At 47.6% G+C, this 236,455-nt stretch overlaps 24 protein-coding genes and 1 long non-coding RNA gene across 38 annotated transcripts; 11 read left to right on the top strand and 14 right to left on the bottom strand.

The window, feature by feature from the left end:
- The first annotated feature begins 1,820 nt into the window (after positions 1-1,820).
- LOC6730541 lies at positions 1,821-5,495 on the top strand. The gene is made up of 5 exons (XM_016179217.3): positions 1,821-1,976; positions 2,598-2,747; positions 3,646-3,865; positions 3,923-4,502; positions 4,573-5,495. Exons 2-5 carry the CDS (start codon positions 2,659-2,661, stop codon positions 5,346-5,348), a joined length of 1,665 nt encoding a protein of 554 aa, XP_016022994.1. The 5' UTR covers positions 1,821-1,976; positions 2,598-2,658; the 3' UTR covers positions 5,349-5,495.
- A 79-nt stretch (positions 5,496-5,574) lies between these two features.
- Positions 5,575-7,198, bottom strand: LOC6730540 (dehydrodolichyl diphosphate synthase complex subunit NUS1). 4 transcript variants are annotated; one of them, XM_016179355.3, is made up of 3 exons: positions 7,026-7,198; positions 6,369-6,969; positions 5,575-6,041 (listed from the first exon to the last, which is right to left on the bottom strand). In XM_016179355.3, the coding sequence occupies exons 2-3, from the start codon at positions 6,858-6,860 to the stop codon at positions 5,697-5,699; spliced, it is 837 nt and encodes a 278-aa protein (XP_016022991.1). In that variant the 5' UTR covers positions 6,861-6,969; positions 7,026-7,198; the 3' UTR covers positions 5,575-5,696. The 4 variants fall into 4 exon arrangements, with proteins under 4 accessions (XP_016022991.1, XP_016022993.1, XP_016022992.1 ...); XM_016179357.3 differs by having other exon boundaries at positions 7,030-7,198; XM_016179356.3 differs by having other exon boundaries at positions 7,054-7,198.
- Positions 7,199-7,588: 390 nt separating this feature from the next.
- On the top strand, positions 7,589-14,112 carry LOC6730539 (adenylyl cyclase-associated protein 1). Of its 3 annotated transcripts, XM_039294774.2 has the most exons (7): positions 9,415-10,018; positions 10,773-11,274; positions 11,420-11,544; positions 12,057-12,414; positions 12,482-13,029; positions 13,100-13,623; positions 13,682-14,112. In XM_039294774.2, the coding sequence occupies exons 1-7, from the start codon at positions 9,799-9,801 to the stop codon at positions 13,763-13,765; spliced, it is 2,361 nt and encodes a 786-aa protein (XP_039150708.1). In that variant the 5' UTR covers positions 9,415-9,798; the 3' UTR covers positions 13,766-14,112. The 3 variants fall into 3 exon arrangements, with proteins under 3 accessions (XP_039150712.1, XP_039150708.1, XP_039150709.1); XM_039294778.2 differs by lacking the exons at positions 9,415-10,018; positions 10,773-11,274; positions 11,420-11,544 and adding an exon at positions 7,589-7,754; XM_039294775.2 differs by lacking the exons at positions 10,773-11,274; positions 11,420-11,544 and having other exon boundaries at positions 9,443-10,018.
- Positions 14,113-14,195: 83 nt separating this feature from the next.
- Positions 14,196-15,047, bottom strand: LOC6730538 (vacuolar protein sorting-associated protein 29). Its single transcript, XM_002077681.4, has one exon. It carries the CDS (start codon positions 14,924-14,926, stop codon positions 14,378-14,380), a length of 549 nt encoding a protein of 182 aa, XP_002077717.1. The 5' UTR covers positions 14,927-15,047; the 3' UTR covers positions 14,196-14,377.
- On the top strand, positions 15,034-16,338 carry LOC6730537 (general transcription factor IIH subunit 3). Its single transcript, XM_002077680.4, has 5 exons — positions 15,034-15,165; positions 15,223-15,403; positions 15,456-15,651; positions 15,714-16,132; positions 16,196-16,338. Exons 1-5 carry the CDS (start codon positions 15,135-15,137, stop codon positions 16,266-16,268), a joined length of 900 nt encoding a protein of 299 aa, XP_002077716.1. The 5' UTR covers positions 15,034-15,134; the 3' UTR covers positions 16,269-16,338.
- Positions 16,328-17,982, bottom strand: LOC6730536 (5-methylcytosine rRNA methyltransferase NSUN4). Its single transcript, XM_016179354.3, has one exon. The coding sequence runs from the start codon at positions 17,954-17,956 to the stop codon at positions 16,394-16,396; it is 1,563 nt and encodes a 520-aa protein (XP_016022990.1). The 5' UTR covers positions 17,957-17,982; the 3' UTR covers positions 16,328-16,393.
- Positions 17,983-18,361: 379 nt separating this feature from the next.
- Positions 18,362-22,512, bottom strand: LOC6730534 (sialin). Its single transcript, XM_016179353.3, has 4 exons — positions 22,277-22,512; positions 19,274-20,302; positions 18,921-19,207; positions 18,362-18,853 (listed from the first exon to the last, which is right to left on the bottom strand). The coding sequence occupies exons 1-4, from the start codon at positions 22,314-22,316 to the stop codon at positions 18,671-18,673; spliced, it is 1,539 nt and encodes a 512-aa protein (XP_016022989.1). The 5' UTR covers positions 22,317-22,512; the 3' UTR covers positions 18,362-18,670.
- A 2,111-nt stretch (positions 22,513-24,623) lies between these two features.
- Positions 24,624-30,859, bottom strand: LOC6730533. The gene is made up of 5 exons (XM_002077676.4): positions 30,527-30,859; positions 26,728-27,168; positions 26,393-26,654; positions 26,021-26,301; positions 24,624-25,959 (listed from the first exon to the last, which is right to left on the bottom strand). Exons 1-5 carry the CDS (start codon positions 30,693-30,695, stop codon positions 25,835-25,837), a joined length of 1,278 nt encoding a protein of 425 aa, XP_002077712.3. The 5' UTR covers positions 30,696-30,859; the 3' UTR covers positions 24,624-25,834.
- A 568-nt stretch (positions 30,860-31,427) lies between these two features.
- Positions 31,428-33,225, top strand: LOC6730532. The gene has a single exon (XM_002077675.4). It carries the CDS (start codon positions 31,483-31,485, stop codon positions 33,067-33,069), a length of 1,587 nt encoding a protein of 528 aa, XP_002077711.1. The 5' UTR covers positions 31,428-31,482; the 3' UTR covers positions 33,070-33,225.
- LOC6730531 (TBC1 domain family member 23) lies at positions 33,164-36,267 on the bottom strand. The gene is made up of 3 exons (XM_002077674.4): positions 36,052-36,267; positions 34,383-35,745; positions 33,164-34,293 (listed from the first exon to the last, which is right to left on the bottom strand). Exons 1-3 carry the CDS (start codon positions 36,066-36,068, stop codon positions 33,604-33,606), a joined length of 2,070 nt encoding a protein of 689 aa, XP_002077710.1. The 5' UTR covers positions 36,069-36,267; the 3' UTR covers positions 33,164-33,603.
- A 241-nt stretch (positions 36,268-36,508) lies between these two features.
- On the top strand, positions 36,509-50,566 carry LOC6730530 (protein pinocchio). Of its 4 annotated transcripts, XM_016179218.3 has the most exons (5): positions 36,574-36,738; positions 37,218-37,431; positions 47,695-47,767; positions 48,520-48,769; positions 49,266-50,566. In XM_016179218.3, exons 2-5 carry the CDS (start codon positions 37,218-37,220, stop codon positions 49,473-49,475), a joined length of 747 nt encoding a protein of 248 aa, XP_016022985.1. In that variant the 5' UTR covers positions 36,574-36,738; the 3' UTR covers positions 49,476-50,566. The 4 variants fall into 4 exon arrangements, with proteins under 4 accessions (XP_016022986.1, XP_016022985.1, XP_039147280.1 ...); XM_039291346.2 differs by lacking the exon at positions 36,574-36,738 and having other exon boundaries at positions 37,203-37,431; XM_016179220.3 differs by lacking the exons at positions 36,574-36,738; positions 37,218-37,431 and adding an exon at positions 46,184-46,678.
- A 469-nt stretch (positions 50,567-51,035) lies between these two features.
- Positions 51,036-52,243, bottom strand: LOC6730529. The gene is made up of 4 exons (XM_016179352.3): positions 52,042-52,243; positions 51,693-51,990; positions 51,429-51,635; positions 51,036-51,367 (listed from the first exon to the last, which is right to left on the bottom strand). The coding sequence occupies exons 1-4, from the start codon at positions 52,204-52,206 to the stop codon at positions 51,243-51,245; spliced, it is 795 nt and encodes a 264-aa protein (XP_016022984.1). The 5' UTR covers positions 52,207-52,243; the 3' UTR covers positions 51,036-51,242.
- Positions 52,244-52,468: 225 nt separating this feature from the next.
- Positions 52,469-56,611, bottom strand: LOC6730528. 2 transcript variants are annotated; one of them, XM_016179350.3, is made up of 7 exons: positions 55,227-56,604; positions 54,706-55,166; positions 54,455-54,649; positions 53,775-53,908; positions 53,208-53,721; positions 52,731-53,147; positions 52,469-52,669 (listed from the first exon to the last, which is right to left on the bottom strand). In XM_016179350.3, exons 1-7 carry the CDS (start codon positions 56,419-56,421, stop codon positions 52,532-52,534), a joined length of 3,054 nt encoding a protein of 1,017 aa, XP_016022982.1. In that variant the 5' UTR covers positions 56,422-56,604; the 3' UTR covers positions 52,469-52,531. The 2 variants fall into 2 exon arrangements, 1 of the variants encoding a protein (XP_016022982.1); XR_005543524.2 differs by lacking the exons at positions 52,469-52,669; positions 52,731-53,147 and having other exon boundaries at positions 53,581-53,721; positions 54,556-54,649; positions 55,227-56,611.
- A 121-nt stretch (positions 56,612-56,732) lies between these two features.
- On the top strand, positions 56,733-61,632 carry LOC6730527 (DNA-directed RNA polymerase, mitochondrial). Its single transcript, XM_002077670.4, has 8 exons — positions 56,733-57,110; positions 57,173-57,310; positions 57,365-57,749; positions 57,811-57,966; positions 58,016-58,766; positions 58,820-59,959; positions 60,017-61,239; positions 61,299-61,632. The coding sequence occupies exons 1-8, from the start codon at positions 56,924-56,926 to the stop codon at positions 61,426-61,428; spliced, it is 4,110 nt and encodes a 1,369-aa protein (XP_002077706.2). The 5' UTR covers positions 56,733-56,923; the 3' UTR covers positions 61,429-61,632.
- A 987-nt stretch (positions 61,633-62,619) lies between these two features.
- On the top strand, positions 62,620-76,882 carry LOC120284335. Its single transcript, XR_005543529.1, has 3 exons — positions 62,620-62,827; positions 63,163-63,213; positions 76,727-76,882. It is a non-coding gene; the product is annotated as an uncharacterized LOC120284335 (long non-coding RNA).
- A 37-nt stretch (positions 76,883-76,919) lies between these two features.
- On the top strand, positions 76,920-81,715 carry LOC6730526 (CBL-interacting protein kinase 15). Its single transcript, XM_016179223.3, has 7 exons — positions 76,920-77,133; positions 78,787-78,886; positions 78,952-79,069; positions 79,128-79,284; positions 79,478-79,586; positions 79,648-79,890; positions 79,945-81,715. The coding sequence occupies exons 3-7, from the start codon at positions 79,014-79,016 to the stop codon at positions 80,757-80,759; spliced, it is 1,380 nt and encodes a 459-aa protein (XP_016022981.1). The 5' UTR covers positions 76,920-77,133; positions 78,787-78,886; positions 78,952-79,013; the 3' UTR covers positions 80,760-81,715.
- LOC6730525 (cysteine protease ATG4B) lies at positions 81,578-83,920 on the bottom strand. The gene is made up of 5 exons (XM_002077668.4): positions 83,401-83,920; positions 82,892-83,234; positions 82,750-82,829; positions 82,141-82,686; positions 81,578-82,025 (listed from the first exon to the last, which is right to left on the bottom strand). The coding sequence occupies exons 1-5, from the start codon at positions 83,582-83,584 to the stop codon at positions 81,943-81,945; spliced, it is 1,236 nt and encodes a 411-aa protein (XP_002077704.1). The 5' UTR covers positions 83,585-83,920; the 3' UTR covers positions 81,578-81,942.
- A 93-nt stretch (positions 83,921-84,013) lies between these two features.
- On the bottom strand, positions 84,014-86,950 carry LOC6730524 (protein asteroid). The gene is made up of 3 exons (XM_016179349.3): positions 86,283-86,950; positions 85,786-86,226; positions 84,014-85,730 (listed from the first exon to the last, which is right to left on the bottom strand). The coding sequence occupies exons 1-3, from the start codon at positions 86,814-86,816 to the stop codon at positions 84,120-84,122; spliced, it is 2,586 nt and encodes an 861-aa protein (XP_016022979.1). The 5' UTR covers positions 86,817-86,950; the 3' UTR covers positions 84,014-84,119.
- Positions 86,951-87,058: 108 nt separating this feature from the next.
- On the top strand, positions 87,059-114,684 carry LOC6730523 (protein Star). Of its 2 annotated transcripts, none has more exons than XM_016179224.3 (5): positions 87,059-87,196; positions 102,595-103,571; positions 111,714-112,201; positions 112,272-112,436; positions 112,501-114,684. In XM_016179224.3, exons 2-5 carry the CDS (start codon positions 102,662-102,664, stop codon positions 112,726-112,728), a joined length of 1,791 nt encoding a protein of 596 aa, XP_016022977.1. In that variant the 5' UTR covers positions 87,059-87,196; positions 102,595-102,661; the 3' UTR covers positions 112,729-114,684. The 2 variants fall into 2 exon arrangements, with proteins under 2 accessions (XP_016022977.1, XP_016022978.1); XM_016179225.3 differs by having other exon boundaries at positions 87,080-88,007.
- A 1,945-nt stretch (positions 114,685-116,629) lies between these two features.
- Positions 116,630-155,693, top strand: LOC6730520 (receptor-type tyrosine-protein phosphatase N2). Of its 2 annotated transcripts, XM_039291317.2 has the most exons (12): positions 116,630-116,784; positions 117,752-117,955; positions 130,800-131,303; positions 146,126-146,179; positions 147,677-147,734; positions 147,804-149,306; positions 149,369-149,452; positions 149,518-150,130; positions 150,192-150,413; positions 150,473-150,670; positions 150,729-150,895; positions 150,964-155,693. In XM_039291317.2, the coding sequence occupies exons 3-12, from the start codon at positions 130,814-130,816 to the stop codon at positions 151,496-151,498; spliced, it is 3,924 nt and encodes a 1,307-aa protein (XP_039147251.1). In that variant the 5' UTR covers positions 116,630-116,784; positions 117,752-117,955; positions 130,800-130,813; the 3' UTR covers positions 151,499-155,693. The 2 variants fall into 2 exon arrangements, with proteins under 2 accessions (XP_039147251.1, XP_039147245.1); XM_039291311.2 differs by lacking the exons at positions 116,630-116,784; positions 117,752-117,955 and adding an exon at positions 121,612-121,870.
- Positions 126,337-127,685, bottom strand: LOC6730521 (nascent polypeptide-associated complex subunit alpha). The gene has a single exon (XM_016179348.3). The coding sequence runs from the start codon at positions 127,501-127,503 to the stop codon at positions 126,487-126,489; it is 1,017 nt and encodes a 338-aa protein (XP_016022976.1). The 5' UTR covers positions 127,504-127,685; the 3' UTR covers positions 126,337-126,486.
- On the top strand, positions 138,144-138,984 carry LOC6730519 (clumping factor B). Its single transcript, XM_002077662.4, has one exon. The coding sequence runs from the start codon at positions 138,273-138,275 to the stop codon at positions 138,819-138,821; it is 549 nt and encodes a 182-aa protein (XP_002077698.1). The 5' UTR covers positions 138,144-138,272; the 3' UTR covers positions 138,822-138,984.
- On the bottom strand, positions 140,461-146,175 carry LOC123327046 (gametocyte-specific factor 1 homolog). Its single transcript, XM_044922353.1, has 2 exons — positions 146,034-146,175; positions 140,461-141,860 (listed from the first exon to the last, which is right to left on the bottom strand). Exon 2 carries the CDS (start codon positions 141,047-141,049, stop codon positions 140,615-140,617), a length of 435 nt encoding a protein of 144 aa, XP_044778288.1. The 5' UTR covers positions 141,050-141,860; positions 146,034-146,175; the 3' UTR covers positions 140,461-140,614.
- Positions 155,694-190,427: 34,734 nt separating the features above from the next.
- LOC6730516 (protein O-mannosyl-transferase TMTC2) lies at positions 190,428-218,203 on the bottom strand. 3 transcript variants are annotated; one of them, XM_039292484.2, is made up of 10 exons: positions 217,853-218,203; positions 197,939-198,025; positions 196,398-196,953; positions 195,209-196,289; positions 195,032-195,146; positions 192,182-192,267; positions 191,727-192,115; positions 191,575-191,659; positions 191,311-191,468; positions 190,428-191,242 (listed from the first exon to the last, which is right to left on the bottom strand). In XM_039292484.2, the coding sequence occupies exons 1-10, from the start codon at positions 217,939-217,941 to the stop codon at positions 191,069-191,071; spliced, it is 2,820 nt and encodes a 939-aa protein (XP_039148418.1). In that variant the 5' UTR covers positions 217,942-218,203; the 3' UTR covers positions 190,428-191,068. The 3 variants fall into 3 exon arrangements, with proteins under 3 accessions (XP_039148418.1, XP_039148422.1, XP_039148426.1); XM_039292488.2 differs by lacking the exon at positions 217,853-218,203 and adding an exon at positions 213,095-213,949; XM_039292492.1 differs by lacking the exon at positions 190,428-191,242 and having other exon boundaries at positions 191,347-191,468; positions 191,575-191,654.
- Positions 218,204-230,381: 12,178 nt separating this feature from the next.
- LOC6730515 (glutamate receptor ionotropic, kainate 3) lies at positions 230,382-235,714 on the bottom strand. The gene is made up of 11 exons (XM_002077658.4): positions 233,899-235,714; positions 233,685-233,840; positions 233,561-233,623; positions 233,179-233,382; positions 232,907-233,118; positions 232,729-232,851; positions 232,430-232,672; positions 231,949-232,365; positions 231,527-231,898; positions 230,793-231,473; positions 230,382-230,725 (listed from the first exon to the last, which is right to left on the bottom strand). Exons 1-11 carry the CDS (start codon positions 234,008-234,010, stop codon positions 230,456-230,458), a joined length of 2,853 nt encoding a protein of 950 aa, XP_002077694.2. The 5' UTR covers positions 234,011-235,714; the 3' UTR covers positions 230,382-230,455.
- Positions 235,715-236,455: the final 741 nt, after the last annotated feature.

Here is a 236,455-nt window from a genome sequence, read left to right as displayed (position 1 = left end):
ACTTCTCGATAGGGCCATCTATGAATATAACTACACTGTCCATTCTGTCACAAAAAAACGACCTCTAGAGGTGTTCTTCGGCAGGATAGCTACCGTAGCTCCAGAAAAATATGAACAAGCTAGACTGGACAATATAGACCGACTTAGGCAAAAACAGGAAACCGACATAGAATACCACAACCGGACAAGAAAGCCCATAAAGACCTATATCAAAGGGCAAGAAATTTTCGTTAGGGTTAATACAAGATTAGGTTCTAAGTTATCAAGTAGATTTAGGAAGGAACTAGTTAAGGAAGACCGAAGTACCACAATATTAACAGAATCAGGGAAATTAGTACATAAAAGTAACATAAGATCATGATTGCTTCAGAATAATTACTGTGGCCACATCGATAGACAAGTAGAACATAGAAACATTAAACATACTGATTAACGTAACCACGAGAATTAAATTTGAAACGATTCGACTTTGACAGACGAGTTGGCCATAGGTTTGCAGAATTAGATTGGGCTCGTGAAAGAAGAGATTGCGTTGTGAATGCGTTTCTGCGGAGCGAGTTTAAATTGAATGAGACCAGTAGCCTACTTGAAAACAATATACCGATTTCTGCCTTGACGGTCAAATAAATGTTAAAACTTTCACACGTTCTCGCTTTACACAACGGAACTACAATTTGAATGCCATTGAAATCTCCATATTGAATCAGTTAATTCCTTATTTCTTATATTTTAAAACATGATCAGTAAAGGAAACTAATAATAATAAATAAATAATAATTTAATTTGAATAATAATAAAATTTACCAATTAAAGACGAAATGTACGGAATCAATGCCTTCTGCAAAGGTTCCAATGGTCTAAAAATATGTAGATATAAATTCATTAGTAATTTAGTAAAAACCAGAATTTTAATAGAAGCAATCAAGTTGTCAATGCAGAACACATCCGAGTTGCACAAACCTCGAACGCACGCAACAATAAACACCTGGCATTCAAACCATTAATGCTGTGCCCAAACTACCACGAATCACCCCACCAACGATGCGACTCAAAAACATCCCATCCTTATGATGACCGCTCGAGGACAAGCGTCAATTAAGAGGGGAGGAGTTATTGCCCTGCAATTGATTCTCTAACATCTTGTGGTTCCACATAGTCTCCGCTGCCATCAACGCCAACGAACGGTTAAGCGCGACATCGACACTTCTGCGCTGCGCCGCGGCCGACGCCTGCTGCGCCGCTGCCGACGACTTCACTTGATTGCTAGGGACTTAGGGAAACATTTTGTACGCTAGATTTAGTTTCAAATGATAAATTGCAATAAACGGTCGCTTGCGATCTTCAAAATCAAATCGATAACTGTAATTATTAACTTATACAATCTTGATGGTTATGAAAACGAATTACTTATTAATTGAGCTTATAAAACTTTCTTTTCCAAAAGTAAACAAAACGCCAAATAGACTTATTTACCCATTTTTGAATAAAATTTCCGGGAATCGCCTCCAGCGGAATTAGATTATATTGGGACAAATAAATAAGTAACTCAACCAATCGATTTGGGATGCTAGCTTTTAATTGGCTTTGATTTCGCCGCCCATATCATTTGTCTGCATTGCGCTCGATGATTTTGTATTAGAATAAATTGAATTTTGATTCGTCGGCACCCCCGACTGGACTCCATGCGGGAACTCATCGCATCAACTCATCCACTCATCATCTCCCATTTTAATTGCCGAACGCATGAGCGACTGAGAGCGGAGAGAGAGGATCCACTATCGGGGAGGAGCACGGATCCACAGCTGCTCCGGAAAAGTCGGCTGGCCCAGCATCATTCCTCGTTCGCAACTCGAGCTGTTAGGACGTCCAGTTCGATTGGTGGAGCACCACCACCAAGTTTTCGACCCAAGTGATCCAAGTGTTTGTGCAAGACAGAGGCTACTCTTCGAACTTGAACCATTCAATTTTCGCCACGGGTGAGTTTTTCCGTATCTACCTGGTTCAATGTGCGATTAGTGAGCGAGGCCAGAACTTTTCGTGCACCCCTCTCAATTCGTCAACCTCTAACCCAATCCTTATCGCCGCGAATATGTTCAACCTACAGCAATCTCCGGGGAAATTGCGATGGCTACTACTGGTCTTATTGTAATTTCGATTCGCCCTCGCGAATTTCACTCGCTCATTCTGACCCAATTTCCCGAATGCTCCACTTCCTCCCCGTCTTCCCGCGAGGAGGAGATTGCATCTGGCACATGCAGTGTCCAGCGGATAATTCGCGTCATTTGTTTATCGCCACAAGAACAATATCGCATCCACATATGTGCACACACATATATATTTTTAGCGAGGTCCATCCGGACAAGGAACCAATCCGCTTTGTTCCACTGGCATTTCTTTATTGCTCGCCTGCACCGCCGCAAATATTGCACATAAATTAGCCTACATTTGTTTACCCCATTGTCGCTGGCGATAAACAGTCGCCGACGCAGCTCCAGAGGAAGTATCCGCATCCACTGGCGGCGAACGGAGGCGCCATCGCTACCCATCCTCAATCCCCCGTTTCCGCTCGATATCGATTTCGTTTTCGTTTTCCACAGGTCACCAACACGCAGTGGACTCGCAACCAATTTAAGATCGCATCGACGCACCAAACCCACGATGTCCGGAGGAAGTCGCCCTCTCCAATTAGTGCTCCTGGCGCTAGTTGCGCTCGCCCAATGGCAACCCATCGCCGCTGGACCAGTCTCGTGAGTAGATTGCATCCACTCTCGGGGAAAAGCTTGAATAAGTAGACCTTTGGTCCAATGACATAGTGGAACTCTTTCCTTAAACCATTTAATACCAACACTCCGGGTATTCCATACACATTATTGATTGCCCAACTCCATCGGAAATTTCCATTAGCGTCGTAAAATCACTCAGATCTTCAGTTTCTAGACCCAATTGATCCAATGCCACTTCAAGTTCTGCGTTTGAATCTCTTGGAGGGGCGGTAATTGGGTGCTTAAACTATCTATGCCCATGGTGGATTCGAGGAACCACAACTGCAGCCCTCCGGTTTTATGGTCTTGACACATGTCACACATCGCGGAGTGGTGCTGGTTCCCGGGCCATCCCACAACCGCTCATAATGCCCTCCACTGTGCCCAGACTTCAAACTAAGTGCAGTTGTTGGCGCCTGGGGCCGTCGCATGTGTGCATCATGGTTGTGGGACGTGGAGTATGGATGCAACCCATGCACAGCCACTCCCACTCCCCAGTAGTGAGTGCTGCCTTCAAAGGGAGCCAAGATGTTGGCGCTGCGCCTATTTGTTTGTTTATTTTGGGACTTTGGCTGGGAATGGGGGAGTGCTCCCAGAGCTCCCAGTGCTCGCCCATGCAAATGGGCATGTGTTCCGTGTTCCCCCTCCACGGCCACACATAGGCATGCCACATCCATCGGCATCAATGCAGTTCACACAAACAGCGTGCAGAGTGGAGGGCTCCTGACCCTGAGATCCCAGCCCTCAATATTTATAGACGCGCCATCATGGTGGTGGTCCCGCTGCCATCTGCCCTCTCCCACTCCGATGATTAATGGTCCGCAGCGAGGCTAATTTTAAGCCACTAACCCTAACCCCTCCCCACCACCATTGCCCTTTGCAGCAACGAGGAGCTGCGCGGAACGATCCAGTCGCTGATCTACTCCTACAACCAGCTGGACAATAAGCTGGAGCGGCACGAGCATCGCGAGCGTGCGTTGGGCGAGCTGCTCAAGAAGGCGCTGCAGTCGCTCCAGAAGGGCCAGAAGAGCCTGGAGCCCATCAATGGGATCTTCGGGCGCCTGGACGAGCGCGTCAGCCAGATAGAGACCATGCTGATCACGGTAAGTCAGCCATAAAGGGGGATTAGATGTTATCATCCAAACTGATCCGATCCCCAGCAAGAGGAGAAGTACAACTCGCAGTCGGACCGCTTCAACCAGGCCACGGAGCACATGTTCAAATGGATGCGCGAGAACGACGAGTGCTTCAAGAGGCCGCCGGTCAGCGCCAACCTGATCGCTCCCCCAGCCGCGCCCGCCCCACCCGCCATTCCCAAGGAGTTCCTGGAGGATCAGAAGCGCCTCAACGCCAAGCTGCTCGAGGAGATCCAGAAGTTGTCGGCCAGCGTCGCCGCCCTCAAGGAGAGCAGCCAGAAGGCGGCCGACCAGACACAGAAGCGCCTCGAGGGTCTGCCCAAGGCACCGGAGCTGCTGTCCCAGATCGAGGCCAAGCTGCAGGAGCACGCGGCCAGCGTGACCACCGCCGCTCCTCCGAAGAACGCTGAGTTCGAGGCCCAACTCCTGGAGCGTCTCACCTCGCTGGGCGGCAAGGTAAGCGCGCTAAGCGAGACTGTGCAGCGTCCAGCTGCTCCGCTTGACCTGAGCGAGAAGGATCGCGCCTACATCCAGGAACTGAACAACGATACCCTGAATGCGCTGGCGCAGCTGAAGAGCGAGTCCTCGGTGGTTCAGAAGTCAGGTGAGTGTAGAAGTTTTCGCAGCTGGGGGTCAATCCACATCCACTTCCTCTTTCCCTATTATGCACACAGCTGCGACGGAGGCCACGGAGCGACTGCAGCAGGCGGAGGCCAACATCCAGGCGGACGTTCGCCAGCTGTCCGCGGACGTGGGCATCCTCAACAAGCACTTCGCCTCGACGAACGAGAGCAACGCCAAGCTGAACGAGGGACTGGAGGCGCTCGGCAAGTTCAACAACATCATGATGACCAACTCGGAGGTCGTGCTGGACACGCAGCGCAAGGTGGACTTCGGCACACTGAACGTTGTGCAGCGGGTGGGCAAGCTGCTGGCGGATGAAATGGCCACGCTGAGCGGGCTGCTGAAGGAGCGCTTCTCGTCGCTGGACGGCGCGGTGGTGAGCATCCAGCAGGAGGCGAACAAGAACATCAGCGGACTGCTGGAAACGGAGCTGAACCAGGTGTGGCACCGCATCGAGATCATGGCCGGCGAGATCAGCCAGAGCCGGCTGATGCTCGGAGATATCCAGTCCGCTTCCGATGGCTACAACAACAGCACTCTCATCACCATGATGGGCCTCGGCAGCCGCGTGGAGGAGACCAAGAAGCACATGATCGACATGGACGAGAACCTCAACTATCTGCTGGGCAAGCTGTCGCTCATGTCCACCGAGTTCGCCAGCATCAAGAAGGGCCTGGCCGACTCCCTCGAGGATCTGCGCAACTCCTTCCACGGCCTCCACGAGCGGATGCCCACGGGTCCCGGCCCGCACAACATCGACAAGAACACGTATCTGACCGACGTCAATCTCCTCTCCAAGCGCCACGCTGAGGCCGGCCAGGAGTAGAGCTGCGGACCGTCGGAGATGGAACTTGAACGGAAAGCAATACAATACTTCTAACCATAGCGCTTAAGTCTGCCCACTTACATATACTCATCTAGTTGCGCCTTGCAAAACGTCACTCAATAAAGATCGATTATTATGTACAAGATACGAGCTGCTGCGTTGCTCCGCCATTAGGTATTAGATCCGATTCGAAACGCACGATCCTGTCCAGCAAAAGACACTTTCATATGAACAATACACTTTTGCGGTTTACTCTTACGAACTAAAAGGAATTCCTGGCGATAATTTACATAATGTTAAGGTAACTAGTTAATATAAGGGTGTCGCTCCCGAACGCGAACGAAGTGCCTACGTGCCCCACCGCTGCTCGCACCGCGAGTACTTGCACAGGATGCTGGCGAACGCCTCCACGTCGAAGAGGCGTCCGCTGGGGTGCGTGTGGAACTCGGTGAAGCGCGCGTGCCAGGGAAGCAGGCCGTAGGTGCACGTCTGCCGGGCGAACACGATGCCCAGCTCCGGCTCCGGGGCCTCGAACCCGAGTCGCTTGCTCAGCATGTCGCTGATCTGCTCCGTCAGCGCTTCGCGCTTCTGCTTAAGTAAACTCTGCACCAAGTCCGTCTCCCTGCCTTCGTACAACTCGCGGCAGACGTCGGCGATCAGGGCATGGCCGTCGGAGGCGCTGATTTGATGGAGCTGAAAGACGCGGAAGCCGAAAAGTCAATTAGAAACTGATAAGGCAACGACTAGTTCCGGGAATCGATTACGTTGCTATACCCTTACAAAGGTTTTAATAGATACAAAGTTGAAACTGGTTCTCAGCACGAAGAATGTGTATTTAAAACAAATGTTTGGCTTGTGAAATAATCATCTGAATGGTGAAACCAAATTGTATCTTCCGCTCATTACTTCTATCATTCAGCAAATGAAACAAAAAGTGTAGTGCAGACCACTTGTAAGGGAATTTTCGACATCGTTCTAAAGTCCATTACTAATCACGGCTTATCAGACGCCGCCACTCACCTGCAGTTGAGGGGAATGTGAACCGTTCACATAACCATTTGTCTTTTGTCCGTTTTTGGGCTGGTTCTCCAGCTTGCTGGGACCGGCTACGGGTGGCCACTTTAAGCAGCTGCCCGTGTCCGCGCTGGTGGACCGACAGAGATCGGCCATGTCCACGTAGCCCCTGCCTTTCGTCCGCCTGTCGTACAGGCTGACGTGTTTGATGCCCACGTCCAGGGCAAAGTCGAAGATCCTGCTAAGGAGCACCGCATCCACGCCGGCATCCACAGGGGAGATAACCAGGACCAGATGCTGCGGCGTCTTGGTCAACTGGGAGCGGCAGTCGGCGAGCACGCGCCGCTCGTGCGCCTCACGTGCCGCTCTGCTGCGCCAAAGGTCATATGACCGGACGACCAGTGCATTCAGTCGCTCTCGGAGCCGCCACATCAGTTCGTAGCCGCCGACCAGAAGCAGCAGGATCCTGCCCAGCAGCAGGCACAGCACCTCGATCATGTTGCGCAGGTCAGGGGCGGTTTCTCGTCCAGCGGTTGTCTCTTCTGCCAGGAATCCGCTCCTGTTGCTTCTTCGGTTCCCCGTCGCAGTGTACACAAGCGGACATAACCTGCAAACGGGTGGCGGACCTGGGATTAGGGCTTTCCAGAGGTGCCGGCTGCCTACCCACGCTCATCCAGGGTCACTTCGCTACCTGTTCAGTCACTTGGGACGCGGGTGCATCTTGTTATCCGAGCGTAATCAAGTTTTAAGCGATGCGCTTCGCAAGAATATGAAAATACGTGTTCCTCAGTGTGACCAGGCGCCGGATTCCGCCAAATATCAAGGGGACACATGCAAATTCAGGAGCAACTTTATAATTAAAAAGGAATTTAAAGAATAAAACATGCGCCTTGATTATTTAATGAATATGTTAGACTAAGTAAGAAGGGAATAACATTCTATTGGATTAAACACACAATATAAACGATTCAAAAAAAAAAGTTTGCAGAACGAGAAATATCGTCAATTTCTTAAGATGAATTCTAGTAGAAATGTACCGTGTACAATCAAAATATAGTTTGTTGACATGTATGTCGAAAAGTGTTTAATGCATTGCAAATAATTATAGAATTAGCTTATAAGCTTAGTTATTGCACTTACATTACATTTTATGCATTAAAACCAACCTTTTCTTAAGTCTAAAATTTGTTGTTTCATATACTTTTAGTATTCTTGCCACACACATAAGGGTTAAATCGTTTGACTATTTCCACGAATGTACGCCTGGTCCCACCAAAGGCCACGCCAAGTTATTATTTTCGCCATTTCGCCGGTGTTCGCTACTCAGCTTCTCGTCAGTTCTAATTGGAATACAACTGCAGATCCTTGCAAATTCATCAGCAACAAAAGAAGGTGAGTAACGCCTGATTTTTGCTCAAAGCGTTCATTTAAGCGGGGCTTTGCTATTTTTCGCAATTTCTCTTCTCCCATTCGCCGGCTGAAAGTGTCTGCGGAATTAACGGTTATCGGGGAGGGGTGGGTGGTGCTGTCACGAATTTGAGCGTGTGTGTGTGATGCAGGCTGTGGGTGTTTGTACACACACAACAACAACAACGGCGAAGAGAGCCAAAAAGACAAGAGACAGCTGTGTGATGGCTATTTTTGTGTGATTCATGTTGTTTGTAAAATTAAATCTACATGGTGTATTTTTAACGATGATTTCATATCCGATTCCATGGCATAAAAACACAACTAATTCATTGCTAGCAAGTGTATGCAAATTAACCCTTAGCAGCTGCCATTGCGATTGTTAACCCCCGATAAGAAAAGTAACTACTCAGCTGTTGTGGCCATTTTTTGTTTTTGTTTCGCTGACTCACAGACACATAGTTGATATATGCATGCATGTATGTATGTAGTTTACGCAAGAGCAAACACGTTTGCTTGTGTTTGTGCGCGAATGAGTCAAAAAGTTGGCCAAAACGCTTTTATCAGCGAATCGCGATTGAAAATCGGCAGAGATTACCACTCACTCGATTTCGGTGGAAGAAAATAACACCTCGCCTTATAAGGTGGGCGATTTTCCTTCTACCATTACCGAAACCCCCCCTCCCCCTTGGTAATTCGAGCTCACACACACTCTTGCAGCGGGAATAACGGTTCCTCAGCTGCAGACATTTAATCTTCTTGGTTTTCTAGTTTTTTCCCCATTTCTCCTTTGCTTTCTGCACGCAACAAACGCATCTGCCGCAGAAAACGCATCAAGACTGCAAGGAGAACTAGTATCGCCAGGCGAAAGTTGAATCTCGGCTTACTTCCCCTCAGCCCCTCCCTCCAATCCACCGGCTACTGATGCATTTCCCACTCTAATTGCCAGCCATTGGTTTTAAGCTACTTAAAGACAAAAACAACGTCGCCGGTGCAATAAACCCATTGCACTAAGGCCAAAACAAAAACTGCAAGTTTGAGCTATGTCGACGTCTTTATACCCTCCTGCTTCACAAATAACTCAACTCTTTTATATGATCATTTCGTCTCTCTATTATAAAGCTTTCAAAGCTATGTTCATGCTCAAAATGGAAACATAGTTTCATTCTCGATCATTCCTGGAAACTTTCCAAATAGTAAAGATAACTTGGGGTTGTCACAACTAATTGATAGGCAAACCCTGCCATGCCTTACATGATAAAACTATGGGATCGGCGTGGTGTTCCTTCACTTAAGTCGCGCCACCCGTGGCAAGGAGGGTATCACGAAATCAGTGGTGTCTGCGCAACTCTCTCGGAGAGTTTTCCATTTTCCGCCTGGACCGTAAGCTTTCTCTGCTGCAAAAGTGCAAGACATCGCCGGAGCTGGCACAAAATCCTGCATGCCAGGCCAAAAGCGGTTATTAATGAAACACATTTCATTGCCAGTCGGTGGCTGGCCCCAAATGGTCAAAAGCAGCGCGGAGTAGCCCAACAAGGCGGCGAAACTCAACAGTTAACAGCGGAGCTCTCCTAACAGAGTCCTGTTGAGTCCTTCGAGTTCGAGTTCGAAATCGAATCGAATCCGAGTGTGTGGGCGTGCGCTTCGTTTAGGGTGTGTTCTGTTCTCCGTGTGTAATCGCATTTGTGTGTCATTTGGTTCTGTGCTTGGGCGGCAGTCACTTGACCCAGTTGGAGGCGCGGACAACTCGGAGGACCTTTTTAATGTGCCAATACATTCGGGCCACACACTGGATATATGTACACAGTGAGCAAGGAGTGGCCGCGTCCTTTGGAAACCCGTTGAGTGTCTTGTATGGCTGCTGCTGTTGCTGCTTCTACTGATTCGATTTGGCTTGGTGTGCCGTCAGTGTTGTGACCGCCGCTTGAGCTTCACGGGCATCCGCAGTCCAGCCACGGAACTTACATAATGTGCTTGATTCGTATCTAGAGTGTAGAGCACCGGAAAAGCCCAGCCAAACGCCTGCAAAATGTTCTCCTGCTGCCGATCGAACCCCAAGGCGGGCAAGAAGGAGAAGGAAAAGCGGAGTGCGGAGGAGGAGAACGGAGGACAGGCCACCGAAAAGGAGGAACCCCAGCTGAACGGCAAGCCAGGAACTCCGAAGGAGGAGCCAGAGCCTGTGAAACCAGAAAAGGAGCCCTTGGAAGCGCATAATCCCGAGGATGAGCCCAGCACCCAGCCAAACACTGGTACTGACGCAACCCTAAGTATTTACCCACCACCCCATCTATTCGCGTTCTCCGGCCTTCGAGCTCAACAGCTGTCTCGGCTTTTGTCTGCTCTCCGGAACGGAGAGCCGTATCCGGCCGGCTCTCACTCACTGCACTGCCACTGCAGCTGACCACCACTTCTGATTCCTTTCATTTCAAACCAGGCACTCCGGCTGCCTGGAGTGTCCTTTTCTGTTTACTTTTGAGTTGTCTTCCCTGTGCTTTCTCTTCGGTTTATTTTTGTGAATTTTATACCTAAGAATATCAAGGAATTGCGCCGATTCTCAGTTGATTAATGAGGAATAGCTAATGACATTGCATACATATTTTTGTTGAGCACTTAGATCGTGCTCATCCATCAAAGTGAACGTAAAGTATATACTTTTATATACATAGTGACTTAAAGCTTACGTGACGAATATAGAAACTAAAACGAAGGTTAATCTTCTACCGTTTTAGGTAATATTTAGAAAGAAAATTCATGATTTTATAGAATCTATAATCAAAGGTGAGCAGTAAAAACTAACTACTCAATCTATCAGTGACCATGACATCATGGTAAACCATGGTAAATGCTGCCTTTTAAATGCGATAAATGAAAATAATGAACCCAGGAAGCCAGGTGAACAGAGAGTGAAGTGAAGTAATCAACTTAAGTATCGGCGCTTTCCTTGATGACCGTCTCTGTAATTCGTCGCTTCATGTAGAGTAATCTTAAGCAACACTTCCACAGCCCAACCAACTCAGGCTGAAGCGGCTAGCAAAGCACCACCAGCAAATCCAGCACCAGCACCCAAAGAACCGGAGCCACTGGCCCGCTCCACGCACTCTTCCACATCCACGGCACCACCTGCTTCGATGACCAGCGGCGACGCGGAGGAGGCGGACGAAGTGGTGGTGGTGGCGACGGTCACGCCGACCACACCGCCTCCGCAGCCGCCGCCCACCAAGAGCTGCCTGTCCAGGCACAACTCCACGCATCAGTCGATCAAGAAGAAGGTGAACATCAGCAACCGGGCGGAGATCATCGAGCCGGATCCACTGCCACTGCTCCTGCTGGCCAGCCAGAATCAGGGCTCCCTGCTGGACGACGACGAGGTGTTCTCCGACTCACTGCCGCCACCCAAGCGGGAGAGCATGTGTGCACCCTACATCGAGGGGGATGTCGTCTCGGAAACACTCTTCTTTGCCCACGGATTGCCCTCGTGGTTCGACGACGAGCGCCTGAACGACATGTATGCTTAGCCAAGATCCTGTTCTGGTTTCACGCCCAAGATATCAATCTAGTTAAGCTGAAACCAGAACAGATCGATCCTTGCATTCCCAGCCCCGCTTTGAATTGCTAGTACATCGTCTCCTCTGACCTCGTTCCATGTCCAGCGGCTGCATCGAGCCCCCGGTCACGCCGGTGGGACGCGACGAGCTGGAGTTGAAGCGCCAGCGTCTCTACACGGAGCTCCTGCGGGCCGCCCATGCGGCTGTGGAGCATAGCGTGGCCGTGCGGGGTATGCGAGCTTCGATAGAGTCCGATTCTTTTGTTTTTCGATCTCAGCAGTTATTTAAGCGGATACTTGACTTTCGAAGAAGTTTTGAGAGTCTAGCGATTCACTCAACTTCCCGATGGCCAAAAGGTTCGCAAGTCAAGTGTTTCCGCTTAAAGGTTCAACTTAGTTCTTCTCTCTTTTGATTTTTCGTTGTCTTGTGCCGTTTTTGCATGTGGTTTATTACTTTCACTCGTTGGGATTAGCTCTTTTTGCATATTGAACTTTATAAGTATTAAGCGCACCAGTTCATCATCATCCACAAGCTCGTGACGAGGTATTCCTCTCGAGACGCCTTAGTTTATATCGCCTTTTTGTCAGATATTGTGAGTGCACGATTCACTGGGGTTTATCACGCTGAAGCATCATCTCACTCAAGTTACTTTCTTTATAAACTCAGTGTTATTTGAATAATTGGAGATAATTGCCAAACGAACTAACCATTTGCCGTTCTCCTCCACGTCATTCTGGTTCAGATAACGAGCCGGAAGCCAAGCCCTCGGCCGCCGTCGACCACTTGGAGAGCATTTGCGAGCGACTGGAGACCCTCGTCGACCGATTGGAACGGACTCTAACAGCGCCACAGCCGATAGAACTGCCCACGCCCACACTCCCGCCCCCGCCAGCCGAAGAAGAAGCAGAAGTTGAGGAAGCTCTTCCAGTTTTTGAAAAAGCAGAGACACCACCTCCACCCCCCTCGCCGCCCAGCAGCAACATGAGTGTCGCCGGATTCGAGGACATTGTGACGGGTCCGCTGAGCCAATACCTAACCCTCTCCGTCAAAATTGGCGGCGATGTGGCGCAGCATGCGGAGCTCGTGAGGAGCGCCTTTGGGTGAGTCATTTTGGATGAGTCATCTATGGGTAAAGTGTAATAATGCCATCGTTGAACTCCGCAACAGCTCCCAACTGCAGTACGTGACGCTGGCCACCCAGATTGCCCAGCCGGCGCAGCCCAAGCAGGCGGAGCTCCTGAAGCCAACCTCGACGCAGATCAGCGCCATCCAGGACTTCCGCGAGAAGCACCGCTCCTCGCCCTTCTTCAACCACCTGTCGGCCATCAGCGAAAGCATTCCCGCCTTGGGCTGGGTGTGCGTGGAGAAGACCCCGGGTCCCTATGTCAAGGAGATGAACGACGCCGGCCAGTTCTACACGAACCGCGTGCTCAAGGAGTGGAAGGAGAAGGATGTCACGCATGTGGAGTGGGCCCGCGCCTGGGTGCAGACGCTCACCGAACTGCAGGCCTACATCCGGCAGTACCACACCACGGGCCTGGTGTGGTCCGGCAAGGGAGCGGCCCCCGCCGGAGGTGCCCCGCCACCACCGCCACCCGGTGGTCTGCCCCCACCGCCGCCCATGCTGGATCTGAGTGCCCTCAAGCTGGACAGCGCCGGAGATGATCGCAGCGCCCTCTTCGCCCAGATCAACCAGGGTGCCGACATCACCAAGGGTGAGCAGCCACCGAAAATATGGTTTAGTGCTCCTATAGTAAGAAAATGTATGTTTCGATGAACCCACAGGCTTGAAGAAGGTCACTGGAGACATGCAGACCCACAAAAATCCATCTCTGCGCACTGGACCGGCTCCGTTCAAATCGCCAGCCCAGTCGGGCGGCAGCAAGGCCGTTGCTGCTCCACCTGCTGCGCAAGCCAAGGCGCCCGTTTTCGAGCGCGACGGAAAGAAGTGGATCATCGAGTACCAGAAGAACAACACCGGGCTGCTGGTAGAGAACGCCGAGATGAACAACGTGGTGTATGTGTTCAGGTGCGAGGGATCCACTCTGACCGTCAAGGGCAAGGTGAACAACATCGTCTTCGACTCCTGCAAGAAGTGCTCCCTGCTGTTCGACTCCGTGGTGGCCTCCGTGGAGTTCGTCAACTGCCAGAGCGTGCAGATGCAGGTGCTCGGCTCGGTGCCGACGGTATCGATCGACAAGACCGACGGCTGCCAGATGTATCTGTCCAAGGACTCGCTGGGCGTGGAGATCGTCAACTCCAAGTCCTCGGAGATGAACATCCTGTTGCCCGACGACAGCGGCGATTATGTGAGTTCAAAAGGTTTTCTCTTGTCTTTAAGTCATCTATATATTTTGTGATTTCCAGACCGAGTTGGCTTTACCGGAGCAGTATAAGACCACGATTGCCGGCAAGACCCTGAAGACTGTGTGCGTGGACAGCCTCGGCTAAGGCGGTTCCCTCCTCGGGAATCCAGTTCGTTGCTTTTCCAACTGTCGTCAGCAGCAATCATAATTGTATTTAATCTAAGTGCAGTTTTCGTAATTCAGAGATTTTTAGATCAAACTTTTCGTATTGAAGATGTTGCCAAACAAACATTGCTGTCCTGGCTCGTGGAAAGTATTTATATAATTTATTTCGATGGAAAAGCGATGGCCACAAACCGAACCCAATGTATTTATATCGAGAATGTGTGTTGAAATGAGAAACTCCGCACTTTTAAGCAGACTCTTTACTCGATCATCAGATGTAACTCCTTTTTATATTCTATTTAATAAAATTTATACTTTTTTATCAGATTATTGTGGGAGTAACCCAATTTATGGGGTTGTTTTTCCTTACTTTGTATTCGTTTATTATTGCATTAAATCTAAAACTTCACTTTCGTCCGTTCGCACTTTTATTCTCTATTTAAACAAGGTGCTAGCATTTTTTATCAGATAAAAAAATGAGAACTTGATTTATTGCTACGTACATTTACAATTTCTTTAATGAAGCCGAGCTCAGAATGCGTGGGTCAGGGATTGGATGGGAGGGGAATGGCTGGTGGCTAATACTAGGACCCTAGATCTTCTTGTACTCGATGCGCTCCACTTTGACCTCGTCGCCGATCAGCTGGTACACGTACGTGACCACCGTGGTGCTCTGGATGTCCATCAGCACGAACGAGGGCACCACATTGGTGTCCAGTGGGTTGAAGGCGCCCGTGGCCGAGCCCGGATTGATGTAGAACTTGTTGCCGTGCTCGTAGGCCTCGAACTTGTACGTGTGCCCCGTGATCAGGATGTCCACGTCCAGTTGCCGCTGAATGAGGGCCAGCGCCTCGGGGTCTCCGCGGGGAACCACCTGGTGGCCGTGGCACAGGCCGATCCGGAACTGCCCCACCGTGACCACCTTCTGCTCCGGATACGTCAGGTTCTCGTCGAAGTCGCCCCGCACTATGTGCACATCATTGGCCAGGGACTTCAGGTAGTCGTAGGACTCCTTGGTGCAGATGTTTCCGGTGGCCAGGATGTGATGGATGCGGCCCGGCACCAGCAGCTTCTTGAACTTGGCCGGCAGGCTGCTGCACCGGTGCGGGATGTGCAGGTCGCCGAGTACCAGAACGAGCATCGTGTCCTTTGTGGAGCTTTGTTGTGATTCGCAAAAAAAATTGTGAAACGCCCAGCGAATCAAACGATAGGTGGCTGCGATAACGATAGCAGCTCGATCGAAGGCGGCTGGTGGTGACACCGCCAATAAACCAAACGTAAGTTTATTGTGCCACCCTACTGCAAACATCGATTGGTGCGCATCTCTAGCGATAACATTGCCGGCGAAAATGGAAGCGGATCAATCAGCAAGCAAGGAAGGTATTTGTTTTAAGCTAGAATCGGATGAAAACAATGCTTTATGAACGCAATTTGCAGCCGAATCATGCATCGACCTCTTGGTAATCGTGCTGGACACGAACCCCTCCCAGCACTTCGTGCGCCAGAACCCACAGAACCTCACGCAAATCCTGGAGGCGGTGATTGCCTTCGGGAATGCTCACCTGATGCAGAAGGCCCAGAACAAACTGGCTGTGGTATCCTGCTCCCACCATGCCACGTGAGTAGACGCTGCCACACATGAGCACCAGCTAATGGCTGTTCTATTACAGAAACTTCCTGTATCCGCTGCCCAGGAGACAAGTGGAGCTGCGCCAAATGGATGGGCAGTACGAGGCGTTTAATCTGGTAGAGAAGACGGTGAAGCAGCAGCTGGGCAGCATACTGATGAACGCACCACGGCTCAGTGCTCCTTGTGAGAGTCTCCTGGCCGGCAGCATGTCCATGGCGCTGTGCTACATATCCAGGGTAGAGAATAGCTAGGGATAGCCTTGGGGAAACCAAATCTAAAACAAAATACTCCCGTACAGCTCCAGAGGAATCTGGCGCCTGGCGTCAAGATGCATTCCCGCATCCTGGTCCTCACCGGCAGCAACGAGTGCGCCTCGCAGTACATGACGTTCATGAACGTCTTCTTCACCGCCCAGAAACTGGGCATTACGATCGATACCTGCGCCCTGGACAAGACCCTCAGCTTGCTCCAGCAAGGCTGTGACATTACCTCCGGACAGTTCCTCAAGGTCACCCAGCTGGACGGCCTGCTGCAGTACCTCCTGTGGGTCTTCCTGCCCGCCCCGCAGATCCGTCACAAGTTGGTCCTGCCGCCACCGCCCAAGGTGGACTACCGCGCCTCCTGCTTCTGCCATCGCGAGCTCATCGACATTGGCTACGTCTGCTCGGTTTGCCTGTCGGTCTTCTGCAAATATAGTCCCATATGCACCACTTGCCAGTGAGTATAATTGAACTTCAACTAACTAGAACTATACTTAATTACCTTGATTATACTTTGCAGCACCATTTTCAAGAATCCCGGTCCTCTGCCCATCAAGGGAAAAAAGAAAAAGAAGACCGACAAGCAAATGTAATTCCAGCAGTAGAAAATACTGGTTACCAAAGGAAGCAGTATGTTAAATATAAAGGTACCTTTTTAGTTTACAACTCTAATGATTTATTGGGGCAACAGGTATATAGTCTTGTTACTTTCATTTCATCACACATTTCTGGTTATTTTACTAAAGTACATGGGTCCGAAGTTGGCCGGCAGGTAGGGCACCACCATTTGTCCGTACTTGAGTCCCTTTGGGTGCTCGAACTTGAAGACATCGCTGAAGAGCGCCGTGTGGCGGCTCAGATCCTTGATGGTAGTTGTGATGCCGTACTCCGTGAAGACCTTTTGCAGCGCCATGTGCACGACACCATCGTTCTGGATGGGCGACAGCGAGCAGGTGGAGTAGACCAGGCTGCCGCCCGGTCGCAGGAGCCGCAAGCAGTTGGCCAGGATGCCTGCCTGGAGCTCTGGTATCCGCAGGCGCTCCTTTACGCGCGTCGGCTTGAAGATATTGTTGTCCTGCTCGTTGAGCACATGGCGATCCGTGGTGCAGGGCACGTCGACCAGGATCTTGTCGAACTGCTCGTACTGGTCCAGATTGCGGGCATCACTATGGCTGAAGATGAGGCGCTTGCCCGCCCAGCGCTCCTTGTAGTCGAACAGGTACTCCTGCATCACTTTGCGCAGCTTGTTTAGGCGGGATTCTTGGATGTCGTTGCAGACCAGGTGGTCCAAGTGCAGCGTCTGCAGCATAAGCAGCGATTTGCCACCGGGAGAGGCACAGGCATCGAGCACGCGCTCGCCAGGCTTCACCTGCAGGAAGAGAGGCGGCAAAGTCGAGGCACCATCCATCATGAAGTGGGAGAGTACACCGGTCATGCACTTCTTGGGTCCCTGGAAGTCCGAGCAGTTGCCCATTTCATAGGTGTACAGGGACAGATGCTCGGGGTAGTGAAATGAAGGCTCCGGCTCAATGGCGAGCGGGAAGTCGGCGCTGGTTTGGTAGTACTTGTAGTGCTCCGACTCTGCCACCCAGTCCTCCATGCCCTTGATGCTGTGGGCAGGCATGTATTCGTACAGTCCGCCTGTGCCGAACTGGGGATCCACCAGCCGATGTTCGTCCAGCTTCACATCCTCCTCCAAAGCCTTCGTCAGGCTCTGCTTGAAGGGATTATTCACTTGCTCTGGCTGCTCTTCCTCTACGTTGTCAAACTTCAGTTCCGGCGGCAGTGGCGCGGATGAACCATCTTCCGGCGAGCTCGGGTATATGGAGGCCACCTCGCGCTCCTGCTGTTTCCGCAGCAGTGCATCCAGTTTGCCCTCGATTTCATGGCGGGATTTGCCTTGTTCCGGCACCGTCTCCGTGCTGTCGTTGGCCCGTTCCTGTGCCAGGTTGATCAGGAACTTCATGTTGATGGCTCCATCCGACTCCAGCATGCCGCACGTCTGCTCCGTGTCCCCGAAATTGTTGACCAGGGCGACGTACTTGTGCCTCGTGAGGAGCGCCGCCCGCATGTTCTTCCACCGGGTGCCGTAGACACTCCCGTAGAAATCATCGAAGTTCTCCAGCGCCCGGTCGCAGTTGTTCTTCTTGTTCTGCAGGACATTCCATCGCTTCTTGGCGCCGCTCTTCCACCTCCTGGACAGCAAACAAACGCTCCGTACTTTCAGCATTTTCCGCAATCCGTTGAAACCGGCAAAGGCAAACTGATTACATGAAATCATATGTTTGTGCCGTAATATCGATAGCTGATTCTGTCGTTTGGCGCCTCTTGTTATCGGAGTTTAAATTGTGATAAGGATGCAAAGAATGTTGGTTCTTAGATGTAACAATCAATTTCACAACTTAATCTCTGCATTATTGAGTTTGGATCACGCTATTGAGCTACATCATGCAATTGTTCATATCTTCAACCATATTTTCATCCATATAGAACAGATCTCCAGTTTATATGTATATTATATACATACAGAGCTGTAACTAAATGCTCTGAGATTCTGTGGAATGGCTTATTGCTAGCGCTAAATATAAACAGGAAAATGGGGTCAATCACCCAGAATTTCCATCGAAATTGAGGGTGAGACCCATTCTCCCTTCCCCGCCAGAATTTGTTTAAAAACCCCCATGCATCCACTAAGACGTCGCTTTATTTGTAGACAACTTTTGAAATCAAGAGTGTTAAGTACATTAGGCGGGCTGAAGTGTTTATCCGTAATGGATACGGCTACTAACTATTGGTTTACAGCGATCTAAAAACTACAGTGCACACCCTAAATAGCGAACGCTCCCTATTCAGGGTGGGCATTGTACACTTGTAATTGGTATTTACAGTCCAGCATTGACCATTCCACTTGGAACTGGCTTCATCCAAGAGGTATCCGAATAAGCAGCAGTTCGTCGAGTAATTGAGGCAGAGGATTCGGGGCGAGATTGTGGGCTTAGGGCTTAGTTGGCAGCTCCTTCAACGGGGTCTTTTCGTCCTTGGCCTCGGGATCCTTGGGAGTTCCGGCCTTGTTCCACGGCTGCTCGCTGCCAGATCCCAAGAAGACGAATACCAAGAATTCCAGGGCGAACAGCACGATGGTCACTCCGAAGATGATGCGCCAAGCGCCAATGTTTTGCTGAAAGAATGAATGGAAGAAGCCCATTGAAGATATTATCGAGAATATCCAGATGCATTTAACTTACATTTCCCTTGGTGACGAATCCCACGAAGAGGGGCACAACAATACCAGGTAGCGTAGCCGCCGTGTTGGTCAGAGCCACCAGGGTGCCGGCGAAGTTCGGAGCGATGTCGATGTGGTTGGACAGGAAGCCGGAGAACATGGAGCCCATGGCCACTATGCCCACGGACATGACAGACACCGCCTCATAGTGACGGCATCCGATGTAGCAGAGAACCAGTAGACAAACTCCAGGGATCAGGGTGCAGATGGAGGTGGCCGTCTTGCGGGCAAAGGTGGTGGTGATCTTACCTGGAAAGCACATTAAGGTATTTATACCACTCACCCTTCAAAGATTCAATAATGTGTCCGACTTACCCTTGGCCTGCAGACTGTCGAGGAGCTTGCCCAGGCAGATGCTGAAGATGATCATGGGGAAGTAGGGCAGAGCACTGAGAGCCGCATTGCTGGCCACGTTGAACTTGAGCACCTGCTTCATGTAGAAGGGAATCTCGATGAGGAACATGTACCAGCCGAAGTTGCTGCAGGTGTGGGCGATGAGGATGGCCCAGAAGGGCACGGAGGTGAAGACCTTGCCCCATGGAACAGCCGGGTGGTGCTCCGTCTTCTGTTCGGTGCCCAGCGAGCTGGTGATCATTTGGCGCTCCTCCAGACTGATGAAGCGCTGCTTGTTGGGGTTGTCCTGGACCAGGATGACCCACAGTAGCATCCAGATGCAGCTTAGTGTGCCCATGACATAGAACACCGACTCCCAGCCCCATTGGGCGGAGCACACGCCGGCCAGGAGTATGGAAAGAGCCGTACCCGCAGACGTGCCCACGTAGATGATGGTGGACATGACCATGCGCTCGGTGGGCGGGGCCCACGAGGCGATCATCACGTGCATGGCCGGGAAGGAGGCTCCTCCGCCGACACCCTCGAGCACTCGCATCAGAATCAGACCACCGTAATGCAGTTCGGTAAAGACGGGAGTTAGCAGAGTGCACACCACGTTGATGGCCACCGAGAAGAGCATCACCCACTTGGCGGAGAAGTTCTCGGCCACGTGAGCCAGCGGAATCTGCGAGACCAAGTAGCCCCAGAAGTAACAGCTCAGCAGGGTTCCCTGCAGGGGCTCGCTCCAGTCGAAGGGTCCGTCCTCCACCTTGGCCGTCACATTGGAGGCTCCTCCCGGCGGGTTGCACTCCTCCACCAGGGACACTTGGGAGGCGTTCGAGAGGATGACGCTGCCGTGTCCCCCATGTCCACCGCCGTCTCCGTGGGCCTTAATGGCTGTGTGGTTCACCATGGCCACCATGGCCACGCTGAGATTCACCTTCAGGCCGTACACAATGGCCATGCCGATGGACCCCAGGAGGGCCAGCACATAGCGGGCGGGCACGAGTTCTGGAAAGTAGATGGTAAGGGTTTTGTAAATCTTCATCTTTACTTGATTTGTCCATTTTGGATCGATGGAAAATGCAACTCCATAACTAAGCCATTCTGTTGGTTTGCTTGACAAGTCAATTTGATTAATGCCAATGATATTCGTACTGGACATGGTGCGCCAAATGACTCCATTTAGCAAGTTAAGGAATTAGTTGTACCCCTTACTCGAAGATCTAAAGGGTATACCAGACTCGTGTGAAATGTGTGTATGTGACGTGATCAGAAACACGTCGAATCCAACTGACAATGTCCGTCTGTTTGTCTTTCTGAGTAAAGGGTATCCAATAGTCGCAACGACACCGCTCTCGTTTGTTTTTTTAATTGAAAGGAAGGAAGGGCAAACATCTGAAGACATTAGGGATAGTCCTTACATACTACCATTAAGGTATTTATAGGGACATGACACCACTCGGCTGCTCCGAACCCAATCACCTGGTGACCCACGAGTTCCACATGGAGCAGCCACGGATTACCGCCAGTTGGGTAGGGTCAGTAGAGGGAGCCGCCGCACGCGCATTGATATAATCCACCCCCTTTTGGAATCGGCGGGGGAGGCAATCATGTCCAGCAATTATGAGTGCGTTGCGTTGCGATAACAAGGGGTATAAATTCGTCGTCTGTGTTTTCAATTTCACTTTCATGGCTGTCACAGTAAGCTTTTCCAGCTGGCAAACCGATTATTTATATCTGCTAATTGTGCCTTCGATACTGGGGAAGTACATCCTCAATGTCTTAAGATATACCCTTTCGTTTTATATATTTTAATAATTTTATATTTCGACTAACTAGCTAGTTGATGGTAGAAAAGAGGATGTGATTTCGAAGGACATTACCATCCCTATAAATGGATTTGTGTAAGAGTATCCCTACTTCGTTGGTACTTTCTTCTTTGTGCTGCAGACCACCAATACATTTCAGATGTTCTATATGCATAAATTCTCCAAGACTTCCAGACCAATTTGATTGTTTGATTAGGTGGTGCTCAAGTGCTTGGGCTAATCTATAGAGAGCTAAAATAAGATCGTTCCTAACAATGCTTTCATTTAACGTGGTCATAAGAAATATTCCTGTTTATAATTCTTGGCATTCTAAAGGTATTTCTTTGTGGGAAAAAAGCGAAGGTTTTACATATTTTACGACTCCCCAAATGATTCAATCATTACTATGCTAGTCATACAATAATATTAGTATATAAACAATAAATAATTCAGCAAATGTGATATAAAATATTTCATATTTATGATGCAATATAAACATTGCACAGTGATGAAATGTAATTGGTAAATAGTTAACTTTGTGGAATTGTGTAATTACTTTCTTATAACTTTAGTACTGCGGATCGTTAAGATCAACTTTTAAATGTAACATCTTTGGTGACATATATTAAAAAAATTAAACTTATTTGAAAACGGCGCGTGAGAATTTCGCGTGCATTGATTAAAGTAAACACTATTATTTACCCCATTCAAAAGATTGGCAAACTTTCGCCGTTTTTGTTGGGATAGGTAGACGAATTTCAAGAATGTCGCGTTTGTTTGGGATACGCATACAAATTGGCTATATATTCGCCTGCCAATATTGTTTATATCTATGACTTCCATTTGACCTTGTCCGGACAGTAGTACCCGGGCATAAAAACGCCAAAAACAAATCAAATATGCCGCGTGGCGTGGGCGGCGTCTAAAAAAAGCCACAGCAACCTAAAAACCTAAAGGATGTGGCACACACACACACACATACGCACTGGGAACAAGGAAGATTTCTGGAACTCACGCACACGAACGACCTTTGGAGGTCAAACTTGTATCTTGGCCCAGAGAGCCTTCAGCCCACCCACTTGTTGCACTGCTGCACCACCGCCGCATGATGCATGATGCACTCCAGTGGTGCAATCTCGAAACAGATGGTTCGGATGTCCAAGCCCCAACTTACTGCCCAATATGCTGCCTCTGGCGGGCACTTCGTCCGTCATCTTGGGGCTTCCGGGGATATATAGGCCTTACTGCGGCTGGCGAATGCTAATATCTTCTTTAAACAGATTGAGATATATTCTCAGGCGGCGAAACCGTACCGATGCGAAACGAAACGAACCGAATCCGAAATCGAAGTCCACGTGCGATTGCCTCGAAAGTTGCTCACCAACTGAAGCGGCTAGCTGGAATACTCTTTGATTTTGTGCGTCGTCCCCAAAAAACGAAATTCTCGTTTCGCGTCGGTGTGCGTGTGTATCTGTGTCTCTGTGTTTCTGGGCTTCCGACCCGGTACTTGTGGTGGTGGGTCCCGAGTTTTGGGATCTTGTTCTCCGCTGCCGAAACGCCGAGTAACTTGGCCTGCCTGTCGTTTGGCGCGTATCTGTATCTTGGTGGCTTCGTTTCTGGGGGTTCGGAAATGGTTTGTCACAAACCCGAAACCCGATGATGATATTCCCCCATCCAGACCGCAAAGTCAAATGCCTCGTTCAACACGCGCCACACCCGTCGTTCAATTTCATGTGCCCCGCATTCAATTGCATCGTATCCCTCAGATACACTGGGTTCGTGTCCCCGCTGGGTTGCTGTCCTGGGCAAGTTGGCTTTTTCGAATGCGCTCACGCATTTGACTTGGCCAGCATACCAATGGCATATTCGCGTGTTTGAGCCAATTTCGAAAGACTCTCGAATGGAGGGGAAACGGCCATTCAAGCGGCTAATTTATGAGCCATCTCGTTCGAATTTTAATTCAATCCTGATCGGTTTTTTGGGTCTCTTTTGTAATTGTAATAACAAATCCGAAATGAAGTACTTTAAATATGAAGTTACTTTCTGCCTGCAATTCATTTGAATGCATTATACAATCTTATATAATCTTACTCAACAAAAAAACAAAATCCATAAGATACAATTCCCTCTACAGGTGGACAAAACGAAGCAAATAAAGCGGTTATTAAACATGCAAAACGCGTGCATGAAATTAGTATAAATTTCGGAAGACGATCCAGACCCAATGGCCCATCAAATGTATCAAATATATATATATATATGAAATGTGTAGTTTTCATGAATCGAAGTGAATTCCCCATTTGGCTGTCTAATTAACGCCAATCTCCAAACTCCTGCAGCAGATTGATCTCATGATGAGAGGTGCGAAATCGTGCTGCCCGTGGGGGAATCTCTTAAACAAATGCTTCCTATTCCCGTGAGCAGTAAACATTAGTTATATTCAAATTCATGGGGTGAGAAATTAACTTTAAACGTATTCATTAAAGACTGCTCCCGGCCTCGTTGCCCAGCTTGTTTGTCTTCCTGGTCATTTGCTGATGAGATATGCAAATGCCCGCCCCGAATCCCTGCCAGAATCTTCAGGCTCCAATGCTCCTGCACACACTCCATGCATATTTTGTGCTTATTTAGATTCCCCGCCATATGGCAACAATTTGGCATACAAAAGGCATTACATTTTGCACACTTTGCAACCCAGTCTAAATTTATTTTAGTTTAGAACTTACATAAAGTGTCCGTGCAACTTGCATCCAATGCAGGTTAGATTGCATCATATTGATAACTACTATGAAGGGCATTCCGTAGTCATTATAATAATAATATAAAAAGCAGAGCCCCTAGTGTCAAAGGCATTTGAGTATCTGGAGCCCAGCGATGTTTTGTTTATTTGGCTTACTGTTTATGGCCATTCTATTCAATTGTTTGTGGCCATTTCGAGCTCTGTTTGCACAAAGTTGGACCTCATCTGGCGTCCGGAGCAGAACGTGGTTCCCCATTTGCAGTGGCCACAATGGCGGCTTCACGGCTATCTAGTTTTCCACTCATTTTCCGGACATGCAGCACTTGAATGGGGCTTCGCATGGAACATTGATGATGACACCCATCCGAATGGCGATGGATGTCAACGCGTGTGCGAAGGCCAATTGCTTTTTATTTAATTTTTGGCACACACTTCGTTCGAGAGGCCCCAAAAGTCTAGTGATTGTTAATTGGTCTTCATTGAATTGTCTCCCAATTTCCCATTAGTTAACTTTCCTTTCAAACTTTCGCCTTCAATTCGGCGGCTGGCAACCAAACGAATGTAGATGTGGAAAATGATTTTTATGACTTTTTCATTGAGCGGCGGTTACTGCGCAGCTGAAAAAACAAATTCCCCTAATTGTAACTGATGGCGATGGCTGTAAGCGTCGAATTGACACATTTCTAAGATTCGAAATGGGTGGGAAAACCCCTCACTTTCATTGAATTTTCTGCCATTGAGCACCGCCAATTGGTTTTCAGTTCAAAAAACTCCCCGTTCATCAAATTTTGGTTGGTTTTCAAACCAAAGACGTATTTATTAATCGTAAATCAGTTGCGTGTAAATAAATGTATCTTCAAACTAAGCTCGCGCCAAGAACTTAAGGCGCAAATCAAAGGCCAAATATTCAGAGTGAAAGTATATATAATATTAAGGTTACTTGAGTGTTCATTTACATACGTTTATATATATCGTCATATATATATAATCTGCATTGTATTGTATACACACACACACATATATATATACGCTATTTTATTTAAGTCTGTATAATATAGTTTATTTTACCATATTCATAGTACACATATGTATGTATATTTGATTATTACCGAAAACAGTCAGACAATTTTATTCAAATTAAAGATACGCCTATCCGTCGTCGGCATAGAATATTTAAAATATTTATGCCCTGAGCCATTTCTTAACAAAATTTTCGACAAATTGTTTGCATATTGTATACGTATAGTTATATATATATAATTTACCAACATGTTAGCTGCGATACTCGCTAAATACGATTAAAATTCTCATCAATTGTCAGATCGTTTGTCCCCAAGTCGGCGGGGATCCATAAAAAGTGTAGTTCGTATTGTGATGGCATTCAAAATACTTGGCTTTGGCTTTAGCTTTAGTTAGTACAAGTTTAGATTAAATTTAGATTAAAGCGGTTAGAGGAGCTCTAGTTGCTTCTGAGCTCGATTAGGATTGATATAGGTATATAGGTGTATTCATATATATTCATATTCATAGTTGACGTTCTCCTCTCGTTTTGTACTAGTCGGGAAGCCTCTAGTTCGATAAGTATTACACAAGTAGATACAGATACAAGTTGCGTTCCGCTGGATTCCAGATTGCAGTAGTTGTACATAGACACCGATTTCTTACAGGGATTAGGTGGCGCAGATATAGATTCGGTTTAGTTCGGTGCGGATTCCGTGGGACAAAATCATAGACACTGATTGATTATGTTCCTGAAGCACCACATTAGTTTAATTCTCGCCAGTGGCTTCTAAAAGTGAAGTTCTACACAAAAATTGCACACGAGTTGACCTAGCTCTTTACCATAATTGAATTGGAAATTGAATTTGGATTTTGGTTTTTGCTTTCTTGGATTATGTTCAATATGTTCAATGCTCAAAAAAACGAGAAATACTCTCCGTGGGGCCTGTGGCTATCATTAGGTGCTACGTAGACTATCTCCGCGCGGGATCCTTAGAAGTACTTCTCGCCATTGTAGCCGGATCCGCGCTCCGCCACCGGCTCGTTCATGAATTGGCTCTGGCTCACCGAGCGCTTCTTCTTGGCCACCATGTAGCGCTGCTTCGAGGAGCCGAATCCTGCAGGATTATTGAGATCAGATTAGCACACGAACCTGCTGCCCACCCAATCCGGACTCACGGCTATTGACTCCGCTGTACTTGTGCTGACGCGGCACGTACTCGTACTTGGGCATCGCCTGGTTCTGGTTGTCCAGCGGCACTCCGGCGCCGTAGTAGTCCGCCTGCACGGGCACGTCGAACCAGCTGCCGGCGGGCGCGTAGTCCAGGTCATCGGAGGCGATCATGGGCACCGGTCCGGAGCTCTCCGCATCGCCCTCCTTGCGCGCCCGTTCTCCGGCCTCCACCAGGGCAACCAGGGCCAGCATGTCGGCGGGGTTCAGCTGAGTGTCGCGTTTCAGTCTGGGATTGGAGCAAAGAATACATAAGGTTATATATATATATGAAATATCACGCATACGCCGTGTTGCTTTGAATAGGCAAACCAACTCACCGCATGTCGTTGAATCGTCGGTATTTGTTGAGGTTGATACCCTCGCCGTTGTAGCCACTTCCACTGCCCAGGCTGCTCGCCCCATTGCCGCCGGGAGTGGCCAGGTTGTAGTAGATGCCCCGCTTGTTGCGGTCATCCAGGTTGTAGTTCCGGTTGGCATAGGTCAGCGGCACCGAGAGGGGAATGCTCTCCAGGTAGGCCTCGGCGTTCAGGAGATTCTGCAGATTGTCGTAGGCCTTGTTCCGCGCACTCGAGCCACTCACTGGAAATTCAGTTTGCAAGGAAATATATATTCATGTTAGTTAGCAATAGATGTGCCACGCTCTTGGACGCACCTCTTCGCTCTGGCACGTAGTCATCGATCTCCTGGAGATCCCGCTCGCCATAGCTGACGGGCACGGCGGCCTCGTAGTCGTCGGCCCAGACGCCACTGGGCACATCGCTGCCGTAGTCGCTGGAGGCCACGGAGTACGGGTTGTACTCGTAGTTGATGCCCCGCTTGCGCATCGTGGAGCTGGCCACCGCCTCCTCCAGGGCGGAGGGCTCCTCCTGCAGCTGCTGCTGGCTGTTCTGGGCGGCGGCCGCCACGGCGGCCAGGATCTCCTCGTTGGAGGGCAGGGCGTAGACTCCGGACGGCACCTGCTGCTGCTGCTGGCTGGAGACCGGAACTGGGCTGTTCCGGGCCGACGGAGCGTTGCTGAAGGAAGCGGGCACAATTTCCGGACTCGACTTCTTGTCCGCCGTGGGCACGGCACTCGCCTCCTCGGAGCGTTTGGCTGGTGAACGAGATGGGGAATGGGTAACGCCGGCTGCTGCTGTCCGGGCCACTCGAACTTTCCATTTCCCACTTGCCATTTACCATTTACCCGGGGCTGATTCAATAAATTCGCATCCCCGCAGCCGAGAAGTGACCGCAAAACCAATTAGCCGCCGTCCGCAGAACGAGTACCATAATTGTTTTATACGCCCGAGCATATTTCTCGGTCTGGGCTAATTGCTTTTAGCGCCCTGACAGCCGGCTTTATGTCCACTTAATCCCCGATGTAATCCCCAGAGGAGGAGGACTGACCTTATTTATCCTAATCGCATTGCCGCCGCCCCACTGGCATCCAATCGAAAAGGGGTCTTTGCGCAACAGTTGGTCCGCTAATTGGACGGGCTTTAATATCTCGGATCGGTTGATATCTTTAATCGAGCGCTGGCCGCCGCCCATTAGGATTCAGTTAGCACCTGCCACGCGTCCTCCTCGTGGGCATGGCGATATGCCAACTGCCATCCAATCCCGAGTTCAGATGGACCAGCCAAACTCGTTCCACTCCCCTGCAGTGGACTTGGATGAGGTATTTCGCAGGTCTCTGCGAATATCTATACCAGTATCTACAGCTTATCTCCATGATTATTGGAACTGAGATATCGCATATAGAGTGGAGTGGATGGAGTGGAGTAGATACCCGAATAGCCATGATTTATACGACCCCAATGATTAATGTGTTATTAGGCTGTCAGGAAATGGGGTCCCATAAAATGACTAGCGGTTCGCATCGAATGGGAAATGAATGTTGCGAAGTTTGTACTTACTAACTTTACTATCGTAACTAAAAACGAGTTATTTAGATAACTTTGAAAGCTATTTCAATATGATTATTTTCAAAGGGATGACTCTATCAGGTTGCGTGGAAACATAAGTTTCTTCTGAGAAACACTACGTTCCCTGGTGCAACTCTAGTCGGGCTGTAAAATTCCACATTCTCTGAATGTGGACACACTTTATGGATTGCCCGTAACCCAGTTCGCGATTCCCCGGAGTCCTTGGCCAGCCGCCAGTTCCTGAAACCCGCTGGCTAAACGCTTCTCCGTATTCGCAGTCATTTAATGCCCACAATGCGCTCGTGTTTCGCCACCATGACGCCACCCACGCCCCCGCCTCGAATATGTTTATGTGTGGCAAATGTCCTGCTCTCGGATGTCCATCAGCGAGTGGCAGTGGGTGCTCCCGGGTGGGGTACTTGAATAAATAAATGAGTAAAAAGCTGGCAGGCTCTGACGTTGGCTGACGTCGTCCTCGGGCTCTGCTCCTCCCTTCCCAGCGCCTCCATTCCCTTCCCTTCGCTTAGCCAGGCTGTTCACTGAACTGCGAAAGTATCAACAAGTTGTTTGCTCCCCACACACACACATGCGCAGAGATTGGGGGCTGGTGGGTGGCTCTTGGCCAGCAGCAGCTGTTCGAAAAGTCGGGCTACCACAGACAGCGCGACATGAACATGGACATGGACACAATTAACGTCACGGCCAAGTCCTTGGGCGTTTCTTTTGGCCCCGCACAGAAATAACTTAATAGCCGCGGCATATGGAAAAATTTGTCAAGCGCAGGGAGCCTGTGGTTTCGGGATTGGGTGTGCCAACTGGGATGCTCCCCCCTGGCCACCTGACAACATCATCGCCAGGCGAAGGAAGGAAAAGGGCAGGCACTGCTCTCATAAATATTTAATGCGCCCACTTGACTGCTGCTGCGTGGATTAATCGCTGGGGTGGACCCTGTTCTCACTTTGCATTTGGAGGAGTGAAGAGCACTCCCGACAGCTGGACACTCGGCGGCGACAGCCTGTTTGCCTTTGTCATTAGGTTGCCATATGTGGCTCTGTAAACACGTCGGGGGGCCGCCATTCCGCCCACTCTGGAGCTTAATAAATCTATTTAGGGCGAACTGTGCTGGGGCAAAAATCTGTTAGTGCTGCCCCGAAGTGCAGAAAAATGCGATGGAGAGCTTATCGCTCTCGAAAACGTCCCTGAAGTTTTCTGAATACTGAAGTCGTGTATTCTAATCCCCAGAGATTTGTTCCTAGCCCAAAGGCATATTTAGCATTTATAAACTTACATTAGAAAAATGCAAGATTGGAAATTAAATTTAAATTTTAATTTGTCCACCCCAATCACAGGCTGATTCCCTTTTCTGGGAATCTGCCCTTTACATTTTGATGTGGCTGCCGCTGGCGACTGACATCTGACCAAAGCGCCGCTCCTTTTGGCCATATTTGCTGCGGTTTGGGCCGCTAACGAACGTGTTGCACACACGGACGCGTATTTACACTCGGAATGGATCGGAAAGGCTTAACAGCTTGAGCTGGCTGCCTACTCAAGGGCTCAATGCTGCGGTGAAAGTGGGCGGCGCTGGGCGGCACTTGCTCCAAGATGTGGTGGATGGCGATGGCGAGAGGCGATGCTAGGCGAACGGCGCCAGGCGAGCAGAAAGCGCAGGAGGCGCTGGGGGAGCAGAAGGGGCTGAAAACTTTCGCCTAACTCGCTTTCTAAAAATAGAAATGAAATCGCGCGCACGTACGCACACTTTAACAGCGTGAAGGCCCCTCACTCACACACACACACGAACTCACGCACACACGCTCGCAAAGGAGGCTGGCCGCCATTTTGTGTGGCGAACGCCTACGCGATGTTTAACTGCGCTGTAGGTTCCCATGTGCCTGTGTTGGTAAGCGCTGAGCTACATGTATGAGCAGTGTAACTGCACTGCGAGAAATCGTGGAGTTGTATATTCAGTATACCATATGTTTCTTTCGAGGTGTTGAAAAAAAGGCAACATTGTGCTTTAAGTTGCTTTGATTATCATATATATATGTATGCATATAATATAATATAATTTATATAATTTATTTGTTGAAACTTAAATTTGAAGACTTGATACTTATTTTATTATTTAGCGACACAGTTTGGTTGTTTTCTCGCTGTGCAGGCACAGTAATGATTCACTAAGCCAGTGCAAGAAAAACAACCGCAGGATGGAAATTTGTAAATCGCTCAAGGAGCGGGGCATTCAAAAGGACGACAGCTGTCGTCCTGGCGCAAAACACCTACGCAATTTCCTGGCAGAAACAGCGAACGACGAGCGGCAAATGGGAAATGGAAAATGCTAAGCGAGATGAGCTCCGAATGGAGCCACTCGAGCGGATGCCCGACCCCAGAAAGCCAGCAACCCACCCACGCAGACGACGAGCTGGCTGGAGGCACAGCCTCCTCGGGCCGGGCACTTTTCAAAAACTCGCATTTTCCCAGTGACCTTTAGCCTTAAGAATGGGCGTGGGCGGAGCTGCTGCTCCACCTGGACTGAACTTTGGCACTCACCTGCGGCCGGCTGTTGCTGCTGCTGCTGGAGCTTGTGGTTGGCGCTGGTGGAGAGCTCCGTGTCCTGGGCGAGCACGGAGGCGGGCACCGCCCGGCTTGGAGGGCTGAGGCACAGGATCAGTGCCAGGACTACCAGCAGGCTGCTGCCGGGCAACGGGATGCGTGGCATGTTTACGGCGAGCGGCACTTCACTTGCACTGGCTGGTGGTGTCCCAAATAGGATTCGGATCTGGCTGGAGGTGGGAGGTCGACTTCGACTCCTGGCCTGGTTTCTCCCGGTGTTTCGCTCCCAGTGGTCTGCGCACTTCGACTGTTCTGAATGAACTGACGTCCCAGCGACGCAGTGCAACAGTTTTTAACGTATTGCCCCGATTCCGTGCCGTTGGCCGTTGGCTTGCAGACCACATTGAAGTGCCACCCACCTGCTCCACCCGCCGACCGAATCCCGTCCGGTCTGCACACAACCTACGTCACTCTCATTGATAAAGACCGCGGAGCTCGGAGGAGCCTGCTTACGTACTTCCCTGGCGGGGCAGCGAGCCAATCCTCCACTGCGCCGGCGCCGGATCTGCACAGAGCTGCGTTACTGCCAGGTCGCATCGGTGGGCCTCTGGTGCTGGGGGTATGCCGCTATGACACTGGTTGTTATGTAAATTCAATATATTGGTACTCAATGCACTCGACTAGTGTAAAATGTATAATAATTGTGGAGCTTATGTTTCATGTACAACTCCAAGTGACTGAGTTAACCCATGACATGAAAGCCATTCTGGCTAACTGCTGGACTTGCAAAAATGTCAAAACTGATATTGCGCACATTGATCCGATCATTTTGCTATATCAGCCATTATACATACATATGGACATGCACTACCACCGCTTGCTACTCGACTCTCAGGAGCTCACCTTCAGTTTAGCGCGGAACTCTGGGCAACGAGCACCTGTAGAAGCGAAAGATGAAAGCGATTGGTTTGGGATTCATCGTCGTCCCCTTGCTGGTAGCGCTCTCCCATGGAAGCCCAGTTGGTCGGGAGGCGATCGGAGGTCCGATGGCGATGCGGGGATTCAACAACAGTCTGGGCACCTTCGTGGAGTACAGCGGTCAGGCGTCGCTAGCCTCCAAAGATTGGGAGTTGTGTGCCAGCTTCAACTTGGAGTCCCTTTATCCGGCAATAATTGCATTCAATGGTGTCTACAAGGATGTGGTCGATGAGTGCGAAAGGCAAAGCAATAGTTGTCCAGAAATTATGACCATTACACAGTTCGCGGATAGTATTCTTCACGATGGACTAATGGACTTGGAGAACGCGTTGCACTGGAGGGCCGGACGACTTCCTTCGGCAGAAGCCGACGACGTGGGTAACGAGCTTAGGATGGCAACATCCTGCATTGACAGCTCCATTAATGTTATAAATATAAGCCTTGAACAACCCGTTCACGAGGCTTATGTACTTGGAAACCTCGGTATGATGAAGCCGTATCTATACCTTATAGGCAACAGACTAAAAAGTGCCCAGAATGCCATAACTGAAGCCATAATCTCTGCCCACCGGGGAAAGCTTAGTCCTCTTGTCCTTTCAATCAAACAATTGCAAGCGAAGATACCGCCAACTGTGGGTGATCTTTCACGGAGTGGAATCCGGAATATTTACCTCGTCGCCTCCGTTGTTCCTCGGCAGCGGGGCAACCAATGGGAGTTCCAAATCACAGTGCCCATGCTCGATGCGGAGAAGTTTAATATCTACCGATTGACGCCCATTCCACGATTAAACAATGGCGTAATCCAACTGGTGGAAACCGAAACACCTTATCTGGGCATCAACGATCACCTGGACAGCTATTTTCCGCTGCAGAACTTGGACGACTGCATCAAGTTGGGCGAAGAAAGGTTCGTTTGCAGGCACAACCACATTATCTACGGGACTGGGGATGACAGTCTTGCCTGCTCCCTGGCGGCCATACGGAACCAGTCTTCCGCAGTCTGCACCTTGCGTCAAGTGGAGGAGAAGAGTCTGTGGACACAGATGGTGGCACCGAACTCCTGGATGGTGGCCCTTACCAAGGAGCTAACTCTCATAGGAGTGTGCTCTGGTGAGAGGCAGGAGCTCCAGATAAATGGCAGTGGAATCCTGAGCATTCAAAGCGACTGTGCCGTGCGCAGTCCAGCTGTCACCCTCCATGGACAACCCCGGAAAACAGTTCCTTCGAAAAGGGGTTACGCAGCGCTGCAGAAGGACTCAAAATCTTCACGGGAATCCGTGAGCTTGGAATCATTTAATCAACTCCTGGCGATCGTGGGCCAACTGGAGCTGAATCAGAAAAAGCCGGAAGCTGTCCGAGATTTTCCAATGGTGGTCATAGCTGTGTGCCCAGCCATATTGCTGGTCGCCTTACTGGCTTCGGCGACCTGGTTATATCGCACCCATCGGAGCAAACAACTGGCGCAGGCTGAAAGTCCAGTCAACGAAGTCAATGGTCTCCAGGATCCACAGAATCGCCCCAGAACCTGCAATCTTCCCCTGCTGGAAAAACAGGAAACCTAGAAAATCCGGAGAGGCGGCTGCGTGGGCATAGGTTCATCTGTTACGTTCCGAGGAAATTGCAAAGAGAGCTAAGTTTTGTTAACAAGTTCTTGTGTCGATTATAATACAGTTTTATTTGTTTGGTTTGATTGCAATAAATATTAGTTACTCTCTTCATGTACACGTTGTAAGTCTCAGGGCTTCGGTAAGGGTTCCTTCTTCGCACTTAGAAATTTAGAAAATCGGGGCGGGGGCGTGGCATGCTGGGGATGGGCGTGTGATCTGCGACTACGTTCGCCTCTTTTCTGGTTCCTCAAATCCATTCTCTGCACCGAGTGCACTATGTTACAATTGCAGCCAGGGCTTCGTTTACAATAAGAACTATACTATTTCAGCTAATACAAGGAAAACAATGCCAATTACAAACTATTACACCGCTCGCAGCGGCGCATTGCACTTTGTGTCTCTGATTTTTCATCAGTGGCCGTTCATGAAATAAAGCTTGATGCGGGAAGGCGGAAACAAGGAAAGCATGCGGAGGATGTCCGGTTTAGCCTACTTGGCGTCGTCCAGCACCTGCACGATGAGCCTTGAAATCAGTGCCGTAACCTCGGCCGCATTTGGGATGAGGAAGCGGTCCATGTCGGTTATGAGCAGGCCGTCGCCATCGGGGAATCCGTACTTGAACGTGATGAGGTCGCGGTGTCGCTTCTTGGCCGTGATCTTCACGATGCTGGCCAGCGGGCGACGCACCATTATCTGCGCCTGGCCGCGTCCCAGTTCCCGCAGCACCACCAGTTGCCCGGGCGTGATGATCAAGTGACTGTCGTACATGTAGCCGCTCATGTGCACCTCCTGGCACTTGAAGGCGTTGATGATGTCCGCCGTCTTGAAGTACTGGTTCAGATTCACGATCTCCTTGCCGTCGCCGGTCAGCGGTGGCTCATCCCGCTCCCCAGCCCCGTCCAAGGCATCCTCGTTCTCATCGTCGATGCTGAACACAGGTGCCACGTTGCGGTAGCGCTTGCCGTTCCGCTCCTTCGCACTAACATGGCGCTCTTGCACTGGCGCCGATGGCACACCATTGGAGCCGCTGGCCGTGGCTCCGCCGTTTGCACTGGGATTCACGATGATGTCCAGTAGTTTGCCCTTGACCTCGGCAGACTTTGACTTCATGGCGGCGGAGAACTTGCTGAATAGGTCGGTAGAGGATGGCGTTGAAGTCTTAAGCGGCGTTGATTTGGTCTGCAGGAGTGGAATTGAGAGATTATAAGTAAGTTCATTCGATTCAAAGTATCAAGAGTTGTACATTTCCGGAGTTATCGATGTCTTACCTGCTGCACGTTGTGCTGCTGGCAGACGAGGCACTTGCGCACATTGTGATCCTCCAGGCAATCGGCCATGTGATCGCCGAAGTAGTCGTGGATGGAGGCGTAGCCACCGGTCAGCAGCGACACGTAGTGGGTGTTCTTCTGCAGGAACGAGGCCACCACCATGTGTGTGTACTGGTCCTCTTCGACACGACCGCTGCCCATGAAGCACAGATGCTCGCCGCCGGCGTTCGAGTTGGCCTCGATGGCCTGCCGCTGGGCGGTCAGGAGGCCCTGGACGGCGGTGGCAAAGGCGACAGGTTCCTGGAGCATAAGGTTGCAGTCCAGGTGGAATGCCGTGGACAGGTGGCCGGCGTTGTATTGCTCGGCCGGGCGGCAGTCAACGAGAAAGAAACGCACTGCATCCGGCACAGGGAACTCCGTGGCCGAGTTCTCTACCAGCTCGTAAACGGAGACGGGCAGGCACAGGGCCTGTGATACCTTGTTTGCCTCCTCCTGGCTGCGCGGTGTGTCATTCTGCTTGCCGTATAGCGCCTTCAGATAGTCCGTCTTGAAGGAAGTTGGTGTCTTGAGCGCATAGTACTGCGCCAGGGAGCAAAAGTCGGGGACGTCGTCGAACTCCAGGGCGCACGGCATAAGGCCCAGGAACTTGATGATCTCCTCCTTGGACGAGCTCCTCATCTGCAGGATCTGCTCCCTGCCGTTGATCAAGATTATTAGCGCCAGGAAGAAGACCATGAAGGGATCGGCGTTCTGGAAGTACAGGTCCCACATGGCAATGATCACCGACAGACTGCTGCAGGAGGCGAAAAGCGACTGGAACCAGGTCAGCGAGTACAAGTCGGGCGTGATCTTCTTGGTGTCCAGCAGCGTGCACAGCTCCGGATCGTGGTAAAGCAGGAGCAGTCGGAAGACATGAAAGACATTGCCCTTGGGCCGGCAGCCCTTGGGTATGTACGTGTCCCGTATGGACTCGAACAGGTTGAATGTGTCGGAGCGATTCAGCTTCAGGGCGAACAGCGGGAGCAGCAGTTCAATCCATCCGTTGTCCGGCTCGTACTGAAGGTTTCTGTTCTTGCAGTAGAAGGTGATGATGGACTCGAGGTCGGATACCACCGAGACCTTGTCCTCCTCGTCGTTACCCATGCGATCGACGTGCCGCTGGCAATCCTCGCGCAGCTGGCTCTGGAAGGGCAGGTCGTAGATCTCGTTGAAGAGCGACATTTGATCCGATTTGTGGCGCACATCCAGGCACACTTGCCACACGTCCGGACGCAGTGCCTCCGGCAGAGCCTTGCCCTGGCATATGCCGTAGATGTCGTTGACATTGCAGTCGTCCAGCAGTGCCGACTCCAGCTCGATGATCCTGCATACAAGAGAGAGATGTCCATCACAATCAGTTGCTTGTTCTGTTCATGCTACGGGTGCAGGGGAAGTCAACGTGTCTAAATAACCAGCTGCTGATAAGGCGGAGCACCCACACCCCCAGGTGCTCCGCGTCCCGCTGGCCAAGCACCGGGCTGCTGACTCAATCAGCGAAACAAATGGTGGTCTGTTCGAGAAAGCCAAAGGCGATGGATGCCAAAGAAAATGAGATGCTGGAGCTGAAGCTCTAGATTCTCTGACTAATCTTAGTTGTTGACGTAGCCCCAACCCAATGTTTATTATTTACCACATATTCTCCTCCATGATTTCGCTGAGGGCTAGTTCCTACGTTTCGGATTCGAAATGCTGCCTTAGTGCAATCTATTCAGCTGCAGAAGGCCAGGCTGGTGCATTTTCTTTCTGTTCCAGGTGCGAATAATGATTTTTGTGATATTCCAAATTTATTTTGATCGAATTTTGGTTACGTTATGATGGTTACGTTTATAGCGATGGGAGGTGCTTACGTTTGCCACGGCGCACGTTAGAGATGGCAGTGTGCATATGAACGTACAATACAATTGAATTGATATTTATAATAAATCGTTCAAAATGCTTACAAATTTATAATAATTGATTCTTGTCAGCATGTTAAAATTTGAAATAACAAATTAGAAAATTAATTTAAGATATATTGTTATATATAATCTAAGCAAACTATCTATATTACTTTCAAATTACAGGTATCAAAAGGAAACAGAATATTTTAAGTTGTTTATTTTAACAGATTTGAAATGCATAACGCTTTCTGTCCTATCGATTAGTGTTGCCAACTACAATAATCGACAGCGGGCCACCTCCAGTTGCCAGCAATTTTGCAAGCAAAGTTTTGTTTTGCAGGAATTTTATCCAAATTTAACTTAAAATTCGGTTGCGTGGGCCTAAATTTGGATACTTAACGTTAAGCTGGTCGACTGAGCGTGCGGCAAGTATAAAGGTGAGTGAGTTTAAAGGCCAGCACAGGTAACACAGATTGTAAGCCTTCACCATGCAAACACACATGTATGGGGGCCAAACAAAATTTGCAAAGCCAAATGCAAATGCAATAATAGCAACAAACACACGAAGCGAATGCAATTGCTCACTCATGCATGCAAACACACACTCACACACATGTAGCCTTCACCCAAATAAAATTTAGCTTGCATCTATTGATTTGCATGTTGCACTTGTGCAAAGAAGAGTTGCAAGAAGTGCGGGGAGGGGTAAGCGCGTGTAAGTGTGTGCAACAGCTGTGTGCCTGCCCCCTCCTCCCTTACTGAGTTATCACCACCCCCCTACCCTTCCACCCAACCACTTGGCCAATCAACCAAAGCTGCGCTTTAAGCCACGTGTGTACTTTTTGCTGTTTGCATGCCAGCACGTATCTGCTTAGCCAAGGAATCCTCTAATTGCGTTTCTCTTACCCTTATGGAGATGAAAACGGGCAGCAACAACAACCACATCTCCGCCAGCAGCAGCAGCAGCAACAACAACAACAGCTCCTTGGCGCAACAGCAGCATCAACGCTCCTCCACGTCCGTTTCCGTCTCCTCGTCGCACATTGTCACCGAGTGGGAGGATGGCATCATCTTCGATGTGGACGATCCCGACTTTTGCAATCTGGCCACCGACAAGCTGAACTTCATAGGTGAGTGCGCCGTAGCGAGTTCGTACATATAATTAGCCATCCGATTATATTTATAGTCTAGACATCGGAGTAATCTATGTTATTTACGATTAGCCGTAGCGAAGCCCACTAATTGAGCAGCGGAAAAGGCTAGTCGCACCTTTTATACCAGCTGCAGCGGCTTATCGCCCAGTGGTTTTCCCGACTCTTGGAGTCCCGGCTTTTGTCTGATCGGGCGGAAACTGCCGTACACTTTTATTAATGCCCATACACTCCGGCTTTATCTTCGAGTGGCATTGATAGTGGGTCGGTCGCCTATAAGCAGGGGCCATCAATTATACAATCCAGGAATAGCCAACACTCTGTCTTCCCCAAAGAGTTCCATTTAAAATTAGTGCCATTCCGTGCTGTTTTTAGCATGTACCCGTGCGCATCCCACGGAAATTGGGCGATCCATCAATTACCATTCGAAATGGATGAGAGAGTGGGCTCCCCGGTGTGGCTAATTGTTTTGCCCGTCCGTTTATCTGCCATCTGATTAGCCGTACAACCGAGTCGTGCGACTAGCCTATTCACACGTTTCGCCTGTCACCCAGAACTCAGCCGCCCAAATTCACGCGTTTGTCATGTGACTGCGGATCGGATCGGGGCGAAGCGGACAGGCCTCTTCAGCCGATCATGCCTCTCCTTCGCTTCATCGGCTGCGGAATGGGTGCCAAAAGAGTGAGCAAACATTTCCAATGGCCCGGCAGTTCAAGTGGAATTTTTCCCCAATTTTGGTAAACAATAACATTGCCGGCTTATGCGTGCTAGCGTGAGCTGTTTTTTGCCTGCATATTGCCCAACCGACAACCGGCACGTGTCGCCCATAAAAGGCTTCTGTGGAGCAGGGCTTGTGGAGCCAAAGTTGCGTGTGAGCCCACCATGAGTGTTGCAAATGATGTCCCTTATCCGGACCGGTCTTAAGTGGGCCAGTTAATAAAAGTAAACTTCTAGGAATGATTTATTCCATATTAAGACTGATTGGTTTATTGCTCCAAATCTTGGTACTTTAGTTCCCACATTTTTCGTTGCTCAACCCAAAAGGAAGCGAAAGTTGGCCAGTTGCAAACTATTGCGCTTAGCTCGCACATTTGCGAATGATTAGCATATTGCATCAGACGATTTGCAATCAGCTTCGTCTGCCAGCTCACGTTGATGTTGTAAGGTTTTAAATGAATCGTAGAATCGCGGTCGATCAAAGCTGAGAAGCGATTTATCCGAACTATTTATAGGACTGTAAGTCAGCTTTATCGGCGTGACTCACGCACATTAGATCTGATCTTTCTCCTGAACTCACAGGCCGTACCTTTGCCACTTATCATGATGGATGTAGTGGAACGGACACGGGAGCTTGCATAAGCGTTTTGCATGCATAAAATGCTTATTAAAACGACAAACGTAACGACAGTTTTTAAAAATAAAACCGTTTTCGGTTTCGCAATGCCCCCTCAACCCACTGTCTGCGTTTTGCGTTCCCATGCTCATTATAGAACGGACCGCCACGCGCAGTCCGTTCACGATTTTGTTTAATTTGTCGACTCGAGCGTCCGTACATGATAAGTCCCATTGACTGACCCCGCCGACGTCTCCGGAATGGCGCAGCAGCCCCGACGTCTCAGGTTCTCCCATCTCCGGCGAAAGCCGATAGCCCTCCGCAACGCAGTGGACGTGTGCTGGGTGCACAGGTGCGGACATGTGTCTAACTCTGCGGCGATGGCGTGATGGAAAGTGCCCAAATGCAATCCGATCCGCCAGCTTCGACTTCTGATCGGGACCCGGCGCCGGGCTTTGTGGTCTGGGCACCAGTTAGAGGCGGCTCCAGATGGGTGCAACCGATTCGCTTTGGTCTCAACCGGTTCGGTGCTAAGTAGCCCCGTTTGGCGGATATAATCCAAGACACGGCGAGAAAAGATCACCAGAGTGTCAACCAATAGGCGCTTACTACCGAACCACAATAATCATTTTTGATATTGTTAAACTTTTTCATTCAGCTCCTCCGTTCGAGGAGTTTCGATTTAGAACGAGGTGATGGGACCAAAAGCATTTCTATATTTACTTGGCAACAGAGCGCAGCTAATCTATAGTTACAAGTATTTTCGTGTTCTGTAAAGTTAAAGCCCCACTCGACTTGGAGAGGCCCGGCCGATGCGATTGCTGGGTGTGTCCGTGTGCTGCGGATTGATTTCAATTCGAATTGCGCCCGTTCACTCGCTCACTCATTCATTCATTTGTTCTTTTATTAATTTACAATTTTAGCACACACACAATCGAGCAGATGAATGTAGATAGGAGCCATTGCCGGCCACTACGGCGGTCGAAATCGGTTCAAACCGGCACCGGTTGTGTGTATGTTTACACTGGGCAAATGTTCCGTGCGACGCAAATCTAACAGCGAGCCCAACCATGATGTGGATGCGGCGCCGCAGTGCCTCCATATAGTATTCTGGTATTCCAACGGCTCGGCGAGATGCTGATGACGACGTTCTCACTTCTGACGACGTCAGTTAGTCGCTCGCGCCACTTTATTGACTAAATATACCCCCTCGAACTTGTCGTAAATTCCCGCCATTTGCATCTCACACGGTAGTCGTCATAGAGATGGGGATCTGAAGGGCTAGGAGACGCCACCTGGGACCTGGGACAAAGCTGTGAGATTCCACATTTCCATTGTTTATTTCGTAATTGGCGAACTCCAAGTTGTGCGCAATTTACACAAAACATAGTTCAAATAGGAATCCAATTTTCTGGGAACATAAACAGTTGGGGCCCACAGATAAGAATCCAGCCGCAATCTTCTTGGGAAAGCACTAATCTAGTGTTCAGTAGAATCGCGATGTTTAATCTGGAGTTACTGGAAAACCTTTAAGATCTTAGTGAGTTACTAGAAAAGTTCCTTATGCTCAGCACGCTTTTCATTGTTCTGCCATATAATGTAGCTCACATCAAACTAGTTTCTTAATTGACAGTTTATTAATTAGGCTTCTCATTCTCCAGCTCGCAATTCGAAATGATTAGACTGGGAAATTAAACAAGCAAACCAGATTAAACCGCATTGTTCTCCGGTTGATTTGCAAGTTCGAGAAAATTGTCAGTTCGGGGAACCAGTTTGTTTGTTAGCCGTGTGCCTGCTAAAAACTAATTAAATATTGTCCAAGGGAAAGCCTAAAACCCGAAACTCGAATAGATTCATTGAGCAAACGGAGAGTGAAACCAGATCGAACCGAACCCAATCTTCACGGGGCTGAACACCTTTCCCGTGGAAATCAACCTGGGTCACGTGTAATTAACAAACTGTTGCATTATGCAAATTGCTAATTAAGTGTTCTCCAGACTTCCACAAGTGTTAATTGTCGCACGCCAAGCGAAACCGCAGCCCCAACCCAACCCATCCCATCCCCTTGGCCATGTGGAGTGTTCTAGTTTCCCGACTGGGGATTTCGCACTTTGCCTGAGGTTGGGAATTTTGCAAATCGCGATTTTGCGTTGCAAGTAGTACCTTAAACTAGCGTTCAATGAGCCGCCCTGTGTTTTCGCGATTTAATTCAATTGCGTAACAATCAGGGCATTGTTTTGCCATATAATCCAGGAATCGAAATAGAAACACAACAAAGTGTTTCTGGGCCGTTCTATCGAATCTAATTTTCTGTTTTCGCACGGAAAGATATATGTAATCCGTGGATAATAGAATGGCAACTGTTTTCTGTACATTTTATATCGCTTCCTAGGAATTTAGCTGGACATAAACATATGTTTGTGTTTCCAGTGGGATGATGCATGAGTAGGGTTTTCTTTTATTGAATAAACATTGAGGAGTATTAATTACAGTGGATTTTACAAGTAATCCTATTTTAACTAGCGTTTAATGCTATGGCGAAGTAAATCCTTTTAAGTTCACGTTAATTCTTCTAATCAGTCAATACTCGACGGCAATTAACTTCTGCAAATTTCTGGGATTACCGGCTTTCATATTTGTCAGCAATTATTGTTATTATATTGCTTTATATGTTTTATTGCTCCATGCAGTACTGTTTCATTATATTCGATTAAAAGATCTTAGTTAGACTTTGTTCCCAGAACCTGCCCTATTATTCTTACGTACTTTCCCTGTGATCTTATCGCTTTGTGGTTTTATCACCCATCATTGCAGTTGAGTTTACCGAAGGTTACGTATGAATCGTATGTGTATATAATGGTGAGACGATCAGACAAAATAAACGAGATCTATAAATATTGAAGAGGCGTCATTAAACCTGAATAGAACACGTTCTATTTTTAAGTTTGTTTATAGGAAATAGGTTTACCCAATATAAATAACATATATGTATGTACCGCATGCGGCAGAGGCCCTTAGAATATTATTATTTATTTAGTTATAAGTAAACATGCATGTTATTTAAGATGAAACCCCGCTTTGTTTGTGACTTTCGAAGATGATAACCCTTTCATTTCTGCTTACTGATGATATATGCGCTCTTTCAGCAACTCATCGTCGCATTCGGTGGGGAGGCAGCTCCAGTTCTTGGACGAATTACACATATCCAGGGCCAGGGTCGCGTAAACCTGAGCCCACCTTCTTGGCGCTTCCAGTCATGGACATGGTCGCGACCAGTGTCAGTCAGTTGGTCGATCCAGAGCAACGCGATCTATTTGTATATATTCGCAAACATGCAATGGCGCCGTGAGATAACATGTCATGGACCTATTTATGGGAGCTTTTCCCATTTCCCAATGACGAGATCGCTTCATCTGGCACGCTATGCAAATTAATTACGTTGAAGTCTTACAAAACCCGTGGAATTAGCATGCCCACGGGGCCAAGGGTCAGGGTCGTCCGTCGGCTTTCTAATTGCCCTTGTCAACAGTTTCGTCTGGCGGCCGTAAATCTTTCCGATCGACGTCGGATCGAATTGCCGGTTGGGGCGGGAGGGTATGGGGTCGAGTACTAAGTGCGCCTGTGGTTATAGAACCGATAGCCACTTTCGTTGGATTGCTGCGCCCAGACGGAGTCACGCCCCGTTTTGGCAGTTTACCCCGAGATTCGTGGGTACTTTTCCCCCATTAATTAAGTAAACGGTTTCCATAGTACAGCCGCAGGTTGGAATTCTGATTTCGGTTTGTTTACACTCGCATCTCGGGGCGAGGGAATCCCGTGGAACGGGTTTGTCGCATTCGAGCTAACTCATTAGCATCAGCATGTGATGATGGAACACCGGAGCCCCGATCAAAGACCAGTTTTACGATCTAAGTGTGGCGCTGACTGGCCAAAAGTGGCGTAGTTTCCCGCCCAGTCCAGTGAATCAGCCTCCCACGAACCCCAGCTCGTCGCCGTCTTTTGGGCATCGAAGGCGAAACAAAGCCGCGCTTCTGCCCTGCATGGTCGTTGTCTTTCGGGGCTGGGTTCCCGATTTCCATCGCCATTGACGTCAAGCCATCGCCTTTGTTTTTGCATTTGGCTGTGACGGATCCATCCGCATGTGAGCTGTGTATTTACACACCAGCCACAACAGCCACCCATAACAATAATTAACAGCTACTTTCAGGAGCAGCTTTGTTTGCTTAGCTGCGGAGCAAGTTGCTCGCAACAGAGCTGCAGGCGGAGCAAGGCAAGGCCTCCCGTGCTGGCCAAATCCGAAGAGGAAGCGCATGTCTTCGAGCAGCACTTGAGCACTATGGGTTCGCATGGTTCCAAATGGGCTATCTCGGCTCACACGGTTTTGTAGCTGCGGCATAGGTGAAACTGCAATACCCTGCACCTGCTGGACAAATAGTTCGTTTTGGGTTCCTTTTTATAGATCATAAATGAACAAAATACTGTTTAATTTGCTCACAACGAATAGGAATGATTTATTTGTTTTTGAATCCGCAATTAACTTTATTTGATTTAGTCACACTAAATTGCTTTTTGCGGAATGCAAGTAAAACGTATATAGAAAATGATCTTAAATTTCAAAGATTTATTTCCGTAAGGTAGCTCAGCCGGTAGCTAAGTGTGCAATTAAGTCGAGCTTCTGATTTATACATTCTAAATCAATTTAGCCGGCTAAAATAATCGCCACAAGCCCTTGGAGAGCTGAAAAAACGTACTTAAGCGTAAATCACTTAGATTGCAGTTTTCCCGATGGAAATCTCCGGGAATTCTAAGCACGCTTTGGAAAATAATAAACAGCTTTTCGTTTTCTAATAAACAGATGTATACCCTGAAAGGGTTTCTATATACCTCGTAGAATATTTGTATATATTAATGGAAGGCCCCCTATAAACAAATACATACTTATGGTTTTCGATCCATTGATAGCACCTTCCCGGTGTATAAATCAAGCGATAAGATTGAAATAAATAATTCTGTTCAATTGCAAGCCTAATTCGTCCGGTGGCGAAATATATTTGTTATTATTTTCGTGCCAAAGTGCCAGTGAAAAATTGGTGGATATATAGTAATCAGGAAAGGAAGGGTATTTATATACACACGCGTGAGTGCGCAGGCACTTAATAAGTTTTTAAAAGGCTTGCAAAATATTGTTTAAATATTGTTATTTTCGGACTAATATCCTCACGTTGACTGACGCAATTTCCGCTGAGGTGGGACTGTCTCTTTTGTGTGAGCATCTCGGGCAATTGCCGTGTGACCTTCCCCCTCCCACTGTCATGGTAGCCCCGCTTGCTCCACTTCCCCCACCCACCATCGCCAAATCCAAAGTGCCGCGAAATGATCGCGGTCATTATGCAATTACCCAAAACGATGGCTGTCATCTAAGGTAATATGTTTGTTACGCATGAAGTGTGGCTGTCCATCGAACGGATTTCCAGCAAAATCCGCCGGAATGGATCCGATTCCGTTTCTCTCCGTGCAGCGAAGCTCGAAACTGCGTCGCGACATCAGTTGAAAAGCGTGCTGGATGGCGAGGGTTTCGTTCTTGCTTTCTAAATAAACATTAATTGTTTATACTATGCATGCTGGCCCGAGTTTATGTAGTTATGTATGTATCTGGTTCTGTGTGTAGTTGACCGTCGCCCGCGACGCTGAATTGCATTAATTTGGCGAGGGTCGCTCGGATTGGCTTTGGTTCGTCTCTGGTTTTGGGTTTTGAATTTTCGGCTGCGGCTTTGGCCGGAGTGCTGTGCTCCCTTTTCGTTGGGCTGGCGTAATTGGAGACACCTTTGGAGCGACGCGCGCCTTGGAAGCCGGCTCATGTGCATAAGTTGGGCCCGGTCTAGCTGCAGTTTGGCAAGTTTTTTTGTCCATTAACATGCCTGCGCTAGCGAAAATTTCCATTCCGGCGGGATGACAGCCGCGGGAGTCACCCCGTCTTCATATTATACATACCGAGTGGGTTTCACCATTACACTTTTTTTACAATTTGCCGCAGAGACACGCGCATTTCAAAAAAAGGGGACAAATGAGGGGGTGGGAGGCGGACTTTGCTGATAAGATTATGAGCAGATTGATAAGCGAAAAATGGTGGATGTGCGGCGTTTATGTATATTTATGGTGGGGAAATAACCGCAGAGAAGGAATAATACTATCAGCATGATATTGTCATCTTTCGCTGATTAAATGCCTTTTTGAGCTAACTAAATATACATTTCTGGCTCCCATGGTCTGAAAAGAGGTCTTTTGACAATGGTGCATGGTTCGAAAAATCCTAAGATTTTCCGAATAACATTTATTAGACATAATGATTATGGGAAAACACCCCCGGATGGAATTTTCCGTTCAGGCCATTGCGGATCTAGTGATTAGGGATGCGCTCTACCTGCGCCGCTTCGAGGATCCCATCTTCCGGCTACCTCGCTCTGTCCTTCCTGCGGCTTTCCACCTGCGCTGTTGTCACGGACGCGAACCCGAATTCGAGCCCGTAACCGTCCCTGTCCTTGCCCGGCGCTCTACCTGTCATAGCGCGAAGTGATTTGTTATTCAAATGAAGCAACGTCCGTCGGTTCCTCTGACGGTTGCCAGGGGGCATCTTGTTTGCCGTCTTCTTGGACATGCGTCAATAACCAGCGGGCGATTACACCTAGTCGATGTACTAGTGTCCGTCCGGTCAATGTGTCGTATACGTACCGTCCGGCCGACGGGGCGTATGGAGGAGATATCGGTGTGGGTATCTGCTTATCGGTATGGGTGTAAGGGTGCTCGCCTGCTGTGCTTGACCGTTAAATGTGCTCGCCCTCTCGCCATCTGTGCTGGTACCCGCTACTCGTAGGGTATAAAGGGTATAACGTGTTTGAGGAGCGATATGTGTAGCATGTTCTATACCTTGAATATGATTCGAGTGTTGGGAGTAGATAAGTTCAGGCACCTTGAACTTAATAGCTGCAATTATCTAATATTTATCTAAGACCGAGAGAGTTTAACGATGCCACATAATTGGTGTCACCAGCGAGTAACAGGTATCCTCGGGTCGGGACACTCGCTGGTTATCGCTTTGTTTTGGTTTCTTATCTCTGCTCTCGCTGAGAGCCTCTCCTGTTGCCAACTACCGCTAATTTGGGCAGCATCAGACTTTGTTTTGGCATTTTGCTTGTGTTTTGATCTTTATTACGTGTTTTGCACGGCACTTGGGTGATTTTTTTAATTCGTGCGTGTGCTTGTGTTTTGGCAAGTTCAGTTCGTTAGCTTTGCTTTGTCATGCGATTCGGATTCGGGTTCGGGTCCGAGCAATATCACTCGCTCGTCTCTGGCACTCGCTCTCCGCGCTGACTAACGGCTCTCCGCTCTCGCCAGTCGGATCGGCTATAAAAGCGGTGCGATCTCGGCGAGCGCCGTTCATTTGAGTTTCGCGGTTCGAGGTGCTTTGCTTGCCCACTTGGTCTTTCGGCTCTGGAGAAAACTACTCGCATCGAATCGAATTGAATCTGGGGAAATCAGTCCGAGTCCCAGCTACACAGTTCAGTTTCGCTTCCCAGTCCAACTATAAAAGTGCGCTGCAGTCCCAGTCAAACAACTGCATTCAGATACAAACAATTGCCAATTGCATTTTCATGAGCTAACTGTCTCGCATCGCGTGTGAAAAGTTACAAGCAACACAGAAACAATTGCCAACGGTTAATGTTAATGTCCAGGCAATTATAAAAAGCAATTCGATTGTCTGGCTTACGCAAGGCCAACTACAATTACCAATAAATACGGCGAATAAAGCAGCACAGAAATCCCAATTTGGATTTATTAATAGCGCTGTATAAAAAACATAAAACAACAACCGTTGCTGTAAATAACCCAACAAATGTAAGTATTTCCGTGCCAAAAATAACTCAAAAAAATGAAGCGCCCGTCTGTGTCCCCCCAATTCGTGTGCCATTGTGTGTGTGCCCTTCTATAAATAAGTAAAATCAAATCAAATTAAATGCAACTAGTTGTGTGTGCGGCACACAATATGCTCGGATCGGATAAATTACAGCAATTTCGCTTTTGCGCCGTTGCCGTTTCAGCAACTGAAAATTGCCTCCCAGCCGAGGCTCAAACCGAACTGCAGCCGAGCAGGGGCGCAAACCAATGCCCAGACTATCCCATGCTGTTTGGTTTATTTCGGTCACGTCCCGCGATTATACATACTTTCTCAATTCGATCCAGCTAAATATAGAACGTCCAACGGATGGCCGCATAACAACGCAGAAAATGTACTTATTTATTTATTTATTATGATGCCAGGCCAGCAGACGCCACGGCAGTCATGTGCCTCGGCTCGCCATAAAGATTTTTGCAACTTTGCCAAAATCGTGTGGACAATGTAGACGGCCAGCCTCGTTGTATTGGTCACATATACCTATAAGCAGTATTCCCCCATTTGAGACACAGGCGCGGGCCATTAACGTTCCGCTTCCAATTCCGAATAATTCGCACATTAAAGTTTCTTAATTGTCCGAGCTCCAAACAATTGAAACTACACGAGATGACGCACTGATCAACGGCCTCGCAGTGTGTTTATGGTGCTTTCAACCGGATTTCAGCGGTTGTGGTCTTGGACCGCACTCCACCTTCAGTTTCCCCACGAATAGTTGTTAATTTTAGCCAAGAATGTCGTCCGAGTTGCTGCGGAAAATGATACATATAGCCATTTGAATGATCTGAAGCTCAGCTTGGTACGGTGTACAGTCGAGCTCTCCGACATTTGAGTCACGCACCTGTACAACAAGCTCGCTTACCTTCGCCGTCGATCGTTTACCTACCAACCAGCATTGAACTCACCTTGTTACATTTGATGAACTTTAACTGACTTCTGCTTTCTGTTTCCCTCTTTGCAGTGCCATCAGCAGCCAATATGTCGATCGCCAGTGTTCACGGTCCCCAAATCGCCGACATCTGCAGTCCCCTGTCGTAAGTATTTCCATTTGGATGCCCATCTTTAGATCTGTAGACGTACATTCATGATTCATTTAGCTGGAAGCAGCGATTCGATTTAATTCGCCTCCATTTCCGTTTTCGCATTTGCTAAATATCGATGTAAACAATGTCAGGGCTGATTTGTGGGGGATACGAAGGGGCGTGAGTAGGTGGCTCATTCATGATTTTAGCAATCTTATCGGGCGGGGAATGGCGACTGGGCCAGGGTGCAGAGTACACAGCCACAATACCACTCAATACAACACAGTGTCGCAGTAGAAACCACACCTGCAATTTGGCCACGACTTTGGCCCATTAATGAAGGGGGCCAGCACCTTCAGAGCTCAACAGTTCGGCGTCCGTCTGTGTTTGTATACAGCCATAAACATATACATATATACATATATATACATTTGTACAAGTTCGCAGTCGTATCATTATCATTTCGCATTTTGGGGCCGCACAAAAGCAACAAAAGCCCGTCGCCATCGCTCACATGATCGGGCGAAAGTCGCGCCGTAGAGTCGGGTACAGTTGCCAATCATTGCCCTCGTCCCCAACCCCGCATCCCACTCGGGCCATCCCAATCCCACTCCACCACTCTGCCCACCGGCACGCAGCTCATTATCATAATCACGCCAGCGCACGCCGCCACCCACTTGGCAAGGTCACGGTTGCCCGACGCCAGCCGCAATTGGTCACGATTACTAATCAAGAATTCCCCGCTTCGGTCTAATCTCTTCCAGGCATCACAATCTCGGTCTGTCTGCCTCGCTGCCAGATCTGGTGGGCAGTCCCCTGGAGATCAGCATGGACAACGTGCTGACCATCGAGGAGCTGCGCCAGCACATGGGCTCCTGCTTCACCTGCGGCGTCTCCTGGACGGACGACCATGTGTCCCTCGACTGCAGCGAGTGCGGTGGCTACAGCCTGGAGCGTCCCTGTCCCCTGTGCGACGGCCAGTGCGGTGTCCAATGGAAACGTGATTTCGCCATGGTGAGTTGCAGTTAACGAGTGGAATCTCCCACTGTCGAATTTTGCGTAACTCGAACCAAAGCCAAAATTTCCTGGATTCACTGCTCGTCATAACTGAAATTTCTTTATCTCAAGCCGTTTGTTTGCTGTGTTGAGCCCTTCTGCTAGTCCCATTTTGATGGATACTAATTATTTGGGAGTACGAAAAATGAAACCGATAATAATTGAGAAAAGTTAATATGCATAACAGCTCCGCTTGACACCTCCACATTTTTTCGATAAGTCAACACCGAAAAGCATTCAAAGCCGGGAATTAGCATTGAGGTTTTCTAGATTATACGCGCATATACTTTTCGTAGATTGTTTAAACAAATGTTCCAAGCTTCTTGGCGAACAATAGAAAATATTACGACTTAAGTTTCTCATAAAAGTGAAACATATTCGAGTTATACAAATTCAGCTGAACGTGTTTGTGTTTGCTTACCAAACTAACCATTTCCTCCTCTTTTCCTTACAGTCCCATGCCTGCAGTCAAGCTCGCTGGGTGGGCGTGTGCATCAGCTACCCGGAAGTCGTGGCCGGAGTCCAGTTGCCCGTGGGAGCAGCCGCTGGAGCCGCCACCTCGTGTGCCGCCGCCGCTGCGAATCAACTGCGCCTGGCCCAGGAGCTGCGCTCCCGCCTGGAACAGCTGTCCATGTCGACGGCGAGCAAAAGCGGTCGCATCTAGAGCGGAGTCCCCGCCCAGTTCCTTCGACAGCTAGACTGCAAACACGCCTCCACATCAGCCACACCCCCGCACACAGCCATTCATCCGGAAAGCAGAAGCAGATAGCTGAAGCAGAAGCAGAAAGCTGGAGCGGAATCACCTCCACCTGCACACCCAAACACACAGTCTCTCACCCGTAATTTAGGGCCTAATTACTAAGCTTCTTATCTGTAAGTTATTATTGTTGTGCAGCGTTGAGTCTTTAGTTCTTTGTTTAGCACACACAATCTTTTGTTTTATGATTTCACCGGTATCGTTTTCGTTCCGATTCGTTGTGTGACAGTGCAAATGTTTAGCCACTAAGTTAGTTCCTTTGTTTACCTTCCAATGGCACCATTTGGTTTGCGCACATTACCTGTTCTATCCAGGAGAAGACTTCTTTCTGCCTAGACTTAAGCAGAGTTTAGGCAATGCAGTGATAACGGTGATATTAGCCAGAAAGAATCGTGAGCAAATAGTGAATTTACATGATGTAGCAAATGTCTAACGATAGCTAAGCGACATGAGATGATCATTTTTGTATAGCCCACACGCACACAAACACATCAAACAACCCGTGTAATCGCGTAGAGATTGTTGTTAACAATTAGTTAGTTGTTGCTTTCTGCCTTGTGTCAAAGCTTGTTCCAAGCGAGGAGCTCCGCGGGCACAGATCAAATCTAGCTGCGATGGTGCCGGCGGAGGGCTCAGTGAGCGAAGAAAGAAGAATCTTCCAGATTGCCTAATGCATAGAGCTCAACAAAGTAACTACAGGATTGAGCAGTCTCTCCAAGGAAAGGAGAAAGTGAAAGCGCGAGAAATGAGCAATTAAGGATGTGAGATCACGCACAAGGAAACAATTGAAAAGCATTACTCAAAGTTGAAGATTTTCTGTGAAAATCCATATGACATGTAGAAGTTTATACCTAATATATACACCTATATATTATATACCACATAAATCTGCATACAATATACATAAATAAATATATATATTTTTAATGTAGAGATATGTTTTGTAAAAGACAAAGGCATATTTTTAAAATTAAATACCTAAACTATGCAAAAACCAAGCCAGCCAATGAATTCTAATTAATGCGAGATCTCTGTTGCCAAGCATCTCTATCAGCAGTCGCGGATCGCGATCCCCCCAACCTGCTTGTCGTGTAAGCCGGAATCTAATCTAATTTACGGTTGCCAGGTGGGCGACATCACCTGCTCCGCTAAGTAGTCTGTAAACAAGTGGGTGCTTCTGGGATTCTCGCCCATAAATGTGACATCTTTCTCGGGGGTCGTAAAGCGGGATTTCACCAGCTCATCGTGAATTTATGTCGCTTTGTCCGCGTGATGGGCACAGACTTCGGATTTCATCATTCTGCTCGAGATTCCCCGAATCGAGAAAACACCAATACTCGGTTTGTAATCGCTTTCGTTACGATTATTGCCTTGGATCTCTTTGAGGTGCCACTTTGCAGGTATAACTGGCGTTTTTTATCAGTTCTGGGAATACGTTTTATCGCTTCCAAAATTGGCACGTTATCATTGAACAGTGCTACATTTACAGATTTATTGACTTATTAATGGGCGTAAAATCACTAGTTCCTAGTTGATAGTTGGCTTCTATCTTGGACAGGTTTTCATTTCCTTTACATGACATTTAACACGAAGCTTATAGGAAACTATGACTATATAACATTGAAAACTATGTATCTAGCTGATTGGGAATAAGTATCCTAGAGGGAACTCCTTCTAAAAGGGTTTGGCTGACTTCCTGGCCAGGCAGCAACAAAGACTACGACTCCGGCTTTTGCAACTCTTCCTGCGCTGCCGGGCATACCAATCCGGAGTGTTGAGGGAAACAAGGCTACTTTCAGCTGGAAAACAGAATGAAGATTTAACGATTGGGGGTATAAAAGCCCTAAAAAACTGACTCACATTTCTGTGCTGGATCCAGGTCGGATTCCGGAGATGCCTCGGTCAAGGGCATGTGGGCCTGCAGCTCCTCCAAGAGCTCGCTGAGCTCGTGCGAGTCCTTGGCAATGCTGCACAGCTCCTCCTGCTGGAAATCGGGATTTATCTGCTTGCACAGCAAGAATTGGCTGATAACATTTCCCAGATTGGATGGAGCGGTGCGTGAAGGAGCTGGAAGAGAGCATAGAAGCTTAGCCATCAGCTCACCCAGTATATCGGATCCCTAACCATAGTACTCCGTCATGTCCAGCGGCACCAGTTGGATCAAGCGATGGCTCTTGATCAACTCGTGCTGAAACTGCAGCGTGAGGTGGTAGAGCAGGGTCAAGTGCATCCTCTCACTGGGGCTGCCCAGGCAGTGACGCGGCTGGGGAGTGATTAGGTGGGCGGTGTGCTTGCAGGCATCCACACAGCTGCGCCTCAGCTTCCTGATCTTCTCGCGCAGCTCTGGGGAATCGCGGGCCTGGCCAATAAAGATGAGCAGCTCCCGAAACTGGGCCACGTAGCAGTTGATTTCGGTAATGAGCTGGAAGGGATTCAATTAAAATTCGAATGGCTGTGGAGTGGCATGCCCTGCCTTCTGGGGATCCCGCGAGGGCAGCAGCAGCTGGGGCAGGTAAATGGACAGCCGGTGGGCGATTATGGTCGAGTTCCTAATGGCCAAGGCCGTGCTGCTGGCCACACAGGCCGCTGGCTTCTCCTCCAGCCCGGCCAACGAGCTGATGCCTCCTCCGTGGGCCATGTTTGGATGCAGACTGCAGCAGCGGAGCTCAAGCCACGAATGGGTTCTATAAAAAGCCAGGATATATATGTACACATGTCCGTGCGCCGGCTGGGTGGACTGTCTTATGCAAGCAATTTGCTGCTGCCCCGTCTCATTACCTTGTGTCAACAAGTCACGCCAGCTAAACAGCAACAAATGAGCCTCGTGGAAAAAGTAGCCCACCGCAAACCCCCATCCGTTCACCCCATTTGGATGCAGGCCCAGATGAAGCCATTATGAACACAGCCATTTTATCAGAGCAGCCAGAATGTTGGTCTTTATGGGTTCACACAAAATATACAAGTTATGAGTCCGATTGCGAGTCCCTGAAGATGTCGTCCACCATTTGACTGGGTGCATCTATGTACAGGTCAACGGAGTCATAGTCGATGGCGTCCAGTTCCTCATAGATCATCATGTCGTCAATGGGATAGTTGGGCTCCTGCGGCAGGATTATTAGTAACGATGACATATAGGAGCTGCAAAGGAACAGCTCAACTTACTATTTTGGCATACTTCCAGCACTCGATGGCCTTGTAGTTCTCGCCCAGCCTCAGGTTAATCAGCGCCAGGAAACCCCAAACGTTGGGCACATGAGTGTCCATGTGGGTGGCGTTGGCGAAGGCCTCAAGAGCCTGGTCCAAGAGGTCCAGTTTGTAGTAGGACTTGCCTATCATATAGTTGGCCACAATGGAGAGTAGTTGACCAGCGAATGGAAAGGATAATGCTTCGATGCACTTGTTGTAGTTGCCCAGCTCGTAGGATATGTAGCCCAGGCGCAGTCTGCTAACCTCGAAGAAGTCGCGGTCGTTCACCTCGGGAGGCGGCAGGGTCAGGGCGCTCTCGTAGTACAAGGCCGCCTCCTCCAGGTTCCCGCGCTGGAACTCCACATTGCCGTTGATCTGGGCATTCATGGCGGCCTGCAAAGGAGTGAATCGGACTCAAATCAAAGATCCTCCAATGGAGTGTGAGCAACCCACCGAATAGTCACCTTCCTCGCCCTCCTCAAACTCAAAGCTCTGGGGTACAAAGTCCTCGTCCAGTTGGTTGAGCATCATGTCCAGCTGGGTCTGCAGCATATACCTATCCGCATCGCTGGCCAGATGCAACACGGCGGCGATGACCACCTGGGCGAACTCATAGAGGCCCAGCCGCGCGAAGGTCCTAAAGACCTCCAGGAACATGGTGCCCCGACTCGTTGGAATGGTGATGTTTAGGTTCACATACAGTCCCCACAGGCTGTGCGGTGCATTGGAGGAGGAGCTGAGCCGGCAGTGTCCATGCTGATCTCCGAATCTCCAGAGGGCGAAGGCGCAGCCCGGCTCGTAGTTGAAGCGCTTGTAGTAGCAGTAGAGCAGGATCCAGGCGTCCTGCTGGCGGGGATACCGCTCGGCGTAGTTGGTGATGCTCTTCAGGAGGCACTCCGTGCAGTCGGGCGCGGTATCCGGGTTGTTTCGCGTGTCCACATAGTTGATGTACAGCTTAATCCAGCCCCTGTGATATCATATCGCTATTCACTTCATTTTGTGGAATATCAAGAGGCTTACGCGAAGTAGTCGTGGGTGTCCGCCAGGTGATTCTTTTCGAAGTACACTTTCGCCTTCTCCAGCTCGCCGCGTTCCATGTACGCGATTACCATGTAGAACAAGAAGCGCTCGTTACTTGGATACTCCGTGATGGCCTGTGAATGGAAAGTAGTTAAAGGAAATTGGCAACAGAACTGCCAAAATATTCCATCATCAGGGTTTTTCCACACTCATTGAATTACTTTTAAACATATTGCAATGATTGATAATGATTGATAAATAATGATTAATTGTTTACTTCCGAATTTTGTTCATTCATAACTGATACACTACCGTTATTCATTATACACAATCTAATCATATTAGCGTACAATTTATGTGAATCACTTACAGGTTTTGCTGAAGCTTTTTCATTTCCGGTTATATCATATCGAAAGTTAATCGGAATTTGAAATCTGTTGTTAATTTAATCTTACATGACTCAGATCAATGCTAATTCAATAATTTTAAAGCAATTTAAGCAACTGTCGATGGTCATTTGTTTTATGGCAAGAATATAGTTAAGTAGCTAGAACTTCATTACTAAGCTTACGAATTTATAAAGAAAGTTCTTAATGACGGGATTGGGGATTACAAGCACCCAAAACCCATCAATGATTCACTTTTCCAGCGACAGCCAACGAATGAATCAATCAACTGACCTTCTCCATCAACAGGTGAGCATGGTTTTCATCATTCACCATGAGGAGCAGCTTGATGGTGTTCAAGTAGTCGATGATTCGCTCATTCTGGACCTGCTTACTGATCGTGTAGCTATCGAAGCCCTCGTTCTCGATCTGCTCCACCACTGTGTGGACCCTGGGCTCCAACTCGTTGTAGGCAAATGCACAGAGATTCTGGGGATGGGAGAAGCAACGAAACATAACATTCGATATTCCAGAGGACTACGCACCGCAAAGTCCACGCTCGTATTCGTGGGCGTCCTGGTATTGTAGACACTACCCACCACCTTCATGAGGATGTTGGTCAAGTTTTGCACAGCACAGCAAAAGTGCTGCTTCTTGTCCTCCAGCTTCATCACCTTCTTGTCGATGATGAAGGATATGCAGTCGCGGATGAACTTGTCGAAGCGAGCGTAGCACTCCATTTGGATTTCGGCCAGGGACACCACATTGATGGCACCGTAAGGACGATCGCAGAAGAGCAGCCGGTTCTGTCGGATGAAGCTTTCCCGGAACACCTTCAGCTCCTTGTAGATCTCTCCAATCGGGGCCAGGAGGCACAGTTTGATGATGGCAAATGTGGGAAGGGTTTTCGCACGCTCCATAGCCTTCAAATTGAACGTGCTCATTACTTTCTTGGGCTTAAGTTTTCCGAGGTAGTCCAGCTGGACAGCGAATCTCATGTTCTGCACTGCTCAGAATAAAGGTAAAATGATATAGAACCGGATTCTCCAGATAGTGGTATATTCACCCCCAGGATAAACCATGATGGACGGGTCCATGACTCCTTGGAAAACCTTCTGCGGCTTGGCGCCCCCGAACGTTTGGAACACCTCCACGGCGAGGACATACTGCTGGCAGGTTATGGCGAACGAGAGGATATCGGCCATACTCTGAGTCAGGATGAACCGGTGGAAGGAGTTGCAGACGAGAGCCTCGTCCAGGGCCGGGTCGATCTCCTCGAAGTCCGGCGTCATGTTCTCGGAGTAGAAGAGCTCCGAGAAGAGTCGGTGCCTTTGGACCTCCATGGCGGACTTCAGCCCGGTCACATTCCAGGGCCTCACGCTGCGCCGGAAGGACTCGAACACGTGGTGGTTGTCCTGCATGCATATGACCTTCCGCTCCAGGTTCCCGAACTCGCAGAGCGGAATGAGGGCTTCGTTTCGGTCGCCAGGCAGCCGGGAACGGAAGCTCACTCGCACCCACAGGGTCTCCAGGTCCAGAACGTACTCGTCCTTTAGGCAGTAGATGCTCTCAAAGGTCACGAACGCCATGTTGGTAAAGGTCAGCTTCTTGGCAATGGGCAGCAGGGTGTAGAGGTGCCACTCCGTGTGGATGGTAGAGCGCATCTCGTTGGGCACATCCGGCATGGGATAGAGGTAGAGCTCCTCGCAGATCATGCTGCGCCGGTGGCCGAACAACTTGATCACGTCCAGATAGCCCACGCAAAGGAGCACCAGCTTGTCCGTCTCCCTGGCCTCGAACGCGTCATCGTCCAGCATTGTCGTCGCTATAGTCGTCGACATAGTCACATCCGAGTCGGAATCCGCCTCCAGGTCCCCCTCCTGCTCCTCTTCAAGCATCTCGTACTCCACTTGGACAATCCTTCTCGGCGGGAAGACGCGCATATACAGCTGGACGAGGAGGGGATTGTCGGCGGCATGGTTGATCCGGTCCACATTGTCCTGCTGGAAAATCAGCGTGAACGTGGGCTTCGAGTGGAACTCCTCCTGCACTATGATGCCATCGGTGTTGTAGTGTTCATCGCACTTGACCAGCAAACTGTCGCCCTGGCTGATGTGAATCTCCAGCGGATGCTGCGACTCGGGCACGTTGACGATGTCCGCCAGCTGGATGTACAGGAACACATTCGGCGGCTGTGGGCGGTTTTCCAGATCGTCGTCCTTCTTCGGCCCCGCCCCCTTCTTTGCCTTCTTGGGCGGCATTTTCGCTTCGAACTTTTGAATTGTGTTTACTTTTAACGGAAAAGTCGTTGACAACGGTACAGCTAGTCGGAAAATGAATACCAGAAAAATACCAAAATCGCTAACTCTTTCGCAATGCTTTAAAAGGTTGAAAGGGTTTGTCCTACATGAAATTTGACTTTTTGTTCGCTGTTATTTAGATTTGCCATACAAGAGTAGCCATACAAGTATAAGTAAATTCGAACTTTTGTAGTAACTGGCAAATAAATGAATACTTTTGTAATTTGCAGTATGTTATGCAGTATTTTTCTCTCGCCAGCCCTGGCATCGCAGTCAGCTGTTCTGCCCAGCAAGCAGTGCTGCCAACTGCTTGCGCCGCCACACGTGAAGTGCGGGAATAAACAACCAATTGCTCGGAATCGGTGTGTAATTATGCAACAAATGCTGTGTGAAAACTACCAAAATCTGCGTTAATTTGCCGTCGCTTGCGTGGAACGTGTGCCTCTAGCTGCAGTTCATCGGAATGTATCGCTTGCTGAGTGCAAATCGGGCGGCGGCCGTGCAAAAAGCACTGCGAGTGCCACCCACTGCTCACCCAACAACAACAGCAGCTACAACAACAACAGTGTGCTGCGGCTGCGGAATTGCGCCTTCAAATTTCGTGCACTATCAGCAGTATTATCAAATGCTCTACCGCCAAATGCCGCCAGGTGAGTAACGATATTAGGTGGAGTGGTATGGATCTCATGCAACATGTGCTTTTCCATTGCAGGGGCAATTACAGCAACAACAATGACGACAACCACTCGCACACAAACAACAACACCCACACAAACAGATGCAGCGGCCCAGGTGAAAAAGAAGCGATTGCGCAAGCCGCGCTACGCCAAATACGTGGAGCTCCTCGAGGGTAAGTGCCTCCTCGTCCTGGCAGTTCGACCCGGTATAACCCCATCCCTTGCAGTCACCGAACAAGCCATCAGCGAGCGAAGGTCGCGGGTGAAGCGGCTGAAGTCCAAGAAGCTGGCCGACTTCATACATAAGGCTCAGCAGCAAATCCTCGAGAGACGCGCCCGCGAAGATCGCAAGGATAAGAAAACCAAAGGCGTACTCGACCTGGCGCAGCGTCAGCCTGTGGAGTATCAGAAAATCGATATGGAGGCTTTGGATGGATCAATTCTAGAGTCTGGCATATACGACGATCGGCCTATGCTCTTCTTTGGCAAGGATGAGTACACCAAACAGGTGATAGCGAATCCCGAGGAGGTGCAAAACATCCTTAAAAGCTTCCAAAACTTTCGGGACATCATCGAGAGCATGGAAAATGATCAGCACGAAGCGGATTTTGGGTAACAACATCAAATACTTAGCTATATGTAACTGTCTAAAGCATGTGCTGTCATCTTCTAGTCTGAGCACCACAAAAATGCTTCCTGAAGAACACGAAACGCTGGATCCGTTCGAGGCCATTGAGCCGTACATCAGTCCCCTAGACAAGAGCAAACGTTCAGCAACTGCTGTGGCCGTGCCCAACTCCAGTGCAGTCACAACCAAGTCGAAGAAACGGTGAGCAGTTTAATCGAAATAATAACATTCCTTAACCAAATCCTTTTAGTTTCAAGTCAAAGGTTCACGTGAACGAGGAGCAAGAGCGTCTGGCCAAGCAGCGGGCACTGCACATGAACCTGATCACATATCTTAATGTGTGTGTCTCGGCCAACATGCTGAATCGCGCCCTGTCCACCATCATTGCCTATCGCGGCAAGGTGAGGAAGAGTTCTTTGCCGCACATGTCCGAAGGCCTCATCACCATCGACCTGTACAACATCCTTCTGCACGGCTATGCGGGCAAGGGATCCTTCGATCGATCCCAGGAGGTGTTCAAGCTCATCGAAGAGGACGGACTGTCGTTCAACGAGCAAACGTACGCAGCCATCTTCGAGTGCTTGGGTCGCCTGGAACCGGACGAGAAGAACCACCAATTCATATCCGAATACGTTTCCCAAGCTGAAAAGAAAGGATTCAGTTTGAATCAAATTATGGACAAGTCAAAGTTTGTAGCTGACCAGCGGGACATTGCTTTGGATGCGATAAGACGGCTTCGACCGGACTTTAAGCCGGTCTATGTGCCACCGCAACTCGGATACGACAACGAACTGCTGGATCACCTCAACGAGCACATACTACCTGTTGGAGCTAAGGAAGAACCGGGAAAAGCTGACTACGCCATAATGAACTCCAAGCGAGGCTATACCACGGCTCAATTGGAACAGCTAGCTCGGGAGCAACTGAGAATTGAGTTGGACGGCAGCATTACCATCAAGTCCATCGAGAAATCCAAGGAGTTCGCCAACTCCGAGAAATGCGTATGCTAGAACCTAAATTTACTATTCTTATATCTAAACATGACTACTTGCAGCGCGAACGTCTGAGGGAACTGGAGGACACGTGGCGCAAACAAATTTTGGCAGCCATTGTGCGCGATCTCAACACGCTGCGTGCACAAGTGCGCTTCAAGCCACACGGCTTCATGAACTACTACACGTATCTAAAGACCCTCGACGCCTCGCACTTTGCGGACATCCTGATTAAGGAGCTCTACAAGCTGGCTGAGGGCTCAGAGACCTTCAGTCCAACAGTGGGTCAGCTGTACAAGGAGCTCGGGCAAAAGGTGCAGCAACGATACCAAATTGAGCAGAAGAAACACAACGGCACACTGGAGAAGATCGGTGAGATATACAGCTCGTATTGTGAGCTGTGGGACAGCGGAATGTCGCAGGATAACACGCGCCAGGCTTGGCAGCGTCTCGTGCACGAGCAGCGGGAGAGTGGACCCAGCATGGATCTGCCGGAGGTGCCGTGGCCGTCTAATGTCCTGACCGGCGTGGGTCGATTTTTGTACAACATTCTGATGCGGGACATCAAGATCGACGCCCATATAATGAGGCAGAAGAGCAAAAGCAAAGCGGCCGCTCAGCCACAAAATCTGTTGCCCGCCTTTTACACTCTGTTCCGGAATCAAGGACGCTTTGTTAAAGAGGAAGTCAAGCCGCATCCGGTGCTCTCGAGATTATTCCGAGCGTCCCGCCAACAGACGCTTACGTTCGACTCCAACCTGGTGCCCATGCTGTGTCCCCCGCAGCCGTGGAGCACTCCCCACAATGGTGGCTACCTGCTGAACAAGTCGGAGCTCATTCGCCTGCCTCACCAAGCCATCCAGCAGTGGGACCGCATTATGGCTTCCAACCCGCAGCAGCTTTATCCCGCCCTAGATTCTCTGAATCAGTTGGCCAGTGTGCCTTGGCGGGTGAACACCCAGTTGTTGGATGTGATTATAAAGGTGTTCCAGAACGGAGGCGATGCGAAATTGGACGTTCCTCAGCCGCCCAGTTCCCTGCCGCCGCTTCCCACGTTGCCAGCTAAGGACGCGGAAGGCAATGCCACCTCCAGTGCGGATCGAGCTAAGCAATTCCGGGACAAGCTCGGACATCGAAGAAAGCAGGCCGAGATGTACAGCTTGTGGTGCGATGCTCTCTATAGGTTGTCGCTGGCACAGCATGTAAGTTGTCCTTGGGAATCTTTTATGAACTTCCATTAAAACTGCATTCGTTTTTAGTACCGTGATAAGGTCTTCTGGCTGCCACACAACATGGACTTCCGTGGACGTGTCTATCCCGTGCCGCCGCATCTCAATCACCTGGGTTCGGACCTGGCTCGTTCGATGCTCATCTTCGATCAGGCGCAGCCTCTGGGAGTCGATGGATTCAGTTGGCTTAAGCTGCACTGCATCAATCTGACTGGTCTGAAGAAGCGGGACTCGGTGAGGGAACGTCTTTTGTACGCGGAAGAGATCATGCCAGATATCCTGGACTCTGCGGACAATCCACTCACAGGGCGCATGTGGTGGTCCAAATCGGATGAGCCATGGCAAACGCTGGCGTGCTGCATGGAAATAGCCAATGTGCATCGCTGTCCCGATCCCGCTGCCTATCTTAGTCGCTTCCCCATTCACCAAGACGGTTCCTGCAATGGATTGCAGCATTACGCTGCCTTGGGCAGAGATGAAGCTGGTGCTCGCAGTGTCAACCTGGCACCGTCGGCCATTCCGCAGGACGTTTACAGTGCGGTAGCCGCTTTGGTGGAGAAGAGCAGGAAGGCGGATGCCCAGAACGGTCTGCATGTGGCGGAAGCACTGGCCGGATTCGTTCGCCGCAAGGTGATCAAGCAAACAGTGATGACAACGGTCTACGGAGTGACTCGCTACGGAGCCAGACTGCAGATAGCGCGCCAGCTAAAAGACATCGACGACTTCCCCAAGGACTGGGTGTGGCCTGCGTCCACATACTTGACCACCAAGACATTCGAAAGCCTGCGGGAAATGTTCACATCGACGAGAGAAATTCAGGATTGGTTCACAGAGTGCGCCCGCTTGATTTCCGGCGTGTGCAGCCAGAACGTGGAGTGGGTCACGCCACTCGGCCTGCCGGTGGTGCAGCCCTACAACCGCCAGGAGATGAAGCACTCGCCTCGCAGCGGCTTCAAGGTCTCCGCCAACATGCCCATGGACATGTACGAGCGGCCAAACATCCTCAAACAGAAGAACGCCTTCCCGCCGAACTTCATCCACTCGCTGGACTCCTCGCACATGATGCTCACCTCGCTGCACTGCGAGCGGCAGGGCATCACGTTCGTTTCGGTGCACGACTGCTTCTGGACGCACGCCAACAGCGTGCCCGAGCTCAACCGGATGTGCCGGGAGCAGTTTGTGGCCTTGCACTCGCAGCCCATTTTGGAGCAGCTCTCCGAGTTCATGCGACACACCTACAGCTTTAAGGACAGGTGAGTAATGCCTTTTCCGACTTAAGTGCATCAACTATTCACACATTGATTCCCTCCAGCGACTTCATCAACGATGGTTCCGTGGAGGATCTGTCCAAGCGCCAGCTCAACCGCACTCTGAAGCAGCTGCCCCAGAAGGGAGACTTTGACCTGCGCAACGTGCTCGACTCAGTGTACTTCTTCAGCTAGATGCGACTTAAACGGCAGTGCCTAGGCTTAATCGTAGTCATTAGTTTTAGTTAGCATACCAGTTAAATTTGTTGAACAATTCGACTTTCGATACCAAAAACACGAAGGAAGACAGAAGCTACACGAGGCGCCAAGTGGATCGACGCCAGATGTGATTTTGTAACGATAAATTGATTAAATTGATTAAAAAACGCTTTTAAAGGACATGCTGTCATCAATTTTTATGCTGAGTTGGAGGAAGTAGGCACATCTAATGCATATACGGAAAACCTTTGCTTTCATTTAATGATCCATTTTGTTTTCCATTTAATTTAAATTTTATTTGTATGCTACCTCAAGGTTTTTCATTGCTACTTGAACGCGTGGATCTGCGCCACAAAGCGATTGTTTAGTTAAATTTGGCCACCACATCGTGGATTCCACCTGCTTTCTGTGTATGCGAGTTTATCTTGTGCTCATTGCTATTTAAGTTTAAATATTTTTTGAGTGGAAGACCCATATTGTGGCACACTGTGTTTATAAATATTTTATTTAAGTGTACCTTTAACTCTTGTGCGGAAAGTGTTTGTTTCTTTTCCTTTGAATTTCAATTAACTTGTGGCAATTACATTTGATTGGTTTTAATTTTTAGGCATATTGCTTGGCATGGAGGGTATGGTATCCATTGATTTATGGCCACATCCCGATTTATGCGGTTCCGACCGCTTTGTGCTGCTGTTTATGAAAGTTTATGTTCTGGGAAAGTGCATCATTTTGCTTGTTTAAATAATATTTATATTTGGAACAATATAACTCAACATTATCTAATGATTTTGAAATATATATGGTCATACTCAGAAGTTAGCTCTATAATATTCACTTAGAAATCGAAAGTGGTTTTCAAACCTTCGACTTTCGACCTCATCCCGATTTGGCCAGTGGCGACCGCCTTGCTCCGCTTTCGTTTTCACTCACTCACTCGGATTCCGAGTCCGAGTGCGAATCCAATTCCGATTCCGAGTGGATGTTCATGGGAGCACGCCCACGTTGTTCGGGTCCACTCCCCCTTTTTACATGCGCCCACTTTGGCTACTGGTACTATCTCTGCTGCTGCTGCCGCTGCTGCTGCCTCTGCCACCGGCGACCGGCGGCGTTGGCGTCGGCGTCGCCTTTCTTTGGCCGCTCCGCTCTCGTATGTTTTTTTCGGCTCGGCTGGCCGCTCGCTTCCGAGTTGCCGCTCAGTCTGAAAAGTTCATGTGACGCGTCGAGAACGTTGCGATTCGAGTCCGCTGCCCGACTTCTGATTGCCGAGGCAACAGCGACGGAATTCCGCATCTGGCATCTGCATCTGCATCGGCACTCTCGCCACTCGCAGCTCGCATCTGCTGCACCTGCTCCGCCGCACAGGTGGATCGCCCAGGTAACGGGAGCAGCGCGGCGGCTGATTAGCGTTTTATCACCGCATGTCACAGAAATCCATCGGATTGCAATCCATCGGGATGAGCGGCAACCGCAGAGTGCAGTGCAAATTAATTTCAGCAAAGTGAATGTGTGCTGAAAGACACTAAGCAGCCGCCAAACAAATACACTGAAAAGAAAAAATAATGCTTTAAATATTCAATGAAATGTATACGAGGCAGTTGTTCTCTTAAGTAATCTGGTGAACACAGATGAACTTGTATTCCCTCCTCGTAGTTTCTGCTCCTCCCCGTGGTTTTCCGCTAATGCGACTCTCTGGTTTTCTTGTTTTCCCAGCGCTAAATCTTTCGGGTTTTCGCGTGCCTTGTTGTGGTGCCTTTTGTTTGGGTAAGTGCAAGTGAATCGTGCGAGTTGCAGTTGATAAATGGCCACTCATAAGCGAATAAAGACGCTATCTGGGTGTCGCCTTATCGCCCGAATATCGCATTAAAACTAATTCAATTACGGCCATGTGAGCAGGGGCATGCAAATTGCAAGGAACGCTCCCAATAACACATCAGTAGCATATATAGATAAACCCACTTTGTAATTGGGTGCACTCGCAAGTTGGAACTTAGTTGTCTGCTCGTGATAATGTCATAATTGACGGCCTGTGGACGAGTTTGATTCAATTTGCGGGGGAAATTGAAATTGAGTTGCAAATGAGTTGGCAGCAAGTGACGAAATTATCGCAACGCGTTTGATAAAAAATTGATAAGGCCTCGACACGGTGGCAATTGAAAACATTTAAAATGGAAATTAACCCTTTTGTGAGTGGCAGAAACAAGCTGCAGCTTGGAAAATAAGTACACATGTGCACACGAGGCGTATACGTAACATGCACATTAGTTGCAAAAAGAAAAAAGCTCTCTTGCAGACTTTGTTAGCGATACCAAACAATGTTTCAATTAAAAAGGACTTGGAAATAGTTATCTAAAGTTTATAATTCCTCAACTAGTTTTCATTTTCGTTTCAAGCTCCACTGGGCGTATACGTAATATGGGAGCAAATCCATTAGCAAGGAACACAAGAAGGACTCCTGGGCGGAAACATGGCTTGATTTCAATTAAAAACAGTTAACAATCGCCATGAATAGTGAAATGATTTTTATGGGCCAATCGTGCGTATGCGTAATATGTGAGTGCCACAAGCGCCGCCCCGTTTAATTCCGCCCCCTTTTACGCCACGCCTCTTTGGGCCGTATTTTGCCGGTGAGCGAGCATCGCTTTGTATTTTGGCCTTAATGGAAAAAGTGTGTCCGTACATCAAATGGGTTATTATCCGTTTTGCCACGCTGGAAATGGCCATTTAAATTTATTGTCCTGGCCTGCCATGTGGCGTGCGGCACGACGTCGGAGGATGAGGTGCCTAAATCATCGTGCGACGGCGATGGTGATGCATATGGGGTGCCAACTGGTGGGGCTAAGTTTTATTTTATTTGGCTAGAGTTATTGCTTTGTGGGCCCTAGAATTACCGCACCCGAAGTGGTAAAATCCGATAGCAGTGAGATAAATGCGATGCGTATTTTCCCTTCATATGCTGACGCAAGCGCAAGCATCTTGAAATTCCGGCCAAATAGTTGGTCGAATATTTTCGAGGGATATATGACTTTAATCCGCGCTATTGAGCAATATTTTTGCCAATTTCTGCGCTGTCAATATCACTTTCCCTGCGCCTCCAAAAGGTTGAGTCATTCTTAATGCCTTCCCGGACAACTGAATTTATGCTGTGACTCAGCACGGGAAACTTATTGCATATTTAATTTACAACAATATCCATTCCAAGCCAGCGATGTCAGGAGAGGATGATGCCTGATTCCTGGTTCGCAAATCCAGCAACAGATAAGAAGCTAGTCAGCTGCAAGCCGGCTGTCAACCTAACCACTCACCGCTTACCGCCAGTCACTGCCCCAATCCCACTCGAAGTCCACCCACTCCCAACCACCCACTCCTCGCGTGAGCTGTGGCCATTAGGGGCGGGGGAGTCAAATCAAGTCAAGTGCGAGTGCAGGCAGAGATTACGCTTTTTGGCAGCTCACTTTTCGGCCGCCCGGAGGCACTAACAGAAATATGGCGACACTGGTGGTAATTTATGGGGAAGGCTATTGAGAAAACATTGGAAACTGAGATTAAATATGAAAATATTCAAGCACATTGTTAGTAAGTGCTTTAAGTAGAGAAGCTATAGAAGTACGTTCCCTTGATTTATTTATGCATTTATTTTCCCATTTAGTGGGAAAATCATCCTTACCTGCGTGTTTTTATACATGCGTTTATAATGCCCATTATGTTTCCCTGCTTTTCCGACTGCTGCCATTTGTCATCTGGTCGCCTGGCGTGAGAGCAATTAGACCAGCTCTGAAAAAACCCAAATCAGACAATCTGACCACTCTTGTTTCCCCATCTTATCCAACTGCTCCATTTTGGACTGCATTGATTTCCACTTTGGGAAAGCCAGGCGACCGGCTTCCTTTCGCTTTCGTTGGTGTTATTTATGAGTGCGAATTAATGTACCGCTGGCATGCACAACAACACTTTGGCCCAAAGGCGAAGGGACATGGCCAATGCCAAGGTGGCTTCACTTCACTTTGTTTGCCTAAATGCGGCGCTGTCGTCCATTTCGTCTGGGTGCCATTATTACGAGCGTTTCCGTTCGGAGATTTCCGGTGATTATTTCGCTGCTGGCCGGGAACAGTCATGATCCTGGGTGGTTCATTCCAAGCCGAAGCATGGAATGGACTCCTGATTGAATTAAGCCAAGCGATCCTGGCCAGCAATGCATAATGACACGCAGCTTAATTATGCGCACCCCACCCCTCCCTGGCCCACTTACCCTAATTGAAATTGATTGCGCAGGCTACCAGATACAGATACTAGTTACCAGATACCAGATACAATTTGTAACCGTTCGAGAATCAAAATTCCACCTGCCGAACAATCGGTCTGAATGCAGTTGTACTGATATTTCGTATCGATTAAAAGTGCCACACACAATAGTGCCAAAATGTATATTGCCACCAAAAAAACTCGTCGCTTTTTATCGTTTTCTGAAATATTAAAGTCATGTCAAACAATGCGCCAAAGGCGGCTCAATACACGGTTCTCTTTCTCTTCACTGATATAGAGGATTGTTTGTGAGGTGGGGGAACTGGCAGGGTGGGGCAATTGGGGGCACGAACGTACTATATACATACGTACCTATGAGATACTTTGAAGGCAGAAGCTAATGCAAAAGCCACAGCAAAGCCAAGTGGCGGAAATACTAGTAGAAAACAAATAAAAGAACAGGAAAGAGACGAATTAAATTCGAGCAAAGCGAACATGCTATACACTTGTTACGCAAATAATTGAGTTGAGTCTATCTGGAAAATTTAGTTATACAAAATGATAAGCTTACTTTCAGATTCAATTCAATACTCTATTGACTTCTGATTGAGCTTTTCAAACTGTCATGCTGATTAACACACCTTGCAAAAGGTGTTATCTGGCATTTAAACACATTTTCCGACTTTTCTCCATGGCCGATTGGCTTTACACATGCTTACAGCCAAGCTGACATGGCCAGTGACTTCGGCGGGCCAAGGTCATCCGGAGGTTGGCACACATGAATATGAATATGAATCTGATTCTGAATCTGAATATGAATATGCATGTGCGACAAAAATACACCTTCGATAAAAATCTTTAATCGCCGAGCCAAGCAACTTTTTTTTAAGAGTATGAAAAAAGCGATGAAAGAGGGAATGAAATTGTGGCAAGTTGAACGTGCTGCTGAGCTGGGCATTAATAGGTTTTTGACTTGCCATAAAACCGGCAGAGCGACAGCAACCCGAAAACAGAACAGAAGCCACAGCCAAAGAGAGTTGTCCATGTTGTCAGCGGTGGAATGAGCATGACATGGCCAAGATGGCCAAGAAAATCCCCTCCTGAGCCGGAGAGCTGGATCTTAAATTGCTCGTTGGCCTTTAAAAATGATTTTGGCCAAAATCAAAAGGGGCAGCGCTGTTCACGTAACTTTGCTTCAGTTCAAGCTGAACATTTTGGCAGCTCTTTTCGGGCCTTGATTAGGTTCGCCCTCGTAATTGGCCAGTTGCGGGTCTGTGGCTAATAGCATTTGACCGGTAATTGGCCACGTTGGGTTGGGAAATTAATGCGATTCTCCTGCACCGACGACTCGTCGTTGCCATGGCACTCAATAATTACCATGGGACTCCATCTGCTCCATCCACCACTCCGCACACCTCAAAGATTGACAAAAAACTAGAGAATCAACGCAATTAGGCTGGTTCACATCATTTTCGGCCCGGCCAACAACGCACAGCATTTGAGACATTTTTCGGGGAAGTTGGCAAGAGGTGAAGCCCGCATAACGAACTCTTTTCTTGTCATTTTGTTGCCTTCCGCTCGATTTTCAATTTGTCAACGGTTTTGTGTTACGAGTGCCCAAGTCTAGACGACAACTTAATCAGTGGAAGAGCTGTGGGCCAATGAATTGAATTGCCAGCCGGTAAATAAATGCTTGGTGGGAAATACAAGCTGGTTGTGAAACACTATCACTGAATCAATCTATACAAAATTAAGTGGCATCGAAGGGGTTAAATGAATGAATTTAACACTTTGCTTCGCCAGTTCGTCGGCTTTTGTTGTGTGTTTACAAATGTTGTAGAATTTCCTTCAATTGATTAAAAATTTCGATATGTGGCAAGTCCTTCGTCCCACCTGCCTCAAAGCCAGCGACTTGTTGGCAGCCTTGAACTCGGCGGGTAAACAAATTTGTTATCAGCTTAGTTGCATTTTTCCATTTCGTTCGATTCGAATCCATTATATTCATGTCTATTCATTTGTTCTCCCTCGCTTCGAACACACACACACAAACAGGTTCGCATTGTGTTATTCAATAGAGAAGCCCATCAATTTTCAGTGCTTTTCCGTCCTTCACTTATCTATTCAATCAGAAAGTCAAGTCCGTCGGAAAAGCAGAGCTCCTTGCCAAAAAATTCAACATTTTAAGACGGTCGAGGCTCCGCTGAACGTAGAAGCTTAACTTGTTCAAAAATTCATTTTGCCCAGCTTGCTTTTTCATTTTTCTGTTTACTCAGTTGCACTGCTGCTTTCCATCTCCGAGTTTTCCGCATTTTCCCCCTGCTTTTGCTCCCTACTCAGTCACCTATCTCCTCGGCTCCATCTCACTCCCACACACCGTCCGCTTGCTGTTTTATTTGCCGATTTAATCGCGTCTTGAAGCTTCCTTCCTGTACTTGCAGTGCTTGTGGGAAATGGCCGGGAAATGAGCGGGGAAATGGGCGAAAATGCTAGGCAGAGGGCAGTGGCATTTGCGAGGCGTAGTTGCGCCGACACGCGCACACAGACTCATAATCAAACGTAATGTGCTGTGAGGCAATCTATAACCACCGGCCATGCAACAGCTGGGCCTCCGTGGAGGGGGGTGATCCGGAAAAGGGGTTAGGGAAAGCAGCGAAAGATGAGAAAATGATTGCGAAGCCAGCAGGTCTTCAAGTTGTCTTCGCTCCATTTGAGTTTTGAGAACTTTATACGCTCGCGTATTAAATTCGATGAGGCTGCCAATGGATTCCGGGAACTTCGATTCCACTGCTTGTAATTGGTGTCCATATACTGCTCCGTCGAATAATTACATAATTAATTACAACGTTGTTCCGTCACTTAGCAGAGTGCGCTAATCATTGGATCAATTGTCTAACCGGCAAAGTTTGCCTTCGTGTGTTTGTTTTATGGCCCACGACGATTCACCCAATTAGCCATTGCAAGTCTTTGGGCATTTCCTCGAGGAAAGCGACTCATTAATTGAATTAAGCAGATCGATGGCATTGGAATCGAGCTTGCGAGCTGACAATGTCGAAGTTGGAACATCTTAATCTCGGCCTGCAAGTTCTGTAGACCAGACTGCTGGTCAATGACAGAAGACAGTAGAGTGTCTTTGACTTGTACTTGTGCTTCTGCTCGTCTGTTTGTTTGTTTGTTTCCACTTTTCACGTTTTCCACTCAGCCATTCGTTTGCCTATGCCACAGACACATGGCTGCCACTCTGTTTGCTCAATAAGTCAGCCGGCGGGGGCGTCCACGGGGCGTATGCTCAATGTGCCAGTCGAGCTAGATGTGCACACCGCTGACGTACGTAGTGGCTGTGGATGTGCTCCTCCTCCAGTCAGCCGAATGTGTCAAACGGCAATAATCAGTCCCAAGGCGAAACCAGTTGACAATGCTCGCACATCCTCGCTAACAGGCAAGTAAAGCCATTAGAAGCGCCAGCATCGCCGAGGAAGTGGGTTTACGTATTTTTTGGCATTGCGACATTATTGTCCCACGTGGCGTATGCGTAACATTCACAGCATTCAGAGCCGTCGGCAGTTCGCCCGCTCCGGCTGAGATGGGTTAAGGGTTCGACGTTGAGCCCCAAGGAGATGAGCTGAGGATGACCTCGGGGCCCGTCCGAGCGTTAACATACGCCAGACCCCTTGTCGCTGTCGCTCGGATCGTCTTATCAGGCGAATTGAGCTCTCATTCGCACGCAGCAAATGAATTCGCAAAAAAGAGAAGTCAGCGAGGGAAAGGAGGAGGAAAAGCGGGAAAAGCCAGTCGAAGTGGAAAATACTCTAGGAAATGCTGTGTGCCACAGATACATTGATGCCTTTGATACCTTTCCTATTGAAATCAAACTGTTTTACCAACCGGCCACATAATCGGTCAGAGGTTGTTTTAGGGGCAGGACACTCGCAAGGACACGTAGACAAATTGACAGGATCATGCATCTATAAATAGGGGGAGCCAAAAACAGGGACAGAAAAACGAGGAGATTGATTGAATTTCCGGCGCAGCAGGGGAATGGGAAACGAGAAGCTCCGAAATGTGAGGTTTCCACCTTAGTGACCAGGGTGTGGGACTCTTCTTTGGAAGAGTATGAATCCAAGGCGGTGCCATGTACATACACAGACACAAGTTTGGTGATGCGGGGTCTTTTCTACATAGGATCTCAGCAGCACACAGAGCCAGAGGTTGATGGAGTCGACTAAATTGACTTTATTGTTGTGCAAATAGGCATTGCTCTGCTCGTTAAGTAGGTATTATAATAATATATTTACATGGGTGGGGAAGGGGGGAGGGGTTGGAACAGTGCAAACAGTGCGTGCGTCTGCTCGTCACACTTAAATGTTATAAATAAATAAAACATGGGCATGCTGCGACACCCAGCAGCGCTATAAATATTTCATGGGCCCCAACGCACAAAGGCGCTGTGTCATTTGAATAAATAATTTTCAATAAGGTTTAAACAAATTAAGTGTAAATTGAATTAAATGCCCGCCTGCAGTGGCCGAAGCTGCGAACAAAACGAAATTATTTGCCTTTCAGAGCTTCAGAGTTTCCCCTTTTCCCGTTTATTAAACGAATGAAAAACCACTGACTCGTTTTAAATGAAAACCACCGCAGTTCATGAATTTTCAATTGTTGTTTTCCCCCCTCCGACCCACTATTTAATAATATAAATATTGTGTTTCGAAACAATAGCGATGCCTTGAAAGAATCATGTGCATAATGTGGCTCTTGTTTAAAAAAAAAAACAATGCAACGAAAGGCATATTGTAAATGCCAAATAAATTTTAATTACACCTGTCGCTGGCAAAAAGGGCATAAAAAATATTAAATGGAATTTGTTTCATAAAATATGCTAATATGGTTTAGTTAGAGAGTTCTTCTGATAAAACAAAAATTAAGCATGCGTATAAATAGTACGAATTTACACAATGAGCAGCTAAAAAAACCCACTTTTGCCAGCAAATATGGTGACATTTGCGATGTGTGTTTTTCCAGGAAATTCTAAAAATATTTTCCGCTCTTATCAGCCATGAAACGCTAATCACTCGCACCAGATTTAGCTCATCTGTTGCCATTGACACTCGACTATAATGCCCAAAATGTATTTTGGCCACATATTTCAGAGATAGCTCGCATTTAGCTACACAGCTTATCTGGTCATAATAATAATGAGAATGGAATGGCGCTTTATGAATGAACCTCTTTGGTCCCAGAGGGCAGATTAGTCGCTCATTGCTCTGGAAATTGTCAATAAAATAACAATTGGCAATCCAGTTCATTTGCGGAATATTGGCTATCATTGCAGCCAGGCTTCTTCGGGTGAAATGATATGTGTGAAATTAATCTTTTGCACATAAACAAAGTAATGCTGAATCCTGTTTATGCTTCCACTTGATTAATTTCGTGCAAAACCCGCCCAGCAGTTTGAAATGTTTGATTAAACGGCCAAGCGTAAATTTCATTTTATGAGCATTACAGCGAATTTGTTAACGGGTAAGCTCACCCATGGCCGGTCATTAATCTTCGGCGTTTTAGCTGAGTTTTCACGCATTTGCACCCAGACATCGGACCCACATCAGGCACATAATCCAGGCACTGCCCAAATACCCAAATACCCAAATACCCAGTTACCCAGATGTATAGATACGCACATACCCCGCGCGGTTGAAACAGTTTCGACTCAGCTGCCAGCGCGTTTAATTAATATTAATTTGCATTCCATGGCTCTGAAACTGAAGCTGCGACGACGTGTGATTCCCGGGGGTCTGGGAGGAAGAGCAGGCCAATCCATTCGGGGGCCAACAAAGTGATCAATGGACCCAATCAATGGCAGTGGCACGCCAGAAAAGCGTGGAAGCATGGAAATGTATCTGTATTTTGGTCGAGTCTGATGCTTGAAATATATCATAAACTTATTAAAGAACATAAGTTATTAAAGCACTGAAGTATCTGTAATCCACTATTATTCCAATAATATTTGCCAGTCCAGGGTATCTGGTAGTCGGCACACCACATATTTGTGGCTCTGCACAATTTTTGATTGCTTTCAATGGCGCTTAAGCTGCCGCTCCCCGGCGACTGTATCTGTATCTATACACATGTATCTGTATCTATATATGTATATGTATCTGTGTGTGTTTTGGGCTCACTCGGGCATTTCGGCGTGGGTGTGCGCCTTTTAATCGCCTCAATAGATTTGACATTCAGTTAACAGCACACTTTATTTCGCTCACTGTCTGGGGCAACCAGACTTTTTTTTTGGATACCACTTGACGGCGCTTAGCGGTGCGTGGCTCATAATTCAACTTCTCAGCGGAAGTTCCCACAAGGTGCTCCCACTCCCACTCCCAATCTCCAATCCCATTCCCAGTGGCCCCAACTCGTATGCCAAAAAAAAGGTACAAAACGAAACCAAGGAAAGCAATTTGAAAATGTACGACATTCCACACTCATTACACCTTATGGGTTTTCACGTTTTTCTATATCAGTTTTGGCCCTCCATTCCTTCTTGGTTTTTGGCCAAAACGGCGGTCTGCCGCTGCCACGCCCCCTGCGTCTAGGTGCGCCCATGCGAAATTCGCGTACAACTTCCGCGCGACTTTTGGGTTTTTGTATGCAAATTTCCATTTCTTGTTCCGACTCTTTTCTTTAGCTCATCTGTTTTTTTTTTCGCCTTGGCGCTGGGAAAATTTCGCTGTTGTCGTCGTCGTTTATTCTCGACTCCAGTGGACTTGGGCTTGGCTTGGAGCTGTCCGATGAGAAAAACATATAACAGCACAGTGGCGGAAATTTTCCAGTCTTATCGGTAGTTGCTGTTCGAAAAGTGTGTGGGGCACAGGTGCCACCCCCTGGGTTTTCCACCCCTCTGGTTCCACGGACCAAAGTCCAAGTATTTGCATTATTGCTGGCTCTTTGCTGCTCCGGCATCGGGGAATTACCTATAATGATGGTCGGTCGGTCGGTGGATTTCGCCTGCTGATGAATGGCTTCCTCTCGGTGGAAATTCACGATCATTAGGCACCGAAGTTCTGCCTAAATGGGAAAATTAAAATCGACGTTGGCGGGGAAATTGGTGGGAAAACATCGGGAAAATGCTTTGTATTTCTCTCTATCTGCTTGACCTCCCCATGTTTGGATTTTCACAAAAAAATATCGAGACGGAATTATAATAAAATAAGTTGGAATTTTGTGTTTAACTTGGCTTGAATATGCATTCCTTTGTCCGCTACTTTTGCTTCTTTGATTCCCATTATTTGCTTATTCAACTTTTTTATTACACTCGGCGAAAGTTGGGCAAGTTCCACAACTTATTCGGTTTATTGTTATCACTTCCCTTATGGAATTTGTGCAGATTTGGCAGCAGTGGTTACATGATTGGCTTCAAAAGTAGAAGTGCACCCCCTTTTCTCCCCGTGCACTCATTCATCCACTTTAGTGCCTTCGAGTCTTGTTCTCATTGTCGTCGTTATTTGTTGCTGGACTTGTAAGTAGCTCAAATGGGGAAAGTGGGGAAAGTGGGCCGGGTATAACGACATCGTTCAAGTTGAAGGACTTGACTGAAATTCGGTCGCCGTTGTTTTTGCTCCTGCTTTATGAAATTCAAATTGCAAATGGAGAATGGAAAATAGAGAGGTGAATGGCGTAATGAATTCTCTGGCTCTGCTTTACGGAGCGTAAAAACTAATTAATTACATGTGCAGATTGTGATAAGTTCCCTACACTCCTTTCATTCGCTCTAATTATTCATTTTTATTGCATCTACCATTACCATACTGCGCCATGGGTTGTGGCAGCCTCTGGTGCTCCACGATCGATTTCTTGGGCGGCTGTGGATGACACACTGGTGACCACAACAAGTGTCCTTGCGCCACTTTTTCTGCCACCCACAGTCGACGGCCGACAGCCTCTGTACTCTGCACATCTGCTCATCGCATTTTGGAGCATTTTCTATTTATATTCATCGGCCCCCAGGGGTCCTCCCCCTCCCCCCACTGCCCCTTTTCCAACCCATCTGCAGCATGCACTCTATAAACAAATAGAATTATGCGCTGTTTGTTATTTTTAATCACACGACATTCACGCACTTTTCTGGCGCCAAGTGCTGCATTGCAAAATATGTATAATATATTTAAATAAATAACGCTACTTAGTTGGTTATCCATTACCATGCATCCTTTGCCATCTCCAGCGGATGATGAAGACATCGTTGCACTCACTTTGATCTCATCCCCTGGATGCGAATTCACTTGAACTCGAGGGCGAACAGGAGAGTGCCAAGTCCTTATAATTAATGCCTGCAATTGAACTTGACCCAAAAATGAGTGTAAATTATTTTCAGAGGAAAATTTCTGTGTGGGAGACTGCCAAGGGGAGTTACTTCACGGGAAATTGCTGAGAGCTGACAAGTCTTAAATTGCGAAGGAACTTCGAGCCGTTTGTCTGCGAGATTTATAGGATGGACAGGAGGGTCTAAGTGGGTCAATTGGTATTTCTGTGAATATGGCAAGAATTTATGAGCTTCAGGAATTAAGAGGATGTTGCCATTTGCAGAGGTGAATGTGCGAGGATAAAAGGATTACAATGCAGGGATTTATTACGAACGTAAACAGTTTAAATCAGGAAATATTTCAGCTCATAGTTGGGCAATTTTTCATTCTCCCATTAAAATAAGTTGATTTGAAATGATGTGTAAGCAAACACAATTGTAAACTCAATTTTCCTCTGATCAATCAATACAATTGGATTTCCCAAGAGTTCCTGGAAATGTACTTATGTTTTTCTATCACTTGTAAGTAAATTCGATTGCTTTCTCCGCTTACCTGGAAATTCTCATTTCTATTGAATTTTATCAAAGAGCAGTTACTTGAACTTCCATAAGAACTTGTGTGATTTCTATATCCCATATGAGCTCAGCTTCTCAAAGTGCTTCTTATTCTCATTAATGCAAACACTTTTGACCCAGTTGCGCGAATGCTTTCACTTTTCGCCAGCTGAAAGTTCCATCTGGCTGATATAAACTATCCTTTCCTAAGCGAATCTTCGCTTTCCTTCCCATCATTCATTTTTCAACTACTCAAAGTTTTTGAGCTGCGAGTCGCTTCTGTTTTGCTTTGATATCAAATGCATTCACGCTTAGTTTTGTAATTAAAACTGTAATTCCGCACAGATACTCGTTTGGGTGAGGGGAGCGGGGGTTGTCATTAGCATGTAAATGTATGCGTGACGGGGGGAAACCCCATTCAAGATGGCCCAACTCCTCACACACACACACCATCGCAAAGGAGCCTGCCTGCTGCCGTTTGATAAGTGGGAAAAGTGTAAAAATTTCGTTGCATACTTGCGAGCGCTGAAATGAAATTGCGGCTGCGACAGCTGGCACGAAAATGAAACCGAAAACTCTGCGCTTGTATGCGTTCGTGCGAGTGTAGATGTGAATTTAATTGTGACACCCACACAATCGCACACGCACACAGACACCATAGACGTGGCCATGGTTACAGTGGTTTAAACTTCATTTAAATAAAAAGATGAGAATACGACCATGTGCCAATTATTCATTTTTAACTCAAAGAAAGGGACAGATTTGAATGCTGAAAAAAGGAAAATATATGTTCATGTCATGGATTATTGCTTATGCAAGCGAAATATCAACCATAGCGTGCTTAAAGTGCCAAAATGCTTTTTTTGTGGCATTGCATGAACTTCACTCATCCGAAGTGAAATGAATAAATTCTACAATTTTTGCATTAGTCTCACGTAAGTCTAATACTATTATTTGGTCCTTCGCTGTAGTTTCACTCACATCCTTTGTGGCCGTCAGTCAATCAGAAGATGGCATCGCCCGTCGCCAACTTGGCAAGAAAGTTGGGCCAGTCCTGCGGCTTTTATAATAATAATTTCAAGTGCTTACGGCTGAGAAGTATGTACAATGTGTGTATGTGCGTGGCATGCGGGCCCACCGTATCTGTATATAAATCGTTATCCTTGTAACGCCTTGTCGCCTGCCGGTCGAGTTTCGCATTCGGGCTTAAACGCTGCGCCTTCGCTCGCTTCCTTCCTGGCCGACTTCCTGTCATGGTTGAAGGGGTGGGTGTGGGTGTGGGATTGGTCCTGCCGATTGCTATATAAACATTATGGCCCGATCCCTCGATCCCTGCACAGTGTTTGCCATTGCCGTACTTTATTCGAGACGACGTGCAGGAAATTTGAGCAGAAAATGAAAAGGGAAGAAAATCCATTTACGTAATTACTTCCAGTTAACTTTTGCCTCGCTGCTCCTGCTGCAAAAGGATGCGCGCCCAGTTCCTTATTGAATTATTGAAGAATTGCTTGCTCGCTCATTGGAAATCTGTTTCCGCCGCCGCACTGCCACCAGTTGAGTTACAGCAGCCACCATATTTCGATGGAGTACAGTCCGTATCGATTACATTTCGGCCAAAAGTTTCCCATTTCCGTGGCCCTCCGACAAACGTTAATTATATTTGGCCAGCAACATTTTTTTACGAGGGTTTCATAAGCGCAAAGCGAAGTTGCATTTAATTATTCTAATTTATGGTTCACGGAATATCCATCATCGAAGTTGGTTGTAACCAAGACCCCGCGAATCTGTGTTCATGAACAATCTTTTTGGTGATGATGGAAATGGGAAATTAATGACCCACTGGCGTTTCCTCTGAGCGAAACTCATTAAGGCCACCTATAAATACCGCACATGCCTTTCAAATTACCAGGAAAATATAGCTATAATTTGTGTTAGTTTGAGCTAAGTATGGGGATTGTTTTTCGAAATGAATTGGCTTAAGTGTTGCCTACTTTTTTGCAACTCCAGCTAAATCCTCTTAAAATCTCAACACATTAGGGCCAATCTCTACAAGTACATGTAGTTAATAGCGAAGTGAACTATGGGAACCTAAAACAATCAACTCACGCTGCCATCAAATAGAATAAGACTCTTACGGAGCTGAAGAAATCAACTTGGCTTAACTCTTCTCCTTCACTTACCAACTTTCAGTGGCCCCCTTGTCGGAAAAGTCGGAAAAGTGTTTGCAGACACAGCATTTAATAATGTAAGACTGCCCTAAGACCTGCCGTTCTGTAATTACACGCGAGTTGCGGAGCAACCGAGGCAGCCACGCCACTCGACAGCGCCAGGACGCCAAGGAAAGGACGAAGCCGAGGACCAACAAGTTGCCAGCCCAGTGAGGAACCCCAGGACTCCCAGGAAGCGAAAGCAGCAAAACGGCAGCCGTGGATACCAAGGCGCTGCGCAGCTCAGCCACTGTGAAGGTGACGTCGGCGGCCACGCCCCCGCTGACAACGACGACGACGCCCCTGACAATTTGTCAGCCGCCCCCGCCCACTCCGCCCTACCAGCGGCTCACCAAGGCGCTGCAATGCGATCCGCGCTGCGGCCACGAGGTGAGTGCAAATTGAAATGCCTGCGGCGGCGATACCCAAATCAAGGGGTCCGTCTCCAGCTGGGCGCCTGGTGGGCCACTCACCTGTGAGTTTGTAGGTGCTCCCTTTCGCCGCGTGGCCGCAATGGCTCGGTGGATGTCAATTACCCCGCCATTAGTCATGCCACTCGCTGGCAGACCAACTTTTTATATAAATTTCGAGTTAATTGGCAGCGGAGGTGCGGAATCTTGGGGAAACAGTTTAAGGAAATGCAACTTTGTGGTTTGATTCAAAGTCAGGCAGGGTCAACATGTCGTATACGTGATATGCTTCGCACTATGAAGTTGGCCACACAGCGCAAATTTGTATGCCATACTTTAAATCAAATAGATAGACAGTATTCCCATTTTTATGTTATAGCCCACTCAAAATTACTGCCAATAAATGAAGAAACTGGAAGATTTTTCACACCCAACATGAAATGGCCACTTAGATAATTTTCGCATCCCAAACAGCCGTGCCGTAAAAAACAAATATCCTGCGCATCCTGGTGGTGCCGCATCCGCGAGAGCTGCAAATTGTTATGGCAGAATTCATCTTCGCATTGTGTCGTGAACTTATTGTGCCAGATTCGCGTGTCCTTGTGCATGATGAATTGTGTTTCATAAACAAGTGCGTTTCGAATGCAACCTGTTTAGTAGCGCGGAAAAAGCGGGGGTTACCCCAACACACGGCGCTGACGTCACGGCGAAAGCCAGGTTATTGTCGCTTGTTGTTTTTGGGCCATGTTCCGTGTACTCGTGTCGGTGTGAGCCCCGCCCTTGCGCGTGTGTGGGTGTGTTAGCTAATACACAAACCCTCTGCTGCAGCGCTGCAATTATGCATGGGTTCAAGGCTAATTTGCAGTGGCGATGTGTTGGTACACTTGAAGAAAATTAGCATACCTTTGGGTTTTTAGAACTCATTGTTAAATTAGTTATCTAATAAGAAAGTCAAGGCTGCTTGTTATTAAAGACTTAAGTTTTTTAGAAAAATATTAATGCAGCTTTCAATAAGAGCCCTTAGATTTTTGGCCAGTGAACTTGCGGATTTGCTGTCTTTGTGTGAGCTCGTTCGCCGCCTATTTGGGGCTTGCGATGCAGAATGCGCGTGTGACCGAACGCCAGCTATCCGCATTACGTATACGCCGCGTTGCGTTCCTTAATTAGCGCCCGCCCGCCCCTCTCGATGGCTTAAAGGTGGATTAACGAGCAAAAAACAGAGCGAGCGAAAGCCAAGCGGTGAAAGGAACGGCGAGCAACAAGCCAAAAGCGGCAACGTCAACGTCAAGTGCAGCGCGCAGTTCAAATTACATTAACAAAAAAGAGTGCCGCACTTGACCTTGGCTAATTGCAATACCAAGAATTCTTGAACGGAAGGCTTCGGGGGCATAAATTACGGGAGCGGTCAATGTTAATTGCTGGAACATGTGTACTTTCGAGTATCAAGTAATCGCTGCCTCGGATTACTTAACCTTAAGACGAGCCTTGTCCCTGGCGCAAGTGTTCCGGAAATGCCGCGACTTTTGCCACAACTTTGATGAAAGCGCAACTAGAATGTGTATTAATTTCTCTCGTGGGTTGCAAGGACAAAAAAAAGGAATGCACTGAAACCATATTAACTTTTCCGGAACAGGTAACCATCGGCCGTCGCATTGGCCTCTACAGATTCTGTGGCGACATCGGACGCGGCAACTTCTCGAAAGTGAAGCTCGCTGTCCACCAACTGACGCGTGGTAAGGAACAGATCAGAAGGCTACCAATCAGATTAGGGATTAACCAAAATCTTACCGGCTTACAGACAAAGTGGCCATTAAGGTGGTGGACCTGGATCGGGCCGGACTGGATGCCAAGGCACTGCGAATGCTGTCCAGCGAGATAGCCACTCTCGAGTGTGTGCATCATCCCAATATACTGAGGTGCAAACGAATGCCATATGTGCCAGAGTTGGACCTTTATCTTCCCTATGTTTTGCAGGCTTTTCGAGGTGGTCGAAACTCTGGGCCGCGTCTACCTGGTCACTGAGTGGATTCGTGGTGGCGAGCTGTACAACCACATCACCCAAGGCGGTCCGCTGCGCGAGATTCATGCGGCTCCGTTGCTGAAACAGCTCCTCCTGGCAGTCAAACATATGGTAAGCTGACTCCTATCTATAGAAATTTAATTTAATTGTATCTCAGCCAAAAATCAATATTGTCAACTGGGAATCATGCATTTTAAATCTTTCACACAGAGATTTATGGCCCATTTAATATTAATTTGCCTGCGTGTTTCCATTATTCAATTATTCCATCTGTGCAATTAATTGAACTCAATCGCACTTGCAGCACAGTCTGGGCTACGTGCATCGGGACATCAAGGCGGAAAATGTCCTGCTCCTCTCCGAGGATCGCCTCAAGCTGGCCGACTTCGGTTTCAGCACCCAACTCATCAATGGTGCGGGTGAACAGCCAAGCCAGTCCGCCGGCAATCTAATCAACTTCATTCCCTTTGACAGGTGCCAATCAAAAGCTCGACACGTTCTGCGGATCCCCTCCGTATGCGGCGCCCGAGCTCTTCTCCGATGACCACTACATAGGGGCGCCCGTGGATGTGTGGGCCCTGGGCATCCTGCTCTACTTCATGGTGGTCGGAAACATGCCCTTCCGGGCACCCACGATTCCCGGCCTGAAAGCAGCCATCCTGAAGGGTGACTATCTGCTGCCCGGCCAGCTCAGCTTGCCCTGCATAAGACTTATACGTGAGTGGTTATATATTAATTAAAGATAATGCTTTAACTTGATATCTTCTTCAGAACGCATCTTGATCCACATACCCGCCCAGCGGCCAACCATCGACGACATGCTGAACAGCCAGTTCGTGACCTGTCCCAAGCTCAGTGCCGATCTGATGCAGTGGGAGATCAACCAGCACACCAAGCCGGTCAAGAGGTCCATCTTCTGGGTGCGCAGCAAGTCGCATCGGTTGCGGAAATCTGCCTCACTACGGGATCGGTATGCTGAGGTGGTCAAGAAGCCGGCCATTAGCATGAACACCAGGCAGCAGGACGAGATGTTTGTGCAGAATTTCCTGCAACCAATCGAGATGGGACACGAACTGTTGGTCCCGGTGTCAAGTCAGCTGAAGGAGCCGCAGTCCACCGAGCAGGCGAAACGTCCAACCAGGAGGTACATGTTCTGCGGCAGCCTCAAGAAGAAGGTCACTCCTATGGAAACGGAACCGGAGAAGCAGCTGGCCAACGGTGGACAGTGCGGTTCGGCCAAGATCAATCCGTGGAATGTGGAAGTGGCCGAGGATTGTCCCCTGTTCAAGAACTATGACGCGGAGACGGGCAGCTGCGTCATGCTGCCCACGAACACCGAGGATCTGAGCCAGCTAGGAGCCCTGGAGTTCGAGGCACGCCAGATCCTGGCCGAGCTGGGCCTCACCTCCGAGATGCTGATCAACGCCAGGCAGAGTGGCCCGCGCTCCGACATCATTGGCGCCTACAGGATCGTGGTCAATCGGCTGCAGAAGCAGTCCTGGCTGGCTCGGAAGCACGTGGAGATGGCGCTGCACAGCGAGCCCAAGGCGGAGAAGCGGATTGAGAGATCGTGCTGCATACTCTAAGACATCCGAAAATAGTTGTTGAATGTTCATATTACTCTCCTGGTTCCGCTGGGTCCTTGAATTCCCCGAGAGGAAAGGCAAACTGGGTTTCTCAGCCACTGTGCGCTTTTGAAAGGAATCTGAGGTTCAAAGAACTCAAAAAGTAGCTCAAAAACCTTTCCTACTAGAGGCTAGTCCGCCTTGATCAGCTTTGAATATCCAATATTCTACTGTTAACTCCCAGTGCTTGATTTTGAACCAACAAATTGAGATTAGAAAATTTTATAGCGAATACAATATAGAATTTACCCAGAATATCCAGAAATGGGATGTATGAAGTGCTAAACTTAAATTCATTCAAAGATCAAGAATCAGAAGTCCCTTGAATATGATTAGCAAGGAATCTTCTGACTTGGTACGCTAGGAGACAGTTGGATACTCTGATCTGCAAATCCCAGTTTGCCTTTCTGCGGGAATCAGCCCGGAAGACCAGAGGTCAAGCCCAATTAGTGTCAATTCGCCAGCTGCGTAGCCGCGTGTTTGTTGTTAACGTAGATTCCTGCATCCTCATCCTGGTTACTCATTCGAGAAAGTTCCTTGGTTCGTGTAGCTTCAGTTTGTCCAGACGTTGAGCCCAGAGGCGGATGGCAAAGTTGATATATACATGCGTACATATATATAGATATATACATATAGTCCAAGTATTATGTATTTAGTTGTTGGTCCATTTTTGAGCATATACAGACGAATATACGAAAGGAAAATGAATATTACGAATACAAACATATAATTATACACCGGGCTAAGGCGATTGCCTCGATCTCATCGAGTCTTCAATGTACAACGTTGCATAAAAATGTTTAATTGATCATCAAAAAGCGGTGTGTGTCCGTAAGTGTCGCTCTGTGTGTGTGTTTTGCCAAATTGTCTCCCGTGGAGTCAATCGCGTACAATAAAGCAGCATTATGAATCGCTAAGAACCGCATTCGTACAAATCGTAAACATACTAAAATCTAAATCTCAACCACTCGTCTAATTATGCACTCCAGCCTTAGTTTATTGCATTCGCAGCATCCGCAGGGGCTCGACCTCCCGGCCCACTCGTTTCCTCCTCTCCTCGTCCACCTCCTCATTGGGTGCTCCACTTTCGCCTGGCTGGGCTTTATCTGCTCTGGTGCGGCGCAGGCGCTCCGCCGGCGACCTCTCAAATGACGGCGCTCTCACTGGGCTTTTTGCCGCTGCCACTGGCGCCGCTACAGCCGGCGTCGCTGTCCCTGCCGCTCTCTTCTGGAAAATGGAGTGATTTTATTGAGTGAAACCGGAGTGGAATTGCGGACTGTTGATTCAGACTGCGAGCTGTGAAGCTCGAAGTGGTCTTAGACAACAGAAAGAATCAACTTACCAACTATGGCAAAAGAGTCCGAATCCGAGGTGCCCGCGGGCCAATCGATGTCCGGCATGGTGGGCCAGTCGATGTCCTCCGTGGTGTCCCAATCGACCGCGCGGGTTTGACTGATCTCGAAGAGCGCAGGCGAGCAGAGGCTGAGCACCTCCTCCTTGAACTTGGTTAACAGGGATTCGAAACTATCACTGGTCTTGCAGAGGAAACAAACCGCCAGCGAGGGGTCCATGGCGGAGAAGTTCAGGCGAGCTGCATGCTTTTGATGGTAGGTCTCGTCGTAGTCCTGTTCTGCCGCAGCAGTTTTCTGTGCCACGGCGCCCGTTCTCTGCGTGGTATGGGGATCCAAGTAGAGAACCTCATCGTCCACATAGCCCAGGAAGTACAGAGCCTGGTTTGGCCGACCTCCGATCATGCCACAACTGCTGTCTAGTTCAAGGCAGCGCTTTAAGGCAGGCACGTAAAGTGGGTTAATGTCTGTGATGCCCAGGCGCAGGGGGATTATGAGCAGCAGTGGCTTCCACGAGCCTCCTTCGCGGCACGACGCATCTACAAAGTGGCCAAAGTTGTTAGGGAAATAGTCGGGCTATTCAGACCATTTTTCACACTTACATACGTCATCCAATACCACTGTGCTATCCATGGCCACGTGAATCGCCAGAGAGCTCCAGTCATCGAAGCGCACTAGCTTTCTGAAATCAGCAATTGATCATCCCACTTCTTCACCATGTTAAGCTCAATGATTTGGTCTTACTTGAGAATCTGGGCTACTGTATTCGGTCCCAGCCACTCGCCGACCGCTTTGTTCTGGGACTCTCCCATCTGGGCAATCTGGTGTATGGAGTAGAAGCTATTCCTCACGTCTTCAAAACGGTTCACAATCTTGAGGTAGGTGGCATCACGGCAGTCCGGCGTCCAGAACCAGTCGCGTCCCAAATGTAAGTCGATCAGGGCCTGGGCGAGAACCATCTGACCACAGCGCAGCATGCAGCCCCAACCCTTGTCCGTGGTGAGCTGGACTTCTCCCAACGGCGAAAACCCATGGCGGTATGTGCACCACAGCCGAGACTGAATGTCGCGTCGGATGAGCTCGAGCTCTGAAAAGGAAAAGGGTGTTTTGATTATAGATTACAGTTTGGTATCCATCTGTGATGGTCATATCGATGTCTATCGAAAAAGGTTGGGGAAACCCCTTATGACTCATCCTGACCAATGTGCTAGATTAGTACGCAAATGTCACGAGTCCAGAAGGCCTCGGCTTACCCTGTATGGCGTTGTACTTCTTTCCCAGGACCCAGACGTCGGTGTTTCTCCGGGGAATGTCCTCCGGCTCTCCGCTGCCCACCGCCTGACCAACTGCGCTGGCGAGGACGCTGTCTGGGCCCAAGTACGCCTCGAAGACGCTCTCCATGATCCGCGCTAGCTGGTCGCTGAGCCCAACCAGCATCTACTGCCAAGTGCGCTGGCAGAAGGAGAAGGGGGTGGACACCAGGGCCTCCGCTGCTCGACTACGGGCTAATTGCCTTCGAATGACGTTCTGTTTTTCGGGTGGGCCTTTGTTTTGGCCTTTGTTTTCGCTGGCAGCAACGGCAATGCTCCTGCTTCTGGCCCGAGGTCACAGGGGTTTCATTTGTTGTTGGCAGTGACGGGCGCTGATTACAAACTATGCGATAACCAGCATTTGATCAGTCTGCGGCTCGTTTAGTTTGCTTTATTTTTCTTTTTTGTTGATTACAACGCAGTGACGTAGCTGTTAGTATGACCGCAACTGATGAGGTATTTTACTTCGGCAAAATACCAAACGTTGCACTTAACATGGCCATAACATAGGAAATAACAGTATTTTCTTAAACTGTTAATAAAATGCATTCGAAAATGAAGTTTTTTACAAAATATTTAATTGTTTTTATTATTTAAAGCAAATTATAGTTTAGTAACAATGTAAAAAACTTCGAAATTGCACTTGCGAGACTTCGAACTAGCTACGCTACCTTGAGCGCGCAGAATTTGTTGTTCAGATCGAAGAAGTCGTTTTCGGGATCTGCATCCTGGACCATTTCCGCATTGGGATCCGCGTTGGCCTCCTTTAGCTCCAGTTTCCTGGCCGCCTGACGCTGCTTCTTCAATCTCTTCTTCTGCAGGGCCTTCGCCGCCGTCGGATCCACCTCCAATCGCTTCCAAGTTGGTATAAACTCCGCGCACCAGTCGTACAAGTAGCAATAGAAATCGAACATCAACTTGGAGTCGGGCAGCAGGAAGTTCTCTACATGGTAGCGGACATCGGCACGATTCCTCAGCAAATCGTATATGTTGTAGAGAAAGGCACCGCAGTAAAGCTGGTTCATCCTTGGACTCAGTAGCGGAAGATCCAAAAGGGAGTTGAGCCCATTGAGTTGATAGACCACAGCCTGAAATTCAGCAAATGCGTGGATAACCGTGGTGGAGTACAAGTCGAACTTCTTCTTGAAGATCTCCTGCATATGGAAGTGCGGCAGTAGGCGCTGCTGCGTTAAATAGCAGTCCGATTTGGGTACATGAGCCATCCGATCTGGAACAGAAAGCTCTAGAAGAGCAGGTTTGATGCCGCGCTTGATTCCCTCGGCAGCTTCCTTATCCCTTACTGCTCGCTCTGCCTTCAATGTCTTGCCAAATCTCTTGAGGAAGGTTTTAACCTCTCGTTCAGCAGGGATTGTAACGTCTATGGTTCGTAGGACAACCAAACTGAGGATCAGCGAGTGAAGATGCAGCAAATCACAGTGCTCAGAGCGATGTAACCAGTAGATAATGGCCAGAAAGTACAGCCTCAGATCCTCCGGCAACTGGTCGAGCTTGCTGAACAACTTCTCCGTATCCGCATTGGGAACATTGTCTTCGAATACAGCTCTTAGATGCCTGGCATCCGGCGAAAGAGGATCAAACGCATAGGCAGGCGTCTTTTCAATGGGCATCTTGATATACCTCACGTTCGTCACTCGCAGAGCTCTGGTGAGGTAGGTGAGATAGGGGACTGTCAAACCATCCATATCCATATCCACTTCCAATGGTGGCTCCATTTTCTCACCCTCTACGTGATGGAGAAGAGCGAACACGTAGTTCAGGATGGGTAAGGCCACTTCATTGGAGTCGTGGAAGGGAAAGTGTTCGATCTGTGGGTTGTTGATGTACTTGCGCAGGTGCATAAGGTCCACGAAGCTGCGGGGCAGGTGCGCGGGATATAGTTTGTCCAGAAACCATTTTGGGAAGAGTAGCGTTTTGTCTTCTACTTCCAACTCGAGACCTTCATCCGTCTCCTCTTCTTCCTCCACATCATCACCCGAATCAGCCTCTGGATTTTCGCCTTGCTTCTCTTCCTCCTCCTGCTCCTCATCTTGGTTCTCAGCTTCCTCCTGATCCTCGCCTTCTTCGACATCTGATAATTTTTCATCGGGGCTAGCCGAATATTCATCGTCACTGCATTCCTCTTCACTGACGGGTTCTATATACGGAAAAGCATTCTCGTAGTGCTCCTCGAAGTAATCGTAGGCGTGGCACAACTCGTTGGAGTAACCAGAGATGGCTGCATTCACTTGGGAGACCAGGGAATCACGCTGGTTCTGCAATAATATAATTTTAGGCATGAGTCGGACATAGATATCTCAAGCCACGAACCTTTTTCAGTCTCGACAGCACTTTCGCCAGAGCAGACTCCGCCGTTTCCTCCTTCAGCCATGTGAGAATGACCTGTATGCGCTTCTGCTGAAGCTTTAGCTTGCGACTTCGTCCTGCTTTGCCCATTCCCGCGGCAAAAAAGTTCTTGAAGGCACTGCGTGCAATATAGTCATTGCCCAGGAGGGCGGCAAAAAGGGGTAGCTTCTCGGGACTCAGAGTTCCTCGTCCGCAGAGATGGGACACCCGGTAGATGCAGCAGTCGAGGTACTTGTAGGTCTTGGAATTCCCTTTTGGGCTAGCTGTCTGCTCTGCGGTTTGAATGCCAGCCACAATCTTGTTGGCCCGGGTGCGCTTCTTCACATTCTTGGCCTCGCAGTGGCGTAGATCCCGGCTGTCCTTCTGGTTGCTGCTGTTCTTGTTCTTCACCTGCTTGGTGAGCACCTGTTGCCGACGGAATCGCTTAGTATATGATGGAATCCAAATAACTTATGCCTTACCTTAACAGTCAGGGTGATCAGCGGGATGTACTTGACGTTGTGGATGTAGAAATCCGAGTCGTAGGAGAGCACTGGGCAATTGAGTTTCCTGGCCAGAGCAGCCAACTCGTCGTCCGCCTCAAAGACGCACCTCATCACCGGGACTCCGCAGTCGCGCACAGCATCCACGAAAACCTCCTTGAGGTGCAGCGGGAACAGCGTGATGGAGGCATTGGGGTTTATCTTCTTGATCACGGAAATCTTGTTGCGCAGCCGGGTGCTCACGGTCCGCAGCTTGCGCTCCTCGTACCCGCCGTCCATGAGCACGTAGGGCCGAATGTTGCACTCGGCCAGGACCTGGAAGAACTGCACCACGGCGCGGTAGAAGTCGTCGTAGTCGCCGCCGAAGGCGGAGTAGCTCCCGGTGACATCCTTGTACAGATTGCAGCTCAGGTTGTCGCCGTCGATGACCAGCGCCGTGGAGTGCAGCTCGTGCGGCTTCAGGTAGATCTCCGCGCGCTGCGCTATGTAACTGGTCAGGCCGCGGACTCCCATTTTCCCGGCGCTTGCCTATATTCCCAATTTCCTATTTACCTATTTTCCGCAAACTTTAAAAGCGTGCTAATAGTGATGTCAGTTTGCAGTGCGATACTATCGATGTGCATATCGATGCTTCAGCGTGACCGTTCGCTGCCGTTTGGTATATCTGAGCGATTAGCTTGGTATCTAAGGTATTTTCCGCAGCCGGACGGTATATCGCGGCGATGGCGCCGCGGTCACACTCTGTCCCGACAATTCCAACCCGACGCTTGTCTGCTCTCCGCCCGCGCATCAAACGTCGAAAAATCGTAACGTCGCGAGTGCTACGGAGGCCAGGAGGAAATTCGCCAGCAATAGCTACACTTGGACCAAAAAACAAGAGGAAACTGGGAAATGTACGAGCACAAACACAGCGAGTGCAGTGGAAACCGAAATCGCCATTGAATCGAAGAGCGCGTGCATATATACGGGTTCCGTTGGTTCCGTTCCGTTTCTTGTCGCTTTTCTTGCACACACTTTACCACTTTACCTTTGCGTCTCTCGTTTCGTGCGTGCGTGAGTGTGTGTGTGCGCGGAGTGTGGTGTGCGTGCGTGCGTGTGTGTTGTTTTTGTGTGTTCGTTTAACTAAAGCACAGGTAGAAGGAAAAGCAGCGGAGAAAAGAAAACCATGGGCGAAATATGCATATGAAATTAAGTAAATACACGGCGACAGCAGCAGAAAACATCCAGTAGCAACGAGAAACAACAACAACAATAACAACACACGTTAATAACTCAGTTTTGTGCGTCTTTCGTCTGCGCTTCACATAGTATTATTTTTCTCTTGGATTTTCGACACAAAAACACCATGAGTGAGCGAGCGAGAGCGAAGATCGTGATCACCGTGTCGTGAATGAATTTTTGTCAGTGTGTGCGAGGCGTGCTCTACGCACACACACGTACGTAAACAACACAACCACACACGGCCCATCATCGATCACCAATCACCTGTGTGTGTGTGAGTGCGGCATTTAATAAATAATTGTGTGCAAATAAATGTTCCAAAAAGAAATTGTTAAGCCCAACCAGCAAAAAACGTAAATCAACGTAAATAAAAAAAAAAAGACGGTTGAAAAGCAAGTGCGTGTGTGCAGAATTCTTCTGGTGTCTTGGGAGCTTCGTTTTACGGATACGAAACATATATAACTTCCCTCTTTGCCGAAAAAGGTGAGTTCAAAATCAAAATCAGGAAAATCCATTTCCCATTGGCCAAGGCCGTTCCGGGAAATCTGCGAGTGGTCTTGGCCCACGTTTCCTGTCTTCCGCACATTTTCACACGTCCTGCAATTGCAATTTTCCCGATTTCCCAACTCTGCACCTCCTGTATGTTCGGCGATTCCCACGCCTCTTTTTTTCGGGGCAGGTATTCGCAGGTAGCCGCCGAGGAAAAACCCTCGGGAAAGCCGATAAACTGGAGAAAACCTCTGTTGGTGGGCCGAGAAAACCAGAAAAAAAACAGAAGAATTGAAATGTTTTCCCTGGCTGCTGAAACAGAGAAAATCGGGCGAAATTAGCCACCCGCTGATTCCAGAAAATTGCTCGTATAATAGGAACATCTCACTGGGGGAGAAATAAATCATCGTTATTATCATCTGCAGTTGCAATTTGGCACAATTTCGATATGACTGTGCTCCCATTTGCCCGGCGATTATGTAATTTTCGCCGCTGTGCTCGAGAATCAGGTTGATTTTCCATATGAAAAAGGGGGGCTTTGCTGCAGACATTATATGCCGACGATCTGGCGACCGCCGACAGTTGCCAGCAATTTCCGGCGCTTTTTGGCAACTGGAAATCGAGCACAAAAGTTCATCCCAGGGCTTGGAGAGCCGCAAAAGGCGTAGCCATCCATATTCACCCCATCCCAAACGCATTTCCCAAAGTGGTTTATAGTTTTCCTACAGCTGTTGCGACTGCGATTTTAACGATTTTTACTGGTAATCCGGGGAGGAAGTGAAGTAAATGCGGGTTCGACTAATTGATACCTCTTAGAGAACTGGTTGTAGGGCACTTCTGTAAAGGAAATATTCCAATGCGAGATTTGGTTAGACTCAATCCTTAGAACAGCTCTGCTCTCTTCCTTGCTCAAGTGCATACTACCCTCGCGTACCCTGTAATCAGTGGGCACCATAAAAAGAGTTTGAATTTCAAATAAAATCCACTCTCCGGCACACACACACAAGTCCACTGGGGAGCAGCTGCTGTGTGTCTCTTTGTGCTGGTCTCAAATGACACTTGCCAGCGCTGCTGCTGCACATAATTCCGAGTTCTGGGGAATTTCCTAGTAGGAAGTGCAGGGGCCACAGCGAAAACACCAGCAAGAGTCGCACTTGATGACTGTCTTGCCACGGCTATTGCCGTCCCACTCGGGAAACGTAAATAGAGAGGCCCGATAAAGAGCGGTCTCGCACTTCCCCCAGTTGAGTTGCCTCTAACCCAACTGAAACTGAGTGGAATCGAGGTTTTCAGACGGAATAGAATTTGATAGCAATTAAGACATGTGTTAGAACTGTTTCTAATGTCACATGTGCGGCGTGTAGGAGTCTCATCCTGCGCTATCTTGGTTTTCGCACTTGCCCCGTTCCCATTTTCCGGCTCGCACTCCAGTTACTCGCCGCACCAATTGACCAATTAAACAATTGTCTTTGATTAAATGTGCAAATTTGTCTAATGTTCTGCACTGCGCGTATGTGCAAAGCGGATGTGCCCGCTTAAAGCTGCGCTCAAATTGCCCGCGTAATTTGTCACTGATCTCACTTTCTCAATTGGCGATCTCTGATTTCTGAGATTCCTGATCTCTGTCTGGCCAATTAGGCGTCATTATGCGGCAGGCAAGGAGGCACCGTTAGATGGAGCCATTGCAACAGTGGCCAGAATAATAACAGCGACTAGGAAATAATGGCTAATGGCCAATACCTTTGCCCATCTAATGCTTCTTGACCTACAAGCCTCCACAGGCCTCTCGCGTTTCCTGCCCGTTTTCATTTACTGTTAATTATTGTTTAGAAAAGCGCGGTGGCGGGGGCCAATAATAAGAAGAAGCAGCAGCAGCAGCAGCATTGGCCAATAAAAGCTTGCAAACAATTTCGAATTTCCAAATGGTTTGAAATGCAGCCCAGCTGGCAACAGAGGAAAAGAGGCAGCCAAATCAACCGAAAGCCAACACGGCCATAACAACAATCTTGCTCGCACATTCATAATAGGCGAAACAGAGGCGGCCAAAAAAGTAGGGCTGTTTTGAACAAAATCATCATATAGTAGGATCTTAATGAAATGTAGTTTTCATAGGATCAAATGATAATATACTGTATTTATTCGTAACTGAAAAATACTAAATATTTTTAGATAATAACTGTATTTGTAACTCCTCTATTATTCCGAACCCTACTGTACGCACACACACACACACAGAATCAACAAATAAAGTAATTATTTCCTTTCACATGGCGAGCTACCTCCAAAATCGGAAAGACATAAAGAAGAATATAAAAAGCGGAGAAGCCCCAAGACCCAAAAATAAAATCCAACAAAATCCGCTGTCGGCGTCGATTCCTTTGTTGTTGTTTTGCTGCAGCGGCCCCAACACGTGCAATTGGGAGCGAGCGAGCGAAAGAGCGAGAGGGGGAGAGTAGGAGCGAGAGGAAAGTAATAGACCAGTAGTACGAATCGCTGAGGAGTGAGCAGTGCAGTGGCAATTTTGCATCGATCTCCCACTCAATGGGCAAAAAGTGAGTGACATGTGTGAGTAAGGCTCGAAGTGAATGAATGGCACAATCTGTGATTGATTCATGCTCAACTAGATGACTAAATTCGCTTTCGGCCCATTCTTTCATATCCGTTAGCTGGCCACTCCTTTTGTCCAAGTTTGGTCAACCAAGTTGGCTCGTTCTTTGCCATTTAATTGATTCATCCACACCAGCAGATATCTGAAATCTGAATCGATCCCCAAAAATGACACCCAATTTCACTGCTCTGTGAATGAATACGGTTTTTTTTATCACGTGTATGTGGGTGCGAGTGCGCCATCGTCTTACGTTGTAATTTCGCGACTCTATGTCCGTCCTTGTCTACTGCTAATAAATCAAGACCCATGTTCATTTTGCACGGCTTTGGATACCCTACAGTGGGCTGCTTCGTCTTGTCAGACTCAACAATCATTGCAAATGGCTTTCTGCGGTTAGTTGTATTTTGTATTGTAGCATTCATCACAATCATGGCTATAAACCTCATTAAAAGTCTTGAAAGCTTCTTAAATTGATAACCACAGTTCCAAGGAAGTAATCACTCATACTTGGTCATATTCCTTGTATCATCATTTGCAAACACCACAGTCATTGCAAACACATCGGTCATATCAGTGTCGAGGGTAATCCGCATTCGATGCAACGCTTGTGCCTCTTGTGTTCGCTAGTTTTTGCCATTTATGCAGCTACCGTGGGGCGCTTACGTCATGGGCCGGCTTGGTACATATTTGGCCATGTTTTACTGTTGTCAATTGGCTGCTATTTGTGGGCTAAATTTCTCGCTGGCGTCAACACAAAATATTGAAAGTAGGCAGCTCGGATTGAGTTGAGTCATTATCTTTTCTTTTCTCGAGTTGTGAAATTTGCTCCCGAATACCTCGGATGCGCAAGTACATATGTATGTACATATGTGCCGACTGCTCTACACATTTTCTCAATTAATAATTTCGAGCAGTCAGTTGGAGGGATACATACATATCTACATATATAGCCCATATATCATTGCCAAGATCATCTATTGGCCTCTCTATAGCTGCGTCTCTATAGCGACACAATGTGTCTGAGCGAAATCCGTTTGGCATTTATTTACTTGTCTGCCTGTCTGTTTGGCCAGTTTCATTGGAAAATTCACTGTTCGCTAAACAATTTCCATAAATGCAATAAATTTATACAAATTGCCCTGTTAATGGATCGCATCGATCTGCTTTACAGAGGTATTCGGAGCATTGTTTTGATTTGCCTACGCCAATGCAGGCAATTCGAAATAAATCGAGCTACATTCATGAATGAAATAATGAATGGGAATAATGGTGTTATGAACTTAAGATCGAATGCGGTCTGCTTTTTCGCCTTTTTGCGGTTTTGGTCTTGTGGTCTGTGACGTCAGGTGATAATAGAGTGATAATCAGTGAATCTTTTTGAAGGGCTGTTACCTCATTAAATTTTAGTGGCAAAATTGCTTTATGGATTATGTGATTCTTGGTACGATTAACGGCTCGTAATGCTTTTCATCATCGAGCTGGAAAATTGCCAGAACTTAAGGTCTGGAATCTGTTGAATGGGAAATGATCAATGCTTACAAACCTTACGCATTCTATGAAATATTTATAAATATTTATAATTCCCCCTAAAAGAGAGCTGAGCTGGCATTATTAACCTGCGGAATCCACACTCAGCGGAATAGATCCCACTCATCATATCGTTATCCAGCGCAAACAGCTGACTAACCCGGCGATCGCCGAGGTGCCCCAGCTACATGGACGTGGATCCCGACCGAATGCCTGTGGGTGGTGCAGCTTTTCATAGCCACCTACACTAACTCACTGCGCCAATATTTACACAACATTGATGGACATATACAGTGTGTTTACCTACCTTGTAGGTGCTTCGGTTTCGGTGCCCCTTGTTATGCGTACAAACATACCCTTAGCCAGTCCTATGAACCATAGATCGGGCTATTTACTTGCGTATTATTCTGCCGCTATTTATAACTGGCGTACTAATTTGTAATTTGTTTAATGATTCACTTAGTGAACTTTATGAAGTGTGGGAACTGGAGTTGTGAGCCCCATATCTACGGGCACTGCAGACCACTTGGCTTGTTGGCCCAACTCGTTAGTCGCGATAAGGTTGTTTCCGAGAAGTCCATAAAGAATATTAGCTTTGATTTGTGTTTAGCATTGCCCCGATCAATCAGCGTTACCTGTTGTGGGGGCACATAACACAAACCATTTCCATCTATTTTGGCTCTTCATCCTCCGCGAGGTGTAAACAACTTCTGGCCGGGATCTTCGCCGCCTTAAATAAACAACTCATTTCAATGGGCTATACACAAATTAATTCGCAATTTGCCGATGAGCATCTCTGTCCGACTTCTGGAATTGTCTCGGCATTTTCGGGCAAAGAGATAAAAGCAGACAGTACAGCCTTTGGATTCCCAGACACTTTTCTTATCGATTACATCAAAGTGCTGGTTCTTCTCGGGGCTTTAAAAAACCAGTTCTCATTTCTCAGTTCTCAGTTCCCTCTTTGAAAAAGGTAAAGCCGAGTGAAAACCACAATAATAATTCCCATAATTATAACAATGAACCGCACAGATACAGAAATCCGACCAAAAAAGAGATATCCAAGTGTCGCCGTCCCCAAAACAACAACAAATAAAGCGACCAAGAGCCAGAAGAAGAGTAAGAAGAAGAGTAAGAGGTGGACGGAGAAGAATCACAGTGTGGTTGCTTTGAAATACAAACTTTTGTGGTTACAAGTTTTTTCTAGACCACAGCAAAGGCTGTTTCTTCTGTCTTTCGTTCAATGGCAAAGCCAAAGAAGTTGTGGCTGCCAAAACAAAAACAAAACAGAAAACGGAAAACGGAAAAAATAACCAAGAAGAACCAGAGATGGATGGTATATGGATGGATGGTTGGTTGGTTGGTTGGATGGATGGATGTACGGCGAAGGTGTGTTGTGTAGGAAATGATACGGATACCGGGCGAAATACAGTCGGAAGAAGTCTTCAGCACAACGAAAATAAAAGCTGGGAACAGTGGCGTAGGCGGTGGGGTAAAATCAGGGGTAAAGATAAACAAAATGCTCTGCTATTTTCACAGTACTATATCCAGGTTTTGTACTCCCGCTGGAGATGTAGGAACACCCCTAGATCCAAATGTACAGAAGCCACTGTTCGCGACAAAAGTTTCAAAGTTTTCCCAGTTTTGTCATGGTTGTTATTATACTCTTCTTTCCCCGCTTTTCTCGGTTGGCGGTGGTAAAACTTTAACAACTTCTTAAGAGCTGGGGAGGGGCCCCCAAAATCAAGTTCCAGGCGAGATAACCGAACAGAACTCGCCTCCAATCACATAAATACGACAATGACGCGGCACAAACGACATTTAAATGTGCCCAAAGTTAGTTGGAAAAGTGTTTTGGGCTGGGAAATGTGCCGTTAGTACAGTTTAAGTTCAATTAAAAGCGTCGTCGCCATTTTGCTGCCTCAACTTCAATTTCAATTATGCACCACGGGCGAAAGAGCCGAGGCAGTCAGTCAGTTTCGCTCCAGAAAGGCCCGTAAAAATGTGTCATGGCTGGCAGTTGAACTAAATTACCGCCAACCGCAGCTAACTCGTCTCTTAGTTTTGTTCTGCTCGCTAGTGCACTGAGAAAAATCTGGAGTGATTTGTAAAGTTATAGATACGAGGTTAATGCAATAGGTTGCATCCGAGGTTGCAATACAAGTTGTTCAATCATGAAAGCCTAGCAAATCTAATTTCTTTTCAAATAAATTTTATTGTTATTTTAAAATATTTGAAATATGTAATTTCTTTTTTTTCTGTGCACTCAATCACTCGACGTGTCGCACCACCTGATGATGAGTGGCTCGGCCGTAATTTGTTGGCTTCCTGCTGCCGCCTGCAACAAGCCGCTGCACATGCACCGCTTGGCTACACTCCGCTCCAGTGCCCCTTCCCCGGAACCCAGTTCCTCCCTTTTTTGTCCACGCCCCACCGTCTGGGTTCAATGCGCCACAGGCTCGGACCCACATCAACCATTATCCTGCCACGTCTCTCACACACGAGCCCAGCATTGATAAGGCAAATCCATCATTTTTGGCGAATTAAGGTGCCACCCGGTGGCAGACACCGCCCGAGGCACCACTCCGTCGCTTGACCAAAGTTGAACGCCTTGAACGCACGTGCCCCTGCCGATTTCCCACTATATACATATGTATATTACTTTATGTATATGGATTACGAGCGGGTTGCGAAAATGGAGTTTTGTTTTATTTGATTTTGCCCGGCTTATTTAGCTTCGCTTTCCGTCCGCCCAGCCATCGCTCTTTTGTAATCCGCACGTAAACCGTTTTACTTTTCCCAGACTTTTATGCGAATTTCATAGTCGCTTTGTTGTTGCTGCTTTTACTTAATGCTTCGCACACGTCAACCTAAAAAACTGAAAACGACGAAGAAAAGCGGAGTTACAGCAACGCCAAAAGCGCGGAAAAAGGTCACACACCTCGTTTTTGGCGCACAGTGGTGCTGAATTTGAATCTTGCTGCAAATGATAATTTAAATCAAGTTTCCAATGTTATTTTGGACCTAATTTAAAGCATTACTTAACATTTAAACCAATGCGGTCTACCAATCAAATTGATAAATCTCAAAGATGGTGCAGCAGGAATCACTGTCCCATCACCTTTGGCTTATTCTTAACTCGTTTCCCCCTCGAGCTGTTTTGATTTTGGCTCAGCCAGGGAAGAGGATGAACCCGTCCCAAGTCCAGAACCAGGACAACATGCGCAGGTGCGCCGCTCCCTGTTGGAATCGCATTGCGTTTAACCCTCTGCGTGCGGCCCGCTTCAATTTCAATTTTGTAAATTGAGTTTACATTTCGATTTATTGACACGAACCGACTTCGATTGCGACTTCTTTGTGCTGCTCCCTGATCCTTGGGCTCTCCGCTGGCCCATTCCCTGCACTTTGACTGACATTTATTACCATTTGTGTGCCGGCTTCGGTTTCCTGGCGCTTTTGCGATTTATGCAATCGATGGAAGGAACTTTCATTTCGCAGGGAAAATGGCGACCGAAAAGTTAGGGGAGGTTTTAAGAAACGCTGGATTGAATCGGTGGATATGACCATGCGACTGTTGTAAGCACACACATTACATATATAATCGAAATCTTCCAAATTGTATATTCAATAGTGTGTTGTTTTCCCTTTTTGTATACTCTTTCGTATACTTGAGCAGCTGCCTTCTTTTCTTGGTCATGTTAAAAAGATGCTCATTATATGACGGGCGCTACTTCCTGGTAAATCCCTGCATTATCTGTTATTTTTTGAGCCAAGCTTAGGCTGCAATTTGAGCAATTCCATTTAAAATCGGAATTTCCATCCAGAAATGTGAAATGTCATGCCATTTGAATGTGAAGTCAGGCAACGTGGCATGCAGTGAACGTGTTGCAAACAAAAACAGAAACCGAAATGCACATGCAAACACACAAAACCCTGCCTTTCGGATCTCTCTCATCTCTCGGCCACGCATCCTAGTGAAAATTTTCCACTTGAGTTTTCTTGCTTTTCCCCACTTCGTCTTGTTTCTTCTTGTTTTTCTGCCCATTCATGCATGCCAAAGACTTCTTCCGTTTTGCCCAAAAGGAAAATAAGAGCGACATGTGTTTGAGATGGAGTGTACTTTTCCTGGTGGTTGGGAAACGCATGGAGTGAGGCGAGGATTCCTCTTAAACATAATCTCAATTTCCATTTTTCACCTGCCTAAACGGACCCGCATCATCCACTTAGCCATCTCTCCCCTGATTTTCCCGGATTTTCCTGTTGCCTGCTTTTGCTGCCGCTTATCAGCAGCAATTTGTCTACTATCTGCTGGTCTGGTCTCGGCCAATTTTGCTGCCTTCTTTTCGGCATTTTCGTGTCTTTCACCGTGATAAATGTGCCGAGTTGGTAAATCCGCTCAAGCCTGATTAAGTGAATTATTATGCCAGGCTCTCTGCCTCGATCGCCGTTCCCCGGCGTTCTACGCATTCGTCATGCATGTGTAGATACAGATACACAAGAAGCAGCCACCACCGTCGACGCATCATCATCATCATCAACAGCACCATTGTGGGCATAGTCACTATTGTAGTTGGAAAAGTCGGAGCACAGCCATCAAATATTGTTTATGTTTCCAACAAATATAGTGCCCGCTCTTTCTAATCAGCCGAGCGAACGCTTGTTGCATTTGTACCTGCTTGACCTGTGTGGTGTATCTGCATCTGCCGCCCCTCTATGTGCAGTTGTATCCGCATCTGATGTATCTGTTGCTCTTGATCCATTTCCATTTCTATGCATTTTGTGCGTGCTGCTCATTACACGATGCTTGCCCCTTTTGCCTTTAGAGTGCAGTGAAGCTTCGATAACTAAATCTGTGGCATTTCTGTTCGGTATTAAGTTCCTTTACCTTTACAGATGCCTTAAAATAGTCGTGTTCTTCGGAGCTCACTGTACCTTTCGGCGTTTTCTGCACTTTCGAGCTGCTGCTTCATTGAGCTTTGGTTGGCTGCAGTCACGTTAGCATAACATTAAACATCTCGTGGATGCGAGGGGTTCAAATTAATATAACGTTCTGATTCCCTGGAAATGTGAGTACGCGCTGGCAATTGACTGCGATCATGTGGGATAGATTATGGACTTCAATTTAATTGCGAAATTATGCCGAGATGAACATTGCATAATTACGCAGCTGACCGCGGGCCAGTGTAATTCGCAGTTAAGTTAGTTAATTGAGGAAATTTAATCACACATGGGAAGTGCGTTCCGAACTAAAAATAAACCAGCGACTTAAATAGTTATGCAATGGATGTAAGAGACCCAGCAGACATCCGTAGTTCGTAAACTGGGAGGTTAATGGATATTCTATCGAAATTTTCACTCTAAACAAATGTCATGGGATATCAACAAACCATAGGCAGCGAAAAATATGGTTATAGTTGGAGTCAACCCAAGAGAATCTCATCATTAATGGGTGGAATTTATGGCCTCCGCGCCTACGGAGAGCAACTAAAGTAAACAATCAATGGCCCAAGTTATGGTGTAATTGGACAAGTAACTCCCACAATTTTATTGAGGCGCATAAATATTATTTTTTGGGCATCTGCCGGCACATTAAGGCAATTTTCATGCCCCAACCGAGTTGGTATTGTGGTGGCATGCAGGCACGTCAACTTCTCATTAAGATAAGCGCTTTTGGCTTCCTGGCTTCCTGGGCTTTCAGACTGCTCCTGTCGTGGGCCACCTTCTCCTGATGGATCTGCTTAAGGGGCGAAATCAAAGTGTCCCGCCAATTCTCGCATGCGATGCGATGAATTGCATTTGCATGGAGTCCTGCAGGGCACCTCCTTAGTCCTGGCACACGCCAGCTGTCCGGGAAGCGAAGCAACTGCCAACGAGCCCTGCTTCTGGCCCCCTGCCGCCTTTTTGGTAATAAATTCCCGACATGCAAGGCGAGTGCAATAAAATAGCAGCGGCTGCAATGGAACCCATTTGCCATTCGCGACTTACCCTAGATTCCTCAACTGCCACAACTGCCACTGCCGCATTTTATTTGGCAACTTTCCAGCCGCATTTTTATGTGCTAATTTACTAGAACGACTTGCTGAACAACCGTTGTAGCTGCTGTCGGCCAACTTTTGGGCTGGCCAACTCCTACAAACCGACGCCTTGGGCACAAACAATTAAAACGACGACGCCGACGACGCTGGCCGATAAACAAGCCAAGATAAGTCAACGCCGCCCCGACGACCACACAGGTCCGAGATGCAAGTGGCAAGGCCCTGTAGTCCCTGTTGCCGGTTGCCTCTTACCAAGTGTGCAGCATATGCCACACATTTCGTATTTTTTCACGTTTCTGTGTGCTACCAATAAATTTCCGAAATACCTTCTTGCCTTACCTGGCGAGAGCAATTTTTTCATTAGCGCGTTCAGCGTGGCGGAGCTGAGCTCTTGTCCAGCGGGGTAGCTCATTTCCAAGTAGTCATCAGGGAGAAAATTAAGTAAGGGGAGGATCCTGCTAAGGGCGAGCACTCGAAACAATTGCAGCAATTGGAGAATTTCAACAACTTTTTAGGGAACCTAGAGGGTCGCTCACTGGAGGCGATTGTGAGTTTATCTGACAGCCAAGGTGTAGTTATTTATGTGGGTCCTTAGGGACACAAGTGGGAGTGTGCCTGCTTAGGGTGTATAGTATTTAGGAAAAATTAAGGCAAAAGATATCGTGCACTGCAACGATATAAAATGATAAGACATGAAGTGCTTTCACGTTGTGTCCTTAAGATACATAATCGTTACTTTGCAGCTCGATCTCCTTTCTCCTTGCATAACCTCTTGCTTTTCGAAAGGAATCCCGCCTCGATTGACTTTCGTATCCACCAGATCGCTTGGCCAGCTCGTTTGCCTGGAACTTCCCAGGTTGCAGTGCCAAGTGTTCTGCAGAAGACGAGGAATGCCTATGTGCAACAATCGCCAAGCTGTTGTTATTGCTGGCCTTTTAGAATTGCATTTTTATTGTCTGCCACTTTGTTGTTACCAATGTTGGCGAGTGGCCTGGCCTGCCACTTCTTGATCTTCTTGTTCCTCCGGTGCGGTGCTGTTGGTGTTTTTGTATAAATAAACCATATGGTTAAAAGCGTAGCAGAATAATTCTACGAGCTGCCTGCCTTTTTCTTACTTGGCTGCCCATCGTCAACGCTTCTTGTCTCTCCTGCTCTGGGTTTTTTGTTTGTGGAACTCGGCCCGGTGGTTATACCTTGCTCTAACTGTGCTGGCCGGGATGATGGAGTTCTGCTTGAGTGCGTTTGTAAATGTTTTATCAAAATGTCTTGTGCCGTTCGCCCTCTCTTTCTGGCTCTGTGTTACATTTATACGAACCTCGCATCGCACGATCATTAACCGCAAAACATTATTGTGGCATGTTCGCTCGCTGGTTCTTCCTCTGCTGCTGCTCCTTCGTACACACAGAAAAATAAATCAGCGGTCCAAAATATCTTAAAGTATGCAAAGGTCACGATTCATCCAACTACACACTTAATGCTCAGGATTCTGGTTGGCAATCTATGTACATATGCGAATACAGAAACCGCACCAAAGTAGGTTCTGGTTTCTCTCCGTGCTTATGCCACCCTGTCCCACCTTGGCTCACCTTTCCATTCCTTTCCCCCCCTCGATTTTGTTGTTTGTTCAGCTTGGCTTGGCGATTCTCGGAACTGGGGCCGCAAAATATGTTGCACCACGCCAAACGTTGAAATTGCAGAGCCTAAATCGCCTTGGTCGCCTAAATCTCTTCGCCCCATTCCACCTAAATCTGGTGGTGACCCCTCCAGTGGCGCCAACTGGGAGGTGTCAGTGTCACAGAATATATAGACGGCTATATAGATGTTGTTGCCAAGTCGACGACTTGCCAGACAGCCAGCAGACACAAAAAAGGGCAGCATCAATGAAAGCGACGCCGGCAAAAGCGCGCACACAGCTATTGATAGCTGTTCGGATACAGATACATCCATAGATACACACATACAGGGCTATAGATGCATAGATATATCCGTGTGCTGTCGGCTCCCTCTGATTTCCCATTTTGTTGTTTTTCTCCAAGCGCTCTTTCAAATCGATCGATTTCATGCGCTGCGACAAGCCGTAAATCACACGCCACACCGACCGCCTGCAGATACAGATGCGATGTATCTGAGGGCCTTCTTCTATCCGACTTCAAAGTTTTTCGCTTCGTTTCAATTCGATTTCAGGGCGCTTTATTTACGCACTGCAAATCAAAGACGATGGCAACTAATTACTGAATTAAAAGCCCATTAAACGCGTCCATAAACTTGAAGTTTCTTTCAGAGCTGTGAAAATGCATCTTAATTGTTCGAAATCATGAAAATCATTTGGCAGAAAGTGTGTAGAATAGGATTAAAAGCCGATAGATGTGGGAAAAACCCAAGTAATCAAGCTCTTAGACGAGAAACCGAATTCTTTTAGTAATGGAATTATTTTACACTCGCTAGTGGTTTTATAAACAACTTTAAGTGGCTAATAACACGCTCCGTATCGATTAAATGGGCTGATCTCTTAGCGATTTAATGGCTCTCAGTCTGCAAACTTGCAATTGCAACCTGCAGATGCGCGACCTATCTCCCAGATGGACCCATTTAAGCCTGGCGCATTCCAGGAACTATATCCTTTAAAGAACGACGGCTGGGAAGAGTATCATTAAATGCGAGCAACCAACGGCAGGCCATTTAATCACGGGCCTCGAAGTCGCGTCTTCGCTGGGATATGTTTCAATAAATTCCAGCAAATCAAAACACACAAAACATATTCCGCTCCCGAGGGGGAATCGCGGGGCAGTCGAGTCAAGAATGGGGATCCCAGGAACCGAGAGCCGGGCACACGCGTAATGGATAATGAATGCGCGAATGCCTCGCGGCGGCATCCACATAAGTCAATGCAACCTCGACTCTGCTCCTGCTGGTCAGCGAGTCGATCCGATTCAGACTCTCATTCTTATTCCGAATCTGCTGGATGGATGGCAGCCTTGCCCTTAGCACAGAGGAGCTTTACGAACCAGAGCAAAAAGTACTACAACTTGAAAAGCAGGAGAGCAAAAACTCAGGGAAGGGAATCAAGTCTGAATCTCGCTTATATGGAGATCATATAGGACACATGGTTCATTTTCAAATGGAATGATACCAATAATATCAAAAAGACATGTTATGGTTTGGATATTATCTAAGATATACCTTTAGGATCCACTCTATGGCCAGGAATATACCACACTGCAATCCCTGCCTGTTGCCTGCTCCATTACAAATCTCTCGTTAATTTGTGCATACCTTTTTTTGGGGGGCAGGGCAAGGGAAGAATGAATAAGAGCCGGAGCAGCAACAGCCGCCGAGCATTGAAAAACATCTGCTGTTTCCACTGCCAGTTGATGAACTCGATTCCACTCGCACAGCTTGCCGTTTCACTCGCTCCCGCTTGAGCCGAGCATGGCTTCTCTCGTTCGCGCGTCTGTTGCGCAGGCGCACAAGTACACGGCACTACACCCATACACCCGAGGTCACAATATTAGGAACAAGTATGGAGAGTATAAGTATGGAGTATTACAATTTCTAGATAAAAAACTAAAGAACTAATATTCGGAGTTTCAATATAGTTTAAATTGAGATCTTTCCCAAGACTCTTCTAGCAATGACTGATTTTTTTGATTTGACTAAATCCATTTCGGGTTAGTTATTGTTTAACGCACAATTGTTCCTACCATGCTGTAGGTAGTGCCCACTTCGGTACACAAAACGGCTGGTACTTCCACAGTGGCCTCCGCCTCCTTGGAGGCCCTCCTGCTCCGCTCGATCGCCGCTCTTCTCCTCGTCTTCAATGCTTTTCCATTTATAATTCTCATGCCTCGCTGCAATGCATTTTCACCCCTCCGGAGCCACAGTTCTTCGGCTCGCCTGCTCTCGTTCTGTGTCTTTTTTAATTTGGTTCACAAAATACCTCGCGTTGTTGTTGAAATTCTTTGGCAATCAACCGCTCTCGCTCCCTCTCGCTCTGCGCCGTCCCTTTCGCACCCGGCTTTGTCTGGCAGTCGCTCGATTTTTGACAGGTGGTGGAGTTTTGTATTCAATTTCTTCGGGCCTCCGTCTTGGAGCGACTTTTGCTCTTGGGTTCGGTCTGGGTTCGGGTTTGAATTTGAGTTCGTCGAGTCTGGGTATGTCTGGGTTCGTTTTAGTTTTTGGTTCTTTTTCGGACTGTATTTTTGCCTATTCATAAAAATGGGAATAAGTTCAGACGGCAGCAGGAGCAAAGGAGCAGACAAAAGATTGCCAGACATATGGAGAGCTGGCTGTAAGGATGCTGGAATGGGGGTGGGGATGCTGATGATGATGATGATGCCTCAGTTCAATGCACCTTATGAAATTAGTTTTCGATTTGGCACTAATTGGATTCTTCTCTTTGGCTCTTCTCTTCCAGGATGCGGCTGTAGAAGAGGACTCTCAACCAGGAGGCACACGAGATCGAAGGAACCCACACAGGAGTCATGTCGCAGCAAGTGTTCTCGGCGCATCCAGCGCTGGCGGTGGACCAGCTGCAGCAGGCGGAGCAGGAGGAGCACAATACCAGTAGTAATCATCACCAGCAGCGATCGGCGACACAGAGCCGCCGGCATACCAAGGCCGCGCCCAAGAAGTTCACCCTGAGCAGAAGCTGCGCCGGCGGAGGATCGGGAACCATGAGCGGAGTCCACCAGCAAGTCGCGCCCAGTCCTTCAAACCCCGCCATCAGTCCGGAGTCCAGGAAAACCCTGCCCGTGCGAACGAACTACGCGGCGGTGGACGACGACGATGACATCGAGTGCGAGGACGTGGACGAGGTGAACTTTGGCCAGCAGGAGAAGGAGCGGGAGCGGGAGACACGGCAACCAACCAAAGACTGTGGCACCGATGAGACGGATCATGTGCAGCAGCGCCACAAAAACACATCGACGACCTCGGCGACGGCGGCGAGCAGGCACCACCACCAGGACGGCGGAGGAGGTGACCAGAGCGATCTGAGCAGCGTGATCAGTTCGCCGTCGGTCAGCACAGTGTCCTCGCCCCTCTCCACGCCCACCAGGTTGCCACAGGCGCTGCAGCAGCAGCTACACTGCTGCCAGAAGTCCACGGGCATGGAGTCCCGGGCGAGAACATCTCCGCAACAGATCCAGCATCCGCACAGACAGCACCACCAGCAGCAGCACCATCATCACCACCACCATCACCACCTCACGGCAGCGGGTTGTGCGGGCGGAGGAGGAGGCGGTGGCTCTGGAGGATCGGGATCCTGCAAGGCGAAGAAGCTCGATCCCCGACTGAATCCATCGCCCTATCGCCAGCTATTGCCCATCGCCCTGTGCCTGCTCTCCTTCGCGGCAGTCTTCGCCACATTAATAGTTTACATGGACACGACAGGTGAGTCCTCTTCTATATCCTCCATATCCTCTATCCTGTCCAGTGTTTACTTATTAAAATTTGATATCTCTGGCATATGTCATCTGTTTTTTGAGCTCGTTCGGTTCGGTTCCTTGCCCGCAACGCAAACACAATTTTTTCCACCGGATGTAGGCTGTGTTTGCCTTTGCTGCAGATCCGTTCCCTTTCTTTTTTTTCTTCTTTTGTGTTCCTGAAAGGTTGTCCTTTCCCGGTAATGGGCACACTTTCGAGATTAGTTTACGCGTCATCTAAACTGGCCAGCAGCGCATCTTTTGTCATAGATCGCTGCTCCTGCTCCTGCTCCTCCTTCCCCCGGAGTTTATATAAGTCTGCATTTTTTCGCTTGCCAATATCTTTTTGGCGTGGGCGTGTTTGCTGCGTTGGCTGGCGCAGTGGCGCTTCCTGTCAGCAATCGCTTGGCAACAGGCAACATCGCAGCTGTCGCTGCTGTTTGCGTTGCGCTGTGCTGTGTTTGTCATTGCCCCAAAACGTTGCCATCGATGAGGCAGCCAGACACGTGCTGGAAGCACCGATAGCTCCATCGTTTCAAAGGCAGCCGCCCCAACGCCAGAGGAATATCTAATAGTCTTGCATGGAAGCAATACGAAGCCATTGTGGCTGATTGACTAACTAGAAGAGTTTAAAAAGCTGTTTAGCAACAAGAGGCGATTTATGGTGGGCCCTCTCTTAGAATTGTAATGAAACTAACACTCAAGAGTGTGTATTCATAACGAAGATATATCTTCATCCCAATAAACTGATCAAATAAGAAACCCAATCTTATCAAGTTTCTTGGAAGTTGACTATGTCTGCCTGCATGGAAATGCACATTCCTCAGGTATTAATACACTTGGATAAGGCAATGGTCTTGCAAATATTTAGCTACGATAAGCAGCAGTTGATTGCGAGAACCAAGGGGGTAGCCTTCCCTTGAATGATCCGCATCGTGAACCTTGTGACCCATCTAGATCCGGAGATGACGCATCCCCAACTAGCTTAGTTAGCTTGGCCATCTATCTGCATTATTCCACGGATCGCGGACGGCAGTCGGATGGGGCAATTTCTTTTAATTCGCTGAAATATTTTGTTGTCGCCGAGACCGAATTACAGCCCGTCGAGCGGAGAATGCGATCTCGTCTCTAGACTAGACTAGTACTTGGAGTGCGGAATAAATTTGCTTAATTTGGATTGACTTTTTCGTTGCGACTGGCCTGGCGCTCAATGAAAGCGGAAAGCATTTTACAAGCGAAATTGTTTTGCATATGATGTGGGCCCGCCGTCGGCGGATCGCCGGCGCTGGCGCCGCCGGAGTATTATTGAGTGATTCATGTGGCCCGCGAGTGACTAAGGGCTACTAAGTGTAAACACCCAGGCCAGACCCAAAAAATCAATGTCAGTCCATTGTTGTTGCAGCTGGGGAAGACGACAGCCATCCACACTTCTTTGGAGACATTTTAAAATTCCACTCGGGTGTTGGCAATTTTCGCTTTGACGTTGACGTTCTGCCTCCTCGATTCGCTTCCTTTGGGCCAAAGACTTCTTCCGCAGCGCCAACTTCTTCCCATCTTCCGTTTATTCGCTTTAAGTGTGCAAATGTTATGCAAATACTGTGTGAAGTTAACTTTATAAAGCGGTTATTTCCAGCTGATCGCTCATATTTGCATTTGTGCTAATGGAAATGGAATAACCAAAGTTCTTAGGATTAGTCATTAGTTTTGCTTGCCAGTTGTAAACGCTGATTCAATTTGGAGATTTAACTAAATACACTCTTGCATTGATTCTTCGAGTTGGTGAATGGTTAAATGGTTTCTTAAATATAAAAATTGATATGGAGTCCATGGCTTGACTGCTTTACTTCTTCCCTTTTGGTTTATTGCCATTAAAAACTGTATAAAATCGAAACGATGATTGCAGCTGATTTTTTGCTATAAATTCGTAATTTCATGCACTCGGTTAAGTGCCCAAGGGGTTATAATTCAACAACTTATTGACTGTAATATCCGACTCTTTTGTTTTTCGTCGCCACGTCGACTAGACTGAATGGGCTGGGTCTCTTTTGATTTGGATGGGATGCCACTGGGTTCGGCGGGGACGAAGGTCCGATATCTCCGAGTTTCCACTTGGGCGTGTCACTTGTCGACTGACGTTGCTGCTGGACAGCCCCATTTTTATGGCTCATTGATGGCTCTATTAGGTTTATACGAGCGAATGGATTCATAAACAGAAATAAACATAAATTAGGCATTCCTTTCTCGGTCCATTCTGCTCCCCGAACTTCTTATTCCCCTTTACAAAAGCGGACGGGATATAAATTTAACACGTTCCGTGCGGAGCGACAAAGGTTGAGGTTGAAAAGTGGAAGCTTTGTGCCGCTCCAATCGAAATTTCCCCGAATCATGCACTTGACAGACACAGACCAAAGCGAACCGAAATGCGCTTATTAGAGTGACAAATTTTGGATTGGAATGCGAGCGGGGAGAGTCACCCCGGCATTCCCGAGCTGGTAAACCTCTGGCCATGACTTTCCAGAACCTAAACTCCAAATACCAAATGCCAACTCTCACAGTCATTTTTTCTGCTTGCCTACGCTCTTCTTGTTACAAATTCAACCTCGGCCGCATTTTGTTTCCATTTCGATTCCACTTCTTCGGTTCTTCCGTACTTCCCATGACCACAATATAATGGTGGCGATGATGATGGTCCCCCACAATCCAATCCCTAGACGCGTTGTGGCAGTCACGTTCCAGTCTTGATTGTTGCAATGACCGAAGCACTTCTCGGTTTATTCTCTGGGAAGAGATTCGGAATCGAAAATTGCATTTGAAGTTTGGCGGCATTTTGTAATCGGAGTATGTTGATCCTTTCCAGGGATACTATGGTTTTGAGAAGGTAATGAAACTATCAGGAGAAAGGAATGTATATACAACTATTATAGGTAGTGATGGAACAACTATAATTAGCAGGGCATTAGAATGCTTATCCACTCGGAAAGTTGGTCAATAGAAACAAACCATTAGTTATATAGTAAATTAATAAAATCGGCTTGCAATCATCTTCGATATTATTTGAAAGCTCTGTTAATTAAGGGTTTATATGATGGCCAACTATAAATTATTACCATATTTATAGAGCGATCTATCTTTTACGATACTTTGCTACTTGCCAAATCGGATTTAATAGCTGTTTCGCTTTCAGAACTGGTTTCACTAAAGTATAAGCAACTTGCCACCATTTGTAGTCACTGCCGCATACATGGCTAAGTCCAATATTGAATGTGTTCCCCTAATATCTGCCACCCAATTTCGTTAGCTTCATCCTCGGATTGCATTGACTTGTGCCATAATCCGAACATAGCCTACTTATCGACGCCGTGTGATTACTCAGTCATCGATTAGCTGGCTTTCACTGTTCCGCCCGCCGCTCACTTTCGACTGATTGGCAACTGTTGACTACCGAAGCCATCTTCACACGCCATGCCGCGCCCCTGCGACGTTGCCGCACTTCACTTGTTGTTGACATGGCTCGTGACTCCCAAAAGGGGGAGTGCGCAGGTGGCCAGGTGCAGTGTCATTAGCCTCACCTTTGACAGCAGTCGGTAGCCGAAAAAGAGAAGACGACCCTACCTCAAGTACCTCAAAGCGTATTAGCCCATTTGTGGCAAGTATGTTAATGGCTCGATAACGCGGAAGTAGAATTGTGAATTGGGTAACAACACATTATACCAATAACAATAGTTTTTTTTTACCGTGCATTCCAAGCGCTGGCGAACACGCCCCCAAAGGTCAGGGCATTAATCATGTTAGGACGGCATTATCTTCACACTTGCGGTGATTACACGATGTCGTCGTCACTGTCGTCTGGCCTTCACTGGTGACAATTTGCAAATTGCAACTTTAATTGAAATTTACAACTTGAACTCCATTGCACACATACTACACACACACACACCAACCACTAATGACTTAATTTCCGTTAGGCACGCAGCGGGTTCGTAGGGAATTCAAAGTAGAGGGAGGGGTCACGACAAATCCTCTATTAGTCTGGCAGTTCCTAACCAGTCTTAAGTACTTAGGAGAATATTAAGACTGATCCTACATCTGAAATAAAATCATAGAGCTTTAAACGATTTGATGGCTAAATTGGATGATTCACTCCATTAATATTACATCGTATTTAAAATGATACTTTATTCAGCTGCCATTTATAAAAAAGTCTCACATTATCAACTGATATCCTTTGACTGTTAACTAGATTTGTGCTCTGGTTTCTTCGTGTGTACTAGTAACCTCCCCTGCTAGCCACCGGATGTCATTCTGGGCACTCCTCCCACCGACTTAGTTTGCCTCGTGATTCATAATTTTCGTGTGCAGTTGCCAACATTGTTGCATGGTCCCCAGCCCGGGGGGCGGGAAAAGCCACCCCCGCAGAGGCGTCGCTGTCGTCGTCTGGACTGCGCGGTGGTGCAAGTGGTTCGCTCGGTTCGTGAGCCTCCGGCGGAGATGATCAGCTCCGTGAAAAGCGCAGCGAGTGCTCAATTTGAAAAGCAAAGCTCAAACGGCATTATCACAGCATGCGCCACGGCGACCCACGATGACTGGAGGAACCACTTCTTATGAGGTACTTACTCCGCCCCCTGCCTTCTTTCCGCAGAGCCACCACCCGCATGTGGGTCTCGGGTTTTGCAACCCTCCTTGCGGCATTGCAATTGCGCCGTTTCTTAGGCGTCGTGTGGGTTCTCCTTGGGAAAGTGCCCACTGCGATAAGGTTAATAAGGAAAACAACAACAGCGGGGGCTGAACAACTGGCCTCGTGTCTGCTTTATCGGGATTTCGCTGGGAGATATTTCAATCGGGGTTGATTAATGGCTAAAGGGAACGTTTAACGCATTGAAACGGGGTCATTTACCATGCCAAAGGTTTCTTGACACGTCTCAATGGGTCATATATCATCATACGCAGAGTGCCACGCTGCATTGGTAATGTTTAATAAAATATTTCACTTAATTTTAGTTGGATGTCTGCGCCTAGTAGTTGGTGCTCTTTTCGATTCAACCTTTTAAATCGCACTTTTCCCTTGGTTTTCCACCCACTTAATGCATTTCACACCTGATCACGTGACGTACAAGTTTGCCCTGCATTGGCCTTTTCCATTTCGCCACAGCTAAATGCGCTTTGCAGGCGGTGATTAAGATCCGACCCACATAGATTAGGCCCACTTGGGCCTATTTGCTAAATAAATCAGCGCTTGCGTTGCCTGTTCTGTTACCACATGCAAGACTCGTACATGGATGGGAACATTCCACGTTATCAACATGGAAACAGGCCATTTTGAATGGCGGCGAACGAGCTTGTAATTACAAGCCAGACAAGAAGCACAAATCAATAGACGAACCGAGCCGAACTACTAGGCAATGGCAATAGGACATGCGGATCCAGGGCGGGCACGCCATTCCAGATCCCGGATTCAGGCCGTGGATGTATTACACAACAAGGGTAACGTTGCCCGACGACAGCCACGTCGCAGTGCCCTCAAAAACAAACTACAACGATAAAGTTTTCGGTCCTTCTACGGACATACATACACTTTGAACAAATATGGATGGGTTTTATTAGGCATTCATCTCCACTATAAAGTTGAATAGTAAAAACCAAATACCTCATGTTTTAAATGTGGCGAGTAAACTCTTGTTGTTGAAACTATCAGTGAGTTATTGCCTATAAAATATTAAGTTCTTCCGATAAGTGTATATTGTTTGTAATAAACTTTTACCCGCAATTGAAAATGCACAAAAGTTGTGGGTTTCACCTGGGCCTTTCTCCCCGCCTTCCTGCCTTATTTGCCTTCCCCCTTGCCGCCTTTGTTGAATTATTGAATAGGGCGTGCACTACTGCCATCCAGCCAGTCCGTCTTGCACTACCCCTGAATGCGAACGAGTGCCCCTGTGAACCCCTGAATAATCTGAATAAGCCGCCGCCGGCTCAGGACGACCAGGGAACTTAAAGTTTGCCGCCGCTTAACCGCAATTAAACGTTGCTCCTCTCGGCCCGGCTCCTGGACTCCACTCCGCCTGGGCAATGTTGTCCCGTCCGCCGCCATTGAATATAATTTTCGGGACCGGCCTGCCCCGTCATTTGTCTTGCCACTGCCACCCTTGTGCAAATTAGAAATGTCAGCTTTTGACACCGAAATTGCTGCGCCCGAGGGCAGATTTCATTCCATTCCTTCGGTCGCTTGAATTTTCGGCCTTCATGTGTACATCGGATTTACATGTGTTCGCATTTAACGGTTCCAGCGGCTTTTATTGCACATCTGTCGGTGGGATGGGATGGGATGGGATCATAATGGGATGTGTGTTGTATGCTGGTAGACAAACGATCGGCCAATTCATTTGACTTCTAATCGTTTGGGGTAATGCGAGACCTTGCATCAATCCGCTATCAGATTTCCACGCCTAATGGCCGCATAAATTTCCCCCGCTGAACGGAGCACTTTCCCTACGAAGATCGGCTTTTGGTGTTAATTAGTGCAAGTTTTCACTTGGCCTTCGGGCCCTCGTCTGGGAAATTACAGAGAAATGTCCCCTCCTCGGTTTGGCTAAATTATAGTGGCTTGTCTAAATGGCCGGCAACTGTTTTTGTTTGGTCTCTGGCTCACTTTTGCTGGCCGTCTATCTGCTGCTGGTATATGCATTATAATAAACTTTATGGCCATTTTGCGACCGAAACATAAAAGTTTTCGCCTCAAAATTTGCATGGCACATTTGCGCTGAATGGGCACCAAACGACCAAAAAAATTATATATAAAAGTATATATATTTGTATAACGACTTGGCTATAACGATGCGAATTCGTCTGGCGAACCGGAGCGAGAAATAATGACGTACAAGTAGCCCAAATGGAAGATCGATTGACAAGATGTTTGCCACGCTTTCCGCCCACGGCGCATTTCTCTTTGTCAGATTTATTTAAATCAACTTGCTCATAATTTAAATTTGTAAGGGTTCTGGGAAATTTATTCGGAGCAAGAGTGGCATGATTTTCATATTGACTTGGCATTTGCACACACTTCCGTTCTGCCTAAATGATGTGTTCCCGCATTTAATCTTACTACATTGTGAGTGGAGTGACTAAAGGGAAATCATCTGTTTGTAATTAGTTGGTTACTTCACATTCTATCAATATCAATGCCCAAATATAAGGCCTTGGCCTTTTACGTTCATGTGGGAGGACTGAAAGCGCTCTTAAGCTGCCACAAACTGCTGCAAGCACATTTGATATATTTTAATTCCTTTGGCTTTTACGATTTGTTTCGCCGGAGGCCAGTTAAAACGAAACAAAAAGTGGAAATTGGCACAAGGAAAGTGTGAAAAGCAAATAAAACCCAAGTGTGTCTGAATGTACCTGTACATACATACATATATGTATATGACTGTGCGGAGTGTGGCAACTGAAGCCGAAGTACGGCAAATCGCTGGCTTTTTGTTGCTAAGGTTTATGGACAGGTTGGGCCGGCTCTTACACGAGTCAAATGGTCGGCGGTGCCCGGGGGAAAATCGGATGCGGGTGGGGTGGGGATGTGGATGATGGGGTCATGTGCTAAATATCAGAGGCCGTGCGCTCATTATACTTTATGAGCCGGCACACCGGCCAAAAGTCGATGCCGAGTCGAGCCGTTTTCAAGGCGAGGTCATCGGCGCTGCCAAGTGGCTGTTTCCTTCTCCCGACCTTCAGTGGGGTCTCCTGCTCCTCCAGTTTACCACCTTTGCGAACACAATTAATGCCCAACTAACATGGCATTTTACCAAAAATTCAATCCATTTAAAGTACTAAGTTCCATGTCGTAATCTAAGGTTCTGCTGACCAAGGCGTCCTTTAATTAGGTTTCTTAGCCGTGTAGTGTATATGCAAGAATGGTGGCTACCTGAGATGCCCTTCTTTTGCAGCGCACCCATTCGCCAATGCAAATGTGGTCAATGCGCTCCAATTGGCAGCGAAGCGTGGCAGAGTTTGAGCCACACACGCCATGCGTCCAGTGGTGCAACAACTTTTAATTAAATCCAATTACCGCCACTGCTCTAAACCAACTCGCAACTGATCTTTGGATTCGATTTTCCTCCCGCAGAGATTCGCCATCAGCAGTTTCGGCTGAACATGTCGCGCGACTACGAGCTGAATGGGGTTGCGCAAGACGATCCCGCACTCATCGATTTCCTGCGCCAGATCCACATGGGCAAGTACCTGGGCAAGGCGTCGCCCAAGGTCGCGGCAGCGGCCTCAGTGGGCGTGGGTCCGCCGCCCAACTCGCCGCGCCTCGCCGCCGCAGGCTCGACATTCGGCAGTAGCAACAGCAGCGGCAGTGGAGCCGATCAGCTGGCCCACTACGTGGCCGACCTGGTGGGCGGCAAGATGAACGGCGCGGTGATCCAGTCGCTGAGCGGTCCGCTCGCCCATCTGATCACGGCGCCCTGGCTGAGCGAGCAGCTCAACTGGATGGGCGTGCTGGTGGAGCCGGAGCCGCGCTGGTACTTCACGTTGCGCAAGCAGAATGCCCAGCGGGCGCGCATGCAGGTGGTGCACGCCTGTGTTTCGCCCAATACCTATCCCAAAGAGGTGAGTAGTAGTGGCTTGAGATGCGGATCTGTCGCAGATTGGTGATTAATGCCCCCCTATTTTCCCATAGATTACCATACACAACGAGGATGTGCGCATCAATAGTCTGCACGACGAGGAGACCTCGTGGTTCAACTCGCGTGTCAAATGCTTTCCGCTCTACACAATCATGCTGGCATGTGAGCGCACCGAATACGATCTGCTCAGCCTGGGCGTACAGGGGCATGAGCTGGAGGTGAGTGACCCAGTAGCTTAACTCGCCTGACACTTTTGCTAAACGATTCACTTTTCGCTTGCAGATCTTGCAGACGCTGCCCTTCGACAAAGTCAAAATCGATGTGATATCGATACATTTGCTCGAGGATCACGAGGACGTGGCCGATTACGTGCTGGACATCACCAGGTTCCTGGCGGGCAAGTCCTACAAGCTGCAGCGCAAGATCGGTCGGAACTACTTCTACCAGCGGCTGAATGCCAGCGCCAGTCGCACGCGCAAGAAAGATATCCTGCTGCTGAAGACGCCCTAGGCTCGACCACCGCAACGAACGACCGAAGGATCAAACTGGGCGTCAGCTGCCCAGACGACATCGAAGTGAAGACAAGCGTTGAACAGCGAACAATGAAAGTAGTTACTGAAAGAAATCAAGAAAACACTTGGCAGCGAAGCGAGAGAACAGCTTAACTCTCAAACTGAACTCTATGTTATAATGATAATTATTACTATACATACGCTACACTAACGATATCGTTTAATATACTGTATACCGATTATGATATATTGTACGAGTAGAATCTTAGTTTTTGTAAAACTCAAATACCCTTCCCCTCTCAAAAACATATTATATCACCTTTATGTTATTATTTCCATTTATTTTTTGTCGAAATTGTTTTTTGTGCGCGTGTACGAGCCGAGTACACAGAACAATTGTGTTGAACGAGAACACAGCATTACTATATACATATATGCATATAACGTATTATGATTTGCTATAAGCTATGCTAATGAATGTTAATCTAAGAGTGCGCACGCCCAACCGCCCGCCCCTTTTCGATGTATAAATTAAATTGCAACTGGCGCGGCGAGTTCGGATTATGAACGAGAAATAATTGTAACTGCTCTGCTACTAGGCTTAGGTCGGCTATCTCCTACAAACTATCCAAGCATCTATCTATGCGAGTTTATGTTATATCGAATGCTTTATCTAGTAATCAATAAGTAAAGAAAGCTAACGTAAATTATTGTTTAAACGGGCGCCAGACGACGAAGGAACGGAAGTAGCGCAAAACTAAATACAAAAACATTTAAATTATATTAAATTATTGAACCAAACCAAGCACATCCATACACATAAACACAACCATTGTACACACATACACACACTAGCGCAAGCGAATAAATATATAGTAAACTCATTTGCAAAATCTGCTTTCAACTCATCTCATACTCATAGTTACAACATAAGCGAACCATTAAATTAATGAGCAAAAATGAAAATCGAAGGAATAGACCATTAGACGAGGCAGCGAGAAAATTGCAAAGAAATTACGAAATAGAGCAAAAATCTAAGAAAACAGCCCCAACCCAAAACACTCACACTACACTCATGCACATTTTTGTACTAAATGTACTAGTGGATAAACAAAGTAAATAAATGTAAATGTAAAGCAGCGAAATCAAATGTAAACCACTCTTATTTCTATTACATTTTAGTATACACAATGTATTATTTTTTTTTATGTGCACACTAGGACACAGCTGAGATCGGTGACAGTTGTTGCAAGTGCCGCGAACTCGTTGCACCTCGCCCGCCCAGAAAACAGAAACACAGACTATAGAGCCAGACACAGATATTGAATTGAGAGCCGAGTAGAGAATCAGTGCCTTCGACTTAGACTTGAAAGAAACCAAAATCTAAGCATTACTCATATTGAAATCGTTGTACATAGAGAGAGGAGAGCATTGAGCAGCAACCGTCACTAGCCGAACATTTGTTGTTACCAATTGCCGTCTGTTAAACTTGCCTTACCGATGATGAGAGGGGCCGGTGATGCCCATGCCCATGCCCACAGTCTTCACTCAGTCACTCAGTTACTCAGTTACCACACTCGAATCCGTCACAAGCAGAACTACAGAATCGCGACTAAATCACAAACATCACCTTAGTCTAAGTACAGTGCTAATGTCTGTTTTTTTAAGCCTAATTCTAATTACTTAGTTGTATCTTGTGTAAATTAGCGTTTAACCAAATTTTAAGTAGGCTATTACGATACCGATTACCATCTGATTCGGCCTTGTCCATAGCACCCATCCCACATAGCATCCACATCCACCACGAAAGCCCTCACCATACACCCCACACTCTAGCAAAAGGCTAACTCATGCTAAGCTCGACATCGAACTAGAAATTGTATTTACAACGAGCATAAACTAAGGAAACAAAATTTATAGTTAATATTAAAATAAAGAATCAAAAACTTATGAAGCTTCATTGACTTTTGTTTGTCCAGTCACTGCCTTTAGTTCACACGATGCAAATCATAACTAGACTATATCTATGGCATAAATCAAAGTTGTTTGTGTTATGAAACTGACTTGAAAGCTGTCGAGCAACACAGTGTCCCGAGTACATATTCCAAACTATCCCCAAATAACAGAACTGCAACTGAAACACTTATGGAAATTTTGAATGAAACTTTGCCGCCACTAATTATAGTTAGAAGCCTGCTAAACAATTGAAAAGAAGCCTGCAACTATGACAAAATAACAACTATGAATAACAACAAAATTTACACGAGTTCAATGAATGACATTAATAAAGATTTACATGAAATGTAATGCCAAATGTGGGTTTTAATTGCTTTTGTGGGATTTTCTGTTTGCTTTGCTATGTAGATTATAACACTTCTCTCTGTGGGCTTCAAAACTCCTGAATGGATTCCACCGTTAACTTTTGCAGCCGAGAAGTATGCAACCCTTTATGTGCGCCCTTTTTCATTGCCCACATTCCTGCTTGCCATTCAAAATGGCAAAATGGCCTCCCGTCCCCTGAGTAATAATGGCCGCCGGATGCCATTGGCAACCTGTTGCAAACCAGCACCAGCACTTACCCCTTTGGCAGCCCCAACAGCAAAGCTCAACGTTAAACGACCCTTTTTGCCAGCAGCAGCAGTCGTAATCCCTCCATTCAGGCGGAAACAGAACTCATTATGGAGGCATTAGCATGCAGCTCGCTTTTGAGCCAAGTGATCAAATTAATTGCCGAGCCAACTGCGACGCCTTGGCATGTGAACGGCCATTGTCTAGGTTTCTGGGTGGGATTGCGTGGTACTGGCACCTCTTCCAGTGCATCGTCGCCACCTGGAAGCGGATGACATGGGTGGAGTTCTGGGGGCTGGATCTGGATGGCTGTGCTCCGGGTGCCGCCTACGTCGGCAACAGGCTGTTGCGGCGGAGCTTTCCTCGGAAAAAACCGGCGCAGGCGCCGCTCTGACACACTAACACAGAGGTAACGGACAGGCGCAGTGGGTGGTGGCCACCAGCACTCGGTGCTCGGGCCACGAAAGTGAAAGCTGCGACTTTCAAACTGTTGCGTCCTGGCTCGGAACTCAGAACTCAGAACTCGGAGCAAAATCAATAGCCATAAAGTTTGGCCAGCGCAAACAGCTGTCAACCTACGTCAAATGGCCAAGCGGAGGTGGTGGGCGGCGACTTTCGGCCCGGCCATTGTTGTTGCTCTAGGGCAGCTTTCGCGGGACATAACCCTCTCTTCCAAAGCTGTTGAGGTACCCTGTAGATTCCGGGTTCCAAGTGGATGTTGCTTGTTCTCTAGTTGTCTTATATTCGACTTTTACAGGGTATTCTCTACTTTGTAGTCTGTAGCTGGCATCTCTGACAATTGACGCTTGATACTCGCAGTTTCACTAGAAAAATATGTGTCAGATTACAATTGCGGACATGTTGATAGTTTTCCGAAGTGCTCTTGCAATAGCCAAGTGTCATAAGTTTGAAAAGTTCAGCTATTTCTCTCTTATTTATTTAATGCTTAAATTGTATATGACTTATTATGAATCGTGGGAAAATTGATATTACTGATATTATCGTACTGACAATTTAAACTGCATTAAAATCAAATTAAAAGGAACAAAATTCTTTATAAGGATTACCCCCCAATAATATTTCCAGATAAGTGCTTAAATTTCGGCCGCATCTGTGGACCCATGAAAGCATAGCCAAAAGCTTGAGTGGAGCTTTAACTTAACGGTGCGTGTGCCTAACCTACAGCACACACACACACACGCACGCGCAGCATTTTGATGGGCTGTAAGCGAAATGCGTAGGAATTCGGACTGCTTTCGGGTGCGTGCGTGTGAGGGCACACTGTACAGCACACAAGCTGGCTGGCGGGAGGAACTCCGAGCAGCGAGTCCACGAGAGCGACTACGAGGCAGGGCTGCCGAGGAACGGCGCTTCAGTAGGACAGGCAGTCCTTCGGCTGACGGTCAACGCGAGCGAAAAGCCAGAAAAGAGCAGCAGCAGCTAGGACTTGGGCAGCACGAAAAATAGTGAAATAAGGAAAACCACAGTAAGGAGGCGTTAGTTGCTGTTATTATATTAAATAACACTTTTCACCGACTGAAAAGCGATCCAAGACCGTGGGAATATGGCGCCCGAAAAGCTCGTGTGTGTTTTATTTTTGTGGCTGAAAGCGAAACGAAAAATTTGACACTGAACTTCATCAAACGCTAAACTTGTGAACTTGTGTGCGTGTGAAAGTGCGGCGGTGTGTGCGTGTGTGTGTTTGTGTGAAAGAACATTTGAAGTGACAGCCCAGAAGTATGCTACACAAAATGTCAGCCAGCCATATGCCACCAGTGTTTTCGCAACCGAGCCACTTCCCTCGGTTTTCCACCGTTTCCCTTGGCCTTTCCTGGCTATTTCTGTTCTGTTCCGCGTGTTTTGTGCACGCGCCCACAATTAGCCAGAGTCCAAAACCAAGGCGACTTTGGGCCCAGAAAGCCAAAAAAAACAAGTCCTATTTCCGAGAGTGTGTGTCGCAGTTTATTGCGTAGTTAAATGGCCAGTTTCTCTCCCGTTTCGCGACGCCCAAAAAGGCGAGTAGGCTAAATAATGTGGCCCGCTTTTCGCTTTGTATGGCCACGAAATTGAAACATGTGGGCCAATATCAACAGCGAGGCGGCAATTAGACGCCAGTGCCCACAAATAATCGCACGTCATCCGTGCGCCTGCGAACACCTGCAGGCCACCCACACACACACGCACACACACGGCAACTAGACACCCACACAGCCACAATACAGCCGGTGCTCTTGGAAGCTCGCTCTCTTTTGGGCCAAACTCTCTTTAACGTCTTCGAAGCGCCTGGCTTCTGGCTTATGGCTTTCGGCTTCAGGCTGCTGTCGTCAGTCGCTGACGTTGTTTGCGTCAAAAAGAAGTGCTGCTAACGAAACCCACTATATACACATATAATATACATAGATGTACATATTATGTACACACGGGCGAAATTAATCGAAATCTATACGATCTAGGAGCAACGGCAGCGGTACAAGCAACAGCAACTGGAGAGGGGAGCGACACAGGACACAGGACACAGGACTCAGGACACACGAAAAGAACACAACCAATATAGAGACCTATAATCACCGCACATCATCAATTTGCATGTCTTCGTTCGTTTGCGCTGAATATGAAGTAAACAAATACATGAGCCACGCCATAAATGTCAAACTGAGGTAAGTCACAGCCATTTATAGTCGGGGTATAGTGCGATATAGGGTTGCCAGCTAAGTGATGTGACCTTTTCGCAACAGGTGCGTGTACCCATTACCCCCTGCCACCTGCTCAACTTGCCCCGGGATGTAGGCAACGTTCCTGCAACGGAAAGCAATTAATGGCGCGTGCTTCTTGATTGCAAAATTCCTCAATGGGGGTCGCTTCTAAATATTTAATTAAGGAAACCGCTCGGCGTATTGATAAAACGTCTAAAGCCAATCGATTCTTAAGGCGATTCACCTAATGAATGCCGTATTAATATTGCAATGGCCTTAAGTGAATCTACGTGGTGTACGTCAGCAAACCAACTATATTACTCTCGAAGAAAAATTTAGCTTGGAAAATAATAGGTATTTGACGTAAGCGAAGTTTTAAGTAAGGAACTGGAATTTAACATTTTTTTATAACATAGAATTAATGTGCATTATACGTATACGTAATTTACGTATACGTGATATCTGACTGTTGATATTTTGCACCTATTACAAGTAGCAAAATAGGTTAAATGCCCATAAAAATAGTTATATCAGCCGGCTGATATGAAAATAACATAAAATCAGGGTGGAGAATTTCTATATTTCAATCACAGAAATGGGCAATTGCAATCATGATTTATTTGACTGCAGATAAGGTCTGGTCAACTGAGTCCCAATTCGAGGCACCTCGCTGGCCTGAGACAAAAAGATTTAATGGTCATGTCGCACCCACAAATAGACCAGCAGAAAGCTGGCATAATAATGTCAGGGGGATATGGTGACCCATTCGCGGACTCCCACTCGCGATGTAGCCCCATTTGATAGGGCGCTCTGTGATCCCCGTGCAATCCCTTTATGATTTTGTTTGCTCGGGCATTCAGTGCACGGCCACCACTTGTTGTTGGCCAACTCAGGCGGCTGGACATGTGACTCGATTGTATTTGCAGCTGGCGTTGCCATGGCCGTCATTCTGGGAATAGGACGCGCCGGATCCACTGACTCATTCATCAAGCACGGGGACCTGCTGGGCGTGGGCTTTGTGTCGACTTCGTGGCGATTGATTGAATGCCGTTGCCGTTGACATGGCCGCTGGCATACGCGAGCTGCAGAGGAGAAGCCCGAAAGATGAGGTCGTGGTCCAGAGGCCACACGCCACAAGTGCGTTAAATATAGCCCTGGCTGACCACGGACATTGGGCATCGGGTATCGGACTTTGTACGTAAGTGTCGCACAAAAGCCCGCTGTTTGATTAAGGGCTGCGTCAACAACCGGAAGCGGGGGCGTGGCATGGAGCCGTACTAAAAATGAAACGAAAATATTTTCGCGTAAACATAAACAAGTCGGCGTATGAAATGGGCATTCATAACGGCTCACATAAAAGCGCGTTCATCCGCCACCGAAACCCAAATACGGTGGCCATCCTGAAAGGACAACTTACGACGTACTTTAGTTTTAATACTAAACCAACAGAGATACAGAGATACAGATACGATTCCCCATAGCCAGAAGTCGGGGCAGTTAAGCATGCGTGAATTCGACATTATATTTTGATGGCCCCTAAAAGAAAGTCTAGCAATTGCATAAATATTTTCACGCTGGCCTCGCCGAACAAATAAGCAAACAAGTTTCGCCTCTGTGGGCATAACAAAGATTGATGGAGGCTGAAAGTGAATTAAATTGGCTTTAAGTTGGCCCAGAATATTAAATTCTCCCTTTACCTTTGGCAGGTCCCTCTGGGGGATGTATTTAAAATTAAAATTGATTCTGAACCTTTCTCGAGATTGACAATCATGGGATTTCGTGAACTTTAACTTTCTATATACATACTATATAGTAATGTGTCTTGAAACCAACAATAAACATAAAGTCTATCTAGGACGTGTCTCCTTTAATTTTGCCATATGAGAGGGCAACCATCTTTTCAATCGACTTCCAACCCCCATCGGTTTTGTGAGCTATGTATATAATTATATTAAATAATACGACAAAGTATATCAGCACTGGGTGGGTATCTATACATATCCCTTTTAATTGCTAACGAGCTCCATCTGCGCCTGGGGAGAACCATCAAAGGAATCGTAGATTAGCTCTACCTTTTTATATATAACCACATTACCGTAGCGCAGTTTAATTAGATGGCCGACCTTGCCCCACGTAATCATTCACGGAAACTCCGTGCAATCGCAGCCAGGTCCTTGTTAGCCCCACGATAACCTGACCTCCGGCACTCTCTTCCATGGGATTATAAATGGCTGAAAAAGTGGCTAGATTAGAGTGGGCGTGGGTTCGAGTTGGTAACGGCTGTCAGGGCAATCGCCGAACGCAATTAATTTTAAACTGAGCAAATATTAATCATAATTCCATACGCCAACGGAGCAGAGCGCCCCAGTTAAGCAATATCCTAGCCGCACACACGCACACGTACGAATCCATGACATCAGGCTAAGGATACGAGAAACAACACAGGACACAATGGCGTCATATGGACAAATGTCTGTATTACAGAACCTCGACTATTCGTCTACGACAAGGCAATCCATTTACTTGATGAGATTGCAAGCAGTTTGGTGACATTGAAAGCGCGTTTATTAGGGTTGCCCTGTCTCCCCGATTCCGCCCCTCGCCACACCCACCGAAGGGTGCAACGCCCCTCTTTTAGTTGCGGGCGGGAGTTATAACAAATGCTTATGTGAGCCAAGTTCATTCATAAAAGGCGCTGCGTCAGGCAACAGCCGAAAAAAGCCCGGAAAAACAGGGGGCAGGAAAAACGAAAACAGTGAGGAAAATCAATGGTGGCAGTGGCAACCCTGGCTCCACCCACTCCCACTGCTAAAAATAGCCCAAGCAGATATATCAAGCCATAACATTTTCGACACAATTTCGCGAGGCAGCTGCGGCTGGTCGTGAGCTGAGCTCCAAAAACTGACTTGGCACTCTGCTTAGTAGGCGGAATGTAGAAAGGAGCCCACACACTGACAATGGAAAGCACTGGCAAACGAAAATGAAAGGAAATTTGGCAGGCACAGTAGAAATTCGCTAGAGTGAAAGATGCAATTGTGTGTCAAATTTCATCTGCTCTTCAGACTCGGCATCTTTTCATTTTGAACATCTTTGAATGCTTTTCGGAAATGTCTAGAAAGGTTTCGTTCTAGAAAAACCTTCATTCTAGCGATGCTGTACTGTAATGTTTAGGCGGGTGGGAGAGCCTTTTGGAACATTCGCGCTGTTGCTATTTTTGGCTACCGAACTTGTAGGCCCCAAGAGGAGGCAGGAAGATTGTCAGGACGAGCTGCCTCCCGAATGGCCGACGAGAGCTCGCTCCCATCCCGATTCCCTTGAAACGTAGGCGCCGCCTTCGGGAAAAGCTCGTCGCGGCTTGCGCGGAAAAGCTCCTTGCGTGGGCGTCGCGCTGCCAGCGGAGCAACAGGGGCAACCGTGGGACAGCGGGAAATGGGAAAGCGGAGGGGCGGGAAATCGGAAAAGCAGCAGCTGGCGAAGCAACAGCAAAAGCTGCATCGAGCTTTCGTCCGCTTCCCCAGGCAGCTGGAAGGCAGCTGGAAAGTGGCTTCGGCTGAAGCAGTCGGCTCCGCTCGGGCGCTACCTGATGCTCAGTGCTCCACGGACGGCTGGATCCATCGACGCCGTTCAGTTCAACCTGGGGAGCGGAGCAACCAAGTGTTGAGCGGTTAAATAAGAAGGCGCCCGCCTACCACACGTAGGCGGCGGAGTCCCAGCCAGTGTTCTGCGCCAGCTACTTCAGCGCCCGAGGACGAGTGCCAGTGCCAAGTGCCTAGTTCCCAGTGGCAGTGCCAGTGGCCCAAGTTCTGCTCCTGGTGCGATAAGCGCGTAAGCCTAACATATGGCACCCAGCATCGATGCCAGCCGTCGGCACTTCTTGCGGTGAGTTTTTCGGGGGATGGGCATGGGCAGGAGGTTGTGCCCTCTTTGGAGGCAACACAATTTACTCGCTAGCCAAATGCAGGTCTAGAAGTAACTTGCATAATAATCATACTGGTACTTGACAGTACTCCTTTAAAAAGTGTGCAAATTAAAATATTTAAATACGTTAAAAACGTTAATAATTTGTGGAACTCAAAAGTACTTTTAAGATACATGCTGGTACGAAAGTATACTGATTATTATCATATCATATAAAAAGATGTTGAAGAATTGGAATTGAATTAACCATTAAAAACATTGCTCATGTTAAAATACTTAAATTCATATCAGATCTCACATATTTTTTACAATATATTAGGGAAATGGAATTTCTTTGTGAGTGAGATTAACTATACGCCATGTTTGATTTTTCGCAACTGACAAAATCCAATATTTCAGTACGGCGGACCACAATCAAATTGACGTTTTATTTTTGTTGAGCGAGTAAACATTACTTGCAATGGCACACAGCGTGGGTTTTCATTTAAATGTATTTAAGTAAATCCGACAGGTAGCGAGCAAGAAAATAAATAATCCTGATCGGCGGGCAGGAAAATGCCCTGAAAAGTGGGCAATCCGCTCGGGCGGAAACTCGAATCGAACTCAATGCAGCGCGATTTAATTCGTGGGAAGACAGGCATATTGGTTACATAAATTCAATTATAGAATGCAAATGAATCCTGCGGATTGCTCACTTGCTGTCACGACGAATGTCGCGAAATCGCGGCCATTTCGCAAATTATTGTGAAATTGTTCGGCGAACGGGAAGTGAGTTCTCGTATCAGGTGTCGCATAGCGTGATAAAAAGTCAATTAGGAAACATTACTTATCGCGAGTGGGAAGGCTGCTGCTATCAGTTTCCCATTAACGATAGTTTCCCGCTAAAAGGACAGATAAGCAGGCAGCCGGGAAAAGTGTACCTCCTGAGCGCGGAAACTGCAGCAGTATTATTTTCGCTGAGCTTTCACTGCGAGCTGCGCAATTTGTTTTCCCCGAAATTGATTTCCCAACCCCTGCATCCCGCCCCCGGAACACGCCCACATCATGCATGCATGTATGCGTGCACTCTAACAACATTATCAGTTCAGTTCGCTGGAAATTCTCCACCCGGGGCTGACTGGTACTGGTGTTCATTATCCGTGGCCTTTGCTGTCCTTTTCACCAGCTGCATTTATGAAGCGCAATCTGAATAAAATATGGCACATAAAATCCGGCAAAAGGAAATGCTTATTAACTGCGAGCGTTTTCAGGGGAGAAACCGGGTAAATGGGTCCTGCAACATAAGAAGCTTTCCATAACGAGTTCCAGAGGTCCAGGGTTCTAGGGATCGTGGCGGACCCTCTGCACTTTGCTCCTCCAAATTCCTTGAATATTCCCTAGGCAGCTTATAATTGCTGCCATGCTCAAAGGGTCGGGAGGTAAACTGCGAAATGCCAAAACTTTTCGGGTTGAAATGTAAAACAATTTGGCAGAGGAGAGGCAATTTTCCTACATGCAGAATAAAGCCCCGAAATATCTTATCTGATGCTCTGCCACCTGAAACACAACAAAACAACTGCTTGGATGGTTGCAACAAATAGCAAATAACAAAAAGCAGCTTAAATAATAAAGATGAATGTGAGATATGTGGAACAAACACAATTTCGAATAGCCATTTAAGTGAGATTAGTCCAGGGTTTGGGAAAGGATCTCTCTGGTGGATAGCAATAGAACAGTTGATACAGTCAGATACAGTAGAATTGGAAATGAATTCCATTTCCCATCATTTGACCAATCTGATGTATAAACGCTTCAAGCCATTCTGAGTTTTTGGCGCAGAGAGAAAAGGACGGTTTGCTCCGAGTCCCGTAACAATAATTTATTCGCTTAAGAACTAAGTCATAATTCATGGCACTTAGGAGAATAATTCCACGCTGATTCCCCTAACCCGACCAAATTGCTGAATTATCCGAACCTTCGCTCTCATAATTGTCCTGCCACTCCCAGCTGGTCCGCAATTTTCCACTTTCGCCCACTTTCAATTGCCGAATCCAGCTGGCAAGTTTATCTAATTGCTTTTCGGACGGAGAGGTCCTTTTTCGCCGAAGAGGCGCCGGAAATCCCTTTCACGCTGGGCTGGCCAAAAAAGGAATTATGGATTGTGTATTTGCAGACGGCGGATTGTGATTGTACACATTGTGCTCGCCCGGAAGCGGAGTCAGGATGAAAGCGATTTGTTATCCTTTAGCTGCTGCCGTGCATCAATTACACAAAGGCCGGGAAATGTGAGCCTGTCGAGCCTTAAATCACCTGCCAGGAAGTCGCTCCCACGCGTTGGCTTTGCGCCGCTGGCTTTCGGGGCCCAGGTGCTCGATATTCACAATAATAGAACCCCAAGGAGCCCGAAGAGCGCTAAAGTGCTGGCGAGCACACACCTGCCAGCCTCTTGAAGCCAAACCCACTCTGCCCGTCCGAAAGCAAACAGTGGCGTCAAATCAAATGGCAAAAGCTTGCCAGCACTTCACGCCAGGTCGGGGGGTCTGGCCTGGGTGGGATTCAGCCCATCCTAGTGAAATGGAGATGAATATGGAGAAGCTGAGGAGTCATGATTAGCTCAGCAGTATATGCCGCTCGCCCAAAGTGATGAACTGCGCCAGAGGGGCGCAAGTAAGCCCGGGCTAGGGGAATCCCCCATCCGAGTCCTTTGGCAGGCCAACATGGCCAGACGGATGCGGCCAGGCGGAAGGACGACGGCGAAGACAAATCCTGCAGATTTTGGTCAAGAAATGCGCACCGAAATGCGAAACCCAAATCAAGTTGAAAGTAAATGAATAACCACGAAAAGGAAAACTTCTCAAGCGAACGGGCAGTAGGCCAAACGTTGGCCGCAAAACCAAAAGGGAAAGTTTGTAAGCGGCAGGGAAAAGCCAGTGAAAAGCACGAGCATTTCATTCATGGCCAAGAAAATTCTTGTAAAACAGGAACACAAGGTGGCATTCAGATAAAGAAAGCCTTGGGGCCCTCACAAAAGAAACATGTTAAGTTCTTAAGACCAAGTGGATACAATGGCTCAGAACAGGACGATTTAATTGGGACAATGACTGCCATTACCCCAAACAATATATGGCTACCTAATATTATAAATTTAAACAATGTTCCGTTCCGTTCTACAAGTAGTTCATTTCGAGAAAGTGCTAGACCGAATGATGTCATTAGGCATTTAACAACTTTCGCAGTTGTTGCCGCTTTCTCCGGGATTTGGTCAGCAAGGAGTGGAAATTGCCGACGCGGAAAGTACTTCAAAGTACCATTTGGATTGGGCAGTAAAGTGCGCAGTACGGCTGCCGACTGTCAACTGATTTGTATTTCGGCAGCATCTTCAATTCCGCTGATTAAAGGCAGGCAACTTAATCAATTTCCGGCGGAGAAAGTTGGAAGGAAAGGGAATGCAGCCCCAAAAACTTTCCATACGAAGCCGACACGCGCGGGCACTTTCTACTCGCACTATATGAGTGTACACTGTACAGAACGAAGTAGGTGGCTGAGCCCCACCTACAAAGTTTCCGTTTCCACTCTTCCGGCGGAGAAGCGGGCACGTGCTCAGCCGCACGGACTGCTGAGCGCCCACAATGCAAAACTAAAGCCTTTTTTACGGCTGCTGACGAAAGCTGAAAATTAAATAAAGTTCAGTTAGAGCCGGAGCTAGTCATTAAGTGGCTTTTGGGGCCAGAAAAGCGACGTTGGACGCAGTCGAGCCATTTAATTGAGTCAAATGTCCGCGGAGCAGGGCTGGCGTAGCCACGTCACCAGCAGCGACGTCACCTGTCCCACCTGGGAGTCCCCGATCCCCCGATCACCCGAAAGAGCTGAAACGCAATCATGGCGTCGTCAAAAATCCGCCAGCAAAAAATGCAAAGTCGAGTGCCGGGGGACTTCGCCAAATGGCTGAAACTAAGTGCAGAGTAAACAAGAGTGCAGCGTCAGCGGCACAAAGAAGCGATTAAGTTTCCGCCACAGAGAAAATGTCCAAGAATGACGGTACCTGAAAGGAAAATTGCCAAAGTCTAGCGCTGATGGAAGAGCAAATACGAGTATAATGAAAATTGCTCGGCTTCGCATACGCGAATTTAATGCGTTCTTCGCCCTTCGGAAAATGCTTTCACTGTGCCAAGATGGAGATGGGAAAACGTCAATTCATTAGAAAACTGAAATAAGCTGGCCATTTCGCTGTGCAAAGGAGGTCTTCAGTGGGATTCTTCTTCTGTACTTAGAAAACATTTTCAAAAAAACAGGAAATGTGTCGCAATTTACATTACAATTAATTACATTGGCACCGGAGATTGTCATTCTAACAAGCCAAACACCAGGAAAAGCGAAATCCGAATAGATTGTCTGGATTACATGAAAATATATTAAATAAAGACAACATGCAAGTTTACGATTTGATTGTAATCATTTATTTACCATGAAAATGAAAATGTGGAGAAAATATTTAACAGAGAGTCTTCTGGTGTGCAGACTAAGCTATGGCGAACATGGATGTTATTGAAATTCTCTTTATTTCATGACTTCGAATACAAGGGAGCCACCAGAGCGACTTAATCCACAGTCAGGGCCATGATGGCATTGACCACATCGTTGTCGTTCTTCAGCAGCGCCTGGATGGCCTTTTTGCGCGAGCACGTGGCCTGCATCTGGACCAGTTCGATGTCCTTCTCATGTAGGCCCATGTCGTCCGCGTTCTCGCCATCGTCCTCGTCGTCGTCGAGTGGGGACTCCTCGCCAGGGGCTTTTCCATCCTCCTTACCTTGCCGGCCAGAAGGCGAGGTTCCACGGAATCGCTCGGCCGCCTTGACAGCTGCCTGGGAGGCGACGGAGGTGCTGCTGATGTCCTCCACGCAGACCTCCCCAAAGAAGATGTACGTCGACGAGTGCGCCACTCTGTAGACGTCCGGCTGATCGATGTACAACAGGATGTTCTTGCTCTTCTTCATGGTCACTCGGGCCACGTTCTCCATGGGCTTCAGGTCCAGCTTCATGAGGATCTTGCGCGCCTTCCTCTCGCCGCGAGACTGCTTTGATACCTCGCGTGGTTGCACGGCCACCGTACTGATTTGGCCCTGCTCGTCGGTTTGGGTCTCCTTGGGATCCGCTTCCACAAGATCGGGGGCGTCATCGGAGTCCGTGCTCTGATCATCCTCAACTTCGCTGGAATCCTCGGCGGAGGCGCCCCCCTCCTTCTGCGAGTTTGGCTCACTGAACACATTGGGCGGCAAGTGTTTGGCCAGGCTCAACAGCTTCTTGATCTTGTTGCGGTGGGCCGGGTCCATTTCACCCATGATGTGGGGCTTACCCTTTGCGCCACTGAAGCCTGGAGGAGGGTTACTCTTGGCATCCAAGGCGTCTTCCGAGCCAGATGTCTCCTTCTGAATTGCCTTTGCGACGTCTGGTTTTTTCGTTCCCTTGGGCTTCCCTTCCTTTCCACTGCAACCTGGTGAGGGAGAGGCTTCTTCGGCAGGCGTTACTTTGGTGGCCACCACGTTGTCGATCAATTTCAATTTCTCGGCAGCGGCCGCCATCTGGGCAGCCTTCTTCATTTTCTGCTTCTTACCCATCTTGAGGAATAAACGGCAACCGAGGGATTTGCGAGAACAGATTTGGGAGCACAGATTTGCGAGCACAACTTCGCCAAAATATTTCCAGGCAGCGCACGCGGTGTGACCTCTTGCGGGAAAGAAAAGACAGGAAATGCCAGAGGTGAAACTTCCAGTGGGTTGACAGCTAGGGCTGCTCTAAACGGATGGGTGATATCTTCGATAAGTCCTGCTGCGAGATTTCCTAACTTATCGAAAAATATTTCATATTAAAATCCGGAACTTTTCCATGCTAAAGGCACCTGAAAAGCGAAATAAACCATATGAATTGCTGCTTTCGGTAAGATTATTAGTTTGTAAAATGGCCACCCCGCCATTCGAACGTGCAGAGCACTCCAAAGTCTATCGATATCGATAGGCCCCAGTGCAACCGTGAACTGATTAAAGGCGTTAGCAGCGCTGCTCTGAAAAAAGTTGGTATTTTTCAAACGAGAATGTCAGCTGCCCTCGAACTTTGCACTTTTCTTCGCGGTTATAAAAGTTTTGCTGCAGCGCCACGCAAATTCAATCGAAATTGATGATTGCAAATCAATCCATTGCAGAGACGTGCTTGAATATTATCGCCTGACAAAGACAGCTTAAAAGTGCTGGAGAAATGGAAAGTGCAGCGGTTATTCGGGTAATATTCGAATATGCACACAGTCGCGTGTCGCCGCGAAAACAGCAATGGAAAACTCGGATGCCCGGAAAATGCCCAAAGACCCATCTGAAGCAGCTTCCTCCATTTTAATTGCTGTCGTGGTCGCGCCGCAGTCTGCCTCCAAAGCGGAGCAGCCCCACAAACACGACGCGGTGGAGCAAGCGCGGTAACACGTGCGGTTTTCCGGCTCCCGAATTCCCCAGATCAGGCGGTTCAGGGCGCGGCTGTGTGATCCTGTTTTGCGTCCTACGTCTGGGGAAAAACACTTTGTTGCTAAGTGCATTAAAAAAGTGCAACGCCCTATTAGGGCGCTCTTCGTGTTACGGAAATTACATTACAATTCAAGTCAACCCAAGAAGAATATGAATACCTATGGATCCAATCCCCGATTTGACTTGAGTTAACACAACATTTTGTATCATTTTCATTAATTCTGACCTTTCCTATTTACAGAACTTTAAGTGAGATAACAGGTATGTGCTAGTCGGGAGCATGTATTGCATTTTTTCTGCCAGCCGCTGCGCTCTGTCTGATGATGCGTTTTTAATTGCTCGGTTCTTTTAATTAAAGTGCGAGCGAAAGAAGGGCGGCCACCACCTGCAATTATTAAACTTTATCGTGGGGTCAACGCCTAATTGAGTTGCATAAATTATTCAGGAGAGACGAGTGAAGCAGCAGGATGACATCGCGGTGGAGGAGGAGGAGGATGTGGAGGGCAGGACACCGAGGATGCATCCGGCTGCCGCCGCAGAGTCTGTCCTGTCACCATAATTAAATTCGAGAGACCAACTAATCAGATATTCCCTTTGCCCAGCCATGGGCATTCGATTCAATGCGGCTCGGTTAAGTTGAGTTCTGCGCGGACTTGGAGCTCGGAGACCCGGAGAGCTGGAGAAGGCTGAAAAGTTTTCGGCCGTCCTGGCACGTTCGTCCCATGATTAATTATCCGCCCCATATGCTGCGGTGTCATCTGGGCCCATCCAACTTATTGGGGCTTAGTCTTAGCCTCGAAGTTTAGTTTCTGCTGCCACGGCCTGTGCATGAAAAATGAACCCAATTCGGAGGCCCACCAGGACGAGGTCTTTATTCTCCTTCAAGGCAATGAGGCCCACAGAAGCCGCTTTCCTGGGGGCAGAAATCTGTAACGCATTAATCATGCCAGTTTCGAGAAATTATTGAAATCATATTACCATGTCGTAGACATGTTATAACCAAAGATGTTTCCGTAATTGAGATCTTGGCCAAGGCATTTATATTGTGCCTGCTCGAGAGTCTCCTTTTCCCGCTAATGAATTTCATTGCTGATTGATGCTGGCTTGGCTTAATTCTCTTGTTGTAAGTGAGTCAGCAGACTTTGACAGGGAAACTATGTATTAAAAGTAGTTTGTGCTGTTTATAGTGAGTTTGCAAATTAGTTTCGAATAGCACCATCCTGATGTCATAGCACTTTTGTGGACATACTGTTTGCACTCCCAATAAAGTAGAAACCCAATTTGTTTTTGGCGTTGACAAGGTCGTTTCACTTGGTACCTTGTTCGCTTGATAATTTGACGTTTATTTATCGGCGGCACAATCTGGAATGCCACATCTTTGCGCTGCTGTTGATGAGCTGGAATCCCGTTTGGCAGGCGGTATGGCTGCGCCCTCAGAATGAAGTAAACTCTGCCGTCATCCTCTTTCAAAATATGTCAGCCTTGAGCGAGGCTGACGCGCTTATCGCCAAATGACCCAGACGATATCCAGAACGCAGAACCAACAGAATTCCCAGACCCCAACCACCTGCCCATCACGATTTGGAGTCGCTGGAGCGGCAAGGAAAATCAATTTCCCCTGCCGACTGCCAAGGGCTAACCGAAGTCTGACATTTATTACCATATAAAGAGCAAGAAATACTCGCTAAGCATTCGGCAGGCGGAGCAAGGATCACCGGAGGCCACACCAAGACCGCACAAAGAGGGAGCAACTAAAAAACCGGAAACTGCAGCGCGACAAATGTGCTCAACCAGCAGAGATTCCACCCAGCCCCCGCCCCATTTCACCCGGATTCGTCGCCCCGTCCAGCTCCTCCAAGGCTTCCCTTTGTGCGCATTGTGTGAAAATATGAAATATGGAAATGCCGGAAAAGCGAAAAGTTGTCCCTGGCACAATAAAATGCAATTTCCCCGAAGAGGCAGCCGAGGCAGCGCCACCGAATATACATTGCTAATTTCCGGTAACAACAATAAGGAGCGCCCGAATCACTTGGGTTGTACTGAGGAGCACCACCCACTTTGAGGAGCAGCAGCAGGTCATTAGTGCAAATTCCTGCATAAATTTGTGAGGGGATTTACGAGCAGATGGGGATGGGGTGGTGAGTGCGGCGCTTGTCCCCCAAAAAACTAATTGAAAATGGAAGCATTGTTTATCCAAATGAAATCTGGCTGCGGGGCACAAAATAGTTTAACGGGGTATAGTATAAATTAACATATTAATATAAGATTTATAATATTGCAGCAATCTTACAAATTAATCTTATGTGATGAAACATTTAATTAGTATTACTAGTGTCCTCGGGTTGCGATATGGACTAACCCCTTGTATCCTTTGAGTGCTAATTAATTGGTTTCCCCCTTTGCAGGTGTGCCGATTATCATGGCAAGCAATGTACAACAACGGCAGCAACATCCATGCACCACAACTGAAGAGCCAAAGCACCAGAGAGCGCGCGGAGCAGCCGGGCACCAGGAGTCGGCGACGGGAGAATGCCAGCAGTCCTGGTCTAGGCAGCGACCTCCATTCGACCAGCAGCAGCAGCAGGAGGACCAGGATCCGGAGCAGGACCCGCAGCAGCACCCTTCGGCGCCGCAGGAGTCAGTGCATCACCATCGAACTCCGCGCCAGCACGAGCTACTGCACCACCAGCGCAAGGTGCCGCCCACGCTGCACGCCCGCGGTCGTCTTCTGATCAGCGAGGGCGCCCGCCGGCGCGAGGTGCGCGGCTGCGGGGCAGGGGGCGGCGGCCTGCTCTGCTGCAGCCTGGACGCGCTGAGTCGTCCGGCCAAGCTACTGCAATTCGGAGTCCTGCTGCTGATCCTGCTGCTCGCGACGCATGGAGATCTTGCTCAAGCGGAGGGCAATGTTGGTGAGTGTCCCCTACGAAATAAGCAAATAACTGACGCGAGTGGAAATCGGAGGCAGATCGGTATTTGCAAAGGTCCTTTCTTAAAGCGCCTAAGAGTATCTAAGATACATTATCTTTCCCTTTACCTTTCGACGGCATTTCAATAGCTTCGGCTTAGTTTCCCCTTTTCATTCGACTGTGAAGCAAGGTTAGAGGTGATGTAAGCCTAAATTGATAAGTTTTGAAGTTATTTTTGCCCTAATAATCCAATAATCTAATTTACGCGTAGCAGAGGAGTCGATGAAAGGCGTTCCACAAACGCAATTAGTCCCTGTTGTCCCCCGATTTCCCATGGGACTGAACACGCCTCGTGTGTTAACTTTTTGTGTGTTGCGGCGAAAACATAAACCCGTTTAATTAAAACTTTGGCGCACGGAACCGCACACGCAGCAGCAGCAAAACATGGCTTTCAGCCCGCTCCCCGGACGACAAGATGGCCCATGTCCATGTCGGCAAGTCCTGGGAGCTGTGCAAATATGTTTTTAACTAGTTTAGCCCGCACCACGCATAATCCAATTGGCCGGGGCGAGCCATCCTGCAACTGCATCGGCCGACTGCTGTTGCTGCCGCTGCAATTCAGGCCAGGAAATGGTCTCTACGGCCGGAACCGACGCAAAAGCTGGCTAAACGAGTTACGCCTGCCGGGCAAAACTATCATGTGCAACAGGCCTCCAAATGTTTGTTGGCAACATCGTTTGGGCCACTTACGGCTGGAGGTGATTCCAGTTGTGTGTGAATGAAGTTGATTCTTGGCTGTTAAACTCACCGGCATTGATTTTGGATGCAAAACTGGAACGAGTCTGTTGGATATAGTTATGCTTTTGAAGAGCCTGAATTCAGCAAACAAAATGTATATTTCCTCTATTCCTCTATAAAAGTTGCACATAGTTCACACCCCAATGGATTTCATTTCTCTCTCGCCCATAAAACATTCAAAATGTATTCGCGCTTTCGATCTAACAAACATTTATTGCTTATGAATATTTAAAATGAATTTATTTTCTATTTCACGAATATACATTTTGTTTACTTCCATAGCTAATTTGTTTAGATATACCCATAATTTCATATAATTCCTATTCGTCAACGGACTTATTAAAATGCAACTCTCTCTACGCCGTTTGCATGGCTTCTTTTCCGGGATTTGCTCGTCTTAATCTGATTGACGTTATGCTTTCCATTTAGCCAATCCAGCTGGCAGTTGAGAGAATTTAATTCCCATAATGATATCAGCCAAGCATAAATTATCCACCACAAGCCGTCAGTTTCGTTTTCCGAAACTTAGCTCGTGCCTGAGCCAACCATTTTGCAGCTTATCAGGCGCATCTCCCCCAGTTCCTTTCGCATTCATGGCATCCACGCCAAGTGGAGGCATCAGACGCCCAGGAAGAGCGAGCATGATGGTGTGGCTGCAGGACTCACAGCTCGTATCCTGCCGAGCATCTCTGCTGCATCTGCTGCTGCTGCTGCTGCTGTTGCCATGACAACAACTAGTTGCTGCCTGTGTGGCACATGCAAATTTGCAGCTCTTGTCGTTGCATCCACATCAGCCCACATGCAAAGTTAACCAGGAGCTCCGCCCATGCATTTATGCACGGAATTGCGCAAGAATCAACAGGATCTGGGCTGGGTCCTGGGATTTATTGATTGCTGATGCTGCTGCTGCCGCAGGTGCACATGTGTACACACCCTTGTACAACATACACATAGATACACAAACAGATAAATGTCCTGGCTGTGCAGCTGACTGCTGCTCCACATTGTTGGCGGCCGTGTCGGGAATCTGGGGTGTGTGTATAAATTAGCAACCGGCAACGAGCAACATCATCATTAGCTCCTGCTGCTCCTTGCTCGCCATATTTCACGGTGGCCCTCACTCCATGCCCCACCCCACCCCCTTCCACGTTGTGGTGTGCAACTTTTGATGGCTGCACAATAAAATTTAATTAACAGCAGCTGCTCCTCCTCCTCTGCATTCCTCCTCCTGCAACGAGAGGAGTCGAAGGAGGTGGAGCTGGAGCTGGGGGACGTGCACATGTCGCCTGCCCCTGGAGGACTCCCTGTTGCATGCAACAGTGTCTAACACATTGACCTCAGCCAGCCAACCAGGGAGAAAGGCAAACGGCAGTCTGGCAAAAACAACTTCATTAAACTGACAACAAACGGCGGAGGAGGAGCGAAGTGGAGCGGAGCTGCCGCTCAACTTTTTCTGCATTTATTCATTTCATTTGAAACACAAATATTTGCACTCGCAGCGAAGAGCTTTCTGCAGCGCCAGATAGTTTTCATATTTCGCCCGGCGTTCTGTGGCACTTAATGAAATGCAGTTCAATCTCCACGCAGAAAGCGAAGCCAAAAGCAGGCCAAATGCAAAGGCCAACTTGGCCCCCTTTTGCATTGCATCGAAATTGGATTTTACATTTCGCGCATTCTCACATTTTCACATTTTTGAATCAGATGCGAATGCATTATTAATTAGCTGGCCGCCGCTGCATGGAAAACTTTTCAAACGGATGCAGTGCTAATGCAATTTCCATGTAGCAGAGAACCTGGAACAGACTTGCTCCACATTGCGTATACGCCACGGTGACTCTTTTAAATTCTATTCTCGGCCAAATGGAATGCGGTGAACCTCTGGCTGCCGCTTTACATCATGCTCTGCGGTTGATCTGGCACACAAACCGCAATTGTTCGGAGCTATATGTTCGTCGATTTTGGGCACTATATATGGTATTTGGCATGCTGGAACCGCTGGCGGTAATCCCAGCTGTAGGTTTCGATTTTTCCTATATTGAATTAGGGCGGCAATTTGAAAAGAGCCGTGCAAATTTCATTTGATATCCCCTGCAAGAGGAATTATCGGTGGGCAAAGCGATGGGGCCAGTTCTAAACTTTAAAGCTGCTCTTAAATTCAACATTGCTGCTTGTTGTTTCTCACCTTTCTGTTTTTCGTCCAACTTTTCTTGCTGAAAGTCTATCAAACAAAAACATGACTGTGGACTTTTCGGTCCGACAGGTGGGAGTACTCATGCATTCTTTCCCCTCGGCTTAAACCGAAAAATCTACCTTGGCCGTCGGTATTTTTTCGCCCTCCATCCCAGAAAGCATTTGTGTGTCCCTTCCAGTTTAAAGTGGAGCAAGGTTCGCCTGGTCCTGTTTTTTACTGCCAAATAACTTTGCACATGGGCGAAATTCATAAAGGTTGGATGACTGCGTCGAGGGGTTCCGATGATAGTGATTATGGTGAAGATGATGATGATGATGATGGTGTTGGAGCTATCCAGTGGATAGTGGCTGGTCTCCTCTTTGCAAAACCGAAGGTTGGGCTGGTGCGAGAGTGAGCCGGAAAAATAATTGCTGTGCAGCAGTTGAGGCGTCTCCGATTGCAACTCCTTGACTCTGCGACGGCAATTTAATTTCTCAAATGGCAAACAACTTGCGACTAATGAAAATGCACTCAATTTGCGCCTCGCCAAGTCATTTGGAACAAATTGCTGTCTGCAGCAAGGATATGCTCGGGGTGGGGCTTTGTTAACGTAAACATATTGCCGACATAATCGAGTATCAGGGAACAGCGAAACGAAAAGAATGCCTCGAGCCGAAGAAAGGCTCTGCGCTCCGAAGGAGATATCCTTGCGCCTCGGAGGATGCACAAGTTTTACGAGCCTTTCAACCCCATCCCCAACCCTTTCGGCACGCTCAATTTGGGGGGAAATGGAGGGGAAACGCGGCACCAGAAAGCGCTGGAAAATGCCACTGAAAGTGCAGTTGCATCTGCAGCTAATCCCCGAATGTCCGTCCTCCTAAGCGCCGCAATTACTGCCGACAGGCTCACAACGCACTTTGCACCATGCAGCGCACATAGTATGTGGCATAGATGTATATGTAGTGCACTTCCCCTCATTTGCCATTGTCCTCGCAGGACTACAGGCGCTTTATCCCAGTTTTCAGTTTGAGTTTCCGTTCAGGGGATTAAGTTGTGCTAAGTGGAAAACAGTTAGATGCGAGGGATTTGCCTGGGAAGCGCATGCTGAAAATTGGACAGCAATTGAAAGTAAAACGAGTGTAGTCCAGTGATTGCCTGCTCTTTGAGTAGCTTAAATATTTTCCAAATAACCAAATTAGTTTGCACCATGAATATTTCATGCGATATACAAGGAAAATAAAACTATCTAAGCTCTTTCAATATTCATGGAATTTGACTTATTTACACAACATGCGACACGCGTCTAAGGCGTCTTCGCTTCAATAAAATCGGTTTGACATTCAATAAATGTTGAATTTCCTTGAAAAATTTATGAAAATAATTAAATTCGTGTAGAAATCAGAAACAAAGTTATTGATAATTTAGTGCAAATGGCCAGCCACAGAAATAATATTTCTTTTGTGCCCGCATCCAAATGTGGGCTGTTTGTGTTTGATGGCCTTATCTGTTGTACTCTGTGAAACATTCCTGAAATTAATGAATTTGCGGCCAAAGCCTGCACACTCGACTCTGTCATATTTAGTAGATTTTAGTGGCCATTCAATTATGTGGCACACAAAATTGCGCTTAGTATCGGTTCGGAGCACTGGCAACTGACACATATCGCCACTCCAACTGGCCAACAAGAGGTCCTGCCGAGTTAATTAAACTTTCCGAGCCGAAGGCTTTCAATGGCCAGATGAAGATGTAATTAAGAGATAAAATGAAACAATGGGCACACACACACATCATCCGAAAATGTCCGCCACGGCCACGCCCCTTCTCAAGATGCCGCCCACCTGGACTTCAGCCTGCCCCACAAACCAAGGGGTCGGAGGTCAGGCCAGCTCCGCCCCGTGCATTCCGCCCAGAGACTAGCAATCGAGCGGAAAAAAGATATTGAATGGCCAATGAACCGTGGCAGACACTCCTCCACCGCGTCCACTCCCCCCGATTGGCAGGAAAAATCGCAGATAATCAAGAGCAGCCTGGGAAAAGTCCAGCTGGGAAAGTGACAAAGGCGGCTAATGAATAATAACCGCACTCATCGCTTATATGCAGGCATGTAAGAGTCCTATGCTCTGGCAACAGAAGATAGCAATAAAATTTGAGATCGATGCGACTAACTGCTGCTCAGTAGATCATTTGAATGGCCCTTATTGAAATTCAGACAGGAATTCCTTGGATCTTAACTGTAAGGATCTGTAAAGGATTGAAAACCTAAAAGCTGACTTGCCAATTGATCATAACTTGGCTTCATGTGCTCCTTAATCGAGGACTACAAAATATTTTATGTCCAGATATGAGTGAGATGTGTGCAGGTTTTTGAGGCTGCTCTCGAGCATTTATCACCAAATTTAATAGGTTTATTAGCCCGTGTCGCTGGGCCCTTTGAGATATATATCCGTTCGTAAACCTGACATAATGCGAATCGGAATCGCTGTCTGGCGGGCACTTTGAGGGGCATTCGAGTTGCCAGCGAGAAAATGTCATAAAAATTAACGTGCCATCGTAAATATCTGGGCATATGTACATACACATATATGTTCGCATACCGGGGCGATGTTATATTTAAGTGCAAATATGCGTAAAATTGCTCAAAGGACAGGCCATGCACAGCAGTTACATTCATACATTTTGGCACATTCGAAAAAAGGAGCCAAACAAAACGAGAAAATGGCGCGGCAACTGGTTGCTACTCCCTCGTTCCAGATCCCAGCACGAATACACATACTCGCATGGTAGGAAAATGGGAAATGGAAAATGGTCTAGGCCCTGCCAGCCCCCCGCCCCAAAATTTCCCCATCGAGTTGGCCGCAAGGCAAATCCCTGCAATTACTTTGTTGGCACTTTGTTTTGGCTTGCCTTTTGAAGTTCCCATTTTTGGGGCAAGCTCGTTTTTTGTGCCTTTTCGAAAGCTCGCCCTTGGCAGCGGACTATTAGTGTATTTTAATGGCAACTAGAGAGCTAGGGAAAACTACGGAAAAGCCTCGTGTGCTGCGTAATGTATGTAAATGTATTTATTTGCCACAAAGCGGGCGAAGCGGGGAAACCTTTGGCAAACGCAAATAAATGTTAATATAATGTTAATATTGTTTACTTCGCCTTTGCCTTCGCCTTGGAGGTGTAACAAAGAAGTGGGAAAATGGGAAGTCGAGGAAGTGCTTCTCCGCCTGCGGCAAGTGTAAGGATAAAAAACATGCGTTCCTGGATGGGCCGACAAAAACATGCAAAATTCATTGAGCCAAAAGCCAAGGAACAAGCCAACAGCTGCTCCCGATTGCCAGTCTGGTCTGAATGGGATGGGATGGGATGGCGTTGGTGTGGGTGGTTATCCCACCCAGAAATCAGGGAATCTGGGAATCGGGGAACACGACATGTGTAGGCGTGCGGAAATTTAATAAGAGCTGGATTTTATGCGCCACGCATACGCAAATAAGCGTTTTGCCCCCGTCCAAAGGATAATGTGTATTTATGTGTTCCAATGCGATGTTTGGCCTGCTGTAATCACGCTCCATTGGGCGTCTCTAATTTGGCATTAACACACCCGCCCCCCTGGAGCACAAGGCGGCCTTCGACCTCCCGGCCACCCACTCGAGTGACCTTTTGAACTAATGATTTGATTTATCTCCCGGAGGCCGCGCAATTAAATTGCCCCACCTGCGTGGCACACTTTGTGGCGCCACTGTAATTGATTTAGGTGGTGGGCCAAACAAATTAGGGTCAAAACTTAAATATTTCTTCATTAGACGGCTTGCTGGAATGGAAAACGCTAGATTTTCTAACACGTAATCGAAGCAGGCAGGTCCTAAATACGTTAAAACTTAAGTAAACATCAAATCTCAGTACATTCCTTCTCCTCGTGCGATACGGAACTAGTTTTTGAGAATAAACAGAAATTCACAGTGCAAACCAAATTTTAAGTAAAAAAAAGCGACATTTCTTAGGAGCTGTAGAATTCGAAGATGTCCAGCAAGACAAAAGTACCCGCGTCCTTCGAAGAATTGGCCAATCAGGTGTTTGAGAAGTCGAAACAGCTGAGTATGTCGATAAAGGAGCAGTGCAAGTTGGTCCAGGAGTATCTGAAGGCCAGGATCGATGGCAGTGATGGAAGCGATGCAGAATATAATAGTGAGCCCGATTCAGATTCTGAATCCGAATCCGAGTCCGAGTCCGATTCCGATTCCGATTTCGAGGAGGATTCCCTTACTGATTCCGATGAGCGAACAGAGGAGAGCAGTGATGAGTCCGAATCGGAGCCCAGTGAAGTCGAGGAGTGTACCAAACCATCAGATACTCACAAGAGTGCCACTGGGCTTCCCTTGGAAAAACAAATCTCCAAAGACGAGCCTGAACAATCTCGGCTCGTGGCCTTTGTGGTGCCTCCCAAATCCTCTGCTCTCCCGCAACCTGCCCCCCGCATCCAGCGTCGACTGACTATGGCTGGTGGCCTGATAGCTCCTCATAGTCGCAGTAGTCTACCAGTGCCATCTAAATCAGGGAAAGTCAAGTAGATGTGAATGCGTATAGTCGAGCCAGGAGCTCGCCGTTTCTCCCAGCTATTTTATTCTTTACACCGTTTATATTTAAATCATTTTGTAGTACTTTGTAATTAAAAATCATATCGCGACGCATTTTGAAACAAACACAGCACGTTCGGTGGCTACCGTAATGCAATTCCCCCATTTTAAATTAATAAACTGCAAAAAGTAGGTCATACTTAATTTGACATTTTCGGGACAACTTTAATTGGTCGCTTGGGGTTGTTCGTCGGAAACTTTTGGGGCGTCAAATATTTGACCTAAGTGTGCTTTCACTTCGACGATAAATTGGGCTATTTTGTCAGCCAAATGTTTTGGGGAAAGTTTGCGGAATAATTTGAAGTTGTTTTTTGGAGGCCTTGACTATGACTATCCTCGTTGAACTTTCGGCGGCCATAATTTATGCAAAACATCTAATGAATTTTTCATGCCCCACAGCAGCACACAAACAGCCGCAGTGGCAGGGCAACAACTCTGCGGAAATTAATGAAATTCATAAGCGAGTTCCATTCTCCGGTTTTCCCGGTGCCATCAGCCCAGCCGCTCCTTTCTTCGATTTCCCCCTGCCCATTAATGAGCGCAAATTAAAAGCTGCCTAAACATTAATGAAAACCAAAGAGCCGAGAAAGAACAAGAGGCGTGGAAAGTGGGCAAAGTGGAGGGCACGTCACGTCGGCCGGGAAATGGCGAAAAATGTGGCCCACGTAATAAGCAATCGAGATTTGTGTTTATTCTTTTATGGCAAATTGGAAAAGTAATTGCACATTAAACCTATTGAAGTGCAAAGTGGTGGCGACAGTGGGCATAACTTGTTTGCATTTAATTAAATCAATTGCAACGGCTAAATCAACTGATTGTTGACGTAGTGAAAGATGTGTCCCATTAAATTTTATTTTATTTTCGGTAGGATCCAGCAAACCTGGCATAAATCCATCTCATGTTGATGCAGTTACCTCTTGGGCTTTTCCCCGAATGCATTTGCTGACTTGCAACGAGCAGTGAGCCGCAGGAAGCGAGGCACAGGATGCCCATCAACCTGTGCCTGTACGCCCGAGGCCAGCAATCAGCCATCATATTTGAAATTTCAATTTCAATCCCAATCCAAATGCGTATTCGATTGAGGGCCAAACCGCGCTCCCCCCACTCGGCTTGGCAAGGGCAGACTGCAGGTCGGTTTCAGGTCACTTTGGAAACAGAATTCCTAATAAATCGCCCACAAAGTGCAGCCGGATTCAAAGGACTTCATGAATGAAATGACAAATTGATGTACAGAGGACCCTGTTTGCCGGAGCAGAAATCATGTTCAGCATGCGAAGATGCAGCTGAAAGCGCTGCCACTCACTGCAGTTTTTCACTTTAAATTAAAACCTGTTTCTCGGCCCATCCCTCCCTCCATCATCCATTTTCTGATGTAATTTGAACTTGGCACCGTGCAGATGACCAAAGCAGAGGCATGGAAATGAGACAAGCGGGTTCGTTAGGAATTTCATTGGAAATTCGTCATCCGCACGGACAGCGAATAATGAACGAGAAAAGCAGAAGTGTTTGTGAGTTTGCTTGGTGCAACTTACAGATAAGTTTCTGAATCAGAAAAGACTTGTAACAATGGATTAGACAAATGCATTAATTGTTTCAGTCCGGGGAATTTATTATCCTTCAAGTTTCTTATTCCTTCAGGGTTCTTATCTGCTAGGCACAGGGTTCCTTTCCATGTGTCCGTCCAGGCGGTCACTTTGCATTGCCAGTAGTCCGGTCAGTATTTTTTTTTATATTATATCCATGATACGCTTGCGTTCCTTTTCGCGGAATGCCCGGCGAGCCGCGCGAGGAGCTCCTTGCAGACTTCGAATGATAGGCTTGTTCTCACAGTGGATATTCGGATTATAAGTCGGAACTGGTGGCTCAGCATCCCAGTCCTCCTCAGTTTCGTTCGGAATTTCAGGCGGACCCGGTTCTTCCGCAGGCGGAAATACGCTTGGCAACACGCAGCCCTCCTGGGGTAAATAGTTCGGGCACTCGATGACATGATTCCGCATGTTGGCAGCAGTGTACAGATGGGTGCTGTTATATGGACAGGTGAATAACTTGACCGATGGATGGCTCTTGGCACAACGCGACAAATGATTGGCCATGCGGACCCGCCTTATGCGATGTGACCTATCGTAGGGACAAACGACCAAATCATCAGGACCTGCAGACATTTTTACTTCTGGTTTCGTTAGCCTTCTGTAAACTTCCTTCGCCGACTTCAAAGTAAGGAGAACTTCCAGTATTTTGATAGCTTCTATTTGATATGCGTCTCTCAGTTACAAACAACAGCCTGCTTATCTGAAAAGCAAACAGTTTTTTGACAGGTACTTGACACATATTTGAACAGTGTTGACATTCAGCAGTCTCCTGTTTGATGGACCGTTAACAAATAAACATTTTCCCAGCCCATAGAGCACGATTTGATCTGCATGCCGCTCAAGCACTTTATTTCACCCTACTGCCTACTGGTCTCGGCCTGGTCAGAAGTGGCACTCAATTTATTACTGCCAGGACCTGGGATGACGGCAGGGGGGGAGCTCCAAGTGGCTAGCCTAAGAAACTTTTATTTATGCTGGACGCTCCAAAAAATACAAACAAAGCCGCCTAATTGCGTGCCAAATTTGCTTGGGTCACTGGCGTCGGTCGCCCGGAAAGGCCAGAAATATTTGTTTAGAAATGTGGCCAGATAAATCAACGACCCGCTCCCCGGAAAAGCCGGAGACAGTCGGCATACCAGAGGGAGAAGCACCCGATTTCCATAGCCCCAAAGCAACGACCAACGACGTCAAACGTGTTTAAAATTTATGAATAAAATGAGTTCGCATAAATCAAGAAGCCGGCGGCGACGGAGAGAAAATGAAAAACAGCTCGGTGGCAGCAACATGTTGGAGGAGAAAGCACCGAAAGAAATTCCATTTGGAATCCTTTAAAAATCTGCACATTCATTCAGCAGTAATAAGCTCCAATTGTGAGTCAAAAGTCCTAGAACAAAAGAAAATATTGAACGTAAATATTCAGTGCATTGAAAGAATACTTTCCAATACCCAATGGAGTTATATTGTTTAAACATTTTTATGCTTAAACTTCCTTTTATGAGTTATTTATTTATTACAAGCTGCGGTAAAAAGCACTTTGCTCTCTGAGTGACGAGCTTAGTGGGACTAAAGGGCTGCTTTTTTGCTTCGGTGTGGCAGGTCCTGCCGTAAGGAATGCCCCACTCAAAGGAATGTGGCTGCAGGACCCGAAGCTGCTGTGAAATGCCGCCGCTTATTTACACTTAATAAAGCTCCAAAGCAGCGACAACTTTCCAGCTGCAGCTGAGCCGCGGAAGGGGGAAAAGCGATAAGGAAAAGTGGTGGAGGCAGTGCATCCGCGGTGCTTTTCATTTGTTTGTTATTTTGTTTGCTTGGCGCGAGTGGCGCATGTGTGCGATGGCATTAAACGCTTAGCAAGTCAAGTAGGCAGGAACAGGACTTTAATGCATAAACAGGTCCTGTGCGCTGTGAGTGTGTGTGTGTGTGTGCTTGTTATGCTGCCCTTTAACGAGCTGTGTGGAACACTTGCATCATGTTTGCTTTGCCATTGGCACTGCCCCGCCATCCCGCCATCGTGCCATCCTGCCATGGAGCCAACCTGCCACCCAGTCCCCCATCCGCGTCCTCCTGCGGGGAGGGGGAAAAGTCCTTTGCCTTGTCGTTGTCATGATTAATGTCCTTTGTTATTATTTATTTTCTTTGTGCGCCTGCCTCCCTGACAGTTGTTCCCAGAGCATTGTTCGCCCCAGCATTGACACGTACTGTCAACGCAGAGTATAAAGTATTGTGGCCCGCGGGGCGACTTTAAGGCATCTCTTCTCTTCATCCGGCCCAAAAGGGGAAATACGCCTTGTTTTCGTGTTTTTGTGTCTAACAACATCCTGCCACGCCTTGTAATTGTGTTTTAAGTACCAGTTCGATTTTCGTTACTGTGCCGTGCAGCCACAGACTTGGCAATTATGTTTCGAATGGCATTTCGGCAAGGATTTAATCCTTTGATACTACTTCACTTTCAACTTTAATTCAAAGCTAAGAGGTTCAAGTCGCAAGCTCTTGAAATTATTAAACATTATATGTTAGTTAATTGGTATTATGTGAATGGAAACATCATTACCCTTTATTTCCCGGCCTTTGTTTACGCCTTTTACTGTATCCTAGGCGATTACAATTTTAATCAGCTTTGCTTCTAGGTGAAGTTAAATGCAAAAATTTGGAATGATATTAGAAATGTATCCCTAAGCTCAATTCAAATCAAATCCTTCTTTTCAAACTTTAGGGAAACATATTTTACATTCAAGTGGAAATCCTTTTAAAGCTCAACTATTCTTGAGCCAAATCCAGAGATTATTTGCATCTATTTATTATTCTTTTACCATAAGTTCAGATGTTGTATACATTTTGATCCATATTCTATAGGAGGTCCTGTTTTGAGTGCCCCATGAAATGTGTGTTTGCACATTTTTTTGCTGCTTCGGCTGCTTGTGGTAAATGCCGCACGTAATCAGAGTGCGGACATTCGTTATTGTCATTAAAGATGTCGCCCGAGCTCTCAACGCTCGCCTCCGCATATTACACATACCACACGTTGTCCGGGGCACACGTGTCCTGGCCGTGAGCTTGTATGTGTGTGCCTGCGTCGTGGCCAGATGACGGGAGAAAAAAATGGAAAAATGTCGTTATGAAATGAAAATCTTTCTTTTTTAAATGCCCTGACCCAAAAGCAAACAGGACCTGGAAAACTCACCGAGGCGCCAGGCGAGTCTCATAAGTAAACATCCCTGGCCAGGCGGAAAATTCCGAAGGAGCTTCCTCTCAACTATGTGCGGTGTGCCGGTGGACATCAATCAAAACGAGGGGTATTGGGGGTGGGTTGAAGAGGAGTTGGGCATCCTGTTGAGGCGGCTGCCACAGCAACCGCAGCGAGAAGAAGGGGAATGGGAATGCGCTCGGAATTTTCAATTTCGCCCGGGGGCTGCAAATTTATTAAATTGTTGCGTCTCCACTGTGTTTGCCCAGCAACAAACGTTGGCCTGTGGCGCAATTTAGGCTGGCCAAGATTTCCCTACTGGGAGCCAGCAATCAAGTGGCCGACTTATCAATCAATTCAGGGCCAGCACAAAAGGCCGATTGCACCCCCATCGACGTCCCAGATTTTGATTTGTTGATTGCCAATCCCGATGAAAGCTGGCCAGGCTTTGCCGCTTCCTTCGTGCGGTCGAGGTCTTGGCTTTTCACTGCCATTCCCATTCGCCCCCATTCCCCCCATTCCCCAGCGTGGTAAATCGAACTAGCCATAAATAATAGTTGCATCACCATCAGACAGCGGACAGCGGACAGCGAAGAGCATGACGCGCAGATAGTTGCAATCCGACGGGGATTTTGTTGCCGTAAAAGCTTTTAACCGCTGGGTACGCAGGATGCCTCTTACTTTTATTGCCAGAACGCATTTGCATGGCGTTAAAATGGCCTATGGATGGGGCACGTCACGCCACATTGCGCATACGCCGCGTGGCCTTATCAGAGGGTGGAGGAAAATGGAAAAGCTGGGCCAGGTACAACGGAAAAGGGGAAAAACAATGCACCTGGACAGCGACCATGAGCTCGCATATTTATGAGTTGTGGGTGGCATCCCTTGGGTCGATTGGTCTCTTCAAGTTTCCATCGCAGACGAGGCGGGGCAATTAGACCGCTCACTTGCTTCGAAATTGCCCGACCATCTCTCATTTAATTAGTTTCTATTTTCGCGCTGGGGCTTTCAATATTGCTTTTCCGTCCGGCATTCGGGTCACGTCTCTGTTGGCCTATTGACAAATAGACAGACGGCCTGTGTCGCCACATTTATTGACTGTTTTCCCAGCGGCACAGGACTTTTGCACTGAAAAGGAGACAAGTGAGCGCTTATGGTCCTTGGCTCTGGATGCGGAGTGCACTTCAATCTGTCGACTCGACGATGCTGAGGATGGCAGAAAGGATGGAAAGGACTCCATATGGCCAAACAATGTAGCCACTCGACCAACTACACAGAGAATAAAAATCAAGTTTATCGCACTTGAGCAAAGAGTCATTAAGAATTTTATAGCTCGACTTGGATAGCAGGTACTTGGGCGAAAAGTGTCGGAGGATTTCGTGCCGTTTTTAATCGCCTTGCCATGATGACACAAGATAGAAGTGCTCGGGGTTTGCCACAATAAATTCCAACTCTGAACGAATTGAGCCAATGGTATACTTTTTCCGACTGTTGTTATATGAAGTGATTCCAAGCCACAATTTCCGACTGACTGATGGATTCATCAGAGAATCTTTGAGGCATCTTAATTACTGCGCATTCAAGCGGCTCTCTTATCGCCCTTGGACCCTCAGAACGGCTAGATTAATATTTGCTGCCCGTATTGCCCGTTCTGCAATTATTCAGCAATTAAAAACAAAACAGCCAGAAATGCGGCATTTGTGGGGGTTTCGGGTGGGGAAGCTTGTGGCAGCCAAATGAAATTACTTTGGCTTAATTAATGGCCAACAAATGTCGAAGCGTCGTCGCCCTTTTTGGTTGTCACAGGCCAAAAGTTAAAGCCGGGCAAAGACCACGAAAACTGTTGACAACAAAGTTCCAAAGTGACGCCGGTTGTTTTCGGGCGTGGGCGGAGCTCACAGGACGTGGAGGACGTGCTCTACACATGACCAGGAAGAGGACGGCTGAGGAGGAGGCAAATTTTTCACTGGCAAATTCCCGATGCGATGCGGGCGTTCTTGTTGACGTCACTCAGAAGACATTTGACTAACGGCCGCAGAGGAGGATATATTCGGGCCAGGAATGTGTAGTTGTCTTCGCCTGCCGCTGGTGTCAGTGTGTCAGTCTGTGTGGGCGTGTGTGTGTGCGTGAGCGGGTGGTTGTGTGTGTTAGCCATGTGCGACATGCTCGTAAAAAGCGTTTATTTAGCCGAGAGTCAAGCAAGCGACACATGACACCACCAGCAGGAAAAGCAGGAGAAGCCAGTGGGGTATGAGGATGATATGGCGGATGGGGGTTCCTTGGGGGTGGAAGTCTGCTTAGCGTGGTAATGCTGATTTGGCTCTTACCACATCATTATGTCTCAACTGAAAGACTGCTCCGCTTTCCACTTACCCGCTCATAATGGCGTCGGCTAAACAACTCTTTCATGTACTTCCATGCTAACCAAAGCCTTTCCCTTTCTTTCTTCCCGTTTTTTGTTACAGGCTGCCAGTTTGTTAGGACGCTCTGCATCCCGCACTCCGAGGTCTGCTACGATGGTGAGTATTAGATAAGACACCCGGGCACGGCGACACCCAGTTAAGATGGACTTAAGACCCAGATTGCGGTTATCGGTGAGCCGGGCAACAAAGGACGCCAAGTTCGGGGAAATTGAATTTGGCCACCAAGAAATGGGATTAGCAGGATAGTTAAGGGGCATGGAGAGCAAGGAGAGGAAGAACTTAGATGTTTCACCAAAATTTGGGGCATTAGGTATGCTAAGTGACAGCTAACGCTTAGTTCATTAGTTTTTATTCGGAAAAGAGGAAATTTAATATGCCACTGAAGAAACTTTTCGAAGCAATTAAAAATGCAATTCTAAAACAACACTCGTTATTTAAGAGAACAAAATGGGGAGAAAGATTTCGGCTCATGCTATCCTTCCTAATGGTTACTTAAAGTCTCAAGGAGATTAGGCCCGAGCCTGGCTTTTATCGCTTCGAGCACAAAAAAGGCTTTCACTGTCGATTTCCGCTGCCATTACCCACAAATGTTGCCAAAATGCATCTCCAGACAAAAATGCCCATTTGTGGGTCAAATGCAAGGAGTTAGTGCAACTGCGGGAAAACTCAGCCGGAGAAGGCGAACTTTGACCCAGGGCATATTATTCGTATTTGCAGAGCTCTTCAATGCCGGGTCAGAGTTCACACAAAACGACACCAAAACAAAGTGTGTGAAAGCTGGTGAAGATTGGGACATCCAGATGGAGGGATGCAGGGATGTGGGGATGTGGGGATGTGAGTGCATTATCGAGAACACACTCAATTACTTATGTAAGCACGACGAGGAGTGGAGCAGGAGGGGCTTACAGAACAATTGGAAAGCAGCTGCAGCAGGAAAAACGCTGCGAAAAATGGCGAAAATTGCTGAGAAAATGGTTGACCTCAAAAGGGGGCGGTGCGAGGGGCAGGACACACATGCACTCGCAGTGGCTGCTTCGGTTTCAGTTTCAGTCGCCGCAGTCACGGTTCCGTCCGCATGAGAAAAGCATTTACATTATGCAAATTACGCCAAAGACAACCCGCAAGGATATGCATTTAAATGGTCGTAAATCACAATGAAAACAAAAGGTGCTGATGGCAGGATTCCGGGCAACAGGGAGCGGGAACGGACAACTATTGTAAGGCGAGCTCCATTAATGCAGTTGCATGCCCTATTAATATCTGAACTGATGATGACAACGGCTTCACTGCACGCGAAAGAACGCGAATTTCGGGAATTGAGTGCAGGATCAGATAAAGATAGCATATGGTTACTTCAAAGTTACAAGCTTTTATTTAATTTGTAAGTCGGGTGCTTAAAGTGCATATAATAAGTTCGCTTAAGTTGTTCAGTTGGAACATCTGTTGGCTGCAAAGTTTCGGAACGGCATGAAAAGTTGAAAGCAAATTTGGCTTAAGTTGTAAGTCGAAAGTACTAGATGGGTTGCCTTAAGCTCAACACAAGGATACTACTGTGAGTTCCACTAACCCTTTCGACTTGCCTTCAAATTACAGACAACATTTTCGGCAAGTGCATCCCAACCACCGGTGTCGACGTTGAGGACATTGAGAAGTAAGTATCGTGATTAAGTTAATGTTAAAGAACGCCTTTCTAACACAGCCCGCATTCCACACTCCACAGGACACCACTCACTGAGGACCAGTCCCGTGTGCTGGCCACCATGCTGGAGGAACTCCAGGGCGCCGGCCTAGGATGGGACCATCCGTACGTGCAGTGCCGCATCCAGGGGTCACTTTTCTCGCTCCAGCGACAACAACAGCTTCCGCCGAATCTCTGCGCGAACTTGGCGCCGACTCCGCCGGAGTTCGGGGATCCGGCGAGTGCATTGGCCTACGTGCGCTTCACTCCGCCGGAACCGGAAGCCGAACTGGATTACTACGAGCAGCCCGGTGGTCCGGCGCAATTCTACCCGGCGTTGCGGAAGAAGCAGGTGCGAGAAAGCGATGCGGACGATCTGTACCTCAACAGGATGCTTCAGGATCGCCGTCGGCTGAGGCACGATCCCTCGGAGCTGGAGCACTTTGGCAAGATGGACGCACACGGGCAGAGCACCCAGCTGGACGCGCCGAGCATCATGGACGCCTTCCTGGACACCGAGCGGCAGAGGATCGAGCGCGAGCAGCAGTTGGCGGCGGCCGAGCAGGATGCCGATCGCCGGGCGGAGCAGAACCGGCTGGAACTGTACCAGATTCTGGCCGCCTCCGAGCCTGATCCGCAGCCTTACCAGAGAAAGCCGGCGGCACAGCCAAATGCCATGGACCAACTGGAGGCCATTGTGGAGCAGCAGCAGCAGCGCGAGCTGAAGGAGCAGCAGGAGCAGGCCAAGGCACCGGTCTACGTGCCTCCCGAGGAGGTCAACGAGTCGAGCGAGCTGTACTTCCCGGACAACTTTGCCCCATTCAAGAGAGCAAGGGGTCGCTCCAGGGGCGGATTGGCCGAGGAGGTGGAGGACGAACAGCCGAAGCGCTCCTTCTTCCGTGAACTGGCCGGCGAACAGGGACTGGTGCAGGAACCGCCTTTAAGATTCAGACATGCGGAAACCGAAGTGGATGCCACTCCCGAGCTGGTCAAACGCCGTCCTGCGTCCTTCAAGCAGCTGGATCCCTACGATGTGGGCCTGCAGCAGCAGGAAATGGCCTTCGAGTCGGGGCTGCTGAGGAACTCGCTAACGCCTCTCGAAGAAGAGGCCATGCTGGCCTCCAACAGTTTCCCCCGGCAGGCGAAGAGCCAGCGGGTCTACACCGAAGGTGGGCTGCTCCTGATGCCCCAAGATGAACAGGATACCGATGGCATGCAGGCCGATGAGCCGGAGAACGTAAAGCAGTCGCTGCTGGCCAATATGTTGGGATTCGCCCGCCACGAACGCCTGGATGTGAAGAAACCCGGACCGCTGCTAGGACCTCCGTCCTTGGGCTCCGCCGAGCTCAGCAATCAGCTGGAGACGGAGAAGGCGCGCAAGCAGGAGGGCCATGGCAACAAGGAGGTCCTGCCCGCCCACATCAAGGGCAATGCCGAGGACGATGCCCACAAGAAGAAGAAGGTCATGAAGCAACAGCACTCGGCCGAGGATCATGCGCCGCACACCGTAGATACTGAATATGTGCATGTGTTCGTCAAGAACCCGTGAGTCCTGCTAAACATCCTTAAACTATAAAATACTAATCAGCTTATCACTTAACGTGTAGAATCGACAGTTGGAACGATGGGCAGCGCATCATGAAGGAGCTGGAGCAAATACTACACATGCAGGGATACTTTTCTTATTTAACGTGAGTATCTAAGACACCTAACACCGCTTGCCACCCGTATCTATACCCTACTGAATCCCTATCAGCGTTCAACAACACGAAGTCAGCTTCCGGGTGAACTCAAACAACCCCGAGCGCAAAACCGCCGGCGATGTGGCACGGACCATCAACGAGAACCGCGGCGTGAAGAACAACATCCAGCGACGCGTCGGGTTCTACGTGCTGCACGCCGGGGTGGGTGATGTGATTAAGGACCTGCAGGACCCCAGTGTCTCGTCCTCTCGGATCGAGCTGGCCGAGCAGGGTCCCGACGTCACCCACATCATGGCCTACATGTTCGCTGGCGCCGGAGCTGCCGCCGTGATAGTGATCTTTGTCACCCTGATCCTGATCAAGCGGCACGACCGCAAGCGGGACAAGCTCGGCGGTCTGCAGTCGGGCATTGCGGGAGCGGAGACCTGCAGCAAGGACTACCAGGAACTGTGCCGAGCCAGAATGGCTGGCAAGGCGGGCGGCGGTGGCAATTCGACCGGCGGAGCTGCCGGCGGTGGGTCAAACGAACCGGCGCCGAGCGGGCGGATTACATCGCTGAGTAAGGAGAACGAAGGTCGCCCGCCATCCTCGCGGTCCAGCACATCTTCCTGGAGCGAGGAGCCAGCACTGACGAACATGGACATCTCAACCGGGCACATGGTGCTGGTAAGTCATCTCATCATCATCACGAGTTGAACCATTAATTCATTCCAATCTACATACATAGTCTTACATGGAGGATCACTTGCGCAACAAGGGACGTTTGCAGCGGGAATGGGAGGCCCTGTGCCGCTATGAGGCGGAGCCCAGTGCTCGGGAGGCTGCCTCCCAGCCACAATGTGCGGGTCTCAACAGACCCGGAGCTCCCCTGCCATACGACCACTCGCGCGTAGTGCTGAACCACCTGGCCAACGCCGAAGGACTGGACTATGTGAACGCATCAACGATTGTGAGTGCGCTTCCTGAAATTGGTTCTGCTCCTGACTTATCCATGATACTCTTCCTCAGACCGATCACGATCCACGTGCGCCCGCCTATGTGGCCGCCCAGGGTCCACTTCCATCGACCTTGGCCCACTTTTGGCAGATGATCTGGGAGCAGGGAGCCGTCGTCATCGTGGCCCTCTGCCGCCTGCAGGAGAACGGGGAGGTGGCCTGTGCGCGCTATTGGCCGGAAGAAGGTGCCGAGGTGTATCACATCTATGAGGTAGAAATATTTCATGATTTTGTTGCTTAACTGGATAAGTTATAAAATTCTTTCCCAGGTTCACCTTGTTAGTGAACACATTTGGTGTGACGACTACCTCGTACGTTCTTTCTACCTGAAGAACCTGCGCACCAGCGAGACCAGAACGGTCACCCAGTTCCACTTCCTCTCCTGGCCGCACATGGGTGTGCCTGCCCAGGCGAAGGCACTGCTGGACTTCAGGAGGTAGGCTCGTTGCTAAAAATATATATAAAGAGAAAAAATATGTATTCTCTATTTTATTTACCCTGCAGGAAAGTAAACAAGTCCTACCGGGGACGTCGCTCCTGCCCTATTGTGGTGCACGGAAGCGCCGGAGCTGGCAGGACGGGCGCCTACATCCTGCTGGACCTGGTGCTCGAGCGGATGAACAAGGGAGCGCGGGAGATCGACATCGCCGCCACCTTGGAGCACCTGCGTGACCAGCGGGCAGGCGTGGTGGCCACACGGCAACAGTTCGAGTTCGTGCTGATGGCTGTGGCCGAGGAGGTGCACGCCATCCTGAAGGCTCTGCCGGCGAACACCTCCGGCGAGAAGCGGGAGCTGGACAAGGATCCCGTGGTGGGCGGCGGCACCGGCGGCTCCAGCAGCACCACCACCAAGGAGCCTCTGAAGGAGGACAAGGCGCAGGAGGCGGCCGAGGAGGAGGCGCCCACCAGCAGTTCCAAGGCAGCCGCAGCGGCCAAGAAGGAGAAGGAGAAGGATAAGGAGGAGAAGCAGGCGAAGGATCAGGCCAAGGTCGCAGAGCCGAGGACGCCAGCCAAACCGGCGAAGCAGGCGAAGAAGTAAGCCAATCCGGTCCCGGATCGGGTTGAAGGTTAAGCCTCAGGTTAATGATTGTTGCAGCGTTTCGGGGGTCTTTTCAGTTCGTATAGTTAGTAATGAATTGAGTTCGCATTCGACTTTGATTTGGCGTGAGCACTTGGAAGGTTCGAAAAAGGCTTCACGAGATTGTCAGTAGGAGGACACTTTATCTTCGGTTATCTACACCGCGCCGAGGAGCACAACGACCGCCGGGATGGGCATCCCCCGGACGTGCCACGCTGCCCCGGTCTGCACCAGCCCGTGAGACCCGGGGTGCGTCCACGTGGGCGGATTCTCGAGCGGCGGAGCTGTGCGGCGCAAGCAACTATAGAAACGCACGATATATATAAATATAGCATATTTGAGTGTTAAAGGATATACAAGAATATTTACAGCCAGGCCATAGCTTACAACCTAAATTATATTATTATATACATGTCTAGGTGTTAAGCATTGGATTCAATTATGAGGCATTTTACTTACTCGTACATTACTCGATATCGATGTTGGCATTAAACTTAAACTCTAATCGATGTGCTTGAAAACCAGCAAACGAACGACAACAATCGCTGAACGGTATACATATGCCAAGCCAGACAGAACTAGAACACGAAATACACTGAGAAAAACGAAACTGGACTTCACGCCCACACTGAACCACTCACATACCCAGATACATATACAAGACACACATATACATACATATACAAGAAATGAAGATTGCAAAATTTGTACCTAACAAAGTTCTATTTACAACATGAAACGAGAGAGTTTGGTGAGGAGCAACCTATTGATGTGTATGACAATTAATTATACAAGGATATAATCACACTTAACAAATATATTTGTATACAAAACATATACTATTCATATACAATACGGTGAATGTCATTATTATCTATCTAACCAGCATGGGCTCGATCTCGAAGCGAATCGGGCCGTGTTTTACCAGACCATATGTATGTGTGCGCGAAGTCAAGAAATTGTTCAGTTATCAATCGTAACAAACGTACACTTTTTACCCTTCGCAGTTGATTATATCATAACTAATATATTATTATATACGTATATTATCGAAGTAAGTACATTTATGTCAGAGGAACGGCACCGAAGCTCCAGCATCTGCCGGCCAGTCCGGTCCTCGGCCATCGATTCACGAGGTCGTCGGGGTGCGGAGGGGGTTACTGGGGGAGGTTGGAGCTTCGCGTGCCGTTAAAAGTATGTGCCACAAACAAACTGCAGAATATCATCGGAAAACAAAAACAGAAAATCAAAAAAAAAAAAAAAAACCTAAGGCCGTGCAATACACCAGAATTGCAGCCTTGGGAAGTTGGAAAGAACATCTCCAGGTCAATCAATAACTATGTCTTTACATTTGGTGACGACCCAGAACGAACAAGGACAAACCGGAAACGAACTATGGAATATGTCAAGATAATCACAGGAACTACACACTCTATACTGCACACTCCACACGAAAGATACAAAGATACACCGACCAGCGATGCGCAAATCAGGAACAGTTACCGATTCAAAGCACCCGACGAGAAAAAAATATGCGAAAAACCCAAAAATACAATTGAAATAAGCTCAGATTGAGGAGGACGTAAGTGCAAGTGCTGCAAATTAGCAAAGAAATATTAAAAAAAAAAATTATCAAATAAATACCATACTTAACAGTTTTACGTAGCAGTTGAACTTAAGCATAATGAAAATGAGTTATCGTAGTTCGAATTATTCCAAGACGACAAAGATAGAATACATTTCAGCTAAACGTAAGCAAAAAGAAAATATGAAAATTTGAAAATTATAATCTCGACGCAAACTGTTAGTTTCTTAGCAATTTTTCTTCGTTGAACACCCAGAACACAACTTACACTACACTACAAGAAAAAGCAAATGAGAAATCAATATTACAATAACTGTGGCAAGTCCCAACAACAACTGGGGGCTTGCGAAAATGAGAAAAATTATTAACGTGGTAGAAAAAAGAAATAACAAATATGAGAATAGTTAAACTTAATTGTTTTAGAGCAAAATATTTAGTAGTGAGTTTTTCGATTGATTTTCGAGTACTTGAAGCAACGTTTTTCAAAGTTATTAAGATACATACGAATACAACTACGACAATTTCAATTCAAATGTTCTTCGACGAAACAAATTAAATAAGTGTACTAACAAGCAACGTAAATGTATCGTATTATAGTCAATCGCATATAAAGGCAATTATTGATGTATATTTCGACATAACCATAATCATAACGTGTTAATGATAATCGAGGAAGAAACAACAACCATGCGTAGAAAATTGAAGGAACTTACATATAAACTACTTATTATATAACAAAGCATAAATGTCTAACGGACTTTCCATTCAAGATTATAATATATATATATGTAAAATCGTACCTATTGCGTGTAAAAGTATGCCCAGTATGCGAAAGGGTAGCTACACACAACTAAAGCATTTCATCATTTCCCCAATCTATTTTCATTGATGGTGTAACATAGATATACAAAACAACCAACTAAGCGAAACCTTATTTATTATTTATAAGGCAAAGAGAAGCAGAAGAAGAATAAATCGAAGCCAGGACAGCAGAAGCTGACAGATCCCACGAAAGCTGGGCCATTCGAGTCCACTGCCAACTGGCCCACCCTTGACCTTCGACCTTCAGCGGGGCAGACCAGGATGTTGCCACTGCACTCGGATCAGAACAGACCAGACTATCAGATGATCGCATGATCACAGGATCACAGGATGAGCAGGTGGAGAGAACGACCTACCATAGACCGACCGACTGACGCCACGAACCCAGAACGAGGCATACAAAATGGTTTGAGTTCCTAAAGAAACATAACCCGACCAGCAACAACGGACGGACCCCAGAGACCCGAGAACTGGCTGTATATACGCACATCTATCTCCGGACTAGCAGCTAATCCCGACCAGAAACAGATAAAAACACCGAAACTGAAACAGATACTGAAAACCAAAACTGACCGATCGGACAGAACTTAGCATTAGGCCTACACAATGAGATTCACGACGATCGAGTGCGGCAACTTCGGGATCTGTTTCCTCCAAGGTGAAGGGTCAGGTGGCTGGGTCAGATGGGCGGAGGAGCAGAGGAGGAGTCCACGACATGTGACTGGACAAACGCGTACAAAGTTATCGGAGAGGCAACCAACTTGAATCCAATGAACGCACTGTTTTCTTTCAAAAGGATTCAGTTTGGTGGCCGCGGATGATAATATACAAATACAAATAAATACAAAAACGCAAATCAGGCGCCAAAAACGTGGGAAATATTTGAGGCATTCAATTAACTATCGAGTAAGCAAATCAATAAATAATACGAGCAGGCTTTCATACATTTTTGGAAAACCAAAACCAATATGAGATCTGATTGATTAAACGAGGCATTTAGCGATAAGTGAAACATTTAACAATATCGATGTGAATACATATGCTGCATTCAAAATATATATATCTATTTAGCCACTTGGCAAAGATTTGTGTTATTAAGCAAGATGAAAAAAGACGAAAAAACCAATGAAATCCAAAATCCAAAAAAAAGGTAAAAACCAGCAAAAAATTATGCTGGCTGAGGCCACTAATATCTAAATGTACTAAACTGATAAATCAAAAGGGAACTTAAATGATTACTGAAAATAAATCAAGCAAGTAAACACACCGAACACCGACACTCGAAGAAAGAACATGGAGCATACCTATTAAAGGTTTTTTGTGCAAAACTAATTAACCTATGCAATTTAAGTGTTTTAAACATACGAGTAACATAAACATGCTACAATTATTTATGAGAATTATATAGCAACGTGTATACCTACATATATATGCATATATATAAATGTTATTAATCAATTTGAATTTATTGAGAACGAAGAGGATATGCATACCTATATCTTAATGTATCGCGCCATTGTGTAATATGCGCTACAGATTCAAGTTTAAATCACAAACATATTATATTCTGCTGCATGTGTAAATTATATAAATGTAAATTAAACGATACCAAACCGAAAAAGCGAACAATTTTCGATGATAAACAGCAAGCAGAACAGAATAAGGAGTAAACGATGTAGAACCGGTAACAAAACGACTACTATTATAATACAAACCAAAAAATAATAAAGAGACCCTTAAACAAACGAAGCCCACCCACAGTACCAACAGAAGTCCATTAGCCAAACAAGCCCATGTCGAGCGTAGCACCCAACCTATCGAACCCATCGAAGGCACACAGTACCTTTGCTTGCCCCGATCCCCATACCCAGTGTTTACTGTATCTGTACGTGTCTAGGCTACGAGTAACCAAAGCTTTGGCTGCGAATCAGCCGGACTAGCATATCTGTCAATAGAACCCATCTTGTGCCGCAAGTTGGCTCTGAACATCACTGTAATGAAACACCAATCACAACTAACTACCGAACAGTCTTCGAAGGTACTGTAACTTACAATAATCTGTAGAGTTGCTTATCGAATAATAAGTAGAAGCTTGTCTAACCATAGAACCATAGAACCCAGAAAACTTGGCACGCTTTCCCGCTCAGTACAATTGACACGCATGTTTTCCATTTAGTCCACACCTCCTTATCTTGTTTATAATTTGTTAATAATTTTAATAGTTGCATGGCTCCTACCACACCAACAAGTACGGCAGAAATAACTTTCAGCAAATGGTTGTTACTAGATTATACTATAGCTTACAAATGAAATTTATCAGTGCAAGCGGTTTTTTGCTAAAAGCACTAGGTAAGCATTTCCAATGCAACCAACAAAAGTAAGTAAGTCGGGTCATGCAAATAATAAGCACATTAATCGGGTTTTTTTGCACTGCACTCTTGTTTAGACCTTAAAAAAATAAGTGCACTGGGAGACGAATTGTTAGACTCAGCTACTTTTAAGCTGGTTGCCGTTTCTAGTTAAGTAAACATGAATCGATCACAAACAAACACACTAATTGTTACACGAACCGAAATACAACAAGCTTGTTTAAAACCCCAGAGACAATTGAAGGTAAACTAAATTTAAAGTGTGCTAGCTGTTTTCCATAAACTTAACATAACAAATAGTTGATCCTTTCGAGGACTTGATTGAATCTACTTATCAGTGTCTATGGAATAATCACAATTGAATCACACTTAAAATATAGAAAAAGCGTACTTAACCGAATGCAAGTGAAAAACCATCATTCTGATTGTTTTTTCAATGAATTTGCTCAATCGCAACTTACTGCACTGAAAAAAAAATATGTTCCGTCTCATAGGGTCTTGGCTTTATAGCTGCTGAACCTATTATCCACTTCTCGATCTCACCAGAGACTTGGTTTTTCAGAAAGCCACCACCCAATTGTTTCGTCTCACCAAAGAGACCTGGCTTCTAAGCCAAATGCAAAATATCTACCAAAATAACCACACAATTAAGCCACACTTGAAATGTGCAATATTATATACTACTCAAATGTTTATTCTATGTGTGTAAAGCAAGCATTAAAAACGAACAAAAAAATTAGAAAGCGACAAGCCACGATGGTTTTATTGGTGTTCTGCGTGGAGTGCAATCTAGTCTAGGCACCAGAACCGACAGTCCCGACCTAGACTAACATCACCAACACACCCATTTCCCCATGTAGACAGTCGTCATTAGAAGCACTATTTGGCACTGCTAGTATCTTGCGCCCGAATTCCACCCCTTTCGCGACTCTCTCTCCCCTTCTTGCAGCGATGACGACCCGGACCGCCGAATCCGTCCCAGAACAATGGCCAGCGAATAGAACATATACCGGCATATATAATCGGGTCACAGCCAATTTTATACGCCGCCAGCTGCGGCAGAGCAGCGACGCGACGCCTCGAAAAAAGGTGGTTCGGTTTGGTGGTGCGTGTATATGGATGGTACGGTGTGGAATGGTGTGCCATGGCATGGTATATATGGTGGCTCTTGCGCCGCGTTTTCGATTTCATTCACTTTTTGGCACACCACATCATCGCCGGCTGTCGACGTTGCTGTTCGCCTGGTAGAAATGTCGGAACATTTCTTTGAAATGCCGCACCGAAAGGGAAAAAATGAAAAGAGGCCGCCGTGGCAGCGCTTTGATGATTTCCCGCTTGTGCCGCCTCTACCACTGGAAGCACTGGTACCACCACTGCCACTTCCACTTCCACTTCCTCCGCTCTGATGATGATGTTTGCCGGTGTTTGGCCATGGCGGGCATATCAATTTAGGGGAGTGGCATGCGTGACGCTTAAGCGAACGAGATTATAGACTCCTATCCTCGGCCGATCCCGATCGCAAGTTCCCAAACCACTTCCCTACCGTTTTTGTTGTTTGCCGTTTGTTCTTCGGCTGGCCCGGTCAAAGGCGGCGTCTCCTTTGTTGTCGCTCCCAGCGCAATTGGGCGTTACCTAACAGTACCAGGAGCAGCAGCAGGAGCAGGCGCAGGAGAAGGCGCAGGAGCAGGCGAGGCGAGGCAGCAGGAGTCGGAGCAGCAGCAGGAGTCGGGGTCACCACAGAGCGCAGAGCGTAACCACAGAGGGGGAATCGCCGGTTGTTTGGCTTGCAGCCGTTGGTTTTAATGAAAACAACAATCTAAGAGCCATTACGTGGACCGCCCTGTCCTGGCCCCAGGGAAATGTGCAGCATTAACCCATCGTACACCTTCGATACGAAACAAAACCTTGCTTACATGGTAGTAGCACTTTATGATTAAATTATTTGTATTATTTGTATTCTGTTGGTAATGGGTTAAAGCCACCAATGTTGGCCATTTATCACTTACCGACTTTTAGTCCAACCACAGGTAAAAAAAGAGGTTCGAATGGACTAAGCGTAACGTAATAAAATTTTAATGTACGTATATAAGATAATAAATCATTTGTGCAAAAAACAATTTGATTTAATCGTTGCATGTTACTATATTTCATAAAAACAAAATAACGCAGGTTAGTGTACATGGGTAAGTGTAAATTACACACGTAGATTTCAATGGTTTATGTATTGGCTAAGACGACACCTATTGAGAAATTTTATAGCAGCTTGGTACTTTTTTGATTTCACTTACTTAGAAGTTGCGATGGCAGCACTCCACATCCCCAGACATTAGGATGGCAACCCCCATCACGTGTAAAAATCGTAGTGGCAGCTTCTGACATCCTCAGAATTCGGGATGGCAACATTGGTAATATGAAATAAGTACATTCGTTTGCCGAAAAACTTTATTTTCAAAATGTGTTTGTTTTCAAAATGTAAGTTAATTGTAATGGATCCTTATTTGTATGACATACATTATACATATTAACACAAGCGTCGATGGATTGAATTTAATTTACATCAAGTAAATATTCACGAATTTGCTGGCCAAATTAAAACATTAGTTGTTAAACGGCCAGCCTTCTATTTCTAGCATTAATATTGCACTGGCATTTGACATCTGTTACTTTGGGCATTCCTGCCGCCCAAATCAGCCCCCAATTTGGACGGGAGGAGGATCGAATGTCAGATTGGCCGATTGGAATGGGAAAATGGAATGGCAGTCGCAATGTCACCGGTCAAACGGAGTGATTTTTATTGGCTTGTTGCTTTTTCGATCCACTGATAAATTGTTAATGTCCCCGCACACAGCGAACACAGATGCAGGTCTAGCATGCCATAGAAACACACACAAGTCCTGGTAAAATGCAAACGTTGCAAATTTATTATTTATGTGCCGCTAAGCTTTGTGCGCATAGAAGTGGAGTGAGGGGAGGGAAGGGGCACTGGGATGCAGGACCAACATTCCGCGACAATTTCGGCGCTGCAGATGCGCCAAAACAGAAAAAAGATATAAGCACTCCGAAAAAATACAGGCATTCACGGTACACAATATAAAATCAATAAATCATTTTATATTATTTTTTATCAAGGCTTTTATATGATCTGGAATCACGCCATTTAGGAATTTACTACAATATCCTATAGAGATCATAGTTTTTGAAATACTTTGCAGTTTTCCCAGTGCAGTCCCGCAGGAAAACGATATTATTTTGGGACAAGAGCTTCGACGCGCCGTATAAAATTGCATTTTATGTGTGTGCATAGAAAATTTGTCCAATTTTATGGCAGGGGGAGGCGACCCAGCGGAAGTTTCAATAAATCAAACAAATCATTTGGCTGTATTTCGGGGCGGTGGTGTGGGAGGGGGCGGGGGCTGAAGGACAGAGGCTGTTTACTGCCGTGCGCCCGTCGATTAATGTCCGCTGCCAAATCGAGGAGCCCAACGATGGGCAAAGTGCAGTTCGCACTTTAATTAATTAGACATTCATTTGCAGCATTCCCCGAGGCCTCCATATCGGGCTCCCCACCCCGCCGTCGTTTCAGTCGTTATCCCTGGCCTGGTGTGTCTCCGTTTCCCGATTTGTAATGTGGCAGCGGCACTCGCTTCCCATCGGCACCAAATTGCAGGGGGACGCAGAGGTGGCAGGTGGCATTATGCTTCGCAGGCGTAATAAATTAGCACAAACATGTCACCAAAATGGCACCACGCCCACCAGCTGCCCCCGGAGGCGCTGGCGAGTGACCCACTCTAAAATGCCGTCAATGCAGTTCGCATGCCAATGCAGAAGGTACACTAGAAAAAAAATGCCTATCTTTTACTTACATATACATATGTATATCAATAAGCATTGATTTTTATGCAAGGATCCCTACCAACTACGTTCATAGTAGAGTTATCCTCTGCAAATTACTAAGTAATCATAATATATCTAGTTAGTCTGTGAATATGCGGTGGTTTTCTATCGGTGCATCCCCATCCGCATCAGTCGCATCCATTGCGCTGCCGTCCAGCAGGCGGAATAGCACGTCTGGGATTTGGCCTGGGATTTGCGCACAATGTGTTTAGTGGCAGCAACACCAGTTCTCCGGTTCCAGGCTGCGGCACCTGGAGGAGGAGCCACTCCATCGCCGACGAGGACAACTAAATCAAATGAATCGCATGCAATGCATATCCGAGCAATGGACAGATGCTCCTGTTGCTCGGGGACTAATGTATTAATTGCAAATGCAACTTTAAGCATCGGCATGGCGTTGGCTCAGGCAACTTCCGCACACAGATAATTCGTATTTAATTTATTGGCTTTCAAAAGAGCAACACTTTTAAATATCTTCAATAGATTGCTCTGTAAGTTTGCTTCCATCATCTTATTACTGAATCTCCGAACAAAAAGTGTTGCTGTATTGGATGCTTAGGAGCGGTTGTGATGGTTCTTCGTGGAACATCCGGATGATCAGCGCTGGAAATGTTTGTTCGTCTCTTTGCTCTGCTTTCTCCTCAGAGATGCAGCTTGCGTTCAAGTTTTCCCCTGCCCCCTTCGACTCTTCGCTGCATTCGGGATTTATGGGTTTTATTGTGTGATTTATGCATCGTTCGCCGAAAGTCCGAGTGGCGGAATGGCCATTCGACTCCGGAGCACGCAACTTGGAAGCGGAAGGCGCGGAGGAGATTTTTACGCCGGAAATGCGCCCATCGACTGCGTGTTAAGTCTCGCACACACTCGCACGCACTGCCCGTCATGGTGTGAGTGTGTGAGTGCGCGGGGAGGGTGCTTTTCCAGTGGGGGGGATGGGGCAAGTTTTTTATGGCCGTCAGCTTTTATTGCCGGCCAGTGCAAGCGAGGAGACCGCTTGTACTTTACTTATTTAATTTCTCAGCTCCGACCACGTCCGTGTCCATGTCGCGGGGTGTTTGGCCAGGACGGAGGAGGCAGGACCCAGCCCGGTAATTGACAGCGGAAGGAGCACGTGTGAGGTCATTGATATGGCGCTCTGGCCCGCTAATGTGTCTGCGAAGCCCCGACCTCGTCGAAAGCACAATGGCAATGCCAGGGAGACGAGAACGTGCCATAAATCCCAATCACAAGGTGGCACTCACTGCCCTTTCAGTCGGCAGTCGGGCACATTACGCATACGCCCCGTTTGCAGTTCACAGATCACAGTTGCGCTTGCAGCGCAGATGTTAGCTGCTTTCGGAGTTGGTAGCTTTAATCTATCATTATAAATTTGATAGCATATACGTATGTAGAACTCGAACAGGTTCGCAGAAGTATCAAATTCATGCATGGCAAAGAACTGCTCGTATGTACATACATACATGCGTGAAAGTCTGTGAAATCGATCCAGGTGCATGGATGTGGGGGCGAAACTCAATACACTTGACCCCCGTCAGCGGCCTAGCGGCTCTTTATTGCCTCCAACTTTGAGTTTAAACCCAGAAATAAAAGAAATTTATTGCACTTTTGCAATTATTGCAAAGCAAAGCAATAACCGCAGTCCCATGTGCTTGACATTGCCTCCGGCCAGCGCTTCACGCCTCGCTAACTTGTCGGCCCGCCTCTCTGGGCCTCGGGCCCTCCTGAAATTCCACTTTTATTGTGCTCGACACTTAACTTTATTAATTTTCCAACCAATGACGATTGCGGGGTGCGTATGGCGTACGGAATACGGCGCATGGCTTATGGCGGAGCCGTGCTTTAGTAATCCATTACCGCAGGTGCCGTAAAAATGCTTAGTTTACGATTTGCGATTAACGCGAAACAAGTGCGCCATAAAACACGGAGTCACAGTCACATTCGCAGTCCCGCCGAACTCCCTCTTCGATTCGCGGGCTGGCATCTGGCCATTATTCGATTAATTTCAATGAAACGAATCGAAATTTTAACAGCCAGACAGACACACAGTTGACACACAGTCTGCAGCCGGGCGGACGTAAAAGTCCTTGCAGCGCCAGGCGATTCCCGCTCCAAAAGTGACGCTAAATCTCGCGGAGCTTCCCTAATTAAAACTTGCGACTCGTGAGTCAACTTTTACGAGTCCGCTCAGGTTGGGCCGCCTCCAGGGAATCCTCCGCGTCGCCGACCAGAATTAGGCTGACAAATTATGCAAAAAGCATAAGTGCAAAAAGCGGCCCACTTAATCACTCAACTTCCGCTTCCTGGGCCATCGTTTCCCTGCGAGGAGGCGTCGGCCAAAAGAAATTAAAGTGAAGTATGCCCAAAAACTTTGGCTGCCTTTCAAATGGCCCTCGCCGTCTACACTCCAGTTGCTCCACCGGATGGCGGCCAAAACTAGACGACATCCTTGAATGGCTGCTTCGAAAGCACATAAATTTTAATAATTTATCCCATATTATTCCACTTAAGTCGTTTAGATTTTCATAATAAATTAATAACGACAAGCGCTGTGACCTTGCCCGGAACCTGAAACTCCCTTCCGAGTTACACAGGCGGAGAAACTTTCCACCTCAGGCAATATGATCCAGCTTGAAATGGGTATTCTTTAAACGATCCAAATTGTATATTTCTCAGTGCATATTTCTCGAGGGTCCATTCCTAGGCCCATTTGAGTCGCTGGGCGGCGGCCACATCAATTGGCAAAGCACAAAGTTCCAGGACTCCGCAGAGGCGGGGCGACTATTAAAATGCCATGGCAACGGAGGAGGCCAGACAACAGAAATGATGCCGATGATGAGCCGGGCCTTGTCGCAGGATATCCTGGAATCGTGGCAACCACTGGGCCACCGGATGTGCCCATCGCCCCCTTGGCCCACTTCTATGACCACGTGCGTCGGGCGATGTTCGTGGCTTATTTATACGCTTAATTTGCGCCACAATTTTATTTACAAACTGTTGTTGGGCCCCAGCAGCCAGCGAGCGGCAAGGCCCAAGTTGTCTGCGGTCTTGGTCTCTGGGCTCTTGGCTCGGCTGAGATTTGCGGCATTTCGGTTTATGAGACAAAGGCGAAAATTTATTGTTGCGAGGGGGTTGGCTCCGGAATTTATAGGATTCCTCCTCCCCAGCGACCCCAGCAGTCTGCTCGAGTGGCTCCAGCCTGAAGGTGCAACGCCTCGTTGATTAGCCGCCAGATTACTTTCTTGAAGGAAATCGATGGGCTGCACCATCAACATTCGTCAAATCAAGTCTCCACTTGGGTCTTGGGTAATCATTTACGAATATATTAATTAACTTAGGTGTAGAAATTGTAGCATATAACTTTAAATTGCTTAAGCCGAGATTTCAGCCTTAATTTGCATTCTGTCATCATTTTTTTCGATACAATTGTAACCCTCTCTTTTTTCCTGATGTCTACCCATCACTGCTGTTTACCAAATTCCGCCTGATACAAGGAGAGTCGAATTGAGGAGCTAGGAAAACACACATGGCAATCACGAAACGTTTTATTATAAAAGATGTGTAGCCCACTTGAATGGGTTCGACCTGGGTTCCACTCCCCCCGCACATTTACAACATTTATCTGGCTGCCTTCGGCTCGGAGTTGACTCAAGCGGTCAACTGGCTGCTTGACATGCCTCCATGCGAGTTTTCCGCCCAACTGCTGTTTTTCCAGGGGGTAAAGCCAAAGCCATCGAAGCTGTCATTATAGATTTGCTATGATGGAAGGCCAGAACAAAAGTTGTTGATGTGCGTCGGCCTGGTTTTGTCTGTTCGGATGCCCAGATCCTCAGATGCTCTTGCTCCGATGCTCCGATGGCTGAGGAATACAATTTACCTTCTGCCAGCTGGACACGAATCCAGAGTGCTCGGTTCAGGTATGTGTGTGGTCTGTGCCACCCCACCTGACATCCTGCCATCCGCTCTATGGGGCACTAAATATTGTGGTTGCCAGTGTCTTCCCCTTTTCATTACGTGCTCTTCTCGTGTGTGTTCATTTGGCCCCTCTTAAATTTGAATGGCTGCAAGTTGCCTGGCATGTTGCTCTGTGTGTCCCTATCTCGGTATCTGTATCTTCGGCAACGCATCTGCATGTGCGAGCATCTGTGTGCCTGGTTGCAAGTACCATTGAATTGATTGATGTTTGATGCACTCAACCACAACGATATGCAGCAAACCGCATCGCTGCTGCGGCAGCTCCCAGCTCCGCCCGCCCCCTGGAAAACCCGTCCCTTGTCACTGCGCATTTGAGTTGCATACTTTTTGGAGTGCCCCTTGCTGACGGGCGTACAGATAAAGAAATCAGTAGCCATCTTCCAGATGCCTAAGTCATATCACACAGATAGCACACGATCTCGCAGGCTTCAAGGGGAAGACGTGCCTCTTTTTTTCCACTGTACAGTTGCGTTCTGCCCGCAAATGCGAAAGCAAATGAATTTTCAAGTTGCCCGCCGCCGAAGATGAGCACATGAGTTGCACAACTAGGAGCATGGTGCCCCTGCCCCATACTCCGAGTGCAGGAGTGCAGTAATCTGACCGCACATAAATTCTCGCTCAGCTTCCTATACACATTCGCACATAATTCTTTATATTGCGCAGAGGGGATGAGCGAAATTGGGGATGTTCCGAGCTGTATCGAATAATAAATGTGCAAAAACGTTTTGATTTACACCACGACTACGCTTTTTTAATCATATTTAAATAAATTAAACATTTATTATAGAAATGCAGCCATAAATAAATTGAGTAAACACACGGAAAACCGAGAAAAACAAAGCCAGGCTGGAGCAGCCGTATAGCTAGCCCATCCTTTCCACGCTCCGCGCGCAAGTTGTTGGCCATGTGGATGTGGATGCGGATGCGGATGCCCAATTGGCCATCAGTGGCCGCTTAGCCGCAGATGCCATGAAATTGAATAGGCGGCAAACAAAACGGCAATGCCGCCACATGCAGAATGCTCTGCAACTGGCCAATTTATCACGGCATGTTCGAACGATTTTTAATCGAGACCCATGTCCTTTAGGGTATTCAAAATGTATAACTACATGCACTGAATTGCGCCTTTTTTTGCTGCTCGGTTTATTTAAATTGCATTTGGTTAAGCATTAAATTGATTTTCATGACTTGTTTACTCAAGGCTTAATCAGGGGACGCCCAAGCCCGCGGCATTTGCATAAATGCCACCATGTTCAAATTAACCGCATTTATCACAAATCGCGAGGAGCGTGCAACAAAAAAGCTGCCGGCACTCGGCGGCGCTGCAACTACCAACTTTGCCGGCAACTTTTTGCCGCCCTTGTGCCCAGTGCAATGTGCACAACTATTTTCGCATTTTGCACTTCCGCTATAAATTCAGGAATTTATGGTGCGTATCACTCGCCCGAATGTTTTACATGCGATTCTTGGCCTGCCCCGCAACAACTCAACTTGCAACTCCACCGAGCAAGAAGGCAGACGTGGAACACCCTGCAAAAATGGGGCAAGTTCGAAGGGCTTGAGAAAAACAGGTTACATCAGAATAATCTGTAATATATAGTGCATAATGGAGTTTTATACACCACATCCTTGATGAAATTTTAGCAAATACACACCCACTTGCATCTTGTATCAAATATTGGGAAACATTTATCCCATGATGATGCTCTGTTGCAAGTTGTAAGCCCCCAGATTTCGAATAGAGCAACTCAAGAGTTATGCGTCTCCGAAAAACTTCATGGAGTCTTGGAGTTTTTGGCCACGAGAAGAGGCAGGAATCGTAAGAAGTGGAGGACGCAGAAAGAGGACTCAGAACCGTCTGCTTTTCGTTGGCCGGATGAAATATGAAAGCCTGACTGGCGGGCTGGCTCCGTTTAATGAGCTCTTCGCAGTTGCCTTCGAAAACAGTGCGAATCCGCAGCCAGGACACCAGGACACCAGTTCACCCGTTCAGCAGTATCCCAGGATTCCAGTTGGGACAAGTTTAAGCCACAGATGGCTTGGCGACGCGTCGCTGCAGCTGACTGCTCCTCAATTCGCTGCCGCATTGCGATTTGCGCTAATTCACGTGTTTCCGCTTGCCCAACTTCGGGTTGCACTGCCCTTCAAAGTCTGAGCCCTCCACTTGCCGGATCCTGCTGCACTCCGGGCCACTCCTTGTCGCCACAACAGTGCACGGCGAGAATCAAATGGGCGTCTAACGAACTGCAAGATACTTATTTCGGGAACCCACATACCTTTTCCCACAGTGCTCAGGGTCCTTCCTCTGGCAGCTTTGTGGCTGGTCAAGGACTCACTTGCAGAGATGCTGCGGCACTCGCTGAAACTGAAGCAGCGGTCGCGGCTTAGCGCTCAGCCACTCCCCTCCTGCACGTGGATCTCCACCTGGGGAAGGTGGAAAAGTTTAGTGCTGTTGCCACGGTTGTGATTTCAGCCAAGTTGCAATGAGCTACGCCATGGCCCCGACTTGCCTGCGGATTGGAGTACGCATTGCAGCAGATGGTACCGAAGTTAATTGTTCCAAACATCTCGAACACAATTACAAAAACTTTGTGGATGTGCACTGGCTTCATTCGCAGGACATTTAACGAGCTGTCTCTCGATTTTGAGTAGCGTATCAATAGCTGTCCGAGTTGCAAACTTTCCGGGCAGATCGAATTTGCATCAGCTTTGCTCCGAACCGAAGCTCGTAGCCCAGGAAATCCCATTCAGCCGTCTTCTGCATCACTTCCAACTGCTGCTCCATTTGCTCCTCTGCTCACTCAGCATCATTATTTATCCGAAATTTGCTTACAAGGTGCTTACAATTTTTCCAAATATGCCAGCCAGAACAGACAGAAATAGCCGCACTCCGAGTGTTATTAGTTGGCCAGATGGGGAAGCTGGGGGCCACTATTGACAGCCAATGCATCGATAGCCACTCAGAAAGGAGCCAGGATGCACTGAAAACAATCGTATATAGATATAAGGAACTTTATATATGAACTTATAGTGAAGTATTGAAATAAGAGCTTAAACGATGCTCTTATCAGTTATCAGGTTATTACTATACATTTCGTTCCATGGAGGAGCTCTAAGGACACATTTGCTTGTGCAGTGCACCCAAGCGAGGGCATTTGCGTGGCAGCATTTGAATCATATAAAAGAAAAAACGAAAAAAAACATGAATTGCCATCGCCTTTGGCGGACGGAGCAGTATCCATTTGATTTCATTTGCTTGTGGCCTGGCACCTGCATGGCCATCGATTTGAGTGGCGCTCCTCCCCCGGATTCCCTCCGAGTATTTTATTCACCCGCCAAGTGGACGCCACTTTAACGTGGCTTAAAGTCTCCGAGGCATTAGCAATCAGCTCCTGATGAATTGCCGGCGATGCGGGAAATGGCGATACAGCTGCAGCTACGGCTGCGAATACAGATACAGATGCGCAATCGGATGTCGATGCAGCGATATATTGAAATTCCGGCGTGGCAGGAGCTGTCGAACTCTGCGGTCCGGCAGCTGAAGGATGCGCACATCCGCTGGCCGAAAAAAGGAAAGGAAAATAAACAAAATTAACGGCGCTTGCCGCTGCTCCTTTTCCTGCGCCATCGCGCTTTCGGTCCTCGTCCTGGCCGCTTTTGGTCATTAGAAGTGACGGTGCCGCAAAGCCACGCACTGGGCTCCAGGACCAGCTCCACCCGACGCACCCCTCGCACTCCGCCCATGCGACAGTGAATGGTCAGCGGCCCGTTGTCCCCCGTCGGTCATTTGTCGTGCCTCAGTTTTTGGCCTGAGTTCAATTTTCTGGTCATGCACATGGCAGCCGCTGCTGCAGCCCGTCGAATTTTGTTCATTAGGCACGCACACACATGGCTGCGCCCTTCAGCCCGCCGCTTTAGCCATGCCCCCTGCAGGATGACCTGGCCGTGGCCATAGGGATGAGGATTGGGATTGGGATGGCGACTAGAATTGTTCCGCAGAGAGGCGCACAGCCGGGATCCGCAATGTAATCAACGAAATCGCTCGAATCGCCAGAAATCGGCGTTTTGTCTAGGAGGCAGCGGCAACAATAGAAAAACAACGAGGCAGGCAGCAGATCCGGATCCGGGTCCGAAAACCAGGGCCCGGCCCGTATCCGTATCCGCCTGGAGCAGCACGAGTGCAAAAACATGGGTGGCTAGGTGCGGAGTTGACTCGACGCTGGCAATACCCTAGTGAAATGTGGTGCATCAGCACTGCAGTTAAAACAAAATGGCATTTATAACCAATCTGAGTAAGAGAATGGTTCGGAATCTTTATCTTAAGTTGTCACATAGTAATATATAATATGCATAAACTCAGAGTCATTATGCCTTTACAGGGTACGAACAATCAGGGGCACTGTTGCTCCTGCAACTGCAACTGCGGCCATTAACGGTAATTCCGGCAGCGCTTTTAATTGCGCATACAAAAAGGCAATAGCATGGAAAATGAGTTGTGTCCCAGGATTTTGAGCCATCGATTCCAGTCGTACCGAAATCAGCAGATTACCATTACAGCAGGGATGGCAGCGGCTCCTTCTCCTTCAAGTTTTGACAGCAGGAAATGAAAGTTTTTTCGTAATGACAGGTTATTAAAGCCATAATCGCAAGCAACAAACATATTTAGCTCTTACTCTGTTGGGTATTTAATATAAATCAATTTAATTAGTGCTGTTTGAGCATTGATTCAATGATTCATTCGCAATAGCACGGCTTTTGAACAAATTAAAAGCCAACCAGTGCGCTTAGTGCTCCAGAGCCATGAAATATGCATTTGTTCTCTGAAAGCTAGAATACATTAATTAGCTGTGTAATTTCCATTAGTGGCTAATCACGTTTCCGATACATCACGAGTGGTTTTAACAATCATATTTATATTTGCCACTCATATTTCACCCAAAATGCAACACCCCTCCTCCCAAATACTCAGCCAGTTCATCAGCGCAGTCAGTGCCAATAAACTGCAGACTAATTCGAGCAATTACGAATTGGTGGCCTGCCAAGGGACCAGGACTAAACAAAAGTCGCATAAAAGTAAGGAGATATGGTGTGGACTCCATGGAAGGGGCGCCCCAAGGCAATGTAATGAAAAACTCATAACCTGTGGCTTTTTGTCATGCGGTCACACGCACAGACAGACGGAGAGTCAGACAGAAATCCCTGGCAGGACACGCAATCCTGCCAAGGATGTGGATAAGAAGCCCGGGCACGCGGAGAACTTCTCCTTTGGCCTTTTGCCTCCGGCTTCGGCTTCGGCTTCGGTTCACTTTCCGTGCTTTTACTGTTTCTGTTTCACATTTCATTGCCAACTTTGAGGTCCCCAACGAGTTCGGGCGAAATGGAAACCCACAACCCCACCTCCGCTCCACTTTGACATACTGAAAACGCAACGAAAACTTCTGTGCCGCGCTGACAACTAAATTCGATATCGATTTGATTTAGTTAAACGCTGAAATGTCCCTTCAACGGCCCGTCGATGGGTGGCGGGTGGGCGGAGAGGAGGACTCCTCCTGCCCGATCCCAATCCGCCCAGGGCCATGGAATTCCGCATGATTGTCGCCTTATGCTGTGAAAATAAACAAACAAACTGACGCAGGCCCAAAGCAAATAGAAGGACACTCAGATAAGCAACTGCGATTGAAATTGGAACAGGGATTCGGATGGGGGACACACTGTGGGGAAAGTGGTGCCACTTTGCTTTTATTACAATTCTGATTACTAAACTTCTAAACTCTCGTTATTTATAGTTTCTAGCCTATGGATGAAGATGTTCCTCAGTGCCTACATATGTTTGTTTGCTTCTCCCAGTTCCAGGAATTGTGGCGAGTGTGGCTTTGATAGCTGACATTGGTTTTGGAGTGCAGCATCAGTGTGGACCATCAGCTAGGCGCGCGAAAATGACTCGAGGGTCGAACGGAGCGGAGTTGGTGGCCAAGGAGCAGCTCCTTCGATGACCCGCCCGATGGCCGCAGTGCTGAGATGGCAGGCGTGGCCGCATGGGGGGCGTGGCAGCCGGGATCCCGGAGCTGTCTGTCTGCCAACACACTCGGAGTGTGTCTGTGCGGTCGTATGCAAATTAGTGCAGCTCCTGCATGTGGCCACAGGCATTACCCGGTGGCTCATGTGAATTTCAAATGGGCGCCATGTTGCACAGGAGAGCGCTTCTTCTGCTTCTTGGGCTTCTGGTTCTGCTTCTGCTTTACTTGTGAGGCAGAATGGATTAAGTTGCCGGCCGCAAAAGATGCGGAGAACATGGGCGGACTCCTGACTCCACTCCAGGGAGCGGACGGGATCCCTTTATCTGGCATTTTTATCTACATTTCTTTCACATTCCCACCGACTGCATCATAAACAACGACGAGTGTGTGGCAACAAAGCGAACATGAACAGAGCCAAAAATTAACATAGAACACTCGCATGGGCACACATGGGCACCATTTCCAGTCCGTGTCCCAGTCCGAGTCCGAGTCCCGCAGGACGAGCATGTGGCCACAAACGTTTGGCCCTGGGAAACCAGGCAGCCTTCGCACGGCGAAGGACGAATGGGGAGGCCAACAGACGCCATCAAGCGAATTAAAACCAAATCACTTACAAGCGGCCAAAAGTGTTAACGTGTAAATTTCCATTTACCAAGATCGAAGCGCTCCGATAGCAGCAGACACTATAAACATGCAGTGGGCGGGCCAGGTGGTGAAAGGGGGAGGTGCCCGCCCACCCAGGTGGGAGTTAAAAATAAAACTAGTGGCCGGGCTCAAAGGGCCTGGACAAAATGCTATTTAGAGGTGGAAGTAACGTGTTCTACACATAAAAACGCGATGTAATTGGTATAGAATATGCTGATTTTAATATATACTTAATTATAATTCATTTACTATTGTGCCATCTGTGTTAGATAAGCAACTGTAATAAAATGGGTATCAAAATAATTCCCAATAATTTTTTCAAGTGTACGTGTGCTACTTGGTCGGCGGGAGAGCGGGGGCGAGGCCGGATAAGGAAAACAGTTAAGGCGCACACACACACATTTACATGCATAAGTGAGCAGGGAGTCCTGGACTTCTTAACTCAATGATTTCTCCTGCAATTTCGTAAATTAACACTTTGCACGTGGGAGGAGGGTTCGAGTTGTGAGGAAGGGGTAGTCAGAAGGGGTGGATAGGGAATATATGGGGCATAGACAGTCTCGCACTTACTTCCGAGTCATTGAAGCTATCTCTTTTCCACTCCTTCCTCGTACATGTGTGTGTGTTTCGTTCAGTTGGCATTGCCAAAAAGTCTACAACAGCGGAAACAATCTGTTCTGTGCGCGTCGAGGCAGCAGCCCATAAACAGCAAGCCACCCCACTGGAGGACGCCCCATTCTTTCTGCTCCGAATTTGCATTTTCGGTGAAATTGATATTTTTATGCTATGGCTTTCATGGCGCTGTATATCGGGTATCCCAAAAGAGGCATTTTCAAATAAAGTGTAAGTAATGGCATTCAATGCAATGGGAGAGTTTATAGGAATAGGTTTCTAATCTGGTTATATTTACAGCTTTCTCCGTTATTATTCATCCCAAGGATTCTTTGGTTAAACATTTAATGCTATTCATATCATATTTGTTATATAGAAACCTACAGTTTCAGATTAACACTAATAGCTAGGCCCCACGTTGGGCGCCAAGTGTTGATGACTGCCTTAATTTCGTTTAAAATTGTAACTTTCCTCACAGAGGGGCGGTTTCAGTATCTCGTTTAAAAGTGACGAATCGCGCTCATATTGGCACTTCATTGCTGAACCACTGCCCCCTCCACCACGTAAAGGATTCGCAGTGGAGCGCATCAATGTCCTGGCCCAGGAACAACTCCTCTGCTCGCTTTTCGCCTGATATCGAAATCTGTTTTATCAGAACGCGTTATTGCTTTTGTTGCTGTGCGACTGCATGCACCGCACTCCCTCGTTCTCGTTTCCACTCGTACATAAATTTATTCGCGATTTTGTAATTCCCTTTTTGGTTATAAATTTCGCTACTGTTTCGGTTTCGGTTGAATGCACCACCCACTGCCCCTTGCATCCGCACCCCTCTGATGTCACATCCCCGTGTGGTTGCAATCAGTTTATCAGTTTATTTGTACACTGGTGTGGGTGAATGAGCGAGTGTGTCTGCGTGTGTGTTTATTTGTTATATGCAAATAGGGGCGCGTAAAAGGGGTGGTGACTGCATATCCTCGCACCTATGAATCGGAAAGGTTTGCCCAAAGGAAGGGTCGGCATTCATACTATTGTGTGCGCTTAAAATTACACCACTTCAAGTCAATTTCGATTTCGCATAAAAGTCACCCCTATCTGAATTGAGGAAATGTTTTCAAGTTATGCGGAAACCCCTTTCCAAAATATCACATTTTTGGCATTTTTTAATTTTTGCATTTTCGACATAAAATAATTAGTATTTTTTCGATAGCAACAGAAATAATGGTCCAAAAATGGAATGTTATACCTCGTTGAATTCGTATCAAAATTCCCCATCCACCTGTGTTCAAAACTGTAAGGTTGAAAAATTCACGATTTTTTGCAAATTTTGATGATGTAACCCCTTATCAAAAATGCGAAAATTAAAAAAAAATTAATTTTCAAAAATCAGCAGGTAAAGGACATGGGTCGTAAGCGCTATTCAAAAGCCGCACAAAACAGTTTTCTTTTTAGCTGTACGGTCATTTTTGGCCAAGTTAGGATGAATAACCCACTCAAAAAGATAGTTATTTTGCCAAAAGTCTATATCTCTCTTATTCCGATCTGCTTCTCCTAATCTTTATCTTCTTGTTTAGTTTAACCATTGTTATAATCTATTTTTACGAGTAATAATATATTTTTTAAAGAGAAACGGATAGCATCTGCGATAAACAAAGCCTTTTAAGTCGCTGGCCCGAGGCCAATTTCAGCGACAATTTATTAAAGTCGCCCTGCTTCCGACTTGGCTGCCCCTCCCACTGGTTCACCTCCCACCACCCACCGCCCCTTTTAGTTTCGCACAGCTCGGTGGAGAAATCTCGACGGACTGCAAGATATTGTGTTAATTTGCCGCAGTCATGAGCCTCTCAGGTTGCGAGTTGCAGCGGCGAATTTGTTGCCGTTTTAATTTTTCTGTCAGCTTGCGCTCGAGCGCCTCTCCTGACCCCTGACCCCTGGCCGCCCACCCCTGCCCCTGTGGCCCACCAACTTTGCATGCCACATGCGAGGGCTTTTAATTGTTGCAGCTGCAGCAACGACGAGTAGAAGGCAGGCAGCCACAACTTAACAAGAACGCGTCCAGTCGAGGAGTCAGTGCATAAATTAGAAATTGGCGACCTGCACGGGCGCGCCTGAAGAGTTTTCCCCCCGCGGAAAACCCCGCCCAACCTGCACAGCTTTCCACTTTTCCCCCTTGAAGTGCCTCTTCGCATGTGTTGTTGCGTTTTGCCACTCGACGGGTTTTGTGTACACACAAATTACAGAGGACCGCCTCCCCCGCATTTTCCCCCCCTTCGCATGTGCCGAGTAAGGGTTAAGCGAAGAGTAGGCATTGTTAACAGGACTAGGCTTAAATGGCACATGGAAAAATGTTATTATTTTAGATTCAAAACGGGTTCAAATGCGTAATTACTTAGTTAAGTTTCGAACATATTCAACAGTATACTCAAATATATACTCACTTATTAGATTACATAAATATTCCACGAAACACTTTTCGCTTTTCTTTCAGTGCAGCGCTCCACTTATCTCCCATCTCGCGCATTCCTTCCCTTTCGCTCTCTGGGGAACGGTTTACCTAGTTCGTTTAATTAATAAACACACTTTGATTAGCGTGTCAGCACCCGCCCCCTTCCGCCAAAACTTCCTCCTCCTGCAGCAGCCCCTTCCCCGCTCCTTCCCCCAACCGCTTGCCCGTTCCAATCAGACATGACCTGACCTGCTGCCTACGACCTTCGACCTGACTTACTAACCCGATTCGCTGCTATCCCCTATTATTTTGTTCCGTTTTGTTTGCCATCATCATTAGTCACTCTCTGTTCTCTCAGTTTTCCTCACTCGTTGGCCCTGCTCTTCCAATGAGAACCCCCGTTATTTGTTTTGCTGTCAGATTAGACTCACTTGTTGATGTGCTTTCTTATTTATACATGGATATGTACATTCCAATGGGAATCACTGTTTGTCTCTTTTTGCGCAGTTGCCTCGCACTCACCTTCGCTTTTTGAGCTCTCTCTTCATCTTCATCGTTGGTCATTTTGTTTATTGAACTATTATACGTTCTACTTTTGGAAATCAATGAGAAGCCAAGCTGGAATAAGCTGGAAAAGTTTAGATAAATCCTTTAGTTGGCACTATTATATCAGCAATACCGTATTGGCTGCCTTAATTGCGCACGGAAGAATTTCTAATTAGTGGCGATTGTTTCTATCCATAAATAAGCCCCATTTTGCACTCCTGATTTTGCGAAATCCTTTCCCATCCATCCCTGGCCACATGTGCAAGCGAACTATTGTAATTGAAATTCCTGCTGCATTTTTGGCTTGTAATTTGATTTTAATGTGGGTCAAACGGTTGCCACAGCCCTATTTTATACAAAGCAGAAACAACAAAAAATGTAAAGGGCACACAGATACACCTGAAACAATTCATTCACTTGATGATGAAATTTAAAAAAAATCAGAAGTAAACTGAGCAGAATGTTGACAGAACACTTTTCTTGTATCTTTTAAGAACTAATAACTTTCCAGTAAATAAAGTAGTAGTTAATAAAACCCTAGTTATGCCTCCGCTTTCCAGTGATACCCTTCCAGTGAAACCACCCTAACATGTGCCGAACTGGCTAATGGTCCTAAAAGCCGCTTCCCGTTGATTGCAGGGGGCGTCGGTGGGGGGCTTGCACTTTGTGCAATTTAGCTTTTGGCCAAAGTCATTAAGTTTGATGTTAAAGCCACTGCTTCACCGAATCCCTGGCTGCTGCTCCGGCTCCTGCTCCGGCTCCTGCTCCGGCTCCTGCTCCTGCTCCTGGTCCGGTTTCTTTTGCTGGTCCTGCCTTTCGAGTCCGTGGGTCCGCCTCTCCGGTTGGCATGTCAACTGGCGCTGCTCTGCTGCAGGCAGATTTACAGTCAGTTGCTTTTTCACTCCGTCCGTCAGTTGTTCCGTGGCGCGCAGTCCGTCCGTGGTCCTCCGTGCCCAGACCATCCGTCCGCCTGCCGAAAGCGGATGCATTACAAAGGACATCAAGTCGGGATATTGAGTTTTGTGTGCAACAAAGAAAAGCGCATACAAAGCCGGGCGCAAAATAAATGCTTCTTTGTTGGATTGTTTCGTCGCGGGCGGGGGTAGTGGGGGAGGGGGGCGTGGCTGGTGGCAGAAGGCAGTGGGAAAAAATTGAATTACATGCGAGCCAGCAGCTTCTATGCCCCCTCTCCACGCACCCGCCTTTGAATCCGTATCCGTATCCGTCCGAGCTTACCGCAGGCACAAAACTACTGTGATTGCGTGGCGAGCACTGGGAGAAAAGTAGTACTATTATGTGCGGAAAAATAAACATATTCATAAGGGATAGCTGCATTCAAAGGTGCACTGAGATGACTGAGGTGTTCAGGCTACCCCTGATTTCCTTCAACAATCGTTTCTCGCTGTGCAGGGGGCGTGGTCGCGAACTGAGGCGGATATGATGAAGCAGCGGCATAAAAATAAGTACAAAAGCAACGCAACGCGCCGGGCAAGCAAAAGGAAAATGCTTTCTCCTCGACTGCCGGTGATGCCCCCGCCCCCCCTGCACCACTCCTCGCCGCCTGCTCCTCCGCCTGTTTTTTTTGTAGCTTCATAAAAAATTTCCCAAGCGGAAATGCAATTTAATTAAAAATGTCCTGCTGCTGGCGGAGTCTCCAGCAGTCCCTACTCCTTTCGGCCCAGCTCCCTCGGAGCTGAAAATTCAGCCGGAGCACCGCGTGCTCTCCACATTTTGCGTTTGTCTGCGGAGCAACTACTTGGACACTGAGTTGTAGGCAAACATGATGAATCTCTTGCACAGATTTCCCACTGGACCGAGGGTGAGCCTGTGCCCACTTTTCACCCCGCTTTTCCGCTTTCCTGCCAACAAAATCGTTTAAGATTAACAGCTAGCGATAAACAGGCGGCCACTGAAAGTGCAGCAACATTAAACGGCTGGACTGACCCTCGATCCTGGACTCATCCCCTCCCATTCCCTCCTATCCCCTTGCCCACTGGCTTTGGCTAAGTGAATTACCATACTCAATTAACGTTATGCTTATTACGCCCTAGCTTCTAATCCAATCCGACTGTGAATGCAGTGCAAATAACTGGGGCGTGGGGCGGGATGGGAATGGTGAGGATTCGGGCAGTGGACCCCGTGACGGCTGAAAGACGCCATTCACCGAATGGGAAAGCTCAGCCGGGGGCATTTTCCGAATGCCAAACAAAATTAGCTCACCATTTATGGCGACAGAACAATGCACGAATGAATGGCTAGCCAGTCGCCTGCGACTCAAACCACAGCTAATCTTTGGAAATTCCACATTCAATGACCACAAATCACGCAGAAAGCCTGGCTGCCACTGGAAATGGATTCCATTCTTCTCCATCTGGCCTCTAAATAATTCAAAACTTTCTAAATAAACCGAAAATAACAATGTATAAGGCTGTATTCAGCTAACAAAAAATGGATTCAGCCAACCTGGTCATGGAACTGACTTATCTCTCGTTTGGTTAACCCCCTTCTAGGTTTGATGGAATAGATGCCGCTGCATCGTTTAATGCAAAAACTAGACCTTTTTGGTGCCATGCTATTTTTCAACTATCCACCTGTGGCATCCATGTAAATGTGCATGTTTACAATGGAGTTTAACACGCTGTTGGTTGCCATGCCAGCTTGGATATATTTTTTAGTTGCACCAGAAGAATCCACCACAACCGGGGAGGAGCCACAAAGTGACATTGGCACTGCCACGCCCACAAATCGGGCATCTCCGCAGAATGTGAATTTATGCTTTTGAAGCCAGGACCTCGGCTGCTGTTTGTCGTCAATTAAATTATGCCATTACTTTGGGGTCAAGTGTGGTCAGTTGGCGTCTGCCACGCCCCCTTCAGGGCCCACGCCCACTGGAAGTTTATTTGTTTGCACATTTTCGTTGATTGTTAATCGAATTAGGACGCCCGGACGAACGGAAGGACCCGCAGAAGGACACTTCGTTCGATCTCCGCAGCGAGTCCTCCGGGCTTTAATTAAATTTAGGCTTCTGGATACTCTGCACAAAGAAAAAGATCCCAAAATGCCAGAAATTACTTACATAGCTTAAGTTTAAGGGAGCTACGATAAGAAACTCTACAGTCACAGTCATGTGTGTAATACAATATATGCTCTTTTTTATTATTTAGACTATCTTTTGATATGTTTGAAAGATTTTCTTTCTGTGCACCATTTCGCACATCTGTGCGGCCGCGACGGCATATGGTGCTCATTATGCAGCTGGATCGTGTAAATGAGCCAGCCATGAGCCCCACTGGCCACGCCCACGTACGGCCTGCGCCCTCCAACCCGACGCTACCCAGCTGCCGCAAGCGCACTTTCGTTAATTACGCAACAACAGCGTCGGCGGCGGCGGCGGCAGAGAACAAGAGCATCGGAAAGAGGCAACTTACAAATCCTCCGCGCCGTGCTACATCAACGGATGCGTTGCACCACTTTATTGAACTTAATTGCATGCAATAAACCCGGCGCAGAGGGTTCGAAGCATCCGGCAGGATCTAGAGATGGCACCGTGAGGAGTGCTGCATCCTGGAGGCGAAGCGATGCAAGGCCGAGGAAATGAACTGAAGGTTCACACTGAACTGAAGGAGTACACAGGCATGGTGGATCAGAACTGGAAGGCCAACTCGTTGAACTCCTCTATATAATTATTAATAAATATAGCTGGATAATTATGATGCCTTCTTCAGGTGAAACTCACGCTTGCCTCCCTGCTCGATACATTCAATTACTTGGCTATTTTGGGCTGGCTTTCATTTGCATTCATAGGTTTTTTACGTGACTTTCGTGCGATGCATCAGAGGCGCTGCAAATTGAATTGCCACCCACCCCACTTCGTCCATTAATAGATATATGTACGTATAAATTTATACATATGGAGTTGCAATTGTGAATTAAGTGGGTGGCGTGGGCAGGGCTATCATTCATCCGCCATTCATGGATGATCTCCGCTGCGGGGAGTGCAACGAGTGCAAAGTATCGAGGGGGGAGGCACTCATTTGTTGCGCTGCTTTGTGCTCGACTTTTGTGCGTTGGCAGTGCGACGTTTCCGCTTCCGGCCTTTGTCCGGACCTCATTGTTGTCCGTCCGGAAGAACGGAAGAACGAGCGGGCAGCACGTGCCCGTCTCGAGCGGCTTTTTGTCGTCATGGGCCATATTTTATTATGGCATTTATGAAATATATTTGAATTATCGCATTAAATGCACTTTGATTCGCAGTCGTGCTGCATTATTGAAACTTTTGTGTAAAATTTAATCAACTTGGGAGTTGCGCTCTCTGCCATTCTCGCCTGCAGCTAGTAACTAAATTATGGACTATTTTTGTTGCATTATTAAATGCAATTTTCGACTACAAATGCAATTTGCGATATTCACGTTTTTTTCCTTTCGATCGCTCCCCCGCCTTTGTTTTTGTTTTAATTGCATTAAAAATGCGCCAGCGCTGCGGCACAAAATAAACAGCAACAATCACGATAACGATAACGCCAGCGAAATCAAATCAACTCGCACTATTGAGGGCGGTAAATCATTTAATAGGAGCGAGAAAACACTTGTGTTTAAAGACTTCAAATACGTGGTTTGAATTTACCAGATTCCGAATCCCTTATAGAATGCAATGCACATTTAAATATAAGATACGATCTTCGCTTCGGTTGGGCCTACAATACAGAGTATTTCATATTTTGGGTCGCAAAAGTCCTTATGCCCCGAACTGCGGAAAGTATCCTGGCATTATTATTGTCTCTGGCCGTGACAGAATTAATTGCCATTCGATACGCCGGACAATCGATGGCAAGACAAATGCAGCCAAGGGAGCAGAGCCCATCAATTTATATGAAAATTGCGTCAGCACACATGGCTCAGAAATCAGGAGTTGCACGACGAGAATGGGGATGAGGATGAGGAAGCAGCTGAAGAGGAGCAGGGCCAAATATCAAAGGGAAACAAGGACAACAACATGAGGTCGGGGCCTTTATGGATATATGGCGAGCTCCAATGTAATTTCCGTAATACGGAGGCGCAGGGATCCCGACTGGAGGATGAGATTGAATGAGATGCAAGCGGCAGCGCATGAATTTAATTACCAGGCGCAAGGAGCCAGCGAACTGCTGCCGTCCCGCTCCTTCCCCCGGCCCGCACTATCCCCCTCCCCGTCGCTGGCTGGGCGTCGTGTTCGTGTTGTTGTCACTCCTGGCTGCAATGTTAATCAACTTCATTACCACAAATTGCTATTAGCATATGTTAGTGTGCCTTCGCAGGAGCGGGCAGGATGCGCCGAGCAAACACTGCTACATTCGGCGGTTCAAAAGTCGAGGGCAAACAGAGAAATAGTGACGCTTTGGAGGATTGGGTGGTTTGAAACAACTGGTGCTATGATTCCCTCAGACTGAATTTCTACTATGAGTTTCCACTTGACATCACCGCTTTCTCTCAGTGGAGGAAGTGCTGCGGAAGCACACGCACACACACACAGACACTGGGACCAATGCACTTGTCTCGGCTGTCAAGGCGGCAGCCCAGCAAACAACATCAAATGATGCAATTATTACGACAGGCGGATGGGAAAGGGACGGGAAAGGACATTAAGCAGGATGGCCTCGGCCAGAAGTCACGTGGTGGCTCGTTGGCCCCAATTTTCGCCATCCTCGGACGCACAAAATCGAAATCGAGCGCCGCTAATATAATTAAAAAGCCATTAAGCGCCAAACAGACAACCTTGAGACGGCGGAGGGGAGTTGACTTAATACCCCAGCCGAAGGAATCAATCATGGCGACTTACAGCTCGAAATAATCGAATAAGAATTAAAGACTTTCCCCCTCTTATGTCACTAGTGAAATGTGGGGTGCATCCCTTTAAATTAAGCTCTTTCGGGGTGTTGCAAGTTCTCCTTCTGGCCGTGGTAGCTCTTCACACATTTTTTTCCGACCGAAATGACGGCAATAAGGATGCGAGTTTAGTGGGGGAAACTTCAGACATCGCCTGCCATCGCCATAAATTATAAGTCATTGGCTGGACTCGTCTGGCAATGGGGATAAGGATACGGATGAATGCGGGCGCTGGGGATGTGGACGCGCATTAATATCCCCAACATGACTATGACTTTGAGTGAATGCCTCAAATTAAAAAGAAATTTAGCATTTACCGCAGTCGGGACTTGGATTAAAGGCAGCGCAGCCATGGCGTATACGTAATGTATCAAAAGTTGAGCGCGTGTGTTGAAGGAGGTCCCTTTGGTCCTTCGAGCAGCAACAAAATGATTACAGCCAACTAATGACGCTGTCTAAAATGATTTATCTCGTTATGGCCAGAAGAGGGCGAGTGCGAGTGGGAGTGGTTTTGGCCCTGATTCGGCGGGCTCTGCTTCGGTGGGAGGCATCTCGCCAAAAGTCACATAAAAAAGCGACCATAACTCAAACGTGTTTATGATGGACACAGCCGACTTGGTGCGTACGTAAGCTGCGCAGGAACTGCGACACAAATCCCGAAAAGAACAAGCAGGAGCTGGGCAATCCGAGCTGGAGGCCAGCTATGAATGGAGTACGGTTCTCGACGGTTTAATGCCAGTGGAGCACTGTTTAATGCGAACTACGGAGAGCTGCTGGCCAGCAGGAGCGTATTAACATGCTGGCCAAACAACACAAATGCTAGCCATATACAAATCCAAGTTCCCTAATTCCCAGGGGTATGTCCTGATTGGTATTCGCTTTGTACGCTTTTACAGGAATATTCAAAAAGGAGTGAGTTTTTATGAGAATATTCTAAGAACTTGCTCTAGAAGACGACATTGCTTACTCTTTAGAACTCTTGAAAGATTTTCTTTCATTAATCGATTTGAAATATGGGGCTAGTGCATCCATGGTCTTTGTGGCCGAAATTCCACTCAGTTCTTTAAGTTCCCCATGCGAGCGGGTATTTGTTCACATAAGCGAAGGCATCCTGCATGGATGCCATTTGAATGTGGATCTACAGATGGAGACTGGCTCCGAGACTGGAGCTCTGGCAGTGGCAGTAGCATCTGCTACTAATGGATAGTAGCAGAAAACAAATGGACAACGCACAGATTCGCACACAACCAGATACACACCCACACACTCTGGGATGGACGTCAACAGCTCGTGCAAACATCTTTGTAGATTTTATTTCTAAATCTCATTACCAAATGGTGTCCCTTCAGCGGGGCGGGGGCTTGCGGGCGGATCTACGTGCGTGGGTGCCAGTGTGTGTGTGTGTGTGTGAAGGACTTACTTACTCACACAGACGCACGGCTATGGATGCAATAAACTGTAAGTGTGTTACGGCTTTCCGCCCTGCGAATTGTTCTTGGACTTGGGACAACTTTCTGAACTAAATTTCGTTGCTTTCTGTGGGTGAGTACCGGGTGGTACAGCCATCAATTCGAGCAGATATCAGCTGTTGCAAATGTTTTTATAATCGCAACAAAAGCGAGACGATATAAATTGTTTCAAACTGCCATGAGTGCCGAGCAAAACACGTTGAAAATGAAAGAATTCTCTGACTCAATCGATCTAACTATCTAAACGTACTCCATTCATATTCCAAAGTCAGTAACAGCATGAACTAATTTCTAAGTTTAACCTAATGCTTACCTATCTTATTAACTGTGCGATTCTTTTTAATTAAAAAATTAGCACTTTAATAGCACATTAATTCTTCCATCATTCTCTAGAAAATAACAAGAAAACACAATGTCTAGAAATAAACGCAAGTACAAGAACAGAAACCGAAAAATTGTTTCAAAAACACACGACAAAAACTTAATCGCTCGTGTAATGACTACATTCGACTTTTGTAATTAGCAGCCCGTCGCTGGGCAGGCGCTTTTCTCCATTTTCCGGCATCCCCCATTTTCCATGTTGCCCCGTTTGCCAGAGAATAAATATTAATTTGCCAGGGCCCCCGATTTCGCCCATCTGCCCCTTTTTCCCAGCCAATGCAGCACGAAATTTATGTGCAACGTACAACAAATTTCCACTTATTGCCGCACTGTACGAAAATAGAAACTAATAGAAGATAATTCTGCATTAAATAACTTGACCTTGGATAGTCACCAAGGTGAACTCCTTAGAGATATAGCTTGAAATCCAGTCCCAGTCAGCATATTTACTTTCTGCAATCCCATTTTTTCTCAGTGCAGATCCCGAGGGACGGAGCGGAACGGACGGAATGGTATGTGTCGTGGCACGGATCCGGAAGCGGGTCTAACTGTACTTTGCAGTGGGTTGTTTGTCCGGCGCTGCTGCTCCGTGACAAGAGCCCGCGCGAATGCAATAAATTGTGTATTTAATTTTCAATTCGTTTTGCCTTCATTTGGAGCGCTGGAGTGTTGGAGCATTGGAGTGTCGGTGTGATGGGGTGCCGGAGTCCTCCAGTCGTTCTGGCCGGACGCCAGCTCTCGCGGAGCGTGGCTGTAACTTCCGGACGGAGGAGCCCGCAGCGCCGTAGTCCGGGTGCTATCGTTTTTAATGGTGCACGTCCAATTTGATTACGACTGTCATCTGTTGGGGCGACGGCGAAGCACGGCCAGAAATTGGGCGAAAAGGGCAAAACACCAAGGAAACCACCGGCTAATTAAGTAATTTCCATTAGAGGCCGGCGATTTCGGGTGTCAATCCCCGCAAAAACAAACCACTTGAAGAGCAACCAGGAGGCACTAGAAAATCAATTAACTATATTGTTTGAAGTTGTGAGAATGGTTGGACTAACATTGAAAGTGCCTGATTCTTTCTATTCGGTAGCCCTGTTCGGCTTGGAACTTCTGGAACGATGAGCCAAATCGAGGGAGTCCCCTTTTCTTGGCAGCTTTCCCACTGGCTTTGACCACGCCCACGCCAGGTTGTTCCTAATTGCGTTAATTCGTCCGCAGAACTGGAACTCCGTTTGGTTTATGAGAAGGTGTCGCCAGCTAATTTCTCCACTCCCCATCGATTGCAGATCCAGGCAGGTAGCTTCTCGTTAAAAGCAGTCGAATGCATTTATCAGCACTTATCTTTCTGACTTCCAGCTAGAGCCAAGCTCACAAGGAGCAGCCACCGGAAGTCAAAAGTGAAAATTTGCTTTTATCACGCAAACAGCAGCCATTCCGCAGCAGCAACAGTTTGGCAGTTTGTGTGGCAAAAATATATTTGCCAGTTTGGAAATTGGACGGGCAACTCTGAGGAGGCAAATCTGTCCACGGGGGCTGAGGCAGCAAACGCAGTCAACTTCATTAAAGACGGATGAGCAACAAAAGTCCAAGGATCGACTGCTGAAATGAGCAAAGAGTCCTGGAAGCCGAGCACTGAGCAGAGAAACGGAGAACAAGGAAAGCCAGCGGTGGGCGAAAAGTTTACATGAAGGATTTAAGGAGCTTAGCGAGTCAAAGACGAGCACCGAAGTCTGCACTCCAAGAAAATTCGTAAAAACCAGGTAGCAATTGTTACTTAATATGATACTTGATATAGCTTGCTTCCACTAAATCCATATCGAGGGCAAGAGTCTTATTTCAAATAACAAATAATGTAAAGTCAAGATATACACTTTAATAAATTATACACTATAATTTTCCCCCAGTGTCGCATTCCAAGCTCTAGTTCTCCCATTCTCCAGCTACTTTTCTCCGGCTTTCTCCGACAGCAATCGAGGTAAAAGTTTTGTCGCTGGCTTAAAAACGTTTTCTCCAAAAGTACTTGGGAACATATTTGCTATCAGTTGGCGTCCAGTTGCTGCCCCTGTACCCACCCCACCCCCTTTTTTATTCGCGGCTCCTCTGTTTGCCCCCACCCCCTCCTTTCGGCTGTCTGTGTGTCTGTTTGTTTGTTTGTTGCCACTTTCGGCAAGTTTTTCCAGCAATTTTTCAGCCACGTCGTGTCTGGCTATAATTTTGTGCTGCCTGCGTCTACGCACAGTGGGTCGAAAGCTGTCATTTTAGGTGAAATATATCTTCCTATTTCCAGTTCCTTAAGATGACCACATGGGCCTGAAGAAGACGCGTCTGAAATGTTGAGTCCCAGACTTTGGTTCCCTTGTAAGGATGATATTGTAGATGTGATCTCCCAGGACTGAAATCCCATCCCAGAGGATGAACCGACCACCACTGTGCGTGGCTTCAACATCGTCGTGCGGTTGGCAGCGCTGCCAAGTGTTGCATCCGTTTCCTGTTGATAGTCAGTGGCGTGTAAATAGAATGTTCTCGTACTTGAATTTATTTGCCCCACATCTGCCCCTCCGCGGATGTTTTCGCTCCCCTCGCTTTTTCGCTCCACTCGATCTCTCTGTTTAACAAAGTCAAACAATTTCATGCAATTAAAACCGTTTTTCATTAAAAATGCAAATTTCAAATGCAAAACGAACTCGAGTCACGTCAAGCATCAACATTCGCCCCCGCCCCCGCCATCCTTGAAACCCATCCCAAGTGCTGGCACTCATGCAAGCTGGGTGGGATCCTGGGCCCAGGTACTTAACTTGATGTCACCAAACAAAAGCACTTTGTTTCAACATGTGCCTGACACTCCGCACCCAACCCTCGTGCCCCGCCAGCTCGAGGGTTAGAGGTTGCAATGCAGCGTGCTTAAAAGCCGCTTGTCTTGTAAACAATCATAAAAAATAATAAAATGCCATAAAGTCGAGAAAGTGGGCGGGCTGGTGGGCGTGCGTCTGTCTCTGGACGTGTGACGATTTAATTTAAACACTTCTCGACTCATAAGGATGGAAACATAAACGAGTGTGGGTCATATATGTGTTTTTAAGCATATGCATCATAAAATAATATAAATAAATTTGGGAAAATATTTTAGCTTGGCATGTAGCTTATTACATCTCATTTCATCATTAAGTTGAGTAGTCAACAACAATTCTCCGAGTGTAGTTTCCAAATCCTTGGATCATTGTCTCCCTGCTCTTTGGCCAAATTTCGAGCAAAAGGGAAGTTGCATTGTTTTCGCCGAGTGCTTTGAATTTCTATACACCCCACTCACATGTCTGCTGCAGACGACGCTGTCATGCTTTCGGATTCTTGCATTGTTGTTCGCTAATGTCCTGCCCCACCCACGCCCATCCCCACCCACAACCCCCTGCCCTCGTCACGAAGGACATTGTTACATTTGACAATTTTAAGCGGATTTCGGGAGAGGAGGGGCTTCGATAGGAAGGAGATGTCTGGCCAACGGACAAAGGAAGCTCACTGGTCTTTATGGACACACAAAGGAATTCGGCTTTTTATATGGCGAGTATGAATGGTTATAAGGCAATTATTTGTTAAGTCTAGAGTTTGGTATTTATTTGCCAACACTCTTATCTCTAAGGGGATGGAAATCTCTGGCACATCCTTTGACTTTCTTCCTTTTCATTGCACCAGTAACACCTTGCTGGGGAAGCAAGTCCATTTTCCCAGTAGTTTCCCAGTTTTTCTCCTATTCGGGCATTTCGTCTTTAAGCATCTTAGCTTGTTTGTAAAGTGGCTTGTGAACTGTGGGCACTATCTGCCCTTTCCCTGTGCTTAAGCCTTACCTGCCATTTAGCGAGCTCTCGGTGGCGGAGCCAAAGTTTCTGGCCAGGCAACCCTGCAGTTTAGGCCAATTGTTGGCGCCTGTTATGAGTGGGGGCCTGGCCGAAAGTTCACCTGGCCCACGCTTCATTGGAAAGCGTTTAGAAAGTTTTTCAATGCGGCAACTTTAATAAACGCCTCGCAGAGGATGCGTTGTGAATTTAATTTTCAACTTGTCTGACATTCCGTAATTGAAAGCACAGACATTGACACTTGACACAAACACCCGGAGCAGCCAGTCGATGGGTTGAAAGCACTGGGTTTTTGGTCCGCAGCGACGCTGCGTATGGCGCATTACTAATACGCAGTGTGTGACAACCACAAGAGACAATTTGGCAGCTGCCAAAGGGTTGGCGGCAGAAACACAGGCTGCCACACACAGATACACGAGCTGGGTGGCGGCAGGAGTGGGGACCAGAAAGGGGCGGTGCAGGGTGCAGGGGAAGCTGAACGTAGGCGGCAACCGGAAAGGCTGCTGCCGTTGCAGTTAAACATTCTGCACCGTCAGACACACAAGCACCATGGGTTCAAAGGTCGCTTTTGTTAGGAAGGAATATTTAATATCCTATTTACTGTACGATTTATATTAACTTATTTTTAACTATGCATTAATTTTTGAAATATATAGCATTTGTTCATACTCATATTGATTATCCATGATTTTATTAAACTTTCTTGGTTCGAGTTCCACAGTGCGACAGATGCGCTGAACGGGCCAAGTCACGCACACTAGCAAACGAGATGAGGGCGTGACGGGATCGGGTTTCCATATCTTTTCTCTGGGGATAGGACCAATATCGATGCTTCTGGTCAGAACTGAACAAAGGGTCAACCAAAAATAATCCGTTTCGCATATTAAATGGTTTTATTTTTTGTAAAATATAATCGTGTAAATGAAGAAGTAATTATTTTGAAGTCAAATCATAGGATCCATCAAGTCAAGTTTATGATTTACCACAAATTTGTTTATATATCATTTTGAAGAGACCAGGTATCCCACCAAGCGATATCCCACTCACGATGTCATCTCCAGAGGCAGATCCACAGGCATCCGCAGGCATTGTGGCTGTCTCGAAAAACCAGAAATCGTGAGCGCAGTCGTGAGGATTTGGCTGTGGGGGAGTGGCCAGAGTGGGCGTAGTGGGCGGTTGGGATGGCCTTCCTTTCCTGGCCGTCCACTCGTTCGCCCGATGCTCGAGTGGCCGCAGGGCAATTGGATATAATTTCTAATTACACGCTTGGACGGACTTTTTACTGTCAGCTTAGTTTACTGATGTCTCTATACTTTGCTCCTTGTGCCTTCCACACACACACATACACACAGACACAAGGACGTGTGCGCGTGTGTGTGTGCTGTGTAATTTGGTGAATGTACAAGTGTAATTTGGCATTTTGATTTTTAATTGTTTGCCCATACAGCTGGCAGGCATGGAAAAATAATTCCACAACAAGTTTTCGGTTCTTTAATTAAGACAGGACAGTTGTAGCCGAGCTGCAATTGCTGCGCATGGTAATTGCGGAGCAATTACAAAACCCACACATGAAATTTGCATATTATAATTCCGGCTGTAGTTGCACTTGTAGTTCCAGCTCCAGCTCCAGTCGGAATGCGGATGTGCACATAGTGACAGACGACCCTCATCTTGTCCCGCTTCTTGGCCATAAATTGCTGCTGCAATTGCAATTGTCGTAGCTGCGCTGCCTTCTGCTATTCTGCTCTTCTGGCGATGTCAACACTTGAACACGCGCACAGCGAAAAAAGGACGAAGAAGGACGAGGAGGGAGGAGGGCGAGCGGCACACGGAATTATGCAACAGATTCCGAAATTTTTGGCTCGGGAGCAGGGGAGTTTATTTTTGCGCAATTACAAAAAGCGGCAGCAGTGTAAAAAACTGACATCACCAGCTTCAGCTGTCAACTGTCGCAGACATTTTTCAGTCCTGCGAGTGGCGTCCTTTTTGTCCTGCAGCTGTAGCTGTGTATCTCAGATGTTGCTGTTTCACGCCATTATATTGCAATATGATTATTATGCGAGCGCCAGAGAGTGTTGACGCCGTCACGTTTTTGCAGCATGTCAAGTGCAACTTTTGGTGGCAAGGTGCGGGGCGTGGCGCAGATTCGGGGCTGCAAAAGTGTTGCGTACTTTCGCTAATTAGCCCATTTCCCTTTGCACAGCCTGCGATTGTTTCGCACCTCAGAAATAGCAGTGATAATGGGAATTGTTTAAGCTTAAGTCTCTTCGGGGACTGCCTCAGGTGCTGTGTGTAGATCATGTTGCACGGTTGCAAGATGTAAAGCACATGAAACAAAGCTACACCACTAAATAACCACTCTGTTCACATTGGCATTGTGTAGTTTCAAAAGTATTAAAAGAGCTTCGTACTCCCATATTCCTGGCTGATCATTTCGACTCACCAACTTGGATACTAAATCTCTGGCCTTGGGCTCCACCATCACTGTGCTGGAATAGTTCAACTTTTGACCGAAGTGGTCAGGCGGGAGCATTTGCTGGTCTCCCCTAGAGCTTCACCCCTGACCTGGCGAGTCCCCGTTTCCGCCTATCGTATGCGCCACTCCCATGCCCATGGACCCTCATCAAAAACGATTTGGTAGCCAGAGCGAGCGGCTAGCAAAGTTTTTCCTACTTTTGGCAAATGTGCAAATAACAAATGATTTCGGAGCTGCCATCGCCCACTTGTAAATAAAAGTGCCTCTGGTCCCCCGCCCGCATATTCGTTTGCCTTTGTTTTTGCGCCTGTCATGGCCGTTGTGTGCGAGCATTCGCCCTCTGGCCAAATCAAACGTAAGCCACAATTAAAACATAAAAATGCCAAAGCATTTCTGCTTTTGTTGCTGTCCGGGGAGCGGAGTGACCCGTGCTTTACACACATCAAACATTGTGTAAGCTTTTTTGCCGCCTGTCGTCTTCAGTTCGCTCAGCTCCGCTCTGGGCCATAATTAGCTCGAATTAGCTGCGTCTGTTGCTGCACTTGGCAGGTGGGGTCCTTCGTCCTGCGTCCTTCCTCCTCCCCGTGCCCGGCCCATCCTCATTGTCCGACAGAGCATTAGTTACCCTCTAGCAAAATTATAGAAAAGGCATTCAGGAACTGTCACGCTGCGAGAAAAGATTATAAACAGAGCGTATAATTCGGTAATCAGTGGGTTTATGTTCCCAGGGTATATCTGTGTCGTGCACCTTTGCCAGCTCAACCATTCTGCTCGATGCCCACTCAGACGTAACCCGACCGAGGACGCTGAGATCTGGTCCATTCCCTGCCCTGAGTGGCCAGTGGAGCCATCGACGCTGACGATGTCTTGTCATAAATCCGAGCACTCGCCACCGAGGCTGTCAGTAATTAGCGCACTGAACGCCATTCTCGCCACCCAGTGGCTGGCCCACAAAGCTAACGAGTCACTTTGTAAGGAGCCCAGATGATAGGTGGTGGTGACTGGGGCGACAGGGATGGCCGGAGGAGAGCAGCAGAGGAGGGGGAGCAACTGGAGCAGTCGGAGGCGTCTGCAATTAGTGAGCAGCTCTCAGGAACGAGCGCATTTAGTGGCGTCTCCCCCTGCAACAAAGTGGCTCCGGCAACATGACACTCTTTCGGAGGAGGATGCCTCCACCTCGTCCTCGTTGCGTCTTCGTCCTCCCCACAGGAGTGACGGGTTGACGGTTTGACGCTTTGACGTGCCACTGACTGGGTGACGGACAAAGTGACTCTCGACTGTCTGATACATTCATTTGTTCGCTCTTGGGCACGTTCTGCGCCTGCCAGCGGGCAACAAGCCGCCACTCGACTTGCCAAACCAATTGGTGGGCCCTCTGAAGAGCACTTGCTCCTCCCGGATGTCAAAAGTCATCACCTTTATCGGTTGCCAGCATCTTGGCGAGGCCCGAAGGAACGGGAGTCCGGACCCGGACAGCTTGCCAAGCCGGCTATTTAGACGTGGCATTAGCTGTGGCAATATTATGACTGCAGCAAGGACCAGCAGCAGGAGCACTCGGGTATATTGTAATTCATAATCCTGCGATTTGCTTGCCAGAAGACACAGCGCCTTACTTCCTGTTGTGGTTGCCCACGGCTTAAGTGGCGCCTTTGCCGGCTCCGTCTCCGTCTTCGACTTGGGTCGAAAATTCTGACATTGATTGTGTTTGTGCTGGGGCTCATTTGAGGGGGGGAGTGGTGGCGGATTGGTGGGGATCTAAGCCGTTGAGCACTGAAAATATTTCCCTGGGCTGCTTAAGTGTCCTGCAAGTGGAGCTTGGGTCGACTGCAGTGGCCGCAGCGGAGTAAGTACGAAAGGAATGCGCCACTGAGCAGGCTTACGGGTTATGAGATGGGCAGGGCTCCGGCGGAATTAATTGGTACGTCATCCAAGCCCAGTCAAATCCTCAACGCAATCAATTCAATTTCACTTCAATTTGTTGTTTTTATTATATGCTCCTTGCCATATCTTTATACAATGCATACATTTCTTGATCGGTATCTTTATTCGCTTAACTAAAATGTACACACAACGGACAAAACAATCTCGAGAAGCCAAGTCATATCGTATATATATAGTCAATAATATGACCCACAGCTCGCTGGGTGCCTGTGGGTGTCTCATATTTACAGTATTTTACACGGATATTTAAGCACGTTACGAGTAGTTACCCAATCATCGTTCCCACGGATCCACTTTGCTCCTATAGCTGTACAGTAACTCGTTCCCTTAACAGTTAGATAGTTTAATTATTGTTCTCTCTGTCGCTTCTCCACCGATTCCATCTCTATCTGTAGCTCAATCTGTCCGCTCCGTTTCGGTATCTTGGTATCTTGGTATCTCTATCTATTTTGTGACATTCTTTGGTCGCTGCTTGGATATTTACACGGCTGCCAGCTGCTAATGATATACATATGTATCGAAGTCCTTTGTATAAATTCTGTAGAGTTATCTAACGCTTATCCAGCCCCGCCCTTCCTGCCTCTCCCGTTCCTATATAAAAATATCTCTGCCCTTTGGCCTATAAACTTAATCGCTAGCTGGCTGGCCACTACAGTTGCTAGACATTCGTGACACCCAGCTTGGCCAGATTGCCCAGCGTGATGGCATCCCCGGGCTGAAGTCTCAGGGCCGCCTTATAGCTAGCTGCCGCGTGATTCGTGCGTCCCAGCAGATGCAGTATGGCCCCCAGATTGGTGTGAGCATGGGCATCGTCCGGTCGTAGGGCCACAGCCTGAAAGGAAGAAGGACTCTGCTTAACGAACAGTTCATTTGGAAGTGGTTGTTCATCAGTGGACTCACCTTTCTGTACCACATTTCCGCATCCACTTTCCTGTCCAGCAGTCGCATTGCGGTGGCGGCGGCCACCACCAGAGCATAATCGTTGGGCGCCAGTTCCGCGGCTCTGCGATGGTAGATGGCGGACTCATGATGTCGCGACTGCAGCGAAAGGAATTCGGCTACGGAAGAAATACCAAATATTACCAATTTAGAATGCAAGATCTTTTTGGCATTAAGTAAAAGGGACTACGAGAATTCTTTAGGCTATGTAGGGATTTAACTCACCATAATGATGATAGACACTGGCCTGATCGGGCGCCAGTTTCAAGGCTCGCTTGAACCACATCTCCGCCTCCGAGGCGCGGCTGCTCTGCATGGAAATGGAGAAGGAAATTAGAAATATTTCCTACTGCACCACTGAAAGGCGGATCACCTACATTTCTGGCCAGTGTGATGCCGTAGGAGAGATGAGCGGCCACCTGGTTGGGCTGCAGCTCGAGGGCGGCGCGGTGGTGTCGCTCCGCCTCGTCCCACTGCTGCAGGCGACCGAGGACATCGCCGATCCGCTGGTAGAGAACCTCACGCTGCTGCGGCAGTCCTGGCAGCGATGACAGTGCCTCTCGGTAGATGGCCAGGGCCCGTTGGAGTTTTCCCTGCTCCGCGTAGAGGGCTCCCAACTGCAGGTAGGCCGAGCTGCGAGCCTGATCGTGGGCTGTTCGATCTCGAACAGAAGCCCCATCCAGGTTGGAGCCCGCCTGCAGGATTTCGATGGCCTGCTGGCGCTTGCCCAGCGCTATAAATGATATGCCCAGGTTGAGGTACGCCACTGCAAGGAGGAGGTGCAATCATGAGTTGGCTTCGCCACTGGATAGAGACAATCCCGATAACTCACCCGCCAGATTCGGTCGGAACTTGATGGCGCGCTGAAAGCACTCGACAGCTGCGGGATAGACTTGCTGATTCTGGTGCAGGATGCCCCTGAAGCGAGAGTGAAAGTGTTGACATTAATAGACTGAACTTCTCCAGCTCTTGTGATCTAATTAGAGCGCCGAAATTGGAGGGACTGGCCTCTTTAGGATTCCCCGGAGCCTGACAAGTCGAGTGCCTGGGGCTGAAGAGACGCCACTCAGATGAGCAACTGTTGATACACTCAAAAAAAAACCAAGCTGCTCGAGGGATTAACTATCAAACTATATAGTACTAAACATGAGCAAAATAATGATCTCTAATACACATATATCGTCCATAACACCTCCAAAAAGTGTCACAGAGAAAAAATAATGACTGTTTCTTAAAGCTAATGATCTAAACTTACTATTCAAATCATTTTTTGGCTGATTTTTGAAAAAAAATTTTTTTCCAATTTTTGCATTTTTTATAAGGGGTTACATCACGTTTTTTTTTCGAAAAATGGCAAAATTTTGACATTTTAAAGTGTGAATGCCATTCGAAGGGAAATTTTATTACGAATGCAAAGAGATATGACACTCTTAATTTGGACGAATAATAATTTTTTTATCGACAAAATTCTGCTTATTTTTGAAGAGAAAATCGAAATATGCATTAATTACAAAATAACGTATTTCTTCACGATTTTTTCATCATAGCATGGCAAAAAAGTTTCACACCGAAAAAAGAATGACTGGATCTTAGTTCTAAGTTCTAAATTACTTTCTCAACTAAATATTTTTATTGTCGAGTTGAAAAGTTGAACTGTAGCTTTCGAAATGAAACGAAAGCAGAATGGCACGCACCTTTTCCTTAGGTGTACTTGGAATTATGTAATTAGTTGGCCGCTGCCAAGCAGTTGGCTCTTAAAGCGACGACAGCCTTGCAGTTTTCCCCAACCAATTTCAGAGCGGAAGGCGGTGGAGGAGGGATCGGAAGAGGGTCCTTTTGAGTTTCCCCATTCGAATGCGAGCCACAACAAGTGCAGCAGCGAGACCGACAATAAAATCACGAATGTTTGACGTTGGGCAAAGTAAAAAATCAAATTATACAGCTCAGTGATTTGCTGGTATCGGTGTTTGGCTGCTCCTGGAGGACATGTGGGAGTGAACAGGCACTGGGGACTTTGGGGAGATGGCAATCAGTCAAGCAGCGACGACGCCGCGAGCATTGCTATTGATGATTTGATCGCAGTAAATAATGTATGTACAGGAAGGTACGGGAATGTGTATCCGCAGGATTGCTTGAATAACTAGGGAGGGGCTGGCTGCTGCGGTTGAGCCAGCCAGCAACAGCCAACATTGATTTTCGATTAGCGCTTCGTTCGCTTTGTAGGCAGCTGAAGGCAGCCTGTTGAAGGGTTTCCAAAGGACGCAGGACACAGGACGCAGGCCACAGGACTCGGGGTTGAGGACACACATAACGGCAGCCTTAGCAGTTGTGACCTGGTTCTGAACCATTGACTTGAGCACCGTGGCATTAGCCCGGGAATGGAGCTAAGAATCGGGGTTAGTACAAGCAATAATCTGGCTTGCGACAAGCCGCCTGACGTTGACAGACAGGCGGTAAAAAGGAAAACCCGAAATGACGCACTGAATATTCAAAGCGCAACTCCGCGCTCACTTTTCTTTCGCTCGCTTTTTTCCAGCTTTGTATTTTGTATTTCGCATTTCCGCTTTTCCCCTTTTCCCACTGGCTTTTCCTGCTGCTCCGTCCCGTTTTGTGTCGCATCGCGTCGCTGCTGTGAAATATGCGCAATGAGCAAAAATGCAATGCGAACAGACAACAGACAGCAGACAAAACACAGCCCCAGCGGAGTACTATACCAAACAGAAGGATCTAGGAGCACGCTTACAGACTTTGTCAGACGTTGACAGAGGGACGGAAAGTCGGAAGGGACGAGCGGACGGAGAGAGTGTGAAAGCTAAGGACTTTTGTGGAGCATCCTGCTTGGAACACGGGCAGAAATAATCAGAAGTGGTTAATCCTTCTTCCAAGCACTAGAGGTGGAGCTTCCAAGTATGCCAATTTTTCGGCACATCCTTGCGCACTTTCATCACTCGTAGGTTCGAGTATTTTTTGGCAGTTTCCTGGGCAATATTCAATGCTGAGTCGGTTTCTCCCAGTGCATGCATCACGAAATGCGCATTGCTTCTGCAGCGGCACGCAAATGCCCTGAGCAGGATACAAATGGGAAAACGAGACGAAGGATGCAGTCGCATGGCGACTTGGAGGATTGGAGGATTGCTGCGTGTCTCGGGCAGCGCGAGAAGTAAAAAAGGAAATGGGCTTCATTTGACAGCTTGTTCGGCATTGTATTGCCATCTCGGGGACGGAGTCTCATAACTGGAATGCTACGCTGCATAAAATGGCCGCGCTAAATGCGCATCCAAGCGAAGGACTTTCAGGGGGTGGTGGACATAGAGTGCCCCGTGTGGGCGGAAAACGCATGGAGAGATAATGAAAATGGCTGCCATTTATCGCATCGCTTTTGCCTGTCACATGTGGGTAGGCAACATAATGAGGCCAGTTCCGGTTTACACTTTTGCAAAAAAACCTAACAGTTGTATGAGCATCAGGCTAGATTGCAAGTGTTACGTGACTTTTATGAAATGTTTCACTGCAAAGAGCAGAATGGAATTCCATCAACTCTTTAAAGACCAGAAAGCCACCTGACATTATCTCTAGCTCAAAGAAAAGGAAAACTAATTGAACTAACTACTATAAAAAGAGCGCTCTAACTGCCCGCAAATGTTCGCTAAGTGCTCAAAGTTTTCGGCTATCGGTTACTCACAGGTTAAAGTGCACATCCGCCATGTTGGGCCTGAACCGAATCGCCTCCTGCAGGACCTGTTTGGCCTCCTCGTATCGCCCTTGTGAGCTGAGTACGCTGCCCAGATTGCCCAACGCTAAAAAGGCAAATCAAATTAGCTGGCCGTTCTGCTGGAAAGGATTGCGGGGGAGCACTTACCCTTTGGCGGATTGATGGCAATGGCGCTGCGGTAGAGGCTCTCCTCGTCCCGCCAATCGGCGTTCCTCCGCACAGTTCGCAGGCTCATGGCGGCCAGGAGGACACTGAAGCTCAGGAGGAGGGTATTGCGTGTCCTCTGGTTGCAGGCCATTAGCTTGGAGACCCCGTAGCCCACCAGCAGGCAGAATCCCACGCTGGGCAGGTACAGCAGTCGCTCGGCCACCACGAATCCCACGTAGAACAGCAGGTTACTGGCAGGCAGGAAGGGCAGTGCCAGGAAGCCAAGGGACATGATCAGCACGCAAGCGTCCCGATTGGCGGGCGACATCCCCTCCAGCGCGTAATCCTTGGAGGAGCACTGGAAGCCGCCACTCAGGCTGGAGCTGCTGCTGCTGCTGCTGGAACTCGAGCTGGAGGAGCTGGAACTGGAGCTGTTTGTGCTGTTGCTGCAACTGCTGCTGCTGCGGGAGCCGCGAAAGGCGGAAGACACAAGGTGAGGGGCTTGGGCTGGGGCTTGTGGAACGGGGGAACTCCCCTCGTAGACGTAGCCACTGCTGTTATTGTTGTTGCAATCGCGACATGGAAGCGCTTCCTGCTGTTGCTGATGATAGGCTGCCTCAAAGGCTTGGTACTTGGTGTTGTTGGCCATCCGCTTGCGCTTGGAGCGCGATTTGCGACTGGCCACCTTCTGGATGTGATACTGCGGGAAGGTTGAGCTCACTCCACTGTGGGTCACCTCCTTTGACCCGCTTAGCAGTTGTCTACAGCTGCGCCACGCCACGCCCACTAGCACAGAGTAGAAGCAGGCGGACTGTGCATTGCGGCGATCCCACAAAGAAGTGACTCTGGGCAGGGCATCCATGCCCCAGTCGAAGCTCAGCACGTTCGGCTGGAGCAGCAGGCGCAGATTGAAGACGGGCAGGTAGAGGAAGGTCAGAAATCTCGTCCAGACGGAGGGAGTCCTGGCGATCGGGTTGTCCGCGCTGGAGAAGGCCGTCTGCGGACCAGGGACAATCACTAGGCGGCAGTAAGCCATGCAGAACAGAGCTCCAAGAACGATGCACACGGATCGCAGACGTTGCTATGGAAAGTAGTCGAAAAATAGGGACGTTTGTTATATTATTATTATTCTATGTTTAAGGGAGTTATGCTAGCTGGAGAGACTATTTATCGTATAAAGCTTAGTTACCTTGTCCACCTGTCCGCTGAGTCCGCGCATCACGTCGAAGAAGGCGCAGACCAGAAGCGCAGTAATAGCCGTCTCCTTGCAGAGGAGACCGGCTGCAGCCAGGATCAAAGTGGCTCCAAGGGCCAGCCACTGGCGGGGATCCCCGGACTCGCGCCACCTCATGTGCCGCAGGTAGCTGAGGTACGTGAGCAGGTAGCAGACGCAGGCGGCGACGTCCGCCCGTCCCACCACTCCGGCCACCGCCTCCGTGTGGATCGGATGGGCGGCAAAGAGCGCGCCTGCGGCCAGGACCGCCCACACGGAGGCCAGGAGGGTGCGCGCCACCCGCACCACCAGAGCCGTGGCCACGCAGTGGAGCAGATTGTTGACCAGGTGGAAGCCCCAGGGCGCAAAGCCCCCGCCTATGAGGTAGTTCAGCCGGAAGCTGAGCACGCACAGCGGTCGCCAGGAGCCGTGGGATCCGCTGTCCGTCAGCGGAGTGCCCCAAAAGTCGTTCGAGAAGCTCCGCTGCCAAGGAGTTCCGCCCGAGACATCCGCATTTGCCAGGATGGCTCGTCTGCAAGGAGAGAAGAGGAATTGGGGTGTTAGTGGAGATATCAGAAACACCGTACAGACCATGGAGCCACTTCCGGCCAGTGATTGATTTTCTCGTCCTTGAGGTTTGAGCTCTAAGTCTTGTAATCAAAACTTACAAAATACTATTTATCTTTCTAAGGTCGATTTTAATATCTAAACACTTTTACCGAATCCAAGGCCAATGGTTATTCAACAGATGTTGAAAATGCAATGTTTACTCTTGAAAATAACTTAAAGGACATGCAGGTGATATGGGCTCCTGAAGAATTCGCGTTCGTTTATGGAAAATCCGGGCTGTTTGCTTTATACCCTGCTTCCTGTGCATGGGAATGGAGGCAGCTAGCATTCTGAGAACGACTTCCACTACATTGGCAACATCATCGACTGCTATCCTATTGGCTTTTCCCACACAAGCACACTGCCCCGTAGCAGGGCTTGCATTTTGGTCTTTGGCGGGAGTCCTGCTCCGTGCGAGCCCCGCTCCTCGAGTTTCACCTCCGGCATTTCTACTCCACCACCTGTGCACTCTCTGCACGCACGGCAGGCGGACTTTTGTAGGATTTTGGCCGGGTGTTCGTGACATCGAGGACGGCGCTGCCAGCAGCTCGTATATCATGGCAGAGGCCGATGGGGAGGTGGCCACAGCAAACTCCTCGCCCTCCCCCTCCTCTGGCCACCTGCCCACACCTGTGCCACCGCCAGTGGTTCACATAAACAAATGCCACTCTAATGCCGCACAAAGTCGGCGGAGCCGCCAGAGTGGGCTGAAATTCGATTTTAAGCACCACTGGAATTCCATTGCAGCATCAAGGCATGCCGCAGGCGACCCCCGGCTCACTTTCCCTTCCTCCGCCTCATTTTTTTTGTAACGTAACGCAATTCAGGCTACGCTATCGCAACTTTAATAAATTTGCCTGGAAGCTTGAGCGTTTCTCCCCCGATTTCTCAGGCATAATGACTCTTACCTGTCGTCGTAGACGAAGCCAGCGCCCAGGGTGTTCAGATACAGGACGAAGGCCAGGCTGCAGCAGAAGAGGCACGTGAAGTCCATGCTGGAAGAGAAGGGAGAGACGAATCGATTAGTTTGCCGCTCATCCACAAGCTATTACGTAAACTATCTCTGAATAAAGTGTTCTGGCAAAGTCGGGGTCTTATCGGTTAGATTACAAATTAAATTGATGCCGAGACAAGTCCAAAACACAAAACACTAACTTAGTTTCGAAACAATAGATATAATGCTCAAGAGTAAGTCGACAAGTTAAGATAGAATACTCAAGAATCCGCGATTCTTTCGATTTTTATTGAAGTTTTTAAGCCCGACTAAAGAGTAACGGAAAATAAGTACGGATTTCATTATTCTTTTTCGAGTGTACATCTTGTATAATAAGCTGGGCGACGGGCAAAAGTTGTGACATTCATCCGAGATCCTTTTGCAGTCCTGTTTTGCAACTCTGGACGGATCATATTTCCCATTACGGGGATTCGTGGGCGGCCTTTGTTGCTGCTGCCAGCGGCGGTAAGTAACTGCTGGCAGTAGCTTTTCCTCTGCTTTTCCTTCGCTTTCCGCTGGCTTTTCATTCCTTTCGGAATCGGGTGGCAACGTACAGGTAAATTGCATTCATGACTTCCTCCTTTTTGGCGCATTGTTGTCATTTCGGACTCCCTGACAGCAGTTGTTGTGCCGCCTTTGTTGTTGCTTACTGCCCGTTGATGATGTTGCCACAGCCATTACACATAATGAGAGCCAGCAGTCTGTTGCTGTTGCATTTGCTTATCCCGCCCTCCCCACTTGCAGTCTGCCCCAGCTGCCGACTCTATGCACATTTGTTGCTGCGGTTGCCAACGTCAACACGCCAGACTGCCTCCCCCCAAAGCCAAAACCCCGAGATACATCCTCTCCTCCCCCCGAATCGTTGGCACTAAGAGTCGCAGCAGTTGCAGACAATAAGGGCTATCAACAAGCCTCGGTGGCGATGTTTGTCCGTAAGCCAGCATGTGCGTGTGCAGCACTCCTGCTTGGCTTCTCCCCGGAATAATGGACCCATGAGATCCTGGGAACCGCAGCCACATTACGCCATTCCCAATTCCTTTCATGTCCTGCTGCTGAATGTGGTAGCATAGGTGCTTTGGATCAACTTAGAGTAAAGTATCCAGCACTACCTATTCATTGAATCGATAATGCACGAATGAATCAGTTTTGTAATCACTTCAAAGGTAAGCAGGTACACTGAATTAAGCCCTCCTTGTCAAATTGATCTTAAAGCTAAAAGGTACATAAGACCTGATTCAATGTGCAATCCCCAGATTCAGATTGAACTAGTTCACCCAGTCGGGCCAAATTGCGCAACATTAGCCTCTTTCCTTGCCTTTTTCGACCCAGAAGCTCATGCTCGCATGTAATAAGCAGTTGGCTTAGGCCTCGCTAAGTCTTATGAAGGGATGGCTAAGTGGGCGGCATAGTTTTGTCGACGTTGACACACTGAGAGATTTGGCATTATGCACGAGGTCCTGGTCCGGAGCGGCTTAGGGCCAAATTAGCAGCATTCAATATGCGAGTAAGCCGCAAAGGGAAAGTGGGAGCAGCGGAGGGGGACGCACATTTACTGTAGTCGCACCCGCTAAAATTGCTTTGCTAATGAGCCATAATGATGAGCTTGGCCCCGAGTTCTTTTCTTTTCCTTTCCCTTTGTGGGTGTTTGCCTGATTGATTTGCCTGTAGTTCGCTTCCGAGCCATTGACTTGGGGCCATCTCATCTCGGGACTATCACTCGCAACTTGTCAACTCACTTGGCGAGCGACTCGCATACCAATTATCCGCAAGTAATAGCCCACAAGCTGAGGAAGAAGGTCCTTTGTTTGCATGGAGCCGCAACATTTCCACTCCTTCCTTCCGCCCAATCTTGCTGCTCTCAGCGTTCCAGCCACGCGGGCACACATCACGGCTCATTTGGGCCATAAATCATGTTTTATTTTTGCAATTAGCCCGGCCACCGCATAAATAACGGGCTTTTCATTGTCTCAATTTTCATGGGCCCACCATCTCCAGCCTGCCTGCTTGTGTTTGCCTATTTAACAGCTTCGGGTTTATTGTTGATTAAATTTCCACTTTGTCTTATTACTTGCCGCCATCGTCGCACTTTAAACTGTTTGCACACAAGTTCGAGCACTTGCCATTTTCCTTGCCTTTCCACTTGGCTCATGCCAGTTGGCACTTTTGTTTTTATTGCCCTGCCACCTGCCATCCTTTGCTGCTGACCTAGTAAATTGTGTCGTCTAATGGTTTTTCTTTTTTTGCCTTCGCCGGCTGCCACTCCCCCACACAGTCGGTGTTTTTTCATCGCTGCGTTTGTTTGTTGTGCCTTTGACAGTTTCCGCTTCCGTTCGGGCAGGTGTTTCCCTGGCACCGCCAAAGTTCCCACCTAATGTTCGCCCACAGAAGGTCGCTTAACCCTTGGTTTTCCCCCGGATGCAGCTGCAACCCGCACCCGAGCCGCCCCTTTAAAGTTCCAATCGATCTTTATGAAGTGGTAAGGCATGAAGAGTGGGTTCCCGATAACCGCACTCCCCCAGTAGACTTGGATCAATCGAATAACTAAATTTAATAATTGCCTATTAATAATGCATATACACTATAAGTAATTATTGATTTTTTATCTGTGCAGCTTGGAGCGAGGCATCACCAGGCCAGGGTCACTCTGCAGGCCACAATTAGCCGGCATCAGCGACTTTGGGTATTAAAATTCCAAATTAATTGCCCGGCGAGTGGCGTTGGATGGCCCGAATGCCAAAAGCAGCAGTGGCCGTATGGAAATTAGAAACAGGCCTGGGACCCCGGAGACTAATAGACGTGAAATTTAAGCGCATTGAATTAATTTCCCTGCATACACACCCCACACGAATAAAGTTATTTAGGGCTGGCAGCAAAAACTATAATTAATAGGCGTTTTTATTTCACTTTGCTTGATTATGCATAAAATTAATTATATGCCGACACCTGCGGCCGGCACTGGCCCCCCCGAAAGGGGTTAAAACCACCCCCGGCGCCCACAGAAACTTGGGCATACTTTTTTCGATTCCACTCCCTCGAAAGGTAATCATTTGCCGCTTAAATTGCTGTCGAATAAGGCTGAAAAGGGCACACTACAGTTGAGTAAACCTGCCAAAAGTGAAAGTTTATTATTATGCGGTATGCAGCGTTGGCCGCTTGGCCGGTTGGCCCACACATTGCACTCTGAATGGGCAGCGCTAGTTTTGGGGCCACCCTACTCCATACTCCACTTTGGGCCCGTCCTGGCCAACCGGACATCAAAATAATGAACGGAAAGGCAGCCATTTTGGGAAAGTACCGTAAAAATGCCGAAAACGTTTTAAAAATGAAACGATTACACCATTGCGGCTTGCAAACGACCAAGTTATGATAATGTTTGGCCAACTAAACTCGTTTAGCTTGCCAAATACGACTGCCCCAACCCCAGGATCTCCCTCTATTTTCACAAAAAAAGAAATACTCCCCCCTATGTGTGAGTGCGAATGTGCAAGGTAAGCCTCACAGCAAGTGCGCAACACATGCAAACAAGTCGAAATCCAAGTGGAGAGGATCGGAGTCAGTATTCCGGAGTCCGTAGTGCGGAGTCCGTAGTGCGGAGTCCCAAGTCTGTTGGGCACATTGTGGATGCAGTCGGCCCGACTTTCCGGTCAGTTTTCGTTGCGAGCGGACTGCCCTTGCTGCTGCCAATATTTTTTGAGGTATTTAGAAGCCGAGCTGAGCTCTGTGGGTGTCTCTTGGAGCAGAGAGGCAGTATAAATGTTTATTGGCTTCAAATGCACTCGAAGAATCAAATATATCATTTATGTAAGATACTTAGAGCATGATCAATGACCGGACTAAAGTTGTCTAGTACTACAACCTTAAGACCACTCCTATTAAATATAGGTCAATCAGACTTAATTGTATGTTTTAATTTAGCATGAAAATGAAATTTCTTTTAGTGTTCGAGTCAGATTCCAACCAAAGCCAGGGACAGACTCAGGCTTTTTGGCAGTTTTATGCTAATCGCAAAAAGGCAGTTCTCCCGCCCCCTACACACACACACACACATGGATAACACATGCCAATACACACACACTCGCCTTTCGGGGGCGTGGCTGTTTGAGGGAAACTTTTCATATTTTGGCCCTGCAGTGAAGTTTTCGTTCGCTTTCGGGGGTTTTCCTCGAGTTTCGGTTTTATAACTCGTTGAACATTTGCCCAACGGTTCGTACAATTGCAGCTGCACCCCGCATTTTCCCGTGAAAACCTGTCTGAGCGGCTTTTGGCGAATTATGAAAGTGCCGCAGTTCCGCTTCGAGGCTTAAACTGCGACGAGATTTGAATACGAAGCCGGCTTCGATCAGGAACTATTTCGGCATTTCGATAATAGGTGATACAAGCAGTAGTTCCTATACCAACCATCCACGAATGTTTCGCTTATTGAACATATTAACATTTTCCTATCGTAAGATATTTAAATTAATGGTCTACGCCCCGAACACAAAGCTATGCCGACAGACAGCTCCTTCAGCCGCGCATAAATAATAATTAGGTAATAATTAGCATCTGTCAATTAACAGAGCTCGATACGCTCTCGAGTTTCGCCGGGCACTTTCCCCATTTCCCGCTCGACACTTCACAGCCATAATTTAATTTAAATGCCCAAAACTGTGAATCGTTTAATTATGTATTCGCTGGCACACACACACGCAAAACACTTAACAGGGCTTTCGGGGAGGAAGGATGCTACGGATTTACTATGCCAAAATGTTTTGGCGCCCGAAAAACAACGCCGAAACCCAAAAAGCGGAATCCAAAGAGTCTCGATAATCGCAATGTTGGGCAAAATTGGGCGGTGGGAAAATGCGGCGGGAAATGAGAAGCTGCGGCCTAGTTACGAATAGTATGATAGTGTGCGTAAGTGAGCGTGTGTATTTGAGCTGCGTTAATTGAATGCGCAACTGTCGTGCCACTCCCCCCCCCCCCCCCCCCCCAGCCACCTCCTTGGCCCCACACCATGTCTACCCCATCATCTGCGTAAGCCTGTTGAACAATTATAACTGGGATGTCCAAATGCCAAGTGCCTTGAAATTGAGTCCGACGACCAACGTGGCGTATGCGTGTTGCTCTATATGCTAATTAAAATGACATGTGCCCATGTGTGTGTGCCTCTTCTGTCTGACTGTCTGTCTGTCTGTCTGTTTGTGTATCCCTCCTGGGTGTGTGTGTGTCTGTGTGCGCTTTGTGCTGTTTGCATTACATAATTATAATTACGCATACGCCATGTTGGCGCTCATTTGATTTGACCGTTTTGCTCCACTCAAGAAAATTGTAGGAAAGAATCGTTTTTTAAATTATGAATAAGGATTTATTTTACCATTAACGAAGTTCAAGTGTGGTGTTTATCTCAATTTGTATTTGAAGTCAGTCCAAAACTATGCACTTTTCAAACTGTTAAACATGCCTAAGCCTTTTTCTCCGTGTACGAGTGCAGAATTTGTCCATTTGCTCCTACTGTGTGTGGTAAATATTTGCGATACTGTTGCACTTGCACCACCAGCTTCCGACGAGGCTCCCCATTTTTTGTGGCCTTTTAATAGTGGGCATCGAATATTTAACGTTTTGACGCGTATCTCAAACAACCCGGAGGAAACTCCCCGAACAGGATGCAAAACTGTGCAAATCGAAATATTAACTGGCAGCGGGAGGATACAAAAAAGTAATGCACGCATTTCTGCCGTGGCTCTTATAAAATAATTTAACCAACCATGTTTGCACCCATCAGGTGTCCCGCGTCCTGCGGATTCCCGAGTGCGGGTATGGGACCAGGAAAGAAATCCAATTGCTAACCGCAAACATAATTAAAAACTTTGCACAACCACAATCGATGGCAAACGCGATTGGGTTCCGATTTTCGGACATTACACAAGTCACGTGGATCTCTGCGTGGAGGGAGTGGCGGGAGTGGCGGGGTTGCCGGCTGCAGTTGCAATAAAATTGAGCGGAAATGCTCCCGAACTGCAATTTTGCTCGCTGCCTCGCATCGTACGTGGGCATAAATCCAATTAAATCACAAGTTACGCAATGTGATAAGTCACGTTGTTTATTGTTTCAGCGCACACGGCGCAGGAGTGGGAAAGGCGGGGAGTCCTCGCTCACCGCAATTTATGCACAACCGACAGGCAAACACTGCGAAACAAACAAACAACCCACGCTCCGACAACAAATAAAATAAAATAAAGGAAGCTGGCGAAAAAAAGAAAAGCGAAAAAACAGCATCCACACGCCAAAATGAAGCCCCATAAAATAGTGCACACTAAACGCAGTCTGTGGATTTGGCCAACGTATATCAGCCGCGAACACGCAGAAACCGCAGTGGATGCAATACCCGTGGTTCTCATAAATGGATAATCCCCGGAAATAAATGATCCCGGGCTTAACTAATGCTGCAGTCACTGAGTTGCTTTCAGCTTAATTCTGCAGCTTAAAGGTCCCACTTGTGTCAGAATGTATCCATAAAGGTAACTAAGTAACTGTATCTTTTTCCATAATTAAATAGTCAAATAGTCGGAAATCTTTCACGAATTTAGTTCGATTCGGCTGACTTTAAGGAGAAATCCGTCTTTCCACTGCAATCGGACGACCCAGTTTTCAGGTTGACCAACTTTCGTTCCCAATCCCCTGTCTCTCACTCATTATTTACTTTTGGCCAACTCTCGTTCAAGTTTGAGGGGCGGGCGGAAAAAAGGCTCAAACCCGGGTGAAATATGAGCTGAAAAGCAGGAGCTGCCAAACAATTTTTGAAGTGCGTTTGGCGCACATTGAAGTTTGTGTGGCTTTCAGCGCTGCTGTGCAAACTTGATTATTTCTGGAGTTCCAAAAGGTAAGCCGGTCCCAAGTTTATTGAAGCATCAATTTTTTGCTGGCCAAATTATTTATTAAGTCCCCGAAAAGGGCCAGCCAACGACTGCAGACTCACCGCAGATTCGACAGCCGCAAGAAAAGGGTTTTCCCGAGCGAACTTTTAATGTCCTGCCAGGAAGTGGAAATGGGAATGGAAAGCACGGAAGAAGGCAGCTTTAAGGCAGCCCCGCATCAAAGTCGCGATTCCTTTTATGGGTTTTTAATGCCGCAGCATTATTAGGTGCCTTCTATGTTGCGCCATTCGCCTGCCCCTTCGCCAGCGGCATAAAACCCCAACGAGCGGCGCGTCGGAGCGTTAAAATTTGTCACGCGCGCCTCCGCACATGGGGCGTATGTGTAATTTTTTCGCACTGCGCCCAGGGCGAGTTTCCGCATCGATCGATGTGTGCTGCCAGTGCGCCAGCTGGCAAATGTATATCGCAAACATTTCTATCAATCATTCAAAGCGATTGATTCGCAATGCAAACGGAGCGGGCTTCTGACCTCAGTGCACTTGCAAAAACCCTTTTTTGCATCACAAAAATGCAGCGCTCGTTTGAAAAATATTTGCTTAAAGTTAAAGTACCCAACGTTAAAATCAGTTATAAATTTAAACATAAATTTAACAAATATTTCTAGCCATTTATTTAACTTAGTATTAAAATCACAATGCACCCAGTGTACAGAATGAAGATGTATGGCACCTGCAGCTGCCGGATTCCATTGCCAAAATAATGCACATTGCAATATCGCTCTAACTCACACTCGTGCGAACTGACAACCGACAGATTTTTGCCATTGTGCAAAAATGCTCGTCATGTGCGGGCTAAACCAGGACCAGAGATGCAGGTGCAGATTCAGATTCAAATACTGATACAGATACAGATACAGATGCATATATGGAACACAGTGCGGGCAAACAGTCAAATAAACAGGATTGGCGGGTGGTGGAGTGGGGCTCCATCCACTAAATGCTGGTGGCCAGCAGCTTGCTGTTGCAAATTTGTATCTGCTATGAAATGTAAGAATGTAATTGATGTGCCATTTGCGGCGACGTGGTGATCGAGGAGGCAGCTCACGCCAAAACCCCTCGAAAGCGTTGCAGGTGGTGACCCCGAAGTTTGCAAGATAAAAGCGCATGCAGCATCGCCAGTGCACAATGAAAAAAATGTGAGCTCTTCCGCATTTCATGCTATTTGCCAGGCAAACTATTTGGGCCTGTGTTTGCCCACCAGATTGGAAAATGAAATATGTTTGCACTAGATTTGTAAATGAAACTGCTAATTAGACTTAGCGGCGCATTGCTATTGGCAAATATATACACCGCATGTGTTAACGTTTGCATGGGTTTTTATTATATAAACAAACTTTCTGAAGTACGCAACTTACTATATATTATATATAGTAAAGGTTTTTCACATTTCTCTATCTGTGATTTCTTTCGCTTGCTGCATGCCAAGCACAGCATTTTAAGTGAATGAAATGAAAACAAATATTGCAAATTTACACAATATAGAGCGTACACACACCAGTGCACTGGGGATTGCAATTGTTGTGCGTGTGTGTGTGTGCGTGGGGATGGATTGGCATATCTGTGGTGGTCCTGTGGTTGTGGCCAACTGTCCATTATGCGGCTGCTTCATTCGCGGATCCCGGGCTCTTATTTCGGCTTGGCCTGCAGTTCGCCTTCCTAACGATATTTAATCGATGATGTAACCAGTCAGAAGCGGCAGGGAGACCAAAACACCAGTCACATATATTAATATACTACAACAAAACTCTGAAAAAAACGTCTAATGTTTCAGTTGGATTGTAAAACCCGAAATCGTCAGAGACCCCGACTAATTGTCGATTCAACAGCCATTCCGATCCATCTCTCAGTATTCACCGCATTTCTCCCTTCCGCTTTTCCTGGTCATGTTTGAGATGGGCAAATACAACTTACTGATTTTATTGCAAATTGATTTTATGTGCACCTGCCACGCCCACAATCCCACACACCTACAGCCGCCCCGTTACAGACTGACTGCCAGCAGTTTAATTCAAACAAATTTTTCATGTTTACATTGCAGGGCGATAGTGGAAACTTTTTAATCAAAGTTAATTGGAAAGTTTTGCTTTGTCATTCCACACACACACACACATACACACGTAGCCCTACGCAGACAGAGACAGATGGCTCTATAGTCTGGCCAGCACACTCACACAGACACACACACGTGCATAAAAAGGCAAACTAAAAACTGAAAAGTAAAATGTAGGTTATCCTTCAGCGCACACAAAATGGTTCTCGATTCTCTGTGGGTTACTCCACCCCACCCGCTCCATCCATCTGTCTGTCTCTATCCCGACCTATCCCCATCCCCCTTCCCCCTGCAACTATCTCTATTTCTATCTCCATCTCTATCTCTGCCTCCATCTCTGGCTGTTGTTGGCCCACCTTTGATGATAAAATGTCATTTTGCTCGTTTACGTGTTCGTCGTGTGTTCGGCCTTCTCTGCTTCTTCCTTGCTGCCATTGCCAGGGCTGACATTCAACGCTCTTGATTAAATTTTATGCAGTTTAACTATTTCTTTTTGGCCCAGAGACAGAGGGAGACGGATAGAGTGGTCTCTGCGCCGCTCTTTTTATTACGTTTGAAGGCTGACGGACGCATTCAACACTTGAGCGTACACAGGGAAAAATGTCTTCTTACTAGCATCAGCATCCAATAGATGGTTTTCCGAATAATTCTGCCACATTTGGCCGCATCCACACGACTACCAATGGTGCAACGATCTTTTCTGCTGTGTAGTCCTTTCATATCCTTTCATACCCTTCTGTGTCTTGTCTGTAAGCTTCAGTTTATGCTGCAACCGGAAAATTAATCCTAATGAGTGCTGACACACACACACACGCAAGCCGGGCGGGAAAAGAGGAAAAGCCAGTGGAAGAGCGGTGGAAAAGGAAGGGAGGAGGAAGCGGTGCAGGCAGTTTGTTTGCGCATGTGAAGCGATTTATGCTTTTTATGCCCTTTCTTTCCTGAGAGGTATATTCATGGATCCTGAATAGCTGAAGGGCTTGTGGAGTATCTACTATATGCTCAGTAAAACTTGAACTTTTCCCCATATGATATAGGATTTCGATTACTTTGAACATTCGTTATTTATTACTAGATGTTTACAACATTACACAACACTAGATGTGACCCCAAAAGCTAATCTTTTTTTCCTCAAAATACCCAAAAAACACCTTTGATACTAGAACTTCGTAAAATATGAATAGTTGAAAAAAGGGTATTTTCGCATCGTTTTTCCGCTTATCTCTCGACTGTTCTCTCAGTCCCGGATTTCTCTACCTCTGTTGCCTCGGGCCGAGTTTGTTTTTGTTGGCTCTGTTGTTGCACACGTGCGTCACATGTAAAATGCAATTCCCACACACACACTGGCATTCAGCTGCAGTGCCCGTGTGTGAGTGAGTCAGTGCATGTGTGTGCGCTTGAAGGGGATTCTCATATAAAACAACATTTTGTAAGCAATTTATAGGGCCATAGTGTGGCTGACTCACAGTGAATGGATGCCTGGTCAGGAGGTAGAGGAGGTTTGGGGGGTCCGGAAAAAATATATGAGCATTGGGGAGGGGGGCTGTGAAAGGAGGGGGGAGCTTCCTTTCAAAAGTGTTAAATGCCGCGTTTTGCATTAACTTGCATTGCTCGTGCTTTCCGCTCCTCCCCGCCTCCCGTTGCAAAACCCTTGGGTGGTGGTGTCTTTTATGGGGCTGCCATTGAAACGCGACCGTTTGCCACTGGCTGAAATGAAATCAGTGTCAATGTGGAGGCAGGAAATTCGTTTTGCGATGCGTCAGCTTTAAACCGATGGCTGGGGAAATTAGCTTAAGGCCAGGAAAGGATTTATCCGTCCTGAACTGCACTGGTAGCGATATGCTTCGATTCCAAGGCACTCGACTCCATAACTTGCTCCACCCGTGGGCTTTCCACCCATAAATGCCGTACGCTGATGTCGTCGAGTCACGTAAAAGTGTATTTAGCCAGGCCATGTGTGGGTGCCGTGCCTGGCACCTCGGCTAAGTCCACCTGGCCCACCTGGCCCATCTGCCCCTCCATCGACAACAATGGGCGCAAAGTAAACAAATTAAAATGTATGCACAGGCAGTGGCATATGCGCTAGGGTGTCGTCAATTAGGCAAAGAAAACAAAAAAGCGCCAACGAAAAAAGATGATTGCATAGCTCTGGGGGAAAAGCGGGTAACGTGGACAAATCATTTTGCCAGCGATTTCAGCGATTTTCGAGTGCGCAAATCGTTCCCCCCGTGTGTGTCCTCGATTTCGGCCCACTTGCTCACTTTGCCAGCCAACCGGGCCGTCAACAATTGTGGCAGCACCCCGCCTCGCTTCTTTTTCCCTCTTGGCCAACAGCTCGCATCACATATTTGGTTCATGGCAGATTACGTATACGCCCAGTTTGAAAATCGTTTGCATTGCTTGGGAAAGGGTTTGGGTCCTACTATGCAGCCTCTCGGCGTTCCAGTTTCAGTTATTTGGGCGGCTTTTGTGTCGACGATGTTTTGGTAACAAAAGAGCAGCACGTTTTAACTTTTTGTGCCCATTACCTGTACACCCAAGGCTGCGAAAAGAGTGCACAATAATTGCTAGCCTAGAACAAGATCCTTTCACTGAGTTACACGGTATGGAGAAAGTAGTATTTCCAGACCAATCAGCTTTCTTTCTGCAGGCTGTCAATAAGTTTAGGTGGAAACTCTAAAAATATTGCCCCCACAGTTGGCGCCAGTTCTTTTTCCCTCACATGCGAATTTGAAGCATTCCTTTTATTTTCATTCACTTATTTTTTTAGAACAACTCATCACTGAAATGCTCTACATTCGAGCATACCCCAGGCCTTGCAGCACATACTTGATTGTTTTTTCGGGTTTTGTTTCTGTTCCTTTTTGCGCATGTTTGACATCAATATAACTTTATTCCATATACCAAACCAACCACCCAGATGCCCCACCACCCCGCTCAATTCACTTGTTCCAAATATGCAAGAGTTGCATTTTTCCTATGTTCGCTTCGGTTTGTCCTGTTTGCTTTCGTTTGCCTATAGTGCTTTGTGGAAATTGTCATTTGTTACTGTTGCTCTTGCTGTTGTTGCAGGCACATATGGTAATGCGTTCTGCTTGTTTCGTTGCTTGTGGCTGGCAAAACATTTTCATGGTTTATTCGACGCAGCTGCACTGCTGCTGCTGCTGCTGCTGCTGTTGACTGCTGGCAAAGATTTGCACTTTGGAGGAGGAGGGTGGCCTACCCTTTAAGCCCATTGGACTGGGCTGCTCCCCCAGCACTTGCCACTCAAACCGCAAGCAAAGTTCGCCTGTAGTTGCGCTTAATTATTTATCGTGTTTGAAGTGTGCAAAAAACAATAATCAACAAATTTACTTTTATCTGTCACGCCCATTACGCCCCGTTTTGGCCGCTCATTCCGCCCGACTCGTGACATTTGCAAATAAATAGGCAACTGTAACAGTAACAGTGGCAACAATAACAAACCAAATATAAATAAACCCGTAAAAATGGGAGCAACAACTTTTCACATGCGCGCAATTTATGGTCGAAAATGAAATTGCATTGTGTACGAGTATGTGTGTGTGTGTGTGTGTATTTGCGCTTGCAGTTTAATTTAAATATTTTACACTCGCATCCCCCACTTTTTCCTGCGTTGAATTTGTGCTTTCACTCCCCTTCTTTGTTTTTGGGTCTTTAAAGTTTGCCAGTGGCTTTGCCCCACTCCCCGCTCCCTTGCTCCAATATTTAAAATATGAAGACCATTAGCTAAATATTGGCTTTGGCACGCTCACGCACACGCCGAAAAAGGCGGGGAAGGCGGCTAAGAACATCCCAGGAAAGCAGTCAATAATATTAACTCGGAATTGGGAGCGGGAAAGCAGTGGCATCGGAGTCTGCCCCGTGCTGTGCATACTTATTTGGAGCTCAAGGCGCCCAGGGGTGCTGGGTATCCACCATTCGGGGTGCTTCCCGGGGGTGTGAGTGCATAAAATAAAAATAAATGCTAACAATGGCAGAAAGGAGCTCGGACTGGATGTGTTGGAGTTGCCTTCGCTGGCGGTGTCAGGCGGTTTCATGCGGCGCAGCACGGAAAGCCGGCAACAACAGCCGAGTACACAAAAAGGCAGTGGCGTGCCCCAGAAGGGGGGCATCCTATTAGTTAGTATCATTCTATTAACTATGTTAGTGCAAATAGAAAGAATTAGTTAAGAGAATCTAAAAACTGCGATGCTTCCTTATCCACAGTTCACTCCTTGGAGTAAACTAGTGTCCCCCCTACAAACGTACGCCCCTGGGCAGAAGAGGCGTTTTCGGGGGCGGCAATTTGTTGTTGCTTCTGCCTGTACTTATGCTAAGTAAAGCGATGATGTAAAAGACAATAACTGGGGAATTAGGGAAGAGGAGCGGCGGCAGAGACCACAAATTCAGCCTCCGTCCGCCTGTCGGGTTTTGGTTTGCTTCGGTTTGGCATTTCATAAAGTGCGTAACAATTTGTTTACATATACTTCTGTGTGTATATCCGTGTATTTGAGGAGCAAGCAATTGCGGTCAAGTTAATAGGATCGGTCAATGCGTAAATATGTTTTTTAAGTAAGCCAAAAGAGTTTAAGCGAGTGTGTTCAATATCTTTTCCCATAAGATTTTATCAATTTTAAAACCCAAATTCTATATAAGTGATCAACTTGAATGATTTACATTTAAGACGGTAAGCAGTTCTTACTGAGGTAACAGATTGAAATTCCCGAGCAAGTTCCCTACAACTTTGACCTTCGCTGTGCTGCGAGTCCATTTGTATCCTTATGTATGCAGATTTATGTGTGTGTGTGTATTTGGCGTTCACTTTTGCGGTTCATCCGCTTTGATATTGCTGGCATTTATGTTTTAATACTTTGTTGTCTGGCCATCCGATGCCAACTCTGGCGGAGAACAGCCCGAATATTGGGCTGCCCTTCAGTCCCGACACTTGCTGAAAGCTGCTGTCCCCGGCACGCCCACTCCCACGCACGCCCCTTTCGGCTGTGGCTCCTGCCGGCAGACCTGACCACAGACGCAGTGCCTCCACAATGTCATTAGGCAGCTGTGCGAAAGTTTTTGCTCACCTGTGCGACCGCATCGAGCTCCGTGATTGGAGGGGTTTTGGTGCGGGCGGGGCGGGGCGGAAGCGGGTGGAAAAGCGAGTTAGCAGAGGAAACTGAAGCAGAAGCAGAAGTGGAAGCAGGTTTGGTCGCTCAGCCGTCGGGCTTTAAAATTAAATAAACTAGCACACAGCTGCACAGTGCACTGGAAACAAATATGAGTCACTCGGCCAACACATATACTGAGAATCAACGGGACCTTCGCTTCTGGATAAATGTAAGTCATATAGACTTTTCTCACTGTGCACGCATATAATGCGAAAGAGCGGAAGAGAGCACAGACACAAGGACACCCACGGAAATGTAACTAACACACACACAGGCAGACAGACTCGCAGAAGGAATCTCTCGCACACACATATATTTTAATGCAAATTGAGCAGAATTAATTTAGTGCTGTCTGTGTTTATCTCTGGTGCGCTTAATATCAAGCCGTCGTCGGTCTCCGTTCGCTATCTCTTTCGCCACCTCCCTCTTTCTCTCTCTCTCTTTCCCTTCCTTTCCCCGTCTCTCTCTCTCTCTCTCTCTCTGCCGCTGTGCTGCTCCCTCTTCTGGCTGGGGCATATGTTAAACGCTTGCCAGGCCCTGGCTTTATTTTATTAAAAAGTGGGCTTCTGCCTGCTCCGCTTTCTTGGAAGCAGCTTGAGGCTGTCTGTCATTGCTCTGTTCCTGTCCCGCTCCCTCCGGCCCTACAGCCCTCTCGCTCTACGGGCGAAATATGTTGCCTACATTCTGGCATCACTCATACATGTACATTCAGTGCGAGGGGACGGACGCAAAGCAGACAATTTGACAATTTTGTGGCTCACCGAGCGAAATGTCTGTGTAGCGAGTCCTCGGCTGATTATTTTCAGGATAATGCAGGAATCTCTGGAGGAATCAAATCGTTTTCAAAAAAGAGCTGGAGTTTCAGAGTACTCAATTTGGAGTCCGCAAGCCAAATAACATTTTTTCGCCGTGTACATTCATATGTAAAAATTCTTTACTCACAGACTCGATTCCAGGACCCCCCGCCCCTGCGGTTTGTCGGTCGCCTTTGTTCGGGACTTCCGTTGGCCTCCGTGCGCATTAGACACGCATCATTTGCGCGTTTGTAATCAGGCGAAAGTGTTTCGACTTTCGACGCAGCACCCCGCCGCCACGCCCCTTCCAGCCCACCGCCTTTTGTCTCAATTGTTCGCACAAACACACAGGAAGCACAGCAAGCAGTGCGTGCGATTCTAGTTTCAAAAAAGTTTTTCAATTCCAAGTTTTATGGGCGACAAGTTCGCCGCGTCCGTTCATCTCGAGCCTTGGCTGTTCGCACCGTCCGGAAATATTTTCCAGAGGACCATGGAAATGGGAACTCGCCTTATTTCGTTTTATTTCCCCGGCCGCACGTGATCACAATTTCTGATGCAGCGCGAGGAGCGAAGGCACACCTCTGGCAAAGCCACCGTGAAAGCCACGTGTAAGGGGCGAGCAACAAGTGTGGTGGCCAACAGTTCCGGGTTCCGCTCGGCTGGCCAGGATTCGGACCCTGATTTCAGCTGGCATCGTTTAATTTTACGCTCCAGGTGCTGGCCAAATCGCAGCAGGCAATTAAATTCCATTTGAGAGCTTTGCTGCAACAAATTCGCGCCCCATTCGCTGGCCATTTCTTCGTTTCCTGCTCCTTCGTCCTGCACTTATTGCTGAATTTTAGTTGCCTCCTGCTTTTATGTCCTTGCTGGCACAGTGTCCTGCTGGCGTCCAAACCCATGCAAATTCCGCACAGAGTTCGAGGCTGCAACAAATTTGCACCTATTTTGATGCACTAATGCATCCTTTTTAAGCTTCCCACCTAGAACTTCCCATCTGAGAGCTGAACGTAAGGACTCACTCATCTAAGGTTCAGTTTATTTTTTGGCTTGGCAATACCAGGTGGAGATAGCACAGCATCCTCAGAATAAATATGCAAGTTTCGATTTCATGTGAAGACCAGGGAGATAAAAGCGAACTATGCAGCACTGCTATGCATTGTTCTGAGCTCGGCATAAGTTTGCCGCTCCGTTTTTCGAACTTTTGCAGGAGGAGAAATGCCGAAGCGAAGGATTTTATGAAAATAGCTGAAATAATTTTCCATTAAATTCTTGCGCATGAAATTATCGCATTAAAACGAAACAAAAGCCGCTTTTTTCGCACTCGAGTGGCACCCCTTGCCACGCCCCCTGCTCGCAGCCCCTCCCTACACCACGTCCATTGTTTGCTTAAATTTTGCTCAGTTCCCAGGCCCTCTCTCCTCCTCTCGCTCTGCTCCTCGGGAGAGAAACTCTTCTGCTATTTGCCTGGTGTTTTACTGTTTGCATTCATCTTCATTATTTGTTTGCTCTGGCCCAAGTGGGCGTGGCAGTTCTCAGGCCCCTTTCTCTGCAGAGCAGAGAAAGGCGGCGAGAAGAAAGTTGCCTCCGCCGTTGAGCACTTGGCAGCGAAAGTTTTTGACACAGTTGATTTGCATTTGAAATCCTTGCCGTGGCTTTCCACTCCCGCCAGCCGCCCGCCCAGCAATCCCGATCCAACTCCGCCGAGGGTCCGCCGCCGCTCCACAATGATTTATGGATTTTCATCATATTCTGTTGATTCGGGGAATATTTATGATTTGCCAGTACTCCATTTTCTGCTCTTCGCCTCGTCGTCCTTGGGAAATCTGCTCGCTTCAATCGCCTCTCTCTCTCGCTCCGGTGGTGGTATTCATATTTTCGGGTAGCGCTTTTTGTTATAAATTTTTCGAAAAAATTGAGTACTTGCTGCGGCCATGGAACAACAAATAAAAACAAAACAAAAACAAAACAAGACAGAGACGGAAGGCGAAAAGAAACAAAAGGCCAACGGAAAAATGCTGAATATGCGCAAATTGAATTTGATTTTTAAGCACTGATTGCTTTTATTGTTCTGGTCGCCGGGTCCGGTTGGACTACGGCGGAATTTGAATAAAATATTCTAAAAAAGATAGCCGTAGCGAGCAGGAGGAGCAGCATGGAATGGAAATGGGATGACCAGCCGCATTGGAGACCGTAACTATGCTAGAAAGTCAGCTGGCCTGTACTAGGAATACTTTAGCAGTAAACCCAGTAAAAATCATCGAATAATTTTAAGTGTTAGCTAAAGCTTATAAACACAATGGAAGGTATTGCCAGTATAAAACAAAAAGCAGGGAAAAGTCAGGACAACAAAGGGCCCGTGACAGCGCATCTATATTAATTTATTGATATTAAGCTTTTGTGTTGTGCGAATTTGCATTTTTTGCACCGGAAGCCGCGAATAGTTTTTGTCCGCGAATCGATATGAAATTGAAATAAGCGAGTTGCAGCAACAATTAGCCAGCCATTTGGGCCCAAATTGATTTTGGCCCACTTGGGCCGGAGGAGTGCTGACTGGCCCAGACGGAATTGCCATTTCATCGCGAGCCCGCAAAAAACACATTAGCACCGGAATGTGCGCAAATAAATACTTAATAACCCGCGCCAAAGCGCCTGCACAAATGCAAGTCAGGAACGGGCACATTAGCATGAGAATAAAACGAAATTACAGTCTTTAAAATAAATGTATGCGGAATTCCAGCATTCAGCTAAATGCGAAATAAATTTGCCAGAAGACAAAGCCACGGGTGGGTGGGTTCATCTGCGTTCTCGCCGTTTTCGGCGTTTTCGGCGTTTTCTGGGCGGTAATGTCAATTCCCTGGGCGTTTGGAATGTGCCGCCACCGACGCCGCCGCCGCCGCCAGGAGACGCAGAAAATCAATTTCGGTTACAAGTTTTCAATAAAGTGAAAATAATGTCGCCAGCCAAGGCGCTCCACTCCGCTTCGCCATTATCCTGCAGGGAGAATAGATAGGAGGGAGGGGCTGGGGAGCCCGATATCGAAGATATGGCGGAGCACAGTGCCTGCGAAAATCAACGCCGAGTGTCAAACAATGAGGGTCGTTAGAGGCAGCAAATCGAAGCCAGCGAAGGAGACTCCGAAGTCAAGTGCACAAAGCGTCAAATGAAAAGGAAACTGGGAGCTGGGGCTGGGTGGGCATCCCCCGCTTTGGGGACCGGGATAAGTCTAGTGATGCGTAAAGCAACGCACTGTCAAAAAATCCTACCGGAGTGCTGGGGATCCGATCCGGCGGAAAGTATCAGCAAATCCGACTCCGTCCCGAAGGCTGCTGGTGTTTATTTATGTGCCTTGTGCCTTGTGATAAATCACTGACATTGATGCCCGCAGGCGGCGGAGGAGGAAGGTGCCCCCATCCTCAACCCATTTGGACTCGCACCTAGTTCTCTGGCGCTTACTGATTCGATTTGAGGTGTGTGTGTGTATATAAGGCTTTTAAAGTGATTTAATAGTTAGGAGAGCTAATTCAGATGCTTGAAATGTATGACAGAGTTTAAAGGTTACGGGAAATGCTTGTGGTTTAAGCTTTTGGAATCATACTTCATCAAAAATGAAATACCATCAAACCTGAAGTAAACGAATCACACCCTTAACCTAACCAGGGAACCACCGTCAGCCTCAGAACTCGAGCTTTAACAGTGAGTCCCGCTCCAAAAAACCCCACCAGCGAAAAGTGTCCTTAAAGGGTGCATAATAAGTTTATCAAAAGTCGAACAGGCGCTGGGGGGCGGGGCACTGGGAGTGTCCTTGTGGTCCTTGGTGGCGCCGCCCCGCAGGAAATAAAGCGGCGCTCAATCACGGCGCACGCCGGAAATCGGAAGTTAGCAGGCTCACGATATCGAAGGACAACAGCAGCGGCATCGCAGAAGCGGCAAGAGTGTTGTGGCAGCTCGAAACTGAGACACAAAACTCGGCCGCAAAAGTTGGAAACTGTTTGGCAGCACCAGATAAAATGTTGTTGATTGCGACGCAGTTGAGCGTTAATAATTATTATTTTGGGCCATAGATGCCCGGCTCCTTCTTATTTTTCTACTGCTACTACTACTACTTCTCTTCAGCCTGCAAGTGAAACGTGATTTCTGATGGCCAGCAATTTGTGGCAGATTTATTTGTGCATTAACCTCGAATTTGCACCGCGTCCATTTCGATTTCTCCTCGAATTCAGCCAGCACGTTGCCGCAGTGATTATCGACGGACGGAGCGTTTCTGTGCGGGGGTGTCAATAAATCCGGGACTGCGATTCCGAGAACAGGACCAGCTGTTTGTCCCAAACTTTGTGTGCGCCGGCCAACTTATTGATGCTGGTCATGTACTACTCGGCTGTGGAAAATTCCGGGGGCAGGAGCCAACAGCTGTGGCGCAGCATTGATTTTCCGGCCGGGCCGCACTTTTATGGCTTTCATTTATGAAATTTTTGACAGCCAGTCGCATGTGCCCCGGAAAATTCCTAATTATTAGAGGGCCTTCCATTAAAGCCAAAGGCTCTCCGCAGAGCCCGTCGCAAATCGATGGCCAAAAGCGGGGAATGACTACTTTCGAAATCCCAAACGAAACTTTTGCGTACGTAGTGGCATTTTTGAAATGGAAACCCTCGTCAGGCTGAAGTGGGGGTTTCCCCTGCTGGAAATCATAAATAGCTGCGCAGAAAAATAACTTTCCATCCGAAGACTTTCATTATGGCCCAGTTTCTTTTGTTGTGTGTGGAAATTTATTGAAAAACTTGAGTCAAATTTAAAGGGGGCGAACTGGGGGCAGGGGGGCATGCCACCGAGCTGGACAACTTTATAGCAGGTTGGAAATTAATTTGATTTCTCGTTAGAGCCACAACAAGATAGGGGCAGTGCAACTCACTTTGATTTATGCAGCCGGAGCCGCAGCATCCCCAGCATCCCCAGCCAGGAACAGGGGTCGCCCCCCAGCCAGGGTTCCAGTGACGGCATCTCTCCAGGATCCGGTTCGGAGGACCAAGACTTATCGGTGTTGCACTTCCTTGCGAATTGCCGGACTCGAGAGCTCACTTAGTTTGAATATTGTATGTTCGCCAGGCTGTTGTTTAATGCATGCTGCAGATTTCGTCGCATTTTATGTGATTTTATTTGGGACACACAGCTCATGTGTGTGTCTTTTGTTTGCTCCAATCTATTTCAACTTGCACTTCTCTTGCTGTTTGTGTTTGTGCTGTATTTGCCTTCTCCTCGCCGCCTGCAAGAGCAAAAAATCAATAGCCAAGTTAGTGGGGACACATCTTTAATTGTGGTGCAAAAACATGTGTATGCCACATATAATGATAAATGAGCGCATGTCGGGAAAATGGTGCAATTTAGAGCGATGACAGCCAGCGATTTTTGGCCAATTACGAACGCCCGGCCAGGATGCGGAGGTCCTGGTGTCATGGCGAATAATTCCCATTCTGATTCGGTTTCCCTAATTAATTTCTGTTGTTGCTGTAGCGCGGCTAAAACGTGATTATTTGATCTACATTCGGCGATAATTACGGATTATTGAAAGTTTTGTTCGAATTAATATTGAAATAATTTCCAGAGCCGGTCGGCGTTGGCATAAATAATTACCGAAAAAACGTGAAATACAAAATAATCAACATAAAAATAAATGGCCTCGTTGGTTTCCACATGCTCGGTCGACTCTGTCGGCGGTTTATCGCCCCATCTGGCCCCATATAGAGCATTCGATTGGATACAATCGAACTGGAATGGAGCACGGAGCCACCTATTCGGAATGTGGGGTTAGGAATTAGGTTAATTAGTGGTCAGTTGTTGTGTAACTGCCGTGTCCTTTGATTGCTGTCGTTTTGTTATTATTTTCCCCTGTTTTCCCTGTGGTCCGGCCACCTAGATAAGGTGGCTTTCAAATGGTCTGGGTCGGTACCCAGTGTACCACCGGGTGATATATAATATCCGGACGCGACTGAATCGGGATTCCCCATTGTCCCATCTTCCGCAACTCCTTCCCCGTTTCGAAGTGCACAATTGCGGCATATCTTGCCCATTCCAGGTCCTTTGAATTACCCGTTGTTTGTGCGTCTGGCAGTAATGAACTTTTATGCATTGTCATTAACTTTTATTGTATATATCTGCCATTCATCCTGCCACACACACACATGCAGCCAAAGACAGACACACACCTCCCCGAGCTTTGTTATTGGACTCCTGTGTTTTTGCTGGCATTATAATAAATTTAAATCATTTGTTGCATTTATTTTAATTATGCGCAATTTAAAATGCATTATGCCTGCAACTTTAAAGGACTTTAAAGTGGCAGGGCGCTTAGGGCAAACGTAATTTAATTCCGTTGACAGAAATTCAATTATTTGCGTTTTCCCGAGCCACGCCACCCGCCGCCCCTCCTCCGCGACTAACACACGGAAAATGGTTTGTCAAAATGCCTCACGCATGCAAAAGCCGGGCGCATGCTGCGTATACGTGCTTTCATTAAATTTTTATTTATATTCCCCCGGTCATATTTCCCCAAATATGTACGGCATTCTGTACATATGTACGTCTGGCCGACGTCGACAAATTCTTCTGGTGTAATTTCATTACTTCAATGTTTTACTTTGCTGAATTATAAATGAGCCCTTCAGTTTTGTGTGACGCGGCGGCCCCCGTTTTATAGCTAGTCATGTGTACCCACAGCCCAGATGTTCGGCTGTAAAATTCGAGGGGAGCCATCGGGGGTCACCCATCTGCCTGTCCCACGACTTTCCAGGGGCGTTGGTGTCAAAGTTCGCCCTCCGTTCCCGGCCGGGGACAAACGGTTTCAATGAGCCGTTGACCCACCTCCCAGCCGTTCCATTAATATTTGATAATGTGTGGCTGTCAGTTAGCCGTCCAATTGAGTGATTTCCATGGCGCTGGCTCCCTGCCTCGCCCACCTGCCCACCTGCCCACCTGCCCACCTGCCCAGCTATTCTACTATTCTACTACCGTTTTCGGTTCGTTTTCCTCGTGTAATTTTTCACGTTTCCCAAGGACCAGCTGCAGTGTTTCCCACTATGCAACTGGCCCCCCGAACTGAAGTGCCAGCCTTTGAAGCACGACCCTTGGAGTGCCCCGAACCTCCGCCACTTTTTTCTGGTCGTCTGGCCCCGTGACAGTTTGACATCTGTTATTGTTTGGTTGCTGGTTGACATTTCGACAAAACGCCGAGCTGGCAGCCCCATGGAAATTGAATATTATTAGCTCATTTCACTATAATTGGTCTGCGAGTCTCCGCGCGTAAGTACGGCTCCAAATTACACATATCACACATACGCCACGTGCCCCAATCCGACGCCGATCCGTTTGCCAGGGCGTTGCTCCCCTTTGGACTATCTATCTATCTGCCACGAATCGAAGTCATTAGATTCATTTAAAGGCCGCCACGCATGTGGGAATGGAAAATTGAGCTTGGAAAGTAATATTAAATATGGAAACAATTAAAATTAATATAGAAGCAATTAACCTTCTTCTATGACGTGTGAAGAAGGAATACTTTGAGTTTGGGCCAGTGGTGCAATCGTAGCCCGCAGTCTGTTTGTAATTTGAAGTTGGAAAAGTGGCTGGAATGCGTTGTACTTGTCTCTGTCATTCCGGTTCTACTTCACTGCAACGTCTCGGAATTCAGTAATCGAGCTAGGGCCAACGATGCGTATGCGCAATGTGGGAAAAGCTGCCAGCAGCTGCACACTGATTAGACAAAGTTGGCCCAGCAAATTAAGGGGCAGCCTCGCACAGACACAGACAATCACAGAGTGCAAACCGAAGACTGCAGCTGCTGGCCAAGGAGGCCAAGGAGCCCGGAGACCGCCACAATGGCCAGGAGTCGTCGTCGGCAAAGTTCCCAGCAGCAAACAAAGCGGGAAGGGGCTGCTCGGCAACAAGGACTTCAGTTCTGCGGCGGCTGGGAAAACTTTGCGACAAACAGCAACAAATGCTGGCAACCGCTGGCGCTTAACACTTTCGGCCCTTTCCGAGCTCCCCAAGCAGTTTAATATATTTTTAATAACTGATGGTGTGTTAGGTCGGCGGGCCAGCATGCAATTTAATTAGAAAGTTGAGCTTTCGCCGCGTCAATGCGCCAGATGGATTCCCAATTTGAATTTTGCGCTTCGAACTTTCGGGAAGTCCTTGCAATGCATCCATCCAATCAGTCCGACTCGAAGATGGCTGGTCGAAAAGGGGTGAACTGCAGCAAATAAACGCAAGTAACAAAGTTTGAGTTAAGGTACTTTGGCTTCAAGGTTTTTAATAGGAGCAAATATTGATTGCATCGCCGGTTATTTATTTATCTATCAATTTCTGGAATCTAGAGCACTTTCTGTGATTCCAGGGAACTGAAGTTGATTTGCCTTAGTATCGAGAAATGCTAGTTTGACCTTAAAGGAGAGCCACTTGTGCCGTAAAAAAGGTTTTTGATTTGGACCCAGTTCCCAGCTTTCTCCTTCGATTGCATTTCTGTGTTGTGGGTTGGAATTTGACCAGTTTTGTTTGTTCGCTCCCAACAAAAATAGTTTGGCAAAACAACATTTGTCAATGTCGTCTACGCTACCATTTCCCGTACCATTTCCAGGATTTGTCTCTGGCTCCGAATTGAAGTGCATCTCATATAGTAGTAGGTGGTGGTGTGTGCATGCGAGTTGGAAATTTGTTTGCCGAATGCATGCTAAAAGTGTCTGTGGGGAAAATTGCGGAAACTCTCTCTTTTCCGCTGTCTAAGTATTTTATCAATAATTCAAAGTTGCTTCGAAAAACTTTCGGCCGCATTTGGGCGGAGATTCGCAGGCAGGCAGTGCGAGTGCATCGGGGAAATCCGCCGAATTAGCTGCACTCGAACTGGAGCAGCGATTTTCCTGAGCTTCCCAATTTTCCGGCTTGATTAGCGCTCGGCTTGCAAACTTTCGCCAGCATTTACACGGCTTGTTGTCTGTGTGTTTTCCTCCGTGTCGCGGCAATTTGTTCGCTGTCACTTTGCACGCGGCTGCGACATAAATTTCCCTTTTGCCGACCCAATTTTCGGAGGCGGCTTCGGCTGCTGCACCAGCGACTGAGGAGCGTTGTCAAAACTTTGCAGTTGGCTTTTATTTACATGGGGGGATTGCACTTGGTCTCGTGCATGGGCTGGTCTGGCCTGGCCTGGTCTGGTCTGGTCTGGGCTGGGGTAACTAACCAAAAAAATAAAAAATGAAAACAAAAATAGACCATAAATAAAAACCACAAGCAGCAGCAGCAGCGAAGCACTAGCAGCGGCGGCAACACACAGAAAATAATGGAAAAAGTTAGTTTTGCATAACGCGCAGATCCCGAGCACACTTGAAAGTCGGGCGATGCGGGTGCCTGGTGGTCAGGGAAGGGTTCAAGTGGGCGGATGGGCAGAGGGGCGTGTGTGAGCTGGAAGTTGGGCAAGAACAACAGCTGCTGTGGCCTCTACCCGCTTTACACTCACTGCACGGAAAAAAATCAGCCAAAATATCAAAACACAAACTTGCAAGGCATACTCCAATTATATGTGACCTTTGAAGGCTAAGCTTTACATTTGCTATTAAAGTCACTAGCTCGTTTTGCTCAGTGTGGCTCTAAAGGGACTAGCGAAGGACGAGGACGACCACACACAGTTGTATTTTGAAACTGCCAAGGTTAGGGGGAGCACTGAAACTGCGGGGAAGTGGAGCTCCCGGAGCAGGAGCTTGCATATTTACTGCAGCTGCAGACAAAGTTGCACTTTTACCACCAGCCAAGCAACTTCGAATGAGCTGACGATGCTCGGCACCGCTAAACTGGTCCAAAATCGAAAGTTCCATTGAACTTGCCGCCTCCGTACAGCCAATCTCAGCCGTACTTTCGTGCGCAAATTGAAACCGGAGTCGGGATCGGAATCGGAATCGATTGCACAGCCCCAGCAAATGTAGTACTTAAATTCGAAATTATTCTACTAATTGAGCCACATTAGCTGCTTGAGCTGATATTGGGGAAAGTGGTGTGAAGGCAGTGAAAGCATTTTCAATTATGTCGAAGCCGAAGCACCAAAGCTGGGAATATTTTTGGAGCAAAAGCAAGGAGCTTACGAGTGGATTAAGGCTCGGGAGGAATCAAAATTACTTTACTTCTTGGGATGCAGGAGAGGGATACTTGTGTACTTTTGTTTGCTATTTATAAATTTGGTTTGTAATTTGGTTGGAAAACAACTGAATTTCCTTAGAGCAAAAAAAACTGTATGCAGCGAATGGCAGTTACTCGGATAACTTGGCTTAAATTTCCATCTACCGAAATCTTTTTCACACCACAAACATCTCTAAATTTCCAATTGCTGACCCTAATTGGCGGACTAATGGGCCAAAGTCCTGCAAACACGGATTTTCATTCACTTATTGCCCCCGAGCTTTCACGCAAATGTATTTAAATCTTTCACAATCTCTCACTTGGCAGGCGGCATTTGCAACTTGTTTAATTATTTCCAAAGCGAATTACACAAAAAATAATTTATTTATGCGACTTGCCCGACGAAAAGTTTTCTGGCAATTTCTAAGCAAAAACTTTGCACTTTACGCAGATTGCGGGGGAGTCCAGCTAATTGAATTCCACACTCCACACAATAATTCCGCAGCTCATTCACTTCACTTTATTCATTACCAGCAAACTAATTTGCATGTCGCCAGTGTCCGAACTCCCAAAATCGCTCAATCAGTGGACGGATTTGGAAGTTTGGTAGTGGAGAGTGGCTACTCAAAATATATTGAGTTTCGGGGAATTCAAAAGTAGAAGTAGATAATTCTTCTACAGGAATAATTCGACGAAATCATGTATATCTCTTACAGCCATGTTGCGATTATCCCTTTTAATTTGATTTTTCTTCATGCGGTCGCTGCCGAATTAAAAATTAAATAAATACCACTGACTGGGGCCAAGTGGCAAGGATTTAGTAAAAAGTTATGTCTACATTTCGCTGACTTTGTGCCTGACTTGGAGAGCAGGAAGCGCGGCTACACGAATTGCCACTTAAAAATTCAAAAGTTTTGCGGCTGGCGCATATGGCAGCCAGTTGTCAGTTGGCCTCGACTTTGGATCCGCTCAGCTGGCATAAGCGGATGCGGAGGGCAGGGTATCCCGCCCAGAACGCTGGCAAAACAATAACAAAATTCAGCCCAATCCGCGCTTTTTTGTTAACCTTAACCCGGTTCCGGGTTCGGGTTCGGGGTTCGGGATCCACCAGCCGGCAGGCAGCAAATCTATTTTCAATTGCTGAGGCATTTGCATGGGAAATTCCATAAACTGGCACGCACTTGAAGCGTGATGGAAATATTCGCGGTGGAACGAATTTCGGGTGATGTGCAAGCATGAAAACTGAATAGGTTAACAATGAAGCAGTTCGTTGGAATACTTCACAAATAAATACGTACGCAATTAAATTCACAAATCTAATAATGCCCGCTAATGTGTGACAATCATGGTGGCCAAAAGTTAAATTAGTTGGTTTCGAGAGCTCAGCGAGAAGTGCGAGTTTTACAACTGAAATAGTTTTCAGTGAGAATGTGATTTCAGCATAAATGGATCAGTTGAAATGTGGCAGAATCTTGATTTGCTAATATGTTAAGCTTTTATTATATGCCATTTCCTATCTGGATTGCGGAACCAAAAACATGAACCTAAGATGAAAAACTCCTGCACAATTTCCTAGCCACATACACTCCAGAGATGGAAAACTTGTAGTGATAGTCCCAAAGCATATAATACACCGAGGAAAGCGAGGAAAACATGAAAAGTCAGGGGAAAGTTGCAAACAAGTGGAAGCCGCAAATTGACTTGGATCTGGGAGACAGTGCACGAAATGCACTCAATGCCGCAGAAAGTCAAAAGCTGCGACCGCAGAAATTTTCTGCCCGCCCGCGTTTTCGTCTCATCCGCATCTTGGCATTTTCTTGGTTTTCCTGTGGGCTTTAGTGGGTTTTCTACGGGTATTCCACTTGCCTGCTGTGTGTCACTTCAGTTGCTGTTTCTGCAGCAGTGCGGCTACGGAAATGTATCCCGATTTTCGCCCGGAGAGCAGCGACAATGCCACGCACACAGCGGCACACTCACCCACACACTGGCACAGACACACACACACACACACGCGCGGCGACACGAAAACAAAAACGGAAACGAGCGCACGAAAACTCCGTAGCTTTTAGAGTCCTACTTTTGAAAACTGACTCTCCGGCCGGATTGGAATAATGACCCTGCACTGCCCTGACTTTCAGCTATATATTCTGAATTCTAATCGAAGCGGATTCTGAATCGGTATCGAAGTGATTGCAGCCACATCGCGGCCGAGGCAGCACTTGCCAGGATTAGTTTCCGTTTCCGGTTTTAGCTGCTGACCGCACGACTCGGAGGCAAAACGAAGACTGAAATCAGCCAGTTGGCGCACTCGTTGTTATATACGCGAAGTGCTCCGACTCAATCCTCCGAGCGCCGAGTGGTGAGTTCCACACAGGACATCTCATCAGGACTTCGGCCTGCGAGCGATTGAGTTGTTGCCAGTCACAGTTAATGGTTACTTTTCGTCTGCGGAGGCAGCCCGAATGCAACAGTTTTCTGTTAGCCAGCCGGAGTTTGATTATCCGTAGAAAATTAGGGAAAATCTGTGTTTTAAACGGACTAAAATGGAGTTCATGTTGACAAAGTATATTTAAAAGAGTCCCTTCTAAATCTAAATATATTACTTACTTGGGAGGAATTTAATAGAACGCAAGAACTAATATATTTTGCATATGTACATAAACAAAATTTTACATTAGAGCCAACCCAGTTGAGTTTGGTCCTTTAAAATAATTTTGGACCAGTTTCCTTTTATTTACAACAATTTTAATAAACTTTTTGCTTTCATGAGAATGTAAAATCTATCCATTCTAATGTTATTCTAACCCGGTTAAATAAAATAGGGGTGCTATAATTATTATCCGTTCTGTGGCCTAACATTGTCTGTTAGCTAACAGTATCTTATCTGACAGTTTATTATTATTATAAAATTTTTAGAAAATCTTAATGGACGATTTTCAATTATTTTAAATTTAATTTTTTGGTATATTCAAGAAATTCAATTTAAAATTAGTTTTAAATTGGTATAAATTATATATTTATTTAGATTTTCACATAGAGCAGTCTGTTGATTCAAACAAACTGTATGTTACCGTTACTGTTACTGTTACTGTTACTGTACTTGCTTCTGTTTCTTACAGTTAACGGTTAAAATAGTTCAACAGTGAGGGGATGAATATAACAGCTTAAACTATTATACAGTGTGTTACTTTTACAGAATTGGCTTAACATCGATGTTAAAAAAACGAATTGTCTGAAGAAATGAACAAAATTCCAGCAATAAATACTAATACTATAATTTATGTACACATTAATTAAAAAGATTAAATAATTTTTAGAAATGTGCTTCTGTTGGCAAAGCCTTTACATACCATACTCCAAGTCCTACTTCGATAGGAATAGATAAATAAGTTCTGCAGACATGCAAATCTACGCACCTTAAGGTACTGGTCCTGAGGAACCGGATATAACCTATTAAAACTCAGTCCTTTTTATTCGACTGCAAGGGGTGATTTAAAAACACAATCAAATATCGCAGAGCATTTCGAAAACTATTTTAAACCGCATAAATATTGTATCGAAGACATAGTACGAGAGCGAATGAAAAACAACTGCAGGCGGTGGAAAAACGCAGGGGGGCGCATAAATAACCATGGTGGTCATGGGTGGAGGGGCGAAAGGGGTGAAAAGGGGCTTCAAGGGGGCGTTGGGCACGTATAAAATACACGGGTCACCAGCGACGACGAGAAATAAATTGTATTTAGTTGTACAATTTATGGTCCCTATGCTGGGTAGGGGAAGGGGGTGGTGGTCACATACTTGCACACATGCATAATTCAATGGAAGATGCGAGGGGGGTGTGGGAAAGGGGGGGGGGGGGCAGGGTTCATGTCTATCGAAGGCTGCAACGCCTGGGGCGACGTTGATTTTGCTGTAGCGCACTTTGGCGGCATGTCCTTTGTTTCACTTTGTTATTTTGTTATTTTCAAATTATTTATTGGCCAACGAGCGGCGGAGATGCAGCTTCAGCATCAGGAGCTTCAGCGTCAGCTACAAATATACACAGAAGAAAATAGCTGTGCAAATGTGAGCTATTTTAAGCAATTGTCTCCTTGTACTCATAATCAATGTGTTTATAAATATATTTTAGTTTTGTTCAGCTGCTATCTGATCTGCTGTGCTTATTCCAAAGCAATCCATGATTTTTTCCAGTGCTCCTCCAGCTGCCATTGCCGACTTAGTCGGGGGGCTAATGTGTAATTCAATAGAGTAAGTAATGTGCATCAATTTTCAGCTCAATAACGCATGGAATACAAATGCGAAACATGTGCAAATATGCGCGCTTCCACACAGACAGCGACACAGCAAACATCCGCAGAAATAAATATCTAATAGCGAGTAAGGGAGTGGCAGCAGCGGGAGTGGCAGCAGGGAGGTCCTGCAAGGACGAGTGCGAATTCGACACTGGTGACGCGTTTCCGTTTCCGTCTTGCGGTTCGCTGCTGTTTGTTCTTTGCTCTCCACTCCACTTTCGCCTGCGATTATTTGCTTTTGGGTGTTGTCTTTGCCCCTTCGACGAAAAATTGCAATGGTTTTTCGGCAATTGTTTTCCTTTTTAAATGTGTGCAGCCTGCGATCGTGCGCGAACTTCGCCCTGAGTAATGTGAGACCTTCAATTGTGCGGAAAATCGAACTCTGCGGCAAATGCCTGAGCTTATGAGCAGTGCGTTGTGGCAGAGGGCCTGTTGTCGAAGGGAAGGGATTCCATCATTTGCATAACTGCGCACTATTTGTCCACCAAACACGGGCCAGAGACACACAACTGCTGGCCACTTTGCGCAAAGACAAACAGGCCAAACAGGACCTTCCGGATGCCAAGATGCCAGCTGGCAGTCAAGTGCATTGTGGGGCAGGCAAGTAAACAAACAAAGCAACGGGAAACTGCAGACAGGACCTGCTCACAGGACACGCAACTACTCAGTCCAGCAATGGGCTTAGGTGGGTGGTAATCGTGGCCCACAAGCTACCCTTTTCTAAACTGGACGGACGACCTTCAATTTCTAAAAAATAGTCTACCAATCAAAGGAAAAATAAATAAACCTCCTTTCTTGTACCCATAATATTAACTTTTTCATTTAAAGGACATAGGATTTCGTATTCATACAATGTTGTGTTGCAATAAACTACATTTTAAGAAGATTTAAGCCGCACATGGCGCTTATAAACACGGCGAACTCTTCTGCCAATTCGCGTAAATTTCCGCAATATATCTGGCGGGAGTCGTGGCCCCGTTTGCTGCCCTGCTATCTGATAATTAAAAATGTTGCCGGCAATTTCCCATACAAGTTAGACACCGAGTGCATACGGGGATTGCCCAGATAGTCCTGCAAGATTTATACCGGCTAATAGCGGTCGTAGCTCTCCTACCTCCGCCTTCCGGGCGAACGGAAACGACCACGAGAATTGAGAATTTCAATTTGCTCAAGAAATTGCGGCCGCAAAGTGAGTGCCGGAGTGCAGTGAAGCCCATGAAGTCCACACGTGTGTCCGTCCGTTCGTCCGTCCGCCTGGATTGCCTGTCAGGAGGCAAAGGGTCGAAGTCGAACGATTGCCCTATGGACTTGGCAGCTTATGCGAATCCGACTTCGGTCTGGCCACAATTTACACCACGGCTGCAGCTCATAAATTTTCCCAAGTGGAAAATTGCTCAATTTATAACTGTGGCGAGGTGTTGATTGCACTTCGTTGGGCGCCACTTTCTGTCTACCGCAGCATCACGCTGCAATGTGCCACCTGATTGGACGGGATCATCCGACGACACCGACGGGACGGGAATGGCAGATGTCGCCCACTTATTAATTTGTTTATGGGACTCTAATCACTCATACCCAATGCCGAAAAACCGCAGATCAACTCAGCCCGCAACTTAAGATTCAGTTCATGAACGTCTCCCCCTTTCCCTCAGTCAACAGCAAATGTTCGAAAAATTTGTTAACATCAAAAAGTACATTAAAGGCTCAAGGAATGCGCTTTCGTGCGGAAATTGCTTACGTGCGTGGCATTAACAAATGACATCCCGCGCCCTCCGTATAAGACTCGTCCTTGGGGTGCATCCCACCCCTTTCGGAGGCTGTGGAACTTGTCGCTTTGTGGCTGCGAACTCAGCCATTGGCCATCGGTGGTGGATTTGGACCACCAGGGAGCCACTGCGCATGCCACAAACCCAACGCGGGCTCAACAAGTGTGTTGGCTTTCCACCAAAGCCCGCGAAATTCAGCGGATCTGTGGAGACCTGTGCTCTGGTGGCCACATCCTCATCCTCCGCCTGCCCTTTCCAGTTGACAACTACTCGAATGGCTCACGTAGCCCGGCAGTCGAAGCTGAAGCCACTTCACTACAAAATAATTAAAAATTGAACACACAGAACTGCGGAGCAGACAAACAAACGGCTAGCAAATGACACTTGCCACGGAGTGGAATGGAATGCAATGCGATCTGGCGGCAAGCGGCACTCCCCACACTTGGGAAAATAAAATGGACAAAGCATTAAAAAAACATGGCGACATAGCTTCAGGATCTTCTATTAACGAGTTTAACTGAAATTGCTCATTTATATAGACGGTAAAAGATAGATACAGCATATGAAACCAATTGCTCAAGTTGCACATAATTTTTGCGAGTGCACAGCACTCTATGTTGTCAGCGGGCAACATCTTGTTGTTGTTTTTTGGTGCTGGAACCGTCGCTGTCGTTGTCATTGCTGCTCATTTTACACAAACCAACAAGGGCCAAAGGCTACCCAACACGACACGGCAATCTCCGCAGCAGGGGCTTCTTGGTCCTTCGTCCTTCGTCCTGGCTCCCTTCCCCAGCTGGTGGTCCCGTTCGGCGCTCATCTCGCCTGCAGCTGCTTAAATAATTTTCGCGATGGGGAGCGAGTCCGTGTTCGTCAGTTGCCGGATATAAAATGTCAATAAGGTCCAATAACGCAATTGACAAGCTGAGACAGCCCCATTCGCCTCGCCAGCAGCTCAACTGCGGCAACAATAAACGGAGAACGGCTGCCAAGGACGAGGAGCAGCAAGGGTTAATGCAGTTGGCCACCGAACCGAGCACTAACTTCCTGCATCGACATCTCGTGTTGCCCGCGGTATCAGAAAGGAATACCCCGCCAAGTAATTTCAAGCTTAAAGGAGCTCCAAATTGATTACGGCTCAGTGGATGGGCGCAGTTCATTGGGCACTGAGCGAAAATATGCTATCAAAAGCAAGTTTAAAAATCACATAATTTTATTTAATTTTAACCTCGGTACACAGGTTATTTTATAAATTAAATGTATTATAACTTTTTCTGTGTTAAACATATAAATAACATGCACAGCTTAGACCCGCGCCTCCTTTTGTCCCCTTCCTGCGTTGTTGCTTCCCGAGGAGGAACCAGATCCATGGGCCATTTCGCGCATCTCCTCCGATGAACGCCCGATGACAACTCGGCGGCTCGACTTGGGAGTGCGCTCCAGGGACTTATCCAAGGATCTTCGCGGTGTAGTCCTCACACTGGATATTGGAGTGCCGGCCACGATGGGTTTCCTATTGTTCCATACGCAAAGCACAAAGCGGATCTCCTTCTTGAAGGCGTCCTTAAGAGTGAGCTGTGAAAAATATTTGACACGTTTCAATATGTTCAGAATTGATAATGGATTGCTCATTTCAATTCACCCTTTCTTCCAAAGCCACTTGCTGCACGTAGACCAAAAACTCCGTGATGCCGATGAGAAAGGCAATCAGGATTCCGGCGTAGAGCGTGTAGAATATGCCGCGCAGCTCCTCGAAGGTCATGTCAGGCGTGGCATCGGGATCGGGTTCCTCGAAGCAGCTGGCGTTGGGATTCTTCCACCACTTTTGCTTAAGATCGTACAGCTCACCCCGCTCACTGAGCTTCAGGATGGCCACACTCAGGTTGGACCTGTACTCAGCCCCGAAGGGAACCGCAATGGCGTAGTGCTTCTCCCCGAACTTTTCGCCCACGGAGCGCAGGTCGCAGTTCTGCTCGCGATGGTACTCCAAGGTGGTGGTCTCCATGAGAAACATGTAGTCCCCTCGATTCTTCCGCACGCGGTCGACGCCTTCCAGATTGTCCTTTGTGTAGGCGGATGGGTCGTCGTTGTTCATGAGATTGAAGGCCAGGCGATAGACGGTCTCGTTGGAGTCCGCCAGGAGATTGTACGTACTCCCGCCGTAGATGGTGCCGAACTTGACCTTCTTCTGGGCACTCAGATCCTTCAGGTTGGTTATGCTGCCCTCCATTTTGGAGCTGGTCAAAAACGCAGCTAAGTTGGCCGTATAGGAGTTGGCTATGATGATGGCAAAAATCCACCAGGTGGCCTCAAACATTCGCACCTAAAGACAGGCTAGTTGTAGTGTTTCATAATGGGCCCATGTTGGAGTCTCACCTGTGGACTTCTCGGTAGGATGTCGCATCCTGCTGTCATGATGGAGGCCACAGTCAACCAGCCAGTGTTATGGATGTGCCACTGATTCTCGAGTACCTCGGGATCCCGATTGCAGGGATGCGGGTTCTCCCAGTCCATCTTGGAGATCCTCGCGACTATGGTCTTGAGGAAGGTCATTACGAACACCGATATGAGAATCCATATCCACACTTCTCCCCCAAAAGGTGCCAGGTACGCATCGAGTGTCTTTTCCACATGCGGGCTTTTGTATGCCAGGATACTGACACCCAGCTGCATAAAGGGCACGGTGAAGTCCACTGCGGTCTTCCGCGCTTGGGTGATGGTCAGGTCGCAGATTCCCATGTGAGCATCCTAAGAAAACAATTGATATTACATCCTGAGCCCTCGTCCTTCCCACTTACATTATTGATTATCTCGCCAATGATGCCGTTCCACTGCTTGGTTTCCTTGTCCAGTTTTCCGTACTGCTGATCAGCCACGGGAACGAAGACATACTCAAATCCCACGTGTCTGGCAATGGCGTCGATAAGGTCCACGGCATATCCTTGATAGAGGGCGTTGCCCGTGAGATTCAGCTCCCTCGCAGTCTCGTTGTACGAGAAGTACGGTGGGCCAATTCTGGTGGCCACCCGGTAAATCATCTTCTTCTGCGCCTTGACGTCCACATTGAGTTGAGTTATCTGACCCCGAGGGTCCCAGATGGCTATGCCAATGCCATCCAAGGGGTCGTAGACCTCGATGTTGAACGTTATCCGCTGTCCATCCTCGTCGAACTGCAGGATACTGGTCCGGAAGTTCGTGTTGTTCACGCCGGAAGTCTGCAACACACACCTCGCAGATTAACGGCTCGATTCCTCGGATTATGCGGGAAGTAGTTCTTACCCCTTTCATGAGGCGTGCCAGATAGCGCCCCATGGCCCAGGTGCGACCTCCGGATGCGGCAAAGTCGCAGGTTATTCGCGGCACCACCATCCTGTCCGGGTAGAAGAAGCTGGCATTGCGCCAGGACTGCGCAAAAAGCTGCAGTGCATCATGTATCAAGTCGTGGAGGAGGGTGCGAGGCGGATCGTTGCTTTCGTAAACGATGCTGTCCCTTTGGGTCACATATCCGTAAGGCAGAGAGTACTGCGAAACCAAAATGAGTTCGTGTGAGGGAATAGGGCTTTGTCTGCTTCATTTACCGGCGGAGGATCGGGATTGACCAAAAGACGAGCAGCAGTTATGTTCACTGCAAAGGTTTCGTTGTCCGCCGCGAGTTCCTCCAGATGATCGGTGTAGGTTTCCAGGTTCGTCAGGAATATATGCTGTTTTAAACTTGATGCAAGCGGTTTCCATAAGAGAATCACACAGATTACTCACATTGTACTGTCCAGTCAGGCCAAACTCAGTGGAGGAGTTCAGGAGGTCCACCAGCATGCTGGGCTCACAGTCCAAAACAACTCGCCGCTCGCCCCGGATGCTCTTCCACATAACCCGAAAGTCGTCGTCCTTCTGGAACTTTCGCACCCGCACCACATCATTGTGAACCTCTCGCAGCTGCAAAAGATCCTGCAGTCGAGCTGCTGCCCTGGCTGTGGGAAGTTCCGTGTAGTACCAATAGCCTTATAGAGCTCTCGGATGCGCCTACTCACCATCGTCCGCATCGTAGACAATGGTAAACTTGCGCCACCCAAAGTTCTGCACAATATCCGCGTAGGCCTTGGACAATATGGCCTGGGCGGGGTACAGGTTAAGGGTCAGTTGGTGGTTGGGCTTCTCGGCCTGAATGCCCTCGTCCGATATGTCGAACTCTATGTGCGGAATGCCGGTGCTATTGCACACCAAGGCCACAATGTCTGCAAAGAGAGGGAATTGTGCTCATTAACCAGATGATTTACCCATGGCGAGTACGCTCTGTTGGCAAACAAATCTGGGAGATGCCGTCAAAGTTTTCGGCGACTTTCATGTGCCCAATTCTCCTCGCGTTCTATTTTGCTTTCGCGTTCTACACAAGATTTTCCCGCACTCTCTTACCGCTCGCCGCCTTTGAACTTGGTCCGAAAATAGCCGCGACACCATTATCTATGAGATCGCAGGCTGAAAGCGAAAATACGTTCGAGTGATTTGGAATAGAGTGCGTGATGGTAGGTGGACTCACCCTGTTCCTGCATCGTGACACTTCCATCCTCGGGCTTCAGGCGCTTTATGAGCGGATAGAAACGCACCGTCTGTTCCGATTCAGGTCCATTGATGGCGTTGACCACCGTCATGAACTCCTTCTCCAGCTCCAGCTCATCGTCGTAGAAGAAGGCGCCTGCGGGTTGCGCAAAAAAGGAGGTAGCTACTTTTTCCTACTCCTAACCACCACTCACCAATGTTGATTTGTTGCCCCCGGCTGCTGCACACGAAAAATGCACTCCACATGCAGCCGAGCAAAAGTATGCGCTGCCACATGCCTGCTGCTCTGGAATTCCCACCGAACATCTGTGGCCAGCGGGCTGAGCTATTTCCGGACAGTTCTTTTTCATGCGAGCACACGGGCTGGCGATTCCATGGCAACTGGGAAAGCTCTTCGGGCCATTGGAGATCGAATGCGGCAAGTGGAGATCGGAGATCAGCTGACTGGGAAAGCTCTGTCAGCTGACGTGCTCAGCGACAAATTCCGAGTGGAAAATGTATTTCACTTGTTTCAATATTTAGTTTAGCTTAAAGACTCACCTATCACATTGTTTAGCTGGCGAAGGATCAGCGATTGGCTCCCCGGGGAGCAGAGACCATTAAAGCCGGACACGGTTCAATCAGCCGCAGTCTTTCACCCACGAGCGGTGCTCCCGGTTCCAGGTGCTCCATTGAAAGGCGATGAGGTGTCAATTTTTCATGGCAACCAGACGACAGCGAAGGCCTTCCAGCCATCTCCTTTTGGGGGATTTGCATAAAGGGAGCATTCGGCATTCAGCCGAGCGTACTTTTAATGGCTGGGGACTACATACAACAATATAGCCGCTGGTGTCATTTTAGCCTTTGCCCTGTGTGTGTTTGCTCAAAGGATTTTGCGGATGCGGAACACGTTTCGTGTTTTAGCCCGGCCACCTTTTGTCGAAATTTGAATAATTCCCAACCAGAGTGCGGAGCAAGGTGAGTCCCGGCCAACCGTTAATATTCATTTGCGGAGTAGGCAAAAAGCCAAATATTCAATATGCCTCGAGTCAGGCTTCTGCTGATGATGATAAATGCTCATCTGCTCAGGGCGACTATTCCGAATTGAATACGTAGCCCGGTTTGCGCCATTAGCGCGGAATTTTCCGATCTCTCTGCTCCTTTTCGATTAAACTTTGCCCGGAATCCGCTGGCCGTAATCAAGCCAAAGCCAAGAAGTAAGCAAAAAATGGCCAGAGCAAAGCACTTGCACAACATTTTCTATTACACGAAATATTTATGGTTATCATGCGGAGGCAAAAACAGGGCCACCTATGAACACAGAGTGGAAAGGAATGCCCCGCAGCTGGCCAAAGGAGTCGGCAAAACCGAAACCCACACCAAATGCGCACTCTGGTCCACAGCAAAGCTCACCGAGCAGAGAACACAGAACACAGTACGGCACAACAAATCCAAATCCTGGCCACAACAGCAGAAGAATCTGCAAAACTTTGCCATGCTGGCTAGGTAGTAGCCAGGGACATGGGCGGGCCATGACGTTGCTCCCTGGCTGGTGCAAAAAAGTTTTAATACTTGCCATAATGTTGCCAAAAGGATTATCCAAAAGAATGACTTTTAATGGAGACAGGAAGTAAGCGCATAACAGACAGAAGTATTAACTGTTTCCTTCCGCTTGCTGGGGAGTTGGGGCTCCACCTGCTCCTACCCCTCCTCCTTCTCCCATCCCTGCTGGAGGATTTCTCCGGGCAGGGCGGCGAACCTCCGCACACATATTTACAAAACTGTCAGCTCCTAAGCGCTCCTCTCCGGAATCCTCCGGTGCGTGTCCGCATGTGTGTTTGCCTGGCCGGGCTTGTGGCACGTAAGCTGTGCGGAAATATTGCAACATCCTCATAACGGGAGACTCCAGTCTGAGTCCCTGTCTGGAGCTAAATGGCTCACCACGATTACCGCCACATTCCAGAGGGTATTACTATTGCCTCCACAAGTTTGCCCTCATCCAAAAGCTCACTCTGCATACTTTTAAGGAAATACAATTATATTTATTTGTACATATTTAATTCAAAATATTTATATTCAAATAGAATGTTCCATATTGCGGGCCAGAGTATCCAGAGTATCCGATTTCGTTCCTATTTTCATTCTCCCTGCAACTGTCGGCTTTTGGAGAGTACTTTTCTTAGCCGGGATTTGCGATGTGGGATTTCCGAGCGGCGGTTGCCTTGGTCAATGATTGCCACTCGGCGCTGCTAGCTATTCAAGCTGGGAGCTGTAACCTTTCCTCTGCGAGTTTCCAATATACTTTACTTTGGTCTCATTTTGCATTTTAATGAGTTCGCCTGAAATATGAGACGCAATGGTGAAAAACTGGGACCAGAAAAAAAGGAGGGGCGATGACAACAGCGGGCGCCATAATTTTGCATCCTTCGCATCGTTTGTTTTCTACCAGCCCGCACTCCTTTCCGTTCCCTGAAACCCGCCGTGTTTTCCTTGCGATGTGCCCTAAGTCGGCTTCATCGTCGTGTCCTGGCTGCAGGATATTGCTTTAATTGAAATTTATGCTAAATAGATTGACACTAATGAGCAATGGCTCCCGCTCCGGCTGCTTTGCCAGCTGCCGGCCAGGTAATTCCCGGCAAGACTATCTGCATAATTAAATTGCTTGGCAGCGCCTTCGCCGGCTAATGTCAACCGAATTATTATTATTATTTCAGCATTTCTATATAAGCCGATCCCGATCCCCATTTGCATACCAAACCGGGCTCCAGCCAA

The sequence above is a fragment of the Drosophila simulans genome, chromosome 2L (genome assembly GCF_016746395.2).
Source record: "Drosophila simulans strain w501 chromosome 2L, Prin_Dsim_3.1, whole genome shotgun sequence".
Taxonomy (NCBI): domain Eukaryota; kingdom Metazoa; phylum Arthropoda; class Insecta; order Diptera; family Drosophilidae; genus Drosophila; species Drosophila simulans.
Note: the sequence above shows the minus strand (reverse complement) of the source record. Positions and strands in the feature narration are given on the sequence as shown.

Coding starts and splice junctions, on each gene's coding strand:
- LOC6730541 (XM_016179217.3), top strand. CDS start 2,659: ATGTCCGGAGGAAGTCGCCCTCTCCAATTAGTGCTCCTGGCGCTAGTT. Junction 3,866..3,922: donor TAGAGACCATGCTGATCACG/GTAAGTCAGCCA, acceptor TCCGATCCCCAG/CAAGAGGAGAAGTACAACTC. Junction 4,503..4,572: donor CTCGGTGGTTCAGAAGTCAG/GTGAGTGTAGAA, acceptor TTATGCACACAG/CTGCGACGGAGGCCACGGAG.
- LOC6730540 (XM_002077683.4), bottom strand. CDS start 6,860: ATGATCGAGGTGCTGTGCCTGCTGCTGGGCAGGATCCTGCTGCTTCTG. Junction 6,042..6,368: donor CACATTCCCCTCAACTGCAG/GTGAGTGGCGGC, acceptor CGCGTCTTTCAG/CTCCATCAAATCAGCGCCTC.
- LOC6730539 (XM_039294774.2), top strand. CDS start 9,799: ATGTTCTCCTGCTGCCGATCGAACCCCAAGGCGGGCAAGAAGGAGAAG. Junction 12,415..12,481: donor CTCGTGAGGAGCGCCTTTGG/GTGAGTCATTTT, acceptor ACTCCGCAACAG/CTCCCAACTGCAGTACGTGA. Junction 13,624..13,681: donor CCGACGACAGCGGCGATTAT/GTGAGTTCAAAA, acceptor TGTGATTTCCAG/ACCGAGTTGGCTTTACCGGA.
- LOC6730538 (XM_002077681.4), bottom strand. CDS start 14,926: ATGCTCGTTCTGGTACTCGGCGACCTGCACATCCCGCACCGGTGCAGC.
- LOC6730537 (XM_002077680.4), top strand. CDS start 15,135: ATGGAAGCGGATCAATCAGCAAGCAAGGAAG. Junction 15,404..15,455: donor TCCTGCTCCCACCATGCCAC/GTGAGTAGACGC, acceptor GTTCTATTACAG/AAACTTCCTGTATCCGCTGC. Junction 15,652..15,713: donor CGCTGTGCTACATATCCAGG/GTAGAGAATAGC, acceptor ACTCCCGTACAG/CTCCAGAGGAATCTGGCGCC.
- LOC6730536 (XM_016179354.3), bottom strand. CDS start 17,956: ATGATTTCATGTAATCAGTTTGCCTTTGCCGGTTTCAACGGATTGCGG.
- LOC6730534 (XM_016179353.3), bottom strand. CDS start 22,316: ATGACGGACGAAGTGCCCGCCAGAGGCAGCATATTGGGCA. Junction 20,303..22,276: donor CAGAGGCAGCATATTGGGCA/GTAAGTTGGGGC, acceptor TCTACTTTCCAG/AACTCGTGCCCGCCCGCTAT. Junction 18,854..18,920: donor GATTCGTCACCAAGGGAAAT/GTAAGTTAAATG, acceptor TCATTCTTTCAG/CAAAACATTGGCGCTTGGCG.
- LOC6730533 (XM_002077676.4), bottom strand. CDS start 30,695: ATGCCACGCATCCCGTTGCCCGGCAGCAGCCTGCTGGTAGTCCTGGCA. Junction 27,169..30,526: donor GCAGCAACAGCCGGCCGCAG/GTGAGTGCCAAA, acceptor CTCGTTCACCAG/CCAAACGCTCCGAGGAGGCG. Junction 25,960..26,020: donor GTACAGCGGAGTCAATAGCC/GTGAGTCCGGAT, acceptor ATAATCCTGCAG/GATTCGGCTCCTCGAAGCAG.
- LOC6730532 (XM_002077675.4), top strand. CDS start 31,483: ATGAAAGCGATTGGTTTGGGATTCATCGTCGTCCCCTTGCTGGTAGCG.
- LOC6730531 (XM_002077674.4), bottom strand. Junction 34,294..34,382: donor AGCAGCACAACGTGCAGCAG/GTAAGACATCGA, acceptor CCACTCCTGCAG/ACCAAATCAACGCCGCTTAA.
- LOC6730530 (XM_039291346.2), top strand. CDS start 37,212: ATGGAGATGAAAACGGGCAGCAACAACAACCACATCTCCGCCAGCAGC. Junction 37,432..47,694: donor CGACAAGCTGAACTTCATAG/GTGAGTGCGCCG, acceptor CCCTCTTTGCAG/TGCCATCAGCAGCCAATATG. Junction 47,768..48,519: donor GACATCTGCAGTCCCCTGTC/GTAAGTATTTCC, acceptor AATCTCTTCCAG/GCATCACAATCTCGGTCTGT.
- LOC6730529 (XM_016179352.3), bottom strand. CDS start 52,206: ATGGCCCACGGAGGAGGCATCAGCTCGTTGGCCGGGCTGGAGGAGAAG. Junction 51,636..51,692: donor GGACATGACGGAGTACTATG/GTTAGGGATCCG, acceptor GCTCTCTTCCAG/CTCCTTCACGCACCGCTCCA. Junction 51,368..51,428: donor CCTGGATCCAGCACAGAAAT/GTGAGTCAGTTT, acceptor TCTGTTTTCCAG/CTGAAAGTAGCCTTGTTTCC.
- LOC6730528 (XM_016179350.3), bottom strand. CDS start 56,421: ATGCCGCCCAAGAAGGCAAAGAAGGGGGCGGGGCCGAAGAAGGACGAC. Junction 54,650..54,705: donor ATACGAGCGTGGACTTTGCG/GTGCGTAGTCCT, acceptor TCCCATCCCCAG/AATCTCTGTGCATTTGCCTA. Junction 52,670..52,730: donor GCTGGAAGTATGCCAAAATA/GTAAGTTGAGCT, acceptor ATCCTGCCGCAG/GAGCCCAACTATCCCATTGA.
- LOC6730527 (XM_002077670.4), top strand. CDS start 56,924: ATGTATCGCTTGCTGAGTGCAAATCGGGCGGCGGCCGTGCAAAAAGCA. Junction 57,311..57,364: donor ATACGTGGAGCTCCTCGAGG/GTAAGTGCCTCC, acceptor CATCCCTTGCAG/TCACCGAACAAGCCATCAGC. Junction 58,767..58,819: donor TCGCCAACTCCGAGAAATGC/GTATGCTAGAAC, acceptor GACTACTTGCAG/CGCGAACGTCTGAGGGAACT.
- LOC6730526 (XM_016179223.3), top strand. CDS start 79,014: ATGCTGTCCAGCGAGATAGCCACTCTCGAGTGTGTGCATCATCCCAAT. Junction 79,070..79,127: donor CATCATCCCAATATACTGAG/GTGCAAACGAAT, acceptor TATGTTTTGCAG/GCTTTTCGAGGTGGTCGAAA. Junction 79,285..79,477: donor TCCTGGCAGTCAAACATATG/GTAAGCTGACTC, acceptor TCGCACTTGCAG/CACAGTCTGGGCTACGTGCA.
- LOC6730525 (XM_002077668.4), bottom strand. CDS start 83,584: ATGCTGGTTGGGCTCAGCGACCAGCTAGCGCGGATCATGGAGAGCGTC. Junction 83,235..83,400: donor GAAGTACAACGCCATACAGG/GTAAGCCGAGGC, acceptor TTTCCTTTTCAG/AGCTCGAGCTCATCCGACGC. Junction 82,830..82,891: donor ACAGTAGCCCAGATTCTCAA/GTAAGACCAAAT, acceptor TGCTGATTTCAG/AAAGCTAGTGCGCTTCGATG.
- LOC6730524 (XM_016179349.3), bottom strand. CDS start 86,816: ATGGGAGTCCGCGGCCTGACCAGTTACATAGCGCAGCGCGCGGAGATC. Junction 86,227..86,282: donor TGATCACCCTGACTGTTAAG/GTAAGGCATAAG, acceptor CGTCGGCAACAG/GTGCTCACCAAGCAGGTGAA. Junction 85,731..85,785: donor TGCTGTCGAGACTGAAAAAG/GTTCGTGGCTTG, acceptor ATATTATTGCAG/AACCAGCGTGATTCCCTGGT.
- LOC6730523 (XM_016179224.3), top strand. CDS start 102,662: ATGTCGCAGCAAGTGTTCTCGGCGCATCCAGCGCTGGCGGTGGACCAG. Junction 103,572..111,713: donor AGTTTACATGGACACGACAG/GTGAGTCCTCTT, acceptor TTCCTCCCGCAG/AGATTCGCCATCAGCAGTTT. Junction 112,202..112,271: donor CCAATACCTATCCCAAAGAG/GTGAGTAGTAGT, acceptor ATTTTCCCATAG/ATTACCATACACAACGAGGA.
- LOC6730520 (XM_039291311.2), top strand. CDS start 121,846: ATGCCAGCCGTCGGCACTTCTTGCG. Junction 150,671..150,728: donor AGGTGTATCACATCTATGAG/GTAGAAATATTT, acceptor ATTCTTTCCCAG/GTTCACCTTGTTAGTGAACA. Junction 150,896..150,963: donor GCACTGCTGGACTTCAGGAG/GTAGGCTCGTTG, acceptor TTTACCCTGCAG/GAAAGTAAACAAGTCCTACC.
- LOC6730521 (XM_016179348.3), bottom strand. CDS start 127,503: ATGGGTAAGAAGCAGAAAATGAAGAAGGCTGCCCAGATGGCGGCCGCT.
- LOC6730519 (XM_002077662.4), top strand. CDS start 138,273: ATGTCCAGCAAGACAAAAGTACCCGCGTCCTTCGAAGAATTGGCCAAT.
- LOC123327046 (XM_044922353.1), bottom strand. CDS start 141,049: ATGTCTGCAGGTCCTGATGATTTGGTCGTTTGTCCCTACGATAGGTCA.
- LOC6730516 (XM_039292484.2), bottom strand. CDS start 217,941: ATGCCGTCACTGGAACCCTGGCTGGGGGGCGACCCCTGTTCCTGGCTG. Junction 192,268..195,031: donor GCGGATGTGCACTTTAACCT/GTGAGTAACCGA, acceptor CTCTCGCTTCAG/GGGCATCCTGCACCAGAATC. Junction 191,660..191,726: donor GCATCACACTGGCCAGAAAT/GTAGGTGATCCG, acceptor ATTTCCATGCAG/AGCAGCCGCGCCTCGGAGGC.
- LOC6730515 (XM_002077658.4), bottom strand. CDS start 234,010: ATGTTCGGTGGGAATTCCAGAGCAGCAGGCATGTGGCAGCGCATACTT. Junction 232,852..232,906: donor GCCTGACTGGACAGTACAAT/GTGAGTAATCTG, acceptor AGTTTAAAACAG/CATATATTCCTGACGAACCT. Junction 232,673..232,728: donor TCAATCCCGATCCTCCGCCG/GTAAATGAAGCA, acceptor TTGGTTTCGCAG/TACTCTCTGCCTTACGGATA.